The sequence below is a fragment of the Peromyscus eremicus genome, chromosome 8a (assembly GCF_949786415.1).
Source record: "Peromyscus eremicus chromosome 8a, PerEre_H2_v1, whole genome shotgun sequence".
In the NCBI taxonomy this organism is placed as follows: domain Eukaryota; kingdom Metazoa; phylum Chordata; class Mammalia; order Rodentia; family Cricetidae; genus Peromyscus; species Peromyscus eremicus.
Window position 1 is genome coordinate 48,262,448 of NC_081423.1, and position 217,523 is coordinate 48,479,970.

General features: G+C 45.8%; 2 protein-coding genes, 1 long non-coding RNA gene and 2 pseudogenes across 3 annotated transcripts; 3 read left to right on the plus strand and 2 right to left on the minus strand.

Moving 5' to 3' along the window:
- The first annotated feature begins 5,122 nt into the window (after positions 1-5,122).
- Positions 5,123-25,063, plus strand: Elac2 (elaC ribonuclease Z 2). The gene is made up of 24 exons (XM_059270916.1): positions 5,123-5,509; positions 5,892-5,942; positions 6,089-6,159; positions 6,914-6,978; positions 7,972-8,029; positions 9,441-9,509; positions 10,673-10,807; positions 12,812-12,870; positions 13,439-13,497; positions 13,574-13,646; positions 14,166-14,278; positions 15,557-15,652; positions 16,535-16,673; positions 16,761-16,846; positions 18,566-18,684; positions 19,631-19,727; positions 21,447-21,585; positions 21,825-21,863; positions 21,989-22,098; positions 22,916-23,015; positions 23,104-23,224; positions 23,489-23,567; positions 24,114-24,258; positions 24,815-25,063. Exons 1-24 carry the CDS (start codon positions 5,208-5,210, stop codon positions 25,046-25,048), a joined length of 2,559 nt encoding a protein of 852 aa, XP_059126899.1. The 5' UTR covers positions 5,123-5,207; the 3' UTR covers positions 25,049-25,063.
- A 775-nt stretch (positions 25,064-25,838) lies between these two features.
- Arhgap44 (Rho GTPase activating protein 44) lies at positions 25,839-196,999 on the minus strand. Its single transcript, XM_059270917.1, has 20 exons — positions 196,663-196,999; positions 106,367-106,406; positions 105,626-105,730; positions 97,742-97,818; positions 90,772-90,883; positions 88,266-88,342; positions 82,257-82,374; positions 65,055-65,123; positions 62,684-62,765; positions 62,223-62,350; positions 57,321-57,432; positions 56,884-56,965; positions 51,758-51,838; positions 48,732-48,845; positions 48,096-48,187; positions 46,909-47,089; positions 36,257-36,484; positions 34,159-34,316; positions 32,168-32,545; positions 25,839-27,281 (listed from the first exon to the last, which is right to left on the minus strand). Exons 1-20 carry the CDS (start codon positions 196,713-196,715, stop codon positions 27,142-27,144), a joined length of 2,427 nt encoding a protein of 808 aa, XP_059126900.1. The 5' UTR covers positions 196,716-196,999; the 3' UTR covers positions 25,839-27,141.
- LOC131916082 (adenylate kinase isoenzyme 6-like) lies at positions 57,644-59,549 on the minus strand (annotated as a pseudogene).
- Positions 155,025-160,894, plus strand: LOC131917220 (uncharacterized). Its single transcript, XR_009380637.1, has 3 exons — positions 155,025-155,228; positions 157,158-157,311; positions 160,636-160,894. It is a non-coding gene; the product is annotated as an uncharacterized LOC131917220 (long non-coding RNA).
- Positions 197,000-199,429: 2,430 nt separating the features above from the next.
- Positions 199,430-199,994, plus strand: LOC131916233 (ferredoxin-2, mitochondrial-like; annotated as a pseudogene).
- Positions 199,995-217,523: the final 17,529 nt, after the last annotated feature.

Sequence of the window (217,523 nt, forward strand, 5' to 3'; positions counted from 1 at the left end):
TCAAGAAAATGCCCCTACAGACTTGCCTACAGCCCAGTCTGATGGAGGCAATTCCCCAGGTAAAGTTCCCTTTTCCTAGAAGAAGCTAGCTAGTGTCACACAGAAATGAACCAGCACACACATGGACACACATACATGGACACACACAGGCATTCACACACACAAAAAAAAAAATCAAACGAATAAATCCTTCAAACAAGAAAAGAAATCATTTCCTGGGAAGGGAGCATACCTGGGCCAGGCAAGGCTGCTGCTGGGTCTGGCCTGGTGGAACCCAGTGATCCCGTAGGAGTTAAGCCCTGGGGAGAACTTAGCAAAACTCCTGGTACAAAAAGTGCTGGAAAACCTGCAGTTATTTCTGCTTTATCGGGTGGCTGAAGTGTTAGGAGCTTTGATAATGGCCAGTTCCCTCTGATGTGAAAATATCCAGCAAAGGGCGACCAGCACAGGACCTGCTCCCCCTTTCTGTCCCTTCTCATGCTGAGCATGGTGTCCCAATGCCAGGCACAGTGACAGTAAACTGTTAACTTGGCTGGGTTATAGCATCAGATAGTTCTTTCTGCATTGACTTCAGCTGTCTCTGTGAGTGTGTGCTAGGCAGAGCATGTGGCCCTCTGTTGTGTGGATGAGGCTGATAGGAGATACTTAATAAGAAAAAAAAAAAAAAAAGATCCCTTTCCATAGAGAAAAAAAGACTACTGCCGCACATGGCTTTAGGCCTGAGCTCCCATGATTCTCTGGCCTCCAGCCTGCCAGCCTATCCTGCAGGTTTTGAGTTTGCCAGCCTGCCCTTCAGGTTGTGGACTTGCCACTTCTGTGTTAGTGGGAGCCAGTTACTATTTATCTTCTTATCTCCATTTTCTCCAGAGAGCCCTGCCTCATAGCAAGGCAATTCAATTCCACAGAAACAGAATCTGAATGAAGCTTTGGTATGCGGACTTGAAAGGGGCACATTCACTCTGTATGTGGAGGATACAGAGGATGTGAGCACATTAGCATGGAAAATGAGGAGTGTTGGGATCCAGGGGTCCGAGATGTCCATCATCTTGGTCAGAATACCCTGGGCTCCCCCGTCTGCACAGTGCTTGAGGTCGTCACTTTACTCTGGGATCCTAACCCAGGCACAGGGCACAGGTCTCCCAACTTTGACTATTGTCTGCTGTCCCTCAGCTCCATCTGTCCCAGGGCTTAAAGGGACTCAGTTCTTCTCTGCCTTTCCAGAAGAGATGTTTTGTCTGTCTGGAAAATCCTTTCTTCTTCTTCCCAGCTGAGGACTTTGGAACAGAAGCAAAGAAGACTCCAGGGCTTTGTTTGCCTTCAGCTCCACCGACCCCCTCCCCCGAGACATCTAAGTAGCCCTGGCTTGCAGCTTGGAGTGAAGGAAGGAAGCCAAAGAAGATGCATCATTGGTCACTCTTCTATTTCTGTGATAAAATACCAGACTGACAGCATGAACATCTGAGAGATCACATCTCATGCAGCAAGCAGGAAACCAAGACCGATAACTGGGAATGGGACATGCTTTGAAACCTCTCAGCCTGCCCCCAGTGACATACTTCCTCCAGAAAGCTGAACCTCCTAAAATGTTCGAACAGCCACCAACTTGGCACCAAATCGTTCAAATGCTCAAGACTATAGGGAACATCTCATTCAAATCACCATAGACAATTAAATTTATCTTCAAACTGCACACCTCATGTTATGGAAGATGCACTAAAGTAGGTTGTTGGGTGGAGAGAGAAATGGATAGACAATAGGTGTGTGTGTGTGTGTGTGTGTGTGTGTGTGTGTGTGTGTGTGTGTGTAGTACATGCTAGTGGTGTGGGGACTGAGCACTTGGTTGGGTATTTATTGAACAGTTGAAGGTTCTCATTATGCTTTGGTTGAGGGGAGATGGTGTGGTTCATATTTGCCAGCCTTTTAAACTATGCCTATGATGGGTGAAAATTAGAAGAGGGTCACCTGTGCCCCGCCAGAGCAAATTGGGCATGTGACTCCTACTCACCAGTTTCAGTTACGGCAATGGTATGCTTCTGTCCTGCCACTCTGTAGACACTGGAGCCTGTACAAAAAGCTACCTTGGTGGGTAAGGGTAATGGGTGTCCTGAGCACCCCTAAAAACATTGAGCTGGGAGAATCTTACTTGCAGGTTGTGGATAGCTCCTCAACCCTCAATTCTGGAGGATGATCACAATGACTGGCTTGCCTAGAGCATGGGGGTGGTGGTGGTTAGGGTCCAGACATACACAGTAGAGGGTAGAGAGGCAAGGTTAAAGGTGAGGCGAGACTCTAGAACAGGGATAGGGGGCTAGCTACCAAGTAGATGGTCAGCCAGGGATAGGTTCAGATAGCCATGTTGGGTGTGGGGTGGGGAATAGGTGTGGTATTCAAGAGGGGTTCTGGCCCAAAGAGCTAAGAGAAGGTGAGGCCATAGTATACCTAGAGCCATTTACCTCTCTCCAGGCCACCACACCTACTCCAACTCCCACTCCTGATACAGAACTAACAAATGTGTGTGTGTGTGTGTGTGTGTGTGTGTGTGTGTGTGTGTGTGTATGTATAAAACTAGGTTATAAACTATGTATTTGTGATTTGTACATGTGAAATTATTCCCATATCAGAGTAAATTGACCACATAATTTTTCTATCTTTGTTGGTGCTCATGGGATAATCAAAGGGCACCAAGGACGTCTGGCCTCTCCTACTTCAAAGGCTGCTTCACTGCTTAACCTGAATACTTAGTTCTCTGATCACAGGTGGAGTCTATTTAACTCTTCTTTGATGCTAGGTGAAGGCTATCCAAGATTTGCTTTGAGTTCTCGGTTTAATCCTCCAGAAGCACTGTGGTTCCACTCCAACTTCTTGGAAACTGGCTACCATGAAAAGCTCAGCCTAACCATCGAATAAGGACAGTCTGCATGGATGTAGAAGCTACTTAGAGAATAATGGCACCCCAGCCCACAGTCAACACCAAGGCATCCATGTTGGACATGCCACTCCCCACTGAACACTCTAAAAGAAACCTCAAGTTGCAGAGACAAGTCATCCTTTGAGCACACCCCCTACATGAGCTACAAAGGGGTTAAAAGTGATTCCAAGCCACTGGGTTTAAGGTACTTTCTCTACAGGACAGTGAACAACCAAGAGTTTCAAAGTAAAGGGAAGTGATTAGATTATATTAATTCAGAGTTTCATTGGGTTCTGAAAGCCCATGGCCTCAGTTTCCACTTCCCCAGCATCCCTGACAGCCATGCTCTCTCCACCTCCTCAGTTTCCACTTTCCAGCAGCCTCAACAGCCAGGCCCTGCACTTCAGCAAGTCAGGAGACAAATTTGTACTTCTGATCCCATCATGAATCCTTTCATAGATGCCAGTGAGTGAGTGATTTGACGGAGTGATTCTTCATCCTATCAAATTGACAATATTGACCATGATGAGCCATGTTTATAGTCAAAACCCGTGTTTTGATGGAGAAACACCTCAGAGAGTAAAGCATTTGCTACTTAAATATGAGGACCTGAGTCTGAATGCCTAAAAGCCATGTGAAGTCAGACACGGTAGCAGGCATGTTATGTGTGGTAGGAAGACTGATCTATGTGGTAGCCATATATTTAGTTTTGAAGGAGTGACTTTATTAAGTACAGCAAGCCAAAGAAAAAGAATAAATAATACAAATTGGGCACTCAAAACATCCAGCAGAAATCAACTGTGGAAGCTCCCTTTGAAGCAGTCAGCTAGAGTTTTTAACCAAGTGTTCAGGGCCCCAGCTTTACCTGAGTAGAGGTCTCTGAACACAAGACTACAACAGCTTGCAGCTTTGAGCTGCAGCTCCTGCTCCTGGTGACAATCCTTCCTATATTTTTAAGTATGTTCAGTTTGGGAATATCTGATAGATATGTGCCTAAGACACCAATAACAGAGGGCTCCACTTTTTTTGTCTAGGGGATTTAGTATGAAGATTACCCTACATGGATTTTTATTGTACTTCCTAACACATTTAATTAAAAAAAAAAAAAAGAATTGTGCCAGATGTGGTGGTATACACCTTTAATCCCAGCACTCAGGATGCAGAGGTTAGTGGATCTCTGAATTCAAGGCCAGTCTGATCTAAATAGAGAGTTCCAAGACAGCCAAGGCTACATAGAGAGACCCTGTCTCAAAAACTAAAAAAGAACTTGTGATTGTTTATTTTTAATATTTGTGGGAGTGGTGTCAAGAAAAAAATTAAAATGGAGTAGTATTGGCTTGGGGACTTTAAAATGGAGTAGTCAATGTTCTTGAACTCTAAGCATCTATCTAGTCCCAGCATAAAAACAAGCGTGTGTGTGCTCACACCAGAATTGGCAAAGGGTCTCATGTAGTTCAAGGTTCATCATGATTGTCTGGCTTCAGCCTAAGAGCCACCTGACACCACTCCCAGCATCTGGCCATGTTATTGAGTGATGTAATTCTAAATATCTCCCAAATCTAAGCACTGTTATTAACTATTCCCGTCTTAAAGTAAGAATCTCTCTCTCCCTCCCTCCCTCCCCCACCCCTCTCCCTCCCTCCTTCCCCTCCCCCTCCCCCCTTTTCTCTCGTGTTTTTCGAGATAGAGTTTCTTCGTGTTGTTTTGGTGCCTGTCCTGGATCACGCTTTGTAGACCAGTCTGGCCTCGAACTCACAGATATCCGCCTGGCTCTGCCTCCCGAGTGCTGGGATTAAAGGCGTGTGCCACCGCCGCCCGGCCTTAGCTTATTCTCTCAACCCCTATTTACTTGCTTTTCTCACTCCCAAACAAAGAATATCATTTGAAATGTGTTCCTATGATTCACAGTGCAAATCAAATTAGCCAGATCTAGCTCCCATGCGATCTTCACGATCATCATCAGCAAGAACAATGCGAAGCTCGGAGTGCTTTTGTCGAAGGACACAGCTCCTAACATCAGAGGATAAACTGAAAAGGCTCACTCACTTCCCAGTACTGCTTTTCGGTACATGCACTCCCAGAAGTCCCGCCTCCAGCAAATGACAGCATCCGGAAAAGATCAACCCTGGGAAAGCCGGAAGAGGTCCAGGGCGGAGCCTCCGGCGACTCTCTAGCTTCCGCTTACTCTATGTCCGCCTCGATTGACAGGCTCCGAGTTCCAAGACTCCTTGCAATTGGATGAAGCTCCTTGCGTGGGCGGGCCTCCTGTGGAGCCGCGCGCTGATAGGCCGGTCCCGCCATGTGGGGCGCAGGGGCGGTGCTTGTGGCGGCGCGAGGGGTCCGGCTGACTTGTCAGCCAGGTGTGGATGGGTGCATGTGGGCGCTGCGTTCGCTGCTGCGTCCCATCGGCCTGCGCACCATGTCGCAGGGTTCGGCTCGTCGGCCGCGGCCGCCCAAAGACCCGCTGCGACACCTGCGCACGCGGGAGAAGCGCGGCCCGTCCTGGGGTCCCGGGAGCCCGAACACCGTGTACCTGCAGGTGGTGGCGGCGGGCGGCCGCGATGCGGGCGCCGCTCTCTACGTGTTCTCTGAGTACAACAGGTCAGTGCGGACCAACAGCACCGCCACGTGCTCGGGGCCTCGCTCTCGTCCAGCCCTTACCTCCCTTAGTCCGCTTGGTTTCCAGGCATCAGTGCAGTACTTCCCATGGCCTGGGCCGGCGGTGGCTTTTGGCATGTCATACCCTCAGCATCCCAAAGCAGGGGCCTCACAGCGAGTGTGTAGGCTAGGCCGGTCTGGTAAGTTGATAGGGAGAGGGGTCTCTTCCCACCAGCCTGTGCTGAACTCCACTCCTCCAAAGAGGGTTCAAAACATACCAGCCAATAACAGAACACGGTCATCTTGGTTGTAGTTATATCGTTGTTGTATCTACAATAAAGCATTTTACAGAACAGACTTTTCTGACTCGACGCTCCTCCCACAGGTACCTCTTTAACTGCGGAGAAGGCGTCCAGCGACTTATGCAGGAACACAAGTGAGTCAACAACCTCTGGCTTCTGGGGTGGAGGTGATTTATGGGCTTGAAAGCTGAAGTGAGAGGCAGGTTGAGACTTCTCAGCCGAAGTGGTCTTTGGTCAGCCGTGTTTCATCTCGCTGAAATGTATGTTTTTTTTTCCTTAGACTGAAAGTCGCTCGCTTGGACAACATATTTCTGACTCGAATGCATTGGTCAAATGTTGGGGGTTTGTGTGGTGAGTATGTTTTGGAAGTCAGAGGCTGGTGGGAAGTCTCTGGGAGTTTAACATGCCTTGCAGCTTCTTTGCTCAACTTCCTCCGTCCAGGGGAGCTAGAAGTCTTGTATACTAGCCTGATCAGCTTGAGTGTGAAAAGCTCGAGTCAGGAAAGCTGGTCTCGACATGGTGATGGCCTCCAGTGCGGGGCCACACACACATTTAACTGGAGAGTGGCGGTGGTGGTGATCACAGTAGAGGTATTTATCATGAGAACCACCAGCAGCCATATGCGGACGCCTCATTATTCCCGGCCAGCAACTGGGAACATCAAGATTGGGTTGCAGCCAGATTTTGAAAGCCAAGTGGTTAGTGGTATGGCTACAGGAAGGAGTGAGGTACTGGAATGCCCCATACCCCATGCCCTGCCATGTACATAGTGTGTACTATGCTACTGGTGTGCTGTACAGGGCATCCCTTCATTTGTACAGTGCAGATGATGGCCACCCTGTTTCATGCCAGTTGCCTCCGTACCTCCCTCCAGTCACCTGTGTCCATTCTAGAGGCACGTGGGGGAAGATTCCTTGTCTCTAGTACCTCTGCTAATATTATTTTCTCTTTACGTATTGCATAGTTGCTTATAAGCCAGAGTAGGGACACATGGGTAAATAACTGGTTTCAATGAGAGGCCAACACCCGCACCCCCCACCCCCACTTCCAGGCAGTGCCTGTATGTTGAGAGAGCTAATTTTTTTATTTTTTACGTTCTTTTTAGGAATGATTCTAACTTTAAAGGAAACTGGGCTCCCCAAATGTGTTCTTTCTGGACCTCCACAATTGGTGAGTCTCTTCTGAGTTGCCCGTCAAAACCACCTCCTTTTAAAAGTGTTAATGACAAGAATCTTCATCTGTGTAACGTAACCCTCTGTCCTCAGGGATAACGGGTAGTGGAGTAAACACGTCTCCTTTCCTAGTGCAGATGTACCAACCGTGTGGCCCTGGGAGGCTGCTTTGCCTCTCAGCCCCAGCTTCTTAATTTACAAAGTGGCCAGAATGTTTCATAAGGTTGTTAAGAGTGAGTGAAGTGGGGCATAGGTACCACATCACTTTAGATACCTGGTACTAAGGAAGTGCTTTTGTTCTTACTTACTAAACTTCAGACATCTAATTCTGTCCCCAACAAAATGTCTCAATATGTTTCTCTCCATCTCCTTGAGCTTCCACTGTCTGTGTACCGGAGGAGCCTTGCATGTCAGTTCCCACTTCTCTGGAATCCCTCCTCTGCAGAGTAGCCAGAGCAAGACGTACATGCAGTGTGCCACTTCCCGTCCTAGGCTCTCATGTTTGGTATGCTCCACAGCGTGGCCTCCAAGTCCCATAGGCCCAGGCCTCTGTTTATGTTTCTGCCTGTGTGGCCAGCTGAAGCCACAAGGGCCAGCACTAACCCACTGTCTTGCTTTCAAAAGTCATCTCCTCTGGAGCGGTACCTGTCCCTGCAGACACATTGCTTTCAACCCCTGGGCCTTTGTTTTTCATTCCTCTTTTGGAGTACCCAATTGCTGCTGAGTTGTTGTTTGTGTTATCATTTGTTTCATCCCCATCTCTGCTCTAATGAGAGAGCAAGGACTGCAGGTCTCTTGATGTTGCTAAAACGGCGGCCTCTCATGGTAATGGACATCTATATACAGTATCTGTATAGATAAAAATTTTAAAAGTACTTGCTAAGTTGTGTGTTGATATAAAGTGAGTCCATATTGTACTTATTTGAATACTGTGTCCTGTATTTAAAACATAACTTCTTGCTTGCTTATTTTTTTTTTTTTTTTTTTTTAGGAAAAATATCTAGAAGCAATCAAAATATTTTCTGGTCCATTGAAAGGAATAGACCTGGGTATGTTGTTGACTGTGGCTTGTTATCTCATATTTTTTCTTGTATGAGTCCTGATTTTCAATTACCATCCACCAAGAACTGGTTTAACGCAAACCTTAAAATCATATGCTTTATTCAGCATGCTGTGGTTTTGTTATTTCTCTTGTTCCTTCTCTAATTCTTTTAAATGACTTATTTGTTTTTATTTCATGTGCATTGGTGTTATGCCTACATGTTTGTCTGTCTGAGGGTGTGACATAGCCGTGTCAGATTCACTGTAACAGACAGTTGTGACCTGCCATGTGGGTTTTGAGAATTGAACCCAGGTCTTCAGGAAGGGCAGCTAGTGCTCTTAATTGCTGAATCATCTTTCCAGCTCCAGCCCATCTTTTTTTTTTTTTTCTTTTGGTGTTTTGAGACAGGGTTTCTCTGTGTGGCTTTGGAGCCTGTCCTGGAACTCGCTCTGTAGACCAGGCTAGCCTCAAACTTACAGAGATGAGCTTGCCTCTGCCTCCCAAGTGCTGGGATTAAAGGCGTGCGCCACCACTGACTGGCTACCTCTTACTCCTTTTCATGCCTGGAGAATACTGGCCTAGTAGGCAAGAGTGCTTTAACCTGGTACATGCCTACATTCATTTCTTTGTCTCACAACCTCCACTCGGGCCCCAGGCTCCTTCCCCAGTCCAAGATGGTTCTTGAGGCATTGGATTCCTTGCAGGAGGAAGTGGTATGTAGGGTTTGTGGCCATCTTTGTACCCGAGCCTCAACTCCAGCTGTGCTTCAAGGAGGTCCACAACCTCTTGATGGGAAGAGGTCAGAATGCAGACACGGCAGGACCCTGGAGCCAGCAAGCCTCTCTAGCTGTCAATAACCCCCTTTTGTAGTGCACTGACAGTTTTCTTTCAGAACTTTTTAGCAGTTCTCGTGGTTGAGATGATAGAGTTCCTGGCTGGTTATCTTGTTAACCCAGATCTCTTACATTTGAGCACAATATTGGTTTAACTTTTTTCTTTTGTTTTTTTTTTTTTCAAGACAAGGTTTCTCTGTGTAGTTTTGGTGCCTGTCCTGGATCTCACTCTGTAGCCCAGGCTGGCCTGGAACTCACAGAGATCCACCTGGCTCTGCCTCCCAAGTGCTGGGATTAAAGGCGTGCGCCACCACCGCTGGCTGGTTTAACTTTTTCTTACTGGATCCTGTACAGCGCTCACAGCGTGACTTCCCTTGACTGTGTTCCATATAACTGGCTGATGAAAGTACAGCCTCCCTTTTTGCTTTTTTTTTTCCCCCTAAAAATCGTTAAAGAAAACCTAGTTTTATTGTCATATTCCCAGTAACACTCGAAGCCGTCAGTGACTGGGGGTGGAGGTCCCAGAGGTTCGTTTTTCCGCCTTTACTACAGCACTTGATTTCCTGACCTGTGTTTTTCCTGCAGCTGTGCGGCCACACTCGGCACCAGAGTACAAGGATGAGACCATGACTGTTTACCAGGTCCCTATCCACAGTGAGTCTGGGAGCCAGATTTCCCCGGAGGAGGTGGCCGTGGGTCCCACCCAAGGGAAATGTGGGTGAGGAGAGACTGTGAGGACTTGATTTGAGAGGCCTGATTAGAAGTTTAAGGTTGGATACTGCCTGTTGGACCTTAGCCTCTTCTGGACAAACATGATACTGCTCTAGGGCTGGCAAGTTCATTCATTAGTTTGTTGCAGTTGAGTGCCTTTCTTAGAGACTTTTGAATAACTGCAACCTCAAGGAGTGGCATTGGGGCCTGAGAAACTCAAACCGTGCTTGTGAGGTACCAGGGCTGAAGGATGTAGCTTTGAGTCGGGAGCAGGGATGCTCTGCACATCACTCCGGCGGAAGAGCTTGTGCCAGCTCTTACCTGGTGGTAGGGAGATGCCCTTGACATTGCAAACCGGCATGGTCTTGCCAGTTGCCGAGGGGCTATAGAGCAGACAGAGAAGCAACAGAGGCAGAACGGGGGAGGAACTGAGGTTTATGCTGGCCGTGGTAAAAGATGGGAGGGAAGGGTATGTTTCTTCAGCAATGGCCCAAGTACTTAGGGCAGCAAGGGGATGATGGCCTAAGGTCTCTCTTCACTTCCCTCACTCCAGGTCAGCTGTCTTCTCCTACCTGACTACCACTGCCACCCTTCCCAACCCCATTAGAAGTCTCTCCCTTCCTTGTTTCTTCCCAGCACCCTTTTCTTCCCTCCAGAGCACGCGGTAGTTTACTGTCGTGTGTTTTCCTGTGCTTGACACCTGTGCCATTCTGCCCAGCAGGTCCTGATTGAGTGCCTGGAGGAGCAAAGGCAGTTTCTGTTAACACCAGCTGCTGTGCCCCAGCTTCTTAGATCAGCAGCCCCTCGCCCCCTTGATCTTGATATCTAAATAGCTTCAGAATTCTCCTTTTGGTGATGGGTATCCCGGGGGCCTGTGCAGGGATAACTGAACCATTCTACAGCCTCGAACTTTGAGTCAAGTACTATTGAATCTCTTCTGTGGGCAAGGCCCTGAGCCAGGGAGAGGCCAGTGGCCTGGTAGGTGGTTATTTACTATGGCAGGGAAAGGAGTGCTGGTTTGATTGACATTAGGGAATTCTTGCATGGGAACACCTGGGCTAAAGTGGTGGGAGGTGTGTTATGTGATGGCTTCCTCTGCTGCCCAGGTGAACGGAGGTGTGGTGGGCAACAGCCATTGCAGAGCCCAGAAAGGTCTCCCAACAGGCTCAGTCCAGAACAGTCGTCATCAGGCTCTGCACCAGCTGAAAACGGGCAGCACCTTCCAGATGGCAGCAGTGCAGGTAAACTGGGGGGTGGGCCTTGTGGTTCTTAATGACTTGCCCTTTTGAAGGGCATCTCTAATTGACGGACCGTAATTGTGGACGTTTTGGGGTACAGTGCGTTGTATTGATCTATGTAGAAAGAATCAAGTTAGTTAACAGACCTGTCATCTCCAAGCTGTGTGCTATGCTAAGCATATTAGAAATATACTATTTAAGTGACCCTCCTCCCTCCCTCCCTCCCACCGGGCCTCACCCAGTGCTCATGCATGCTGGACAAGCTTTGTCCACCGCGCCACCTTCCAACTCCGTGTGAGCAGTTTTGAAATGAACAGTACATTGTTTTCTGTGGGTGGTCCCAGTATAGTGTGGCCTGAAACTTTGCACTCCTTTATCAGCTTCCTCTCTGTCCCCACTCTGACCCCCACTCCCTCCTCTGCCCTTTGGCAACCTCCTGTCTCCTCTTTCTCTGTGAGATGGGTTTTTTTTTTTTTTTTTAAAGATTCTGCATGTGGGTGAGGTCATATGGTGTGTGTCTTTCTGTGCCTCTATCCGATGTTGCAGATGACAGATCTTTGCTCTTAATGGTCTACGTTGGGATCTTCACAACTGTGTAAAACAGTTGTTTGCACAAGTAGATGCTTTGTCGTGTAAAGCCCTGGCCTAGGGAGAGAGGTCAAGCGAGGTTGTAGGGAGGGTGACAGGCCTGAGTGTCCCGTTAGTTGGCAGCGTTGGATAGCCCTGGACACGTGTTCACAGAGGAGCGGGGCCTGGCAAGCTCTTGGCTGTGGGGGCTTTTGTTTTTTTTTCATTAATGAAACAACAGTACAGAGACTGGTTGCCATGCTCACACAACAGACACGTCAGTGAGAGGGCCGGTGTCTCTTAGAAGACAGCTGCAAGACTTGCTCTGTCTGTCTGAGGAGTTGAGCATTCAGAGTCTGCTCTTTGGTGTTGGGTACAGTGGGTCAGCTCCTGCTGGTCTCGCTGCATCTGTCTGGTGACCAAGAAGGCAGACCTTGACCAGCTTCTCTTACATGGAAAGCAGAGAGGATCAAAGCCCACATATTTCCTTCAGGCCTCTAGCTCTTGTCTCCTTTTTCATGTTTATGTACTTGTTTATAAAACATTACAGTGAGAGCTGGCAGGATGGCTCCATGGGTAGACACTTGCTGCCAAGTCTGAAGAGCTGAGGAGTTTGATTCCCAAAGCCCACATGGTAGAAGGAGAGAACTAACTTTGGCAAGTTGTCTTCTGACCTCCACATAAGCACAGTGTCACCCCCCCCTCCACATACTTACACCTGCCCTACCCTCATAAACAAACAAATAAGTAAAAATTAAACATTACAACTTATTTTGTCCTGCTCCCAAATATTACACCAAATGGGACAAGTATGAAAAGTTTTACTTGCCATTATGAGTTTTCTGCTGGAGTTTCCTTCCTCGCTTCTCTTCCTTCCCCTCCCCACACCGTACTGGAGGTGACCCATAACCTCGAGCCTGTTAGGTACACGTTCTCTCCCTGGACTAGTTGGTTTTTGTTTTTGTTTTTTGTTTTTTTCTGAGACAGGGTTTCTCTGTGTAGCTTTGGTGCCTGTCTTGGATCTCGCTCTGTAGACCAGGCTGGCCTCGAACTCACAGAGATCTGCCTCCTGAGTGCTGGGATTAAAGGTGTGCGCCACCACCACCACCGCCGCCCGGCCCTGGACCAGTTTTTATTTCTTTCTTTTGAGACAGTTGTCTGAGCCGCCTTTGAACTATTTTTGATCACCCTGCTTCAGCCTCCCAAGTAGCTGTGGTTACAGCCATGCCCCACCAGGTCTGGCTGGAGTTGCACATTTTCTGTTCACTTATTGTTGATGTAAGAAGGATAAAGAGGTGTGTAGTGAATGACAGGGTCGTCCTTCCACTTCAGGATGGGGTCCGTGATGGCCTTTTAATGTACTGAAGGAGAACTAAGGGATAGTAATTTGACAAGCATATGCAGCCTCACGTTCACCTGGTTAAATGTGCTTTTCCTCAGGTGTCAACGGGAAAGCAGGTGGCAGGGACCCTTCCTTAGTGGTAGCTTTTGTCTGCAAGGTAAGTCTTGGCAAAAGTGGGCAGTGAGTGGGCATGTGGTTCGTGGCCAGGAGGTGGTGTGTACTGGGATCTTATGTTGCCATCTGTGCCTGTGCGGTCATCTGCAGGTGGCTCCTGGGGCACCTGTGCTCTGGGCACCTGTGCCGTCATCTGTCCCGTAAAAGCTGAAGCACTGTACTGTCCAGTATTTGGAGATGCCACTCTGTGGCATCATCCAGTGTCACTGCAGTGGATGGTGGTGTGCAGCAGTCTGACTGGCCACTGCCCCGTAGACACCCTGACATGAGACTAAGGAATGAAGCAGCCCAGGCGCCCTGCAGTCCTCCTGAGGGCCCGTTGTTAACTGGGACACTTGATTAAGTTCACAGCAGGGCCATGGTGGGAGTGAGCACTGTGTCGTCATTCATCCGGCTTTAACTCTAGAACCTTTGAAAGTAAACTCTCGTGTAGACTGTGTCTACCCTGCATGTCCCTGAAGGGTGAGGCAGTCAGGAGAAGGAGGCGCACTGCTGTAAAGACAGCTGACTCCCCAGCATCTGAAATGCTGTCTGCATTCTCTTTGTCACAGCTTCACTTGAGGAAAGGAAACTTCCTGGTGCTCAAAGCGAAGGAGCTGGGCCTTCCTGTGTGAGTGTCAACTCCTTGGGAACTCGTGGTGGGTCCGTGTTAAAAACAGGTGTCTCAGAGTGCTTGCCTCTTTCAGTGGGACGGCCGCCATTGCCCCCATCATTGCTGCTGTCAAGGACGGGAAGAGTGTCACCTACGGAGGAAGGGAGGTGAGGCTCCTGGGTTCTGGGATTTAGCGGTTGCTGGTGGGGCCTGAAACACTGGGCAGAGCCACTGTCTGCCTTAAGCTTACAGACATTCTGAAGGATGTGTGGGACAGCTTGGGATTGCCTTCTCTTGGCTGCACGATGTACCTGGTAATGTCCCCTGCAGTGCTCTGCCAGGCATGCCTGTATCTTGTCTGCTCACACCTGGTGGGCCTTTGTGTGTGTGTGTAAGGGCCTTCCTTTGTGCCTGCGTGCAGAGCAGCGCCTCCCTGCAAGGATGGGCTTACTAGCAAGTCTCCTAGCAGAACTCAGGAAATGTCTCCATAAACTAGTATCTATCTGCTGCAGTATGAACCAACAGAGCAGGAAAAGGTGGGTGGCAACTACTCAGATCGGGCTTGTGCTCTGTATTAAATGTGGGTTGTGTAATGGTGGCATTGCCTTGAAGGACATTTGGTTGTGGCTGAGCTAAGACTCTGGAAGAGCACTCTGCTCCAATCAGTGACCTGTCTAATGCTCTAGATCGCTCCTGAAGAGCTTTGCACGCCTCCAGACCCTGGTCCTGCATTTATCGTGGTAGAATGTCCTGATGAAGGATTCATCCAGCCCATCTGTGAGAATGACACCTTTAAAAGGTAATGATGAGGGACTTTGAGTGGGACAAGTGAGAGCCATCACTGTTGGCACACCTAGCCCAGCACAGACATCCATGTTCCAAAGACGGATCCTGTCCTTGAGATACACTGTGTCTCTGGGAAGGCCTGGGCTTCGGGTTCAAGGTGTGTCTCGATCCTATTGTCAAGAGTTGGCAGTGTTTGTAGTTAGTGGTCTTTGGAATGAAACTTGAGAACAGCTGACAACCACAAGCCATTGAGGACTAGACCAAATCAACTACAACTCAGAGAGAGAGAGAGAGAGAGAGAGAGAGAGAGAGAGAGAGGGAGAAAGAGAGGGAGAAAGAGAGGGACACACACACAGGAGCAAGAAAAAGACATCTAAATCTAGAATAAATTCCAGAATGAATGTGCAGGCAAGTAAATTATTTGACCTATTTCTTCCTATATGAGTTTTCTTCGCTCATCTGTGCTGAGACTAATGAGGTAGGACAGAGTGTTGAAGACCCTGTGACCTAGATTGTGCTAGGGACAGTCTCAGCATGGAAACATCTGTCCGGCCCAAGTGTTATGTCCACTGGAAACAGCCAGTTCTGCAGTTGCCGTCCTGGGTAGAAACCCCTCCACCGTGTCTTCCTGGTGCTTGGGCTCAGCCTTGAACACACTTGGCAAGTGCCCCACCCCTGAGCTTCATCTCCAGCCCTTGGTCTTTTTGAGACAAGGTATCACCGTGTAGGCTCAGCTGGCCCTGGTCATGTGGGCCTCCTTAGTGCTGAGTGTGGTGCATACCACCACCTTAGGTAGAAGCCTTAAGCCTCATGTCTGTTTACAACTTCCCCTCCTCAGTGGCTTGTCTGTGTGTACTTGGCTTTCACATGCTGTTTTATTCTACTTACAACAAATCCTTTGGCTCCTGTGCTTTTCCACAGTAGTGTCAGAGTTCTCCACCAGGCCACTTAGTTCTTTGTGGGTTCAGTGCCCTGGACACAGCACTATCCTAATCAGGTTTCGAGCAACAGAGCCTATGGCAAGCCAGAGGAACTTGAGAGCTCTGTGCCTGTGTGAGATAGTGTGTGTGTGTGTGTGTGTGTGTGTGTGTGTAGGGGTGATGGTGGTGGTAAAACCAGCCACTGAACTAAAAGGAAGTGTCACCAGGTTAGTAGACCATGCCTGAGCGAGAGGTAATACCCATGACAGCACTGAGAATTTTGATTCATGGCTGTGCAATCGATTCCCTTTCATGTATGTCCTGAGGTTGTCTCTCTTTCTAAAGGAAACCCCATTCTTCCTTCTGCCCAGGTACCAGGGAGAGGCCGATGCCCCCGTGGCCCTGGTGGTCCATATTGCCCCAGAACCTGTACTCACTGACAGCAGATACCAGCAGTGGATGGAGAGGTATGGAGACCAGTCCAGGCCACAGAAGGCAATTCTTGTGGGTGGTGTTTGGATGTGTGTTCCACTAAGTACTGCTCTGCTCACTGCCTGCTCTCACCTGAGCCTGTCTGAATTGTCTCTGGAGTTCTTGTGAACTCTGAGTGGGTCCCTCTGTAGGAGGGGCTGTGTTGAGTCATCGTCACTAGGTGGCACAATGCCCCACTTCCTTCCTGTCCATGGCTCCTGGTCATATCCTTTTACCTTCTGCTCAGTCAGTGCAGAGGAGAGCCTGGCAGATGTAAAGGAATAGCTCCTTCAGTATCTCACTGCACACCTATGTGTGACTTCAGCTGCTCTGGCTTGTTCTTGAACAGGCCTGTAAGGAGAAGGTCCACCATTATGTAATAATCCTGCACTAGTGAGTAGCACCAGGAGAAGAGGGTTTGAGCATGGGTATTTAGTGACCTCATGTGGCTCCTCAGCCACCCTGCCATCCGCGTGATGACACATCTCCCTATCCTCTCTGCCCTGAGCAGTTCTGAGTCTTAAGCTCTGTCTTTTGTTCCTTGTGAGTCTGAGTCAGAACCTGAGTTGTCTGTTGTCCTCTTAGGTTTTCATACCTGTACTTGGTAATGTTTTCATGTCCGTACGTGAAGGTCCTACGCTTTCCTAGTTTTCCCACCGTTCTTCCCTGTATATTCCAAAGGGAGCCATAGGAGGAACAAAAGCCTGGGCTTTGATACAGAAGCAGCAGGATTATGTCTGTCTGTGTCGTCATTGTTTGGGGCAAATGACATAACTCTGAACGTGTCTATCCACATTAATCTGTTTGTCTGCTGTCCTTTCCCTGAGGTGGGGTGACTCCCTGACAGGCACTGTTAACGATGGGCTGTCTCTTCTCAGGTTCGGGCCTGACACCCAGCACCTGATTCTGAACGAGAATTGCTCATCGGTCCACAACCTTCGCAGCCACAAGATTCAAACCCAGCTCAACCTCATCCACCCTGACATCTTCCCCCAGCTCACCAGCTTCTTTAGTAAGGTAGCTAATGTCCCACATCTGTCCTGGCCAGTGGATCCCTCACCCTTCCTTCTCACCAGGAAGTGTGTTCTTGTCTCTTTCTTCTAGGAGGAAGGCTCTGCCCTCAGCATGCCCACAGTTCGGGGTGAATGCCTCCTCAAGTATCAGCTGCGCCCCAAGAGAGAGTGGCAGAGGTGTGTGCAGTTCTGAACCCATGGGGACATCTAGGCCAGGGGTTGGGAGCGTTTTCTGAAAATGGTTAGTAGCGGTGTTCTGGAAGCACTTCCAGCCCTGTGGTTTCTGCCTCAGCCCTCACTTGTGCATCAGCAGTAGAGCCCAGCTCCAGTAACAGGATGTTTAGTGAGACAAGGTCTCACTTTGTAGCTCTTGCTGTCCCAACTTGCTATGTTGACCAGACTGGCCTCAAACTCAGAGATCTTCTGGCCTCTGCCTCCCAAGGCTGGGATTAGAAATCTGTGACATTGTACCTGGCCCCAGTGAAAAGGTCTTTAATGGTATTTCTGATAGTAATGTTTTACTCATCTTGGACATTTTTCCCTTGTTTTAACGCAATAGTAAATGTCTTGCATATATATGTCTTTGATTGGAACTTGCTTCCTGAAGGTAATTTCTAAATGTGTGGTAATGGGGTCACAGTGTGTGACTTCTTTAGGCACAGTGACTATACACTGCCACCTGGAAAGGCCCTGCATATCCACTCCCAGGCAAGTGAGCAGTGTTTGCTGACTCCGTGATGGCTTGTCTTCTTGGTGGGGTATGAGTGTGGGGTCTTAATGTTTCCTGAACTTCTAGCATCATTGGTAGAATCGATCATGGTATAGAACGTCACTGTGTGCTGTCGTGGTTGAATAATCATTGCTCTGGTGGTATGCCTTGGGCCATGGGCATTGCTATATACCTTCCTCAGCCCACGTGCCAGTGAAAACATCATTCCGAGGACCCAGACCCACTGAGTTGATCTGGAGAGGTTGACTTGGGGCTGCTTTATAAGCTTTGGGGGACTTTCCTGCTCAGCTAGCCCAGGGAAGCAGCCCTCCCTGTATTGGTGCTGAGTGGAGGAGACCAGCAATACCAGCATTGACTGGGGCTTGCTGAGGGTGTCGGCTCTCTGGCTCCACTCCAGAGCTGATACCAGTTTGGGTTCTGCAGATCAAGGTTCTCAGTTGCTAGCTGTGTGCCTGCTCACTTTAAATTGAGAGGTGCTTGCTGGAACCCTGCTTCTCAGCTAGGGCTCTGTGGTCCTCCTAGAGGACATTGGCTCATATGTGGAGACATGTAATTTCACAACCTTGGTTGGGTAGGGGATGTGGTGCAGCAGGGACAACTCCACCGTAAAGAAAGATTCATCTTGCCCAAGCACCAGGAAGGCCTGGTTGTCAGGCTTGAGGCTGGAGAGGTTGCAGAGAGCCAGGGTTGTTCAGGAGTCATTCACCTTATTTAGTTGAGGAAGGTTCCAGAGACTAGAAGTGCCTAGGTCATTACTGTAGGAGTGTTCTCGTCCTGTACTGATCACTTTTCTATTGCTGTGATAAAACACCAGGACCAAGATAACTTGGAAAAAACGTTTATTTTGACTTGTGATTCCAGGGGGCTAAGAGTTCATCATGGTCGGGGGGTGGGAGTGGGGTGGGCAGCACGTGGAAAGTGTAGTGTGGCAGAAGCTTAGAGATCAGAACCCCAGCCACAAACACAGCAAAGAGAGTGAACTGGAAGAGGGTCAAGGCTGTAAACTCCCACAGCTCATCTCCAGAGATGTACTTCTCCAGCATGGCTGCCATTCCCCATAACCTCCCCCAGAGTCATCCAGGAGCTCATGTTCTGAAGATCCAAGCCAGCATTTGCCAGGAGGATGTGCAGGCCCCTTGGGTCACCCAAGTGATTTTCCTCTGCAGGGATACCACACTCACCTGCAATACTGATGAATTCATAGCCGAAGCCTTGGAGCTCCCCAATTTCCAGGAGAGCGTGCAGGAGTATAAGAAGGGCATGCAGGAAAGCCCAGCCCCAGAAGGTGAGCCAAAGCCCTGGGCAGCCTCTCTCCTAAGCATTGCCTGCCTGAAGCTTGAAGTCTTGAGCAGAGCATTATACAAATTGCAACCTGATTATTTAATTCAGGGTTCTCTGTATTACAACAGAAGGTTGAGGGAGGTGTTAAGGATCTTAGTACATGTGCCCCAGTAAACTTCCTGTTTAGTGGCAGTGTCTGGGCATTCTTGAGGGTCCACTTGTAGGAAAATGGTTTGGGGAACACCTGTGAGACCTTGTTGATTATCCCTGGCCATGGTTGGTGTTGGTAATCTCCTGGTTGGCTAAGAAGGACCATGGAAGATGCTGGCCACGTAACCAGTTTTATTGCTCCATCAGGGAAAGCAACTGGAGAATTTTGTGACCTCTGCACTTTCGGGGTTTTCTTAGTTTTCAGTTAGCAATAAAGAGGATGCTGGAGTATAAGGGGGTGGGTTTAAAAAGAAGGGTGGCCTTTCTCCACCCTTGCTTTTCTGAAGTCAGTGCTAGGTCAGCCATCCTTCTTCCCGTGTGTGTCTGAGAAGAACTGCCTCCTGGGAGTTGCTTCATCCTTTCTGATGAAGTTGCTGCCCTGGTGTGTTAGTTCATGGCCACCCAGGTGAGGCTGAGGGCTAGCCCCGCATTTCTGTGCAGAAGATGTGAGGTGCACACGCGTGCGCGCACACACACACGCACACGAAGTATGCGGTCTTGGTGCAAGGTGGAGGTGCCCCCTGCATGGAGGAAGTGGTGATTTGGAGTTAAGGAAACCTTCTATGTCATTTAGTGGTGTTTTTGTTTGTTTATGTTTTGTTTTAAAGAAAGGCCTAAATAATTACCATCATCTAGATGCTTTTCTTCCTTGACAGCCTGCAGGCCTCATATTGAAAAAGAAGCACATTTACCCAGCACATGACAGAATGCTGGCTCAAGTTCATTTGTATTTTCCACAGAGAAAAGAAGTCAGTATCCTGAAGTTGTCTTCCTGGGTACGGGGTCTGCCATCCCAATGAAGATCCGAAATGTCAGTTCCACACTCATCAACTTAAGGTACTGTGTTTGCCCCAGAAGCTGCCATCCACTAGAGCTTTCTGCTGAACAGTCCTCTCCATTCCACAGGCTGATCGTCCTGGAGCAGAAGTGGTAGGCTTTGCTGTGTTTTACTTTATTTAGAATGTATTGTTGAGATAGGGTCTTGCTATATGGCCCTGGCTGGCCTGGAACTCCCTGTGTCAACTCTGGCAGCCCTCCTTTATCTGCCTCCTGAGCTGGGCATACTGTATCTACTTATTTACTTCTGGGAAACATGCAGATCCATCCCCTCATGGCTTTGGAAAAAAAGCTGAAACCTCTTTATGCTGTACACATTGCTGCGGGGTGTCCCAGTAAGCTTACACAGTAAGCCTGTGAAGGGTAGGTGACTAATGACATATTGAGAGAGGTTGCTTCAGTTCTGCAGTCTAAACTGCATGGCCAGGCCTTGAGCTGGTGTCTAAACCGGTACCTGTATTTCCCCCAACTTCTTGCTGGTGCTTTTCAAAGCTTTGGGGATCTTTCACATTTGTTTATATTCAGCCCATTATTGAGTTCTGCTTGGTTTTTTTCTGGTTGATTTCTGGGTTTGCTTAGGTTCATTTATCTGCAGATATATGTCAGAGTCACTGTGAGGTGTTCATGAGCACTCTGCTCTGCAGACATGTTTGTCAAGGAAGCATCTGAAGTGCTGGGTTAGTTCTTAGAGCTCATTATTATGAGTGCTAGTGATGAACAAACAACCAAGTAATGCTGCAAGTGTGCACTGCAGTGTCCAGGTGCACCTGAGGTCAGACAGCATGCACTGCAATGCACTGGTTCACCTGAGGTCAGACAGTGTGCACTGCAATGCACTGGTGTACCTGAAGTCAGACAGTGTGCACTGCAGTGCCCAGGCGTACCTGAAGTCAAATGTTTTCAAATCTAGGCATGTTTTCTTCATGAGTGAGAAATGTAGGAAAGTGGGTTAGAGTTGCCTGGCCTCTCTTGAAGACTTCTGGTTTCTGATCCCTAAATTCAGACTGGCACCCTTGTTGATATGAACAGGGTCAGCTTTTAATCATTTAGACTCTCCCCTAGAAGTCACTGTCTTTAGAATGAGGTGTCTTTGGATAAGTGTGGCCCTTCCGATCTTGTGGCTTCCTCGAGAGAGGAGGAAGCTGGAGGGGTACCTCCGTCTGTCTACCTGAGAGTGGAGCCTCTGCATTGGTGCACTGAGCTCAGACCTGAGACCTGCCCAGCAGCCACCTCTCCAGAGAAGGTTCATGCAGCCCATACTGCCTCAAGACTATTTGAGGACATGGGACAAGAAAACCAGGGCCACTTGGACAGGGAACTGGGAGCCATCTTCTATGACGTAATGCTGTCTCTGGTACTCTTGAGCAGAGTGTAGTCCATTCAGGGGAGGCACAGGGGTGCTGTGAGGGCTGACTCCCAGGCCTAAGTCTGCTTTTCCTTTTTTCTGTTTTTGCCACAAGCATTGTGTTGATATATGGCCTTAAAGGCTTCAAGGTTCTTTGGATCTTTCTTTCATATAGAGAAGATAGACTAGTCTAGAATGACCTGTGTGGCTTAATTAGTTGACTTTCATATGAGCTCCACAAAGGACAGGGGGATGTGGTTGTGGAAGGCGGGGGTGGGGATGTCGACAGCTGCTGCCTGGTCTGTCTCTGCCGCAGCGATGCCATTCTGGAGAGTCTAGACTAAGCCTTTCCTGTTGGTGACTGTCTTCCGTAGCCCTGACAAGTCTGTGCTGCTGGATTGTGGAGAAGGCACCTTTGGGCAGCTGTGCCGTCATTATGGACAGCACATAGACAGAGTCCTGTGCAACCTCGCTGCTGTGTTTGTGTCCCACCTTCATGCAGACCACCACACGGTGAGCGTGGGACCCCAGAGGTCAGCATGAGGGAGGTGCTGGCTGCTTTAGTCTGGCCTTGGGCTTCGTTCCCTCTAGTACCAAACTGTTGGCTTGTTTTTCTGCCTGTAACATTTCAGTCATTGGTTAGCATGTGCCACCCCGCCGATGGGTCAGTGAGCTAGGAAACACTTGTGGGCAGGACTCTAACCTGTGGATGACAGCCGGGCCTGGCTCATCACACGTGCTCTCCTCCCCAGGGCTTGCTGAATATTTTGCTGCAGAGAGAGCATGCGCTGGTAAGTGAGGCACCTCACTGACATTGGTAATTGGCTGCTTCATTGTCAGCTGTACCTGCCGCTGAGTCCAAACCATTTTTCCTGGGAAGTCCCCTTATTGGCTCTGCACTGGAATCTTCTTTCAGGAGTCTCTGGGAAAACCCTTCCAGCCTTTGCTGGTAGTGGCCCCTACCCAGCTCAGGGCCTGGCTGCAACAATATCACAACCAGTGCCAGGAGATCCTGCACCACATCAGGTGAGCACCCTATATAACGAGTCTCTTTCTGTTCCGCCAGCCAGCTCCCAAATAATGACATGGAGACTTACATTAATTATGAAAGGTCAGCCTTAGCTTAGGCTTGTCCCACTAGCTCTTATAACTTAAACAAACCCATTTATTTTAATCTACATTCTGTCACGTGGCTCGTTACCTCATCTCTCCGTACTGCCCATGCTGCTTCCTCTGCATCTGGCTGGTGACTCTGCCTTCTTTTTCCTAGAGTTCTCTCTCTGCCCTGATGTCCCGCCTAGACCTCCTGCCTAGCTATTGGCCGATCAGCTTTTTATTACACCAATCACAGCAATACCTTTCCATACTCTGTACAAATATCCCCCAAAATCCTGTGCACCAGACTCCAGGCTGTTGCCTTCCACTACTGCCCGCTTCCAGTGCTCCAGCTGACTGGGTGGCAGCTGAAGTCCTGGCAAGCCTTCCCTTGGAGCATGCTCTCCAAGTATCCCAGTTCTCGCTGCAGCTCTGTACCCCAGAGTCAAGTTCCTAAACAGCTGCTAGCACAGAGGTGTCTAAGCCGGGTGGTGCATGGCAGGATGACCCAGCCTCACCCTGGCCAGATGCTGCCCACGACCTGCACTACCTATTAAGTTTCTTGCTGTGAACTGGATAGGCTGGGTGTGTGGCTTGGATCAGTTTTCCTTTCTTCATTACTGTGACAGAAGTCATGATTCTCAAAACCACTGAAAGTTCTGCATCCAAAGAGCAGAAGTGTGATTGCAGGTGTTAAATGGCTTTTTGAAAAAACATTTTCATTGTCAAATGCTTTGTCTTCTCATAGTATGATTCCTGCCAAAAGCCTTCAGAAAGGGGCAGAGGTCTCCAGTCCCCCAGTTGAAAGGCTGATCAGCTTGCTGTTGGAAACATGTGACTTAGAAGAAGTAAGTGGCCCTTGTACAAGCCCCACAGAGGACGGGCAGGGTGGGGACTGGGGACTGGGGCCTGAGCCCTCCACCTCTGCTGCCTCAGTTTCAGACGTGCCTGGTCCGGCACTGCAAACATGCTTTTGGCTGTGCGTTGGTCCACTCGTCTGGCTGGAAAGTGGTCTACTCGGGGGACACCATGCCCTGTGAGGCTCTGGTCCAGATGGGTAAGTGAGGGGATCAGGCTTCACCCAGGTTCTTTGAGAGATGCATGGGATGTGGCATGTGCAAGGTATGTGCAGGTGGGTGTGTAGCTGATGCCAACAGACAGTAGACTGGTTCTCATCCAGTTAGTTCCTTGGCTGTTGTCCTGAGGAGCAGACAAGTCATGGGACCAAGGGTGCTGAGTATTTGGTCAGAACACATCTGTGGATGCCGGGGGTATATGCTACTCATCCAAACTCCTCCTTGATGCCCACCTTTCTGTTCAGGGAAAGATGCCAACCTCCTGATACACGAAGCCACTCTGGAGGATGGCTTGGAAGAGGAAGCGGTGGAAAAGACACACAGGTAGCAATGCCATTTAGTCCTCATCACCCTCTTTTGTCAAGTGAAAGAGAAGCAGCCTTCTGCTCATCCCCAGAGAGGTGGTGCCCACAGCCAGGTGGGACTGACTGGCTTTCTTCTAGGCTTATGGAACTTCCTGAACCCACGTTAGCTCCCTTGGGCACTCTGCCTCTATTCTTGCATATACCCCAGGCAGGGTTCTATGGTGAGCCATGGGGTTTGAAAAGAATAAGCCAACTGGAATAAACTGTCACTTCAAGGGAAGATGGTGTCATGACTGAATACAGGGTGTTTTAAGACTGACCTTCCTAGGTGCCTGGGGGTCTTCTCAGGTGTTATTCTGACAAACTGACAGCCAGCACCCACTGCAAGGCCTTCCTCAGGAAGTGTGGGCAGGCTCTGGCTCTCAGGAGCATCTCTGCTGGCTAAACAGCCTTCTGAAGACTCCTTCCAGCACTCCTTGGTGCCCTCAGCAGGGACGGACGGACGGATGGGCTTGTGGACTCCTGCTCCAAGGCTCAGCATCCCTGGCTTTCTTCTTTGCTACAGCACCACCTCCCAAGCTATTCATGTGGGGATGCGGATGAATGCCGACTTCATCATGCTGAACCACTTCAGCCAGCGTTACGCCAAGATCCCCCTCTTCAGCCCTGACTTCAATGAGAAAGTTGGCATCGCCTTTGACCACATGAAGGTCTGTATGCCTCGTGGACCCTGCGGGCTCTGAGGGGCAGGGCCAGTTAGGAGAGTGACGCTCGTTCACTTCTCCTTTTATAGACTAGGGCCACCAAAGAGAGCACCTTTCTCTGTCACTAGTCAGGTGTAACCAAAATCAGACTGAAGACAGGGTCTGCTCCTGAAGGGTCTTCCTGCCCTCAGGGTCCCTGGAGATTCCAGAACCTCTCCCAGGCCCGGGCCGTTCCCACTGCAGCCTTGGCACCAACCTGTGGGGCAGGGGCTTGTCTCCCAGAGTGGCAGAGAGGGCCTGCCCCTTTCACCTCACCAAATGAAGGAGTGGACATGAGCCAGCTCTGCATGTTCGGAGCGTGATGGAAAAGTCTAGACCATGTGCTTTCTTTCCCTTTGGTCTCCTCTCACCCACGAGTGGGGATTGCCCTTTCTTCATAGTACTTGTTCCCAGCTGAATAGCACTCTTCGCCTGAGGGTATGCAAGGTGGGAGAGATGGTCTTCCCCCAGCTCCCTTACTCCTTTGCCCCTCTCAGTGCCCCTACCCTGTCTGTCCTTCCAGGTCTGCTTTGGAGACTTCCCGACAGTACCCAAGCTGATTCCGCCACTGAAGGCCTTGTTTGCAGACGACATTGGAGAGATGGTCGAGCGTAGGGAGAAGCGGGAGCTTCGGCTGGTGCGAGCGGCCCTCCTGGCCCAGCAGGCGGACAGCCCGGAGGACACAGAACCCCAGCAGAAGCGGGCCCCCACAGAGGAGCCGCACAGCCCACAGAGCAAGAAGGTCAGAACCCAGTGAAGGTCCTAGCCATCCTGGACTGTGTTCCTCGGCCCTGTGTGGAAGCCACAGCGTCTCTCGTCCTGGCAGGAGCCCGTGCACATGGTCTAGCCAGCGGGCAGCCTGGAATCCGTGCACAGTCCTCTATGGCCATGGCTGAGGGGTGCCTCCCGTGCCCGGAGAACACAGTGGCAGGACAGGAGGCCACGCAGTGGAAGACAGCAAGCCAGTCTTGAAAGAAGTCATGGAAATGAGGTGTCTGCCCTCACTCTCTAGCACAGGGGTTCCCTCTGCATGCCAGAGTCAAGCCATGGTACAGGTGAAATTGGTTATGTGTCCCAGGCTCCAAAAATAGTATTTCCAAGGACTCAGACTCAATAAAGCTCCAGTTTGGAATCCTGAGTTCTTTGGCTTCAGTGTGGGGGTCTTCTATGGCTGGGGTACCTAGTGTGCCCTGCATGCTCCAGTGGCCACAAGCATCTGTGGAGCCTGCTCTCTTGCTCCATGAGGAGAACAAAAATCACTATTCAAGTATGAAGAAACGTCACCTTGGCCTAGATGCCCTGTTGGATCTGAAAAGAGGTTAGTGACTGAAACTCGGAAGGATGTTCCAAGTCGACTCTAACGTTTCTGTATTCTCCCTACCCAGGAGAACGCGGAAAGCACTTTAGACACTCGGGGGGGGGGGGGGGGGGGTGAGACAGCAAGCATTTGGCCTTCCCTGGTGGCCATCTTCGGACTTCCTCCTGAGGCAGCACAGGATGCTGTAACTGCCCAGATGCCTTTACTGAAACAAGACCATGTGCCAAGCTCAGGGATAATAAATCTATTTTAATAACATTACTCTTGACAACAATTTGTACATGTATTTAAAGATAACCTTCAACCCCCAGGCTCCGTTACAAATTGGGGATTGGACCGCCCTTGCCAGGAAGTGAGCAAAGCTGTAACGTCAAAAGTCTGCAGATCCCACTCTCAGAGAAGGGTGAGTTTACACTGCTGGGAAAAATAACTAAGCCTTTAGAAGTTTTCATTGTACACCTGTACATTGGTTTTGATTGAATGGCTCAAATTAAACAAATATAGATTTCATATATACAAATATATCATGTATAGGTATATCTATTTTCAAAGGATCAAACTTTAAACTTGGACTTTGCATGCATGGCCCAGATCTGTTTTATTTCCTTAACCCCGAAGTGTGAACAGGCTCCCTGTGCCCCTGCCCAAGGGCTGGATGGGGCGTGGTGAGAAGGATGAGCAGGGTCTGCTGGTGTGCAAAGCAGTCCACACTGTGGGCCGGGTGGCCAGTATCACTCCCTCTCCCTGCTCTGGGGAACAGAATTATTGCTAGTCAGCTGCAACCTCCAGAAGAGGAGTGCCAGGCCCCACATACCTACTAAGCTGGGTGCCTGGATGGGAAAGTCGCTCTCCGATACCTAATGTGTGTGGAGAACATGGAGACCCACATAGGGTCTGTGTTCAAATCCTCAATTCAGAAATGCCAATATGGAGTAAAGGGAGCCTTTCATCAATGTGGGGGAAATAAAGCTGTCAGAAGTAGATGTGTTAAGCTGTTTAATTTGGAGCTGTGATTAAGGGTAGCCTGAAAGGTCTTTCTGGTTGGCCAGGACCCTGGCAGCAGGCAGAGGACAGACAGTGCTCAGGACTTCTCTTGCCCTATGGAAGTCTCTCCACCTGTCCTGCTTCCCCTCTGGCCCTTATGGTAATGCTGGAGGACCTGATGTCCCAGTCAAGGCAGTAACTGGACCCTCTCTTGCACCCTCATCCTGCAAAGGCTATCCTGGCAAGCCCTTGAGTGGAGAGGTGGATGCTGCTTGCCATAGAGGCCAAAGATGGATCAAAATAGGCACAAAGTCAAAAGGCAAAGGTCAAACAAAAGGCTGGAACCCTCACCCCAAACGAACAAACATAATCTGCACCACCAACACTCGCCACATGGATGGGAGAGCTCTTTTCCTCTGCCCATCTCCACCCTGGTGTTGGACATGATAGCAAAGGGCTGATGGGAAATCCTTGGCAGGCGAGGGGCGCTGCTCTGGGCGGTGTCTGGGGGCCCATGGATGTATGTACACGTGTCAGGGTGGGCCACATCAAAGAGCTGTACTCTCAGACTCCTCTTCCGAGTCCCTCTTGTCAGTCACCGAGTGCCGCCGTGCGTGTTCCAGGGGGCTCAGGCGGAGCGTTGACCCCAGCTCTATGTGGATGGAGGGGACATCAAAGTGGACAAGATCTGCAGAGAGAGGAGGGTGTGACAGGGGACCAATTGTAAACAGCATAGGAAACAGGGCGGCCTGGCTCTGCTCAGGCTAGCTCATTAGAAGTTGGGTACTGCAGAATCGGGGTGTGGCTGGGTCTGATCTGCTTCCACCTGGAAATCTGCCAGGAGGACAAGGCTCTGTTCCAGTCTTTCAGCCTCTCTGCACCCAGGTCCCTGATAAGCAGGGTGCTCCCAGGCAGGCCTCAGTACCATCTGGGAAATCAGTCTGCAGAGACAGTCACTATCCTCACTTCGAAACTGCTGTGTGTCAGCAGCTCAGAATCTTCCTTAGGATGCTGGATCCACCTCACCCCCACCCCCTGTTCTGACTCACTTTCTCAAGGAGCAGCACTAGAAGGTCATTCTGGCAAGGGCAGGGAGGATGAATGTACCAGAAGTTACAAGGCTCAGTGTCTGGACATCTGGGAGTCAGCAAAGATAAAACAACCTCATGGGGCCGTCAGCTGGGTACTCAGCCCCTTGGACACCACACTGGGAGTGGTCCTGGAGCCTCAGCCACTAAGGCTCTTTCCTGAGTTCTAGCATTCCCCCTGCCCACCTAGTTCTGGACTTGTACTGAGAGGCAACAGCATGCCAGCTGACAGTACACTAACCTGTCAGGGGCTCGGCCCGGGCCACTCAGAGAGTGTGCTTTGGTTTTGTTTTTTTTTTAAATAAAACACGTCGAGAATAAGTACCATACAGGCATTACACTTGGACACTGTCCTCAAAGACGTTTTACAGACACACAAGCACTGGGCCACCCCTACTCTGCCCATTGTTGCCTGTCTGGCTGCACACTGGTGGAGCAGATCTGGGGTCTGAAGCTTGGCCCAGCCAGCACTAAGTGTCCCCCTGCAACGTGTGACAGATCCCACAGGATGCTAAAGGCTGACTCTCCTGCACGTGAGGCAGGCTGCTGGCAGCAGGGGTGGGGTCTATCAGGACCGTGCACAGGCTCTCTGGATGCGGACTCGTAGACCTGTCTCTCAGCAGGACTGTCAGATTCGGAGCATGGGCACTGAGGAGCGTAAACATGAAAGTTCAGACAGTGCCTAGCTAGCACAGGACTGTCTCAACCGTACCTTGGCGGTTCCCTCAAAGGAGTTTGAGCAAGAAAGGTCACTCAGCAAGAGGGCAGGGCTTAGGGGAGCACCCTCAGGGAAGCTTTGACGGTTTCCCTCAGACCTGTGAGTACCAGCTACCTCGCTGTTAGTCAGCAGGACAAAATCCTCTCATTCCTCTGGGCTTCATTCCTGCTCTTGCCTGATTTTTAGGTTTGAATACTTATTTTTGATGAAAGGGAATGATAAAATGTCCCCAAGACCTTGTCCAGGGTCGGACAAAGGATCTGGCAGCTGCTGTTAGCACAGAAGTGCTCCCTAGGGACCGTCCAGGCTTTGCCTTAGTGCTGACAGTGGCACTTAGGTCAGCTGGTTCGAGCCTGCGGCCCTGTGCCACACTGCACCTGGTGAGTGTTCTTGGGGACATGTCCCTCAGCAAAGGGGTCAGGGAACACTCAGCCACAAAAACTTGAGAAGATCTAAGAGCAGGCCTGTTCTCTACGTAAACTGTTAACTTGAGGCAAAGGGATCTGCTAAGATGGTGACTTGGGTGGAAAGAAAGGGCTGGGTCCCTCTGCCGGATGTCTCCCCCAGCTCCTAACGAGAAGAAAGGAAAAACAGGCCAGTGCGCTCAGAAAGCCACGGGCTCCTAAGCCAAAGGGGCCTCCCTGAGGCTGGGGGAAGCCAGGAAGTGAAGTAGGCATGCTGTTGGTGGGTCTGAGCCACATGCAGTGAGAGGAGGGCCGGTGGGATGGGTGGCAGCCAGGCGGCTGGCTGGCTGGGCTGGCTAGGAGGCGTAAAGCGAGGTGAGCTGGGGCCAGCTTACCCTGAAAATCCCCCTCACACGTATCCAACACTGCGTCACTCATGTCACACAGCTGCAAGAACATAATGATAGGATTCGGAGAGAGGAACAAACAGGATGAAACATGTAACAAAAAACACTGCCCATGTCACAGTCCCAGAGGCCACACCGACTACAGATTCTGTACTGTCAGAGACCTATACATACAGGACACACAATGGTCTGCTGCCCAAAGAACATCAAAACAACAGAGACGTTGGGCAGGGTATTACTTGAGTCAAAAGGTCACAGACATTTAGCCTAGGCTATGGAACGTGACCTTCTATGCCTCACAAGCTACAAGGCACTGTCCTTCCTTGCCCACTGATACCCACCTACCACTTAGTCATGCTCTTTTCTGCTTTCTTGAGTGACATCACTGTTTATCCCGTGTCTTGCAGAATGGGCTACTTTGTATCCCTGCCTGGGAGTGGGTAGAGTACTGAAGGAGCAGCCCCATGAGCTGCCACTGGCCAATGCCCACTCTGAGAACAGGTGTCGCCTTCCACAAGGGCTCACCTGGGTCACGTGCCCCTGCAGCACTCACAGGTTCAGGACGCTTCCTAGGTTTGACTGAGCTACAGAATGGGTGACAGCAGCTGTGTATTCAACATTGATCAGTTCCCAAAGTACAGAAGCCAGGTGGCCTGGTGGCTTTTCCCATGATGCTGCAACTCCTGACCCACCACAAACACTTACTATTGGCTAGCATTTTCACTGACAGCCAAGAGCTGGCCCCCACAAACTGTGGCTGTCATCTCATTAGGGAAGAACACGTCAAGTTCTGTGATGATATGGTGGAGGAAAGAAAGCAGCGTCTGAGCAAGGTCCCACTGTACCCAAGTAGGTTGGTGGTCTTTGTATGTATGTGGCACATGATACGTGTGGGCATATGGTTTTCTTAATGTGTGTACTGGGGGTAAGCTCAGATAGAGCAAATAGTCTGCCACCCAATTATTATGCCCCAGCATCATGGTATGTAGCTTACACATACATTATGGTATATGGTAGTGTGTGCATGTCTATGTCATGTGTGATGTGTTTGTGCATGCTATATGCACATGTGTATGTGTGGTATATGTCTGTGTGTGTATATGTGCTCTCTCTATGTGTGTATGTTTGGTGTATGTGTGAATATGGCATTGTATGTGTGGTCCAAGTATGGCCTATATATTTGTATGTGCTGCATGTGCATGTAGTTCATATGTGATATATGTATGTGGGTGCTAAGTAAACATGCAGGTATGGGGCATCTATGTGTGTGGTATACAGATATGTATGTGCATATGGGGGTGTGGTGTATTGTAGTGTAGTGGCTTGTCAACTTGACAGGGCCAGAGTCATCTGGGAAGATGACTCAATTGAGAAAATGCCCTCACAAGATTAGCCTGTGATGCATTTTCTTAACTGATGATTGATGTGAGAGATGGCCCAGCCACTGTGGGTGGTAGCATGTCTGAGATGGTGGTCTTGGGTGCTGTAATAGACCAGGCTGAGCAAGCCATGAGGAGCAAGCCTATAAGCAACACTCTTCCATGGCCTCTGCATCAGCTCTTGCCTCCAGGTTCCTGCCTGGAGTTCCTTTTCCAGTTTCCCTAGATGATGTACTGTAAGTTAAATTACGAGATATTTGATCGTACTGTGACACTCCGAGACTGTTAATAAAAGTTAACCTTGAATCGGGGTAGATCAACAACTAGCTGACTGGGATTAGCCATAGAGATTTTGGAGGATGCAGGATACGATATGATAGATAGGCACAGGAAAGAGTAGGGGGGGCCTTAGGAAGATTCCAGGGCCCCTTCAATCTGGGAAGCATGGAGAAAGAGGGTCAGCTGGTCATTCCTCCACCACTTTTTGATCTATCAGATTTTTACCCCAATATCTGACTCCCGATTAATAATAGAACAATTTAGACAAATGCTTCACAGTACGTATATGTGTGTGCTGTATGCACATTTGAGTATTTGGTATAAACATGCATGGTACATGTGGTATAGTATACATAAATGTGTACCGTGTGCACAGATGTATATGTATATATTTGTGGTATATGTGTGTGTGCTGTGCATACTTGTGGGTGTGTGTATTTACGCGAGGAGTGTATATACAGAGGATATGTGCTTTCAATGTGTGCATGTGGTGTACATGTGTGTGAGGGTATTTGTTGGTATGCTGCAGTATTGCTTACTGTGTCTCAAGCTGCCTCCCCTTCTGTTGTCTTGGACAGTGCTCAACAGTGGTACTCAGGCTCTGTCTGCCCTATGAAATGAGGCAGCTCTATTGAAGGACTCAGCCCAGCACTTTGCTTGTCTTCCTAAATAAGGAAAATGATCACAGGACATTGGCAGCCACCAGAGAGCTGCCCTGGCTTTATAATTGTGTGCGGCAAGTGACTGGGAGACATTTTCAAAACGTCCCGTTTCTACCACAGTGAACTGTATTCACTAACTGTAGTCCCATTTGCTTATACACTTTCCTGGGAAGACAACTCCACCTTGGTTTTGCAACTGTGGGTTTGATTTGCCGCTGGAGGAATTATGGTGAGAGAAGAGGAGGCATGTTCTTCTGAAGGTGACCCATCTCTAATACGTATCTGCAAATATATTTCCCTAGCGAGGCTTATTTTTCTACTCAGGAAAAGCCTCCTCTCCTCCAGATAGGTATCTGTACTGTTCACTTGCTGGGCTCTGTCTAGGCGAAGGTGACACCACCTCTGTGCTTTGATGCCAGCCTCTCTGGAGGTCTCACTCCAAAGGACTCAATCCCACCAGCTGAATGGAATTGGATCCCTAGGCTGGAGAAGTCCCCAGAGCTCCCATGCACATGAGCTGCTCTCTAGGACTGCTTTCTCCAGGGGACTTGTGGCCAGAGGTGACTCTGCACTCCTGCCCCCGGCACACTCTGCTAAGCTTCACAGGAACCCTGCAGACAGCCCACAGCCTGCATACCTGTAGACATGCTTTCCCCCGGTGACATGCCATCTAGCATGGGGTTCTCCGTGGACTGTGGACTCGAGGCCGACAGGCTGACACTGGGTGGTTGAGGTGGCGGCAGGGTGGGCCTCTGTCGGGGTTTAGGGGTGGGCCGAGACTTGGCTAAAGTGCTTGTGAAGACAGAGGGAGAGGCTAGGGGAGGGGCTGAGGCAGGAGAAAGCTGGCCAGAGGCCAAGGAGTACCCTGGAGGGTAGCTCAGTCCATAGGGTGATGGAGTGCTCGGTGGAGTAGGAGACAGGCTGACTGGGGATGGCTGGCCAGTGAGCTGGTCGGAAAGAGTCCCTGGCTGCACGAAGGGGACCTTGGGAGGAATTGGTGCCAACTTCTTTGAAACTGTAAGAGAAAACACAGGACAAATGGCTATTAGGGAAGCCTACTAGGATGACCGTTAGTGTGTATCCTCATGGTTCCTGGCTGCCACTGCTTCCTCCTGTAATGCCAAGAGCAGCCAATGAGCTTTTAAAAATGAATAGAGTACGCTGAGTTTTCTTAACTTACCCTGCTGCTAACTTCTTTCTCTTCCTCTCCTTACTGAATTCTAAGAGTGAGTCAGTAAGATTGGCTCTACTGGAGAAGTTTCCAGTTCAAGGTGTCACCACAGGGCTGCTCAGGGGTACTTCCAAGGGAAGTAAATGGCCTTTGAAGCTGGGCAGTGACCTTGGTCTCCCAGTGATAAATCCTCTGGCTGCAGACACCCCCAGCCCACCCTGACTCAGGCCCCCACTTCAAGCTTGTGCACTGGCTGCTCAGGCTTTGGTGTGTAATCTTTGAGTTAACAGATATAATAGCTTTTGTATAGCGATGGAACGCAATGCATAATGACCAAATTATAGTCATTACCATTCCCATGTCCCCAAGTGTGATTACTTCTGTGTGCTGGGAACTTGCCAAGACTTCCCTAGTTCTTTGGAAATGGCTAATTAATTACTGTATATGGGGCTATAGTTACCCCACTGTGCAACGGAACATTTGAACTCCGCCCCTCACAATTGTGACTTGGTAGCTGCACACACACACCCTTTCCTAGGCTGTGGCCATGGGTCACTTTCTTTTACCCCTTTTCTATCAAGAATTGTATTCCCTGGGTGCAAGTATGGATGGACCAATTGTAATTTTCTCTCTTGCCGTGCTGGGGAGTAAGAAAGTGGTCAAGCACTGAGCTACACCCCACGTGGCTGCATTTTTAAAGCATACCACTGCCCCAGCTTCTCTGAAGCACCTCCATGTTCCCCTTTCTGTACTTAATCCTAGAGGATGCCTGCTACCTTGAACTGAAAATGAATGGTATCCACAGTGGAGTTGAGTACCCAGGAGATCCCACCGATAGGCGAACATCCCGAGAACATGAACATGGGTCTTCTTCAGAACTGATGGGTGGCTGCCAGTACATGACTAATGCTAGAAGAAACTTATTTAAGTCCCTAAAGAGGCCCAGTGGCCTCTTCCCCACCTGCACCCCCCCCCCCATACCCATTCCCTCCATGAAAGGAAAGCCGTCCTGAGGATATCTTCTTTCCCAGTCTTCTCTCCCCTACAGTGCAGATGGGAGAAAGCTAGGCTCTGCCAGCTTGGGATCAGGGTTCTAGCTTCTGCTTGCTGCTGCATGCCTTGGGGTGATTATTTTAGCCTCTTCTGAAAAACCAATAGACCTCCTTTGTATAATGTGAAGAACAATATTTTCTCCATAGCAGTGTGGGAATTCACTGGGATCACGTGGTGAAGCATCATAGCATCAGGATATATTACAAAACTACATGCTCCCCTCATACATCCATCTCACACTGACCCGATGCATGTGTGGTCCATCCCCTGGTGGGGTTGGGGAATTTCTCAACGCTCTAGCGCTGAGACTAGGAATGATTCCTTAAGCAAAAGTTTCCAGAGGCCCTTGCTAATGAGAAGAACATCCATCTCTGGCCTAAGAATGGTCAGAAGAGGAGACCTACCTTTCCGGAGGGTGTGAGGACTCTGGTCTGCAGGAAGCTGGCTGGGGCTGGCAGCCGGCTGTGGCCCCAGTTGCGTCCCTGGGCAGGCTGTCGCCTGGATGGAACCTGGACTTCCTTTCTGCCCAGACCCTGGAGACAGCTCCTTGCTTTTGGACACACTGAAACACACACACAGGACAAGGGGACTCTTAAGCACAGTCAGCTCCAGCATCCATCATGCTCAATGCAGTGCTAAGTGTCTGGTCCCTGCTTAACTGGCTATCACTGCTTTGTCTCAGTCCCTTCTCAAGGCCTTTGATGGTCTGGGATAGGCGATGTGACTCTCCCTTCCTGATGCACTGATGGCCTGGGTTCCACTCTCGGCTTGGTATTCCCAACCAGCATCCAGAGAGCAACATGGAGCACACATGTGGTCCCTCTGTGTGCTATCCTCGACCACGGAAGTCTAAGTCATTCTGAAACTAAACACCTGGATCTTCTTGTTCCTTCCATCACCATGGGATACCAGAGTCAAGAGGGCTTCCTGGGGTCTGTGTGTCCTGCAAGGACCAACGACACGACCTCTGTTGCCAAGCCGCTGGCGATGGCTCTCCAGTCAAGGGGGACATGTCTGACTTTCGCAATAACCTGTATCAATGAGTGTTACCCTCCACAGAAGTGCCCCCGACAGACACCAATGTACAGTAGCCCTGGAATGCCTTCAGAGCCTAGGGGATCCAGGGATACCCTCCACAGAAGTGCCCCTGAGCGGTACTGATGTACAGCAGCCCTGGATTGCCTTCAGAGCCCAGGGCATCCAGGGATACCCTCCACAGAAGTGCCCCTGAGTGGTACTGATGTACAGTAGCCCTGGAATGCCTTCAGAGCCCAGGGCATCCATCCTCAGGAGTATTCCTGTGACACAGATACACCACGCTGCATCTCTTCTGTAAGATGGAAAAACAAGTGATGCAGCTGAGTGCTGCAAGAGGGGACCATCTCAGTCAGGCTGGTCACGTGTCCCTCCTCTCTAGACCAGCTTGTCCGGACCACTGTCACCAGCCTCTACCTCTCCAAGCTCGCACTGCCCTGTCTGCAGCTCCCATGGACCCAGAGTCCTGCAGGTGCACAGCCAGCATCAAGGCTTCGCTGAGCCTCAGTCAGCAACCACTCCAGCACACCCAGTGTTGGCCACCCCTCCCCAAATCTACGATGTCTCTTTCTCTTTGTCACTTTCATATTTTGAAATGGAATTATGTTCTACTTGTTAAAGGAAGCAAGCAATTAAAAAAAAAAAAAAGATCTGCAATCAAATTTAGGAACAGTCTAAGTTAAAGGCTCGGGCTACTCCGCACCCGCTTCCCACCATGGTTGGTGAGGGTGTGTGTATCCCCAGCATAGCAATAGCTGCCCAAGCAGCCTCTCGAGTTCTCTGGTTGCTGCAGGAGAAGAGAAACAAACAACTCCATGCTGCTGCTCCCACTTCCAAGTCGTGTCCTCTGCCTGGGCCTCACCAGGTACGGTATCCGTTCCTTGCACTCTGGACCACACTGAGCTCAGTGTTGACATCTCCTGTCCCTGGAGCATGGGATGCAGGGCAGAAAACCTACATTACTAGCTTTAGGCAGAGCAAGTTCTGGTAATGTTCGCTGAACTGGTGGTGGAACGGATGCTCTCTTTCTTCTCTGAAAGGCGATGCCATGAAGGTCACCACGCCCTGAGTGACTGCCACCTTTACACCTAATTTTAGTAGTGAAAACTGCCCCTACAAACTTAAAGGCAGAAGGAGGTAGAAACGCTGACATTCTAAAGTTCAAACCAGGGAATGTATGCAGGCACGGGAAGAGGGACACGGAGGGTGGGAAGTCCCCAGCAGGTTCTGGAGAAGTGCCACCTTCTATGTCTGCTTGGGGATGCTGTTCTTGGAAAGCCTGTACTTCACATGGTAATCCAAGGCAGGTGATGCAGATGACTGGGTGCTGGCCGGATGCAGAAAGCCAAACATGAATGCTTAGAGGTGGGGGTGGGGGTGAGCAGATCCAGGAGGCCTGGAGTGGGAGCCAAAGCCCAGGCACCCCAGCATACATGCCAGCCTTCCATGGCGGGGGGCTGGGCTTACCTGGGGCGCTCAGGGGTGGGCTGCAGGCTGGCACCTGATGGAGAGAGTGTAGGAGCTGGAGTGGCGGGGCTGTCTGGGACCTGCTCCGGCAGGGGTGATGGCAGGGGTGCAGCCAGCTCGGAGGGTGGGGCAGGAGGCTGCATGGAAGGCGGGGCGCAGGATGCTTTCCGACCAGCAGAGGAGCCTCTTCGAGCCACCCAAGATGTGTCCATGACCCTCACACCCATGCTGGCGAGGGACACAAAAACATCTGCTTACCCACATGTGACAGGTGACATGTTTTCCCTCCCCCACGAAGCAGAGACATTCAAGCAATCTGTGTAGGAGAGAGCAGCAGGCTTAGCACCCTCCTGGGCCCTGGGAAGCAATGCCCACAGTGGAGGGGATGGCTAGCGACGCTCCAGTGCCTGGGCTGCTGGGGACCAGCCCGGGCCTGGCACGTGCAGCCCCTCCTACAGTGGCAGAGCACAACAGGGCACAGCCAACAGCTTGGGAGTGCACAAGCTGTGCTTTTTACCCTCTGCCAAAGCCAGCAGGCCCTGGGATAATGGCCCCCAAAGCATCCTGGGGTGTGGAACTGAAGCTGTCCTCAGAGCAGAATGTGGCCTACCTGGGGGGCATGTGAGATGAAGGTAGGCGGGACATGGAGAGAAAGCACCAGTCTAGGAAGTGAACCAACCAGCAGGAGACTTCTAGATAGATCTTTTTTTTTTTTTTTTTTTTTTTGCAAGGTGGGTTCTAGCCCCAGCTTTGCCGCTGCTGGGTAGGTATCCTCTCAAGGCACGACCTCTGTAGGCCACAGCTGCTTATCTACATAGCATGGAAGGAGCTGCTCATGCCTGTGGTCCCTCCAGCTCAGAGTCTATTTTGATGATGGACACACAGCTCCAAGTAAGTCGGCCAAGCAACCAAACATGGCACATTCACCCCCTTGCCGAGCTCACTACCACACAGCTTGCTTGTTTAAGAGACTGCCAGTGGCCTTGTAGCTACCAGAGGATACTGTACCTTTGGATTTTCCTAAGGCTGCAGGGACAGAAACATACAGATATTAGTGCCAATGAATCTACACCTTCCTTTGGACACAGAGGTGGTGTGTCTGCACGGGGTCTCCTGTGAACGGTCAGGGTCCTGATGTAAAGCTTGTGTTGTGTGTGTGACAAGATGACTGACTACTGTTTCGTCTCCAAGCCTCTCGTCTGCACAAGCCACAGTCGTGCAGGTGGATAGAGGAGAGCTGTAGTGGGTAGCCATTCCAGCTTTGATCTGGAAGTTCCAACCCCCATTGAGGCTTCAGTAACTACAAGGCGGGGCCAAGAGAGGGCCCTGAAGACCCGAGATCTGGATGCACCAGCTCTCTTGGTTCCTGGACCCTGGACGCTGGAGGTAGACCGAGCAGAGTTCTCCAGAGAACACAGCCGGACTGCACCACACCTTTCCTAGACCCTGCAACCTACCTATCCCTTCACTTGTAAGTTATGCCACTAAATAAACCTCCCTTTTAACTACGTGGAGTGGCCTTAATAATTTCACCAATAGAGAGCTGTGGAGTTGCCAGGGCTATGGGGTGCTGGAATCATCAGAGAGTCAGACATCTGCTCTGTTTTCAAGTTGCATGGACGCAGAAGGCAGTTGGTACCCCATCCTCCGCTCCAGGGGGACCTTGGTACCATGTCCTGAGGCAACAGCTTCATTAAACTCTAGTATGGAGGGCGACACAAACTTTAGTACAAGGACAAGCCACACTCCAGGACATACCCGTCTCAAGTGCCTATGGGCACAGCAAGGTGAAAATAAGAGAACATTCATGTGTTCTCTCTCTCCTCTTCTCACTCCGTGGTCAGAGGCGCTGAGCTATTACACCACGGAGTCCTGCCTCTCTAACATGGTCACATTTATGTGGCAGAGGTGCAGCAAGATCAAAGAACAGTTCAAATACAGAGATAAGCTGTAGCGGGTGGAATGGACCCTTTTAAGGACACAGGCCTCAGCACAGACCTGTGGGGAGGGGTGTGGGGAAGGTGCTACCAAACAAACCAAGGTTTCGCCAGCTTCCTGAACCTTTCATGCCTAGTGCCATAGCTGGCATCTCCCAGGTCCCCTGATGGCTTCGGGGAGGCATCCTGGAATGGAGGAGAATCTTTTCCCAGGACTCACTGGCTCTTGTCATCCTGAACGAGGACCTTCATAGATGTTCCAGGAAACGTCGGGAATGTCATCAAACTCAGGGGCAGGGAGCAGTGTGTATCCCCTGGTAGTCACAGCAGGCCAAGGAGGCTCGGCAAACTATGCTTTCTGGTCTCAGAATTTATCAGGACAAAGGGGGAGAAAAGCTTATTCTTGCACAAGGGGATGGAGCTGATAATACTTAGCTTCAAAGGTCAGGGAACACAGCAGACAGGTAGCCACAAGAGTCCGGAAGTCCCACCCCTCTGCTCCTCCTTGCCACATTCTCTTCTGCTTAGAAGGGCCTTCCCTCATCAGGAGGGCAAGCCCAGTCCTTAGAAGCAGTGCTGTGGGAAATGCTTTCTCTTTCCAAGGGCGGCTTCCAATGCTAGGAACCTCAGACCCCAAACTACCCGCTGATCTGGTTCAGCCTGGGAAACAGCGGGCTTGGGCATCAGTTAGGTACTAAGCAAGCCCTGGCAATTATGACTGGCAAATGCCAGCAACTGAGAACTATGAGCTGAGTGCACACTGCCACCTTCACCAGAGGCTGCTGAACTATACCAGTTACCCGTCTGCCTGTCGAAGAGGCTGATGGGTAGAACATCATGGGTTCAGTGAATACACATACCATGTCCACTAACATTTTCAAGTAGTTATAAGAATTTTGGGGTGACTCAATGGCAAAGGTAGGAGCTATGCTCACGAATACCTAAATATTCATTTACACTCAAAGGAGCAAGCTGCTAATTCTGTAAGCCTGAATGTCCAGATAAACTCCGCCCATGACAAAGTTGTCCAAAAGGGGCTGCATACACACACGAGGATGAACCATAAGTCTGAACTGCCAGTTTCCAAGTCTTTGCTCGTTGTTGTCTTAAAAGAGAGATCAGAGCAGACTCAAGGTGCTGCTGTGTTGAAGGATAGCAAGCTGACTCCAGCTGGTGCTGCTGATAGAAATCCAAAGCCAACGTGGAGGCCCCAGTACCTCCAGGACTCCCTCTTAGGAAACTCGAGGGATCAGTCTTAGAGCAAGGGAGCAAACACCAGGTTAGGTGGAGACCCTGAGAAGCTAAGGTTGGGGAATCTATGGACAGGAGGCACAGAGTGAGCCCCAGGGAGGGCCTCCTGGAGCACTGTGCTCTGGCTCCTCAGGGCCTCTCCTGGGGAGGCAGTGAACAAGGTGTGGTGCATGCAGACTCTGAGGGTCAAAGGTGAGGTGCTGGGTTCCCTGCTGTTAGGGTAAAGAAACACCAGCCAGAAGACCTGGAGTTTGTCACCAGTCCTCACTGGGATTCATGTGGGGAGGCCAGATGACAAGTCTTCATTCCTCTCTGCCTACCACAACCTTCCATTTATTTCTTTGTTATTATAGGCTTTTGTGACATAACAGAGGCTGGCCTCCACCTCCCACAGGCTGGCATTACAAGTGTGTGCCATCATGCACAGCCAAGCACCTGTGCATGAGATTTGCTATAAATCACACTTTGGATTTTTTTTTTAAATGAGCCTTTTAACAGAGAATAGGTTCTGAGATGACCCATGCCTCCAGTCCCAGGTAGACCAATTACTGACTCGTTGTAACTATTTTCTCATAGACCAAATGGGGCAAATACCTCCTTCCTGCTTCCAGTATCCACAAGGGTAACTTTTGATGACAGACTTGGCACACCTTCATAGCACTGCCTGGGGGCAGAAGCGACAGGACGGGTTGTGTATGCGTGAGAGATGGTGCTGTGGTTTTGCAGAGGGCTATAGTGTATCCTCTGAGAATGTGGCAAAAGATGATAGGAGCTAGTAGACCCTTTAAGAGCTGGGACCTTGCACTCAAGGTGATAGGTTCACAAGTGACACTATCCTCAGAAGGACCCGAGGAGTTTCTGATGGGAGCCTGCTTCTCACATGCGATGTTATAAAAGGGCAAGCATGATCCTTAAACCTCTCTCTGGCTTCCGGTCTTGCCCTGTCATCTCTTGCTTTCGCAGGCACTCCTACTGCCATCTGCCATGGGATGCAGCCAAGGGGACCTTCACTATTGCTAAGCCAAGGCTGGCACTGTGCCTTGGATGCTCGGAAACCATGAGTTATGTAAACCTCTTTTCTCTACCCTGTGTGGTGGTTTGAAAGAAAATGGAGTAGGGAGTGGCACTATTAGGAGGATGGAGTAGGTATGGCCTTGGAGTAGGTATGGCCTTGGAGTAGGTGTGGCCCTGTTGGAGTAGATGTGGCCTTGATGGAGTAGGTGTGGCCTTATTGGAGGAAGTGTGTCACTCAGGGCTGGGGGGGGGGGCAGGCTTTGAGGTCTCATATATGCTCACACTATACCAGGTACACAGACTCCTTCTGCTGCCTGTGGATCAAGACATAGAACTCTCAGCTCCTTCTCCAGCACCATGTCTGCCTGTATGCTGCCATGTCCTGCCATGATGATAATGGACTAAATCTTTGAAACCATAAGCCCCAATTTAATGTTTCCCTTATAAGAGTTGCCATGGTCATGGTGTCTCTTCACAGTAATAGAACACTGGCTAAGACATCCAGCCCCAGCATTTAGTTATAGCAACAGAAAGTGAACTAATATAAACACAAAATATGTCTAAGGAGAGGTGTGCTCAGCTACAGAATGGTATTTTATAAGGTGATAAGGCAGAGATGTAGCAAATGAGAAGGGGCCTAGGAGCTGGTTTGTGTTGTTTCTATGACATGATGACTACATATACTCTTCTGTTCAAGGCAACAGAGGAGGCTTTGGAGGCAGTACATTTTGGCATGAATCCCAGACTTGGCATTTGTTAGCTATATGATACAGATACAGATGAGTAACCTTTGAGTATCCTTTGTAAAGTAGGAGTGGCATACCCTCTCCCTTGGGTGTGTTTATAGAATAATAAACATAAGACCCTCAGCCCTAGGAGACCAGGCACAGGCTGAGCACCCTTCATCTGAAAATCTGGCATGCAGAATGCTTCAAATCCCAAGGCTTTGTGAGCTGAGGGGAATGTCAGAAATTCTACCCTTGACCTCGAGTGCTGACTTGCACTCAAAGCACAGGAACAGGAAAGATGCTGTATAAAATGACCTTCAGGATATATGTGTGAAACAGATATCATTTTTATTCTTCGGTTGCACCCCCAAGATGTTTCGTGTGTTTAAACGTATACTCCAAATTTTGAAATATTTCTGGTCCTAAACTGTTTTAATAAGGGACACACAACCTTGAGCAAGAATCAACAATGGTAATGTCCTGTCACTCCAGATGCCAAGCACATAGGACTTTAAAAAGTGTCTAACGCCAGGCAGTGGTGGTGCACGCCTTTAATCCCAGCACTCGGGAGGCGCCAGGTGGATCTCTGTGAGTTCGAGGCCAGCCTGGTCTACAGAGTGAGATCCAGGACAGGCACCAAAAACTACACAGAGAAACCCTGTCTCGAAAAAACCAAAAAAAAAAAAAAAAAAAAAAAAAAGGTGTCTAAGTGGGTATGACGGCACACACCTTTAATGCCAGCACTCAGGAAGCAGAGGCAGGCAGACCTCTGAGTTCAAGCCTGGTCTACATAGTGAGTTCCAGGACAGCCAAAGCTACATGATGAGACTTGGTCTAAAACAAAATAAAATGTCTGCTTAGTAAAGGAGCGGACTGTGTTTATTAAGGGGTAAACTGGGGACAGACAGCATGAGATGGAGACACTGGGAAGATGCCACCTGGGTTTAACATCTGACATCAGAGTTCCTCCTTCCCTACCAATAAAGCACGGAAGTAGGGTGACTCAGAGCTCCTCTTCCTTCTGTTGATCTGTCCTTTGGGCTCTGGCCTGTTAGACCAGCCAAGATGGGTTTCTGAAGACAGGAACCTGAGAGCCTAATAGAAGACTCCAGGAGTACGGAACTAAAATTAAGGGAGAAGTTCACAAAACCCCACCTGGCATGGTTGGGATACGTGTCTTCCAAAGGCCTATGTGCTGAAAGCCTGACCTCTGGCCATCCGCGGAGATGATGGACCCTTTAGGAGCTGGTCCCATAGGATGCTAGGTTGCCAGCAGCGTGTCTCAGAAGTGGCTATTGGGATCCCTCCTCCTCTATTCTGTGCTTCCTCCGCTGTGAATTTCTATGTACACACTGGCCCTTAAGGCAACCAATGGGGCCAAGCAACAGTTTCAAGCCTGAAGCCATTACCCACAATACACTTCCCTCCTCCTCAGCTGACTCTCTCAGGCATTCAGTTATATTAGCAGAGATCTGACTACAACATCTGTACTTTTCAGTGCTCAGCCCTGGACGGTCAAACTGTCATCTTGGCTGAAAGGGTCAGTGGAGAACAAGCTGATAGAGGACAGGGAACCTGGCTATGAAGGGTCACAACCTTCCTGCCTGAAGAAGGGTTTGTAAGTTAGAGGGAACCCTTGATGGCCATCAGGTGTCACTGGCCAGTTAGGCTTTAGTCTATTTTATGCTCGCAGAGTTAGCTCAAGAACTTGGCATTGTGTTGATAGACAAAGATATCAAGTACTTAAGAGGCAAGGAAAAGGCTTGATCAGGATGCCTCGGTGGCAGAAGAGGGTCCAGGCAGGCCACTACTTTAAAGATTTATTTTTTTATATGTGTGTGCTTCTGTGTGTGGCACATGTAAGGGTGCCCATGGAGGCGGGAAGAGGGCACTTGAATCCGTGGAACAGGAGTTCCAGGTGGTTGTAAGCTACCCAACCATGCTGGGAATTGAACTTCCGTCCTTCAGAAGCACAGCCAGTGCTCTTGACTGCTGAACCACCATCCTTCTAGGCCCTGTGTACTGCTTTGTTACCTTAAAGATGCGGGGATGTCACTCAAAAGTTGAGACTTCCTGACAGAGCTGGTAAATTGAGCTGGCTGCCAGCTCACTGCTCCCTTGGGATAGATCCTTCCCTCTGGGGGATGCTTGGACTTTGCACCAGCTACATTCCAAGATTGAGTGTCCCCAGAGACATAGGAAGAACCTATAGGGCTAGTCTCAGAAGTTCCACAATACACCTTTTGTCCTCAGCCAGGAACATCACCGTGGCTAGCTCAGATGCCAGTCAAGGTCACTGAAACACCAACACTGAGCAAGGACAATTGGAGTGTCTGCTGCCATCTTTCCTAGAATGCTACTTGCTGGCAGCTGCAGTAAATGGCTGTATTAGGCTCCTGGAACTGCAGTGATAGGTGCCACGAAATTAGCAAATGACAGATGGAAACATACAGTCTGGAAGCAGATTCCACATTCTCTGTCACTATGGTCCATTCACCAGCAGTGTGGCTGTGGTCCCTTCAGGGCTCTAGAGGACATGTGATCTATTTCTGTTCCAGCTTCTGGTGTCAGCCAACCTTTAAATCTCAGTTCAACCTTCACAGCTCTAGTGCAGTGTAGTTCCTGGCCTCCTTCCTGTAAATGATGTCCTAGAGGGACCATTGAGAAGCCAGTTGAACTTCCTACTTCAAGATGCTTACTTTAATCATTCCTGCAAAGACTCCCGCTGACCCGTGCCAAATAAAGCAATATATACAGGTTGCAGATTTGGACGCCATATCTGTGGGTGGCCATCATCCTGTGTGTCATGATGAAAACCACAGATGTGAGCTCTTGACTCTGACCCATGACTCACTGAAGACAGTCTACTTGTGGTGTTATGAGTCAGAAAGGCTTCAAGATCAGACCCGTGGAGAGCAAGCTGCTTCCATGACATCTAGGATTTAGAAGGCATTTGGCCCAAAAGATACTCTTGACACTGACAGAAAACTTCCCACTTCTGCCCAATTTTATCCAGTCTATCTGTTAACTTTTCTGATTTTATTGATATACAGTTTACAATTTCTTTTTATCTTGGGCAAAACATCTATTTAATGTCAACATTTCAATGGGCAATTTAAAAGACTTTAACATTTTTTCTCGAGATATATTAAGAGCTCAGAAATGGGGACAGATGTTGAATACTGCTGCTATCAGTGGATTGAGAATGTTCCCCTCTCCCTCAACCTCCTTCTTTCAAAGTTCAGAACTGACCATTGAGCCTAGAAATCTGTCACTGGGCAATTTCATTTTTGTCCGAACATGACAGAGTATACTTACAAACTATGCTGGCTATGGCATCATTAGATACATAAATCTCACATGACAGTCATGTATGTGACCTATCATTGCCCAAATGTCACCATATGGTACATGGCTGCAAATCATGCTCTGTCAGACAGCTCTTTGAGGGTTAGCTTAAACTATGTTTTCCATTTTATTTGCTGTGGAACACAAATTTTAAAACATACACAATACATCTTACTTCATGTATTGCAGTAATACATAGACTGGGAGGGTAGACGATGGAAATAAAACTCTGAATTTATAAACTTTCAGATTGTGTGTGTGTGTGTGTGTGTGTGTGTGTGTGTGTGTGTGTGTGTGTGTAAATGTACCATAGCACACGTGTGGAGGTCAGAGGACAACTTGTGAGAATTAATTCTCTCTTTCCATCATATGGGATCTGGGGATCAAACTCAGGTTACCAGGCTTAGCAGAAGTGTCTATACATACCAAGCCTCACACAGGTCCCAACCTTAGATCAGCAGGGCACAGACTGTATAGTTCATTCCCAGTATACTGAAGCTACAGGACCTCACCAGAGAGGTGGCATCAGCTTAAAATGCCATTGGCCAAGCTGTTGCCACATCTGTACACTGCAGGAGGTCAATAGACCTGGATGAGCCCAGTGGTTCTGTGGTGTTCTCTATGGCTCAGCCAGCACCAGCATCTATCTGGGAGGGCATCCTGATGGCTGGGTGAGGAGTCACATGGGGACTGGGCTGCCGCTCAGAGTGAGCTTTAAAAGAAACACACACCAATGTGCGTTCCAGTTTTCTGTCTCTCTCCAACTCTAGTTTTGCTACTTTTTTGGTAAAGATTTCTCCCTTCCATATTTGAATATCTAAGAGTTTCTACTTTCCCTCTCCCTGCTAGGTAGTGAACAACACAAATGTACACATACGCAAATAACCCCAAGCACCTCACAAATTATCTGTGTTGAGCAAGGTCATAAACAGGGACAGTAACCCACTGAGGACAACTGCCTCCCCCCCCACACACACACACACACACACATCACAGGACACAGTCTTAGGGCTCCTTTGCAAATTCCAGCCCCCAATGCCAACTCCCATGCAGGAGGAGGAGGGACAATTTGATTCCCACTGTTCCACAGGTCCCCCAAGGACCTTTTAGCATCTGCCTTTGCAACATATCCTGGTGGTTCCTGGGGGAAGAGTGAGATCTGGCTGCTTTAGTCCCTATCATCTGAGTTTCAGACACTCTGACTTGGTGCTCCATGGTCCCGCCCTGAAGGAGCAGTTGTAGTAGTGATTGCATGTACCTAGTTTTTAATTCCTAGTCACAGTTTACTTAATTGATTGTCTTGGCAAACCACAGTAATCCACTCCTGACACCCTTGACGGGCTGGACTCTCATCAGTCCACAGGCTCTGCGGTCCCTGGGTGGCCGCTCACCATGACTCACTGGAGTGGGTTATGTAACCTGCTTAGGCCTCTGTTGCTCACTAAGGGGATCACATGGTGTAATTAGGCATTATGTAAACTGGCTTAATGGGTGCATGGAGCGGCTGCTTCTCACACTCACCCACTAATCTGGCTGAACTTGAATTGCATTCATGTGGGCAGACCCTGAGAAACCTACACAAAGCTGTATACGTGAACCACTCCTGGGTTTCTTTCCTGCCTCACAGAGAAACTTATTCATTACAGCCTGCCGCTCAAGATGGCAGGTCGGCAGGCCTAGAGTTAAGGCGAAGCCGACGAAGAGGTGGGAATGGCCACACATTTATCCGTGTTGGCTCTTTTTGGAAATGCTATAATACTGAGATTTAACTTCACACAGGCAAAGCATGAATCATGCCACCGGGCTCCACTCCCAACAACACATCTATGTGTTCTGAATCAAAATAAAGAGCTTATGGGCTGGGGGTGTGGCTCCGCTGCCCGGAACATTTATCCAGCATGCACAAAGCCCTGCGTTCAATCCCCAGCGCTGCAGAGACACATCTAGAATCCCAGCACTTGGGAGGTGGAAACAGGAGGATTAGAAGTTTAAGGTCATGCCTGTGTGTGTGGACGGTGTGTGGCTAGCCTGGGCTACATAAGACGACGTCTCAAAGAAAAAGAAAGCTGATGATTCGTAAATTAATTTCCTGCATTGACCAACATTTCTTGATTTGCTAAGAACTAATCGTACCGATAGCAAGCAGGTCAGCTAAGAAGGCTGTACTTACCTCTGGCCCAAAGAGAGGCAGGCCAATGACACTGGTCCCAGACAGCACAGACAAAAGCATCAGGGATGAGGTCCCAAAGGAACTGCTACACGCCACCTCCAGTGCCATTAATAAGTACAGCCTTCCTGTCAATCCTGGTTTTCTTAAATAGACCCTCCCCCAAAGCAATATCCCCAATGCTGAAAAAGAGACACTAGCTCATACCCATCCTTCTTGTAAAACTCCAGCATCATGTTGTCGGTAGCAACACTGAGGGGCCGGCGGGCCTGCTCTGGCTGGCGCCGGTCAGCGGGGTCCATGTCTGGGGAGGGCATTGAGCTGTAGTTGGCGTTGTGGTTCACGTGGACCGGACTCCCGTAACTGCCTGTGATATTGAACTCTATCTCTGCAGGGAGAAAGGATCAGTGTACGTGATCTCTTGTTAATGGCTCACCTTTTCCTGGGTGAGAGTCGCTCATGCGCTGCCCTGAGAAACATTCACCTCACAGTCTACACCAGCTAACCTAGTGATATTCATCCCTCAGACTGACCAGCCAGCAAAGAGACTATGTCATCGCCAGAGTGGCCTGTAATAGAGGAAGATAACCGGGTCAGCTGTGACTGCTGAACGATGATGCTGGGATCCCAGCCTTAGTCACATTTCATCCTCACACAAGTTAGTGGCGTTAAGCTCACCCTCAACATTTACTACACATGACGTACAGATCAGTGTGTTGTTGTTTTAGCAAATATTTTTACAACTGCTGTCTCTGTAAATTGATCACTGCAGAGATCTCTGTAAAGAGATCACACGTGCCATAACACTTCCGTGGCTCAGAACATCTTGTAAGTTCCCTCGTAGAGAACTGTATCAAGTACCTAATTTTGAACCAGGCGCAAGGAAAGTAACTCACTGCCTTGGATTCCTGTTTCTATGTGCTGAGGGGCAGCTCAGAGAACACCATCTGAGTCAGGGGAAGGCCGTGCCCAGGTGATGCCTGAGCCCTAAACTGAAGGGCTTCTCCACTCCCTTCCACATGCACGCCTCAGGCTCAGCCACCCTCTGCATTGGGAAAGTGAAGAGTTTGGAGCTAAGGGCCACTCTGCTCTTGACAGTTGCTCACGTTTTGTAGATGTGAATAAACCATAGTATAGATGTTAGGTCAGGAGAATCTATGGACCTGGTTAGCAGAGGGCATAGACACCTGGGTGCCAGAATGTCTCCTCTGTAGGGATAGAGAGGGGAGCACCCCAGACTCTACTCCAAGGCCTGGTAGGTGTGTTCAGGAGGAGTGAAAACGCCAGCCAAAGCCTGGGTGCACACCCCTGGCTTCACAGGCTCCGAGACCACAGTGACTTTCCTGTCCCCTCCTCTGCTCCTCTGTCCCCACTATGTGAGTGCTGGCACTTACCCCCAGGGAAGAACCAGTCTGCGTGCTGGATGATGGGCTCGATGATGCCGACAATCTGCAGTGAAACCGTGGTCATCATCTCGGTGATGTTCCTACAAGCAGAGCAGGGGACAGAGGTTACCAGCTGAGGCAGAGGGACAGCACTAAGCTCCGCTAAGCTCGAGAAAGGACCCTGGCCTGGAATTCTGCAGGCCCAGATCTGTCAGCTGCTTCTCTGAAGCTTGATGAACACCATCCCTCCTGGTGATCACGCAATATCCATAAATGCTTTCTCAGCACAGGGGAGCTTGTCTGCTTTTCAACTCAGCTGCATCTTGAAGACAGCCCACTGTCCTTTCAGGTCTAGATGCCAGGAGCTAGCCTCCATGCCTCCAGAGGGTCCAAGAGAGCTTGCCTTGCTTGGTGCCATCATGTCCTTGCCCTCCTCTGTCACCCTCCACACTGGTTTAGATTCATCAGAGAATACCTTCCTCAGATCCAGAGCTCAGAGTCCGTCAGTGAGAAAGAGCTGCAGAGAATTATCTTCCCTCTCCTGACCCTAAGAAGGAGTAGGCCACAACAGACCTGGAGCTAACAGGCCCCCTGCCCTGTGGCCCATGCCTGGCACCCTAGGGGGCTTCTTCTTCCTGTACTCACCCCTCTGATTGTGGCCACAGGAGGTTGGGTCCCAGGACGATTGCCATGTTACTGGGAGTCATCTTGTTTACATCCTGATATTCAGACAGTTTGGATAAAAATTTGATCAAGTACCTGAAAGGCAATGAGACGAGTTGGGTTTCACTAGAAATCAATACTAGCCAGAGTCCTGCAGGACCTAATCGAAACGTCTCTTGTGGAGGATGTTCCTGACAAGGAGACTCATAGATCCAGCAATATATGAAGAAATATCCCCCACCTCAGGAAACGGGAATCCTGGATTCTCTTCCCCAAAGCTGACAGACCCAGCAGTCACCCAGTTAGATGCTCACATCCACTCTAGTGAACGACCATTAAAAGGCCCCATCTGTCCTTGTGCCTTAGTACTGGATGATCAAGGTGTATCCATCACCAAACCCTGTCACCTCCTGTGTAACCACCTGTCACCTCTCTGTGTGACCAGTGTCTGTGGTTATCCACAGGCTGGGCTGTAATTACCCTCACCCAGGCTTCCTGGAAAGAGCCAGTGAAGACAGAACATGACCCAGCAATTCCAGTGCTAGGAATACACCCAAGAAAAATAGGTCTGTGTACAAGCTGCCAAAAAGACACCCAGAGAGGCATTATGTGTACTAGTCATAGAGCTGGGGCCACACAAATGCCCTTCAAGGAGCGAGTGCATTTATGTAGCATGTTAGGAAGACATAAAAAAGAATGAAGAATTGACATGTTCTGTCACATGGATGAGCCCTGGAAATATGGCAATCCAACGAAGACAGACACAAAAGGCCACACGGTGTAGTTCTACTTCATTATGTGAAATATCCAGAACGGGCAAGTGCACAGTACAAGAAGGCGGATCAGTGGTTGCTGGGCTGGACTGGGGACTGGGTTTCTTTGTGGAATGGTTAAAAACACTCTAAAATCGGACACTATCAACAACAGGTGCACAACTCTGCAAGTAGAGCATCAATCCTAAATGTCCCCTTTAGAAAGGCACAGTGGTGTGTGGATTATGTCTCCGTAACTTTAGTTTTTAAAAGAGAATGAAGAAGCTATAAACAAGGTAACCCCCATCCCCCAATGGCTTGGGAACGCCACACTGAGAGTATCCCTGTCCTTCTGAGAGGCCCCAGGGGTGGGTTTTCTTCTGTACTCCTAGCTACAAAAAGCTTCCATCCTAACCCTTGGGTCACAACAAAGGAAGCTCCTTGGAGGATTTCAACTCATCTCCTGACAGGCCAGCAGTCAGCGCACCTGCCTTTGGGGAGCCGGGTGTCCAACCCAGTACTCAACATCTTCTTCCTGTACTAGCTCTATCCACAGCCACTCCTGCTTAGGTCTCAACCTCTGAGAAGCATCCTAGGACTGGACCAGGATGTGGGATCTCTGAGAACATTCAACCTGGATCCTGGCCAGTGGCTGAGGGTTGAGATCACCAACATGTAGTGAGTTGTGCATACATGACTTGGATCAGAATATTTTTAAATGCAAATTTTAATGAAATACATCTACAATTCACTTTATCCATTTGTAGGTGTTGTAGAATATTATTTTAAGGTATGTTACTTTTGTTTATGTTGCATTTGTTTAACTCTGTGAAGCTGTGTTTCTGTGCCTGTCTAAAACACCTGATATTCTCATAAAGAACTGAATGGCTAATAACAAGGCAGGAGAAAGAATAGGCGGGGCTGGCAGAAAGAATATATAGAAGGAGAAGGAGCCAGAGAAGGAGGACCCAGGGGCCGACCACCCAGCTACACAGCAAGCCATGAAGTAAGAAACAAAGAAAGGTATCCAGGAATAGAAAAGGAAAAGCCCAGAGCAAAAGATGGGTGGGATAATTTAAAGTTAAGGAAAGCTGGCAAGAAACAAGCCAAGCTAAGGCCAGGCATTTATAATTAAGAATAAGCCTCCGTGTATGATTTATTTGAGAGGTAGGTAGTGGACCCCCGCAAAGAGACAAAGAGTAAGAAAACAACCAACAGCATGTAGGCATACACTGAAGTACTACAGCTACATCCACATTGCTAGGCAACCATGACAACCATCTATCTACCTCCAGGACCACTTGACCTCAAATGGAGACTGTACACATTGGACATTAACCCCTGCATTCTCCACTCTGCCCAGCCCTGGTAACCACCTTCAGTACTTGTGACTCCAATTACTCTCAATTCTCTCCTATATATGGAACCAAACTTTTTTATCCATGTTACTGTAAGGACCACAATTCCACCATATGTGCACACCAAAAAATTGGATTTATCCATTTATCCACCTAGGGACACTTAGGTTATTTCCACTTTGGCTACTGTGAATCTCACTGCTATGAATGTGGGTGCATCCATCTCCAGTCTCCACTTTCAATTCCTTTGGGCATATGCTCTGAAGCAGAGCTGCCACATCATGTGGTAATTTGGGGTTTAGTGCTTTGAGGAACAGCCACACCACCACACAGGGAAATGGGAATTATCAGGCAGATGGAAGCAGAAGTTGAAGCTGAAAATCTGCATCCTAAGAAACGGGGAGGAGAGGAAGCAAGCAAGAGAGAAACAGGCAAGGGAAGGAAGAGAAGCCAAGGGTGGGGAAGGTCTGCAGCAGAGAGGCAGCGAGAAGCTAAGTGGTTCCGAGAGAAGACAGTCACCACCCTGCCTAGGACTAGCTCAAGGTCATACCTGCTTCCTTCGGCTCCAGAGTAGGTCAGTTAGATGTCCATTAACCTCAAATACTGTAAGAGGGTGTGCAATACTCCTTGTTCTTCACAAACCGAAAAACTTCATAAATTAGCCAATGGCTGTTGGGTAGCCCCTGATGACATGTGGCTTCTGTCCCTTTCCTTAGCAGCAAAATCTTGCCCCTGCCTTACCTCACAGGTTGTTTGAAGCTTAAAATGGACCATGCATGTTCATGGTACCATGGATGCTATAGGATGACCATGCATGATCGTTTTCATGATCTTTACCCAGGCAACAGGCCAGCTGGGTTCATGCAAGCCCAACCGACTTTCTCCACTCCTCACTTACCGGATGTTGTTATGGTTGGCCTTGGGCAACTTCTCACAAGCATTCCAGAGAGCCTGGAGTCTCTTGTCTTGCTCCTGAATACTGAGAAATGGACAGGAAAAGCCATGGGTTGAACACAATCTGACGCAGCACCGATCACCAGTCTCTGTAACCAGTCACTGTCATGGACACTGGAGTCAATGACTGCAAGTTATTATAATTAAATACACGTGGCTGTTAGCACTTCCCCTCCTACGCTCTCTTTCAGTCCTGCCCTACACTATTTTAACGAAACTCCATCTGCATGGATCACAGGTCTCAGGTGAATGAATAGAACAGGTTAACAGTGAGATCACGAGGCCAGACGATCGTGGAGCACAGGGCTTTGGGGCTATTGGGAGAACACAGGACACCAGCTGGGGGAACTTGACCCTGCCGCACACTTCAACCTGCAGATCATCAGCTCAACAGACATTACTCACTGCAAAACAAATTCCTCCATATCCAGCATAAACTAAATGTTCAACAAATAACATGAGTAAATAAATTACATAGACATAAATAAATCCAACCTTTGAAACTTAACTTCTGTGAGTGGACCATTTCCACTAGCTAAAAGGTTTTCCACTTTATATATAACAATTTACTCTATGAGTTTACTATCAATCTCTCAGACTTAAAAGCATTACTTACAGGACTAAGTTTTATAAAAATTTACACCCAGGCCTACATGATCAGAAAAGTCTGACGCCAGAACAATCTTTTCTCTAGAAGATCTAAGGAGTAAAAAGCAGCAGAGTGAGTGCCACACCTAAGAGACAGCCATCACCTTTACATGTCTCTTCTGGGTGCCCCTAGGGTCCTCTACTGACCTTGACTAAGGTGAGACAAATTCTTTTTGCCCCTCATTTCTGCCTTGAGATAGAGGCAAGCAACCTCTGCAAGAACCTTCAGCTAAAAGCTCCTTTATGAGCAGGAAGGAACAGGACAGATTGTTGCAATGCCTGGTCAGACTGGGCCTTGATCTGGACCCTGTGTGTAGCCCTTCCGCTCCCTGGCCTGGTGGGAGCTCTGACCTCTGTGAGCAACACCTGCCTCACAGAGCTGGTGTGAACAGTCTGAACCAGCATGTGACCCAAGTGCCACCCCACCCCCCACCCTGGCCCTGCTGCTGGTGTATGCGAGGTTCTCAATCCACATGAAATAGTGGCACTGAGGCTGTCGCCACCACTGCTGTCCCTCCATCCCTTGTGAAGGCACTTTCTGTGGCAGTGGCCCCATGTCCTCTTCCAGTCTTCAACTTTTCTAAAGGTGACAGAATTGTGCTAACAGCTGGCACTGCTCTGCCTGGCAGAGCAGACGAGGCTGGAATGGGGCCACGGTGCTCTAGCCACACAATCAAAAGTAAACGATGAGAACGGGGACCAGCTTCCTAAAACAATAGTCTTGCAGTAACTAGTCCTAGGAAGACCGGTGTTCCTGAGCCGGTCAGAACACCCACTCTGCCTCCGTGAGGAGTCCCGTTAAAACAATGACTTTTTGTTGTTTCTGTCTCTTGGGGCTTTTCTGCCTGCAAAGCCAACCCCTCTTCCTTCATTCACTGCAAGAACTCATTCTGCTCTGTGGAATCAAGTGCTGCTCCATTATAAAGTGGGAAAGGAAAACTGTTAGGTTTTAAGCTGAATTTATCTTTTGACAAAGGGCAGATGATACCTGACCTTTCAAGGAATGTAAGTCAACAGACATTAGAATGAGTCCCTCTGTGCCAGGAACACCTCTACAGGCTGGGAAGAGACCCTCAGAGGAGTCCCTAACCTATCAGCTATACCAACCACCCTAGACATTCACACTCTCTCTGGCGCAGAAGCAATAGGCAGTGGGAGGGAGGCTGCCAGGGAAGGCTTCTCTTAGGCGCTGACATTTAAGGTGAGGCTGATGGTATCCATGAGACAGAGGTCTCAGAGAACAGCCTATCAGAGAAGTCAGCCAGGGTGTCTGTCCTGGGGATGGCCTCCTAGCCTCGGAACCCTGCATCCTCCTCCATCTTGGCACACTCTACCATGGAGGTACTTAGTTTACCAGGTTCCCAAAGATGCCTCCTCAGTCCCAGTAAGTTTGCATTAGATTGATAAACTCTTGTTTCTAAAAATATATTTTATTGATATTTTCACTATTTCACACACATATACAATACATGTTGGTCATATCTATCTCCACACCGCATCCCACTCCCCTGGGACTCTTCCAGCAAGTCCCCGTCCCGTCGCCATGGCTTTTCCTTTTTATTAGTCTGCAGTCCACTGAGTTCAGTTAGTTCATCCTGCTGGAATGCTGACTATCTTGCCGGCCCAATCTTATGAGGTCTTGTATAGGGAGCCATAACTGCAGTGAGTCTTAAGTCCAAGGGCCATGTCCTACCCAGCAGCCAGTGTTTCACAGTGACTCCTCTCTGTCGCCCAGCTCTCACATCCTTTCTTCTCTTTCTTTACTGTCCCCCAAGTTCTGTGGAGCAGGTTTGGTACAGACAGCGGCCCAGCCCTCAACAGGCATTAATCATCATCCCTTTGACCAGTTGTGAGTCTCTGAATTAACTGTCACCCACTGCAAAGAGAAGCCCCTCTGGCACTAGTCATGATCTAGAATCCGGCCTCCCCTCTTTCCTGGCCCTCCTGCATCTTGGAGGTCCTAAGCCTCCTCAGATTTGTCTACATACTGCTGCGTCAGCCTGGAGCGTTGCATTCTGAGTCCAGCTGAGTGCCATCCTGCCTGAAACCTAACCTCTTCACAGGGCCAAGGTTATCTTCTTTCTCAGCAGCCTGGGGAGCATGGAAACCTAGAGGCCTAGGTAGTTCAATCCAGATCTCTAAGAAGCAGGCTCAGATACTGATGTCTTTTGAAAGAATCTGATGCATACAGACAGAGGGGACCATCTCCACTGGGGAAAGTCATTTCCTTAGAGGATGAAACCCTGCAAGGCAGGCACCACCATCAATCTTCGGCGTTAGAAATGCTTATCATCCAGGGGCAGAAACAAGTCCTGGTGTGTCCACGGTTCGTGTCTGGGAGTCACCAGGACCACTCCTTCCTTCTGGCAGTCACCCACCTTTTCAAATGAATTGGGACCAGAGTGTCTCGCCACACTCTCAGCTGTCCTTCCCTCTCTAGATTCTTATCAAGAGCTCTTCTCTATCCAGTGAAAACACGGGGGCAGGTCCCATCAATGGGTGTGCTCTCATTTCTCGCTAGAATCTCTGTCTTGTTCTGCACATAAAATGCAGTGGCTGCACGCATGAGCTCTAGGACAGGACTCCTTTGTTTCAATTCCTCACTCTCTTGTGTCACCTGGCAAGTAACTTGCTGTCCCAGCCCCACGCCACACCTCCGAGTCCTCATTTGCAAAGTGAGGGGCACAGCCTAGGCCACTTCAGAAAGTTATGAAAATTAGATGGTTCAAAACTGATTACGAGCTTAGAACAATGGCAAGCCTCTAAAAAGCATTCGACAGATGGTACCATTTATGAATAACACCATGAAACTCGAGACCTCCCTTCATAGTAAAACATATGGACCATATGCTCACCATGGTATGACTCTATTCTGCTTTGGAAAACAAACAGCACTAGCAAGTTGACTTGAGACAGCCTTCTCCAGCTTGATACGTTTGAGCATGCCTTCGCTCTGAGGTGAACTGGGTATCTTTGAGCTCCCAGTATCTCAAGGAATTGAATAATAATGAGCAATGCACTTTTGAGGTAAAGAGTATGCTAATGACACCCTGGGTTGATCACTGCATCATGTACCCACACACTGACCCATCACATCACACCCTAAAACCTTGCAAATTATGTTAACTAAAAGGAATGATAATTTACTTGAAAGAAATGACGATCATTTGATATAGCCTCTGGTGTTCTTTCTGAGAGGTTAAGCTGGATGCTTTGGATGGCCAAGTTCTACGGCCAGAGATTACTAGAAATTCTTTCCATCCATAGGTATACCCTTTGCTCCCAGACTGCTCTCAGAAAAGCTTCTCCCACCTCTTCTGTGCTACCTGCATGATCTTTACCCTGGTCTCCACCATCCTGGCTCTGGTGCCAATTCTCCTGCCCCCCATTCTCTACTTCCTCACTGCGCGTGGTCATTTGTATTTTAAAATAGTTCTTAACCTACAGACAAAGAGAACGCACACCTTTCTGAAGCTCACACAAACAAGGGAAGAAAGTCAGTAATCATAAAGGCAAGCCGCACAGAGGAGCCACCCTCTGTGGCTTGCCTTGCCTGTGGGCTGCACTGGCTGCTGGCCTGCCGCTCCTGCTGGGGCATGGGTTACATCCATTGCTCACATGGTATACCTTAGTGCTATTAATTCATTGTTGCTAAAATATTTCTGTAACATATATGGGTAAAGACCTCAAGACTACTCTTTGTTCTTTCTGCTAAAAGAAATTACTGCCATTGCCTAGTTGGCCCTTTCCAGAACCTTCTTCAATGTGCAGATAGGGCCACTTCTAAAATTCTATCTTATGGAGAGTTGGGGATTTATCTTTCTTTAAAAAATATACGTGGAGGAAGGAAAGGAAGGGGAAAATGATGTAATTGCATTAGAATCTGAAATAATGAAAGAAATAATGTATACACAAACACACACACACACACACACACACACACACACCCCTCATGTGCTCTCATTAACTTGCCTATTTCATTCAACAGACCTATCTTCCCTAGTAGCCCGAGTGGCCTTATCAGCTTCTGAATTGCCTCAGAACAGAAGGCAGTGTCTCTGCCCCTCAATGAGTCATTGACAAGTTCCCAAATAGAGTTGCACTCAGCATTCATACACATGTGGGGAATATGCATCAGCAGTCCTTCTTGATGGAAAGTAAGAAGGGCAGTTGTTTGATCCTGGATCACAGGCTTTCACACTTCTGTGAACCCATAAACAATGCAGCACAGCAACTACTTACATGGCATTAGGTCTTACAAGTAATCTATGGGCGGCTTAAAGTGCACATGAGCTTCTGTGAAAACACTAGGCTGGCTGCTTTGGATAAGGAACCTAAGCGTCCAGTGATCCACAGATATCAACAGATGATCATAGTCCCCGTAATCCCAACCCACAGCATATTCCAATTCAAGGTACTCACTTGGAAGCCTGGATCCATTCATCATAGAGTTCAAAGGTCATAAGAGGCTCTGGCAACTCTCGAAGATAAGACTTCAAAGCCCCTGGGCATAAATACAGTAAGCTGTCACAACACAGCAGGACAAATGGCATCAGCCTGCACTGTCCACATGGACATGATTCCTTGACGAACACAAGGTCAAACAGTGGCTTCCCATGTAAACACTTGCCAGACTTCGAGAGTACCTGGGTTGAAAATTACATAGCCCCACCCCTTATTTTCACAATATCTCACCTTCAGCTGTACCCCTAAGGTAGTCTTCCTTCACTGATCAGAACAATCAGGCCTGAAAGGGCCCTATGTGGACATCTGAGGCCATTGTTCCTGACATGGAGTCACACACTGTCCATGTTCACCCCTTTCCCATGAACCCTGGCTCAGAGGTGGAGGGTACCCACCTGCAATGGCATGGGGGTCTGCTGAGTACTCCTGCACATCCACCACACAGCAGTCCAGAGCAGCTTTCAGCTTCTTCAGCTTGGAGGCTGAGGGGGCTACCCGGAAGAGGCCCTGCCGATAGGATGGAGGGGTTAGAGTGTGGCCAGCAACTCAGAGGAACGAGAGAAACACAGAGAGATGGAAAGTCTACCTGCTCTTCCCTCTGGACCACCCTCCTCCAGCATCTCAACCAATGCCATACCCTGATGTTGCAGCTGCCTGCTTTCTAAGCATCTCCTCCAGACTGAGCTGTTCTCAGGGGAGCAGCTCATTGCCTGGCGGTTCACTGCACTGATTTACTAAGTTTATTGGTATCTGAGCCGTGGACTCTCAGGTATCTGATTCTTTTACACTCAAAGTAAATCTTGGAGAATCTACCTGAGAGCTGCCAGACATGAAGGTCTAATAATAACTGGATAAACATATGTCTGTGGCAATGGTTCACCAATTGATCCTGCCTGGGTTCTTGACAATGCCAACAAAGTATTGTTATTTACAGCATATACTGAGACTATGGCAGAATTAATTTGCTTCTAAATACCCAAGACAAGGATTAGGAGCAGCAAAGGGAGGTGGAGATGAACCAAAGTGGCTAGGGAAAAGTCTCATTGTTCTATCTTTATGTAAGTTTTTCTATAATTAAAAGAAATAACCAAGGCTATATAGCAAGTTCCATACCAGCTTGGGCTATAGGGTGAGACCCTGCCTCAAAAAAGAAAGAGAGAAAGGGGGGAGAGGGAAGGAGGGAAGGAGGGAGGAAGGAAGGGAGAGAGACAACTGGCAAGAAAAGCCCAGTTACCTCCTCCATGAGACTCTTGGGGACCAAGGAGACTCTTCTTCCTTTTTCTACTGATGACAACTATGACAACTGTACCAAAGTTTTAACCATAGAAAGACCCAAACAAAGCCCCTGTATTTATTGGTATGTATGGGTAAGTATGCATATGTGGGCAGGTGTGCACACAGGGACACCAGAGGAGGGCATTTTCCCAACTGGTCTCTGTCTTAGTCTCTTGAGAAGGGGGTCTCTCACTGCACCTGGAACTCACAGGTCTGTGGCTAGGAAGGAGTCTAGTAAACCCCAGAAATCCTGTCTCAGGCCCCATCCACCCCAGCACTAGTTACAAGAGTGTACAGCCGCACCCATTTCTCCACATGCATGCACAGCAGGTACTTAGGGACCCAGCCGTCTCCCCAGCTCCACAGTTAGTGTGTTCTTTTCCCCTTTTAGATTTTATGTGTTTTATCTGGAGTTTTCCATGTTTAAGAGACCACCTACCTTTTGGTGATTAAATTTAAAAGATATGTACCCATTGATCAGATTCATTATTTATTGATTGATGACAACTTTCAGTCTTAATCCTTAATATTTTATGTTCACATTTGAGATTGTTTAAACTCTCTCATGGAGAAAAAATAAATAAATCCAAGCAGCAGCTAGAACTGCAAAATAGTTTCCTGCTGCTGACTCTTGGGCAATTTCTATTAAGTGGGCTGAGTGATACATCAGGGCTGGCTGTACTGTGGCAATGCATTTTTTCACTTTGAGACAGGGTCTCACCCTGCAGCCCTGGCTGGCCCACAGCTCACTATGTAGACCAGCCTCTGCCTCCTGAGATCTGGAATTAAAGGTATGCACCACCACACCTGGCTGGCCAGTCTATAAGTTGTGAGTTATGATCTTTGACCCACTGCTCAATCCATTTTGAGATTTGGTTGATATTACCCTCTAGCTCTTTTGGTTTATTACTGGGCAGCTGGTGCACAATTTCTTCTTTGTAAGATGCTATGGCTTCTTCATAAAGAACTTGAAAAATCTCACATGGAATGTTGTCTTGTAGTTTCTTCTCCTTATAACCCCTTGTTTCAAGTCTTTTGTACAATATACCATTATCTGTTCTCCGCACAGACACTATATGAAACCAGTGTTCAGGAAAGGAATCAAAACTATGGTAACCAACAGTAATGCTGCCTTCTCTCACTGGCTTCTCTAACTCATCAGCAACTCTATCTTGCTCTAAGACGGGACAATCATAATCTTCATCATAGTCATCATATAACTGCCCTTCTCAAGCTAAATCACCCACATTGATGTACTTTCAGTTCTGACCTTGACACAAGTTCTTTGCCTAGTGTGGTTTTTTTGCAGCCCCTGGTATAGCAGTGATCAGGATGTTCAGAAGTTTCATAGTTGGACTGGCTGGTTTTGTGTCAACTTGACACAAGCTAGAGTCATCAGAAGAAGGAGCCTCAGCTGAGGAAATGCCTCCATGAGATCCAGCTGTAAGGCACTTTCTCATTTAGTGATCAATGGGAGAGAGTCCAGCCCATCGTGGGTGGTGTTATGCCTGGGCTGTTGTGAGCAAGTCATGGGAAGCAAGCTAGTAAGCAGCTCCCCTCCCTGGTCTCTGCATCAGCTCCTGCTTCCAGGGTCTTGCCTTGTTTGAGTTCCTGTCCTAACTTCCTTCAGTGATGAACAGCGATGTGGAAGTATAAACCAAATAAACCCTTTTCTTCCCAACTTGCTTTTTGGTCACGGTGTTTCATTGCAGCAATAGAAATCCTAACTAGGACAAATGGGTACCAGCTTAGTGGGGTATTGCTGTGACAGACCTGACCATGTTTTTGGGAGGATTGTGAAAGGACTTTGTAACTTTGGGCTAGAAAAGTCATTGAGTGTCAAGACCTCAGTGGGATGTTCTGTGGGAACTTGGAAGACAAGAATGTTAAGAGCAGTATAGAAGGTGGAGGCCTGGCTTACAAAGTTTCAGAGGGAAGTTTAAAGACTCTATCAGGGCCATTTGTTATTTTGAATTAAGATCCTGTGGTTCTGGTTAGCTGGGGCTGAAGAATGAACTATGATTAACAAGATACCAGTACTACTGCAGTGAAACCTTAATGGTACTGGGACAACTGATGCTGGAGCTAAGAAATTAGTGGAGATTAAGAAGAGACCAGAATCACTGAGGTGGAATCTTCTGGGAAGTGTTTCCTGAGAGCACAGAGAAGCTATGTTCCAGAGGCGGCCAAGGTTGTACCTTGTGCTAGCAGCTGGACTCAGTAATGTGTAAGCATCACCCAGGTGGTACTGGTTTTGAAGGCATGAAGGGGTCATAGAGGCTTGGCACTATGAGAGGCCAGGAGAGGCCATTGGTGAAGGTACAGCCTCAGTGGCAGTTGAAGGCCCAGGAGTGAAGGGGTCATGCAGAGAAATTGAGACTTGACACTATGAAGAGAGCCTATGAGAGGCTATTGGTGAAAATGCAGCAGAAAGACCCCAGCATTTTGGAGGTGCCAGTACCATGGGGTGACCGCCAAGAACAGCAGCAGCAGTGGAGTGGAGCCAGCCAGAGCCTAGAAGACACGCTGTGTGTGCTGCAGAGGGTGGAGCTGGAGAAGTGACCCAAGCCCTTTGGAGGAGTCCAGATCATGAGTGGATCCCAGCCATTGGACAGTTGGAATTGTGTTTTGCTTTGATTTGATTATGACTGCGCCCCGATTTTTCCCTTTTGAAGTAACGATGTATTTTACTGGAGCCCACGGTTGAGAGATTTTGAATTTTAAAAGACTTTGGAAAATGACTAAAATTTTAATGTATTTAAATTTGTAAAGATTGTGGGACTTTTTAAAGATATTTAAGATCTTGGGGACGAATAAGAAAGGAAGGGCCGTGGCTTAATAGTGATGTGTTTGTATGTCAAGCTGACAAGGGGTCAGTCGTATTGGCTGAAGTGTAACCCAAACAACTCCTTCCCCGCTAGCTTACTTTTTGTTCTTTGGTCACGGTGTTTCTTGACAGCAATAGAAACCCTAACTAAGACAATAGTCCTCCTTCATAAGCAGCAACTTGGCTTCTGTGCCCTTTCAATTTTATTTTTTAATACCTACGATGAAGAATAGGCCCAGCACACAAAAATACAGCCAACGTAGATGTGCATATTGCCACCTTCCCTCTCTTCTTTAGCCCTTAGGTTGTCCCACCTGGCTTTGTACGCACTTCGAGAGTACAGCCTTGTCTTGGACTAACCATGCTTACTGGACAGATGCTAGACTCATGTCCTCCAGTAAGTTTATAAGTCCTCATCCCATGTTTGTGTTTTGTTCAGTAACAAATACTGCGCCCGTAGCAGGCCCTACACCAATACAGAGAGGCTGATCAGACTAAAGGAAGATGGAGTAAAGATGTTAAAAGAGCCTGGAGATGAAACCAAACAAATGACTGACCAGGCAAGGCAAGCAATGATCAGCATCAATTCCTCATAGCCCTTCCTTATAGGAGGCTTCTAAAAAAAAAAAAATCTAATGTCACAATCAGTCGACTTGTGAGGATCTGTACGGAAGGACCAGACACAAATGGCTAAGAGCGCTATTCTGAAAATCAGAAACTTACTAAGCAAAAGGAAGCGGAGCAGGAGGAGGGAGAAGTGAAAGAACAAGAGGGGAGGGGAAGGAGGCAGAGGAAGAGGAGAATTAGGAGGAGAGAGAGAGGAGGATAAAGGGAAAGGAAGAAGTGGAAAAGGAGGAGGAAGAGAGGAGGGGGAAGAAGAAAAGGAGGCCGTAAGATTAATACTAGCAAAAGCAGCAGCAGATTACATTAAATATGAAGAAGGGATGTCTAGAATATCTCATATAGTCCTTGTGGGCAGATGTCAGCCTCCCCTAGTCCTCTATTCTTCCTGTGAAGGTGAAGGTTCTCATGAGAATGTGGTGCCTATTAGTATCTTCAGAAGAGACAATAGTGCTTGTATCACCAAATGTCTTGATTTAGGGATCCAGGGTGGGGATGCTACAGGAGAGAAGCTCTTACAGACCCTGCCTCTTACAGACCAGCTGGGGGACGGGTGTGGCTGCTTTGTGCCTACCTCCTCCTGCATCCCACACTCCAGCAGCATCGTTACACACGCCTCTATAGGGAAGGCAATCTCACGGCCACTGATCATGAGGTGCTCCTCCAGGGGCTTCCCAAAGGAAGGTTTCTCCACCCAGGCCTCTGGGGAGGGGTGAGCAAGAAAGGGGACAGTTAGTAGCTTCCCAAGGCCACCCATGCCAGACTCCTTCTCCCCTTGTCCAGATTCTACACAGAGTACCAAAGAGACAGAGGGCCCAGATGAGCATTCCTTTTTGTGGCTTAGTGGGAAATGGAAAGGCATGGCGAGGACTGTACGGGGCATCACCGGGGTCACTGGTGAACACCAGCTCAGGGAGGTACACTGGCTCTTCTAAACATGAGTGTTCCCAGGGGAGCACGGGTGGGGAGCTGGTCTCATCCAGGAAGGCAAGCAGGCTCCCCACCCTCTGGGCTCTGAGGGTGGTTTGCACTTACCCTGCTGTGCTTTGATCTGAGGCAACACGGCCTGCAGCAGTGTCAAGGACTTCCTGTGGTACTCAGCTTGCACTTCTATGAGCTGAGGAAACACAAGAACAAGCCTTATACTTTGCCAAACGGAAGCAGGCTTCTATGGGGGTAGGGGGTGAGGGGTGGAGGGCTCTGTTCTGTCTGAAGACACTCACTCATGGAGGAAGCAGGCAGGATCGCCCTCAGTGTCCTCCAGGGACAACAGGCTTCAGCCAGTATGGCAAAGGAGTCACTCCAGGTGGAAATTTGGGAGGCAGAGAATCAGGAAGGAGTGGGGGAATCTGCCTGAGCTGGAGCCTGGCTTAGAGAGCTTGCTTTAGTAGATCACCTGATGTCACCCGGCATCCTCAGAGCTAAAGGTGTGACAGTCGGTGAATGTAAACGGAAAACCCATGCTAAGGTCCATTTGCCCGTGAGAGAGACACAAGTTAGGACAGCCTGCGTGCATATTAATTTCTGTGATCAGTTGAACACGTAAGTGGTCAGAAAGCAAGTGCTCTACTCCTTCAGATATCCTGGGGTGAAATGGCGTTGACCATAGTCCCAGGACCTCAGGAACAAGCTCCTTCAAGGTGTGCGCCTTGCCATCCTGTTCCATTAAAGGATCAACTGCAATGTTGCTTAGGGCCAAGGAAAATCAGTGAGCGGGAGTGTGACTTCATTTATTTTCTGGCCATCCATCTCTCCAAAACTAAATAAAGGCCTGCCATGGAGTGTAAACAGTTACAGCACTTGTGTGAGAACTCGAGGGCTGAGAACCTAGCATGTGAAGGTCAGGGAAGCAGCCTGACAGAGCCTGGGTGCTGGTGATTTCCTTGGCCTCAGTGACTCCAGATTAAGAATTTCGTATGTCAAACCAACGGAATGCATCTGAAAATATACTACCGTGGTGGCTTGAATGAGAAACAGTCCCCATAGTCTCTGACATTTGAGCACCTGGTCCCCGGATGGTGATGCTGTTCACGGGAGTGGGGTTCAGGTGATGGGTCTTGCTTGAGGAAATACATCACCAGGGGCAGGCTCAGAGAGTAAAAAGCCTTGCCTGCTTCCAGTTTGCTGTCTCTGCTTCCTGTTTGTGTTTGAGGATGTGAGCACGCAGCTTCCTTCTTGGGCTTCCCTCCATGCCTGCCTGCTGCCAAGCTTGCTCTCCATCATGGACTCTCGTCTGTCTAGTACCGTAAGTCCCAAATAAACCCTTCTTTCTCAGAGCTGTTTGGGGGCATGATGCTTGACCATAGCAACAGAAAATTAATTAATATAACTACTCAACTACTGCTTTGAACCAGACATTCCGCACTGGAAGTGATACTTACCAGTTCTTTTGTAGGTGCATGCACTGGTTGGAAGGGGAGGGCTGCAAAAGTCTGTACCCCTAATAACGTGGGGAAAGTGCCGCAGCCCATAGCTACTTACCCACTGAGCACTTTAAACTTCTCAGACCTGTCTGCCTGCCTGCTACTCTCTCTGACTCACTTCTGTTCTTATCCTATCATTTCCTTGGTCATGAAATAAAAGCTCATAGGTTTTAGCTTTATTTTCAATTTTTGGAACAGGTACATTCAATTCTTTTTTCATATTGTGGGATTTCTCTGTCAATACTTTTCTGTTATTTCTTTATTTGGCCTTACGTTTACTCTGGCAAGGAGCCAGGGTCCAAATTATCTGGACTGGATGATTGAAGCCAAGTGACTGGGATCCTGTCTCTACACTCTCAATCTGCTTTCACTGAGAAGAGGCAGCCACCGGGCCACAGGAATCACTGCTTATCTCTCTGCCTTGAACTTGGCAAAAATCTTCAATAGAAACATAAATGCCTTTGTAAGGAATTGAATAGTTTCCTATTCTTCTCAAATCCTGTGTTGTCACAAATCTAGGTTTCCCAGCATGGGGCCTCCTGACTTTCTGGGTTGGGTAACTCTGCTGTAGGGAGCTGCCTGTGCATCTGAAGAGGCTTAGCATTTTCCTCTGTGTCTACCATTGACACAGTGCCACAACCCTCCTGAGCTGGGGCAATCAGAGGCATCTGCCCACTTCCAAAGTCCTCCAAGAAAGGAGGGAAAGTCACGCTTGGTTGAGAATCCCTGCTACGAGTTAACTAAGCTGTGCTAATCCTCAGGGACATGGTTCTGTTTTAAGCTCAGATTTGGGAACAAATCTACACATGGAGGGCAGAATTTACCTAGAGACTGAAGCAGTAAAGTGTCGTCTCCCACCCCATACCTCTTCCCATGATGCTTTCATGCAACCAGAAGGCCCTTGTTTTTATGCCCACCTTCCTTTGCTGTCCCCACCACAACACTTACAGACTTTCTGCAGTCTTGCCTTTGTGGACCCTTACCGTTTGAAAGTAGTTTGCATAGTCAATTTCTTTGGCCACAAAACTGTACATGTCAGCAGAGAGCTGGTCCTGTGCAAGGGAAAATACATAAGCAAGGTTAAAAAAATAAATAATGGGAGAGGGTGGCTAACACTTGTCACAGACAGCATGGGAGGAAGGGACCTAAACTCTGCTGCACCTGATTTTCAACAGTATGTGGCCTGTCACATGCTCTTCCCATGGGGCTTCCAGCCTCCCAACCATGGTTCTAGAAATGAGTGACTTGGAAAGTCTACCACGGGAGTAGTTTACTCAGAGCTTTAAGTTCTGGGCTAGCAAATCCGAGCTGGTGTGCCAGAGTGGTGTGCAAATGAGCTCTCCACACCTCTGCAGCTCCCAGCTTCACTGGAAGCAATTCCAAGCACACAGTGGCTGGCCTCCCTCTGCCAAGTCTTCCCCGGGGTTACCTGACCTTCATGCTCACCTTCACCCTCAAGCTAACTAGATGACCATGAGCACGTGGAGAAGCGACAGAAATGCAGTGATTTTTCAGAAAACCTGGACAGACAAGTGCACAGTGGCAAAGGAGTACTGATTCAAAACTTAGCCAATTCTGACCTTATCCTGTGCTGCACAAAAATTTAATAGAGTTAAAAGTTCTTGACCATTAGGCTGTGCGTGGACTGCAGTGGCAATCGCCTAATGCTGCCCTGGAATCTGGAACATTTTATTCTGGGCAGAATGGGTTTCAGTGCCAGAGAGACAGCCACAGCATGCACAACAATTTTTTTTTGATCAGCATACACTGTTGCTAATAGCATCTTGAGGCTGTCACTCCTCGGTCCTTGTGTGTGGGAGCCATGTGGTATCCAGAGGCTATGACCCCGAGACGAGGCACTTACTGAGAAGAACCTGCACCCTGGAGTGAGACAGGCAGAGCAGTAACCCAAAAGCCAGCATGGATGCTCAACAAACAGAAGAGAGTAGCCCCACACTTCAGGAAGAGGTGGCCCTGGGAAACCTTAGGCAGTTGGCAGTGCCCTTGGCCTCTCCAGCTGCCCACTGAACTGGCTCTCCTTGAGAACAAAGGAGGGGAGGCATGGTCAGCTCCCTTTCCAGGATCCTTCAGTTCTTGTGCACAAGGCAAGAGAACCAAGTCACAGAGATAGAGGAGGAAACCTGTCCTCTGGGGACCTCATTCGGACCTCTCACCTGGGTTTAAATGGATTAGACCAGCCTGAGCTTGGTCCATAAGCAATGAATGAAGAAAGGGGAAAATGAATTAACTTTCATTCATAAATGCATAAGTGCCAAGTTTTATGCTACATAGAATTCTCACCAGACTCTTTTAGGCCAGTTGCCCCAACCCCTGGAAAATTGTCTGTTGTAGAATATTATTTTAAGATGTGTTACATTTGTTTATGCTGTGGAATATTTGTCTAATGATGCAAAGATGTGTTGCATTCCGTTTATGTTTTATTTGTTTAACTCTGTGAAGCTGTGTTACTGTGCCTGTCTAAAACACCTGATTGGTCTAATAAAGAGCTGAACGGCCAACAGCAGGGCAGGAGAAAGGAGAGGTGTGGCTGCCAGGCAGAAAGAATACATAGAAGGAGAAAAAGAAAGCAAGAGAGATAAAGTGAGCAGAGAAGGGGTCAGCCACCCAGACACACAGCCAGACATGGAATAGGAAGGAAAGAAAAGATATATAGAAATAGAGAAAGGTAAAAGCCCAGAGGCAAAAGGTAGATGGGATAATTTAAGAAAAGCTGGCTAAAAACAAGCCAAGCTAAAGCTGGGCGTTCATAAGAAAGACAGACTCTGCATGATTTATTTAAGAGCTGGGTGGTGGGCCCCCAAAGAGCTAAGAGCCAAAAGAGTAAAAACAACTAACTACAATTCTCCTCAAATCTTCTTTCATCTGAGTTAGGGTAAGTAGACATAGACTGTAGCTTTATGGTGATGCTGGGGATTGAACTCAAGGCCTTACATGTGGTAGGGAAACACTTCACCCCTGAGCTATATCCACAGTTCCTTAGACAAGAACTAAGCTTCTAATTTGGGACCAGCATGTTACAGAGTCCAAGGACCTTTTCTCTCCGTTGATGATTATCTCAGAACGCTCAGCTTGGTAGAGGCTTGAATATTAATTGCTAAATGAACAAACAACAACATGAAGTCCCACAGCAGGCAAATTTCCCAAAGGATAAAACAGGCCCAACATCATTTCTCTCTTTTTCCTCAGAGCAGCCCTCTGCAGGCTGCCAAGTGCCAAAAGTTTAAGAGGAGACCTCATCTGGAGTCTACCAGACCTCATCTGGAGTCTACCACAAATGTCATCCCTGCAGCAGCTCTTGGTAGGAGACATCCAGCACAAGTGTGAGAGATGCTTCACAAAGGCAAAGGTCAGAGAGAAGTGATCCATGATCTGGCCAACAGCAGAGAGGAAGGCAGCCAAAGGCCTGACTGCTGCATCTCATTCATCTTCATATTCAATGTCTCAGCTTCTCAGACAATCACACACACACACACAAAAAAAAAAAAAAAAAAAAAAAGAAAAAGAAAAACAACAACAAAACCCCAGGATGTTTTCCCAAGAAGGCAAAAGTATTTTTTTCTGTTTTTTACATGTATGGTGAGATACCTGTGCCATTAAATCTAGCAATACAGTTTCTGAACATGCTAGACTGTAAATAAGAAAAAAGGTGAAAACTGTACATCAATGGTCTACTTACCTAAATCATCCACAAAGGGAAAAAAAAAGACTCTCCTCATTCATCAATATAGCTATTGGTCTTGGTTGTCAACTTGACTATATCAGCAATATCTAAGACTAGTAAATGACATCTGTGTGTCTTGTGGGTGTTTCCATGGAGGACAGACACGTGGGAGAGTGACTGAGGAATGACACCCTCAAATTAGGCAGCACCAGCCAATGGGGGTGGACCAGATATAAAAAGTCTGAGGAAAAAACATGGTGTGAGGCCCCTGCCTATGCTTCTCCCAGAGCAAACACTTCCACTCCTGATGCATTCTCTGCCCCCATCAGACCCCAGCTTCAATGGCATTTCTCAACACCAGTGACTCTTGAGTAATCTTTCAGGCTTCCAGTGCTAGAATGGGACCGCCAAGGCACCCAGCTTCTTGGATCGAGCTGGCTGCTGAATGTGGTGTCATCCATGTGGCACTGGCTTTGTGGGATTACAGGATGCAAGAATGAGTGGATCATAGAGGCTTGCACCAAGGTTCCAGAAAGGCACGGAGGTCATGCGGTATGCACCAGGGTCAGATGCCCTATATGGAACTCCAAATGGAGCCGTGTATGAAGCTGTGATGATAAAGTCTCCATTTCAGTAGAGACTCCTGGATATCAAAGGTACCAGAAATGTGGGATGTTTGCTATAGGCACTGAGTTGTCCAAAGATGAAGGTCACATGTGCCACAGGGAACAGAACTGGAGGGATGAAGCTACCTAGACTCCTTGGAGCTCAGACAGTGCTACCATAAGTCCCAGGTGCCCAGACATGGTGGCAGAGAGTATGGCATCTGACCTGCTGGGGTTTGTCTTGGTTTGGTTAAGTCTCCTGTTATGCCCCCTTTCCTTCATTTCGTAATGAGAATGTTTAATCTCTGCCACTGTATACTGGAAGTATGTAACTTGTCCTTTGATTTTCAAGTGTTCACAGTTGAGGGACTACCTTGAATCTCAGGAGACCACATTTTTGAATGATGTTGGCACTCTAAGCCAATGAGGATTTTTGAAGTTGGACTGAATATGTTGTGCATTATGAGATGAGCATGAGCCTTGGGGACTAGGGCAGAATGCTATGTTTTGAATATGAAATGTCCTCATAGACTTTGTGTCTGAATGCTTGATCCCCACCTAATGGCACTGTTTGGGAGATTGTACAGAACCTTTAGGACATGGAGCCTAACTGGGAGTAGTGGGTCACTAAGAGGTAGGATTTGAGGTTTATGGTCTAGTGTCACTTCCAGTATGTTCTGTCCAGACATAAGGAAGGGAGCCATGGAAACACCTGACATAATGCATTCCTGTCATGATGGACTGTGTCCCCTTAAACAATGAGTGAAAAGAAATCATTCCTCCCTTAAGAGGCTCCGTCAAGCATTTTGTTGTAGTGGTGAAAGGAGTAGTAACATATGACCAATCGAGTGTAATGTGTTTCTAAAATTGTGTTTTCCACCTTACAACACACGGGAGAGTACAATATAAATAACCAGATTCCAACAGGTGGAGGGTACTGTAAGCACCTAAGTCTGTTTGCCTTGGATCTATTCTATCCACTTACACCTTCTCATATGGGTGCTTGGCTAAATAAAAAACAAAACAAAACAAAACAAAACAAAACAAAACAGGCCCAGACAGATGTGTAGATCCCTGATATACAGATCAGTGATTTCACTGTGGGACAGTGTGTTTCTATTTTCTCACTAGCATAATATCTAATAAGTATCCGGACCCATCTCCTAATTATAATCCTCTATGACAAAGTCTTCAGTTGACTTAGTAATTTTCACTTATAATTATTTATAGTTCATCTTAAAACATTTGAAAGATAATAATGATTCTGAACATCAGAACCTAACATACTAACTGCCACACTGAAAGGTCAGTTTCCTGCAAGGAGTAGTTCATAAATGTTTTGCTTCCCATGATCATTTTATTCAATTACCATCAAATATATGAGAGATATTCAATATATTATTAGTTTATATTTTTATAGGGGTTAACTTCTAGATTTATTGTGTTTATCAATTCCATTTATTGCTCACTGTCAATTCCTCGATATGTGTGATGAAGGGCAATGGTCTGTGGTCCTATGACAAATGTTGGTTTGGTTTATCTTCTTTATTTTTATTTTTGAGTATATGACTCTGAGCTTTGAATTTCACTAGGAATTTTCAGGTTTTTATTCCCCTCTCAGGTGTGATGACTAGGCTTGGGGGATGCTATGGGCTACTTTCTTCTTTCTAAGGTTGATTAGCTCACAGGGTGTGTGTGTGTAGAGGCTTGCCTCAAAATCATGAGTTCTGGAGTTAAGTTCATTAGTGCTTGTGTAAATGCCAGGTGGGCCTGAGGCCTGGCTGTATCCCCAGTGTTCTGGAGGAGGAGACAAAGGATCCCTAGAACAAGCCTGCTAGCTATACAAGATCAATTTGTGAGCGCTGGGTTCAAGTGATAGATGTTGCCTCAATATATAAGGTAGAGAATGATCAAGGGAGACACATACATGCACACATAAATATGTATGCGGTACACTCATGCATACACACACACACACACACACACACACACACACATACACATACTTTACATATACACAAGAAAAAATAAATAGATTATTTTTAAATTTTCCCTTCAGGGTTCAGCAAGAGTGGGTGTGTATAAGAGAAGTTAATGAGAGGGTAAAATATATTACCTACGTGTATGAAATTGTCAAAGAATAAGTTAAAAAAATTTAATTCTCTTCATTTTTTTGTATAAGGTACATAGGAAACATAAGTGAATTTTAGACTTAAGTATACAGAAACATTTCAGAATCTGAAAAAAAAATCCAGTATTAAAAACACTAAGTATTAAGCATTTTTATGCAGATTACTCAATATATACTAAGAGAAAATGAAAGAAAAGTATAAAAGTAAGATTTAAAGCAATAATTGAGGAGATTTCCCCTAATTATCAAATTACCAAACAATTTCCCCAAATTATCAAATACCAATCCATAGATCCAGGAAAAGCAGAGAACACCATGCTGAACAAAAACACAAAAAAAATTACACATGGACACACAATGTTAAAACTGCAGCAGATAAAAAATAAAGACAAAATCTTAGGGAAAAGTGAGATGGGGAAAAGGAATTACAGCTAAATTTAACTCATAACACATGCAAGCTAATACATGAGCATGGAATATTTAAAATATTAAGAGAAATACATTAAAACACCGACCTCAAATCCCATACTCAGAGAAATTATCCTTCAAAAGTAAAGGACAAATGAAGACTTGGCCAGACAAAGAAATATTGAAGGACTGTGTTGCCCCAGACATGCCAAGGAAGAAATAAATGTTAGAGAAGATTCTACAGAGAAAGAATGTGACAGACGTCAGCTGCCCCAAGCCCTCCAAAGGAAGAGCGCTGGAGAAGAAATAACCGAATGAAGGTGTTCCTTCATGCAATGTAGAATGTCAGCCTCATGTGATTTTCAATGCCCAGGAGACACACCCCTCCGAAGGCATTTCCAGAGAGGTTTAACTCAGGAGGGAAGACGTGTTCTGAATGTGGGTGACACCATCCCATGAGCTGGGGCTCATGACTGAATAAAAAGGGAAAAGAGAGAAAGCCAAGAGGGTGTCACCTCTCTTGAACTCTCCCTGTATCCCAAGCGCTACACAAGCAGTGGTCCCATGTGCCTGCCATCATGCCTCGACTACCAGGAACAATCGTACCCTCCAACTATAGACCACAGGAAACTCCTTTCCTCAAGTTGCTTCTCTCATGAATTTTGTCACCACAGTGAGAAAATTAACTGATACTGAAATTAAGATAAAAACTTCTTTCTTAATAAGTGGTCTCACGGGTGACAGTTCACAGAAACTAATATTAGCAACAATGTATTCACGGTTAGGAGTATTTATTACTAAATATGAAGACCTGGGTTCTATCCATGGAACCTATTCTATAGATTTGTCCTCTGGCCTCCACCTGTGTGCCATAGTGTGCATGTACACTAGAACTTACATATAATAAATAAATACATACATAAATGAAATAAGAGGGCAAAAAAATTGAATTCTAGAGAAGCCACTAAAAAAAGTAAAAATGGGAGGGTATTATTATTTTAAAGGAGAGAATCAAAATCAGATATTTATTCAATTAAAACTAGAAATGTAATAAAAGAATTATGGAAGAGAAACACAGGAACAAGAGAAACATGAAGAAATCAGAAACACATGGTAGATATGAAATGTGCTATCAATAATCACTATGAACAGCAACGCTCTACAGTTATCCATTGAAGGACAGAGATTGTGAGAACAGTATCAAAAAGCAGAGCCCAATCAACTCTATCTTGGGTATGAGATGCCTCTTTAATTTTTAATATAGATTTATTTTTATTTTATGTGGATGAGTGTTTTGGCTGCCATGCATGTATATGCATGTGCGGTGCCTTAGGAGGTCAGAAGAGGGCATCTGATCACCTGGAACTGGAGTTACAGATGGTAGGGAGCTGCCAATAGGGTGCTAGGAGCCAAACCTGGTTCACTTGCAAGAATGATAAATGCTCAACCACAGAGCCTACCAGTTTTCAAACCCAGAAGAAACCTACTTTAGCAATGCACATATAGATTAAACGTAAATGAAAGAGCCAGGCATGGGGCCACTTGCTTCCAATCCTAGCACTTTGGTGGCTGAAGAAAGGAAAGAAGAAGCTGCAGCTGCTGAGGGATACAGGATGAGATCTTATCTCACTCTCCTCCCCTACAGAAGAAAAAGGATGTCAAAAGGACACACTGTGCCAAGACTAACCGAAAGAAAGAGACAGTTGCTACACTGTTACTGCAGATGAAACTGTCTTTAGAGTAAGGAAAGCTACTGGGGTGGGAGGGGTAGGCAGGAACTCCATTAGAGGGGCGTCAATCCTCCAGAAGACACAATAATCTTCAGTGTAAACAGAACATGGAAATACAGTCATCAATAGCTTAGAGAACTCCAAAGGGAAACTCCGTGACAGCAGAAACTGTAGCAGCTTCAGGCAGCAAGTCAGCACAGGAATCACCTGCGGCACAGGAGGGCCACACCCTCAACTCCAGCAAATGCACTCCATCCACAGACACTCATGCAGTCTGGACCAAGAGGGAGCACATTCTCGGCCATCAAACATACTCAGCAAATAAAAAAGACCACAGTAGAATTAAATAAGAAACTGGTATCAGGTAGAACCTAGGCCCAAACACTTGGGGGACTGAATAACACATTTATAATTAATAACCCAATCAAACCCTGGGGCCTTTTAGTGTCTGTTCTATGCTGCCTGTAGGCTTCACACCTCTTTTGTGAAGTGGTAGCTGAGAAGAATCTAGTGTAACATGACTTAGAAAGCCTCTGTGAAGCACAGGACTTACCAGTGAAGCAGGTAAGATTCCTATTTGTCAGGTAGCCAACCAATGAACCAGACACCCACACAGGTGGAAATGGAGGAGATGCAACTGTGTTTCTCTCTCAGGAGACAGTGTGTCTACTAGAAACAGCCCGCCACCTGAGCTCAGAGCACATCTCCCACAGAGCAAGGATATAGTCTCCATCCCAATGGAGTGTCCCACCACACAATGGCCTCTATAGAAGACATTCTTCTTCCCTCATTCTTTATTGTACATGAAAGTGTGTGTTGAATGTGCATAATCATATCCCTGCCTTCTAAAAACCAAACAGCCAACAGTATATTTTGATTAATATCAAATGAAGACAGATGGGGAAATACCAGGCCTGTGAAAACACGTGCTTTCTTTGGCTCACAGTTATAGTCCCGAAGTTATTTTACCCACACCATTTCACCAGAACAGCAACATAAAAGTCCGTGTTCAATCACGGGATTCTAATGTTTCCCATTTATCATTATAGAAACAAGGATAACTTTATAACCACTTGTATATCTATCTATCTATCTATCTATCTATCTATCTATCTATCTATATTTATATAAGACTTTATAACCACTGTTACATGTAGGAGAAATTATCATTACCCATAGAAAAATTACTTAAAAACTAGATATTTTTCCTTTTAAATCAAGTGTCTTGATTAGTCATTTTTAATTAAGAATTTAAAATGTGCAAAAGATTTGAATGGATTCATCAAAAAAAATGAACACATTTGTCCAAATCCACTCCAAGTGCAACCCAAGAGTGAGCCCTAACGTAAACTGGTGCAGGCTGAGTGAGGGGACCCCACTGCTGTCCGCAGCTAGCTGACAGTGGAGAGAGTTATATGCAGGCCGTGGGAATTATCTTCCTACTCTGCTTCATTCTGCCCTGACATTAAAGGTCCTCTCAAAATAGAATTAAAGTGTTTACTGCTTTAAAAACCCATTTCAAAGGCTTAAAAAAGGCAAAAATTTTAATTTCCAACAGATTTGACACAGAGATGTTTGTCGTGTGCCAATTTTATCTTTCTAAGCGTCCTGACTTGTTTTTCAGAATCTTCCACTATTAACACACAGCTTTTCCACTGTTCACCTTCAACATGTATCATAATTTCTCTAGACTTAGCTTTTTGGGTCTTTCCCTAACATTCTGTAAATAATCCTCAAGTATTTTTTTATAGCATTGACTCAGTGTCCCCCAAGGCAGACTCTGTTCTTGACCAAGGACAACCCTATGCTGGAGTTGTTTCTTCAATTTCTGCAGTCTTACCTTGTATCCTTTTCATCTTACGTGGGAATTTTACCCTTCCGTGTGTGTACATGTGATGTGCTGTGCATGGACTGCATGTGTACACATAAATATGTAGGCCCGCAGCTAGGGTTTTTCCTCCATTGCTGTCTTATTTTCTTTTGAGAAAGTATTTTCTCCTGGAAATGATCTGGCTAGGCTGGCTGGCCAGCTAGCTTCAGGGATCTATCTCTGTGCTCCACCCCAAAGATGGGTTGTAAGCACGCACTGCTGGGCCTAACCTGCCTTGCATTATGGAGATCTAAATTCTGCTCCTTAGGACCGCACAGTAGGCACTTTACCAACAGAGCTATCTCCCCTACCTATTACCTCCCCTTTTATCTATAGGTACATGACATCCTTATTTGTTGAATTTTATTCAAGGCACCAAGATATATCATGCTCACTTCACTGCAACTGCCAGTAAATCTTTTTCCAAGTCCTCTAACTCTTGATACAGCTGGCCCTGCCCACCCATAGATTCTGTACCCTCAGATACAGCTGAACATCAATCTAAAGTATCAGGAAAAAAAAAACTGTACCCCTACTGGGCATGATATAGGCTTTTCTCTTTCATTAATTCCTGACAATACAGCATACCAGTTATAGGTGCAGCATGCACACTCCATCAGGTATAGCAAGAAACATGGAGTGAGATGAGGCACCCGGTAAAACACTGCAATGTTTACTATAATAGACCTGATCTGTGGAGTCTGGTGTCTTTGGGGATACTGGGGCCATTGTGGGAGCCCATTCTCGGGTTCCTTGTGGCTTTACCCAGCAGGTCCGCATAGAGGATGATTAGACCACGGGCCTAAGTGCAGGTGTCTGGGATGGTCTGCACTTGGCTGTGCTGGGGGAGGAGGTCTTTTGCTCCACCCCTTGGCGTCTCTATAAAAACCCTGGGGCAGAGACAGTCAGGGCCCATTGGAATAGGTTCCAGGCCCTGTCAAGGCTATCCTTTATTTTCTATCTGTTTATCTCCGCAAGATTCTCCTTAATAAATCCTTCTATCTAATATTTCCTGCTGCTCGCACTCAAGAAAACTCTGGGGAACTGTGGGGGTGGTGGGTAAACGCCCCACAGGCCATCTGTATCAGTGTACAGAAACCTAATCAATTAATTTTTTTTAACTTTAAAATGATGGGCACCCTGTCCCTGTACTTTCCTGCCCACAGTTGTAGAATCTTCTCAGAATCTAAGCTCTGCTAGCTGTAGATTCAGGACTCAACAGCCTGTGGAGCTGGACCAGGGCAGCTAGGCCACAGACGTGCGGCAGCTTGCTTCCCTTCTCCATCAGGATGAGAAATACATTGTCTCTGAGTCCAGGGAAACCAGAAACATCCATGTTTGCAACATGCTTTGATATGTGACATGGGTGGCCCAGATCCCTGCAGATGGATACATCACAGAAGGTCCACACTACTGGAAACTGCCATCAGCCGGCTTCCTGTTAGATGTGGTTGTTCTTGTCCTTAGACCTCATGGGGCTGATTCTGCTGGCAGAAGGGAATCCAGGGAATCCAAGTATTGTCCATATTCTTCAACTATTCTGGAACCTTTCCATCTGAAATGATGGTCCTGCCTGGATCTCATGCACTTGCTTCCTATGACCGACTACTAGTCTTGTGCTAATAGGAATCACAAGTCCAGATTCAACACTGTCTTTTTAGTGTGTGTGTGTGTGTGTGTGTGTGTGTGTGTGTGTGTGTGTGTGAAGTCAGACTGTGGGGAAGGCAATGATGGCTATAAATTGCCTTCGATCTGTCACTCCTGAGACTTAAGCTTCAAATAGCAAAGATTATACACCAGAGAATAAACCAAGAACAGATACAAGTTAAAAGAGACTGAGGAAGGACTGAGAAAATGGTCACAAGAGTGGCTGGTGGGCTGGCAATGGATGGGCAGAAGTATGAAAGCCAGAAAGGTAGAGGTAGGAAGTGCTGCCTTCCAGGAGCTGCCCAGGATAGCAGTCAGTCTTGAGTACCAAGCACAAATGATGTACTGCACCATCAACCATGGAAATTCATTTCCTAATCAATCTCTCATCCTCTGTTCACTTTCTCTCTTCACAGTGAACTATCAGCTAATACTCAAGCCTTCTGGGATGTACTGGAATGGGGTTCTTTTATCTGGAACTCCAGGAAGAAAGGGGAAACAGATAACAGTTGAGAAGAGCAGAACTGGTTTATCCTTGAAATATGGAGGCAGGGCAGGGACAGTATGGGCTCCTGGAGGAATGGGCAGGGAGTGTGGCATCTGTGTCCCTCAGGTCTCAGCAGTTCCCACCTATGCAGCCCACCGTGACTGGGTGTTCCAGGTGGCTAAAGTTCTCTGGTCCCCAAATACCTGAGAAGTTCTCTGTGATCCTGCCTGTGAGAGTCTCTCTCAGAAAGAGGACTCTGATTGCTGTTGTCCCAGCATTCAGCCTCCACTCTCTCTTTCTGCTTATAGAGTAGGCGACCTAGAGCATCTGCTGAGGAAATATAAAACCTCCACATCAGGAAAAACCCAGTCAGGGAACTTAGAACAGAGGAAGCCTGGGTCTATTTCAAAGTCAGGGGAAAACTTTAAGAAAACTTGCCCTGGGTACTCCCAAGATCAGCTGAGCACACATACAAGACAATGAAGGGAGCAGTGGATGGTTCCCTCTGAATCTGACCTTCACAAGCTTCACACAACTCAATGCATGTCACAGACTAACCAAGGCGACTGTCACAAGGAAGGGAGCTTCTACTGAAGACTCTGTGGCAAAGTCATTTCCACAAAAATTGCACTCCACTGTCCTAAGAAGGACACAGAGCCCACAAATCTGAGGAATTAAAGAGGATTTAACTCAGGGTGGTGACAGTGATTTAACAATGGTGCTGGGACAACTGACTATCCACCTGGACCAAAAGGAAAATAAAACCAAAAAAAGCTCTAACTCATACTGTATAAAAACAAACTTCTGCTGTCTTAAAGTCCATAAAAGAAGTATATAAAATGCATTAAAACATTAATATAAAGGAAATCATTAAAAATGATCTCTCCTTCATGTGGGAGCCCAAATTACTCAGGGTCAGAGAATCAGAGCTTGCTTTACCCAGCAGAGCTGCATAATGGATGATTTGGCCAGGGGCGTGGTTACCAGGTGTTTTGAAGGGTCTACACTTGGCTGTACAGTGTGTTCTGATCTTGCAAAGAGGTCTTTTGCCTTGCCCCTTGGCATTTGTATAAAAAGCTCTTTTGAATAAATGCCTAGGGCAACTGGATATTGATTCAGGGCCCTCCCGAAGCTATCCTGTGTCTCTGCCTTTCTTATCCTCTCTTTCTATCTTTCTATCTGACATTTCTCATTTCTCTCTCCTCCACCCAAGAACCCTTCAAAAGGTGGGAACAGGTTGGAGCTGGGCTCCAGCAGACTCCCACACCTTCAGAAAGACCTCACTTGTCTAAGAGGCCACACAGCTTTCCTAAGGCAAACAACATACATGCACTGTAGCACTGAGATTTTAGTGGCTAAAACCAATGCACACTAAGTAGAAAGACCAGGCTGCTCAGTCAGAGGACCTGCAGCACAATCAATGAGGAAGAATCAAATATTTCCAGCATATGGGAAACATAGGAATTGCTAATTTAAAAGGCAACAGGCATGTTACCTGACTCATTTGTACCAATAGGCAACTCCCCCAGCAGGGCATGCCTATCATTAGAAGATCATCTAATAAATAATATGAGGACACATGACCATGACTAATATTCAGGAAAGTTACAAATTGCAATAGCATACATATACATACATACATATATATACATATATATGTGTGTGTATATACATATACATATACATATATACATATACATACATATATACATATACATACATATACATACATACATATACATATACATATACATATATATATATATATATATATATATATATATATATATATATATATAGAGAGAGAGAGAGAGAGAGAGAGAGAGAGAGAGAGTCCAAACTGGCAGGCTGGCAGAAAGAGAAAAAAGGAGCAACATAAAACACACGTACAGATGGAAGGAGGGGCATGCAAATTTTCATACTGATGATGGAAATGTGAACCGCACTGCCTTTTCAGAAAGGGAAAACGCTCAGTCAGTATTTAGTCAAATAACAAATATGGGGGCTGGAGAGATGGCTCAGTGGTTGAGAACACCTACTGCTCTTCCAGAGGTCCTGAGTTCAATTCCCAGCAACCACATGGTGGCTCACAACCACTTGTAATGAGATCTGGTGCCCTCTTCTGGCCTGCAGGGACACATGCAGGCATATTGCATACATAATAAATAAATAAATGTTTTTTAAAAAAAAAATAACAAATATGGGTAGATTTACCCTAAAAATGCCATCTTTGGGTATTTATCCTACAGAAAAAGAATTCACCAGAGTAGCATGATATAGACCCATGGAAGTTTAGTTCCATTTGGGAGAGGAAAAGCAACGCAAAGCTAACAGGTCAGTTCAGTGCGAGCATCTTTGCACAGGAAAATAGTGAAGATGTGGTGTGTGTGTCCTGTGGGTATGCATGTATATGCATGCATGCATGTGGCTGTATATATACATGATATATTTTATGTATATACACACATACACATATAACGGTACATATGTGTGTCCTCTAGCCCTGGCTTCCTTATCCTTCTCAATTTCATGCCCACTGGGTGTATCATAGGGTGTAGTATCCCACAAAATTTGAGTGGGAAGAGGACTTGGTCACCTGACTTGAGAAAGTGTTGCTGGTCAGAAGAGGCGATTGTTGGTGTTGTTGGTGTTTTCTCATAACATGTTTCTGTATTCTTCCATTAGTTATAATAAATACCTATTTCTGTTACAGTGGTTACAGAGGAATATACTTTTGGCATAACAGCAAATGCAGGAAGCTACAGTGTGCCCAACACTACTGCTTTTCTTCTGGTATACCTGGATATTCACCTTCAGAATCCCCTCTTAGTACCTGCTTACCTGGCCTACTGGAAATAATATTTTAAAAGGAAGATTCTGAAGGGAGGGGGCTCTAACTAGGGGAGAGGGATAAAGATAAATACAGAAGAAGCAGGATAAAATACCAGTAATGATGACTGAAAAAAAAAAAAACATAAGGAATTTTACTATTAACTATTTACCAAAAAAACCCCAACCTATAATACACTTAAGTCTTTATATAAATTTGCATATATAATTTAAATGAAATATTCTCATCTGAGATGACAATGGTTCTTCCAAAGACCACCTAACAAAAACCCCAACACATAGAAAGCCCTCTTTTGAGAGTTGTCCCAGAGACTCCCAAAACATTACAATCTATTACTATTGCCCTTAGCTGCCCACCAGAGGTGGAAGAGTAAGTCCCTATTGCTGAAAACACCATGCATTTTGGACACAGGGTCCAGAGACCCCTGAGCTAGAACTGACGTGAATGCCTCCTCCCTAAGAACAAGCTTTTATGGTATCAGAAAGCACCATGCAAGCTGCCAAAGGAGAGAAATAACCAACAGTCCCACCCAGCTGGGATGCCTATGAACCACAATGGCTAGCCTGCCAATGATAACCCTAAGAGTGAAGTAGTGGTACACACACCTTGGCAGTGACCAATAGCTCTCCAGTTGGACTTAAGACCCACTCAACAAGACAGAAATCATCTGTGGTATTGGAAAGCTAGCCAACTACCCAGGCCAAGTGAAGTCATGGATCTTGGAGGAAAATCTACAATCCCCACTTTACAAAGTCAGCATAAACCCCAACTACACTAAATACTTGTCCTTGTATCCACAGATAAGTGTCGTCCTCACTCTTCATCAAGGAAACTCCTCTTTGCAACAGATGGAGACCATCCCAGAAAACCTCAACCAATCAAAATGCCCACTAAGTGTAGTAGAAACATCTACAAAACACTCCCACACCTAAGGCTCCGGAAAGGTTGGGGAAGAAGAAGAAAGATTTTTAAGAGCCAAAGGATCAGGGAGATTGTGTCTCCTAGTAATATCAGAATTGCACCCATAGAGTCTCATCAGCGTGACTGTCCAAGTGTGAACTAAACAAGGACAACACCAACAGATATGCCAAAGTAGATGGAGGGAAGCCCCTGAGGCCTCAGCCATACACAAAGAACTACATGCAACTAAGGAATCCTGAGACTGGGAGACACAGTCTTCCGAAGGGGGAAAAGCACACCAGTCAGTTATCCAGTACTAAATGGTCAGTCCTGGAAACACATGTACAAGGAACATGATGCAGACCAAGCAGGTGTGTTTATGTATTGGGGAGTATATATGCATATATAAGTATGTATGTATGTATGTGTATATACATGTGTGCAGGTAACAACCATCACTAAAAAAGTGGTCATGGATTTGAAAGAGAGCAAGGAGGGGCATATGAGAGGGATTGGAGGAAGGAAAGAGAAGGGCTAAATGATATAATTATAGTCTCAAAAATAAAAAAAAATATCCAAAAAAGAAAAAAAGAACTATTCTTATGAACTGAAAATATATAATTAATATACACTAAACTTAGATTAATTATGTTCATGACATTGACTTTTGGGAGGGATTTTCTAATTTTTTTTAAACCTGTCTTTGCAGCATTTGCTAAAAGTCCTAAATAAGTCTGTTATATAATCCCCCCAAAAGATTCTGAACTGAATAAATGGATACACAATAGACAAAGTATAGATCATGTTCAAATCAGCAGGAGAGAGAATAACACTTCAGAAATGGCACACCAGCCACACTAGCTAGGGATTTGCCAGAGACCCAGAAGCACAAGTGGCTAGTCTGCCTCAATCACAATGAATCTGGCATCTGAAGCGTTTATATTTCTCTGTTTGGTTCCACAGGATAACAGTCTGAGAGAAAGAGCATTCTTTGAAAGTCCTTCAATGTTTCTAATCCCAGAGGGTAATTCTGAATGTCATGTGAATGCAAGTTCAAAGCCACCTGCACAGTGTGGCTGTGAAAGTCAATGTACAAGGCAAGAAAGCCACAAAGAACAGATAACCTGTGTGCAAAGGGTCACTCTCTTTCAAACCGCATGGGATGGCTAAGGATATAGCTCAGTAGCAGATTGCTTGCCTAGCATGATGTAGCCCTTGGTCTGATATCCAGTGTGCATGCACATGTGCATACACCACACACACACACACACACATATACATACATACATACATATATATGACAGCACTATGAATGGTGTATGACTCATTATGTCTTACACAGTGTGGGGGTGGCAACAGTAGATGGGAATGGTAATGTGTGCAGTGAGTGACATCATCCCACAAGTACAGGATCCCCGTTCTTGGAATTAGGTACTCTCTCTTTGAAAAATGAAATCTTTTTTTTTTTTTTAATGGCCTCCACAGCTAACATTTAAAGTGTCTCCCAATAGGTATAGATACAGTGACCCAGGTAGTAAGTATTAAAAAGCAAAGAAGGAGAAACATTTTACTATCACAGAAGTTGTGGCTCAGTCTAAATTGTCAGCTGACCTAGGGACCTACAATGTATTCTTTGGAACGAAGTTGCCCTAAAGCTCCCCACAAAAACAAAGCATTAGATCAGTGATGGCCTGTGCCTCTCTGTCCTGGTCACCCTCACAGTCCTGAGTCTGAACTCAGCACGGACTCTTCGGACATTTTGATTAGCTGCAGCATCACCAGCAGAGTTTTAAGAAAACCCCACTGAACAACACAGACCACCCCTACGGACTCCCCAGCCTGGCCCAGGAGGGAAGAGCAAGGGGAACAGATACCCGGCAAATCTCCACTCTGTTGGCTGCCTCCTCCATCTCCTCCCTGAGGGCATCGGCTTTGGCACCCGCGGGCTGAAGGCTGCTGGAGAGCCCTGAAGACTTGGAAGTCTGCTGCCACCTGAGGGAAAACAAGAGAGAAAGAGGATGTGTGAGGCAGGTGGGGCCCTGGGGATAGGACAGAGTACTAAGGAAATACCTGGCCTCAAGTTGTTAGCCCGGGACCTACACTGTTGCAAGGAACGAGGTGTGACCATGGGACCCCAGCGCTACACCAGGCGAGGGGCTCCCCTTGCCACAGTGGAACAGCACACTACCGTTTGCCACTGGGTTCTCTATTACCTTCTAAGCACTAAAGCCAAATGATGCTGTCCTCTTTCCACAGACAAATCACAACTGTTGACATTTATGGGGTGTCGTGTGACCTGCTAGTATACGAACATGATTAAATCAAACTAATTAACACACCTATCACCTCAGCTTTTGCTAAGAGCTATTTGAATTTAGTCAAGCTCACAATTTTTTTTTTTTTTTTTTTTGGTTTTTCGAGACAGGGTTTCTCTGTGTAGCTTTGCGCCTCTCCTGGAACTCACTTGATAGCCCAGGCTGGCCTCGAACTCACAAAGATTCACCTGGCTCTGCCTCCCGAGTGCTGGGATTAAAGGCGTGCGCCACCACCGCCCGGCAAAAAGCTCACAATTGTTAATGGTGACGCATTCCATATTTCACAGTTGCCAATACTGCCTTTCAGTATGGTCTCTGTCATTCCTTTAGGTTCTCCACAGGCTTCTGGGTCTGGAAACACACCTACCTGGCTGAAGCCAACAATGGATATGAGGTATAAAGCAAGCACTGACAGGATTCAAAACCCATCTGAAGGCTAAAATCTGCACCACTAACTATGGAATAGCATCCTATGGACCTTTAGTTATCACATTTGTATTTCCGTAAAAAACTCATCTTTTGCAGGGAGAACCCTGGCCTCTTGAGGAAAACACTCAGACAACATTGAAGGAGAAGTGCCAACACTTCTTTCTGGTTGCTGGAGTCACCATCGGGGACGAGAGAAGGACCAGAATGTCCCTGCAAGAAGAAAAGGGCTCAGCAGGGTTCCTCTTCTGGTAAGTCTGAGACCTCATGGGCTCATCAGGACCAGCAGGTAGGAGAAAGAGCCAGAACAGTCCATCATCTTAACTCATCCACGGGATCTTTTATCTTCGAGAGACAGAGCTATTTCTAGCCTGTGAGGAGCACAGCAGGGCAGTCGGGATGACAAATGGCAGCCAAGCCTGACTTCGGTCTTGGGAAATCAGGAAGATGAAGGACTGGGGAAATGGTGGGGGTGGGGGGTGAGGGGTGGGAGGTGGGGAAGCTGCCCTGCCTAGACGGACTGATGGAGCTCAGGTAGGAATGTGGTCAGAGGGTGCCAGGCGTTTCAACAGAACTGAGAACTCTGGGAACTCTTCTGATGAATTGTGTGGCGAGATGGAACAGTTTCTTTTAAATACCATGTAAGTACAAACTAAACAAAGACCTTCCCCCAGCCCCTAGACTATATCTGCAGCTGGCCAATCCAGGGGTACAACATCCTCCCCCTAAGTCCCGAGTCAAGAATCTAAGCAGCAGCTAGATAACTGGTAGTTCTTTTTCTTGTTATCTGCAGGAAAAACCTAAGAATGTGGGGCTATAGGCTCCAAGGGGGCATTTAACAGCAGAAAGTAGCAAAGTGCAGGGTTCTCACTCAGCCTCTTAGGATGCAACCTGCAAAACCATTATAAGAAGGCTCTCAGACACTGAGCTGGTTAGAGGCTACCAGGAAGACACATGCCCTGGGAGCCAAATTTGAAAAGTGATCATTTTGAACAAGTTCTCAAAGCTGAAACAGTAAAAACAGTTCAGCAGGAATCCCCGAACGACTCTTCCCATAGAGACATGCTTTACACAAATGATCCAGGTCTGATCATTGGAACTGTCCAGAGCCAACTATTGAAATAAAACTTGAAAGTAATGAGGGATTTGGGCCATAAAAATTATTCAACATCATAGCTGTAATTCATATGAGACAGCAAATACATCTCCTCGTTCATTATAGGATCAAGATACAGCTACCCTCTGTCCAGGCTACCGAAGAAGAACCAACTAATAGATGCTTTAAAATGTGTGGGGGCTGGAGAGATGGCTCAGCAGGTCAGAGGATCTCGATGCTCACATCACTCTCGGCATATTTAGGTCGATTTCATTGACTTGAAGCCGACAGGGCAGAATTACTTAAACGGTGACAAATGTATGTGCTTGATTCAACCCTCATTAAACCCTGAATAAGTAAGATGGCTCTGACAGATTCACTGGAGTCGTGCTAAAATTCAAAGATCCAGTCATGCAAGTATTGATCAAGACGTGCTGAGTGAGGATAGAGAAAAATGACTTTGGAGGGGGCTCATATGAAAGTACTGAATACAGTTCACGGGCCAATGCAGGTCATCACCAGCAAAAAGGACCTACCAAGTGCAGCTGAATGGAGAACTTGTGTGGGGGTGGTGGGAACACGGAGAACCAGCCGCCCCAGGAGAGTAGCTTTGCAGTTTCTTGCTCTTCAGTATCACTCTGGAATTCAGTGTGAATGCCACAGCTCTATCCTGACAGCTGTTCCTCGCTGACTAAATATGCAGCTTTAAGGGAAATGGCAGGAAGCACGGGCTGGCTGGCTGCGTGATGTGGCTTTCGGCAAAGTCCTACAAGGCAGTCAAGGCCCCAGCTGGCTATAGCCAATCAGAATCAGGGGAGACGGAGCAAGAACCGTCGCTGAGGATGTTACATCACCTGAACTGACTGGAGAGCCGGTAACTTGAAGGTTTGGGTCAGTTACTGAAGCAGAGTCATGATGGGAAGCCAGCTGAGATGGTGACAGGGCCTGAGCTACCTATAATATTTGCCAAGCAACCCTCTCTCACCGAACTCACGACACAAAGTAGGTGACAGACAGCCTGGACTGCAACTGACCTAAGGATGATCGAAAAGGGCCTTTGGTTTTGTTTTGCTTTTTTTTTTCTTCTTTCTTTCTAAAATACCAAGGTTGCAAAGAGTTTGTCTGCTGTGGTTTAAAAGTGAAAAGTCATCTGCAGGCTCCTGTGTTAGTACAATTGGTCACCAGCTGGTGGGGAGCTGTTTTGGGAGGTTGTGGAACCCTCCGGACATGGGGCCAGGCTGGCAGACATGTGACTGCAAAGGCAGGGAGGAAAACTTAGAGTCTGGCCTTTCTTCCAGCCAAGCTCTGCTTCCTGGCTAGCACATGACATGCCCAGTCGCCTCCAACTCCTACTGCCTTAGCTGCCAACTGTTCCAGCCACACCATCCCCACCATGATGGACTGCATTTCCCAAATTAGGAGGCAAAATAGATCCCCCCCCCCGCCCCGCGACTTAACACCTTTCTGTCAGGTGTCCCCTGACAGTGGATGACGGCTTCTACAGGGGGTGAGTTGGGGGGCACATCCAAGCTGAAATCTGTAAGCACTGAAATTGGAAAAGGGGAGTTACAGATTTCCTTAGCAGATCCAAATACATAACAGATGAGCTGAGGTATGAAAACTGTGCTAATCACAGATGACAGGCCCTGCAGACACTCCCTTGGGCTTTCAGAATATATACATTGCTTAATGTCGCTCAAAACCAGCCATGGCCACCTCTCAGGGGTTACCTCCTTTCTCATAAAAAGACCAAACAAAATTATATGAGATGACAGTGACATGCTTCCACACTAACCTTCTGTCCTCCAGCCAGAAACTCTGGGCAGGAAATCTGCCTTTTCCTTATAGAAGCAAAGAAGACCTCAGGGTGAAGACCCAGGCCCAGAGACATGGTGCCCAACTCATCACAACAAAGAGCGGTCGGCACTACTCCAATCAACCGCCATGACTCTAATCTGGCACCCGAATGCTGGGGTCATGAGATGCCCATGTATGCAGTACAGAGGCACTGTGATCATGGCAAACCCAAATTCCTCATGCATCCGGCTCCTTCGTGAGAGCACAGCATGGAGATGGCCCGAGAGTCCCATCTGGATTATGCCAACGCCGCTTTGTATTCATTCCTTTTGGTTGCTGTGACAAAATGTTATCATCAACAGTGACTTAACGGAAGAAAGCGTTCATTCTGTCTGGCTTACAGTTCCCGAGGGAGGGTCCATAATGGCAGAGGAGGCGTGGCACTGGGCAGGAAGCTGAGAAACCACATCTCCAGCCACAGGCAGGAAGCAGAAAGAGCAAACTAGAAGTGGGAAGAGGCTATGAACTCTAAGCCCACCCTGGGTGATGTGCTTCCTACAGCAAAGCTCCGTCTCCCAAAGGTTCCATTACCTCTCCAAACAGTGCCACCAACTGAAGACCGAGTATTCAAATACCTGACTCTATGGGAGATGTTTTTCATTCTAACCACCACAGCCTCCCTTGAAGACACTGAATTTGCTCCCAGTCATTTAATTTTAAGCTCATCTGATTATCTGTAGCAAAAGGCATTAGCTTATTACTTCTTTCTAAAATGTATTATGAAAACGTCATTCGGGGGACTGAGGCTTAGGATATACCAACTAAAGAGACTTCTCCACTGGTTTAACCTGTGCTGTTTCCCTACACGCACTTGTTATTCTTCCAACTGTAGAGTCCCGCCCAGTGTAATAACCTTTTATAGCATGTGCTTGCTGTTGAAAAGCACCTGGGAAGTGCAGGGCCACACAGTACCTTGCGTGATGCTCCTAATACCTCTGCAGATGACAACGGCTGTTACTCCCTGTGCACAGGTGAGGAAATACATTCTAAGAAGTGATTCAGCCAAGGGCACTGAGAGGTCTACCAAAGAACAGATCTGGATCTTGTTTCCTGACTTCTGAACCCTATTGTAGGGCTCTTAATCCTAAATCTCTCTGCCCAGGAGCTTCCTGGTTTTGTTCATTTCATGAAAGGAAAATGAGATGAGGTGATTAAGACTGAATTACAAGGGACTTAAGGTAGAAACAGTTCCTTCCACATCAGTGTGTGTGAACTTTTATTCTTTCAACTTACATTTGTGTGTGCACACATACACACACATGTATGCACACACAGAGAGCACTGTAAGGATAAAAGGCAAATATGTACCATGTCCATATGTAATGGTCTCTGTCACTGGCCTGCTGAAACAGGAAGTTTGTAGCCTCTCAGTAGCACGTGGGGATCAGCCTAGTAGGACCTTCACAGAGGGCTACAACAGGGAGCCTCTACACCATCCCCTTCAGGAGCTGACAGCATGTCCAGAGTTAGAAATACTCTCCTTGCTTCACACATGACATATCTCTGTCCTGCCTCTCGGTCCTCATGCCCACTCTCTTCCGAGCATGCCCCTTCTTCCTGTACCTCAAATGCAGCACCTGAGGGCCTGTGCTCTGTCTCCCTCTGCTTAGACAGTTTGCCCCACATCTTTGCATCATTACCTCCTTCTGGTTGTACAAGACACAGACCAAGTAACACCTACTCTTCCGTTTTTCCCCATCTGATGGTGATGCCTCTCCCTCCATCGTTCTTTTCCAAAATTACCAAGTGTGATTTCTCTTCAATGCATGACTGCCTCAAATTGTCCTCTTGCCCAGGGTCTGTCTTCAAACTCAAGGCAGGGAACCCATGAGGGTTCCACGAGGGCAAGGAACTTGTTTCTGGTCATTGCTGTTACCTCCAGTGCCTGTTACACAGAGGGTATTAAGAAAAACTAATGAAGGCTGGCAGGTGGTGGCACAAGCCTTTAATCCCAACACTTGGGAGGCAGAGGCAGGCAGATCTCTGAGTTCAAGGCCAGCCTGATCTACAGAGTGAGTTCCAGGACAGCCAGGGCTATATCAGCAAATCCTGTCTTGAAAAACCAAAAAAGAAAGAAAAAAAATCTTAACGAATGAGGAGAACTCCTCCACACACATAAAAGACTACCCTCACCACCCAAATATCATGGTCTTACCAAAGAAGCTGTAAAGGAAGCGAAGAAACTCTACCTGGTCCGTGAAGAATCCATGTCCAGCACCAGCTTTGCTAAATGTTTCCTTTGCTTTTGAATATTTGGAATTTCCACCTGTGGTTCCAGAAGAGGAGAGACACAGTCAACTCCAAGGTCAAGATGAATACTTGAAGAGCTAGGCGCTCAAAGAATGCTTGAAGAATCACTACTGACAGTCACCTGAAAGTTTGCTACAGGTTTCCTGGTCCTTGTTTTCAGAGCAAAACATTTTTCCCTCTGTCACTGTCTTGGGGCTAATTCACCAACAAATAGGAATTATGCTTTATGTGTTCAACTTGATGTCAACTACTGAACTTATCATGTATAGCTACTGTCTTCTCCCTCCCCAGACAGTGTGTGTGTGTGTGTGTGTGTGTGTGTGTGTGTGTGTGTGTGTGTGTGTGAAAATCCACTAGAGATTCACTGTCACTCAGATTTCAAGGATGTAACACAGTGCGGTCACCCCCTCCTGCCCACTGCATTTCTACAATGTATTTATCTTGCACACATGGAACGTTGTGCCCTGGACCAGCAGCAGATGAAATGTTCAATTCCTTCCCTGAGCTGCACCTGTTCTCTCTTCCCTAGACACCCAGCAAGCCCCTCATCACCTAGGACCACCCCTGGGTTCTGTGTATCCCTGCTTGCCTGGAGGTGGCTACACACCTGCCCTTAGCTAAACCAGAAACAAACAAACAATGCAAAAAAACCAGACCCAATCATTTCTGGGTCTGCTTTCACAAGAGCCAAATGCTGGAGGAAAGAGGGACATCCCACCATTTAGGCACCTAAACTCAAAGGGACCTAACTCAAACGGACAGCTGAGCACAGAGAAGCCCTGGCCTTAGCAGACCTGAGATGCTAAGGGATACCACTAGGACATACAGTTTATATTTATAGAAACAAAGGAGGCATGTTAGCATATTTATAGAGATAAAGTAAGATTTCCCACAGTCAGCAGTGAGTAACTCGGCCTCCACGGAGTTCTCCGCAAGGACTTCTTCCATATTGGTTGTATGTGGATGCTCTTTTTAAATTTTCCTTTCTAAAAATGACTTCCTTGAAGATTCCAGTGCAGGATTTTGGTTCCAGGCCCAGCAAAAGTAGGGCAGGATGTGAGAATTAAAAAGGAAAATTGGCTATGAATTGAACTAAAATCATCTTGGGACTGTGTGGTTTTTTTGTTTTTTTTTTTGTTTTTTTTTTAAAAAACCACTAGGGGAAAATGTGAGGAAAACCTGTGCTCTGTGAAGCACTTTCCACCCACTCAGCTAAGCTGGGCTGAAGGATGTGCTGAGTGCATGGACAGCAAGAAGCATCATCAGAACCTGCAGAGCCCAGGGCAGGGCTGGGGAGTCAGAGCACTGCTCAGGTCCTAGCAAGGGGCCTGGGCTTTGCTGCTGAGTCCCCCTAATTTCTGGGGTTGTTTCAGGCTTTGGCCAGAGCCCTATCCCCCTTATGAGCACTAGGTACCTCTTGTGAGTGTTCCTGGCTAGGGGAAGATGGGAATGAGGGCAATGGTCAATGGATTCCATCCACAGTGTGTGTGATCCAAGGGTCCTCCAGCTGCTCTCTGCTTACATGTCAAAGCACCGCATCAATTTACTCTCTGATCACCTTTATAGGTATTTAAGTAATTATTTATCCAGACCACCGATTCAGAAAGAATACAGACAAGAACACACTGAAGGCAATCTAGAGATGAAACCGGACATGGACTGAGCAACAAGCTTCTGAAAGTTCTAGTCATGGGGGATGACATAATTTTAACTTTAAATGAGCAAAAGTTAACTAGAATTAACTCTGAGTCCCTCAGGTTGCACAAATAACCACATTCCATGTTGGTCATGCCTACCGCTGCACAGGTACAGAAAGTTCCATCGTTGTTGGGGTCTCCCACGTGGAGCAACTGTTAGGTTTTATATGCCAGTGAAAGACAACTGAGGGATCCCTAGTGAGAGGCCCATAAATAACCCAGCCACTTCTTGTCTCCCTTGATAAAGCCGCACGAGGTGGGAACTAGGAAAACTGTCTGACAGACGTTTAGACTGCCTTTTAATAAAATAGTTGAATTTAGTATCTTGTAAAATCCAGAAAAGGACATCAACCACAGGGGCCTTATGGAGGCTCGTGCGCCAGTTTCCCAGACTCTTCGGGAGGGAGCTGCCATCCATGCTACTACTTACTGAAGACTGGAGATGGGCAGGGGAGGGGATGTTGGGAAGGGACAGAGTGATGGAAGTCGGGACTTGGGTTATGGAGGTGATGTTGCTGGCTTTGTATGTTTAATCCATCTGGAGGGTGAACGGAGAAGTCGGTGAACTGAGAAGAAAGCAGCAAGCAGCTGAAAGCTCCACCATACATGGAAATCCTGACCATGGTGTGATCATGATGTACCCTGATGGAATGCAAGGTCGGAGATCCAGGAGAGGGAAGGAAAGAGCGGAAGGCTGGAGGTAGAAGGTATCTTTCTGTCCCAGACCCAGCCTCACTCAGCGTCTCACCTCTGCCAGCAGGAACAGGGGCTCAATCACATCCCTCTCCACTTGCAGCTCAAAGTGGATCAGTTCCTGAGCTAGCTTGTCCTCTGTCTCTCCACAGAGCTTCAGCATCTTCCTGCAAGCAAGGGAGAAAGGCAACCTGAATATCCTGGACCACCACACTGTGTGGAGTCACACTCCATCAACTCCTGGCTTGATAAACATCCTCAAGTCTGTGTCAACTAGCTGGTTGGTTTCTATGGCTACCAGTGGCCAAGCTGTTCCCATTGTCTCTATGTCTGAAGTTATCACCTATTTCAAATGGTGCTGAGTGCCAGGGGCAACAGAGATACATGGGAACTATGAGAAATGTGGAGAAAATAGACTCACACAAGCCAAATCCACCAGCATATGGATTCAATTGCTTCTCTCTCTCCTCTGAGATTCCTGGAAAGACCATCTAAGATGGATCCACTAACACACCACACCTTCAAATAAATACCCGAATCTCAATTCTGATAGGATCTCACCGGGAGAAAATACTTACTCTTAAGCCATGAAAAGTTACTTAGTACATGACAAGTACTTAGGTGATTGTCCCATGGAAAAAGTCACCCCACAAGCTGCTCAATACTGACCAAATAACAGAGGACATAATAAAAAGAAAGTTAATCCATTTTCTGAGAAAAGAGATTGTTTCAAAGATGTTAGTTTTTCCTAAATGGCTGTTTCCTTGAGTTAAAACTCAAGTTTAAGTTTTAAATGTCATTGAAAGTTTAAGCAGACACAATATATCCTCAGCTGATAGAATAATCTCTCTATTCTAATATGCTCATGTATAACATGATGCTACTACCACTTGGTTAAAAATGTTTCCACCGCTGGTTTTATATTCAACTTATTTTGTGCAAATTGCTTGTTCCCTTAGTGTAGGGGTTAACCCCAGGGACGTAGACATGCCCAGAAAGAACTCTACTACTGAGCTTCCTCAGGTCTACTGGCTTTTCACATGTAGCTATTTTTAGCCCTCGTCCATGTCTGCTTGTGCAAAATCCATCATCTTGTTATTCTTGTTATGTATAGTTTCTTTCTTTTTTAAATGAAAACATCTCCCTCCATGTAGTAAGCTTTTCCATGGTCAAAAGTTTTTAGGGAGCACATAAGCACTGCTGTGGTCTATGCAAATATAATACATGCTCATACATGCACATGCATGTGCAGCCTTTTTTCTTTTTTTTTTTTCTTTTCTTTTCTTTTTTTTTTTTGCATAAAGTTTCCACTGCTTTACGCCCCTGGTAACTCTCAGCAAGAAAGTCTTGATTCCTGTCACACTGGTGAGTCTGCATGGCATCTCTCTCAGGCCCTCTAAAACACCTGGTCCATGAAGTATTCCTCACATTCTTGGCTACTTCTGAGTTGGGATTTGGTTATTTGAATTTATTTACAATTCTTCATATAGTCATGAATCTGTTGGCATATGGGTTCTAATTCACTTCCTATCACCTACTATAAATACCAACTCTCATCCTGTGGCTTCATCTTTGCACCTTTTTGATGGTGTGTTTAACTAAACTTTCTGATACTGTCCTTCATATTCCTTATGCTAGTTCTTGATTTTTAAAACGTTAAGCATTAGCTGTTGACTCCTAACTATGGAAAATGATAATTTAACTTGTGCTTACATTTCCTCACTCTCTGTTTATTTAAATTAGTAGATGTTCAGTATTTATATTTTGACTCTATATTACAGGCATTCCTGTACATTCCTATCCAAAAATCCAAACTTTAATTTTATTTATGTCTGAGTATTTCCCCTGCTCTGTTCATGATCTATGTGTAGTGCCTGTGGAGGCCAGATGAGGGCATCAGATACCCAGGAAAGAGTTACAGGCAGTTGTGAGCTGCCATATAGACGCTGGGAATTAAGCCCAGATCCTCTGCAGAGCAGCTAATGCTATAAGTCATCTCTACAATCCTGCCAAACCCAAACTTTTCAAAGTTTGAGTTTTTGAAACATTTCAGATTTAATATTTTAAAGACACTTACCTGGTAATGGCTATTTAACTATTTTAAAGCCACGAAAATGCGAAACTGAACAAACTGGTCTCAAGCATTTGAGAGAGGGGCTACTCCCCCCATACTGGAGTTAAGCTGGACAGTTAGTGGGTTGTCAGGACCGAGCTCTGCACTCATTTATTTCCCTAAAGTGAACCACAGTTCAGTTTGCTTGCTTTCTGTTTGTCTGACTGAGCCCCAAATACCAGTCACTTTTCCAATTGGCTCAGGGCACTAAACACTTGATATGTATAAGCTGTGTCTTCTTGAACTCATCTCCCTGGACAGGTGCTAGCCTGGAGTGGCTTCTTTTTGTCTCTAGGACGTAGCTGTCTTCCAGGAATCTTCCGCCAGTATTTCTGGGGTTGGCCATGGCTCTGCCCTGTGTCTTTCACCCTGTATCCACCTCTGTTTCTTTCCCCCTCCTGGGGAAGCAAAGTCATGTTTTAAAGTCAGGGTCCTCTTTTGGTCATTCTACTTCAGGACAAAAGTCTCCCTTTAGTCCATGGTCCTTCCTCGTCCAAAGCCTCATACTTACAACCTTCTTCATGGCTTTCTTTCTCTTGATTGATTCTTTCCTTGTCATCCCCTTAAATCTACATTTTGAAACAATCTCTATTCTTTGTATACAGAATTAAAGGTATTATTTAGAATGTTAAAAAAAAAAAAAAGTCAGGGTCCTCACATCCCTCTCCATGCTCCCACAGACTGGGCTTTGGGTACAGCACTGAGCAGTGTCTTTTTCCAGTTTGGAAGCTTGTTTTAACTAGATAGCTTCCTTTGTTGCTTTTGGTGGGTCTGGGGGTATCACAAGTCACAATTCTGGTTCTTTGCAATAGCATAGTGCTTGTTTCCAGAAGCTTGTGCAGTCTTCTGGCACCGCTGTTCATGATCCCAAACCTCAGGCTCAGATGAATGTTTTTTCCACTGCTCTAGGAGCTCAGCAGGCCCTTTCAGTTAGGAACTCAAGCCCTTCCATCTGGAAAATGCTTTCAGATTATTCCTTTTTATTATCATTATAATTCCTTCCTCTCTTTCTTAAAATCCCCCGCTGTTTAAGCATGACCTCTGGAATCGTTCCTCTAATTTTCCAAGTTTGTCTATCTGCCGTGTCTTTGTCTTCATGCTTGATTTTCTGGATGATTTCCCCCAAATCATCTTCGACTGAGAATTTTGCATCTGCAGCCATTTGTTTTTACTTCTTCCGATTTGCTTTTGATTTCAGAATGTTCCTGCCTGATAAACATCCCGTACCAAACCAATATCCTTTTGATTTCATAGCTGCACTGCCTTCTCCTCTACCAGTCGAAAATATACCCAACACTTCATCTAAAATCTTTCCTCCTCACCCCATCTCTAGTTCTTTCAAGTTGTATTTCTCTCATGGACTGATGGAGGTTAGACCCCCCTCAGATGCTTGGGGAAATCTGGTGCCCGCTTCTGTTTAAGGGCAGGGATGGCAAGCTTGGAGCCTGAGAGGGTGGCAAGGCAGCTGTGTGCAGAACGGTCTGGCTGAGCCGTGGGTACTCTCTTGCCCTAACATCCTCACAGGCTTAGGTTCATCCTTGGGGCCCCTCAGGTTCTCCAGGAAAGATACTTCTACTTTCTTCACAGGAGGAATAAAGCTCGGGGCCATGAGGCTGAAGAGTGTCACATCTGTTATACCTCGGTACTGTTATACCTTGCTGTGCCCAGACTTCAGTATTTTAAAAAGTGTTTCTGTTTATCCTCTGTAGAAAGCTGTGTTGGGGTGGACAGGAAGGGAAATCTCCTGCAGGTGTGGACTGCGCAAGCTTTGGATTCCCTGCATACCCGAAAGACTTGCAATCCCCATTCATTATTTTAATAACCCATTCCTCCTCAAAGACCCATGACTGCAACCATGGTGCCATCATTCCTGAGCATGAGAGAATTCCTTGCTGTGTATCATGCCAGACCTTGGTGTACTAACTGCTGGTGTGAGGGTTATTGTACTGGGATGCGCCTAATAAGGTCCTTGGCTGTCACCGTGTCTTTATAGTGCTGAGGTCTCAAACCAGAGACTTCATGTATGGTAAGCAAGTGTGCCACACTGAGCCTCATCCAGTCTGTTCTTGGTTATCCCTATGCCTGAAAGCTCACAAAATTATGGCACTGGTGTCTTTGTCTTCTTTTCACTGACATTGTGGGTTTAGGTCTTTAAGGCAAACAAAAATGTCTGTGTTCTAGCTTTAGTGGATTCTAGAAGGGAGCAAGATCAATGACTCCCTGTGGAGTCACTGGATTTCTCTCAGTGTGCAGAGTGTGTTCACGTGCCTATGATGTTCTCTATTTTCAAAAGTTTGCTTTATTCCACTTCCATCTGTGATGACTGGGGACACACGCAGTAAATGCCATCACCCTCTCTATTAGCTATAACACCCGACATGAGGCAACTTATCGGAAGAAGGATTTCTTCTGACTCGGGGTTTCGAGAGATACAGTCCATCCGGGTGGGAAGGCAGGCAGCAGACAGCTCTCTGGTAGAAACAGCACAAGGAACTACTTACTCATCTCTCAGCACAACCAGGAGAGAGATCAGACAAGAGCAGTATGGGCTATAAAGCTCCAGGCCCGCCCAGGAGAGCACCTCATTATTTAGCTAGGCCCTACCTCCTAAAGGTTCACAAACCTTCAGCCACCAGCTGGGGACCAAAGGTGCAAACAGGAGCCTGCATGGGACATTTTCCATTCAGACCACAGCACCTTCACCCACTGTTTCCTAGCCACGCTGCTTCCTCTGTGGACAGTTCTCGCTTCCAGTCCCTTGCTTGTTGTTCCTTCCATTCATTCTTCTCTTTCTACTAGTTTGGAAGATATACATGACACGTTCTATTCCTGTCCATGTGTGCATCGGTAGTTCTTTCCAAGGCTGTCCCCTTGAAGACATCACAGATCCCTTTTATATGCATATAGAGGGTCTCACACTGTGGCCTAGGCCACTCTGGAACTCACTAGGTAGCTCAGACTGTCCTCCAACTTGTATCAATCCTCCTGCCTCGGTCTCCTGAGTGCTGAGATCACAGGTGTAAGCCCCCACACCAGGCTTCCTATTCTCTTTGCTCATCTAACACATACACACTGTCTATCAATTTAAAGGGAATATATCCTACTCCTGCTTTCTCCCCAAATGATACAAGATCTGAAAACAGTGTTCCCTCCCCGACGTCTCCTGTTGTTACTGTCTGATGTTTTGAGTTTTACCAGGCTCTTACCCACCAAATCCATCATTCTTACACTGTTGCTTTTTTAACTTAATGCTTATATTTTGTTTACAATGAAAGATAGCAGAATAAGCCACTCAAATCACACCACTTTGGCATAAGGATTATTTTGAGGTGAGGGCAAATAAAAAAAGTCAAAAGTGGGATCTTTCTCTCCCTCCGCCCACCTAAATGCAAGAAATGGATTTACAAACATGCTCCTCCTCCCTTCTACCTGGAAGAGCAGAACTTAATCACCAGACACCTCCAGACCCCAAGACAGCTACAGGAACCCACACTGCAATCTCTGCCAACTGGTCCTGCCTTTCGTTAGCTCCCCATAGCTTTCCCTTCCCACAATCTGCCACCCAAGAAACTCCTCTCGCTTTGTCTTGTCATTGCTTCTCAAACTGTTACTCTTTTGTCAAGATGCCTCACAAGCCCACGTTCTACCACTGGGTTACTCATCACTGAACGACCCCATGTGCATGCCTTACACATGCTGAAAAGAAATGTCTGCTCTCCTCCTGGGGAAGCTGTTAATTTTGTTTGCAGGGCTCTGGTCCAGGCACCCACCGAGAAAAGCTAGAGGGAAAATAAACCTTGTCCTCCCTTACACCGTAACCTCAAGTTCTTCCATGCTGTGCACACTTCACAACTTTCAGTCTATTCAATAAGTCAACTGCACCTTCATGTTGACTCCACAAGCACTAACTCTTTGCCTGAAAACCATTTACTTCCCCTTTACTCTTAGAGAATGACTTCACTTAGCATAAAATTCCAGTTTTCTTGAATTCTCACTCGGTACCTGAACACATCCTTTCCCATCCCCTGGTATTTATTTGACTCACCAATGGTCTGCTATCAGTTTAACACCCTGTTAAAGGTGATTATCTTTTTCCTCTGGCTGACTTTAAATCACAAATACCCTTCTCTAGATCTTCTTCATTTTAGACATGTTTGTCTTCCCAGCTACAGCTGAAAAATCATCCACTCTAAACTTCCCTTCTCTGCTTTCTTCTTTGGGAATCCCCTCAAGATAGATGGCGTGGGTGTGCAGTCCCCATCACCTCACAGTGTGATGGCTCACAGCTTTGGCTTGTATGGCATTGTGTGTTTCCAAGTTCACCCGCTCTCCATTGGTGTATAATCTCTACTTTAACTCAATTAAGTTTTTCCTGGCAGCATACTTTCAGTTTTAAAGAGTTCTGTTTGCTTTGTTTTATTCAATTCTGCCCATATGATTCAGTTTCCTTCATCAAGGACTTGGTCTTTGGTTCGTTATCGTTTAGTTTAGGAACGTTCCACTTTAGTTACTATTTCCTACTCTCTTACATGTTGTCCCGTTATTCTTCCTCCTTACACGAGTGCTGAGCTGGCAGATGAGAAAAGACATTCTGATGATTTCAGCTCCAAATCAGCTTGGCGTATCCTGCTGGGAACCTCATAAGTTCTGACACCTGATGGAGGTCACCATTTGCTCCACTTGAGCCTGGAGATCTCGCTGACCTTCGCCAAACTTAAGTTCCCTTGCCCACAGAGGCTTGCCTGACATCACAGACAACAGCACTTTGCCTGAGGGGTTTGATTTTCATGGTAACATCTTCTCCTTTCACACCTAGAACTCAGCTGACGCTGTTCATGAGGAGTCTTAGTCCCTGAATTCCACATAGAGACGTACATAGATTTTGTACACACACAAGATGGTGTCACCTTACCCAAGAAGTGTATCATCTCCCAGGATCGCAGACCCCTCCATCAAGCACTGAGCCAGTGTCGTCAAAGGCAACTTTTTCTGGAAAGGAAACAAGTGCTGTACTGAAAACTTCTCATCCATGTCTTCTAAAAGGACAATGTAAAATGCTTGAAGGGATGTTATATTAAAATAACTATGAAACATCTGACTTCAAAACATGTGTAATCCTGAAGTGCTCATATGTGTCATACTTAAGAGATGAAAAAAAATGTGGGAAATTAAAAGTAATCAATAAGTTACTTTGGAAAATAAGCCTAACATCTACATTTTAAAGGTGTAGTGATAACAAGAAGGAAAAACCAAACTATTTCATATTCATGTTCACAAAGGTTTGAGCAATGCATTCATTTTCCCCAAACACTATTTAGTTGAAAAGTCTACCCACCCTATTTTAGAAACAAGACAGTACATACTCTACAGAGAAGTGTTCACATAAGATAGTGGTACACAGAAAAGGCCAGCAAGCTCATAAAAAGGCAACTCAGCTCATTAGTGACTAAGGAAACCCAATCAGTCATCCAAACAAGGAGCTGTCACTCACACACACCCACATGGATGGCTCTATTTAACATTCATTTAAATAGAAAATAAACATTGTTTAGCATTTGAAGAAGGGCATTCTCGTATTTTTGGTTGTGAGCCTAGCCTTTAACTGCTGAGCCATTTCTCCAGCCCTAGAAGCACACTCTTATTGGAAATTTAAAACGGTCCTTCACAGTTGCAAAGTTTAGTACTAGTTTAAAGGCTCACCAAAGCTACCTTTCCACTCCGGGGTACATGCCCCTAAAGGTGCAAACAAGTATCTGAACAAGTACAGTCCATCAGTGTGAATAGCAGCCTCCGTATAGCAACCGGAAGATGGAAACTATTTAAGCATCTATGGCATAAGAGAATGCTGTCTATCCCTGTGAAGGGACATCCCTCAGTCTTCACCAGATGCCATGATGGTGCCCAGTTTCTTGTGCACCCTTCTATTCAAATTCTAAGCATGCCTTACCTTGCTCTTGCACATGTGTGTTCACTTTTACCACATTCCTCTAAACATTAGCATATGCTATGGCTAACTGTAAAATGTTCCCCACAGGTTCATGCATGTGAACAGTTGGTCCTAGCTGGTGGTGATGTTCTGGGAGACTGTGGAACCTTTTCATCATGGGATGGTGGATGTAACAGTGGTCACAGTCCACCAGGGATACACATTTGATAGTTAGAGGTCAGCCCCAGTTACAGCCCGAGCTCTCTGCATCCTGATCCTCTGACATGAGAGCAAGTCACAGCACAAGCTGCCAGCCATGGATTCTCCCATGATGGACCAATGTCCCCTGAAATCACGAGCCAAAACAATCCTCTTCCCTCAGGTAGTGTCTGTCGGACACTTTGTCACAGAGACCAGGCTGGTAAGCAAGGCATCATCCTTCACCCCGATCTTGCCTTCCTGCTTACGTCATAGTGTCTTTCGTATCATTTACTATTATTTCATCTAGAGCTGACTCCTTGGCTTTTAATAACTAGGTGAACCACTGAGTGAATAACGATGTATTTACACAAGTCCTTTACTGATGGTTTAACTGTCCTTCCAGGATAGAGATGGAGGTGAATCTCAGGGCTTGGATTCCAAGGTCAGAAAGACAAGAGGGGGATAGTAATAAAAACAACTGATGTTTTTACTCATGTATATGTTCTAGGAATCAAGAAATCAGAAATAAGCCATTGGGGCAAGGAAAGAAGTAAACAAGGTGATGCCTTCCTGTCAAGGGGGGTGGGGTAGCACATCCTCAAGGCAGCAGGTGGGATGGATGCTAGGGGGCTGTAACCCCAGTAGACTACAGTTCACTTCTATTTCTAAGGCAATTCCCTGAGGCAAGGGTAGACCCTCCACATAAACAGGTTCTGCCGCCACCTCATACCTACCAACCATCCATCATCCAGGTCTTAGCTGCTTCCTCTCACCCTCGGCCCACCCCCACTTCATACATACGGACCCCCAGCTGCTAAACTTGTTTCCCTCTATCACCAAGGATCCACTCTGGTCCTGATCCTTGGTGAACGAATGCATTCTGCAGCAGACTTCAAGCCAGCCAGTGGTTTTTCAGGCACCAAGACAAGCTATTAAAGTGAACTTGTCCCTAGCTCGGGAGTTCAGGTAAAAACTTAAGAATAAGACAAGAAAAGACAGAATGTCCTCAGGTTTAGATGTATCAATCTGTCATGTCTGAAATGACTGTTCTTTCTAAAATTACCCTGGGCTTAAGAGGCAGGGTTTGTAAGATGACTCAGGTATACAGTCTCCCCCTTATATACTCTGTTCCCCACATGTATCTGTATTAGTATTCTCTCATGTCACTAGGAGAACTGCTTCCCACAATTCTCTGTCCTACAAAGCAGCTTGTGTGATTTAGTCCCCTAAAGGCCAAGGCGTCTCGCTCAGACCACAGTAGCATTAAGCACACTACAGTCATTTACAAGTACTACCTCATTAAACTCACAAACAACTCCACAGAGTAAGCAATCATTGCTACCACCACTTTCCAAACGAAGGAGCGAAGGCTCATGAAGTCATGCACGCACTCAAGGTCAGGCAGAATGAAGAAGCTGCTTCTCTTCGCCAGAGACTCCAGGCGTGGCCTCAGAGCCCTCTCACTAAATTGCCTGTTATTTTAAATTGGTGGGCTAGTGTGTCAGGCAGATCCTGTGCCTCAAATACTCCTGGACTGTCTGTTCCTGACATTGGTCTATTTTTATCTCCGCCTACCATGTGGCAGGCCCTGTTTTAGGCACTGAGAACACAGCTGGTGGAGACCAGACCCCTGTTCCCATGGAGCTTGGTTATCAGTGACCGAGACCAGTGATCAGAGTGCTTCAAGCACTAATAATGCCCCGTAAAGGAAATCAGGCAGGCTGATGGGCTGCGGGAGAGGAAGAAGCCCGTGCCCTGGGTAACTGGTTGGGGTCTCTTTGATGATAAGATGGAGTCTGTGAAGAGCAAAGAATAAAAGTCACTGGCCTGAAATGCTGGGAAAGAATAGCACACAGAGGCCAGAGCGAGTTCAAAGGTTCTGACGGGGATGCAGCTGTCAGAAATACCTCAGTGCAGCTGGAGAAGATGATAGCGAGGTGGGAGCGAGAGCTGAGCTCAGAAAAATGGACAGAAGCCTCGTTAAGGAGTCCAGCCTCTGCTCCACAGTGGATGGGAGCCCTCTGGTGGGACTCAGCAGGGACAGTGGCCTCATCTGATGCTCACGTTAACTACCTGCTTGGGAGGTAGTAGAGGATAAAATATGAAGAGAGAAGAGAGTGATGGGAACTATCATCAAATGACAACCCCAGGGGACCAGAGTGGTGCACGCCAAAGCAAAGCAGAAATTCACAGAGCCAGCAGGGCTTCTGGGAAGCCTGGCCGAGGGTCCTGGAAAGAGAAGAATAAAGAATACCATCTGAGATCGAGGCTGAGCCAATGGGTAGATCTTTGCTAGACCCTCCTACAAGGGCTTCCAAAACTGCAGGTCCTGAGTTCCTAACTCAAAGGCCATTAGTCTTTCTGTTCACATTTCCCCCTGGGTGATCTCAGCTCTAAGAGTAAGTGGCCACTCAGGTCCCTCTCTTCTGGCGCTCCTTATCCATTCAAAGCAGAGTCGGAATACCCCGCTAGCAGTATCTTTTAGATATGCCGGCCTTTCCAGTTCCCATGTTCTCTGTAGTCTCATCTATGTCATGACCATATGTGTCTATTGGGCTTCCCTTCTGTCACGCCCACTGTGGTGAGCAAATGAGATGCCACAAAACCTTTAAGGATAAGGTCCAAGTCTAGGTCTGAGTGTTAGCCCTGACCTATCAGGAGTAACCAAAACCCCTGCAACCCCGCTTATGCCACCTCCCTCTTCTTTCTCTGAAGTCTACTTGCTCCCAACCCACTTTTCCTTGCTCCCAACCCACTTTTGTTTCTGAGGAATATCTCACTCCTCCCTGGCCCTGCATCCTTCTGGTCTGATGATCTTGTGTATGTCCATCACAAGCCCACTTCCCACCATGGAATTCCTAGTGATGTGCTCTGTAGCACTAAGACACACTCCATGTAATCGATGCCCATCCTAGAACCTGCTTCCCTCTAACCTGGACATTCCAGGACAGAGGTCCGGCTGAACGTGCTTCTTAGCACATACACTACCCTATATGATAGACATGGGCTCTCTAATATTTGCCCCTTTTTTCCTAATATTTGTTAAACAAAGGGGAGAACATACAACATTTACTTATTGTATGTGACTGTCTCATAAGATAGGTAGAGCTCAGAACCCTATCAACTATCAACTAACAAGCTACTGGCCTGGACTAAAGAATGCAAAATGGAAACATGATACACATCCTTGCCCCTCTGCATCCTTCACTGGGAATCCAGAACAGCTCAGCAACCATGAATAATGATGCTCTTCTCACCACCAAAGCAGCAGAAACTGCCCATCCCCATGGACAAGAAGGCATAGCTTTCAGGACCAATTGTTAAAGGAGGCGAGAAACAACATTAAAGGCCTGATTTGTAGTTTTTTTGTTTTTTGTTTTTGTTTTTTTACTCTTTACTCTTTGGGGGGGCCCTCCACCCAGCTTTAAATAATAATATAGAGACTTATTACTACTTATGAATACCCAGCCTTAGTCAGGCTTATTTCTAGCCAACTTTTCTTAAATTATCCCATCTTCCTTTTTGCCTCTGGGCTTTTATCTTTCTCTGTTCTATATACCTTTCTTCACTTCTTACTCCGTGTGCAGCTGGGTGGCTGGCCCCGGGTGTCCTCTCTCCTTTTCTGGTTCCCTGGTCTTTCTTTTTTTTCTCCTTCTGATTCTCTCTGCATGCCAGCCCCACCTAGTTCTCTCATACCTCAAGGGCTCTAGGAATTAGCCAGCATCTGCTAACTGGACAGCATTCGAAGAGCTCCCAACCCAGCTAAAACTTCACACATTACGTAATTCTGTCTTAGCCCAGGATATTGTTAGTGTCGCTCACTGCCAACCTCCAAGGCTTATTTCAAGCCTCTGGTGGTAACATTGAAATTAAACTCTTTCATTTTGTTTTGTTTGTCTTTTTTTTTTTTTTTTTTTTTTGGTTTTTCGAGACAGGGTTTCTCTGTGTAGCTTTGCGCCTGTCCTGGAACTCACTCGGTAGCCCAGGCTGGCCTCGAACTCACAAAGATCCACCTGGCTCTGCCTCCCGAGTGCTGTGATTAAAGGTGTGCGCCACCACCGTCAACAGGGTCTCCCATAGCCCAGCCAGATCTCAAGCTCACTATGGAGCTAAGGCTAACCTGGAACTCATGATCCTTCTTCTACCTCCAGAGTGTGGGGGTTACAGGTGTGTGTCACCACGTTTGGCTCTCTAAAATGAGACTCTTGACGGAAAAACATACTGCACTTAGAATCAGCTATACTGCAGCAAAAGAGAAGATGTGGGTCAAAGGTCACCTGAGCTCCAGGTCTCTATCTGGAACAGCAACCCAAGTACCACATTAGACCAAAGTTGGTTAAAGGAGTTCATATCCAAAGGCATTCTGCAAGCTCTCTGTAGGACTACTTAGGGCAATCCTACTGAAATTCCTGACACATGTATATTATGTCTATATGTATTTTCCAAAGCTAAGGAGGTTTTATTTATATCATGCACAAGGAATTCCTATTGAAAATAGTTTGAGCATCCCCAATCTGAAATCCCCAGTCCAAAAGTGCTCCAAAATCTGAAACATTCTGAGCACTAACTAGAAGCCACCAATGAAAATTCCACACCTGGCCACATGTGACAGCTAGAAAGTGGAAACAGAGATGCACCAAAATATTAAATAACATCATCTTTGGGTTGTGTGCAATAGATGACATAAAACAAACGAATTTCATGTTTAGACTTACGTCTGAGCCTCAGGATACCTCACTGTGGGCTCACAGATATTCCAAAATTCCAAATATTTGAAATTCCAAACACTAAGTGTTTGGTACAAGAGAGAAAGAAAGTGGGGGCTAGAGCAATCGTGGCTGGTGTTGACATTTGTGCAGGAGACAAAAGAAAGCCTGGGGCACATTCATTCATCCGAAGGCACGTTCATTCATTCTGTGACTCTCAATATCCAGGGCTAACATAAGCAGGGGCTCAGGGAGACCACTGCAAACAGAACCCAGCAGAACTCCAAGTGGAAAACTAATCCAACAGACACCAAACCCAGATGCAAATTCAAGGCAGGAGGAATGGGAAGAGGCCATCTGTCTTCATGACTGCTCCTCCTGCTGTGATAAACTACTCTGACAAATGCAGCTTAAGGGAGAAAGGGTTTATTTTGGCCCTCAGTTCCAGGCCATTTATAGTCCATGACTGCAGGAGAGTCAACATCAGAAGCTTGCAGGAGCTGGTCACATGGCATCCACAGGCAGGGATAAGCAGCAATGAATGCGGCTGATATATTTACAGCCCAGAAGCTTACCCAGGGGATGGTGCCTCCCATGGTGGACAGGTCTTCCCACCTAGGTGGAATTAAGATAATCCCCACAAGCATGCCCAGGTCCACCTCCCAGATCATTCTAAACATTGTCAAATTGACAATTAATACTAATTAATAGCATCCTAGATTGCAAAATACTTATGATAAAACTAACACAGATCAGAAAGTAAGTGCTTGCCTTGCAAACACAAGGTCCTGAGTTCAATTCCCAGAACTTTTTGTTGTTGTTTCAAATAAAAGCTAGGTGTGGTGGTGCACGCTTAGAATCCCAGTGCTGGGGAGGCAGAGACAGGCAAATCCTGAGGGCTCGATGTCCAGTCAGCCTAGCCTGCTTGGTAAGTTTCAAACCAGTGAAAGACTCAGAGAGAGAGAGAGAGAGAGAGAGAGAGAGAGAGAGAGAGAGAGAGAGAGAGAGGGAGGGAGAGAGAGAGAGAGAGAGAGAGAGAGAGAGAGAGAGAGAGAGAGAGGAGAGAGGAGAGAGAAAGAAGAGAAAAGAAGAGAGAGAGAAGAGAAGAGAAGAGAGGGAGGGAGGGAGAGAGGGAGGGAGGGAGGAGAGGAGAGGAGAGGAGAGGAGGAGAGGAGAGGAGAGGAGAGGAGAGGAGAGGAGAGGAGAGGAGAGGAGAGAAGAGAGAGAAAAGAGAGAATTGCTGAACAGTTTCTAAGGAATAATACCTAAGGTACACATACACCACCCCCAATGTGAACTCCCCCAAACACATACACACACACACACACACACACACACACACACACACACACACACACACACTTCTAAAACTATCTTTTGCTCTTTTGTGGAACTGAAGGAGGTAGAGATAAAGACAAAGAAAGAAGACTGCTTACACCACTTACTGCTGAGTACTAGAACATTCACAATGCTTGTTGTTACTGAAATCAGTTTAAAAGAAAGACACCAAAGTAGCTTTACCTAGCAGGCCATTCTCTGTCACCTCATTACAGTGGAAACAACTTCCAAGGGTCTTTCTAGGTCCCTGGAAAACTCAGAACACCTGGTACACAGTTTTCTGTGGACTATCAATACTACTATTATAATCTATGATGGAGCTGAATCAATGAAAAGTGTCCATGGAAGGTAACACTTCCTCAGAGGTAGGACATGAAGCACTTAAGCATAGTCCTGACATCCTGGGGTTCCTGTCCCAGGAAGGGGGCTCCCCCATGGTTGGGGAGGGTGATGCTTCAGGAAGAGATAAAGAGCAAAACCTCCATCACAGCAGAAATAAGCACCAAGGCTTACTTGGTTGACTTGCAGACACATGGGTAGCCTCAGCAAGTGACTGCCCTGGGGGTGGGATGCTGGGTGCCAGGACACAGATTTTAAGCTGCCTGGGCTCAGAGTGGGCACTTACTGAGCGCTTGTCGGCCTCTGCTCCCTGCTGGCCCTGCAGACACGCGGTGAGCTTCTTGTGTGTGCTGTGGGACACTTGTTTCACCAGTTCCAGGCGCTTCTCCACCTGCACAGGCAGTGGTGTAGAAGGCACAGTGAGACAAAGGTCAGGAGTACACCACAGTAACCTGTTACCATAGAGGCAAGGACTTCTGGGCAGAAAATGCCCAGTGCTGGAGAGCTGGAAGGGGATAACCACAGCCTGGGGACTCCCCTGGTACTCTTTGAATCTTCCTCCCAAGAATCTTATCTAAGTTATTATCTTAGGGAGATCAGCTCCAGGATACCTTCAAAATACCAAGCCCCACACATGCTTAAATAAACGTATTTGCATATGACCCACATACATCCCCTGGAGTATCTGAAATCGACTCTGGGTTACTCATTGTGTTTCATACAATGTGAACCCTGTGACAACAGCTATAACATTGCCTTATTTAGGGAATGGCATGGAGGAAAGTCTGCACATGCTCAGTATAGAAGCATTTCACCCAAGTGTTTTTAATATGTGCTTGGTTAAAACCATGGATGTGGGCTTGCCCCTCTGGGGAGCCAAAATGGAAAGCACAGTCAGAAACAACAGAGCTTCACCCCTTAGTAGTTTGTATGGGAGCAGCACAGGTGTGGAAACTAAACACAGAATGGCTACATTTCAGAGGAAAACATGGTTGGGGTCTAGCAGGCAAGGTAAGTGACAACCCACCTGGAGAAGGTCTTCGCTCAGAACCTCAGTCTTTTCTGCCCTAGAGGGAAAATGGAGAAAATGGTCAGCAAATACATGCATACATTTAAACATACACACATACATATACAAACGTTAATACATATACACATTTATATATACATGTGTTTATACATACATACATACTTATATACATACTTAGGTAAGAACACAGTCTAATGACAAATTCCACTGTTCTCTAATAGCAACTCCAAAGAAGCAGACAAGAATAGTAGAAAATAGGAGAGGCTAAAGACAATTCTAGAATCTTCCAGAAACACTAACTAGCATGCCAGCAAAGCACAATGTTCAAGGTGCTCTGGAGTGTCCCACCACAGATTTGGACCTGCATTGAGGACAACAATGGGACTTCTATTTTTTTTTCTTGAGAAGACTCCCACACCCATGCACCCAGTCTTGCCTATAAGAGCAAACAAAAATAGCAGGATCTAAAGGTGTGATTTATAAACAGCAAACACAAAGTCAGTACCAAATCCTAGCAATGAGTGCAGAGACTCTTGCCATGGCTTGACTATAAAGTGTTAGGTTCCTAGTTGCGACTGACATGATCCATGCAGAAAATGACAAGAAAACGAGATGCCTCCCCTTCAAAAAGTCAGCAAGTCAGGCATGGTGGCACTTGCCTTTAATCCTAGCACTCAGGAGGCAGAAGCAAGTGGATCTCTGAGTTTGACGCCAGCCTGATCTACACAGAGTCCTAGGCCAGCCAAGGCTACAAGTGAGACCCTGCTCAAACAAACAAACAAACAAACAAACACATAAAACCAACCAAATAAATAAATAAACAAACCCATAAAACCAAATACCAAACAAACAAAACCTCAGGAAGACTGCATTAACTAAGATAAATATACAAAAATAAACTCTCTCCACATACTATTAACAGACCTTTGAAAATATTCTTAGCAATGGTTTCAAAAGATTAAGTTCTTAGGTGTCAGTCTATCAAAATATATAAAGAGCCTGCACGCTAGATGTGGTGATTTGAAAAATGTCCCCCATAAGCCCAGATGTTTAAATACTTGATTGCCATTGGTGGTACTGTGTGGGTAGGTTTAGGGGTCGTGCCCTTGCCAGAGGAAGCATGTCCCTGGAGGTAGGCTTTGAGAGTTTAAAGAAGGCTTGTGACATTTTACTCTCCATGCTTCACATTTGCAGTTGAAAATGTGAACCCTTCTCCTACCACCATGTCTTCATTCCATCACCACAGACTCCAACCCTCTGGAACCATAAGCCCAAATAAAACTTTCTATGTGTTGTCTTGGTCACGGTTTTTATCACAGCAACAGAAATATAACTAATATACCAGAGAACTACAGAGTGGTTATGAAAGAATTCACAGAATATCTAAATTAAGTGGGGAGACAGAATGTCTGTGAACTAGAGAACTCAACAGAGTGAAGTTCTTCCCTAATCTGACCACAGAGCTGCAGCAGAACTGACTATAGAGATACACAAACCAACTCCAACATGGACAATAACATGCAGAAAAAGGCAAAGAACTAAAGCATCTCTAGGAAGAAAAATTAAGTTATGGCACTCTCATGATTGGATTTTAAAGTAAATCATCAGGAGGACGGCACTGGCAAAAGGATGGAATGTACCAGACAGAAATAGATCCAGACTCATGACCGAGTCATCTTTAAAAAGGAACAAAGACTATCCGAGGAGAAGAAAGACTCTAGCAAACAGTCATGGAACACAATATGCAAAGGTGTGAATCCTGGCCCTGTACCCTCTATCCAAATTAATCACAGATAGACCACAGGTTTCAATAGAACATAAGAATATGGAATTTTCAAGCACAGGAAGAAATATCTGTGACCTTCCTTAGAGCCCTGGGTTCTAAGTGACAACATTAAAAGCATTCTGCATAAAAGAAAAAGAACTGATACATTACACTTCTAACAAAAATGAAAAGCTTTTGCTCTATGAAAATCTTATCAAGAGATAAAAGAAAACCCATGGAGAGAAAATATTTGCACATCACATGATAAAGGAATGATATGGAAATTATATACCGAATTGTGCAAGTTAGTAATAAGAAAAAATTCTACTAAAATAAGCACAGAGTCAGGGCTATAGTTCAATGGTATAGCATTGGCCTGACATGCACATAGCCTTGGGTTCTATCCCTGCTACTGAAAAAAAAAGAGACAAAAATAATGAACAGAATATTACCAAGGAAGACATACAGATAGCAGACAGACACCACACACACACACACACACACACACACACACACACACACACACAAGACTAAAGAATCTGACATTGAAAAGCTCATGAGTTGCTGGGGGATGGGAAGGATGAAAGTTTAAGCCAGCGAAGAATCACTGGCAGCTTCTTATAAACTAAACATACACTTGCCACATGACCTAGCCATGTTGCTTCAGAGCAACAAACTTCACATATCCTGTACACATAAACACACCTATGAACACTCATGATCTGGGAACAATCTTTATGTTCTCCAGCAGGTGAATGGGCTCTGGAACATTTCTATTGAAGAATGCTACCCAGCCATAGGGGTAAAATGTTGACACATGCCATCACTCAGCCCAAGGTCAAAGCATATGCTCTATGCTCAAAGAACAATCACAAAGGGTTATATAGAAAATGTCTCTCCAAATGTTCACAAACTACGTTAATAATAATAGGAAAAGAATCAAAGTAAGCATCAGTTGATTCCTATATTAGTTACTGCTATAATATCCCGACTGCATGACAAGGAAGGCATGGAGTCAGGAGTGTGAAGCAGCTGCTCATGGCATCTGTAGTCAGACAGGAGATGGGAGCCTGTAAGACCTGAAGGGCTCTCCCTAGTGAGCCGTTTCCTTCCGCCAGTCCCACCTCCTAAAGGTTCCGCACCCTTCCAAAAACAGCACCACTAAGTTGGGGAACAAGTGTTTAGATACATGAGTTGGTGGGGGACATTTCACATTTAAATCATAATCCCCAAACTAGAAAAGGGCAGTACAGAGAAAAATATGGATTTTTATCTCAGCAATGATCCTGTAACATAAACTGGCACATTGTGAACTAATTCGATTAGCTGCTAGAATGCACACATGGTCCTAACCTCTGAAATCTCTCAGTGTAATTAATCATAGCGCTTAATTAAACGTCAAAACCAAGACAATCTCATAAATGAGAAATGTTTAATATAGTCTAATGCATGTTCATGAAAAATACAAAAAGGAAAATCCTTGGTTTTTAAAAAGTAGCTACATGTCTCATTCCTGATGGGGATATGTTAAAAATATTATTGTGTAGTTGAAAGTCAGACAGAATCCTTTATACAATGGTGCACAATGAAAACAGAAGATTAATAGTTTCTTTGTTTGTTTGTTTTGAGACACACCCTCCATGTGGCTGAGGAGGATGACCTTGAGTTCTGATGCTCCTGTTTTACTTTCACTAGGATTATAGGCGTGCCTGCTCTTAAAATAGATTTTTAAATTTGAAATGGAAAAAAAATCTAAACAGACATATTTTGAAGTTAAACTGATCTTAAAGTATTTTCAAAACACCATAAAGAAATGATTATATACTCCATCTGGAAAAGGTAGGTTAGATATAAAATCAATACAATGAAACTAATGTAATTAGGAAATTCTCAGAAAACCCAATTTTAAAATTCACTTAATGCAGCAAAGAAATTAAGCCTAAAAGGTAACCAATGCATTCATGGAAAAACACCAGAAATAAGGCAAAGGTTTAAATAAACAGTATCCATGGGTTAGCTCTGTAAACCTATCAGTTTGACCAAAAATCTTAATGAGGGGGAAGATGATAATGGAATACATGTGATTACTGGGAATGGAAAGGTTTAAGGTGAATGGTGTGAAGAGGATGAAAGAGAAAAGGAAGGAGGAGGAGACTGGGGATAGAAAGGATTCAAGGGAATGGAGGCAAGGAATGGGGGGTGGGGGTGGTAACCAAAACTAAGTATTTTTGAAAAGCTATATGAAAGTCCACTACTTTGTACGCTAATTAAAATATATGAGCATGGGTGGATCATGCTGTTTCCAAAAGCTATGGTTTACTAAACAAAAATTCTGCTGCTAAATCCTGAGAGCTGTTGGTCGAGAAGGCTGTGGTGGTTTGAATGAGAATGGCCCTATAGGCTCCTATGCTTAAATACTTGCTTCCCCAGGTAGTGGAACTGTTTGGGAAGGACTAGGAAGTGTGGTCTGGCTTTGGTAGAGAAGGTGTGGCACTAGGGGTCAGCTTTCAGGTTTCAAAAGCCCACACCAGGCCCAGTCTTGTTCTCTCTGCCTATTGCCTGCAGATCAGGACGTAAAGCCCTCCGCTACTGCTCCAGCACCATGCCTGATTGCTTCTTGCCATGATGATCTTGGATTAACCCCCCCAAATTGTAAGCAAAGCTCCAGCTAAATGCTTTCTTTTATAAGAGTTGCCTTAATCAAGTTATCAGTTCAGCAACGAAACAGTAACTAAAACCGAGGCTCCAGGAACCTCCTAAACGATACAGGCTATTGCAGTAGTTTCTCTTGGTTGCATGACATAAAGAGATGGCAACACTGTATTTATAAAGACATCACACACCTTGGTTGTGAGACCCAAAAAGTCAAACTGGAACTGACCTGGAAAATTTCTCCCTGGTAGCTAGCTTTCATAGCCAAAATAAGCTATGTAGGCTACTTCAGGATAAAAGTCATCAACGGTCTTACCCAGCAGTGGACCTTACATGCTACAATAATGATGTGGTGTAACAGTGGCATGAATGTTCTCGAAGGTGTGACAGCTCTAATAATCCTGATTGTCAACTTGACTGGATCTGGAATTAGCTGACGCACCGGCTACTGGATACTCTTGTAAGGGACTTTGTTGATCATGTTATTTAAAGTGGGAAGACCCACCCTAAACACGGATAGCATCTTTTGAGGCCAGGCCAGATAAAAGGACATGGAAGAAGGCAATTTGCTCTTTGCCTGCTTGCCCTCACTCTCACTAGCAACTTCATCCATCCTGCTGCTGTACCATTCCTTTGATGTTTTCAGAAGCAGCTTCTTCGAGCTCCTGATGTAGATGGAAGACCAGCAGCTCTCCGGGAATTTTCCAGGTCTTCAGCACCAGATTGGGAATGCTGATACATCTGGCCTCTTGGAATGGACCTGATTCTTGGCCTTTCCAGCAAGAGACAGCCATGGTTGAATATCCCAGACCACATCTTGTAAGCCAATCTATATGTTCATTCTCTCAGCTGTTCCTAGGATCCTTACTAATGCAGGAAGTAACACCTCTTCCTGGTTAGATTTAAGGCCCGCTGCACAGAAGAGAAGTCATACCTGGTACTGTAAACCTGACTTTTTGAAGCCCACAGCTGGCTTGGTGACTGATCCTAGGGGTAGGGTAACCCTTCCACTGTTGTGTTGCTAAATGGACGTGCTGTTAAACTGCCTTCTAAATATTTTTATTTATACCCATAGCTTAGTGCTGCTCTCAACCTCGGACAGAGGAGCTCCTTTTTTCAGTGGGAAGTGATTATTGTAGAGACTCACCACTGTTCAAAGCACTGAGAATAAGTGACTGCTGGCTGCCAGACCCCAAGGGAAAGATCTGTATCCCCGCCCGCTCACGCTGACTTCTGGACATGACATGGCCACTACACTCATGAACTCATGGCAACCATGGCGACCTGCAGAAGATGCACATCAACATTCCCACCTGACTCAGGGAGACCCACACACAACCACCCAAAACTAGCTGAGCAGGCAGTTAATGGTTTCTGCTACAACTGGGTCCTTTTCTTTGGGGTATGGCCATGGGTAAGTCGCCCGCCATCCAATAAACTGTACAACCATTCACATGAAAGCAACCCTAACCAAACTCAATGTGGCATAAGGGGTAAAGGACAGATGGGTGTGGGAGGGGCTCCAGAGTAAATAGGAGGGTGAGAACGGTGAATGGAGGGTTAATATAATCAAAATGCATTATAAATATGTAGAAAATTCTCAAGGAATTTTTTTTTATTTCAAAAATAAAATCTCTTAAAGAGGGACCCAAGAAGATGGCTCTGTGGGTAAGAACACTTACTACACAGGCATGAGGACCTGAGTTCAGATCCCAGCAACTGTAATAAAAAGCCGCCGTGGCTGCATACTCATGTAACCCTAGTGCTGTGAGGAACTGAAATAGGGGGATCACTGCCTCTTGCAGGGCACCAGGGTAGCTATAGGTTCAGTGACTTTGTCTCCAAGGAATACAAAAGAGCATGACAGAGCAGGAAACCCCACACCCACCACTGCACAGGTGCACACACATGTGAATACACCACACTCATACATATACACACAAAATATTTTTTTTTACTCTTAATGAGGATTTCTAAAAATAATTTCACAGATCTCCATGATCTACCTTTTGGTCCCTGTCTCCAGCAGGTACCTCATACTTTCATCACCAGTTCTGCACAGCCTCAATGAGGCATGCCTAAGAACTGGGTGTCCTGGGCCCACTCTCAAGTTCCTCCAGGTAGGGACCCTAGACTTATGTTGCCAACTCCACTCAGCCTCATAACACACCTTTGCCCACATCCCCGGTAAGGGTCCTAGATTTATATGACCAACTCCACCCATCAGTGCAACCCACCCTCCGGACCCCATTTCCAGATAAAGTCCCCAAGTGCCCAACTCTCCCATACCCACTGTTTATACTCCATCCTGACTCCAGGTAGAAACCCTAGACACATACGATCAATTCCTTAGCCCTGTAGTCCAGCCTCCATACCCCTCCACATGAGGACCCTAGACTTGGATCACACATTTCACCCATCCCTGCAGCAGCCCTCCAGGACCCCCTCTACAGGTAGGAACCTGAGACTCACACTGTGAACTCTATCCATGCCTTCAGGTAATCCTCCAAACCCTATGTCCAGGTAGGGACACTAGACTCCTGCTATCAATCCCACCTATTCTATCCCCACAGATCCTTGAAAGCCAAATACCCTAAACTTGCCTTCCAGCCCTCCTGGGACTCCCCTCACCAGGTAGGGACTTGAGTCACATTACGACTCCACCCATCTCCACTGCATGCCCTCTGACATCCCCTTTCTAGGTAAGGCTGTAGACTTACACAACTAACTCCACTAGCCCCTACAGACTAAATGAGAACTAAGTGTCTGTGGTGGCTTGAAAGAAAATGCTCCCCCAAGGAAATGGCACTATTAGGAGGCGTGACTATATTGGAGTAGGTGTGACCTTGTTGGAAGAAGCATGTCACTGTGGAGGTGGGCTCTGAGATCTTGTATATGCTCAAGCCATGCCCAGTGAGACAGTTCACTTCCTGTTTCCTGCAAGTCAAGATGTAGGAGACTCAGCTACTTCTCCAGCGCCATGTCTGCCTGCATGCCACCATGCCACGCCATGATGATAATGGACTAAACCTCTGAAAATGTAAGCCACCCTAATTAAATGTTTTCCTTTATAAGAGTTGTCATGGTCATGGTGTCTCTTCACAGCAATAGAAACCCTAAATAAGAAAATGTCCATCACCTGGTGACCTCTCCTCTCCACATAGGGACCTCAGACATGTGCCACCAGCTCCATCCATACCTTCCACTTGACTGAGGCCATTATATCCCATGCTCACTGGCAGGCCCAACATTCCCATCCTAAGATTCTAGTTGCCATTCCAGCCACACCTGCTGTCTGAAGTAAAATCCAGAGCACTCTCCCAGACTCTCAGAGACTGCCTGTGAGAATATTCTGACTCTTTAGAGGCTCTGGTCCTCAGATCAGAAATGTCACTGAGCCTTACTCTGATACCCTATATTTAAATGTCAACCCTGAATTGCCCCAAGATTGAACCCTAAGCCCTATGGTCTTAGTGTTACATACACCTGTCTATAGCCTGACAAGTAAGAATAACAAGGAAACAGGGATCCAAACTCAAATACTGGGAGACAAAACCTTCATACAAAGAAACACTGCCAACAACCTTAACTCTGGATTTCAAGGTGCCATTGCAAAAACACAAACACCATAATGACAAAGAAATGGGCTTCCACCAAAAGTGAGTACTCCCTGAGAAAAGCAACTTAGATGATGATTTCAAATTAGCAGTCATTAATATGTTCAAGGAATTCAAGAAGGATAGGAATAAATGCTGAAATGAATACCAGAAAAACAGAGTTGAAGCAGGTGGCAGTGGCACACTCCTTAAATACCACCACTCAGGGGGCAGAGCAGGTGGATCTCTGTGAGTTCAAGGCCAGCCTGGTCTATAGAGTGAGTTCCAGGAGAGCTTGAGCTTTTACATAGAAGAAACCCTGTCTCAAAAAACCAAAACAAAACCAAAGGAACCCCCAAAACAAACAAACCCCAAACAGTTGAAAGAAATAATAAAAACCAATTCAATATATATAAACAGAATTTAGCAAAAAGATAGGATTTCTAAAGAAACCCCAAACCCCAAAATTAAATAAAACATGAAATGAAGAATTCAGGAGTAAAAAACAAAGACTCAGAGGAAAAGTATCAGCAATAGATTGAACTAAGTAGAGGAGAGAATATCAAGTCTTAAAGATAAGGCAGAGAAAAAAGGTCATTTCATCAAAGAAATGTTAAATAAAAACAAATACACACACACACACACACACACACACACACACGGAGAAAAAGAGGAGCAGGAGGTGGGGGACATATAGAAACTCTAGGACACTATAAAAAGACCAAAACAGAATAGTAGGTATAGAGAAAGAGGAAACCTTAGACTAATAGAAGAACGAATCCATAATCTAAGGAAATAGATGTTGGTTACTATTCCAGAAGTGTATAGCACACCAAATAGGACCAAAAAAGAAACTTTCCATGTCATGTAACAGTCAAAATACTAAATGTACAGAACAAAGAATACTGGCCGCTACAAGAGAAAAAGATCAAGTCACATTTAAATGCAGGCCCGTCAGAGTCACAGATGATCTTTCCACAAGGACTATGAAAGCCAGGGTCATCTGGAAAACAATATACTATAAACAGAGCAACTCGCAACTTAAACGACATAATAACTCAAATAACTTCACAGACAACTACATGACATTCTACTCAAATACTGGAGGACACACATTCTTCTCAGCAGCTGATGGGAATTCCTCCCAAACAGATCACGTAAGTATTAGGAAGCAAAGCAAGCCTCAACAAATAAAAGTGAAATCACATCCTGTATGAGACCACGGATGAGTAAGCTGGATTTCAATAGCAACAGAGAACATAGAAAGTGCATAAGCTCATGGAGACTAGGTTAGCCTTTTGCTGTGTTCCAGAATTTAGTTTGCAAGTATTTTTTTTTTTGAGAATTTTACAGCTCTGTTCATCAGAGATATTGATTGATCAGATTGATGTGGACACTGACCACTGGACCACAAGATACCACCTGAGAAGGGACTCACTCTGATTGGATGGCAGATGCACTGTCATCTAAGATCAGCAAAGGAGGGGAGGGGAGGAAAGGAGTAGTTTAATAAATAGTGTGTTACTTACTCCCACCTGACTAACGCCATCGGCCAAGCAATGGTCAAACTCTGCACACACCGAGCATGCCCTGAGGAAGTGACCTGACTTTCACAGCTGCTTGCTGCTAGGGAAAAATTCTGGTTCCCAAAGGCCTTAGCACAGCCACAGGATTTAAAACAGCTTGGGCTGGACTTTTTAAATTTTTTTAATCATCAGTCTCAGTTATGTCTAGACCATTATTCTTTAATCATGTCCATGTCCAGAGTAGTAGCAGTTCCCCTTGGCTGCCAGCAGAGGGCCTGTTGTGATTGGCCTGAACATACCACAAAGGGGTGTTCTGATTAGCAAACATCCTTCTTTAGGCAATGCAGGCAGGCTGCTGCCCCTGCTCAGCTGGTCCCTGGCACTGCAGCATTAGGACCAATCACAGACAGGCTAAGATGTCTTTTCTTCCCCAATTTTGGCCTCCATCTTTAGGCGAAGGCTGAGCTGAGGGCACAGAGAACGAAGCTGTGGCCTCATTGAACCACTATTATGGTAGATGTGGAAGCAAGCACAGCAGCATTATCAAGGAGACACAGCTGGAGGCTTCTGGAGAGTGGCTGGATCCCAAAAGCCAGGAGCTAGAAGGCCAGCCATGGCAGGGAATGCCAACCTTTGGTGCTAAGAGCTCTGGGCTCTGCAGTCAGCACACTGGGCACTAGAGGGACACTACATTCAGAAGCAAAGAGTCACAGGAGTTACCCAGGACCTATGCTGGCAGAGCCTCACCTTGCCCACCCACAGTCCCTGCCCAGGCCGAGCAACATAGCCAGGGCCAGCTTGCTGGTGGTGACAGCAGCTACCTATGGTAATGACTCTAGCTAGCATCAGGCAGACAACTGTAAAGCATGAGGACCACCAAGCCCTGGAGCTGTGCAGCTAAGGCAGTGTGGTGAGCACTCCCCTTTACCAGAGACACTTTGCTCAAGTCTGTTCCTAGAAGCTGGGGTGGAGAAGCTAATTTGAAGGTCAGATGGGGTTTTAAGAATTGTGGAGCATGCCTGAGTGCTTGAGGAAAAGGCTCATGGGAATTGGAAGAGATGAAAGTGGCCAGGTAGCCAAGGGGAGTGCTGCTGTGCCCCAGGCTCCAGTGAACAACAGGAGGCACTGGCCTCTGCAGAGGCCCAGCACCAGGCTGTGAAGCCGGGCCTCAGCCTCAACTTCCTACATGCTACCCAGCCCAAGCCCTCTCCACCATGTGAAAGAGATGAGTCACTGTGGTGACAGGCGCTGTACAGGTGACACTGGGTACATGTCATGACTTTGTGATTTTTTTCTTTGAATTTCACACTCGACAGACTAAAATCAAAACAGGGACAACTGGCACCACCCACAGAAAGCTTGATTGTCACAGTGTCATATATATTTAGAAGTAGTTGGTCACAACGATTACCCAAAAAGTTTTCATGAAAGAACAGCTCCCCAAGGCACCATGGAGGGAAAAGGTTCTGTAGAGAAATGAGTTAGGGAAAGGCTGGATACAAAGTTACCTATTTAACAGAGTGGTACTGAATCATCCAAGGTACTGAGAAGTCCTGCAATACCTACCATGGTTGAATCTTAGCTATTCTGCATTACAGAATGAACTGGAAGCCTGCTACACACCGAGATGGTGGGTAACATTTACATGGCATCATTGGCTTGTTCTTATGGACAGCGTCTTGCTGTGAACCAGGCTGACCTTGAACTTAAGACCCTCCAGCCTCAGCCTCCCAAGTACTAGAATTACAGGCACATTCCACCACACCCAGTTCTAACTGACTTAAGGCTGTAAGAATGAACCTATGGATGATGTATAGAAGACATAATCATGACTATTCCAGGATTGAATGAATAGCAACCATCTGTTTTTATAAAATGTATAAATTTTTTTTAAAAAAAGGAGAGAAGGAGAAAGGGAAGGGGGAGAAATGAAGACAGAGGGAGAGCAGGAAGGAAACAGCTGAACAAAGAAAGAGGTAGTGAGAACAAGGGGCTGAATGGAAGGACTCCCAGTCATCATGCCTCACTAAATACTGTCAAGAGAAATTGGGCCATCCTGGGCAGGTTTAAACAGGATTTTAAAAAAATCACACATTGTTAAGCAATGAGTGTGAAAGGATCTATGGGTGGTATAAGAGAATCGCTGGTAGGAAACAAACTGTGTTAAAGTGTGTGTGTGTGTGTGTATGTGTGTGTGTGTGTGTGTGTGTGTGGTTGTGAATATGTGTGCACATGCATGTGTGCTCATGTTCATGTGTGTGTACATGTGCCTGCTTGTGTGTGTGTGTGTGTGTGTGTGTGTGTGTGTGGTTGTGAATATGTGTGCACATGCATGTGTGCTCATGTTCATGTGTGTGTACATGTGCCTGCTTGTGTGTGTGTGTGTGTGTGTGTGTGTGTGTGTATGTGTGTGTCTGTGTGTGTGACATGGGTACATGCAAGCCAGCAGCAGGATAAGCATGTCATTTGAGGTATGGAGAGGAACTAAATCCAATGGGAAGGCCTGGGGACAAAGGTCTATTTATTTAAAGACCCTAAAGTGGACAGCTTAAATGCATGAACTTCTATTCTAGTTAAGTGGTAAGATTCAGCATCATTTATCTCACACATAAAGCTGTGAAAAACATTTTATACAGAAGGTGGCACACCAGCATATATATATAAAGGTAGAGGGACTAGAGAGATGGCTCAGCAATTAAGACCACTTGCTGATCTCTCAGAAGATCAGGGTCTAGTTCTGGGCTGGCTGGTTTTATGCCAACTTGATACAAGCAAAAGTCATCTGAGAGGAGGGAACCTCAATTAAGAAAATGCCTCCATAAGATTAGGCTACAAGCAATCCTGTATGATATTGTCTTAATTAGTGGTTGATGTGGGAGTGCCCAGCTCATTGTGGGTTTTATAAGAAAGCAGGCTGAGCAAGCTATGAGGAGCAAGTTGGTAAGTAGCATCCCTCCATGGCCTCTGCATCAGCTCCTGCCTCCTTGAGTTTCTGCCCAGACCTCCTTTGATAATGAACCATAACGTGGAAGTATAAGCTGAATAAATCCTTTCCTCCCCAAGTTGCTTTGGTCATGCTGTTTCATCACAGCAATCGTAACCCTAACTAAGACACTTCCCAGCACCCACATGATGGCTCACGACCATCTGTAACTTCAGTTCCAACAGAGCTGGTACCTTCTGCTCTCTGTAGATAGCAGACCTGCTAGCAGTCCATATACAGACCAGCAGGCAAACCATTCAAATACAGAAAATAGAAATAAATAAATCTCTTTTTAAAAAGAGGCGCACATACACATACACACAGAAGGCAGATTGAGGTACGCGCCCACAGTAACTACCAGGCCTCTGCTGCTTTACAATTCCTGATTCCTCCACAATGAACAGTGTGTATATTGTACCATGACTGGCAGGGGTGGCCAGGAGCCAGGAACAAGGGCAGGTCCCACGGTTACAGAGTGTCAATCCCAAGGTAAAGCAAACAGTGGCCCAATAGGTGGAGGAACGGGAGTGCAAGGAAGAGAATGTACCCAACAGTACCCGCGCACATGAGAAACAGCAAAGATGGCCACTGCCAAGGCGGGGGAGGGGGGTGTCACAGTGAAACAAACAAGCAGGCAGAAAAATAATGCAGAAAGAAAAGCTTACACACTGGGTGTGATAAGTTAATAAACAAACCAACTTACAAACAACACACCTTCACGTCACTAGTGTTAACCAAAGGGCTAAAGTTATAAAATGAAACTGTAAAGTACTGTAGCTTTTCCCCCCACAACAACCTAGTCCTGAAATGAGAATTTTCATGCAGTTGTCTAAAATATCTGAACATTTACTTTAAATCTCTAATCTAGATCCTACCAGCGCCTCATTGTTCTCTGAGAGCTTCAGACAGCAGGAATCCCTCTTGGAGGTGTTTTCTAGTCCTGGATTAATATCTCCTTCACAGAGGGAAGGTGTCTAAGTCTCAAATACCCTGACATTTGTTATACTAAATTATTAGGTACATATTTCTTCCATCCTCCAAATAAGCATGTTCTTCTTTTTTTTTTTTTTTTTTTTTTTTTTTTTTTTTTTTTTTTTTAATGTGGAGCTGAGGTTGAAGCCAGGGCCTTGTTTATACACAGTAAGCACACACTTCACCACTAAGCTCCATCACTAGCCCTTTATTATTTTCTCATGTATGCATATATTTTGTGTGTAGCATCGGCATGTACACAGGTGTTGGGGATGCTGTGAATGTGTTGCTCTCACTGATTGATAAATAAAACACTGATTGGCCAGTAGCCAGGCAGGAAGTAAAGTGTAGGCAGGATAAGAAGAGAGGAGGATTCTGGGAGGTGGAAGGCTGAGGCAGGGAGACGCTGCCAGCCGCCACGAGGAGAAGCATGATGTAAGATACCGGTAAATCACGAGCCACGTGGCAAGGTATAGATTTATAGAAATGGGTTAATTTAAGATATAAGAACAGATAGCAAGCAGCCTGCCACGACCATATAGTTTATAAGTAACATAAGTCTCTGTGTGTTTACTCAGGGGGATGCAAGTGGGAGAGATTTGTCCCAATTGCCGGCAGGCCAGGACACAGGAAAACTTCAGCTACACACAGGTCTGTGCACATGTGTGCGCATTTGTGTATTTGTACATGTGTATATGGGTGTGTGTGTACATGTGTGCATGCATGTAGAAGGCAAAGGTCAACACCAGATGTGCTCGCCTATTGCTCTCCCCTTTATTTTTTGAGATAGTATCTCTCGCTGACTCTACAACTCCTGATGGCCAGCAAGCCCCAGAGACCCTCCAGCATGTCTGTCTAGCACTGGGATTATAGGCGTGTGTTGCTTTTCCTTTTCCACAAGGGTGCTGAGAACGCAAACTTAGGTCTTCATGTTCACATGGCCAGCATTTTATCAACTAAGCCTTCTCCCAGCCCTCGCGTGGGTCTACGATGTCTCTCAGACTGTTGATGCTCTCTAGTTCACAATACTGTGAGGAGAGGGTTGGGAAGAAAGTTCTTTCTCTCCGATGGCTGTGCACACACTGTTGATATTCCCTAACTGCTGTCACTCAGGGTTAAGCCATATCCCACAACTTAACTGTCACTCAGAATACAATCGTATTAGGAGGGAGGATCTTTAAAGGGGTGATGAAGAGTGGGGTTAGGGTGCAGCCTGATCCACTAAGACTGGAGTCCCTACTCGAAGAGGAGACAGGGACAGACAGGCACAGAGGAAGACCACACCGGAGCCTGAGAGGACACCATCCACAAGCTGGGCCATAGAGGGAACAGCCTAGCTGACATCTTGACCTTGGGTTCCCAGCCCAGGAAATGAGAGAAAAATCATGTGTGGTTCTACAAACTGTGACTATGGAGCCAGAGACTCACTGCAGGACCAAGGACCAGCTAGGGTAGCCCATTCAGGGGCATCTTTGTGCTCTTTCTCAAAACTGCTACCTCAGTGGTCTGAGGGTTTAGGGATGTATGGTCTGAACATGGCTAATCACCACCACAGAGCCACAGAATGGAGTTCAAAGTGCACCATTCCTGGCCACGTTATCCCTCGGCTCAAGGTCTCATGGTGAAAGCCACAGTGCCATCCCAGCTAGTGACTGCCAGGGCAGATCAGCATCTTCCATGATTCCTGAAGAACAGTAGTACCCTGGGTGGGGCTGAGGCACCTCTGTCATGTGTGAGGATGGACTCAATGACTTGCCAAGGTCTTTTTCTGGCCCATGGCTCTGGGCACAGCTGTAAAAATAAACTTATTTGGTTAAGGCCAATGGAAAGAGGCTCATGAATACAGGTCTTCAGGATGTAACTCTGTGACACAGAAGGCAACAAATAGCCAGTGCATATTTGTGTGGCTTACAGATTTTCCCTGGGAAAGCCTGCCCTGGGATCCTGCAAACAGGAATGTGGAAAGAATTTAGTCAAGGGAGATTAACGCCACAGCCCAGACGTGAGCTTCCCTTTCCTGTGCCCTTGACATTTGGATCAGGGACCAACATAGCATCATTCATTCCTCAAGGCCCATGGGGCCTGGATCCAGGGAGGCTCTCCACGTCGTGCAGACACACAAGGCCCTCACAGGAAATAGTGTAGTGTCTGCACAGAACATCCACACAGCCTTGTGTGCCTGTTTCAGTACTGCTCGACTGCTTAGGATCTGCCACACAACTGCTGTGCTACTGCTTACGGAATAGCAACCAAACAGGAAAACAAGCACCACCCTGAGCGGGCTGAGGCGAGATGGGATATTTGTCAAGTTTCTGATCAGTGCTGGTTGAATCTGCTGACGTAGAGGATGGGGTGGGCTGTCATTTGCTAAGAGGATGCAGCTCCTCATTACCTACACGAGACAGAAGGGTTTGTGCCCAGACAGAATATGCTGCTGGCACTCTGAAGCTTTTCTTTACTGTCCCCTCCTCTCTGCCAGACCTCCTCAGAGCCTGTGATGTCTTACTGTGACCTGTCACATCGCCTCATGGATGAGCAGTGAACCCCGATGACCCCTCCCCTCCCTATCAGTAAATCTATCTTCTTTCTCAAGTGTGAGTCAGTTTACAAACCATACTGCTGGAGGGATAAAGACATGCCACCCCAAAGTAAGCATGCTACCCCCAAATCTGCCTGTGTTGCACGTGGGTTACTTTGCACAAAACAAAGAAGAAGTGACAGGTGCAGGAAGCAGCCTTCCCCAAGCTTCGCCTGCCTGACCGAGAGCAGGGACTCCTTCAAACTCAAACTTCCAGAAATCCCTTCTGCGGGGAAGTTTGCCACCATGGAGAAGGCATGAAGGGCGACAAGAGGGACCTATACAGACTGACCCTGCTGACAGCATAGAGACATTCCCACAGCTCTCTGACATAGGAGCCCCAAACCTTTCCCCCTCATTATTTTTTGTTGGTTTTTTTTTGGGGGGGTGAAGAGGGGGGCAGAATTCTGAGACAGGGTTTCTCTGTGTGGCCCTCACGATCCCAGAACTTTCTAAGTAGGCCAGGCTGGCTGTGAACTCAGAGATCTGCCTGCCACCGCCTCCTGAATGCTGGGATGAAAGATGTAGACAACCATGCCCTTCTACTTCTTATCTCCCCATATCTTGACTAATTAGTCTTTGTTAAGATCCTTTATAACAGCCAGACAGAGGGGCTCACACCTATAATCCCGGTTCTCAGGAGGCTGAGGCAAGAGAACTGCCATGCATTTGAGGCCAGCCTGGGCTACACATGCTCATTGCTCATGTTCGTAAGTCCTGCTTTTCTCTTGCAGTCTGATTTCCAATGCCCCAATGGGAGCAACTAAGAAGATAAAGGAAAAGGCTTATTGGGCTCTGTTTTCCCCAGACTCTGCAGTTGTCTTGGACCAGGAGCCACCGCTGACTGAGCTCTGCGGGTCACATGGAGGCTGAGGCTGTGGTTGTGGAGTACAACAGCTATGATGATGCTTCTGAGGCTGCGGCTGACGGGACAAACTTTCCCCTGAGTAACTTGCCAAGCCCTGGAGTGTGTGGGGTCAAAAGCACTATGGCGGAAGAGACGCAGCCTTGAAAGCCCCCACTGAGTATCTGTCTTGTCCCTGTGCTGGCAGACTCCCATTCCAAAGGGAATCTCTCCATCCTAAAGTCTAGTCGTGGCTAGATTTAGCCGATTACTAGATAATTGTAATCACTAATTGTCCTGGCTAGTAATACTAATAATCTTGGTTGATCCAGGAGGAGAAACATTTGAACATGTTTATCCTCCTAATGTTGCTCTCCTATTTTCAGCTCCTTCTCTCTCTCCCTCTCCCCCCCCTCGTGTGTGTGTGTGTGTGTGTGTGTGTGTGTGTGTGTGTGTGTGTGTGTTATGTATACAATGAATGCATGTGAGTGTAAGGGTACATGCAGAGAGACCAGAGTAGGTTGCTGGGTGTTGTATTCTATCGCTTCCCACTTTATTGTGACAGGGTCTCTCTCTGAACATGCTGCTCACCTTCTGGGCTAGCCTGACTGGCCAGTGAGCTCCTGGTCTCTACCTGCCTTTCTTCCCAATGCTGTGGTATGGGCTTTGTATGCAGCCATGCCCAGCTTTTTACATGGTTGTTGGGGATTAAAACTTAGTCTGCGTGCTTATACAGCCAGCACTACCCAGTGAGCCATGTCCTCAGCCCCTCCAGTCTATTTTTTGAGATAGGGTCTCCCAATGAACCTGGAGCTCACCAATTCAATTACACCAGCTGGTCCACGAGCCTCCACACCTGGCTCATGCCAAGCCTCTAGAAACTGTCCTCCAAGTTTCTTGTATTTCCTTGGAATGCCTTTGCTCTGTGATTATTTGTTCCCTTGGCTTCCCCAAAAAGTAACTGCTCTCAGCAGTGACCCTGCTTTTGCCATAGCCACGAATGCTTTGTCATGGGAAAGTAACATTTCACTCCTGGGAAGCCCTTCTTTTCATCTGGACTCAGGCTTTCTTCCATTTTGTAAAGTCCACTTTCAGGACTGTACCTCCTAAGACAGAGTTGGCACTCCTTCCTCTGTGGTGCTAAAGCCCTCAGTGAGTTGAGACTCCTCGGGACTCACAGACAGGTGCACCTCAGCCTCTGCCCAGGCCTGGCCAGCAGTGCCAAGCGGAATGGATCAAAGAAAATAGGGTTAAAGTAGTCAAGTGAGGCACGGAGAGGACCCTGCATCTAAACACGTACCCTTCCCTACTCATAAAGACAAACCCAGAACTCTGCTCAGACCTCTGAATCCAGCAGGAACAAGAAAGCCTTAACTACACACAGGACTTCCCTTGAGTCTTCAGGAAGGCACCATTCTCCTCACAGGAGTGGACAAAATAATTCCAAACCCAACAGAAAAACTGAGGCCCTCCCTCATTTCCCCATGTTGTGGACTGAATCCTCATCTCAGACTCAACTGCCCCAGTAGAACTTTAGTCCCCAGCAGGGAGAGCTGGCTTTCATCCCCTTGAGCCTCAGAAGGACTCAGACTCCTTCATGAAACAGCATCAGCCTAACATCTCAGCCTCTATGTTGTGAGGAAGTCAATCCCAAGTAGAGTGGCCACATGAGGGTGTTCAACCAATACCTCCTAAGCCCTCCATGGAGAGCCGATACTGATGAACGGATGGGGGCCTGGGCAAACCTTCATTCACATGACAGCCTCAGCATGTAAACTGTTAACAGCCCTGGGTGGCTGCAACAAGGTGGTGCCGTTCCAAGTGTTGACCAAATAGATTCAGGAGGAAAACACATGTACTGAAACAGTTACCATGCAGAAGCTTACAGTCTCCAGAGAAGAACACAGGAACTTCACTCACACCAGCTTCTCCCCCAGAATCTTCCAGGGTTTGATTTATATCTCGATGAAGAATTTTCCTGTTTCTCAAGAATCAGTTTTAGCCCCAGGTCTGTCCAAGTGTCTTAGTGGTGTCTCTAAGAGGATTCTGGAGCTAACTACTTCCTTGGCATTAAAATGAGTGTCAAGAGGTAAAAAATGGGGAGAGACTGACATAATATGATAATTTTATTTCATAAAATACATTCAGCGGAAGAAGACAGGCTAAACATTATGTCACTTCTCTTGTACAAATTCAAAATATCTTGAGTTATCTCAGGGAATGGCACTAGATTCTGCAAATTTAGGGGAACACCCTTATGTGGATTGAGCAAACTAGGTCAAGGAATTTTCAGAAATGCCATGCCGTGCAGTGGGATTAGCAGTCAGGAGTCCTTGCTTCTCCTGGGCTGTTTCCAAGTGGAAGCGCTTAGCTGCTCAGAGGCTCAGTTCCCACGTATGTTGAGTAAGAAAACTGGGCACAATGACATTTAAAAGGATCCTTCCAGCTTAATGAATATTCATGTGTGGAAACCAAGCACACACTGGGCACCAAACCCAACCTTCCCAGAGGAAAGCAAAGGGAACCCGAGAGGTCAGCAGACGGCAGAGGTCAGGACCCACAAGGGAGAAGCAACATTTCCAGGCCTGGAAAAAACCTGCCGCCATAAACCACTCCCCATGCAGCTGTTTTCCAAGCCCAGCTGTTCCCTGAGCTCCAGAGAGCAAGGACATGGAGTCATTAGTGTCCCATCTGCCACATCACCAACCTCGGAAGGAGGAGATGGTGACCATGGCAGCTGTGAACTAGCTAACTCTGGTACTGAACAGTCTGAGGGTAGAATTGGGCTCAGAAGCCCACCGGATGGGTCATGACCTTGCTCCCCTCATCTAGCAGGGGGTCCACATTCTTTGAGAGACAGCAGCTTCACGTAGAAGCCCACATGCTCAACAATCCAAGCAGAAGGGGGATTTTCTTTCCAGCAACACCATCTACAGCCCCAGAGCAGAACATCACCAGCTATGGGACGGGGAGGGAAACAATGTCCTTCCAAACATTTCTCCACCCTAGTCCCCAGAACCTGGGATTGTGATACCTTCTGTGGGAAAGGAATGTCACAGATAGGCTGAAGAACTTGAGAGGATGTCAGATTCATAGATCATTCAGAAGAGTCCACAGTCACACAGAGACCCAGAGTGTGAGAGGAGGGCTCCAGTAGCTAGTAGGGATCCCACAGGGGTCTGAGCGGATGTCAACAGGAGCTGGATGGGGGTCTGAGCGGATGTCAGCAGGAGCTGGATGGGGGTCTGAGCGGATGTCAACAGCAGCTGGATGGAGGTCTGGGCGGATGTCAACAGGAGCTGCTGGATGAGGGTCTGAGTGGATGTCAACAGGAACTGGATGGGGGTCTGAGTGGATGTCAACAGGAACTGGATGGGGGTCTGAGTGGATGTCAATAGGAGCTGGATGGTACTGGCTGTGAAGGTGGAGGAGTAGAGCTTGAGGGAAGGACAGAAGCTCTCTGGAGAAAAGTCCAAGAGAAATACTTCTCTCCAGAGACCCCAGAAAGGAACACCTCACCAACATCTTGACATTGTTTCATGAGATTGATGGCAAATTTCCAGCCTTCGGAATTGTAAAATGACACACCTGCACTACTTCAGCTGTTACTAAGCCTGTGGCAATTTGTTACAGCAGCAGCAGAAAATGTAACTCCCTGGCTGGCACAATTTGGCTAGCCTGCTCTGGTTAAACCACTGACACACAGAAATCCAAATCCTGACCCTGTGGATGTCTTCGGCAACTTTATCAAAAGAGCTGATGTAATGTGGTCACAGCAAGAGAAAAGGTGCCCGTGACTTAGCTTGGGAGGCTCTAGTGAACCCTGGGGCTTTGGCCTGTGGTGGAGGGCCAGAGTGGAAACACATGGAGGAGCCAACCCGCCCATCTCATGACCAGGGGGCAAAGAGAGAAAAAGGCAGGACCAGGTCCCGACCACCTCCTTCAGGGCCTTGGTCTCAGTGACCACAGGGTCTCTCACTAGACCCCACTTCCTCCAGGTTCCACCTTCAGACAGCCCCAGTCTAGGGACCATGCCTTGAAACCAGGAGGCTCTGGAAGCTATTCCACAGCCAAACCACGGCACCAATAGCCATCCCTCCTCCAGCTAGGGTGGGGCCCATCTCACTCACACTAAACAAGAGTGGCATGAAGTAGCTGACTGAAGAAAGGCAGGAGACTGTCTTGGAGGCTGGAAAATAGAAACCAGACAAACATAAAATGTTCAGGTTCTCTGAGGACAAATGAAATGCCCAGGAGAAACCCTGACTGTATTGCTAGAATACCAGAAGCTAAAAACAAAAACAAAAACAAAAAACACAAGTATAGGCCTGTGGACAGCATTGCAGCTCTGCTTTCTTAAGGTCAACTCTTAAGAAAAAGGGACATGGAAAAGGGTGTGCATGGACATTTGGTATCAAATAACAAGACTGGATTTTCTCGACAGTCTTCTGAAAGGAGTCATGCGGGGGAGGGGGAGATCTAGCTAGAGAACATAGCAGTCAGGAGCTGTATAGGCATGACTAGAAATTCTATAGTCTAAACTAGGGGAGGAGAGGTATAGACAGACAGACACTTAAATACACTTATATATATACATATATATATATATGTATATGTGTATATATATATATAAAGATGACATACTAACTCATTATTTTCTATAATCTTGATGCTCTATATTTGGGGCCTTCCAGACCTAGAAAGGCTCCTCCCAAAGCTGTTAATTCTCAGAGGTAAAAAACAACCACCTCCCAGCATAGTTCTGATATGCAAATCAACCAATTCATATCCATATCCTCCACCATAACTCCCTGTAGACAGCTCTACCTGGGTGCCAGACCTCTGGGGACCATCCTTTCCATTCAAACACTGATGAAGCTGCCCAGATTGCAGCTACAAGTCTTCCTGGCATCTCCCACTCCTTCAAGCGTGCACTTCAATAAAGACACACCCTCAGCCTCAACCTCCTCTGCCAGCTCATCTCTCTTCCATGTGGCCCTGCTGTGTGAGGTGCCATGCCCGTGATGTATTGTTTCCAGTGAGTCTGAACTGAATGTGATAGAACACCTTCTTCCTTAGCGGTAATCATCTTCCTATCTGTGCACTGTGTCCTCTCAGAACAAATCCTGAATGCATCTGCAGACAGAAAAGATAGCCATTATGACTCAAAAAAAGAAAAAAAGAAAAGAAAAAGAAAGAAAAATGAGGATGGGCCATGTCAGGAAGCACTCAGGGAAAAGCACAGAGAAGAGCTGGGAACCCTTCCAGGCTCTGGTGTCGGCCCAGAGCATGAACGTTACAGCAATGTGAAGACACTGAGTGATGACGGTATGGCAGCTTTGGGCTGACCTGATGGGATGATGGCCTCACTCTAGACAGAGGAAGTAAGACCTACCTAGGGACTAACGAAGAACTCCTGTACTGTGCACAAGGATGCACAGACTAGGAGGACTGTTGCCTCTTGGTCAGAGATCAAGCCTAGTTCTTCTGAGGCCTCGAAGACAAAAGCTGTCCAGGTCTGCACTCTAGCCTGTGATGGCCCAGGGGCTTCTTGGCTTGTGGACCTTGGTGTCATTTACCTCTCCTTCAGTGTGTCTGGGTCTGTCATGAGGGGTTAAGGCTCAGCCTAATGACTTCATCGGAACGTCACCATCTGCAAAAACCAGATTTCAAAATCGGGTCGAATGTGCGTGTACTAGAATGAGATTGCAGCAGGCCAAGGAGACATCACTCAATGCAAGGTGGCTCCCTGTCCTTCAGCGTTCTTTTCCATTCAAAAAAAAAAAAAAAAAAAAAAGTACCACCAAGAAGCTATGGAATTAAGCTACAGAAAAGGGTCTGGATGGCTGTGGATCAAAGGGGATCACACCACAACAAAGCCGAAATCACAACCAGAAACCCGGAAGACTTTCCTAGTCTTTCCTCCTGGGGACCTGGAAAGATGAGAGCCAGGGCAGTGAGGGGGCTGTCTGGGGAGGAGGGGATTCTAGAGTTTGATCACAATGTACAGATAGTAGACCAGGTGAAGGAAGGCAGTGATATGCAGCCAGTGTGCACCAGATTCCCACATATGGCTGACCTGGATGTTTCTAGAAGTACAAACCCAATTGGTACTTTCCAATCCTGGGATTTCTGTGCCCACACACCGTGGGCTAGTACATAGCCAAAGGCTTACTACAACTTGGCATAAAGCTCCTCTCCTTCCTTCCAAGCTCGAGTAAATGCTGGCATCTCAAAATGTACCTAAGGGAGAACTGACCCAGTCCTCGCAAGAGGAATCTCAGTGGAAACACGCAAGCAGCATGAATGGCAGCCAAGCCATGGAGAGCAGCCCACATGCACCTTGCTCGTTAGGAGCCATACCCCACTAAAAGCAGATAGGCCTCAAATCAGACATAATCTTTAGGAACAGCTGCTGATATCTGCTGGATAAATCTACACGTCCCCCCTTGAAGAGGGCAAGACACAAAGGAACAAATAACACAAGCAGCTGAAACAATCCACGTGCTGGCAGGCAGGGCATCCTGCTGTAGGAAACACGGTCACGAATCATTTCCTTGAAAAGTCTGCTAGCTTCAACCCATTACAGAAAGTTCTTACCAGAAAGGCTATACTGGAAGGCCTCTTTTTCTCCCTAGTAATATAAATCTAGAAAAACAAAACACTCAGAGAGGATCTCTTCAACAGCAGATGTCCATGACTACCAAGAGAGATGGTACTATAGTGAGGGTCCATTGTATCCTATTCGGGCCATGGCCAATGCCATCAGCACCTGATCCTTTGTATTTACACAAGCCTATGGATCAGGCATTATCCAGACTGGTGCAGAGAGACACAGCCCTGAGCACAGGCTGGAAGGAACATCACAGGCTGGGCATCCAATTCATGGCATATATCTAGCTTTTTAAAAAAAATTACTTCATTATTTTCTAATTTAAATATAATTAACCCTAACTACCTCTGGGATGAGTTCCAGGACTTCCACAGATACCAATCTCAGGATGTGCAAGCCCCTAAGATAAAGTTCTTGTGTGCGAGCCATGTACATCATCCACTAGACCCCATCCTCTCTAGCCTGCATACAGCACCTAATACACTGTAAACACTAGGGAAACGTCACTATACTGTATAGTCCAGGGAATATTGCCAACAAAGAAAAGTCTGGGTTGATGATGTGGCTCAGTGGTAGACTGTTTGCCTGGCATGCACAAGGCCCTGGTTTTGATTCTGAGTGGTAGGGAGAAGGAAGGGAGAAGGTCAAGTCTGCACATGCTTAGGGCTGATGTTTTGTTTCTCTCAAAAACATTTCTGATACATGGTTGGTTGAATATATGGATGTGAAGCCCATGGATCAGGAGGGCCAATGGTATTCAGTATTTTGATCTAGGTTGAGTTGTAGGATCTCAAGTATTCTCCAATGAACAGTTACTGAACCTGAGGCATCTATGTAAGATCTAATCAATGCAGAATACAGCAAAGGCTACTTCTTCCTTTCCTTGGGAAGCGAGATTCACATGGCATTAAGCTCCTGCATCCCAGTAAGATACATCTGGTTATTTCAAGTGTTTGTTCCTTGGCTGCCCCCCAAATACCACAATTCAACATTCTTTTCTTCAGCAACCTAGGACTCCATTGTCTGTAAGAGTTTATTACACAGTCAGGCCTAACCAGCATACCTTAACCAGGTGACCAAGTTTGCCAGGGGAGCCCCAAGCTGGGGACTGGGGAAGCAAAGTCTGTTTTAGAACAGGAGATTAGTAATATATGGCATTGGAGTTCAAAGAAGCAAGACAAATATGTTTTAATAAAATGTAGCAAGAAGTGAAGGAAAGATTTTGCTTGAAAAAAAAAAAAGGATGCATTATTTGGGGATTACAAACAACAGAAAGTAAAACTCAGCCTCTGGGGTAAGCACAGGGCTATGGAGTTCCCAGGCAGCATTGCTGCAGGCCATATGCTTCTCATATGCTTCTGAGGCTGAGGGCATTAACAATGTAATTTAATTGAGAGGGAAACTAAGGCTTTTATAGCAAGCTCACTTAGCTTGACCAAGGCTGGAGAAGCCATTAAGAATCACTTGACTTAGCTGGGCAGTGCTGGCACACACCTTTAATCCCAGCACTCCAGAGGCAAAGGCAGGTGGATCTCTGAGTTCTAGGCCAGCCTGATCTACTACAGTGTAGCCAGATTTCCTGTGTCCCAGCCTGCCAGTGGTCAGGACACATCTCTCCCACTCGCCGCCCCCCAAGTAAACACACAGAGGCTTATATTAATTATAAGTGCATGGCCATGGCTCAAGCTTTTTGCTAGTTAGCTCTTATATCTTAAATTAGCCCATAACTATTAATCTATGTATCGCAACATGTTCCATGGCTTTACCTGAGTCCCATTACATGTTGCTCCTTGGGCGGCTGGCTGGCATCTATCTCCCTCGCCTTCTTCCCGTCTCTCTCTTTGAATTTCCCACCTGCCTCTAAGCTACTTTGCCATAGGTCAAATGGCTTTATTAATCAACCAATCAGAGCAACACAAATACTAAGTGTACAGAAAAACATTCCCCCATCACTACAGAGTAAGTTCCAGGACAGCCAGGGCTATGGAGAAAAACCCTGTCTCAAAAAAAAACAAAAAAAACAAAAAACAAAAAAAAAAACCCAACCAACCAACCAAACAAACAAAAAGAGCCACCTGACCTGACAGGCTGGCTACATCCATTACTTCTATACCCAAGCTTCTTCATCTGGGTGTCATGACACTATATGGAGGTCACATAAGCTAATGTTGGGGTTCCTCCAAAATATGGCAACAACAAAAGGGGTTTGGAATGTGCAGGGAATAATCTAAGATCAATTCAAAATCAAGCGTGCAATGGATCTAAACTGGATTTCTGGCAGCATTTGTGACTTCATTGCATCCTTGGTTTAGAACACAGAGCATGAACATTTGGCACTGTGCAGCCCATCCCAACACAAGACACTAGGAGCACTGTCTGAAACCCCTTGACTCTGACTGGAGACCACTGGATGTGATGAGTTTACTGTATATACCAAGTTTTCTCTGATGTAGAACGTAATAACTGGATTATAGAAAACGAAGAATTTTAATATTTTCCTACCAACATTCTTCTGCATGTATATTATCAAATTGGTGTGTTTTTTAATAGCACTACTTTAGACAAACATGAACACCCACCTCATTAGTATGCAGATCTGATTTCCTCTTTAGGAAATGGTAGAATTCTATGCATACTAAAGAACTGGTGGGTCCTAAGTTTATGATTTATTATCAGTAAATGTTTGTTTACATATGCCAGGCAGCTATGTACCAAGGGCTGAGTAAAAATTTCTCAGTTGAAAAGGGGTTAAGTAAAGGAAGCTCAAGAACCCTTGCGCACAATAGATAACGGCTTTGCTGAAGCTCAGAATGCCAGTGACTCTCTAAAGTGCCTTCTCAGAGGAACTTTCTATTACAGAAGATAGTGAAGGATGGGTATGCAGAAATAAACTCACCTACTTCATAATGGCCCGAGGCCAGCTTTCAATATTTTCTAGAGTCACCCTACTGCTTAAAAAAGAAGACGAATAGCTTGAGGAATTACTGTAGGGAAGCAGAGGGAAGGACAGTTACCTGCCAAGCCTGACAGACTTAGTTCCATCTGCCTCCATGCCTCCAGGTGCAGTCCCCCACACACAGTGGGCAACTCCCATCCCTGGACAGAGGACGATGTGTGGGTCACTAAATCGTCTGGGAATTTTAAACAAAAGAAAACAGTTGCTTGGAGGTGGGCCTGTAAGGTCGGTGGCTTCAACAGCCAAGTGCAGAGGAATCTGCAAGGTGGCAAGGACAGGTAGGTAAGTCACATGACTGCTTCTTGCCATGAAGCTTCTCCCCTGCAGGGACTATTGGCTGTTGTTCAGCATGCCTAGTCCAGTCTCTACAAGGAGCTCACCTTTTGTTTTCTTTTTCTTTCTTTCTTTTTTTTTAAAATGCTGAGCCGTCTCTCCAATTCCTCAAACCAGCTTTTAAAAAAAACTTTATTTACTTATATTTTATGTATGAGTACTCTGCATGTATACCTACATGCCAGAAGGGGGCATCAGATCCTGTTGTACATGGTTGTGAATCACCATGTGGTTGCTGGGAGTTGAACTCAGGTCCTCTGGAAGAACAGCCAGTGCTCTTAACCATTGAGCCATCTCTCCAGCCCCCTCACCTTTTCATAAAACACCTTAAGGCTTGTGTCTTGTTTTGTCTTTTTCAACTCAAGGCCTTGCCAAAGCTCTACAACAACTAGGGCATTTTGAAGGTACACACCCTGCTTGCCCCAGGCATTATGTCCACAGTTTGCTGTTTATGCTTCTGTGGGACAATAGCAGCTTTCATTTGGTGCCAGGATGCCTCCAGACACTTCATCACACAAGTGTTTTTCAAAGCCTAACCTCAATAGATCACTTAATTGGGCTACTATAAACAAAGAGACACCCCCTCCCAAAGCTAGGCAAATCTTAATAAACATTCCAAGGATGTGTGGGGTCTTAGAATGCACAAAACTGGATCCACTGATTGCTGGATAGATGGTGTTGGGAAAACTGGATATCTACTTGGACGCATTCCATTGCTCAGATCACATAGAAAAACAAATATCAAAGTGGGTTTAATAATTAGTTGCAAGATAATAAGACGCTAAAGGAAAAAAAAAATCAAGGGAAACAGCTCGTATATGAAGGGGTGGTGAGAAAGGCCTTCCCAGGCAGGAGTCCCCGTTCAGAAATCACAGTGAAGAAAGAAAAAGGTCTTAAACTGCCACAGAGGGGGAAAGACAGAAAAACAATGAACAAATGACAGCCTGGGAGAACACACTTGACAATCTTTGCAAAGATTCTGGTGGGCTCATTAACGCAGGTGGAACGTGGCAGGCAGGGCCAAGCTGGCAGCAAAGTGTCCCCTAGAACAACTCTCCTAGTCTCTCATCCTGTTCTTTGTGATGTCTATATATACATGCACATGCATGCAGGTCATACACGTGCATTTTCTTTTCTCCATAATCCTCATATTCTGCAACCTGGCCGTCTCTCCACAGTGAGCTTCAGAGACCTTTCTATACATCTACCTCCCTTTACCAGCCACCTTGGCAAAGTCAGCTGTATATCAACACTCATGATATTCTCTCCAATTCACAGACTTTGTGAGTCAGATTTCCACTGGTATAGCTGATATAAAGTGAGTTTATATGGGTTCAGTTCAGGAGTCTGAGTCCATGTTAAGTCAGCCCCATCCATTGCTTTTAGGCCTATGACAAGGCAGAATACCATGGCAATAACATGTGGTGAAGAAGATGGTTGCCAAACACAGAGGAAGGGACTGAGTCCCAACAGCACTGCCCTGTTCCAGTCTTCTCCCCTCACTCCACTACTTGAGGGCTCCACCACACCAGCAGTACCCGAGGCTTGTAACTAAGTCTGACATGTGGTCCTTTGGGGGGCACACAGCAGACAGGTAAGTACTTCCCAGAGTTCCAGCATTGTGAGTCATCTGGCCATGAGCATCCTGTGTATTTGTCTTGTTGGGTTTGTGGCAATATTGCCAATGAAAAATTACAAAGCCTTCCCATACAAACTACCCTAACTTGGTTTTTAAAAAGCAATTGAACACACACACACACACACACACACACACACACACACACACACACACACACGTACATATGCACAGGAAAAAGAAACCTTAAGAACATTCTTGATGGTATGGTGTGTTCTCTTTTGATTCATCTAAGTTTTCTCAGTGTTTCCACATTGAACAGGATAATTAATCCTCAGGGGGAGATGTGGATTTTACAATGAGTTAAATCCTTCACTTGGGAGACATGAACTAATTCTTCAGTCCAGTAGGGAACCACTGGCCTACCAATGTACTGATTCTACAAAGTCCATCTTGGTGAAGCAGTGAGTCCATTCGGCTTACTTACAGAAGGTGAAGGGCACTAACAGGATCATGCTTGACCCCATGGCAGTCACGTCACCCAAAAGTGCTTTAAAAAAAATGTGGCACCACTCAGACTGTAAGTGGAATTTGAGGACTCTGACACCTTTTCTTCCTCAGCTGCTGGTTTCTCAGCAGGGATCTCAGGGGATGAAGAGACTGAAAGTGGGAGTTACCAGTGCAGGCGGGATCCTGTAGCCTCCTGCCCTGTACAGTGCTTCTCTTACCACAGGTAGTCCAAGCAGAGGGAAGTTGGTTGCTCGGATATCAAGCTAGAGCCTGGAGGTCCAGCTGTTGTGGTCACCAGGCCGTCAGCTGCCAAAGCTGAAGGACATGGAAGACCAGAACAGAAGCAGAGAAATAAGCCAGCAGTGCTTAGAGCATCTTGAAATCCATCTCTGAGGAAGCAGCCTTCCCTGGTCCCCAGGGAAGAGAAGACCAGCAGGAAGCAGCCCCCTTAGGCTAAGGTTATAGTGGTGGCACATGCCTGTAATCCCAGCCCTTGAGAGATGAGACAGGAGGACTGCTGTGTGTTCCAAGCCGGTCTAGACTACAGTGTGATACATTGTCTCCAACAAAAGATGGCGGTGGCCTTGAGTGTCATCATTTGGGCATAAGGAAGTGGATGTGGCAGCAGGCTGGTGGCTATACACCTTCTATGTTGGCACATTTGTTTAATCATTGTTGCCTTCTAACATTGACCCTTCACCTCCAACTGGGTAACTCCCAGAATCGTACCCTACTCCTCTGCCCGTGTCTAATCCCTTGGTCCCTCCTAGGCTTTGCTTACAGCCTGGGCCAGCAGCTGCTGCCATGTGGCTGCATGCATGCAATGATGCCTAACCATTACTAAAGCAGTGTTTGCTGTATGGTAAGAAGTGGTACCTGAATATGGATGGTGACGGGCTGATGTGGCTTGTGGGCAGCTTGTGAAGGGCACTGTGCTGGAGTGTCACGCCATTGAGAAAACAGAGGCTGGGAAGTTTGGGGCTGTAGCTTTCTGGGGGCCTGCACTTGGATGAGAAGACTAGAATTTCTGAGTTCTGAGAAGCTGAGCTCGGCAAGTGTTCTTCTGTGGCACCCCACAGTGGATTCCACCAACTAGGACTCCCTCCTGCCAAGCATGCCTCACAGGCCTCCAGAGCTGTACCTCTCAAGAATTTGTTCCCTCAGTACCCACCACTATGTGCACAGGCTTGCTTTCCTCCCGGGTCTGTTCCTAAGTGGCTAACACTGCTCCACTTCCATGGATGCTATGGCTGCAGAAGCTGAGAACTCTGTCTGTTCTCTGCCCTCCTTTCCGCACTGAGGCTACCTGGGAAGGGCTTCTATTCACCTGCTCACCATCACCACGGCCCTTCAGCACCAAGTCCCAAGTCATCCTACCCCTTCTGGTTCTTTCTCCCTGTGTTCCCCCAACAGCTGTCATTATAGGCTGCTGGGAGGTACAGGGAAACCAGGCAGGCTGCTTCAGAAGAAGTCAGTCAGTAGGGAAGGGACTAACTGGCCAGGACCCAGGGAAACAGAGCATGGGAACAGGAGGCAGGTTAAGAGGCAGGCAGGGAGGGAGGAGAGAACCACTCAAGCAAGAGCAGGATGTAGGATGTTCAGGCAGCTAAGGCAGGAATCACAAAGAGGCAGGGAGTGAGTGTGGTAAGATGGGTGTGCAGGAGAGGTTTGCGGCCCACATAAAGGTCACTCTGATAGCAGGGAGCTGGGCTGACCTCTCTCAGGGCATTTATACACAGTGGATCTGGGTAACTGAGAGCCTCTGACCACAAAAAGGATGAAGGTCATGGACAGGAAGACAGTCGGACAAGACACCTTCTCCTGCCCTGCTGAGTCCCGTCTACCTCCATCTCATGCACAGCTCTATCCACTATCACGGCAGTGTTCCATCTCTATAGAAGGTCCATCCTGCTGCTCTAGGTGTCTGTGTTTTACCCTCCCCTCCCCTCCTCACAAGCCCTGGTGGGGAGGCTCACATGTTGTGGGCCTTTTGAGGCTACACGGTGTCAGGAGCATAGGCAAATGCTTCAAAGTATTCTGAAGGGGATACATTCATTAAACAGAAATCTCTCTGTGTATACTACATAGCCAACACTCATTAAACAGAAATCTCTCTGTGTATACTACATAGCCAACACTCATTTCTCTTTTAAAAGGAAAAAAAAAAAGTAAATAAAAGACAGACTATGGAAACCAAATAGCCTCAAATTAAAAAAAAAAAAAAAAAAGCATTTCTTTCTAAGTATGAAAGAGTAAAGAGAAGCGAGAGCAACAGAGGTAATCGACCAGATCTAATGAAGTTCTTTAGAAGCCAAGGTGGAGCTGGCCCACACACACACTCAGAGAGCACAACATGGGCACCAGCGGAAACTCTTACATTTCCAGCAGTGCAAACTGACTACAAGTGGAGGCTGGAGAGATGCCTCAGCCATTAGGAGCACTGGCTGCTCTTCCAGAGGACCTGAGTTCAATTCCCAGCACCCACACGGCAGCTCACACCTGTCTGTAACTCCAGTTCCAGGGGATCTGTCACTCTCACACAGACATACCTGCAGGCAGAACACCAATGCACATAAAATAAATAATTATTTAAGAAAAAATAAAAACCTTCAAAAGTGAAGGTTCAGTGGTGAGGTAATTTAATTAGAATATACAATCTACTATATGCTATCAGTCCTCTCAAGGTAAAGCAAAGCAACTCACCAGGTTGAAATGAGAGCAAGGACAGGCTCATACCTTCTACTTAACTTATAGCCAAACAAGGGCCGATGAGGGCGCACACTCTGAAAAGTGTAGTGCTGAGACATTTCATCACTGCATCCACTTCAAAGATCATGGCCATGGAAGCCTACATGGTGTGTGTATGTGTGCATGTGTATGTGCATGTATATGTGTGTACACACTTGTGTACAGGTGTGTAGATATGTGTGCATGTATATTGTGTGTGTATGTGTACAAGTGCAGGTGTGTATGTGTATGTACATGTGTATATGTGAATATAGGTCTTTGTGTGTTTGTGTGTGTACATCTATGTATAAATGTGTGCACATGTGTACAAGTAGATGTGCATGCATGCAAATGTGTGTGCATGCATGTGTGTTTGTGTGCATGTGGAATGTCTATGTGCACATACATGTGAATATGTGAGCATGTGTGTGTGTTGTGTGTATACATGTCTGTGTGTGCATATGTGTACATGCATGTGTGCAAATGTGTGTATGTATGTGTGTGTGTGTGCATGTGTGTGCTTATGACAGCTGAGCAGCTGTCTGGCCATGAGCAAAACAAAAGGAGATAAAAATCACAAAAAGGTTGAATGAAGAGCCTTGGGAAGGAAGCATGAGACCCTGAGGCTGCCATGGCATCCCCAGTAAGCAGGTTTATGGCAAACATTTTTCTGTGACTAAGTACTCTACAGTAACAACAGAAGCATAGCAAACACATCGACAGGTAGCAGTCATTCACTGTCACCAAGCATCATGCACTGCGTACAGCTGTACCTGCTCTGCCTTTATATGACCAGCCAGGCAGGTTTGTTCATACCTGCACTATCACAAGCACACAGGCCATGCCCCGCACCATGAAGTCATTGATGGCCATGACCAATGGGCAGTGGAATGTTTCAGCACCGTGGTAATCTGTGGGACCCCATATATGTAATCTGCCATTTACCAAACATCCTACACAGAGCCTGCCTATGCTTACTACACACCTGCTTTGTGCCAGAAAAGAGCCCGTGCCAAGGTTGAGGACCCAAGGAGGAAGGAATCGCCCCTACTGCCTCCAAGCAAGCACTGGCACACAAGAGGATGCAAGGCTGGTGTCACTGAGGGTGAAGAAGGGGGTGGTGAGACCCTTTATGGAACTTGTGGGGGCCACCCTGATACCCACAGATGTGGAGGTCAGAAGACGGGTGAACTTTTCCAGGGCATAGGGCAGCCTCCGCCATTCCCCTGACCTCTGCCCACGGGCTCAGAGACTCCAGACTCATCCTACCGCACATAGGAACGCAAAGGACACTGGCCTTCCACACTGAGTAGGCAATTAACTTCTCAGCCACACACTCTCTCCTTGTCATTCTGCGGACTTTAATGTGAGGTCCTTTGGTGTTTACGTAAAAGCAGGGGAAGCAACCGGCGACACCGTGTCTAACTATGAGAGCCTGACTCGGTCGGTCCAGGGCTGGATCTTAGGAGGTTCCCTCCATGTGTCTACACCTTGCATCCTGTCTGCAAACACAGAGTGAGGTGAAGGATGCTCTCTGTCTGAGGTTTGGAGCTCTTAAGTTTAATACATGTCTTTACATGTGTTCTTAGGTTATGTTCAACAAGTCTGTCTACGTCATAGACGTTCAACCACGGCCAGGCTTACCAACTTCTCTAGCAGCCAGGAACAAACCTGGTTCACCTGAACTGAAGTAGGAGGAACATCGGAACACTCTTTTCTGGGCTACTGCTTGCATCCTGAATCACAGGAACACTGCTGTGAACAGCAGGCTGGATCCTCACAGTTGGCCCCTCCAGCGCTTCCTAGGTGTGTGTGCTAACTGGTTTACATCAACTCGACACAAGCTACGGTCATCTGAAAGGAGGGAACCTCAACTGAGAAAATGCCTCCATATAGTCCAGCTGTAGGGCATGTTCTTAATTAGTGATGGATGGGGAGAGCCCAGCTCACTGTGGGTGGGGACACACCTGAGCTGGTGGTCCCGGGGTCGATAAGAAAGCAGGCTAACAAGCCATGGAGAACAAGCCAGTAAGCAGCACCCCTCCATGGCCTCTGCATCACCTCCTGCCTCCAGGTTCCTGCCCTGCTTGAGTTCCTGTCCTGACTTCCTTCAGTGATGAACAGGGATGTGGAAATGTAAACCAAATAAACCCTTTCCTCCCCTAATTTGCTTTTTTGCACATGGCCTTTGGTTGCAGCAAGAGGAACCCTAACTGAGACCATAGGTCACGATCTCCTTCCTCCATCACCACAGTCAGGGGAAAATGATAAGAAAGAAATGCTTCGTGCCTTTTCACATTGTGTCACCACATGGCACATCCCAAAGGAATCATTACTTCAGAGTCAATGATTCACGACCCTTTCGAAGCCTTGTTATCAGTATCTGTCAGCCTGTGTTTGTACCATTCTCACTGAGCAGCCAAGACGAGCAGGATGCATGGGGGCAGACATCGGTGGAGACACTCCCACTGAACAACAAAAGGCCAGAGAGAAGAAAAGATACTTGAATAACATCAGCAGCAAGAAGATCCTGTTGCAGTGAAACAGAAAATCAGGCCCAGGTGAACACGACCAGCCAAGGTCACGAGCATCTGGAGAGTCCCCGAAAGCATCGGGGCAGCCGTGGAAGCTGGTTCTCGTTGGCCAAGGGCAGATAATGAGAGGCACAGAAGGAACTGCCGAGCAGGCTAAGGGCGGCTTCACCAACAGCTTCTGTTTGGCATTTCTTTATTAAAAAAATGTAAACATTATCATTGTGTGTATTACATGTGTGGGTGTAGGTGTGTGTGTGGGGGGGGGGGGTATGTGCTATGCCACAGCACACACAGAGGTCAGAGGACAACTTTGTGGAGTGACTCTTTTCTTCCACCTTCACGTGAGCAAGCTCCAGAAATCGAACATTTAGTTGTCAGGCTTGAGCAGCAAACAGACTGGCTATGTCGCCCAGGCTGGCCTCCAGCTCATGACAACCATCCTTCTTCAGCCTCCATGGGCTGGGCATGACAGTGAGCGCCACCATACTGGGCTACCTGCTATTGAACAAGCTCTGGAAGGCCTGTTTAACGGCCCTTGCACATTCTAGCCCAAGTCTGTAGACACTCGGAGAAGACCTCTGACAAACGAACTCTAGCTGGGACTCACTGGAGACAGAACAGATGCATCTTGAATGGTCTCCACACTTGGAATCTGAATGCTTTTATGGGCAAGAATCTGAAGGCTGGAATCCAGCCAACCTTTGTTTTGATAAACATGTGTTCTGTGTTCCTTCTAAGAACACAGAAACTGCCCAATAAGAAAATATGACAGTTAACCATTGCCTAGTTCTGCACGAACTTCAAGAAAAATCCAGACAAGCAATTTCAGAAGTCTGCTCAGACATTAACAAATTCAGACATGGGTATGAGGCACAGGACAAATAGATTCACAGGGAACAAACTTGACCTTGACAAAAAGTGAAACGCATGGGTAGACAGTGATAATATAGTTGAAGTGGCATGTGGCATTTCCATGCAGAAATAATGAGCCACTTTAAACCTGGAAATCTACACTCTCAGAGGCAGGAAAGGAGATCCTGTGACGTCAGCACTAATACTGTATGTAACACAGAAACCCCTATGGCATGCTTCATCACAGTGCAGGCTCCCCTCCATCTGCAGGGAAATCAGCAAGATGCAAGAAGCAGGCTGGTGCTTGTCTTTGGCCAGGAGCATGTTCTAACTGACATTCCTCTGGTCACTTGATCCTTGTGGCATTCTCTACAGCTACAGAACATGTACGTTTCAGACACGGTGCCATATACACTCTCCTAAAACACTACACATTATACGAGTGCACACTAAAAATACCACAGCTCCTAAGAGAGACTAGCTGAGTTCAGCTAGCCTGCCCTGCGCAGACACTAGACCATCTGCAGAGGCAATAACAATTTCAGGAACAATACTGGCTCAGTTGCAAAGCCGGATTAAGCTGAAATTATTTGAAAAATTCAAGTAAACTGAGACTAGACTGTTAAGTTTCTGTTTGTTTGTTTTGAAGTCAGTAGAAGCTTCATGGAAAGTGTAGGGGATGAAAGAGCAAAATGCAGGAAGATCAAGTGGGCTGGCATCTCTCGCAGGCCTCTCAAGCACCTCCAAGACAGAGCAGCAGGATGCAGGGCAGGCTGCTCCTTCAGACCTCAGGAGCTCCATTCCCTGGGGACATAACTAGCCATGTGAATATACCCTGTCCAATCAGCCCATGCAGTTCTCCTCAATTACTATTCTAAAGAAGTTCACCAAGTTATGTTATGCTGGGATGAGGACAGGTAAGAAGCATAAAATTGACAAGGGGTCAGAAAGCAGTCAGGTAGTGTACCACTTCATGGGTTAACCCTGGACAGCCTAAGAATGCCTTGCTAAAGAACTCTCAGCTCCATCCCAACACCACGGAAGTTTCGCTTTGTAGTGGAAGATTTCTTCTAAGTTGGCTCTGCAGTATGAGCCAAATTCTTGACAGATATGTATTTGAAATGAAACTCAACTGCCTGAGCAGGGAAACTGAGCACATAGCAAATGAGTCCTCATCAACCCTGTCTTTTTACTAATACACTCACCTCCATGAATGATGTCATGACAGGTCCCAGGGCCTTAGGAGATGTTTTCAATCTTCAAGATAATTAGCAACACTACGAAACTACTTTCACTAGCAATTCCTCCTTGACAGCGATTTATGCTCTGGAATATGACATTTCCAACATTAAGTGCTCCTTGTTAGGAGGCTGGTTAAACACACTGTAATATAATGAAATAGTACACAGTCGTAAACAACACATCTATTTGTGCTAATTAATACATGTGATGATGGGCAGAAGTGTAAGTAGACACAAAACACGTGCATGGTTTACAAAAAGAGGGTGGATGGGTGAGTGTGCACACAGGTGTGTAAACACCTGAGTGTCCACTGTAACTGTTGTGTGGCTGCCTCTTCAAGGGAAAGCCTGAAGAGATCTAGCATTGGGAAAATGTCTTATTTCATGTGCACTTCTTTTCAATATGACCATGTAAATGTCTCTTGTTCTAAAACACCCAATCAAAATGAGAGTTCTAATTCTTCACTAGGCTCTGATCCCTATCCAGACAGAACTAAGTCTAAAACAACCTAGGAGAGAAGCCCCAAGTGTTCATAGGCTCACCCATTCATTTGCCAGCTGACTGTATCTTAAGGAACAACCCTTCTGTGTGCCACAATTGTGGAAAAAAAAAAAAGCCAAGTTTAAAAGCAAGGACAAAGCTTCTCATTTGCCTACTCTCAGATATGTCTTCTTAAGCTGACTTTTAAAACCTTGGGCAACAAGTCTCATACTCATTGCCAACCTCCCTCCAGGCCTCTAAACTTAGACAGCATGAGGAAGTAAGTTTCGAAGCCTGCATAGAGGCAGCTGAACTTCTCTGAGAATTTCCATGGAGCAATACAGTGGTATCCCATATGTGCATGAACACGTGTGTATGTGTGTGCATATACGTGCACATGTAGGTGCATAGGTGCATGCTTATAAAAGAGAGAAAGAGAGTGTGTGTTCTGGGAGGTGAAGGGGGTCTAACTACATGATAATGGCAATTATTAATAAAAGTATACTGTAGGCCAACATGATCTAGGTAATTTCTCAATCAAAGCTTATTTCCTATATAACTCTAGGCTGTGTCAAGTTGACAATTAAAGCTAATCACTACAAGCAGTCATTACAGCCAGGTTCAAAGACATAAAAGGAAACAGTGCATATAATGAATGAACAGAGAACAAAATCAACAGACAGCAAAGGCTACAGTGGATGCCATATGTCTGGCCAGAAAGTGTTTAAGTTGGGGAGATTATTTAAGGTGCCAACACCCAAACAATTACCTGAGATCTGGGAAAGACAGGTGCATCCTAGCAGACCAGAGGAGACAAGAAAAAGGGTGGGAAGTAGGATGAAGATAGGAGACCTGAACACAAGGCAAGCCTTGACATCACTGCCCTTAAAAAGCAGCAATTATAGACAAAAGTAGATAATCAGATGCTCTGACAGAGGAAGGTGTTTATTCATGCAAACCTGATTTAGGGCTCAGGGAGGAGAACTGTATACATGGGGTAAAAGGGTTTCCATTCCCAAACACAGCAGAAGAGCCAGTGCTGTGGCACATGGTGGGTACATACCTGTAATCCTAGTACTCAAGAGAGGCACAGGCAAGAGGATGTCTACAAGTTTGAGGACAGTTTGGTCTACATGGTGAATTCTAGGCTAGCCTAAGCTACTCAGGGAGATTGTCTCACACAAATACCAGATGTCTGGAGTTGGGAGAACATATCCATTCTGTGTCTACAGCGACTGATGTAATCAGAAGACTGCAGCTTGAGGGGTGACATAATGCTACTTGGAAGGTTAAACTACACTATAACATTTTAAAGGTTTAATATATATTAATCCACACATGCTACGCTGGGGATAATAATTTCTACAAACCTGTTCTGAGACCTTGCTTGTTCTTCTGTCCCCGAAAGACCATGAGTCAAAGAAAGAGGCTGAGTCTCTGGTAGCCCCATTTTCTAGTTCTCTCCCTCACTGCTGAGGTGAATTTCCTCTGTACTGTATTTCCAAGGCTGCTGCCAGGGCAGGCCATGCCTTTCAGTGAACTGAAAAGGGTTACTTGTGGCTAATTCTGCAAGACAATCCTTCCAGGCTTGGAGGGCAGCAGCCCTGGCTGTAGTCTGTTCTAATCTGCTGGAACATTCCTCAAGTGCTGGAAGAACACATACACCTCTCTCTCTCTCTCTTTCTCTCTCTCTCTCTCTCTCTCTCTCTCTCTCTCTCTCTCTCTCTCTCTCTCTCTCTCTCTTTCTGGCTCAAGGGCACAATGAGAGTCCTGCAGGCCCGGGACATGATCTCAGTATTCTTTCTTGTCAGTCTGGCAGACTGTGTCCATTCCATAGTTGCCAGTGGGCTTTATGTGGACAGGATTTTCTCCTGAGTTCCATGACTCTGCCAGAAGCCCAATATTTTCTTATCCACATTCACTGCATCTATGATGTGAATCACATCCTCTTATCTATGGCATTTTAAGAAAGTAAAACCCACATGTCCCCCACAATGATTTAGAATAGGACTCCTAATCTGCTGCCTGGGGCATGAGGCCTCATCCTTCACTGGCCCACCTGGCTCTTCCAGGCCAGACACTGTGTGTTCCTATTCTCATGGAAGAGCCAGTAGGTGGGCCCTTGGTTATAAAAATAATTCCGCTTTCCTTTAAAAACTGAGAACAGAGGACTGGGAAGATGGCTCAGTGGTTAAAAGCACTTGCTGCTTTTGCAGAGGGCCTCAGTTTGGTTCTTAGCACCCACGTCAGCCACATAATGCAGCTCACAACTGCCTGTAATCCCAATTCCAGGGAATCTGACACCCTCTTCTGGCCTCTGCAAACACTGCACTCACGTGCACCACTAGCACCACCACCAGACACACACACACACACACACACACACACACACACACACACACAGTTAAAAAACAAAACAAAATCTGAGGTCAAAATAAAGCCAAGGCATGGTTGAGACATTATTACAAAGCTAAAAACAGAGCCCAAAGCCCTCTGGCCATAAGAATCTGTCAATTTAGCCTAACCAGATGTGTTCCCTGAGGCTGAGGCAGTGAGTGGCATCTGAACCACACTGCACAAGGAGACTGGTCAACAAAACAGATCCAAGTAGAATAGTGGGGATGCAAAACAATGTATGTTTATCACTAAAGGGACACTAGCCCACAGAACAGGTGGCTCTGGCAGGCCTTGCCCTTCTCTCCCATTCCCTCTGCCTTGTTAAAAACTGTTAGATTACTCCAAAAGCTAGCCACCAAGGTCTATCTCCTTATGTGGCCACGTCTTCCTCTTGAGACCGACTACCAAGGTCCAGCTACTGAAGTCCAGCAACCAAAAGCCCCTTTGGCTCACCTAATTAACATGCCCAATTAAAATGAAACACCTAATACAATGTTTCCTTTTTACCTTCATAAACCGCCATTTTCCTATGCGCGACATCTGTCTCTCCTCTATCCAGAGGCAGTCCTTTGTCCCCCTGGAAAAAACATCCCTGCCCTTCTCCCTTGTTCCCTTCCCCTCCTCCCTTAGCTCCTTCACCACTGCATCCCAGCCCCTCCAAACACAGACCTTCCCTCCTTCTCTTCTTAAAAATTACACCTGCAAGGTCATTTGCTGCTGTTTTTCTGCCAGAGTCAGAAAGCAGCCACTTTTAAACTTTTCTTCCCTGCTTAATAGAGGATCTCTCTGTGAAAACAGGTGTTTGGGTGGGGTCTGTGCCTAATCTGGGTCTTGGAGGGAGCCCCTGCTGTGCGTGAGTCCCCTTCAATCACTAAACTTTCTAATGACAAAAAAATCTTCAATACTTAATAGCCAAGTCATACAAGATTAATTGAGAAACTAGGTTTTATTAATTCGTCTGCAGCCAAGCGGGAAGAAGGCGAGGTGCTTCACTAACAGACAGGCTGTCATGTCTGGAGAATATTCGAGAACTGGAGTGTCTAAGATTTTGTAAATGAAAAATTAAAGATCTGGGCATGAATGGTAGCTGCTTTTTGTTTTGTCTTGTCTTTGTTCCCCATTTCCATCACAGTCTCTACATCCTACAGCAACTGACATTAGCAATCTGTGACCATCTCTGTTTCATTTCCGGGTTAATCTTTTCACCCTGCTGGAAATCAAGACAATCTGCATGAAATGAATCATTTTGAAAAAGACGAGGGGCCAAGAGGGAAGTGAAAAAAAAAATTCACACAATTGAAAATGTAAAACAATAAAACCACTCAAAACGTAGTCTGTCAATGGTGGAAAAACCCCCACTAGCTTTTTATAGGTTCCTACTCAGCCAGAACGAAAGATATGAAGGCAAGTTCAGACATGAAAATCACAAGGTATCTGAGACCGGGTCTCATCCAGGTAAATGAAAACCTGTAGAGAACAACTGCACTTTCTTCGGTTAACAATGGGTTATTTGTGGTGACTGAAGCAGGGGGGGGGGGGGGGGCTGTGTTAAGCAGTCTGTATCTCCTGCCACTAATGCAGCCCCCAGGAGTGGTAAGTGCACCCCAGGGGTCACTAGAGTGCTGTTGCCTAACCATGGGCTACACTCTTAAAGAAAACCGACTCTTCCCTAGCAGTTCTTAACAGCCAATGAATGACTCCTAAGCTAGGGATGGAAATTCATACCCCCCTCCCCTCTCCACGCTGGGGCTTTGTGTGGCTTTAACTCGCACAGGTCTTATACATGCTGCCACAGATGTTATGAGTTCATATGTGTAGCTGTCTTGTGTTGTTTGTTTTTGCTTTTTTTTGGGGGGGGAGGGGCTGCCACCTAGCTCCCAAATAAATTACACAAGGAGGCTTAATCCTAATTATGAATGTCCAGCCTTAGCTTGGCTTGTTTCTTGCCAGCTGTTGTTAACTTTAAGTTATCCCATCTATCTTTTGCCTCTGGGCTTTTACCTTTTCTTACTTCTGTATATCTTACTTTAACTCTTACTCCGTGGCTTGCTGTGTAGCTGTGTAGCTGGCCCCTAGGGTCCTCCTCCTTCTCCGGCTACTTCATTTTTCCTCCCAGATTTCTCCTTCTATCTATTCTCTCTGCCTGCCAGCCCCACCTATCCTTTCTCCTGCCTTGTTATTGGCCATTCAGTTCTTTATTAGAGCATCAGGTGTTTTAGACAGGCACAGTAACACAGCTTCACAGAGTTAAACAAATGCAACATAAACAAAAGTAACAACCTTATAATAATATTCCACAACAGTCTTGTTGTGTCCAAAAACCACTGCTTCATTAGTCATCCACTGCCTCTGCTCTTACACTCTCTCTCCCCACTCTTCGGCAACCGTCCCTGAACCGTGGGAGGAATCCCAACAGCTGCTTTCCAAGGAAAATCACTACCTCCTGGTCCTCTTTGGAAACTCATCAGATCCCAGCCTGCTCCCCGCCAGGGACCCACAGGCCATCCCACACAGTAGTGAGACCCAGGTAGGCTACCCTCACTCCCCTTCCCAGTACCTTCCTGTTGTGTTACCCCAAAACCCCATAGTCACTGGTCAGGGACTACCACCTCCTGCCAGCCCCTTGCAGGAACCTGACAGTGTCAGGGATTCTTCAGTTACTACATGTGGCTGGGAAACCTCCACTCAGGACTCAGGAAAGTCCTAACAGCTGATTGATTGGGATCCTCCAGTTCTTTCCAGCCTTGAAACCCAAGACCAGTCTATACAGCCTGAGGAAACTTGCTCCAAACTCCTTAACCAAGCCACTGAAGGGACCAGTCTGTCGTTGACAAGCAGAAGAGATGGAATAGAGGCTGTACCCCCAAATGTCAGATAAACAGAAGAATCAATATCCCAATCCTGCAAAGAATTAGCCCCCTCCTGCTGAAAGAAGAAAGGAAACAAAAAGGAAAAAAAAAAAAAACTCAGTCAACTAACTAATTCCAGATGTGCAAATCCCAATACAGAAATAAAAACAATAAGAAAAACCAAAATGACACGGCTCCTCCAAAAAATACAAATCCCACAGTAATAGCCCCTATTGAAAATGACCTGGAAGAACTCCCAGACAAAGAAATCAAAAGAAGGATTATAAATATGGTCAAACTACTCAAAGACAAATAGAAGAACAAAATGAAGGAGTCAATCCAAAGTATGTGTATGGGTTGGTTTTTGTCAGCTTGACACAAACCTAGATATCTAGGAAGAGGAAACCTCAGTCGACAAAATGCCCCCATAAGACTTACCTCTAGGCAAGACTGTGGGGTGTTTTCTTGATCATGATTGATGTGGGAGGGCATAGCCCATTGTGGGTGATGCCACCCCTTGGGCAGGTGATCCTCGGGTGTATAAGAAAGCAGGCTGAGCAAGTCACAGGAAGCAAGCCAGTAAGAGCAGTGTTCCTCCATAGTTTCTGATTCAGTTTCTGTCCTGGCTTCCTTCAGTGAGGGAATGTGACCTGAGATTTGTAAGATGAAATAAACCTGTGTCTCTCCAAGGTCATGATGTTTTATCACAGGAATAGAAATCCTAAGATGGTATAAAAACAGAGTTTAAATTCTTAAAGAAAATCCAAACTGAAATGATGCTGGAGTTGAAAAACTCAATAAAAGCCAATTATAATCTTCAGTAGATGACCTCAGCAACAGATTGATCATGTCCAAAACAGTGTCAGAGATGGGAGATGAAGCAGATGTGTTTTCTTCCAGACATTTTATAAAGCTTCTTTAGAAAAACTATAAACATATACACACAAACAGTATATATACCCCACCTTCACACCATGTAGTACTTCCCAGGGAAATTCTGTAAGCATACAACTTTTAATAAAGGTAAAAATTTTAGGTATTACATTTAAATAATATTCATGAAAGGATCAAATAGATTTTTATAAGATGCTACTTAAATATTTGTTATGACATGAAGATGTATAATTAAATAACCTACTTGTTTGCCTACTATTTTTACTGAGGAAACTATAAGGTCTCCTTTTGGGGCTCCTAATTATCAATAAAAGAAATTAAAAACAAATTTTAAAGGAAGCTCAAGGGCAATTTTATTAGAGATTGAGAGAAAAACACCAGAGCAGATAAGCTGTGAATCTTGGCAGCTGCCCAGATAAAGACAAGGAAGAGAGGAACTATGGCTTCTGCAATGGAGGTCAGCATGTTGCTGCATAATAGTAGGTGAGTGGGGCTCTAGAGACTGAGTGAGAAAGCCCAGAGTGTCAGAGAAAACATGCTCAAACCTTTGGTCAGCGTCCGAAAAAAGGAAAACAAAAATAAGGAAAAGGAAAAGTTATGTTTTTCTGACTTAAGAGGATGGGCTCTGTCTGTGGCCTGCCTCATGGAAGCAGTGCAAGTGTTGCCCTAAGGGAGAAGCTTCTGGAAGGATACATACATTGTCTCCAGAAGGGGATAATTAGTCCTCCCTTCCCCTTAGCATGTCTTCAAGTGAACTCGCATCTCTGGGGATGGACTCCTAGTTAAGTGATCAACAGGCCCAGCTAGATTAAGAGGAGACTATAGTGAGTAGTGTTTTAGGTAGCTTAGAACGTCAAGTCTCCAACCACAGCCAAAGACAGAACTTAGATTTTCCTTTCCTCTCTCTCTTTTCTTTCCTTGCTTTTCTTTCTTTTGTTGTGTGATATTTTGTTTGTGCTCCACCCAAATAAAGCTTGCCTAGAGATCAGAGGGCAGAGTTAGCCACTAGTTAACCATAGAAGCCAGACAGTGGTGGCTCATATCTTTAATCCCAATACTCAAGAAGTAGGAAGATTAGGAGTTCAAGGCTATCCTGGGCTACATGAGATTGAACCAGTTTAAAAGAAAAACAGAGATGGGCACTAGTCTGCCTTTAATTCTAGCACTAGAGAGGTGGAGACAGGAATATAAGGCAGGTGGAGACAGGATCTCGGTGCCCATTTGGTCTGAGCATTTGTAGAGATAAGAAGTTTCTAGTGGCGCCTGCTCTGCTTCTCTGATCTTTCAGCTTTCACCCTTGATATCTGACTCTGGGTTTTTATTGTTAAGACTCATTAAAATCATGCTTTATTCTTTTTCCTTCCTTTCCGGGGAGAAGTAGCTTTTTCCTAATGGGCCTCAACAAAGCCCAGCTACTTCTACCTCTGCATTTGGTAATTTCCATCTCAAAGTGTTGTGGAATATTAATTTAAGATGTGTTATATTCATTTATGCTGTGGAACATTTGTTTAATGATTCAAAGATGTGTTACATTCTTTTATATTGCATTTATTTAACTCTGTGAAGCTGTGTTACTTTGCCTGCCTAAAACACCTGATTGGTCTAATAAAGAGATGAATGGCCAATAGTGAGGCAGGAGAGAGAAATAGGCAGGGCTGGCAGGCAGAGAGAATAAATGAAGGAGAAAAACAGAAGAGGGAAAAAAGGAGAGGAGAACGTCAAGGGCCAGCCGGCCAGACAGACAGATACCCAGACACCCAGACACCCAGCAAGACATGGAATAAGAAGGAAAGAACAGATATACAGAAGTAGAGAAAGGTAAAAGCCCAAAGGCAAAAGGTAGACAGGATAATTTTAGAAAAGCTGGCTAGAAATAAGTCAAGCTAAAGCCAGGCATTCATAAGAAAGAATAAGTCTCTGTGTGATTATTTGGGAGCTGGGCGGCAACCCCAAAGAGAAAGAGAAAAAAAAACTGCACGAAAGAGGGGACCTCTCTCTAGTGTTACCAGAAAAAGAGGAAGAGGGAGGGTCCAAAGGGGTCATAGGGAAGGGTCCATCCTCAAAGGCCTCCAAGTCTGTTATTCTCTACAATACCATCAAAGAGAGACAGAAATGGAGGAACTGGCTTAGGGGAAACCAAGGTAGTTGTGAGGTAAGAGTGGATGCTGATGTAAGAGACCAAACCCAGGATTTTGCATGCCTCTAAGGCTTGGTTTACCCAGCTCCAAAGGATAGGTTCTGGGTTCTCAGTGAAGCACAACTATTGTCCTCAGGTAGACTAGAAACCAGAGTGTGGTGGTATTGTGTTTCCCAAAATATTGTGCATGCTAATAAACTTATCTGGGGTCAGAGACAGAATAGCCACAATATTAAACATAGAGGATAGGCAGTGGTAGTACACGCCTTTAATCCTGGCATTCCAGAGGCAGAAATCCATGTGTTCAAGGATACAGCCAAGCATGGTGACTCACGCCTTTAATCCCAGAAAGCGAGCCTTTAATCCCAGGGAGTGGTGGTAGAAAGCAGAAAGGTATATAAGGCATGAGGACCAGAAACTAGAAGCATTTGGCTGGTTAAGCTTTCAGGCTTTGGAGCACAGTTCAGCTGAGAGCCATTTGGATATGAGGACTCAGAAGCTTCCAGTCTGAGGAAACAAGACCAGCTGAGAAGTTGGCCAGGTGATGTTAGCTATGGCTTGTTCTGTCTCTCTGACCTTCCAGCATTCACCCCAATACCTGGCTCAGGTTTGATTTTATTAATAAGACCTTCTAAGATTCCTGCTACACCAGAGCACCTCCTCGGAGCACTGCAGAGTGGGTGAGGGACACCCTCTTCATCGTCAGCCTTTGGCTGGATCTCAGAAGCCAATTAGGACAAAAGCTAATTAACAGAAGAAGAGTATAAGTTGTGTTAAATTTACATAAGTAGACATTTGTAAAAGTGAAGTCCACAGAAATGCCAAACATGCTTTTATACATTTTAGATAAAAGAAAGGAATGGCAATGCCATGACCTGGCAGAAATGAAGATTTTTAAAGAGACACATACATCTATCTCTAAATCTGACTATCAGAATCCTGAAACAATGGATACCAATGAAATGGGAGCTTCCCTGGGATCTAATGTTGGGAGAATGACGCACAAGTATTCATCTCCAGAAAAGATGTACAACTTCTCAGATCACATTAGAGGATCCCAAATAATGATGGATGAGTGGTGGGTACACCTTGGCTGGACTGCTTAGATTTGTGTATCCTTTGCCTTCCATTTAATCCTTACTCTTGTTTCAGGAGCCTAAAGATGGACTCGGGAAGTGAGCCGCTGGATCTTTGTCCCTCTTCCCAATATGAATTCCCACACTGAATTAAGTTCCTTTTTCTGTTTTTCACTACTAACTTGTCTCTTTTAATTGGCTTTCTGAAGACCAGTGACTGAACTTTGTGGGACACAAGCTGTGACACCCCCCCCCCCCCAGGTTTAGGACAACTGGATCAGGACTACAGAAGCAGCTTCTGGGGTGCTGGTTCCAGTTTGGCAGAACTGAGAGGAGACAGAGGTTCTAAGAGGTCCTGGGGGAGGTCATCAGAGGCATGCCTTCAAGGAGAATGGTGAAGCCATAACTTCTTCCTCTTTTCCCCTTGTTCTCAGCCATGAGGTGCACAGTGTTCGGCCACAAATGCCCTGTAGTGATGCGCTCGCTACTAGGGGCCCAAAGCAGCGCTGACGGACAGGCTCCGAGACAACAGGCCAAGACAGACCCTTCCTCTTTACATGACAATCTCAGGTGTTCTGTTGTGAATATGGAAAACTGACTAACACAATGACCAAAAATACTGTATAAATACCACCCCCCCCACACACACACATGTATTTTTCTTATTCTTGCCCCTGTTAGGAAACCTCTACTCCACTGAATTTTAGGTTTCCAATTAAAATTCATACTGGCCCCATTCTGTTGTTTGTATCTTAGTTGAAAAGCTTTTTCTCCGGGTGAGATATGCCCTTTCTAAATTAAGCTTTGTAGGAAGATGAGCCCCTGAAGCCACGGGGTTTCAAGGGATGCTCTCTCTTTCTGTTATATAAGATGCTCTGGAATGAAAGGGAAAAAAATATGTTTTGCTTTTCAGACCCTTTTAGCCTCTTAACAAGCTTGCTTCTTAATCTCCTTAGCAACCACAACTTCCAAATAATTAAAATCAATTAAGCTTCAAATTATTAAAATAAATTATACCTAATGGGCTAAATATGAGTATAAAATAAAACAGAACTATCATATTTATATGATTACAAATAAAGAGATGCAGTGTAAAAGAAACTTTAAAAAATGTTTGAAGCTTCTCCACATTAATTGCTTCCCATTGATTTCTTCACATTATTCTAATACACAAACACGGTACCTCTTTTGAGAAAAATCACTTTTACTAGAAAATAAGTTACACAGGGAAGGAAGAAATCATCTTGAATGCCCAATGCCAACTGAATGCAGAAGACACAGTGAACACCTACTTACTGATGGCATAAATGAATCTTGTCACCTAACATAGGCATACGCTTTAATTGGGCTGGTTCCCTAATGTTGAACAGGCCCTATAACAGGTATGTTCCTCACACAGAGGATACACAGTAGCCCCCACCTTCAATCTGTGAATTCACTTTTCAGAGTTTCAGTTACCTATAATCAACTGCCACCCAAAATAAATAAGTGGAAAATAAATCATAAGTTTTCAATTCTGGGTCATTCTGAGTAGTGTGATGAAATCTCGCAGCATCTCACCCCAGATGATTCAGCCTTTCTCCAGTGTGTCCACACTGTATACAGTACCTACCCATGAGTTAATCCGTACCCATCTTAATCACAAAATTGACTGTCACACAGTGCATTGCTTTGGTTCAAGTCATCTTCCTGTAGTAGTCTGGTTACCAATCAGAAGGCTGGTGGGATCTGGAGCAGCCCCCTCTAGCGTTAAAGTTCTCAGGAAGCCTTCAGGCACAGGGACCCTTACCAAGTCCTTGGCATTGGACAGTGAGTGTCACAGCTCTTGGTCCAAAAGATGAGCTGCTCTATGGAACTCTCGTGCAGATCTTCCCTGCTGACTCTCAGCCCTTTATCCTCCCTTTGGTCAGTCCGTTTCTCTCTCACTCTCTTTCAGCCACGCCCCCTCTTTCTGCTTTGGTCACTCTTCAACAGCACAGCTGTCTGTCATAGAGCTGGCAGCCGAACTCCTCCCACAACTTGGCCACTACCCACAACTACTTGGGGCGCCCACCTCCACCTCCATAAGGGTGCCCCATGAGGCACGAGAGCCAGGCATCTGGCACCTGCTGCTGATAGAGCCAGAATCACTCAGGCGAGCGATGTCAGCCATCACCAGATTTGCTCCTGAGATCACCACCACCACCACTAACGCCTTCAGCTGCCAAGGCTGCCTGCATACTTTCAGTGTGGCTTTGCCAGCCTGTCCGGCCATGTGGCTATTTTCTGCACGGCTGCTGTAAGCTCTGGGCTGTCTCTGCCACTTCTTTCATCGTGTTACCAGCTCTGCCTGCTCTTCTGACGACGGGCAGAGAAGAAGCACTGGGGGAAGCCTTTTACTGGACCCCATGCTGCAAGCAGAGCCAGCGAGAGCAATAGAAAAGGGTGTCTCCCAGCTGACGCCTGAGCAGCCTTCCATAGCCTGAAAGTGAGTGCTGGAGCCAATCACAGCTGTTTATTCTAGACCAATCACAGCGATGCAGGTGGACCAATCACAGCCTTGTCTCTTAGCACTGGTCCTAGCAGTCTCTCTGCTAGGTCACCCAGGAAGTTTCCCCTCTGGACAAGGTAGGGACTGTTGCAGCCATCCACTGCTCACCCAAGCAATCTGGTTCCTACAGTTCTTTGTGGGGCTGTGCCATCAGGGCCAAGGTGATCAACTATGACCTCAGCGTAGACGGCTCAGAGCGTCTGGAAGAACGTTCTGGAAGGCAGTTGCTTTCCCAAGGTTAGTCCATCTGTGTGTCAGAGTAATAGCCCTTTGGCTCAAGGCAGCCAGACTAATGAGGGAGAGGCCCAGCAACTGCTAATGAGGGTTTGATGTGGCCCCATCTTCAACACCTTTGCTAACATCAAAGGAAAGGGACTATCAGAAGCAGAGCTTACAATGGAAACTAAAAGACATTATCATGAACAATAATAGTGTCTTTGCAAAATAGATCTGAGCAGTGCTTAACACCTGCCCCATGCCCCATGGTGAAGCTGGTGCCCTTTACCCAGCTCAGTGAATACCTACTTCATCTCATCTCCTAGGCACCGTATCTATCACTTTACAGCACCACAAAGAAAAAGGTGAATACAGTTCTATAGTATTTTAATAAAGACCACGTAACATCCTCACTGACTTGTCGCAGGATATTAAAACCATTCCCTTACTAGTTGTTAGCTATGTAATTTCTAAGTTTAAAATGTATCAGTGATATTTATGTTTAGGGAAAATACAACTTTCCCCACGTGGCTGTATCCTATGGTTAAGGGGTACCTGTAGTGGGTGGCTGTTTGAGCAATGCCCTGAAGCACCACCCCTAGTGAGGTAGCAGGTGGCTGTTACACCTGCCTATGACCTTGAGGTACATGACCCTGGGACAAGGCTGCTGAGGGACCCTTAAGACCTGGGATGCACATACACTCGCTCTCTTCTCTACCTGTGGTTTGGGATGCTGAGATCTTGGACCAGGCAAGTAGGCATGGGACATAGCTCAACTTTCCCAGACCCTATGATAAATCTCACGTGGTTGTGAGTTAACCCTCAAATAAATTCCTTTGCTTATTAAATAGACTTCATGGATTAATCCCATTAGGTACCTGCTGTTTAGGTACCTAAACCTTTAGCATAGCAAGAAGTCTGAGTTGGGTACATGGCAGAGGCTGCAAGGAGAGATCAACCCAAGACTCCATGGCTGAAGTAGTTGGAGCAAGAAGAGCAGCAGAGGGATGGGGACAGAGCAGGAGCTCCTGACATCTAGTACAGAGGGTCCTGACAAAGATGACAATTCAGAGGATAAGCAGGGCCAGGTGGAGACCCAAGGGGACCAGTAGGTATCACAGAAATATCAAATGCAAAGCATCCAGGCTGACCAGGACTGTGCAGGGCAACACCCCCAATGTAGGAAACACACAACCAAACATAAAGGCACCGACAGGCTGAGGCAGGAAGGCTGATGTGAGTTTGGGAATGGATACAACGCTCAATGCTCGCAGCCGGGAAAGTGGCTTAAGGACTGTGGCCCTGCACCGACTGTAGAACTCTCCAGGGCACTCGGCACCATCCTTTCTGCTTCCTTCCTTCCCTGGCCCATGTCCCTTGCAGCTGCTGTGTCTGGGAGGGAAGCTTGCCATGACTAGGCGGTAGCCTGGGCCTGCAATAGGGAGCCAGACGACAGCCCCATGACATACTAAACTCAAGCATGGGAAGCACAGGACTTAGCAAGAATGAAACAGCACGTTGTCAGGGAGGGAACTGGTCAGCTTACAGCTGAGCAAGGAAACCTTGCGGTTTTCATGACTTACAATCAGTTTATTCAAGATGCCAACTGTGAGTAATCAGGAATGATGCTCACAGACTTCAGCTTTACAAACAAGAGGGTGGCTCTAGTTAGGCTATTCTGAGCTCTCCTCAAGATCACCTCAACCTCAGTCTCGTGGCCTCTTAAGAACCACAGTCAAACCTCTTCCTCCCTATTCATTGGATGCAAGGAACATTAGCATGGGGAGGTGACTCTGCCCCACCCGACAGTGCTGCCTGAGAAAGGTCAAGTCTACTGAAGAATGAACTGTCCCTTTAGCCCTACTGGACAAGGTCCGGGGCCACTAACATAGGCTTGTAGCTGTGACGCCTCTCCTCTCTGTCCTTCTGATGGATCTGTATCTCCTACAGCTCAGGAGCATCGTTTCCAAGGACCTGACAAGCCATCTCTGAGTATCACCCTCAGGAAGAAGGAAGCCTCTATCTGACCCTGTCGGAGGCAGAGACTTAACTTCTCCTACTGCCAGCTGCAGAGGCTACTGGGCTCATCACCAACCAGCCCTTTGTGAGTTTCCACTTTCCTAGGCCCCTGCCTGCCCACTCCAAACTCCTTGTCTCCCTTAGAAAAGTCCAGCCATCTCCTACAGGATTAAGCAGGTTCCTGTCACAGGGGACCTAGTTCTCCCCACTGATGGAATTAGATGCTGCCCTTACATTTAACTAGGACCAACTTTTTTTTTTCTTTCTTTCTTAAATTTATGCTGGTGATGTTGTGGGTTAAACTCAGAGTCTTGTTCACAGTACAAGTGATGGACCATTGGGCCACTTCTGGTAGCCTTTAGCTTATTACTTCCAGTAGTCCACAGCTCCAGCTCTCTTGGATGAAATGGAAGGGACTGTGCACAGCACAGACTCTGGATTCTGGCTGCCCAGGTTCTGAAGGCCGGACTGCCGCTGACCAGCTCTGTGACTACAAGGCATTTTCTGAAAAAGAGTCACCCCCTTAGGAAACACTGCTAAACTCCCGATGTTAGGCACACGCATGAATTCGCGGTTTGTGTATCTGGGAGTTTTCTTTGTTTTGTGCCTGGGATAGAGTCCGAGTATGCGGCTGGAACATACAAAGCAGACCTTAAACACGCAGTCCTTCTGATGTGCTGGGTTTACAGGTAGGCACCACCATGTGACTGTAGGAACCACATGAAGTTAGACCATGTTCTGGAACACACTTAACATTCAATACATGCTTTCTCAAGAAACTAACCTCCAGCCGTTTCTTGACTCTCATATAAAAACCATTCAGCTAAGGAAAACCTAGGGGCAGGACAAGAAAGGAACGCTGTATCCTCTATGGTTGTAAAACCAAAGCATCAGGAGAATGTAAGGATCATTCCAGTTGTCCACGGTTGGAGTCTTGAATGACTTTGGTTCCAAGTTTAAAAAAAAAAAAAAAAATCACAGATCACATGTTCCATTGGAAACCAGACCTTGCAAGGCTGGCCTTTTCCTCTAAAAGTGAAATACATTTCTAGGGAAAATTTCTTTAAATTCAGAAGGTGATACATACCCCAGATGAGGCCAACCTTATCTACATAGCTTTATTCCATGATTTGGGTGTATGTATATGTTGTATGTGGTGTGTGTGTGTGTGTGTGTGTGTGTGTGTGTGTGTGTGTGTGTGTGTGAATGTGTCTGTCTGTCTCTGTCTCTCTTTCTCTGCTTTTTGTTCTGTGTTGTTTTCGTTTTGTGATAAGAGTCTCATATAACCCACGCTGGCCTCAAACCCAATACATAGCTGAGGCTAGCCTTGAATTCCTGATCCTCATTCTTTACCTCCAGAGTACTAGGATAACAAGCAAGCATCACCATGCCCAATTTAGGACAATGTCTCTTTAAACCATCCAACTGACTACTTTCTGAAAGCAGGCAGTTGCTAAGTGTTGCCAAGGGATACAGGCTAAGCTTGTGTGTAAATTAATCATTGTGTGTAAATTAAGCAAAACACCAGATGAGAGCTGTCTGGAATAGCTCCCTATCAAAAGAAAAGCAATAATGGCACATTTCAGGGAATTTTGTTTTCAGTGCTGGCGAAGAGTCTTCCGTGGCTCCCGACCTCACCCTCTCCTTGTAAAGTGAGTGACTTAAGCCGCCTGGGATAAAGTGACTCACCCCAGGTCCCATGCTGTGGGGCCTGGAAGCTCATCTCGCCACACCTTCCTGAGTCATCACATCAACAGTGTAAAGGAAAGTCAACACAGCCCTGGAGACGTGTCCAACGATGACACAAACCCTGAGTCATGAGACCGTGCATTTAAATCGGTGTGAAAAGTGGGGATGTGGAAATCTGATCAATCAATCCTCTCTCTCTATCCTCTTACTGTAAATGGGATAGGGCTGGAGACAAAATCTCAAGAACTCTGAAGAACGCAGGAAGACAGGCATGTACCCCTCTTGGCTTGAGCCCCATCGATCACCATTACTAAGGTTTTCTCTGTAGAACACTGAAAGAGAGAAAACAGATTCCCTGGCCCGGGAGAATTTAGCAGTCAGAGGAAGAGATGCATACCTCCTTTCTAGCAGAGAAAAGGATCTGGATAAACAAGGTTTGGAAAGATGGCAAGAACAGCCCTTCAGTACCTAGGGAGAGAGAGTAACTACACTGCCACACAGAGGTAAGAAGCCAAAATTGCAAGACAAGGAAGGCTGTTTTGGTTTACTCATTAAAATATTTACACAAAATAGTGACTTCCATTATGATGCTTTCAGACATGTATGCAATAGACTATAATAATATTTACCCACCCCCCTCTCTCTCTTTCGACTGGTCTCCCCCAAATACCCACCCCTTCTACTTTCATTTTTTAATCAGTGTACAAAATAAGGGATTTCATTATGACATTTTAAAGCACATATCATTGTGCCTTGCTCGTATTCATGCCTCCTCACTACTCTTCTCCCCACCTCTTGCTGGTCCCTTCTTCCGCAAATGATTCTCTCTCTCTCTCTCTCTCTCTCTCTCTCTCTCTCTCTCTTTCTCTCTCTCTCTCTCTGTGTGTGTGTGTGTGTGTGTGTGTGTGTCTGTCTGTCTGTCTGTCTCTGTCTCTCTCTGTGTGTATGTATGAGCTGTGAAAATGTCTTTCCATCCCATTTTTCTCTCTTGTCCCCACCCACCTCTTCACATGAGGTCCCTTCTTCCTCCCTCATCATCCCACTTCTATGTTCGTGTAAATATATGCACATGTATTTAAATCTAGATTCTGCATACAAGAGCAAATGTGATATTTGTCTTTCTTGAAACTGGCTTATTTCACTTAACATGGTAACCTCCAGTTACATTCATTTTCCTGCAAATGACCTAATTTTTTTCTTCTTCTTCTTCATAGCTGAATAAAACTCCATTGTATATACACTACATTTTCTTTATCCATTCATCTGTCAGTAACTCAATAAACATAGATAGTCAAGTACCACGGTGTACTGATTTAGAATCTTTTTGCTATATACCTAGGAGCAATGCTTGGATCATATGGTAGTTGTTTTAGTTTTCTGAGAAACCTCCACACTGGTTTTCACAGCAGCTACAGCAGTTTAAATCCAACACCAGTAACAAGGGTTCCTCTTTATCCACATCCTCACAAGCATTTATTATCATTTGTTTTCTTAATGACAGCCATTCTGATGAAGTGGAGACAGAATCTTAATGTTTTGATTTGCATTTTCTTGACAGCTGAGAATGTTAAATGTACTTTTCACATATTGATTAGCTTTTGCACATTTTCCTGAAAAGTGCCTATTCAGCTCATTTGTCCATTTACTCAACAGATTAGTCAGACTCTGGGCGTCTGACTTTTAAGTTCTCTCTTTGGTCTGCCCAATATTTCCTTTGCAGTGGAGAAGCTTTTGAACTTCATGCAGTCCCGTCTGTTGACATCCCAAGCTACTGGACTCCTGTTCAGAACATCCCTGCCTGTGCCTGCAGCTTCAAGTTTTGCTTTTTGATGTTGTCCTGTTGCAGATCTTACATCAAGGTCACCATGGGAGACTGGGATATGGTATCAATCTTTGACATGCAGCTATCCAGATTTCTTAGTACTATTTTCTCCAATGAACACTGGACACCTTTGTCAAAAATTAAATGGTAGTATGAATTTGCTTCTTGATCCTCTCCTGTTCTGTTGCCCGCACCATGCTGGTTTTGTTCCCATGGCTCTGCAGTACAGTTTTAAATCAGTTATGGTAACAGTGCCAACAACTGCATTCTCTCTGATCAGGATTGCTTTTGCCATTTGGGTCTTTGGTGCTTCCATATAAATTTTTTTTATTCTAGTTCTGTGATGATGTCATTGTAGTTTCGATGACATTGTACTGAATCTGTATCACTTTGGTAATACAGCCATTTTCACATTAATTCTGCCAGTCAGTGAGCATGGGAGGTCTTTCTACATTTAGTGTCTTCTTCCATTTCTTTCCTTGGCCTTTGAAAGTTTCCATCATAGAAATTGTGGTAGCTTGAAAGAAAATGCTCCCCAAGAGTGGCATTATTAGGAGATGTGGCCTTATTGGAGACAGTGTGTCACTGGGGGTGGGCTTTGAGGTCTCTTGTGCTCAAGCTTCCCTCAGTGTTACTTTCAGTTGAGTTCCTGTTGCCTACAAGATGTAGGACTCAGCTCCAGCACCATGTCTGCCTGCATGCCACCATGCTCTACGTCATGATGATAATGAACTGAACCTCTGAAACTGTAAGGGAGCCACCCCAATGAAATGTTCTCTTTATAAGAGTTGCCATGGTCATGGTGTCTCTTTACGGCAATGAAAAACCTAAGACAGAGGTCCTTCAGCTCTTCCATTACACTTATGCCTAGTTTTTATTTGTTTGCTTTGTTTCTTAAAGTTACAGTACATAGAAGATTTTGTTGTTGTTTTTCCTGATTTCTTTTTTGGCAAGTTCATTATTGTGACATGGGAAAGTAGCTGAATTTTATAATACTGGCTTTGTAACAAGACAAATCTTTTTTGTTATTGTTTTGGTTTCGTTTTGTTTTGGTTTTTTTCAGTACAGGGTTTCTCTGTGTAGCCTTGGCTGTACTGGAACTCACTCTGTAGACCAGGCTGACCTCAAACTCAGAGATCTGTCTGCTTCTGTTTCCAAGGGCTAGGATTAAAGGTGTGCACCACCACTGCCCAGCACAAGACAAGTTCTTAATGGAAGCCCTGTATGTTTGATTTTATTGATTTATACTAATATTTATTGAGTACAGGCAATGTATTCATTTTGGCACCAAAAAACATCAGTGAGCAAAGCAAGCAAAAATCTCCACCTCTGAAAATGTCTCACTATAGTGAAGTGGAAAAGAAAATAAACTTCATCTATCTGTAGAGTCAGGAATACCAAGCAGCATGCGAATAAGGCAGAGCATGGAATTGCGTCCTGGGCGTGAAGCAGTGAGACAAGTTCAAATACTCCAGTTAAAGGGAGCCACATGGAGAAAGAAAGAGATCCCAGAGTTATTGCAGAGAAGGAAGTAAAAACAAAAAAGATAAATAGTATGATGCCAAAGAACATTCCAAGGCAAGGGAATCAATGGTACAGATACCACAAGGTAGGCATGGGTGTGGTTCTTTACAGAATTCTGAAAGGCCAATGGACCAAGCAGGCGTGTGATATAAACAGTTGACAACTATCAGCTAGTGTGTGTCAGAGAAGCTGGGATCTACAGATGAGCCCTCCATCTCAGGTGGAGGAGGAGAATGGGCTCTTGAATGTGGAGGAGTAAGAACCACGCGATGTAACTTGTGCTAAGGGTCTAAGAAGTTAAACTGACAATGAATGGCATAGGAAACCAAGAGCAGAACAGGAGCAGGAGGCTAGAGCTTCAGAAAGGGTTGGCAGAGCTGTTCCGGATGCACCATGGGCCGTGAAGAGCACGCTTAGAAAAGCAGAGGAATGGGAGTCGCTGTATGAAGATCAAGAGGAGCACTCTGGAAGAGGAATAGAAAGATGGGTAGCTTGATGAGCGAAGAGTAAAAATCTGACAGGGATGCAGTCAAGCTGGAGGGTTAGGGAATCTCACCTACAGGGCGCAGTGGTCTCCAGCCAAGTCCTGCATTGCAACAGAACAAATAATAATAATGCCTATAGACCATTTGTTAAAAAAAAAAAAAAAGAAATGAAAGCTGCCCTAACATTTAATGGCACTAAACTTTGTAAAATTGATTCCTAACCCACATGAGGATGATAAAATAAAGCTATAGGCCAACATCATTATGAATATAAGAAAATAAAGTTGCATATGAAATGGAAGTACAAAATAAAAAAAATAAACAGAAAGCCAAAGTAAACTAGACAAACCCAAGTGTAAATCTTTAAATATAGGATAATTATGTTTATACCAGTGATGAGTGGATGATTCAACATGGAAACAACCTACTAATTTCAGCTATTTCATTGACAAAAAAGAGAAAGAAAATCTATACAATTATCTCAATGGATACAGAAAAGCACTTAATACAATTCTATATCTATTCTAAGTAGGAAAAAAAAGAGAAAGTATCTCAATGTAAATTGAGGTGAATTTCTTTCTTTTCTTTTTTTTTTTTTTTTTCTTTTTTTTACAGTACAGTCTTAGTATTTTATTTGGCAATTTCAACCTGACACGGAGGGCAGTTTTCTGCTCCCTTCACCAATATCCCAAGCAATCCCACCTTCCTATCCCCTTGGCACAGCTCCTGGCTCCCCACCCACAGAAGCGCAGAGCTGCAGTGCCCACAGCCCAGCTCAGGTCGGAGTCCCAGCTTGCAGCAGCAGAACCTGGCACCCATCCTGGTGACTGCTCAGTCACCCTGGGACAGCCCTTCCAGGAACCTCAGTCAGTGAGTTGAAGAGCCCAGCTGGTGGACTGTGTCCCCACCAGTTCTGGAACCCTCCTTCTCTTGCCAGATATGTGAGGTGAATTTCTTAAGCTTTACAAATTATTCCTGCATGAATCAAAACCCTAACACAAATAGTACAGCTAACAGTAAAATTGCAGGTACTTACTGCCAGGTTTTTAAAAAAAAAAAACAAAAACAAAAACAACAACAAGAACAACAACAAAAAAACATAACATGTTCTGGACATTCTAGCAAATCTATAGAATGAAAAAATAAAGACTATAAGAGAAGAGAAAAAAGTATCAACATTTGCAGACATCTATTAGGTAGAACTATCTCAAATTGGAATTTTTGTAGGGAAAAAAGGCCAAATATCAAGAAGGCTATATGGGTCCATACATTATTTTTTAAATTCAACAGAGATGTAACTATGAAAACTGGTAAGAAACTTCACCAAGGTTACTGATAATAACAGCAGCACAAAATTATAGATACAGCATAACAATATAGCATCTATGAAAGCATAACCATAAAAACATACAACTGTGATAAACACAGATAATAGCATGAATTAACAGAGAAAGAGCAACCAGAAACCCTGAACCACATGTTAGCATTGTATTATGGATAGAGAGACCTGAAAAGCGGTGGGATATATAAAAGACATCCAAAGGCAAAAGGCAAAAGCAAACACATTCCCACTTTCTACTGAAAAAAAGGGGAAAGAAAATTAAATAAATAAGAAAAAATGTATTAGAAAGACTCAAAGTAATTGCATTCCTTATAAAGGAAATTTAGCCCTCTGTACTGAAAGCACAGGAAGAAGGAAATCCACTCTGGATGTGAACCTGGTGTGCAGAGAAGCCCCAAGGTCCAAGATGTGAGAGTCAAGAAGAAGGGACTGGAGAGAGCACATGAAGAACCATCCATGATTGTTGACCACAGTTGGGACGGGACAGGTCAAGGCTACTGATAATTAGTCTGTTATTGTGGTGTGAGCCTTGTGGAGTGTGCTGGAAGAAATGAAGGAGCAAGAGGATCGACTGAAGGACTGTAAGGAAGACCCGGGAGCATCTTGAAATCACAAGGCAACGGGAAGAGCGCGGGTGGGAAAGCCAAGGCTGGCTCCCAGCATTCTTGCCTCGGTGTCTGGCACCAATGACAGAAATAGAACACTCTGGAGACAGGGCCAGGATGAAAAGTTTGATTTCAGAGGGAGAAAATTAACACACTAAGATGCTATAGCCAAAATGGCCAGGGAAACTCAGTACTGGGGAATAAAAATTCAGTCATCTCCTTACGTAAAGTCACGTTTCCAATCCCATGTTGGCTCTAGTGCTACACCCAAGAAAACACCAATGGAGAAAACTGAGAGGAAGAGCAGAGAAGAGTAAATCAGGCAAACCAAGAGGATGAGAGGCTTTTGTACGGGACACACTGAGTCCGGCGGCCTCCCTGGACCAAACATGCATAAAAAGCAAAATATCAAAAATTAGAGATGTCTCTTGAATCATGAAGATATTTATTTACAGGGTATTTTGGATAAACACAAACAACTATTCCAAAGAACGCTGTCTGTAGCAATGAAAAACGTTACCCAGATTGTTGCTAACAGTGGCTGGAAATCAGAGATCTGACATTCACAAGCCCATATCAAGTGTCTACTGAGTACCTTCCACATGCCATGTGCCGGGTGGGTGCTGGAGACGCAGGAACCATGGCAGCTGTGACAATTCCTTGTACTGGCTGGTTTTGTGTGTCAACTTGACACAAGCTAGAGTCACCAGAGAGGAAGGAGCATCAGTTGAGGAAATGCTTCCATGAGATCCAGCTGTAGGGCATTTTCTCAATTAGTGATCAATGGGGAAGGGCCCAGCCCATGGTAGGTGGTACTATCCCTGGGCTGGTGGTCCTGGGGTTCTGTAAGAAAGCAAGCTGATCAAGCTATGGGAAGCAAGCTAGTAAGCAGCACCACTCCATCAGCTCCTACTTCTGGGATCCTGCCCTGTTTGAGAACCTGTCCTGACTTCCTTCTATAATGAACAGCAATATGGACGTGTAAGCCAAATAAACCCTATCCTCCCCAACTTGCTTTTTGGTCATGGTGTTTCACCACAGCAACAGAAACCTTAACTAAGACCCCCTAGAATCCAGTTTGGGGTTACTACCAATCTAGATCCTGCTACAAACTGTTTGTTTTAGATGTGATAAATATTTAAATCGGTGGATTTTAATAAATCAGATTACCATTCAGGATGTGGCTAGCCCTCATCCACTCAATAGAGGTCTCAAAAACCTGCCGTCCTTGAAAGTAAACCTTCTGACACAATACTGCAACAGCAACATCCCGAGTCTGCAGCTCAGCACCAGCCCTGCAAATGCCAAACTCATCAACTGCACCATCACAAGAGTGACTACTCATAGCCCATCAGCCCAGACACACACACACACACACACACACACACACACACACACACACACAGAGAGAGAGAGAGAGAGAGAGAGAGAGAGAGAGAGAGAGAGAGGAGTTTCTTTGTCGAATCCTCATACAGTCCCTCAAGTCATCACAAAATAAAATCGGGGGGCTGGGGAGATGGCTCAGTTTGCAAAAGTACCTCTTGAGTCAGAACCCTGTGAACCCACTCATAAGCCAGGCACACCAGCGTGTTTCTGTAACCATGGTGCTGGGATTAGGTGTGACAGGTGGGATCCAGCCTAGCCAGTCAGTAAGTTCTATGTTCAATGACAGATACTGGCTGCCAAGAAAAAAAAAAGATGAAAAGCAATTGTTGGAAGATGTTTGATTTGTGCTTCTGGTTTCCATGCTCGCATGCACAAAAATACATACATACTCTTATGAACACATACATATACCTCCACATACGTACACAAATACAAATAGTCCTGCAAGTGAGTATACATTTGGATTCTCTCAAGCTCCCAAGAAACCCTTATTTTACATAATGGGAGTCCCAAGTACAAGAATAGAAAGGCTGGTGATTTAGGTTCACAAAGGATAAGCTGTAAAGAGCTGTCTTTAGTAAACAGTGAAAATACCTTATATTGCTATAATTGTTCTATTTATTATAACAATAAAAGTTATTTGCAATTGTTTCTAATTTATAAATCAAGCTTTATCATGGGTATATATGTACATTTAAAACATATGTAGGGTTCAGCACTATTAGTGGCATAAGGAAGTCACTGACAGCTTGGAATGCACCCCCACATACAAAGGGACCCCTACATTAAGATATTTCAGGGCTGGGGATGTAGCTTAGTTGGTAGAGTACCTGCCTATCATGCAAGAAACCCTGGGTTCCATCCCCACTGCAGGAGATGGTTATAGCGGTGAGTGTCTATAACCTTAGCACTAGGAAGGCAGAGGTAGAAGGATAGGACGTTCAAAGCCATTCTCAGCTATAGAGCTAGTTTGAGGATACCCTGGGCTACATTAAGAGGAGGACAAGAAAAGGAAGAGAAGGGGGAGGAGGGGTAGGGGGAGGAGGAGGAAAAAGAATCAGCAACAGAAACAATGGAATTCATTGGGCATGTCCTCAGGTTTACATTCTGAAGGCAACCTGGGCTGGCTATTATGCTAGAAGTAGAGAGGAACAGAGCCAGTGTGTATTATGGCCAACCATAAGGGAAAAAAGTGTCATCAAGAACTGGGACTCATCCAACCAGACCTCTGGTGATGGCAAACACAGGATGAGGAAGTCTTGGCAGAAGACCATGAACTAGGTCCTGCATGTGGTGAGTTTGGGATACCTTTGAACATGTATCTAGAGACATAGCGGGCACCGGCTAAGTTCCAGTGGCTCTGCAAAGCCTGGCAGCATCCTCACAGGTGCCCTGGTTCACCCCCTCCTTTCTGCCGTTGATTTGGCACACAGCAGAAAATGCCAGCACAACCAGATTTGCTCCTTGGCTCAAAATGCAAACTCTTCTCTCTGTTTGCACAGCCCATCTGCAGCTCTGACGGGGCTGATGAGCAGCAAGTGTGTGAGTCACCTGCATAGAACCGTTACTGATGCCAAGGGCAAGAAGGAAAGTACCCAGGGAGTGGTTCCAGAATAATCCAGGAGGCCCATCCTTTCCTGTGAAGGACATAGCTATGAAAGAGACAGGAAAAGCCTCTGAAGACTATAGTATCACTCGATCCACAACCTCCTGTACTGTCGAATAGTGAACGAGGAATGACGCAAAGGTGTGTGCCGTACTCAGCAGTGTGCCATCTGGTGCCTTTTGTACTTACCGAGCTTGGGGAAAGCGGTACAGATGCAACCATATGGCTAGAAGCCAGACAGGGCAGGGCAGTGAATATGAGGTCAAGAAATGGAAACAGTGAGCCCAGACAAATCTCCAGTGTTTGGCTAGAAAAGGCCGGAAATGGAATGCAAGTAGCAGAAGGTTAAGAGCTTATGTTGGTGTGCTAGGAAAGACCAAACAGTTTCAAAGGTTGGTGAATTAACTTACTTGAAAGAAGAGCTGGATGTGAAAGTGAGAGAGGGATACTTGGATAAGGTCCAAGAAGAGCAGCAGACATGGGACATCAGAAGAGAGAATACAGATGCCTTCTCTATCAAAACAGGTGGTGGCTCTAGCTATCAGATCATTTTGGCTTTGCACCTGAACAGCAAGGTCAACGCATCAGTATTAGCACTTGCTGAGGGACAAAATCAATAGTGAAGGAAGGATGGTGGGAGCAGATTCATTAAGATTTATTGGAATAACTGGTGCATAGAACTTTGGGGGCTGTGATGGTGTCAACTGTCAACTTTACAAAAACCTAAGACCACCTGGGAGACAGGCCTCTGAGCATGTCTGGGGGAGTTTCTCTTGACTGCATTAACTGAAGTGGGAAGAACCACCCACGGTGGGCAGCACTATTCCTTAGGAAGGAGATTCTAGGCTGCATAAGGTAGAGAAATTGAGCCACGGACTAGCATGCATGCAGTCCCTGCTCTCTGTGGACGAAATATAGTCAGCTGGTTCAAGCTCCTGCTATCTTGGCTGCCCTACTATGATGACTATAACCTTGGAACTGTAAGCTAAAGAAAATCCTCCTTACTTTAAGTTGTTTTTCTCAGAGTATTTTATCACATTAACAGAAGAGAAACTAAGACAGAGGCTAAGTTCCCCCAACAGCCATTTGCAAACTGGAGAACCAAGGACACCAGGCAAGCACAAGTCTAAAATCTCACAACCAAGGAATCCAGTGCATCATGACTCTCTGAGGATGAAGTCTTGAAGACTCCAGGGCAGAGAGCTTCCAGTGAAATTCATAGGGTCCAGAGGGAAGAGAAATCTGGGGTCCGGTGTCTGAAGGTAGGAGGGAAAAGATGGCCCCATTCAAGAAAAGAGTTTACATTTCCTCTGTCTTCTCCATGCAGGTCCTCAGACTTCTGTATGGTACCCATCCACACTAAATGAAGGCACATCTTCCTTACTTAGTTCACTAACTCAAATGCTAATTCCTTCCAGAAACATTCTCAGAGACACAGAAATATGACGCTTACAAACTACCTAGGTCTAGTCAAGTTGATGTATTAAATTAACCATCACATCCGACAAAGCTACAATCTTCTTGGAAGTAGAGGTGTCTATGAAAGAAAGGGTTGAGGACAGAGAAGTCTTTAGAAAGTAGAAAAGAAAAAAAAATACTCTTGTTTGGGGAAATGAACAAATAAATTCTTCTGACAAAAGGAGTGTATGGAAGCAGCCATCAGGGCCCGTGTGAGTTGGATGGTAAAGAATTCACAGGAGTGGGGGTTAACTTGCACACTGTTGAGGGGAATAGAAAGTAGGCAGCCACTAGGAAAATTAGCATAAAGGTTAAAACAACTAGAAATAGAATTACCACACACCCCAGCCCTACCACTTCAGAATATATACTCCCAGGAATCTAAGTCAGCAGAACACAGAGATATGTGAATCCCCATGCTTACACCAGCGCTATTCATGACCGTCAGGTTATGGAACCAGCCTAGGTGCCCGTCAACAGATGAATGGCCAAAGAAAGTACATTATGTATACAAAGCAGAGGTTTTAAAAGCTATAAAAAAGAACAAACAGCAGGGCAATGGTGGTGGCCCACACCTTCAATCCCAGCACTCAGAAGGTAGAGGCAGATCTCTGTGAGTTTGAAGCCAGCCTGTTCTACAGAGTGAGTTCCAGCATAGCCAAGGCTCTTACATAGTGAAACCCTGTCCTTTGGTATGTGGAGTCAGATATTCAGATACCCAGAGAAATGGAGGACAGTAGATAAAGCAGCCTGAGGAACCATCACTGCTCTGGGCAGTGGGTCCTCTCCCAGGCTCTGCCCTGCACACAACTGCCTAAGTTCAGCTCTTACTACCCCACAGCCTAAGTCTATTGGATGGTTCCACCCTGGTTTTTGCAAATGGCTTATACTCTACATGGGTTTCTTCCCCTGAATAATTAATAGCAATGGTTTATTAAACAGCACAGCCCTATTCATAGGTGGACGGACCTTCATAGACCTCTTGGTACTGACTTCCCTAGGCACTAGTTTTAACCCCGGTAGACAGCAGGGGTAGAACCACACTATCCTATCCCAAGGGCAATCAATGATGTTGTATAGTCAATTGACTGGTAGACTGTGGGCAAATCCATCTATTCGTCTGGTTGTATATGCTCTACATACTAAAAGTAATTTTTGTATTAAAAGAATATTTTGTAATATGTATAAATTAAAACTGGAATTGGAATATGGCTGTCTAATTAGCCTCATTGTGTTATATTAATACTGTCATTTATTCAGTGTCTGTGTTTTTTTACACTGTAACAACAAAGTTAAGTATAATCCCTCAAAACCTAAAAGATTCTCCATCTGGCCTTGTACCCTTGTGTCTTAGTTAGGATTTCTATTGCTAAAATAAACACCACGAGCAAAAGCAACTTGGGGAATAGAGAGTTTATTTCAGATTACAGATTAGAATCTATCATGAAGGGAAGTCAGGGCCGAAACTCAGGGCCGGAACTGATATAGAGAGCATGCTTCAACCATACTCTACTTACTGACTTGGAACCTGAATTCTTACATAACCCAGGACCACTTGCCTAGGGATGGCACTGCCCTCCTTCACCCTACCTCTACCCCTATGGGCTGGACCCTCCCAGATCAATCATTAAAGACTTGTTTATAGGTAATTTAATGTTTATAGGCATTTTCTCAATTGATGTTCCTCTTCCCAAATACCCTAGCTTCTATCAGGTTGACCAAAAAAAAACACCCAACTAGGGCATCACAATTTGCTCCATTATTGTAGCTATCTTTCACCAAACTCAAGTGCAGATTCTCAACACCAGTGCCCCAGCAAAAACTCAAATTATTACCTATGATGAAATCCTACGCCATCCCAGCACCAGGACCATAGGACTTTATTGCTGATAAGGTTTATAAACCTTCTGGCATTGTCAAAATGATCCTGGAAGATGTCACGACAACAAAAAACAAAAAACAAAGAAGAAAAAGAGAAAGAAAGAAAAGAAAAGAAAAACTCCACTGCCACAACCTGTCACCATACCTCTAATACAGGGTTAAGGTGTTTGATTTGAGTTGCTTTTTACATATGCAGCACTGTAAAGGTGAAAGCCAAAAGGCAATGGTTTATACTACTCAGAAAAGAAAGATAAATGCTCTGCTCCTTATCGCTCTTCTGTTCTTCTAGTTAGTGTTTAGGGATCAAAGCCCTGGTTAGACAGACATCGTGATGGCCCTGTGTGGCTGAGGTTCAGGGAAAGCTACTGGCCCCATCTTCACACAACACGGAGAATAGTCTAACGGTGCCTATTATCCAATGCAATGGATTTAATTTTCCTTGGGGATGTGAAGGCTGACATGTGAATGTGTGTGACCGTGCAGATTACTGGGATCAGTATACACTGAGAACATTTTCCAAGAGCAACCTTTTGACGAATTTGTGATCAAAAACCAAGCACGCAAAATAATCTAGTCTCGGAACTCCAGTTACACATGAACACTGACCTCTCTCAGTGATATTCTGGCGAGTGGAAACATCTGGAGACACCAAAGTCCTTACTCAGGACTGTGCTCCCATGACTGTGTCTTACTCCTTATCACGTTGCACAATTCTCCTGTTGATTTAAGACCAATTCAGCCAGAACCTTCAGCTGCCCAGTGCTGCCTCTTCTAAGCCAGCTGTTTGGTCACACGGATCCTAAGTCCTCCAAATTGGTGAGATTGTCACGAGGGCCAAATATCTTTCCAAATACAAACTAATATCTAATGGGCATGCTTGGAAATAGTGGGATTAGAGCAATGAACCACAGTTAACCCCCTGACTTCTTCCATGCAGCCAAGAAGCATGTATCCCTTCCCACGGGTCTTAGGACTTTGGAGATGCTGGCTGAGAACAAGCAGAGGAAGTAAAGATGCGCGCAGACTCAGTTCTCCTGGAACAATCCCAGTAGTATGATCCAAAATTCTCCTACCCCCGCTTCTTTGCCAAGCTCTGCCTTTAATGCTAACTGCTTCACTAGCCATTTGGAAAGTCTGCCATTGCTGGACTCCCCACACTGTACCATGCCTCAGCAAAAACACTGTGGAGTTGGGAGAACACACCGTAAACAGAATCTCTCTCTTGCTATCCTCTCTCTTCTGCACGATGGCCCCTAAAGTGCATACATGCTCCTCAAGGACAAGATTCATCTTACTTATTTATATAATAATACCAAGCAGTAACTTGACAAGGGTTTGCCAAATCCATTTCCCAGGTTATAACCGTGATAAACCGTTATAAAACTGAATCTCAACTCACATAAACATGTAGATGCCTTCTCTACCTACCATAAGAAGTGGTCTCTTTCCATTTTAGTTGACATTTCAAAAACTATATTAGGAAATGTTGAATAGTTACACATGAAAGCTTAAAGGATTTTTAAATGAGTACAGTGGTCATTCTTTTCAGGCTGTACATATTGTCATTCATCTTCCTTTTAGGACTTCCTAGGACCTCCAACACAAGATAAGGCACAGGTGAAAGAGAACATTCCCACCCTTTCCATTAAGGGAAATGGACATAGTAGCACAATATCAGCTCTGAGATGCCTTTTATCAAAGTCCTTAATACTTCCAGTTTGATATTTTATCATGAATGGATTTTGAACTTTATGAGATGTGTTTCCTATACTAGTTGATATGAGCATATGATATTTCCTCCTCAGTTAATTTATCGTGGAAAATGACATTGATTCTTTTGTGAATGTTAGACCAAGCCCACATTCCCGGGGTAAACTTCCCTTGGTTATGGTATTATTCTTTGATATATTGCTATACTTGATTGGGTGGTTTTAGGAATGGCTGCGTCCACACCCTTGCAGCTATTGCCTACATGTTCTTGTAATGACTTTGTCTTGCCTTATCAGCAGAGTCAATGCAGGCCTCAGCAAGAAGTGGAAAGTATCCTGCTTCCTGAAACAGTCCAGTAGAATGGATGTTATTTCTTTAAATGCTTGACTGACTTTGCCAGGGAAGTGGTCTAGATCTGGAGTTTTCCCCCATTTCATCATGGAAACAAGATCATTCAAGGTTTCATATCCTCGAGGATGACTTCGGAAATTTGTGGGTTTCTACAAACTGTGATGATATTTTACCTAGCTTGTCCAGTTTATATTCAGAGTAGTTTAGGGTACCTTTAAAAGCCCTTAAGTGACTCGCTGAGTGTAGCGACAGCCCTCTTTGATTGATATCATATTTTGTGCCTTCTCTCTTCCCATAGTTGGTCTGACCAGATCAGATGTATTGATCTTCTCAGAACATTAGCTTATGTTTTTGTTTTTTCCTTTCCACTGGTTTTCTGGGTTCTATTCTAACAAAGATTTCCACTCACTTCTAGTACTTATTTTCTTCTGCTTTCTAATTTCAACTTATTTTGTAATTTTTATATTTTTAAAATAAAAACTAAGATTACTAATTTTCTATAAAAACAACTAATGCTATGAAGTTCCAAGTTTTTGCTAAATCTCACAAATTTTGTATCTTTATTTTATTTCAAATATTTTTATATCCCCTGTGAGAAGTCCCGTTTGATCTGTGGATTATGTATAAGTATGTCTATTGTTTAACATTTGGGGTTTCTTCATCAGTTCTTCATTGATTTCCACCTGAATTCCACTGTGGTCAGAGAACATACTTTGTAGGATTTCAAATTTTAAAATCTGTCATGGTTGATTTTAATTGAAAATATGGTCAACTCTGTGAGTATTTCCCGAGCACATGAAGGAACTATGCACTTCTTGTTGGAGATTTTCTAAATGTCAACTGGACCTAGAATACTTAGAGTACGGCTCAGTTCTTCCATAGCCTTCTTGAGCTTCTCTGCAGCTAAGAATTCTAGAATAACCGGAAGGAGTGTTGTTGAACTCCAGACCTCAGTGATCTCTGCTTCTCCTCCAGTTCTGCCCAAGTTTGTATCTCAAAACTCCATTCTCACAAGATGCACAGGAGAGATTACCACGTCACTCTGGTGAATGGAACCTGCCATTTTGTGACGCTTCCTGTTATCCCTGTACTGGTCATTGATCTTGCCTGGTGTGTACTATACTGCAGGCACTCTGTCTTTCAACTGTGCAAACTTGATAAACTTCTAGTAATTCTAATTGTCTGCAGCAGAGATAATTGGACTTCCAACATAGAAAACCGTATCTGAAAGTAATGATAGTCTAGAGTTTCTTTCTACTTCTTATATCTCTTTATCATGTTCCGGGACTGCACATGGTATACTCTCAGAACGACAGGGATGGATATGCAGTATTCTTATCCTAATATAATCCCTCACCACAACCTACTCAAACTCACTGCAGCTTAAGAAAAGCATAAAGCACTCCTAACAGGGGCCACACGGCTACCTTCAGATGTTCTTAATTGAGGAAGGCCATCATCACGTGAAAGCTCACAGCTTTACAACAGATGAAAGAGGGAAAGGAAGGGATGAAGAAAATCATTCCTGGAGTTCAAACACTACACATTCAGAGGCTCAATGATGCCAGCCTTCCTCTTGACATTCTCTTAGCTGGTTTCCTTTTCCTTGGCTCCCCCTTCTCAGCTGCACTACATTCTAAACCAATCACGGCTATAATCCTACGTGCTTCTCAACTGCCCTCAGTTCCTCCCACAACCTAACAGGCCCCATGGCAGTGTATGCCCAGCCTTCCCAGTGTGGGGCTATCAGCTTCATAACACCCACTTTCTCCTACATATGCCATCTGCCCCACATAGCTCCTGTTCCACCTCCTCGGAATGTTGCTCTCTTCCTATGGACTGCCTGCCTGTCTCCTTATTTAACTGGACTGTTCTTAAGTGTTCACTTTTACATTTCTTGTCTTCCATGAAGTCCCCAAAATAAGAAAAAGAGAGCATAGGTTTTTTTGTAATATTAGCTTCCTTTACCAATGGCCAGTTCAGAACCTGAGCAGAATCTGGATCTAACTGCCATACATATGCTTTGATTTGGAGCCTTTTTTTTTTTAACCTTTTCTTGACTGGCCCACCTCTGAATTGGAGGTACAGAGGCTCTACCTGCTCTACAGTCTGCACTGCCCTGTGACACTTAGTGATGGGAACACACCCTAGAAAATTCATCCTTAGGTGATTTTTTGTGCTTGTACAAACCCATGGGATGTGCTTATAAAAACCCAGGCAGCTGAAAGGCTAGGACACCATCAGGTGATAAAATCAGGGATTCTCAGCATACATCCAAGTCTGTTATTTCCTGGAATGTCCCTAAGTGGCATGTGACTGCATACCTACCATGGGTCCCACTGATCACTGCAGGTTCTGCCTCCAGTCCTTCTTACCCTTCAGGCGTCGCCTCTTCATGGGCCACAATGTCTTGTTCACTATTCCAGCCTCCTCTGGTCACCCCACCCTGAAGACTATTTCTGTATTTCCATTTCTCCCAGTACTGAACACAATAAGCTTTCGCTGCCTGGGGGGTGGGGGTGGGGGTGGAGGTTGCTTATTCCCCTTTGTGACTGAGTATAAGGAGAGTGTGTTTGCAAAGAAATGCACAAGGCACCTATGTATAGCCCTCCACACCATAACCACTCACCGCATAACCACTGGGGAACCTCCTCCGCATCCCTCCTCTGTTATAGTCTACAGGATCCCAGGAGTCACAGAGAATCAGGGAAGGGAAGGCAGGGATCTTTTGAAAAGTCAGAAGAATAGCCAGCATCTGAACCCTTCTGCCCTCGCTTCTGCGGAAAGCCAAGAGTGAGGTGCAGTCAGGACAGGCAGAAGAGGCTTCTCTGGATACTGAAGCAGGTCTTCCCAAGCAGGAGGGAACGGGCACCAGATGTGGGAAAGTCAGGTGGTTTCCTCACAGCAACCTGACCCTAACAGCTAAGGATTTTAGAAAACCTTCCCATTTAAAATGTAAAGCAGGTAGTTTGAAGTTTAAAAAGTTTAACAAATGAAAGGAGAGAGCTGGAGCTAGAGTTAAAAGGGACTGGAGGAAACTGACATAGATCCTCAGCGGAGGACTGTGCCGGGTGTGTACAAGGACAAGAAGGGATGCGAGGTTTGGCATGCTGCCCACTATCCAAGGAAGGCTTAGGAGAATCTCCAAGACCCCATCTGGAGAGACACATGCACTTCAGCCTTGTCAGGAAGGCACCTGACGAAGAAAGCCTGGTAAAGGCTGCTGGGATGAAGACTGCACACCACAGTCTTTGAACACAGGGTCATCAATGGACATAGGACAGACACAACTCAAGGGAAGGAAGGTTTATATCACTCCTGGTTTCAGAGGTTTCAGTCCGTCATGGTAGAGAAGGTACAGCACAGCGGAGCAGTTCATGCCACGGCCACCAGGAGGCAATAAAGAGAATTATAGGGCAGGACAAAGCCCCAAGGACTCATCCCCTCAGTGACCACCTTCTCTAGTTTCCACACCTCCTACTCCTCACCACTTCTCAACAATACCACCCTGTTAGAAAACCATCAAAATCTAAGGGTGAAGTTATAACCTTCAGAATCCAACCACTTCTCAAACGCTCCTCATCTGGCAACAAGTCCTCAATGCAAGAGGCTCTAGAGGACATTTTTATTCAAACTCTAATACCTTGAGAGAGAAGGAAGCACTGCTCTTGCATGTGTTGGGAGCAGTTCCCAAAATCGGAAACCCAGGGCATGAGGTCAACACAGCAGTGAGCCTCAAGGAGAGCTGGCTGCAGCTCGGTGGCCCGGGAGAAGTGGCAGCCTTCCTGTGTCACCCTGAGGGGAGTGTGTTGAGTCACAGTTTTTGACAACTTGACACAACCCTAGACATACCTGAGAAGAGGAAATCTCAGTTGTGGGACCATCTCCAGCAGAATGGACTTTTTCTAATTGTTGACTGATAGGGGAAGGTCCAGCCCACTCTGGGGCAGAGCAGGTGAGCCAGAGCTGTAGAAGAAAGGTAACTGAGCGAGCCAGTAAGCAGTGTTCCTCCATGGTGCCTGCTTCAATTCTTGCCTCCAGATTCCTATTTGAGCCCCTGCCTTGGCTTCTCTCAATGATAGACTGTAACTTGCAAGCCAAAAAAGCCCTTTCCTTCCCAAGTTGGTTTTGGCCAGTGTTTTATGATACCGACAGAGAGCAAACTAGAATATTCACCTATGAGTCTTGCCAGTAGGATCTAAGTCTTCCTATGCCCATATACTTGTGTGTGCTGAGCCAAGAACAATGGCACACACGGCTCCCATGCAAACACATCACTCTCACAACAATTGGTATAGCATGGACAGAATGGTACAGGGCAGCTCCAAGGAGACCCACCTATTGCAACCAATACTGACAGATAAAACGCCCAGGAAAACCAGGGACCCAGTCACCAAGCGTCCTGACCTGCCTGCATGTGACCTGCCACTGTCTAATGAGTGCACTAAAAGAAAAAAGAAAAAAAAAAAACACAAAACACAGCACTCTGGGTAAGGAAGGACTTTTCTAATAGCAAGTAATTTTCCAGGTCTACTGCTTTTGATAAGAAAAACAAGGTATTTCAAAATGCCAAAAAGCTATACAGAATACTTCAATGGTTTTTGTTTGTTTTTTTTTTTTCCAAAGAGTTAAACTAGCCCATGCATGCAGTCAAAAATGGAGACTCCCTTCCCTGTTCCCAGTTATCCAAAGGCACTGTGAGCAGTCTTTCTATTCTCCCAGAGATGCTCCATGCATTTAAAAACATGTTAACCACTCATGTTTAGGAAGCCATTTGCTCCAATGTGCTTTTAATAGAAACCAGGTCAGACACAACATAGACTGTCTTTCATCTTGCTCTCCCATTTGTCAGCCTGTCCCTGAGATAACTGCCTATTAATGCATTTAGATCTGGTCCTGATAGCATGCTGCCTACAGACATCTCAGTCTACCTAATGAGTTAAAGAATAAATTCTACACACATCCAGCTATACATCTTAGGTGTGTGTGTGTCTCCTTTGGTACCGTACACTTTGCTAACCTACATTTTCATTGTACTTCTCCTTCATCTTTATCTGTCAAGATCGCATGCGCTCGTCAAAGCCTAGCTTCAATAGCCTTCTGTTCCCAGGCTGATTCCTTTTTAAAAAACGTAGTGATGCTTCCATTCTCCCAAACAATCTAATATTTCAAGCTATCACGGGGCATCACCCAAACACAAAAACCAACCTGAAGTATCTGCAGTGTGTTTGTGTCTCAGGTTCCCTACTGGAACACAAATTTCTTGAGGACAAGACCCTTTGCTATCCCTCTGGGTAATCCTCAAGACCTCACCATCAGACCTACCACAAAACAGGCAGAGCAGATATTATCTGTTAACATGTCCTACCTCAAGGGGGAACGGACCAGTGCAAAGGTACAAAGGCTCTCCCTGCCCTCTCTCCTCAATGCAGGATGACTTTGAACTTATTCCAGCTCTGGAAGTTAGCATAGAATCCAATGAGGCCATCATGAAAAATGCACCACCATGCAAATCCCTTAGCCCAGTCCTTTCCTGCCCTTTCATGCATGCAGAGAGATGCTAAGAGTGCTTCTTAACAAGCGTTCTGTATGGTCTTCTCAGGATCTGCTCTCCAGGGACTCAAGCTGTGGCCCTAGGTTGCAAATACAGAGCCATTTAATGGCACCTTCACTCTGTGAACAAACATGCCTTCCACTGTCCCTGGCCCCCTGTGGTGGGACTATGCCGTGGCAGAGTATTAATCAAGATCTGAGGATCATGCTTTATGCTCTAAAGGCTTGAGGATCATGCTCTCAAGGCTCTAAAGCTATGTCCGATTGTCTTCTAGCACAGAACATTTTTTTTTACTCCCGTGAAAGCATGGTTAGCTACATATTTAGCATGGGAAACTTCAATTAAGAAATGCATTCTCTGGTTTGGTTTTTCCCTAGGGAGGCAGGAGCAGAAGGATTTCCATGAGGCAAGGCCAACCTACTCAGTATAGCAAGCTCTAAGCCAGCCAGCCAAGCCTATAGAGTGAGGCCCTGCCTCAAACAATCATCAAAAATAGTGATTTTTAAAAATCCACCTTTGAGGGGCTGGAGAGAAGGCTCAGAGGGTAAGAGCACTTGCTGTTTTTGCAGAGGATCCAGTTCCATTCCCAGCACCTATATGGTGGCTCGCAACCATCTGTAACCCCAGTTACAGGGGATCCAACAGGCATACATGGGGTTAACATTCATGCACACAAAGTAAAATACATCTAAAAAAACTTTTTATCTGCCTTTGAGTCCTTTCACAACAACCCAGAGGGCCTCATCACCACACTCTTGAAAAGGATCCCCAAAGCACCACTGATGAGCCTAAGCCCCTATCTATGCCAGCATGCACAGCTTCCACCCGAGTGAGGAAGTAACAGCAACTAGAAATCAAAATGGGATGAGGCGGGTCACATGAGAGAATGAACAGAGCACTGGGATAGATGAAGAGCACCCATGGGGGGCGGGGAGACTGGGAGGGCTGCACTCTGAGAATAAATGTGACCAACCATTTCCGAGCCCTTACCAATTCTATGCTGTGGACACTGTGCTGAGGGTGCAAATACATATGAGACTCAGCCAGAAGCAGACCTACCCATGTGAAACAGTGTTCTGGAATAGAAGGAACTGCTCTGAGATAGAAGAGGCAATGCTTGGTCAAAGTTGAAACCACCCGAAGAGGAACACTTGGCCTTTCTTGGCTGATGTTCCCCAGGACATAGTCCATAAATCACGGGGTTAAACCAAGCCACAGAGCATAGGACGATCTCACTTTCCTTTCTGTTTCTTTGTGTTATTTGGTTTGGTTGTCTTTGTTTTTTGAGAGTGGGTCTCACTCTTCAATGCTAGATAATCTAGAAATCATTACGTATGATCTAGACTACCCTAAAACTTGCTGTGATCCTACCTCTACTTCCTAAGTACTGGGATTACAAGCATGTGCCATTACCTCCAGCTGTCTCTTTCTCTTTCTCTTTGTGTATGTGTGTGTGTGGGGGGGGGGGGTGTAGATGTGGCATTACTTGTCAGTGAGGATGTGCATGCATGCATACATGTGTGCAGGCACCTGTGGATTTTCTGGAGTTCCTCATTTTTGAGACAGAGTCTCTCACTGAGCCTGCAGCTCAGCCATTCAGCCAGACTGGCTAGCCAATGAGCTTCAAGGATCCTCTTGTCTCCATCCCACCCCTTCCAGTGCTGGGGTTCCAGGAACACACTGCCACCCTATTTCTTGCTTTATTTTTTGAACATGGGTTCTGTGCTGGGGGATGTCTTCTGTATGCTGTGAATATATGTTGTTCCTATTGGTTAATAAATAAGCTGCTTTGACCTACGTCAAGGCAGCTTAGAAACAGGCAGGAAATCCAAGGAGAGAGACACGAAAGAGAAAGTCAGATTCTGGAGAGACGCCAGCACCTCCAGGAGAAGCAAGATGTGAAAGTACAGGTAAGCCACAGAACACATGGCAAAACATAGATTAATAGAAATGGGTTAATTTAAGATATAAGAGCTAGCTAACAAGAGGCCTGCCATAGACCATACAGTTTGTAAATAATATTAAGCCTCTGGGTGATTATTTTATAAGTGGCTTCGGGACTGCGGGGCTGAGCAGGACCAGAGAAACCTTCTAACTACATTGAAACCTTCCAACTATAGTTTTGGGTAGCCAAACTTGTGCTTGCAGGGCAGATGAGCCACCATCTCTGCCTCTGGCCTTCCTCTCTAATGAGCTCTGATTTCACTGAGGCACTCATCCCTCCACCAGAGTCTCTTGACTCGGAGGAAGCCACCTTTCTCCAGTTCTGAAGGGGCCTGACAGATCTGTGCCTACCTTCCCTGACAGTCAGTAGTAGATCAAAGACACAGGCTTGAGGCTCATCAATTCACCACATTCCCTCCCCCCACCCCATGTGAAAGGTCAAGCGAAAATATGTGAAATCCATTGGCTTAGACTAGAGGAAAGGACTCTTATCTCATGAGCAGAGCCTTCTAGAATGCACCTTTCTCTGTCTCTGTGATTTATGAATGTGGAAGTAAATCACTTTTGTTTTGCAAGCAACCTTAGTTTTTATTAAAGTTTTTGTTGGCACGCTAGGAAAGGGTTTTGTTGTGGCATTTTCACACATTTATATCATTATTCTTTGTCTATATTCACCCACACACTGTACCCTCTCCTACCCCTCCCAGCCAATAGTCCCCTCACTGACTTCCTGTCACATCTATTCTACTACCCTCTCTTGTTATTGCCTCCCCACTCATTTGGGCACCTTCCTCCCCTCTCAGAGCACAGCCTGTCCACTTCTGTGTCTTACATAACATGCATATACACATAGAGCAATGCACAGACTCTGCATAGGAGAGAAAGCAGGATACTTGTGTTTCTGAGCCTGGCAAAGCATGATGAATGACACCATTAGGACTCAGATTTGTAAGCCTCGACCTGCACAAACATGCACAGCCACTGGCCCCTTGAGGAACCACAATGATCTAGAAGAAGAGTACTTCCGGGGCCATCCACATTGCTGCAAATGTCACGTCATTCTTCTTTACAGCAAACAACTGTATTGTGACCATGAAAAAAAAAAGCCAAAAAAAAAGCCAAAATACTCACGAAGACTAAGTAAAGAAAAATGGAGGAGAACAGGAGTCCCCAGAATCACAAAGGTACCTGGACTTGGCCCACCTCTGGATGTCCTGTCATTTGAAATCACATTCCTTTGCAGCTGTCTGGACATTATGCCACCATGCAGTGGACTGAAACATCGCACAGTTCCCAATGAATATTATGATTTTCAATCAATTAAAATAAGTTTTTACAGAGGACAGTCAAGGTTTCTATACCGTGTAAGCAACACTGAATGACAGTGGTCATGACTATAACCAAAGCATTCCTAGAGATATACAACACCAGCCTTTCATAATTGTAGAACCTGTTGGAGCCTTAATGGGTTGTCAATGTCTATCTCAGTGTGCTTCCTATTGCTGTGATAAAACACCATGACCAAAAGCACGCTGGGGAGAAAACAATTTACTTCAACTCACAGCTCTCAGGTTGGGCAAGAGCCGAAGCAGAAGCCGTGGAGGAATGCTGCTGACTGGCTTGCCCTTCATTGCTTGCTCAGCCTGCTATCTTATACAAGCCACCCAGGGGTGGCCCTGCTCACAGTGAGCTGAGCCCTCCCACAGTCAAGAAAATGTCCGAGATTTGCCTACAGGCCAATCGGATGGGGGCAGTTGCTCATCTGAGGTGCCCTCTTCCCAAATGACCCTAGCTTGTATCAAGATTTTTTAAAAAGAAGGAAAAAAAAAAGGGAGATAATTTAACCAGAACAATTTCTAAGATGAATTGGTGGGACACAGAATTTTCTACAGTCCTAGGAAATCACCCATGAAATACTTAGTAGAGGGAAAAAAGTTACATTCTTTTTTAGTATCTTTAACACTACATTCAAGAGTACAGTATAAAGTCAGGAAGCATCACCTCAGGGCAAGATTAGATATAAGGGGTCACTGCAATCATCCAGGCTACAGACATGAACTATAGCTATGACAAAAAGAAATGAGTAAGTGCAGATAAGCTGAGTGGAACGGCATACTTGTGTAATCCCAGCACTCCTTAGGCTGAAGTGGGAGAGTCTCGTGTTCAAGTCTAGCCTGGGCTACCCCCAAGACCTTATCTCAAAGGAGAAAGAGATTACTTCAGGGACAGAGTCACAGAAAGTAACCAAGAATATAAATGTAAAAATAACTTCCTTAAGAGCCAAGAGCCACTGGCAAGCTGGTCAAGGTGGGTGGGGTCCAATTTCATTGCCTATAGAGCTCAGCCAATATCTGGGCTTGCTGAATGGCACCATTCCTTCCAATGATGTGACCCAAGCTTGACTAATCAGACTCTGGTCTGTGCAGCTTGAATGACCCAGTGACAACACATAATGGAAAGCCCTCTTGTGACCAGGCTTTCAGTAGCTATTCCCATGATGCACTGTCCAACTTTTCCTTTGGTTTGGAGAGCAGCCCCCACCTGAACCCAAAAAGACCCACGTCTACTGCTGCTACAACCAGAGAAGCCTGGCTGCCCAGGGAGAAGCCCTGGTCCAGACCACATTCCAATATGTTGTCTTTCAAACTGGAGGTAACTGAGGCTGGAGGGGTGGCTCAGCGGTTAGGAGCAGAGGACAGGAGTTCTGTTCCCAGCATCCACCCCGGCAGCTCACAATCATCTGTAACTCCAGCTCCAGGGCCATCCAACCCCTCTGGGCTCCTAAGGTACTTGTTCTCATTCTCATTCTCTCTCTCTCTCTCTCTCTCTCTCTCTCTCTCTCTCTCTCTCTCTCTCTCTCTCACACACACACACACACACACACACACACACACACACACTCACACACACACCGCACTTAAAAATCTAAAAATCAAAAACCCTGGCAGCAATGAAACACATGAACTAATTCCTCTGGCATTCTCCACAGTAGTTCTGACAGATAATAATGGAGCATGCACATCAATAAAGCTACAGAGTCCTGAAGATGATGATCAACATCATCAGGGGAGGTTGGTCTCCTTATCCAGATGTATCAAACCATCACATGACACCCTGAAAATACGTATCACTTTTATATATCAGATTAAAAGATTTTGGTACGTGAGGTGAAAATGCTAATTATCTTGATTTCAACATTAATATACTCTACATTTATCAGTGCCCATCATAAATATGCATAATTATATGGTTATATATATGTATATATATGTATATATATGTGTATATATATATATATATATATATATAGAGAGAGAGAGAGAGAGAGAGAGAGAGAGAGAGAGAGAGAAGCAGAACAGTACAATGGCTCTGTGGGTAAAGGCACTTGCTGCCATACCTGACAACCTCTGCCTCATCCCTGGGACCCACATGATAGAGAGAGAACCAGCATTTACAAGCTGCCCTCTGACCTCCACACATGTGCCATGCACATGTATGGCCCCCCAGTATGGTACATAAATGTGACAAGTTTTTTAGATAGACTAAAAAGAAAAAAGGAAAAAATAAAAATTACCGTCAAATCCTCGAAAACATGGTTAGCTTCATTGATCTAAAAGTCCAGGGCCCTACCACTTCCCAATAGCAGTCTAGTCTGTGCTACAAAATGAGGTCTGCCATCCTGTCCAGAGCACTAAAGATGATCAGTCTCCCCTGTGTGAAACCAGGGTGCAAAAGAATGGCAACCATGTTGCATTCAAGTCCAAAAAAGATAAAATATTATTACAAGAAACTATGACTACAGTAGCTCCTGCTGAGTCCTGGGAGGGCTGTCTTTTTTGTTGTTTGTTTCTTAATGAAATGAGTGCTTATTTGAAAGAATCCAGATGCAAATATACAAGCAGCAGAAATCATAAATCTCTCCTCTTCCTTCAGGCTTAACCTTCCCGCTCTCCAGACTTCCTTCCCATCTTTCCTATGAAGTTTGCTTTAGTGGTGGGCCATCACCTCTCTGTGTGTGCACATCTGGGTCCTGTGTCCTTATCTGACATTCTTCTCCTCTCCATCCTCACATTTTCTCAGTGTTAGGAAAATACTAAAATAGTTGCAACTATGTCAACACAGAACTTACTTCCTGACTCTGTTCACGCCAGGCATTCTCTTCTGTTTACCTTCTGCAGTCGTTAAAGCACAGCAGCTAGGGGCATGGTGCTCCTGGTGTCTCCCCTCGCCCGCCCGCCTGCCCGCCCACTGTGCAAGCAGCAGCCACAGGACACTGCCCTGCCTTGTGCAGAAAGTGCGGGCAATGGCAGAATGGAGGCTGGTCAAGGAAACGTACAAGTCTGGGGTACACTTAAACAGACAACGCTTACATCAACAGCGGGAATGCATTACACACTGGTGTGGGGGGGGGGGGAACGACACAAGGAGGCCAGAGCGAGGTCTGCTTGACTTGGTCCTGTGGCACAGCTGTCAGGTTGCTGTTTCGTCCTGTGCTGGGGAAGACCCTGCAAGGCTTTTGCAGATACACAGTCTGCCTTCCCCACAGTAGACAAAGAACCTTCAAAGGGTGCTTCACTCCCCCCACTTTCTGCTGAAGCTGCAGAAAGGAAACACAGGGAAGAATATTCTATTGACAAAATTTCATTTATGCGCTTTGTGGTTAAGGCTACATATAAGATACTCCATTATCTTAAAGGAAATGGGACAGTTTTATTTTTATTTAAGTCAGGAGCAGTTAATTAGCTTTTCTAAAACCACCTACAGCAGTGGTTCTCAAATTTCCTAACGCTGCAACCTTTTAATACAGTTCCTCATGTTCTGGTGACCCCCAACCATAAAATTATTTTGTTCTTACTTCATAACTGTAATTCTGCTACTGTTATGAATCATAAGGTAAATATCTGGCATGCAGATGATCTTAGGTGACCCTGGAAAAGGGTCATTCAGTTGAGAACCACTGACCTAGACTATAGGGGCATGAGATGCTGTGGCTACAGAGAAAGGGTACTAGGGAGAGAGCAGGAGGCCTCCATCCATGCTCACCCCACTCAGGAGGCATCTCAAGTCTGCCTTGCTGTTTTCCATCTCCATTTCCCCATCTGCAAAGTGAGTCTTTAAACAGCACTTGATTCATAAGGAAGCTACCATGAAAACGGTCTTCACAAAGTCTCTCAGCCAGACTCCTCCAACAGGTCCTACAGGCTGCCTCCTGGTCTCCCCTTCCATCCTTGCAGCAGGATGGGCTTTCAGGGCTGTACTTGGAGTGCAGTGTGGTCAGCTGACTTGCTCTGACCAATGAAAGGGCAGAAATGGCACATGTTGCTTCCAAAAGAAACATTGGAAGCCAGAGTGTGAGAGTGTGACTCACCACTGTCTTGTGTCCTTTCCTTCCACCACAGAAGCAAGTGTGGAATAGAAGCCAGGATAGCGTGGGGTTAGGAGAGCTGTCCTCACTCCACAGGCCAGTGCTAGGAGCCACTAAGATCTGGCACACTTCAACTATTTTTTTTTTTTTTTCTGATTTTTCGAGGCAGGGTTTCTTGTGTAGTTTTGGTGCCTGTCCTGGATCTTGCTCTGTAGACCAGGCTGGCCTCGAACTCACAGAGATCCGCCTGGCTCTGCCTCCCGAGTGCTGGGATGAAAGGCATGCGCCACCGCCGCCCAGCTCACTTTGACTAGTCAGTCTATTACTGCCATTACTGATACTACAAATCATGTTCTTGGCTAAACACAGAGAAACTGGGTTTGATCCAAGGCGAAGACAAATGGTCATCAATTTCAAGTTGTAAGTTTCAAATTCTCAGGAACACAGGTAAAGGAGACCTGTGTGTCATACTCTGTGTCCAAGAGACTCTCAGCACAGAAAGGGATCCTGTAATAACTAAAAATCTATTAAGGGCTTATTCTAATCAGGAGTTCCACTGAGGACATTATATTTATGATCTCATTTAACCCCAGCAATAATCCTATAAAGTGTCATGTCACAGGGGCAGGATGAGACTTTCGATTTCCTTCATTATTCTCCCCATTGTAGGAAAGGCATTTATTTATTTATTTATTTATTTATTTATTTATTTATTTATTATTTATTTATTTTTTTTTTTTTGAGACAGGGTTTCTCTGTGTAGCTTTGCGCCTTTCCTGGGACTCACTTGGTAGCCCAGGCTGGCCTCGAACTCACAGAGATCCACCTGGCTCTGCCTCCCAAGGGCTGGGATTAAAGGCGTGCGCCACCACTGCCCGGCAGGAAAGGCATTTAAAAAACACAGTTGTTCAAACTAATCTTGAAGCTGGGCACAGCAGTAAATGCCTGTAACTACAGCCCAGAGGCCATGAGGAACAGCAAGAGAGAGATTGTTTTCCTGATGTTGGCCCCTGGGGAGGAGCTGACCAGCTCCTTCAGAGGGCCAGGAGAATCTCAGAGCCATGTTCTGTGATATTCTGTTGCATTGTCAAATATGCACCCGGGAGACAGTGAGAGACTGGGAGACAGATGTGCAGAAAGAATGAAACCCCTGGTAATTCAACAGGGTCCCGTCACATCCAAGGGAACTTTGTGACTAGTTCCGGCCAACGAGATGTTAGCAGAGCATCCTTTGTGAATTCTAAGTCAAACACTGAAGAGTCAGAATGCCAAGAAATGTCATTTCCTGATTCTCTCCTCACCTTTAGCAGTGCCAAAGAAAGAATAGAGGGAGTCAGATTAGATTCCCAGACCCCTCACAGAACATCAGTGGCCCTGAGTGCTCTCCTCCATCTCAGCTCACTTCTCATGAGTCTTTCAAAATGTAAGATTGTGATATTATGCTGCTTGAGTGTTCCCATAGCCGAGTCTGATCTATCCTCACATACAACATGGGAACTTGACTGCTCAGAGCAGGACCAAACAAACCTTAGGAAATCACAAGAGAATTCAAATGAGAGCAAAGGCCTAAATGCTGGTCTGAGGGTGGGGAGACAGGGGCAAAGCTAGTCAAGGGGAAAAAGAGAGAAATTCACATTAGACCGCACTGGAAGTCCAAGTCACATGCAGAATCTATTATACTTCTTTTAAACATCAAAATCATAATAAAAATGAATATTTTAAGAATGTGTTACTTGAAGTGATTCAGGGGGAAAAAAAGGAAAACATGACTAGTCTAATGGGCAGTGAAGAAAATGGAAATCTGCCAAAAATATCCAGAGTGTCCTTGGAAAACTGCTCATGAGCTTCAAGAAACGAGCAAGTCCTGGTTTTACCATTCCTTAGAAAAGGAATACTGCAGAATTCATTTTTACACTGTTACTGAAATGTGAGAGACAGAGCAAAGATACCCAATCCCATACAAACAATAAATTCAATCTAACCATATAGAAACAGTCAACAAACCACAGTCTGCAGAAAAGCAGAGTTCAATATTGGAGACTCTACTGGGGATCAGATACACACACACACACATAGACACACAAAAGGGGGGGTAAGATGGATCAGCAGTAAAGACCATTGCCACTAACTCTGATCACCTGAGTTTGATGCCCAGAATCCAAATGCTGCATGCTACATGCTGGAAGAGGAGAATTGATTCCCACAAGTTGTCCACACATACATACATGCACACATACACAGATAAATAAATGTATGTTAAAAAGAAAAAAAACCTCTCAAACCAACCACTATGCATTTATATTAAAGTCAATAACATAGGCACCTAAATACAACCACAATATTAGTGCTTCTAAGTGTTAGACAATGCAATTAGACAAGAAAATAAAGTAAGTACAAACCACACGATGAAGACACAAAATTATTATTCTCAAAAGATACAATGATCTACTAGAGAATCCTGTAACCCAAGTTCCAAATCATTTAAAAGCAATGGAATAAATAAGAGTAAGAAGAAGAAAAAAAAAGATTCTAATTCTCAAAGCTATAGCAACAAGTCCAAGTCATCTAAAAAAGAAAGCATGATTCAGGGGGATTGAAGTTGTAACCAACTGCAAAAGAGGATCACAGACAGGCTTAAATAAACTGATGCTGTTCCCTTCAGAAACATCCTCATGGCACCCAATGTTGCAAGGACAGCAACATCTCATGACACCCAATGTTGCAAAGATGGCAACGTAAGAATGTGGGTAGGCAATAAACACCTTTCTTCCACTAGGCAGACATCTAGGCTGGACAGAAACGTCTCCAGCCAAAGGCTCAGAGTTCTGATGACTGGGCCATAGAGCAGCCCTAACAGAAGCTGGGGTGCAAGGTCCAGCCTGGCTCTGCTGCCCCCGCAACACTGAAGCCTTACGATCACTGCTCACAGCTGAGCCCACCTCAACTTTCTACAAGCATTGAGAAGGCAGGCCAAGGAAACAAATCAGAAACCCTCTAGCCTATGACAAGTGGTCCTTCAGGACCCGATAGTGGTACTTCAATATTGTGCATATGAATTACACCGTCCATTTAATAATAGGGTAACTAACTTAAAAACAAGAAGGATCTGGAAAGTGAAACATGACTTCTAACATGTCACACACCAGAATAGATGGCTGCTGAGTTCCAGATTAGATGGTAAAATCAAGGCCTCCCAGACACTGCTGAAGATGCTTGAGTGTCTCTATATTCTGGGTCTGAGAAAGGGTTAATAAGCATAAACCATAAATTAACAAATCCCAAACCACAAATATTAGATTTCCTTATGAAGAGAGAAAACAAAACAAAACAAAAGAACCTAAACCAAATCTGAAAGAAATCAGGCTGGGTGGCGGTGGCGGCGGCGGCGGCGGCGCCGCCGCACGCCTTTAATCTCAGCACTTAGGAGGCAGAGCCAGGCGGATCTCTGTGAGTTTGAGGCCAGCCCAAGCTACCAAGTGAGTTCCAGGAAAGGCACAAAGCTACACATAGAAACCCTGTCTCAAAAAACAAACAAAAAAAAAAAAGAAAAAAAAGAAAGAAAGAAAGAAAGAAAGAAAGAAAGAAAGAAAGAAAGAAAGAAAGAAAGAAAGAAAGAAAGAAAGAAAGAAAGAAAGAAAGAAAGAAAGAAAGAAAGAAAGAAAGAAAGAAAGAAATCAGGAACCTCCAGGGAAAGGTGCAGAGCAGTTGACAAAGCAGGTACATACTCAGATATTAGAAACTGCCTCAGAATCAAGCAAAGTTATGAATGTGAATTTGGAAAATTAAGCCAAAAACAAATGCAGGCAATTCAGAAAGAGCAATAAATGTCCAAGATAAAAGAAAAAAAAAAAACTCAAGTTAACTAAAAATCAAAGGTTTCTGCCCACACTAAAAAACATTGTATTAGTTGCTTATAGAGTTGGGGAAAGAGACAATTCTGCTAAGGATAGCTCTCGCTCTCTCTCTCTCTCTCTCTCTCTCTCTCTCTCTCTCTCTCTCTCTCTCTGTGTGTGTGTGTGTGTGTGTGTGTGTGTGTGTGTGTGTGTGAAATATACATATTCACATAGTATTAAAAACTCACATGCTCTCTGACCCCTACAATCTCACTTCTGAAAGGCCATCTTAGAGGCATAAACAGGTAGGATAACCAACAAGGAAACCAGTTAGCTATGGTGGACTATAGGATACCCTAGAACACCATGTTATTGATGATATGCACATATGTATTTACTGGTACAAGATCATATTCAAGGCATAACATGAAGGGGGTTAAGAAGGTTACAAGAGTACACATAATATGGTCACTATTCTTTTTTAGAATATACAGTAATGTACCCACGACGATGTCTGGATTAACAATAGGCTGCAGATACAATGGTGTCCCTACAGAGTGGTACCACCAATAGCAACAGAGCAATCTTAGTTTGCTCAAGCACACTCCAAGAGGCACACACAACCAAGAGATCACCTCACTAAGAGATTATAGATACCCACTAACAGACTGCATCTAAGTATTTACTGTGGCTCCATGTAGAGACTCGCTAAACTTCCTCCTTTTCCCAACCATCTATAAGTTTATCGTTTCTCTATGATAGGCATTACTTATGCAACTAAAAATAATGGTTAAAAAAATAAATTGAATTCCGTGGGAAAATAAACATTTTTTCTAAAAATAACCTCTAAAGTTAGAAAATGAAAGCTACATCTGCTCTCTGGACAGAAAGGAGAGTTTCAAACTGCTAGACACTACAGTCTCTCCAAGGCAGCAAGGGGTCGGAGGTCCCTGAACCCAAGGGGAGCCAGACCCTCTTGCTCTATCCCCTGAACCTGTTCTCTGAGCTCCAAAATCCTGAGCTCTGAGCCAAAGTATAATTTCACTGTTTACCGTCATTGCGGAAAAAGCATTTGAAATAATCTGCTCTTGACTACTAATAAAAGGGATGATTACAGATCCCTCTAAAACAAATAACCACAAATTACTGTTTTATTCACGTGGCTACTAATTTACTTTTTAAAACAGTCACACACACACACAAAAAAACAATGCTTCTTATCACCCATGATTAAAAAATTACCAATCAGTGTTGATGAATTCCTCCAATGGAGGAAAATGGGAGGGGAGGGGATAGTTAATTGCCACTCAAGATTAAAAAAAAAAAAAAAAAAAAAAAAAAAAAGGCTCCCTCACAGTGACTTGCAGGTCTGGGCTGAGAGAATTCTGTAAGAAACCCAGGCAGCCTCCTGCTGACTGCAGAAACCAGGCCAGCAAAGGGTGGACGGGGCAGGCCTGCAGAGTACAGGGCTTAAAGGACCAAGGGCAAAGGTCCTTCTCTCTGCCGCTGCTGCCTGCCATCAGTGGCCCAGTACATTCTGTTATCACATAGCCACACCTCGCAGAAGGTCGAGCCTGGGCTCCCAGGACTCTGCTGAAGAATTCTAGGGCAAGGTCTCTGGTCTGAAGAGCCTTGCTGCACTCATAGAAAGTGGCTGCAGAAGCCTGCATTGGTCTGAGAGGTCCAAATCACGGCCAGCAAAATGCAGGTTGATGACTAATGCAGACTTGTTCTGACTTTCCCCTCTGGTCCTATTGATTGGCTGATGGCTTTCAGAGGCCTGCTGAAGGACAAGCATGGCTTCAAGGAAAGGGTCCTCAGTGGCTTTGGCCAGAGCATAAATGCAGGCCACGCCAGAGCTCCTGGAAGCCGTATGGCTTCACACCCAGCTGGGGACCACTGGCCAATGCCTAGATTGCCTGCAGTTCAACTGTGCAGTCTGCGCTGCGGCAGTGAGGCTTGGCAAGGCTGCAAGAGGAACCAAGCCCTCTCAGCTCCGTCTTGCATGCTAGCAAGCAGTCGAGGAACAGAAAGCAGAGCTCTGGAGACAAAATTTGTTCTCCCAACTTAGCAGCTCTAAACCCACACAATCCAGGGCAACCCAAACAGCCTTGCTCCCACCTACAAGCCCACTGCTACTTGCCCACTCTTGCACTTTACTCACGGTCCTACAAGGGCAGGTCCCATGCAGAGCCACTGGGCAGTTACTATTGGAATCCATTTCCAAAACTATGTATAGAGAAGGCTAATGTTTTGTGATGACTGAAGGGGCCAGCTTTATAGGAAAATGAGCAGAACCTGAAGGTCCATCTGGTGAGCCCTTCATCAGGCCAGGCGTCCTTCAACCTCATCATGGCCCTCTAAGATGGGGGCTTGCTGTGCTCCCAACATGCAGACTGGAAAAGAGAAGTCCTCCGCAGGGGCTGATTTTGCTTCTCGAACCTTCTCTTTCACCCGGTGGGTCTCTTGGGTGCTAAAGTTTCAGGTCAGCACTTTGTTTCTCCCAACACAAACCCGATATCACTTCCAAGAAGAACGCTGTCTCTCTCAGGATAGATGACATCCCAGAAGACACTAGACCGTACTGAAGATTTTAACCAAAGAAGCCAACAGCAGTGCCACACATGCCATGCGGCATAAACTAAGCCCTCCTTCAAGGTCCCCAGCCCAGCAGCAGCTGCCCTCACTCACTCCTCCAGGTACCCGCTTCCATCACAAAAATCAAAGAAGCAGCAGCAGGTGCTCTCCCCCATCTCTGAACTACTTTCCAAGACTCCTCTACTTACATGAAATCTTCTGATCCAGTTGCCAGGGGATTTCAGAGAAATACATGCCAAATTGTATCTGCCTCCCAGGGAGCTCAAAATCAAGTCAGGGAAATGATGGACAAGCTAAAGATGACACTCCAAATGAACAGCACAGCATACCCATAGAATTTAGGCTCCAGTAAGCGGGATTTCTGTGTGCCTGGCACTATAATATTCCTAGAACAAAGCAATGTGTGGCCGGTAGGAGATAGCCAATTGTCTTATAGTAAGTGGCTGAGCACAAGCATGCCATCTAAAGAGTTAGAATGCTAGCCCAAAGATCCTGAGGATACTCTCCATTAAACTGAGCACTGCTTTGGACATTTTTCTGTGGTAACTTCATCATCGTCATTACAATTTCTGAATCTCCACAGGGCAACCTTCATTACTCCCATTTTGCCAATAAGAAAACTAATGTGCAGAGAGCCAATGTCAAGATCGCTAAGCACCCAAGCAAATATGTCTCACTTGATAATGAGTGTCCCTAGCCAGTAGGTGCAGGATGGCCAGGGAGAGCTTTCCAGAGTATGGGTAAAAAGTGAAGGGACACATACAGGAAAATCAAGGCGGAAGCATGTACACTAACTGAAGAATATGACCAAGACAGGTTCTCATGTATCCCAGGTTGACTTTGAACTTACTATGTAGCCAAAGATGACCTTGAACTTCTGATGTTCCTGCAGCTACCTCAAAGTGGATTATAGGTATGTGTCACCATGTGGTACTGAGGATTGAACCCTGAGCTTTATACATGCTAGACTAATACTCTACCAACTGAGCACTTATCATCTCTTTCCATAGTTGCTGATGTCTACTAGAGATGCCCAATTCAAGGCACAGTACTAAGAACCCAAGAGTATACTGAAGGAGGGCAACCCTTGCACTGTTCAAGGGACATGAGCCAATCCCTAGAAGTTCTTCATTTGGAATAATCCCAGAATCTGCGAGTTACAGAAAGTGAGCTAGGTGGGGAGCCATAGAGAAGGGGGGCTCTCAAGCCCACCTCTTCCCCAGAAAGAAGGAAGTCACTACTTCCAAAACCATAGGAGTAAGAATTGAGTGTCTACTAAAACTACTCTATAAAGCACTTTATGACACCACATCCACCATCTAAACTTCCGATCCTGTGGTGGTCTGAAAGAAAATGGCCCCCATAGGGAGTGGCACTATTAGGAGGTGTAGTTTTGTTGGAGTAGGTGTGGCCTGTTAGAAGAAATGAGTCACCTATGGGGGTGGGCTCTGAGGTCTTCTTTGCTCAAGCTATGCTCCATGTAGAACACAGTTCACTTCCTGTTGCCTGGAGATCAAGAACCTCAGCATCATATCTGTCTGCACACTACCATGTCATGCCATGATGATAATGGACTAAACCTCTGAAACTGTAAGCTAGCCCCAATTAAATGTTTTCCTTTATAAGAGTTGCCATAGTTATGGTGTCTCTTCACGGCAATAGAAACCCTAACTAACACAAATCCTATGAGTTGCCAGTCAATGAAGACATTAAGAAGCAAATCCTGGCCCTTTCCCCTATGCATTGGGTTATGCTTCACAACATTCTCAGTAAAAAGAAGAACCCCACCCCACCCCTTCATTCCCCTCATGGACCAGGAGTAAACCATTTTCATCTTGGCAATAACTATCGACTGAACACCAATTGTCTACAAGGCACTGCTGTACAGCCTTGGCATGCAAGGGCGATCAATACATTCTATGGGAGACTGATGGGCAAAAATCAAAAAAAGTACAAGCTTTCAAATAGTGGTGAGTACTGTGCAAAAATGAAAAAGATGATGGGCACGAGTGGGGGTGGGGGGCTTACCTGGGCCTGTGAGCCAAGTCCTGATGGATGAGAAAGCTATTTGAGAAGACCACATCCTCAACCAGGCAGTAAAAATGGGTAGTCAGCAAGAAAAAAAGCCCTAAAGTGACATGCCTGAAGCACAGAAGAGTAAGTGGGAGGAGGCAGGGTCAAGGAGAAGGGAAGACAAAATTAGCATGTTGAGACAAAGGGGTCCATCCAGTCGGATGTGGTCCTGTAGGCTACTGGAATACTGGGAATAATGCGTGGAATGAGACAGCATTGGGAGTGTTGAAACAGTAGAGTATCATGAACTAATTTTTGCTTTAAGGGTTCCCTCTGGACTTCATCAAAACAGATACAAGTAGGGCCTCAGTTTGTACAGGCTGGTCATCCATACCAGGGCTCCAGCAGCCCTGGCAGATAAGCAGGGTACAGCCCTGGTATTTGGACTTCTAAGAATGTTCTTTCAATAAGGAAGACCACTTAAAAAAAATCCAATTTGTCTTGGCCTTTTTTCATTTCCCCCATGAACGAAGGTCAAAAATAAGCTTCCTATGTCCATGACTCAAAAATCTCACAACTTAAAAAACAAGCCCTGAAGGAAGATCTAAGACACAGGTTTCATGAAGGCAACATGAATGCCTTCCCCCACGACATTTAGATCCTAGCACCAAATGAACACTCCAAGACCATGAGAGACAGCAACCCCTGGTCGGAGTGAGGGGCCCTACTGACCTCTGAGATGTCTAATGCCATCACATACGCCAGATCCCAGAGAGTAATCCAGAAGCCAAAACAGTAAAGAGTGGTCAGCTTGACAGCCAACCACTATCCCCAGTACCAGGAAAACACTATCACAGCATCCAACATACCAAAGACAGTCCACGTGAGGCTATATTTGAGGCAATACCATGCCAAAAATCTGGGCTAATCTGACTCTGCTATTCATAAATTCCCCCTCATGTTAAAGCACATGTGTTTGGGAAGGGAAAATGAATCCAAGTCTAGTTTAGACGCTGTTACTTGGAAACCATCTGGAGTCCCTGAAAGCGTGAGAAGCCACCACATCCCCTGCCCTCAAATGCCCACTGTAACTAGGGCAGTATGCTTCCATGGAGTTGAGACGTCCTCTACTCTCCAGGGAAGTCCACCACCCCCACCCTACCAGGTGCCAGCTCAAGCTCCACTTCCCACCCAAGAAAGGTATTTGGTTTCTCAACAAACCTGGCGGAGAGCACTCCATGTGTGGAGCTTGCACTTGAATAGCACCCAAGGCTGGGCTCTTTGCTCTCTGATTGCTTTAAACTGCACACCTGAATTCCTTTGACAACCACACAGAAATCCTTCCCCAGGCACAAGGTTTCCATGAAAAAATCCCCTCTACCTAACATGCCTGTGCCTCGAGAATGTCTAGCTTTGGAAGAGACCCACCAGAATCCTTATGTAACCTTAATAGATGTTGGCACCCCGCAGATCCGCTCCTGGAGACACTGGCCCAGATCTAGTCCATGTTCACCAAGATGAGAACAGTCTGGGTCCTGCAGATTCCTGGGGCCAAGCTGTTCTGGACTGGTAATGGTGAAGGAGACTGTCCCCATCCCCTCTACCTGGCTGCGAGCCTCTGAACGTCTCATCTTCCAAAGGAGCTGGACCTCGCTTTCTGCAGCCTCCCTCCCTCCACTGAAATCAGTCTTGGGACCAAGCCCACAACAGCGCCATGCCACCAGCACCTTCCCCCTCCCCACCCCCAAACGCTGAAGAAAAGCGGCCAGGAAAGTGATCCAGCATCTCATACAGTCACAGTCCCTGAAAACAAACACGTCGCGGGAGGGAGGGGGGGAGGGTGTAGACCAGGCACAACACTACCCTAGGACCATAAGCAGCCCTGAACTGGGCATAGGGAGGAAGGAGGAATCTCTGGAGGCAGCCAGCGACTCAGCAGCCACCAGCTCCATCAGAGCAAACACCTGTTTCCAGGAAGAATCGCGGCCAGAGGGAGAGGGAGTCCCTGGGAAAGGCAGGGAGGGCGAGGTGAAGGGGCAGCTGGGGACGCAGGTGAAGGATGCGTCACTCTCGGAGCTGGGCAACCCAAGCCTAGACCGGCCGGCGGGAAGCGAGCAAGAGTCGAGGTCGGGAGAGGGGAGGTCGCGCCTGCCGGCCCGCGAGGACCCAGAAGGAACGCAGGAGCTCCAAGCGGGGCAGCTCCATCACCTGCGCCCGGTAGATGCAGCCCCGCGGGTGTGCCGGCCCCAGGCAGCCAGCGGGTGACCTACCTGCCCACCGTCTGGTTGGCCAGCTGGCGCATGCGGTTAAACTGCTTCTTCATCGTGGCCCCGCTGCCGCGCTAGCCCGGGAGCTGGGGAAGGACAGAGCTGCCCGGAGCCCGCCGCAGGGTTACATGGCTCCCGCGCCCAGCCTCCTGGGCGACAGCAGCGGCGGCGGCACTGCGGAGCCTGGGGAGCCGCCTGGCCCGCGCCCAGCCTCCCGAGAGCACCTCCGCCTACTCCTCCAGCTGCATCATTCTCTGCGACACGCCCGGGGCCGCCCTCGGCGCCCACGGGTCCGCCCGGGCTGCAGCCCCTAGCCCCAGCCGGGCGAGCTAACCGGGGAGTCTCCGCAGGCTGGCTGGCCAGCTGGCCGGGTGGTCCCCTTGCGCCTGTGCGGAATGCGCCGTGCATGCTGGGACTTGTAGTTTCCTGCTCCCACCTTTCCTATGTCCAAAGTTTGCAAGGACAGCTTTAGAGCCTAAGTGGGAGAAGGCAGTGTTGTGAAGACCTTTAGGCGTTAGCCTACTAGTACAGGAAATATTTTCGTGCTTGAAAGGTGAGACCAAGGACACAACAGCAAAAAGAGTGAGCGTCTGGTTCCTATTGCATCTTAAATGAATGTGAGGCGTTTCAGGGCTGAATTCACAGGAAGACATGCTAGGGGGAAGTGCTCATTAAATTGAATAAGGTCACCTTATTGGTGTTCAGTTACAGGGTTAAGCTCGGCGCAAAGGGGTTTTGGACTCGGCATAGCATGCATCCCAAGATGCCATCCTTAATCTTCTGCAAACCTAGCAGGTAACCAAAAGCTAATATAAGATTGAATCAGTGACATCTTGTCTGCTGGCCCAACCCGAGACAGCTTTCTTTGTTTTTGTTGTTTTGTTTTGTTTTGTTTTTCGAGACAGGGCTTCTCTGTGTAACAACCCTGGCTGTCCTGAAACTCACTTTGTAGACCAGGCCAGTCTCGAACTCCTCCTGAGTGCTGTGATCAAAGATGTGCACCACGATGCTGGGCTCCGAGACAGCTTTTCCTGTATGACTTAGATTCTAGCTGTGCCCATATCCTTTCCGCATTCCACTGCCAGACTATGAATGAGCACTGGCTGGGCAGCCCACTGGTGCCTACCAGCTTGTTGAATGGAATTGTGGTGCCAGACTGAGAATGTGGCAGTGGCGGGTGAGGGGAACAGCAAGATGACTCAACAGGTAAAGGTGCTTGTCACTAAGCCCGATGACCTGTGTTCAATCTCCGGAACCTACGTGGTGGAAGGAAAGCCGATGACCTGTGTTCAATCTCCGGAACCTACGTGGTGGAAGGAAAGTGACCCCTGTGAGTTGTCTTACACACACACACACACACACACACACACACACACACACACACACACAAATAAATAAATGTAAAAAAAAAATTTAAAAAGGAAGAAAATGGCAAGTGGTCCCGATTAGTTACCATCATTATGTATCAAGTAAAGCCAGAGTTGTTGGGCAGTAGGGACTTTGGGTCAAACTGATGTGAGTTCCCATTAGAATTCCACATACTTCGTAAATAACTTTAGGGAAGCTGTTGGACATCTTTCATCTCCAGACTCCCCATCTCTGATAGCACTGCTCTCTGATAGATGGAAATGAAAGAGCACTGTTTTTCAAATCCAATTACATACAAACTGCTATGTAGTCCATTGTGACAGATGCAGTGAAATTTAGCATAATGGGAAAATCCAGGGTAATTCCTATTCTGAAAAAGTGAAAGAGCATCTATGACCCGAGATATTTTGCATGTGTTGATTACAGTAGAAAGCTGTCCTAAATATGGATCTAAGTATCTCACTGGACAGCTGAACAAAAGATGGTTTGAGGCATGTTTTGGCTGAATGAACATGAAATCTTTAATTAATTGTGAATTCAGCCTCTGCTTATTAGGTCAAGAGTTCTAGCCAATTAACCAGTGAAGGCATCATTTGCTTTTAACTGACTGGATATGGCTATAATGTCAACATCATATTTATATAAGCAAATTATTTCTACTTTGATTTAAGAAAAATAAACATGACCATGGTGGTTAGTAATGACTATCAATTTGACAGGATCTGGATTCACCATAGAAGCGAGCTTATGGGCATGACTGTGAGAAAGTGTTTAGGTTAACCGAGTTAGGACGACATCTTAAATGTGTGTAGCACCATTCTATGGACTGGGGCCCCAGACTGTATAAAAAGGAGGGAGTGAGGTGAACATTATCATTCATCTCTCTCTTCCTCCTGACAGCTGATGCAGTGGGACCAGCTGCCTTGAGGTCCCACTGTCATGACTTCCCTGCTGTGATGGACAGCACTCTCAAGGTGGGAGGGAGCCCAGATGAACTCTTTTAAGTTGCTTTTGTCAGAGGGTTTCTTCACAGCAACAGGAAAAGTCACCAATACCCTAATAAGCATGGCCTTGTGTCCATAAGTAACAGTGAGACATTAAGAGCACTACATGACTTTAAGCAGCACTGGTTTTGTTTTGTTTTGTCTCTGGTCACATGTACAACTGTGTTATTCAGTACAGTGGACCCCTGGATACTGTGGTTGTTGAAATTTGAGTTAAGTGACAAAGAGTTCACTGTCACAATCACCCCAGCCATACTTGAAATGCATCTTCTGCTTCCTGACCTAGACAAAAGATAACACAAAAGAAAAGAGAAAATGATATTGAGTCTGTGCTTTCGAGCTTCCAAACCAGACTCCAGAAACATGTATAAGAAAGTAAAGTTTTCACGTGGCCTAGCATGGCAGCCTCCATGGCCCGCGGCGTGAGTGCCTGGGGCCTGTTGCAGGCCGCCGGGGGTTCTTGGGAGACCTGGGCTGGCCACGCGGCATTGACATCCAGGACTCTCTCAGGATGACAGGAGAGCAGCGAACAGGCGAGGACGAGGCAGACGGCCCGGAGCTGCCCCGGGACGCGGTCAACATGGTCTTCGTGGACCGCTCTGGTCAGCGGATCCCCATGAGAGGTAGAGTCGGGGACAATGTTCTTCACCTGGCCCAGAGCCACAGGGTGGACCTAGAAGGGGCCTGCGAAGCCTCCCTGGCATGTTCCACCTGCCATGTGTATGTAAGTGAGGCCCACCTAGATCTCCTGCCTCCTCCTGAGGAGAGGGAGGACAACATGTTGGACATGGCCCCGCTGCTCCAGGAGAACTCGAGACTGGGCTGCCAGATTGTGCTGACCCCTGAGCTGGAAGGAGTGGAGTTTGCTCTTCTTAAGGTCACCAGGAACTTCTACGTGGATGGCCACATTCCCAAGCCTCACTGAGATGAGGCCACTGGACCAACCAGGGCCACTGAACTGAAAAGCCATGCTTCCGGCCCCAGAGCACGGACTGGCAGGGAAAGAGAAGTTGGAAGCACAGTGTGAGACTAGAGCCGCTGCTGGGGCAGCCCTTGTCTGGGCCCTGAGGGGGAATGTGTCTCCATCTTGGGTGTGTCAGTCCACCAGGGAGAATCAAACTATAAATTAGGGATGGACTCAAACCAGAGCTGCAATAAAAAGTCACACACAAACAACAACAACAACAAAACAAAAACAAAAACAAAACAAAACAAACAAACAGAAAACAAAAAGAAAGTGAAGTTCTTAAAGGAAAGAGTTTGAATTTCGAGAACTGGTACCTTCATGTAGCTTGTGGAGACTACAATATCATGTGGCCTAACGAACTGGAATTCCCATGCTACTGGGATGGGGGTGCTGAAGATGAGGACTCAGGAGATGAAGCCAAGAAAAAGAAAAGGGAAGTAGATGATATGCATATACACTCTATTGTTATCCAAAACGAAATGTATTAAATGCTACCTATCCTTCCAGGAGAGGTTGTGATTTATAAAGGTCATGATTAGTCAGGTGATTTTTTTTTTTTTGTGGACAAGAAATATATACAGAATATCCCCTCCTCCTTTTCACTATATCATAAACCCAACTATGAATTGGTTATGGGTGCTGTGGAGCACAGAGACAGTCATCCAGCTGGAGTAAGAAGGGCACCTTGGTTATTTTACACCAGAGGTTTGGGTTTGTTATTATCTCATTCCTGGGTCTCTGGGGGATATGTATGGGAAGGAGGCCTGTGCCATGTTCCTTCTATGGCCCGTGCTTGGCAGCAGGAGTAGTGAAGCTGCCTAGTAGAAGGACAGGAAGTGCCTCCATTACAGGGTCTCACAGCCCCAGAAGTCCCTGCACATAAGTCATATGTAGGGGAGGAGGCAATTCCACAAGGGGCCACAAAAGTCCCATCTCTCCAGTTCCTATGTAAGCTGAAAGAGCTGGATGTGAAGCAGGTGGGCTCTCACCAATGAGCAGAAGACCTTGCAGCTATAGTGTGGAATTGCCTGCAACATAATTTCTGCACCTAGAAGAAATATGCTTAAAAGTGAAATTCATTTGCAAAAGAGACGAGGAAGAAAAACAGCAGGGTGGGGAGAACACTCTATTTCTTGTATTCTTGATTTTGATCTATGGGAGGAGTGCACTTCCCTATAGCTGTCAACTTTTGGCTTGGTCACAGTATTGCTCTGGCTTAAAAAAAAAATGTGGATCTTACTTTCCTCAAAATTTTATTTATGTGAAATAAACTTCCCTAGGAATATGGTCCCAAGTTCACAGCCAGTTGTTGAGTTAGAATGGCTTTGGCATCAAATTAAATAGCCTTGCCCTGCCCCCCTGCTTTCTGTTCTCTTTCTTTCTCTCTCTCTCTCTCTCTCTCTCTCTCTCTCTCTCTCTCTCTCTCTCTCTCCCCTTCCTGTGGGGGGGGGGATGAAAATGTATTCACCCAGCTGCCTGCCCCTGCTCCCGTGTCTTCCATGTTTTGCCTACCAAGAAGTGTAAGCCAAAGTAAATTCTTTTCTACTCTAAGTTGCTCTTGGTCATTGCATTTTATCACAGCAACTATAGCAAAGCAACTATAATATACATTACGTGACTTCTGGCTGCAGTATAAGGTGGGGCAAAATGAACCTTGTCCATTCCTACAAAAAAAATTGTCCATCCCTACAGAAAAATGTCCATCCCTACAGAAAACTCCACTGAGCAAGGCTTGTCTGGATAATCAGATTGAAGAAGAGGTCACAAGCTCAGGTAACTGCCAATCATTTTTACTAGGACCCTCTACAATATCCTTCATCACTCTTCAGATGGGAATTTATAGCTCCAAATCTCTACAATGTCAGTTCTTAAGCAACCAGTTCAGCAAGCCATTTGGAATTTGTATAACTGAAGAACTTATGTGATTTCCTGAGAGTCTAATCACCTTTATAACCACAGGTACCAATATTGTAGCACTAAAGCAACCCTGTAGGTCCCACAATACTGGGGAGGAGTTGGTTCTTGTTTCTTTGCTTGTTTTAATTTTATAAAGTTTATTATCAAAATAACCTTGCAAATAGATAAAAACATTACACACCCAAATCAACCACACCCAAAGTGTACATAATTCTTCTGTGCGGTAAGAATAGATATTCATAATGGAAGATATGGACTTCATATTACATTTTCAGTAAGGAATATATTGTATGCACTTATCCACCACCAAAACTAGAAAAACTCCATGACAGAATTAGAACTAGAAAAACAATTGTCTTTATATTCTCTTTCATAACTCGTGTCCATCACCTGTGTTCAGTCCTTCTCATCCCTTTATATTCAGCCTTTCTTATTCTCTTTTGTTCATGTTATACTGTATTTGCTTACATATTCACATATATACATCTAAGTAGTCCATCCATTTCCTGCAAATTTTAACTTCATTTTTCTTTAGAGCTGAATAGCATTCATGTATATATGTGTGTGTGTGTGTGTGTGTGTGTGTGTGTGTGTGTGTGTGTATTTCCATAATCCGTTTATCTGTTGATGGACAATGAAGTTGATTCCAGTTCTTTTCTATGTTAATAAAGCTGGGTGTGCAGATATCTCTATGGTAGGGTATGGAGTTCTCTGTGTATATGCCCAGGAGTGAAATAGTTGGGTCATATTGCAGTTCTATTTTTAATTTTTTGAGAACGCTTCAAACTGATTTCCACAATGGCTGCATTAATTTGTACCCCCAACAGTGAATAAGGGTTCCTTTCTCTCCTCATCCTCTCCACATTTGTTGTCAAATTTGTTGATGAGAATTGTTCTGACTGGGGTGAGGAGAGACCTCAAAGGAGTTTTCATTTACATTTCCCGGGTGGATAGGGAAACTGAGCATTTTCTAAAACAGTATTTCTTTTTTTAATCTTTTTTATTTAAATTTTTTTCATTTTAAATACCAACCACAGTTCCCCCTTCCTCTCCTTCTCCTGCTCCCCCTCCCACCCCACCCCCTATCCACTCCTCAGAGTAGGTAAGTCCTCCCTTGGGGAGTCAACACAGGCTGGCATACTAAGTTGAGGCAAGACCAAGCCCCTCCCCTCTTCATCAAGGCTGAGCAAGGTGTCCCACCATAGGGAAGGTGGGTGGGACATGGGCTCCAAAAAGCCAGTTCATGCACCCAGGATACGTTCTGGTCCCATGGCCAGGGGCCCTACAAACAGATCAAGCCACACAACTGTCATCCACATTCAGATGGCCTATTTCGGTCCCATGCAAGTTCCCCAGCTGTCAGTCCAGAGTTTGTGAGCTCCCATTTCTTAAATGTTGATTGGCAAATTTATTTCCTTGGTATTTAATTTCTTCAGTTCTTTGTAACTTCTGGATATGTGTCCCTTGCCCAAGTGCAGCTGGTCAAGATTTGCTCCATTCTGTGCACTGCCTGTTAACTCTGCTGATTGTTTTCATTGCTGTATGGGAACTTTTTGTTTTCATATAGTCCCATCTGTTGGGTGCTGGGAACGAAGCCTAGAGCCTCTACAAAAACAATAGGCACTCTTAACCACTGAGCCATCTCCCTGGTCCCTTCCAGGTAGCTTTTAGGTATCATGCCTGTATGTCCCCTCCTCTTGGCATGACAGGTTGTATTACCAACTTCAGTGTTTCTTTTTGTTCTTGTTATTGTGTGTGTGTGTGTGTGTGTGTGTGTGTGTGTGTGTGTGTGTGTGTATCAGGGTCTCACTATGTAGTGTTGACTGGCCTGGAACTTGCTAATGTAGACTGAGCTGGCCTTGAATTCCCAGTGACCTGCCTGCCTCTGCCTCCTGAATGCTGGGACTAAAGGTGTGTGCTACCAAGCTCAGCTTTTCAATACCAGTTTTTGCAACATCCTTGAATCTGTAGCTTTGCCATAGCCTAGTCATAGGCAGGGCTACCAGGAGACTGGTGCAGCCCACGGAAAATGGGTGGAAGTGGCCTGTACCGCTTTTCATGAAACCTTCAGAGACTACACACATTTTTTCCCATGTCTGTTCTTCCAAGTCTGCCATCGCCCTGAGAACCTAAAGATGAGCTGTGTGTTTCTCGTCTTTATTTCCCCAAGTTTCAAAAAAGGGCTTTATTTGTTGATCTCCCACAAAAGAAACTTCAGAAAATGGTAGCCCACTGCCAGGCAGTTCAGTACTGAGACCTCTCTTCATGCGATGTGCTCATAGGCACAAATCATCAGAAGATTGAGATGGGGATGCTGTGAGGTACCTGCAGAGTCTGACTCACACTTTTGGGTCCCTCTCCTTCTGGGATGCTCTCATTCAATAGAAAATTATCACATAACAAAATCCTTAAAGAACTCCCTCTTACTGCTCCCACTTCGGATATCAACTTTCAAAGAACAACAAAAAAAATTTACAGAGTATTGAAGAGTATATGTGTTACTCTAGGTTCCTGGGTTATATACTTAGATGCTTCAGAGTTCAATTTCAAGACCTATTGCTCTCCCAAATGGGTAACAGAAGAGTAGATCAATTAGGACAACTACAAAAAGTGGTGATCACTCTACAACGAAGCAAAACAAGCTTCTTAAAACTGCCAACTTGTGGATCACAAACCTGCAAGGACCCAAAAAGGTCTGAGTCTCAAACACAGAATGTATTTCAAAGAGAGCGGCCAGCGGAGTGCTGAGAGATTTGACAAGGTAGAATGCTGGTGAAGACACAGAGTAAAGAATCCTAAGAAAAGGCAGGTGGGATCTCTATGAGTTCAAGGCCAGCATGGTCTACAGAGTGAGTCTATAGTCCAGGGCAGCCAAGGCTACACAAAGAAATCCTATCTTAAAATATCAAAAAAATAAAATAAAATAAAAAAGTAAAAAAAAAAGTCATTTCCATTTATCTCTCCAGGAGACATACAGAGACCTCAGTTGTGATCATACCCATCTGTTTCCAACAACCAGACAGACTTAAGGCTGGGGAGGATACTGGAGGTTTTTGGTCAAACAGGAGTATTTGATAGAGACTACTTTAAGAAAAGCTTTTCGGCTGGGCATGGGTGGTGCACACCTTTAATGCTAGCACTCGGGAGGCAGATCCAGTGGATCTCTGTGAGTTCGAGGCCAGCCTGGTCTAGAGAACGAGATCCAGGACAGGCACCAAAACTACACAGAGAAACCCTGTCTTGAAAAGAAAAGAAGCCGGGCGGTGGTGGTGCACGCCTTTAGTCCCAGCACTCGGGAGGCAGAGCCAGGCGGATCTCTGTGAGTTCGAGGCCAGCCTGGGCTACCAAGTGAGCTCCAGGAAAGGCGCAAAGCTACACAGAGAAACCCTGTCTCAAAAAAACAAAAAAAAAAAGAAAAGAAAAGAAAAGCTTTCCGGCTTCCTCTCCAGGGGTGGTTGGAAGGACCATCACACTACTGCCATCCTTCCAGTCATCTGAGATGGCTGCCCTGTTTTCTGCTCTTAGCTGAAGAGAAGAATTATCTGAGAATCTCATCAAAGGTCTGGACAATGGTGGAAGGTAGACAGACATGAATCACCTCTTTGCTGGGTCTAACACACCCAGCAGGATGGCAAGGTTCCTGTTCTCACTAACAATGGAAGAAGGTAAGTTTTCTGTGGGCTCACCATCACTGTAAGCTTTGCTCCAGGAAAGATGACCCTCGACACTGTTGGTTAAAAGAGCAGCCAGCTTTACATTCCCCTGGGAAAACTCCAGTGCCAGCTTTGCACCTCTGCTGAGCCTTGGGGGTGACACCGGGGTAAGGTCCCATGAGCAAGAGAAGTGATTTCCCACGAGTCTCTCAGAAAGGTGTGGAAGCTCATGTACCCAATTGTGCTGCTGCCCCTGGACCAGGGAACTCTAGAAGGAGGAGAACTCTGGACATGACAGCCCCAGTGATGCAGGAGACAAGGACTCACAGCCCCAGTGATGCAAGAGATGATAAAGCACAGCCCCAGCCATGCAGGAGATGATGAGGCACAGCCCCAGCGATGCAGGAGATGATGAGGCACAGCCCCAGTGATGCAGGAGATGATGAGGCACAGCCCCAGCGATGCAGGAGATGATGAGGCACAGCCCCGGTAACTGTCTCGCACCTTTTGGTCCAGCATGGGTACCTGTAGAGCAGACCTGATACAGATCACAGGGGATTTTAGAGCATTAATTATTAACTTGATTTCAGGAATGGTTACTTTTTAAAGATGGGAGAAAGTGGATATATCTTAAAAAAAAAGACAAAAAGGAAAATTGAAACAGAGCCTTAGAAAGGAGAAAAGAGACTTAATCACAGGTACAAAATAATCTAAATTTACAAAAGAGTGCCCTTGCATTGTTGTGTTTTATTATTTTAAAATAAGTTTGCTGTTCACTAGGAAAATCTGACTTGTTACAGGTGTTTTAAAAATAGGAAGCATGAAGAAAGCAAGAAAAACTGAAGAAACAAACTGTCAAAGAACGACTCTCCCTGAAGCAGACAGGCCCAGATGGCTTTATGGGGAGTGCTGATCTAAAGAAGATTCAGATATTTTCAAGCCTGTTCTCTCAAAGCTTCAAGGAACAGAAAATTCCTCTGCTATTTAAAGAATTCGCAGACACTGAGATAAAATGAAAAGCATCCTGATGTTGACAGTGCCAAGCATCCCTGCTGCTGGTGTTGACCTCATCACGTTCCCACATCTGGGGAAGACGACAGAATCCCCAAGCCATAAACCATTATCAGTCACAAAACCAGATTAATAATATTATTAATAAAATGTTAGAAAATGAGATATAACAGATCATGCATTTAAATATAAATGTGCATTTGCATTAATGATAATCTCTCTCTCTCTCTCTCTCTCTCTCTCTCTCTCTCTCTCTCTCTCTCCACATTCACCCATGCAATTAAAAGGTTAGCCAAAGTTAATCATTTTAACAATCTTCTCTAGTAGGAACTTGACAAAAGTTCCCAAATATAATAAGGCAATTTTTTTCTCCCTCGTGGAAATTAGAGAACGATCCCTTTCACGGGCTTGCCTAACCATGGTGCAGGTAGCTTGTAGTTAGAATTCTCCTTGGACCACCAGCCAGCTCCCAAATAGAGACAGGGAGACTGGAGACTTATTATTATGAATGCTTAGCCTTAGCTTAGGCTTGTCTGGTTAGCTCTTTTAATTTAATTTAACCTGTTTCTATTCATCTACATTTTGCCTCAGGATTTTTTTTTTTTTTTTTTTTACCTTTCCTTTATTCTGTATGTTCTACTTTCCTGCTTCCTTTATGTCTGACTGGCTGGCCCCTGGCATCTCCCTGGAGTCTCCTTTTCTTTCTTCTGGGAGCCTAAATTCCTCCTCCTACTTACTCTCTCTGCCTGGAAGTCCCACCTATACCTCCTTTTTATTAGGCTAATCAGGGGTCTTAAGCAGGCAAGGTAGAGCATCAACACATCTTTAAAGAAATTAAAGAAACACATCTTTGCATAGTTAAATATTCCACAACAATGCCTTCTGAGTGACAGGAGGACTGGTAAGATTTTTGCCTTGTGTTGCCTTATTTGGGGTAAGTTAAATTGAGATCCACACGTTCTCTGACAAAGGACCTCCTTCAATGTCTCAGCCACCAATGCAGACTAACCAGACTTCAGTACAGAAAAACACTCAGTTCCATGTAAGTGTTGAGGATTGATGATGGAGCTAATGACAACAGTGATGGAGGTGATAATAAACTATGCAGCCAAGTACAAGCATCTTAATCCTTAGATTAAGGATTCTTGTATAAATCCTTAAAGGAATCATTAAAGTATGTAAGGGCTGTGTCATATCTATCACATAATCCAGCACTCAGAGGTATTTGGTGAATAGTTATTCACGTATCATAAAGTGGATACAAAACTAGTCTTCTCTGTCTCAAATGCCTATAGTTCTGCATGGTGTCTACATACATTTGGCATCATATACTGCACTATTAATATGTTCAATTTTATGCTTTTATATATCTGCTAAAATTAATCTAACATTTGAAAATCTCCATTTGTATGTATACATAAATCCACACATACAAATGCAAAGTTACTTATTATCTATGCATATATAAATGTCCATGCCTTTCTTCTAGGTCCTCACTTCATCAAATAGAGACACAGATCTAGGGAAGACAGTCTCTTGTGAAAGCTGTACGGGAAGTGGGGGAAATACAGCTTTTTATTCTCGTGTGTATCCTTGATGAGAACCAAGAGAACACTGATTTAACATAACAGGCTTGGGTTGCCATGAAAAAGAGATCCACTAAACAGGACAAGGGTCTCAGGTATGAAACACATGACTTCTGAGTTAAAGAAACCACAAAGAGATGGAAATCACAGATTTGACACTGTGGATATGATGCATTAGAAGACAAGCTGGGAGGACTTCATGAAATGTAAAGGGGACAGAGCAGGCAAAGCAATGAGAAGATGAGGAAAGGGAAGAGACATGTGGAATCTTTTTCTGGAACATTAAAACACATGGGATGGAATTTCCGGACCAGGCGATGAACACATGTGAAAATACTAGAAAACTAGAAAGGCCCAGGTCAAAGTTAAAAACAACTCACTAAGTTCCAATATATCACTGTGTGGAGCATGTATAGTTAGGGGCATCTTTATTAAACTTCGGATTGATATCCATCAACAAACAAGAACAAATACACACACACACACACACACACACACACACACACACACACACACACACACATATTTGCCTTATCCCTCCATAGCTGGAAGACATTAATGAAAGCAAAGGAAGGCACTTCTAGACATATAATGGCTAGAGATTGTTTCCAACCACTCACTCTTCCTTGAAAAATATTATAGTCAAAAACCTCTATTTTCCTCAAATAAATAAAGAATTTAAAAACCAGTGGGAAATACTACTTCACGCTCCTGTAGTAGAAATTATTTTCTTAAGCATGACACCAAAAAACTTTTAACTTTAAAGGACATGATAGTAAACTAGATAACTTGACAGCTAAGAACTCCAGGGCTTCACAAATCCCCGTTAAGAGGGTGTAAAGGCAATCTTCAGTGTGAGAGAAGTGGCAACACGTACAACTGTCAAAGAAATCAGCCTTAGAATATGACATGTAAAGAATCATACCAATCAATAGAAAAATGGGGCATTCCCCCAAAAGAAAAATGGACGGGCAATTTAAGTAGGTACTTTCCTACAATTCACCCAAATGAATCAGAGAACATACGAAAAAAGTGTTTATTTGCATTAGTTATCTGGTATATGCCAATTGAAACCACAGTGAGGTGACCCACAGAATGGTCACAATTGAAAGATACTAGATCAAGGTCTAGTGAAAATGGAGAGAGCCCGGAACGTCCACAGATTTTGGTTGGAATGTGATCAGCGCAAGCGCTGCAAACAGCACATTTTCACTACCTATTCAGGCAAGGCGACTTGCAGATCTTGTGACAAAGCCATTTTACGTGCTCAACAGAAACGTATATTTATTTCAGCAAAAGGCACGTGTTAGAATGTTTATGCAGGCAGTGTTTATAATACTAGAAAGGTGGAAACAATGGACGTGTCTATTGGCAATAAAATGGCTAGGTAAATGGTGGTATATCCATGCAATGGGATACTGTACAGAAATAAAGGTGAACTCTCACCTATAATTGATGAAAGCTTGGATGAATCTCATAAACAAGATCAAGGATTAAAATGAGATTCCCAAAGAGCCCACATTACATGATTTCATTTATACAAAGTTTTAAAGCTGATATAGTAAATTAACATCTATGGTTCTGGTGATGGAAATGACCTACAACTTAATCTAAGTGGTGTCTATCCTGAGTATATTCCTTTTGTGAAAATTCATGAATCTCTACCATTACAATTTGTGTGTTTTTCTTTTTATCTACTACTATCAGGGTGTGTGTGTGTGGAGGCCAGAGGACACCCTGAGGAAGTTGGTTCTCTCTTTCCATCAAGTAGTTGCTGGGGATCAAGCTCAGGTTACCGAGTTTGTGCATCAGGCATATTTACCTACTGAGTCATCTCACTGGCTCTGATTTGGGCACTTTTCTATAAGCCTATTACATTTTAAAAATTTGTATGCATGTATAAATTAATAAATAGAGGCTTGAGCATTTGGAAACTGTAGCCCAGTCTTCTAAGTTATCCTATAGATTAAAGATTAAATAAACACTGTAACTAGTAAATATTCATAAAGTGATTTATTTGTGAACACTGTGTAAATCTCAGTCTTAAAAAAAGATGTTTTATTTATTTATGTGTACGTGTACGTGTATGTGTACGTGTATGTGTATGTGAGTACCTGAAGAGGCCAGAAGGGGGAGTGAAATGTCCTTGGATTTTGCTACAGGTGGTTGGGAGCCACTTGAAGTGGGTGTTAGAACCTGAACTGGGATCTTCTGGATAAGCTATCTGCTATCTGGGCTATCTCTCCAGTGCCCCAAATCTCAGTGTTTAAATATCATAGCTGATCTCAGGAGGAATTTTGTAGATCTAAATATTTTCAGTATCATCAGAATTTTTTTGAAAAAGGAAGGAATGAGGCTTTGATTTAAGTTCAAAATGGGCAAAACTGCCAAATACATGACAAGAAATGTGAAAGAATAAATTTAGGTAACAGGCATATGGATAAGAAGTAAAAAGAGTGCGTCCTAACACATGTAAACAGTGCTGTTGCTACTGAGGGAGCAAGTACACTGTGAGTCCAGGAGGTAACACAGACACCAAATGCCAGGAATGGGGTAATTTGTCAGCACCAATTTCAACCCACAATCTCCAGTGTGGGTTTTATGACCGGACTCTATGTCTTGAGGGTCGTTCTATGGGATGGCAGAAACAAGAGCAAGCATTAGAGATGCCCTTTTCCTAGGATGGGACATAGTTTTCTCAGAGGTGAGGGCCAGCCAGATAGGACACCACGAATGGAGTGTGACAAAGAGTGTCGTACTTCTTTGCCACCATCTGCTCAGAAGCATGTCTATCTATTTAACTTCTGGGTATTGGTTTGTGTTTCCACATAACTGATTTAAACTTTCTGCAGCCAAACAATACAACACAGATCCTGGTAGAATCTAAATGTCTGAGTTTTGAGACATACACAAAAGCTCGTATGTAGCGAACTTGCTTGACACTAGGCATGTTACACAGCACATATTAAATGAAGACTAGCTGCTATAGGAGTTGCCTTATGGTAAGGTGTCTATAACAGTGTGTTCTGTTTCAGAGAATATTTTTGCTGTGGTTGGGATTTCTTACCTTATTGATGCCCTTGATTATGTAGAGGTATGTCACTCAAAATATCACCCAGGTCCATGTAGGCTGAGTCTCCAAGTACCTCCTGTTATAGAACATGTTGAAGAAGGGTGGGTTGATCTATGTGTGCATTGCTGAGATGTTGAGCACAGAATAAATCAAGATGATAAAGTTCTGGTATAATATTCATAGATAAACATTTTGTAGGGCAGGGGGCTTGGATTTAAAGGATACCTGGTGCTGCATACCTGTAATCCCAACACTCAGGAAGCTGAAGCAAGAGGATTCAGGGCAGCCTGAATAATATAGTGGTGCTCTCTGTCTCAAAAAGAAGGGGGGAGGAGGAGGAAACCCGATGTCAGGTGGGCACGTGTGGGAGACCGTTTTCAGGTTCCTCATGGCTTTACTCAGCAGGTTCACATAGAGAGGATGATTAGGACCACTGGCCTGAGTGAAGATGTCTGAGATGGTCTGCACTTGGCTGTGCTGGGGGGAGGTCTTTTGCTCCACCCCTTGGCGTCTCTATAAATACCTTGGGGCCGAGACATTCAGGGCCCATTGGAATAGGTTCCAGGCCCTCTTTATTTTCTATCTGTTTATCTCCGCAATATAAATCCTTCTATCTAATATTTCCTGATGCTCACACTCAAGAAAACTCTGGGGATCTGTGGGGTTGGTGGGTAAACGCCCTACAGGCACAGACCAAACTCCTCATTGATATTATTTCCTCACACCAGAAAGCCCTTCATTTCTGTGTGTTCACTGGATACTGAGGGTATAAGAATGCAGACGTGGGTTCTAGGTTCTTCAAGGTGGCTTGTATTTTGGGTGACCTGATTTTGCCTTGAACAGTCATGGATGTGCCTGTTATCCTGGCTTCGTGTTGGATTTAGTATTTAATCTGAGATCACAAGGTGTGCTCCAGGTGATGAATTATGTAATTTCCCCAACTGGACATTGTCCTTGGCAGACCCTCGGGAAAGTGGCTAGCGGGAACCTTTATGAGCTTGCTATTCTGTAGAAGCTTAGAATGTTTGAGCCCTTCCCTGGGCTTGGCAGAGTATCTAGAGAACTTGGGTTTAGATTTGGCCTTAGAAGACCATGCTCGCCAAATCCAACATCCATCTTTGCTTCATATTACTTTTCAAGGGTCATGTTTGCCTGAGCAGGAGGGAGCCCATAGCTTTTAAAGATCTCCTATGGTGGCCAGCAGTAGCCAGAAGGTTATTAGACTCCTCTGTTCCAAGCTGGGACATCATTACTTAACTTGGATACTGAGAGGGTCTTTACAGAGGGAATTTAACTCAAATAAAGTCCTTAGAGGCAGCTCTAAGTCAATATGGCTATGTCTTTATAAACAGGAGAATTTGAGTACAGGAACATACAGAAGGAAGGTAGTTCAAAGATACAGGGATATGATCACACAAACCCATGAAGACAGCCATTAAGAAAGGACCAGCGAAGTGGCTCAGAGGGAAAAGGTACTTCCTGCCAATGTGACAACCTGAGTTCAATACCCAGGAAGGAGACAACCAACTCTTAAAGTTTTCCTTTGACTCCTACAAGTGTGCACAGGTGCGCACTTGTACATAAACACACACACACACACACACACAATAAATAAATAAATGCAATAAAAAATAAACCACAGTGAGAGGCTTGGAGTAGATCCCTCTCAACTCTTCAAGTAACCAACTTTACTGACATTTTGAGTTCAAACTTCCATAACCAAAAAAAAAAAAAAAAAATCTCTACTGCTTTAGCTACCCAGCCTTTTTATGACCATTCTAACAAACAAATCAAGCTCCCAACTTTTTTCTCATCTCCTTCATATTTCAATCACAGCAACCCATCCCCTAGCTACAATGCAATGAGCATGTCTTTCGTCCTTTGACTATGATCCCTTCCTTTATTTTGAAGCCTTTGCAAAGGCTGAACCTTCTGCCCACAATATTCTCTACCCATTTGCTTCCTACCCCTTCTGTAATTCATACCTTGGTCAAAGGCTCTTCTCTGGAGCTTTCTTGTGCACCTTCCATTTCCACCAAGACTTTATTAAATACCCTTCTGGTAGCCTATACTATGTGCTTAGCAGATTATATATCATCCTGTATCTATTTGTCTCTGTACTCTAGACAAAGGCAAAGTTTGTCTAGAGCAGGGTGTAGGGGTTTGAATGAGATAGTCTCCAAATAGTCTCTCTAGATCCCTACTTGGTGTCTGTTTGGGGAGGATTCGGGTATGTGGCATGGCTAGAGAAAGTAGGTATGTCCCTGGAGTGGGTGTTGAGATTTCAAAATCCACATGCTAAGACCAGTTTGTTCTCTGGGCATTTGTTCTCATAGAGCACTTGGGTCTCAGCAGCCACTCTAGCTGCTTGCCCCTGTTACCTATTAACTACCTCTGCCCCACTGGACACTAGTGGACTATTATTCTTCTACAACTATAAGCCAAATGAACTCTTTCTTCTGTAAGTTGCCTTGGTCATGCTATTTTATTATAGACATAGAAAAGTAACTAAGACACAGGGGTTATGTAGTGAAGCTCTCACAGGCTTTTCAGGTTGCATCACCCACCCCTTGGAATAATAGCATTCCAATTTTCCCTTATAAAATCCCACCATCCCCTCTGTTATCAATGAGATTGAAATGGTCCACTCTTTAGCTTGGGGATCTAGGCCATGAAAACGAACTTGTGCCTGATTCCCCAAGCTACAGAGACTCATGAGAAACTCAGATGCTGACAGTCAACAGTGAAACTTCTGCTGAAACCCTTAGGAATGAGTTCTCTTGTGCTGGAATTTTTACATTTTGTTGATATTAAGCATGATCTTGTAATTATGCATGAGTTGTGCAACAACCCCAGTGTTAGGGAAGAACAAGGTGAGAGAAGGCAGTGCGACCCTACAGAGAAAGAACAATTCTCATCTGAACCAGGTTTGCAGATCTGTCTCTGAGCCAAAGGTCATCCATGGCATCAGAGCTCCTCCACGGGATCACATAGTCTCCAATGAGAAAACAACAGACGGGAACAAAGTTAAGTGAGAAAAGCAGATACAAAAGTCTACATCTTAGGGGTGGTATGTATATCCAACAGGCCGTCTTGGTCCCCAATTGACTCTATGCATTCTTTAGTTTGCACTGTTGCTGAACTGATGGAAACATTGGCTTGATTAGGATGCATACATGTGTGCACACGCGTGCATTTCAGTAGCAATGTTAATGCAGCTTGTGGGTCTGTGCACATTCACTGTGTTTGTTAGTGTGGCCAGTGGTGAGCACAGGCAGGGGCTTTGGAGGGGGATGAGTCAAAGTCTGGTTCTGGGCTCTGCTAATTTATCAGTTATAGCACCCTAGACAATTTACTGAGCCTCTCTGGGCCTCAGTTTCTTCACCTGCAAGATGGGGATCACAGTGGCACCACTTCTCCAGCTGCTGAACAGAGGACAGACAGTACACACACAAAGAACATTATACCCATATTATCTGGTCAAAGAAAAAAAAATGTTTACATCTCTTTAAAATAAACATTTTATTTAAAAATATATGCATTTTTTAAAAAAAGGACACATGCCAACTTTGGTATTTTAGCCATTGCTTCTTCGCTCTCCCAGTGAGCCACATTTCTCTCATACTATACAGAGCAAAGGAGACCAACGTGAAAACATCACCACACTGGGGCCAAGAAAACCATGCTTGCTTCCTTGTTCGTTCCCAAACACTGCTTTGTGTTCCACTGAGGGTTGATTTTCATATCCTAACTATCCTTTGCCCTTGGTCCTTTTGACAAGGTCATTGGAACTGAGCCCTGGGAATAAGCAGCATCGGTCTTGCTCCTTTGGAAAACACTTAAAGAGCTTCCTGGATCGCCTTGCTGTGCCCCTTTGCCCCTTAGGACATCGAAACCATCTGGAGGGAGCACAGCCTCCCAAAGCCCATCGTCATGGGAACCTGGACTTTGAATGAGCACCAGAGCCCTGCAGGGGTTCGCTTGTGGGAGTGTCATGGATTCCTAGGATCAGAAGGGACCTCACTCATGCTTGCTGAATCCAGTGGGTGCTTGTACAATATCCCCGGCAGATGGCCACCAAGTTCTTCCCAAATCCCTTCCTGTCTTGAAACCATTTCCTTACAGATTGTCCTCTCCTATCAACTGCTTCTAGACACAACTGACCAGCTCTCGGCACTATGGAAACATCTTGTTCCAGGACCCCGACTCTCCTTGTCTTCTGTTGATGTCATCTGTCTAGGAAGTCTTAGAAGTTTCTGCCTCTACATTTCCCTGCTGTTTTATGTTAGACTAATCAGGACTCCTGGTTTCTTTACATCTGACAGCAAACTGTGCCCCAGCAGCCACGGGCTTCTTCCTGTGGGGCATGCAGCGAGGAGCTGAGGGGGAGCAGCAGGGACAAATGGCCTCTAGTCTCTCTGAAGCTTTTCTCTGGAGGGAGGGAGGCTGACCAGGGACACATACCCTTCACTTCTGTCCCTTTTGTCCAGGGATCTTACTGTGGTGACTTGGGATCAGGCAAAAAAGGGGAAAAAAAAGTTCCCTCTACACTTTCCTTGTTTCCAAAGAGCTTTTCTGTCTGGTAAAACAGCCCCAAACTTTGCCCAGGTTAAATGGTGAGAGACAGAACTCCAAGATACATTACTGTCCTGTGACCCTGGTAGAAAAGACAAGACAGTGTGGTGAGAGCTTTTCATGAAAATGGTCTAATGTTTCTGGAAAAACCAAGACCCCTTCATCACAGCTAAGAGGACTCAAGGGCAAGGCCTGACAGGGTCTCAGCATTCTTGCTTAGAGAAGCTACGACGCTCCAGACAGTCAACACCTGTGCTGAATCAACCCCTGAAGGTCCTTGTGCTCTGTACACGGTGGACATCAGTGGCCACTTCCTGGATGGTATCCATCACGTGGGAGTTTTCAGCCTGACTAGCTCTAGGAAAGCTGATTGGTTGAACATAAAATAGATAACTTTTGAGAAGAACTGTTCTAAAAATTTGTGGTAGATTTTATTCATTTTTGTCCCCAATTAATGTTTTTGAAAGGCATAAGACTGCCATTTCATAGACTCTCCAGATGGAGGCTATGTTCCTGTTTATGGGTGGAATCACTCCATTGCTCAGAAGGACTTCCTTCTTCCAAGTTTGTGTTTCACTGTTTCTGACATCAAAGTTGAACCAAGAGGTTCATGGGTCAGGAAGTTGGGCCCTGATTGTCTTTTCTCCTCCCTTCCCTTCCCTACACCCTCCCTTTCTCCTTCTCCTTCCTTCCTTCCTTCCTTCCTTCCTTCCTTCCTTCCTTCCTTCCTTCCTTCCTCCCTCCCTCCCTCCCTTCCTTCCTTCCCCTGCCCCCTTCCTCTCTTCTCCTTCTTTCTCGCTGTCCTCCCCGCCCCTCCTTTTCCTTCTCTTCCTTACTCCTTCACACTCCTTCTCCCTATACCTTTTGTCTCGATAACACTGTCAGAAGCAGAGGCATCTAGCTTGCGGGGAATTTGGGCTCCTTTAGATCTAGTGCAATCTGCCGTTCTGTAGCCAAGACTCTCCTTACTATGGGGATATTTCAGGCATCTTAACCATGTGGTCCCTTGGGGCTCCTAGGAACACTGCTAAACCCAGGGGCATCCATCTCTGCATACCTCATGTTGTCACCACAAGAGGACACAACAGTTTAAAAGAACCTAAAGTTTAAAAAAAAAAATAGAAGACAGCAGAATAAACCCAAGTATTTGATCCGTCTTCATCAACCCTCTCTCGGTTGTCTCCAATCTCCTGTCTGTGCTATGAAGACGGGTAAACATGACCTGGGGAGACGGTGGGAGCAGGCTGAGACCAAGTATCCAGGGACCCACTCTAGCTGTATTGGCTTGCAGTAACAAACCAGAGCCATCTTCCCTTTCGTCTACTGTGAAGCGCGTGTATCAGTTTGAATAATATTTTAAAAAAATCCCCCACAGTCTAGCTAAAAACAGAGGCATCTAATCGCTCAGGCAGGAATTCCCAAAGGGAAAATTATTACCACTCAGAGGAGGGGCTTGGAGGCAGGACGCTGTGTGGGTTTGTTTTCCAAGGAAGCAAGGAGGGGATAGCATATATGGGACAGCTGGGGCTCAACAAAATACACAGGGCAGCAAGCTTAATCCAGACTCAGATGAAACATCAGCATCGGAGGTCAAACCAGTGTTTGGAATGTGGCAATCAAGGTTTCTCCCCATAGCTTCATCTTCATGCTAAGCTTTGCCTCTGGATTTGTGGTTCTGATGATGGACATACAAACACAATGAAAAGTTTA

Coding starts and splice junctions, on each gene's coding strand:
- Elac2 (XM_059270916.1), top strand. CDS start 5,208: ATGTGGGGCGCAGGGGCGGTGCTTGTGGCGGCGCGAGGGGTCCGGCTG. Junction 15,653..16,534: donor TACCAGCAGTGGATGGAGAG/GTATGGAGACCA, acceptor GTCTCTTCTCAG/GTTCGGGCCTGACACCCAGC. Junction 21,586..21,824: donor TTCATGCAGACCACCACACG/GTGAGCGTGGGA, acceptor TCTCCTCCCCAG/GGCTTGCTGAATATTTTGCT.
- Arhgap44 (XM_059270917.1), bottom strand. CDS start 196,715: ATGAAGAAGCAGTTTAACCGCATGCGCCAGCTGGCCAACCAGACGGTG. Junction 82,375..88,265: donor ATGGATTCTTCACGGACCAG/GTAGAGTTTCTT, acceptor GTTTTCCCTCAG/GTGGCAGCAGACTTCCAAGT. Junction 34,317..36,256: donor CCCACCCCTGAGCGCCCCAG/GTAAGCCCAGCC, acceptor TGTGTGTTTCAG/TGTGTCCAAAAGCAAGGAGC.